Source organism: Anabrus simplex, chromosome 2, assembly GCF_040414725.1.
Source record: "Anabrus simplex isolate iqAnaSimp1 chromosome 2, ASM4041472v1, whole genome shotgun sequence".
NCBI lineage: Eukaryota > Metazoa > Arthropoda > Insecta > Orthoptera > Tettigoniidae > Anabrus > Anabrus simplex.
The window spans coordinates 1059148819-1059437176 of NC_090266.1; the positions used below are offsets into that span (position 1 = coordinate 1059148819).

Genomic DNA, 288358 nt, shown 5'->3' on the forward strand with positions numbered 1-288358 from the left:
TACGACCCTGAAATCAAGCACAGTCAATTCAAAAATCACATAAATCAAACACTGAAATGTAAGTATATGACATAAATATTCTCAACTAACTACCACCACACCAATTAACTATGACCACAAATAGAAAATATACAAGGTATCCGCGTCTAAACATTTCCTTTTGGTTCAAATTGTGAGTCTCATTACGTTTATAAATATTATTACTAGATTATGGGAAATTAACGGACTTCATTGAGCTACATTTACGTAAACGGGTGAAAGCCATCCATACTTTTTCATTTCCGAGGTCAAAATATTAGTAGGTCGTGACCGACAGATTTAAGAGTTATTCTTCAAGAAATATCTCCCAGTTTTGACTTTCTTTAATTTCATGAAGAATAGCTTTATTCTTGGCTTATTGACAAGAAGACACTCGTGATAAATCATCCAAAAATATAAAATTCACAACGAACAAAACCTGATTAAGAAGACATTACCACGCACAGAATCAACACGAGTTTCGAAATCTCGTCCGTGGAGTTCTTGATGTAGTTGCAAGTGATACGGACAAAAACAACTGGAATGCAATATCCTTACAACAGACGACTGATGTTGGCCTGTTTTGCTACTGTCCAGGTACACGTGTGAGGATTCTCCCGGGAAGTATGCAAAACCATTTCAGCAGTTTTACCGGATGGCAAATCGTCCAGCTTTTGTATTTCACATTTTATTTTCGGACGAGGCACGATTTAATAATAATGGCTTTGTGAATCGTTATAATAGGCACTACTGGAGTGTTGAAAATCCCCACTGGGTAAGGCAGACATGTCAGGCACGATGGGGAGTAAATGTCTGTTGTGCTATATTGGGTGATCACCTAATTGGACCATATTTCTTTGAGGATCATTTGACAGAAGCCTGATACCTACAGTTTCTTCAAGACCATTTACCATTGCTACTAGAGGATGTGCCCCTGGGTGAACGTGTAACCATATGGTATCAACACGACAGAGCTCCCCCTCACATGTCAGCAGATGTTCGCAACTACCTGAATGTTACACATCCCCGTCGATGGATAGGAAAGGGGGGCCCTGTCACCTAGCCTGCTAGATCATCCGATTTGACGTCACTGGACTTCTTCCTATGGGGCTATTTGAAGGATGTTGTGTACGCTCAGCAGTCGGAAAATCCTGAAAGCCTTCGAAACCTTATTACGGAAGCCAGTTAATCCGTAACACCTACAATGCTACAAAGAGCCCGAATCGTCCAGTTGGCCGCTGTTAGTGGCGAGAGAAGGTTGTCTGCGCTGCATTCTCCTGCAAGTCGCTCGTGTCACAACGGTGTAATTGTTAAGAAAACTACGAGTTTGTTTCGAGTTCTACTTGTGTGAATTCATTGAATTGTTTTTCAGTGAAACAGTGAAAAGATAAATACTATCATGGCAACAAAATTTGTAAGGAGGAATACTCTGAAATGCATATTTGAACGTGAGGATAAGCCTTCGGCGTGGGATGTACATAATTGGATCCAGTCACTGCTGAAACTCTCATCAGATCAAATCGACATGATCCAGCTGGACAATCTGGAAATCGCAGCATATATTAAGGTAATTTCAACAGTGATTGGCGAACGTTTGATATGCCACTATTCAGGTATTCAGAAAATAATGTTAAGTGATGATCGTATAGGAAGAGTTACTGTGATGCCAGGGACAGGGTACAAAAGAATGTTCGAATACTTAATGTTCCCCCGGAAGTGCCTATAGAGTCCATTTCATTAGCGTTAAGTAAATACGGGAAAGTGGTAAAACACCGGGAAGAGGAGTGGTCTCAGCAATACCCCTTCAAAGTACGCAACGGTATACATGCTATTAGAATGGAGTTAAAAGACCCAATACCTTCCTTCTTTTATATTGAAGGGTTTCGTGCACAGGTTATTTATGACGGCCAAACTAGAACATGCCTTGCTTGTAATTCGCACAGTCACTTTAAACCAGACTGTCCGCTTCGTCAGAATCGTTTGGCAGAGAGAAGGATTATAAACAATGCCCCACTCACACCTGTTAACTCCTCCGTCAGTGAGCTAGATCCCGCTACATTAGTTTCAACCTCGCTATGTGAGCTGCACAAAACCGCCAGTTAAAAAGCTCCATGGGCAGGTATACCAGTAGCGTGCATTGTGGGTATGCAGGCTAAGCCGGGCTTATCCGTTGGACTTGAGAACCAAATTAAGCTCTGATGCAACTCTAAGTGCAACAATTTTTATCTTGTCAGTTGGCAATACTATTTAAAAAAACATTTACTGCAGTGTGTTTTTCTGCAGTATGTATACAAATTCTGCAGTGCGAATTCCTGCAGTAACGAGGGTACGTGACACACCTACCGCTTGGCTCACCCAGCGAGAATTCAAGGTGACGCATGCGTAGTAACCGCGCCAGTAAGCGAGTTTGGTTAGCCGACAACTCAACGCTGCCCGGCTAGATCGCACGGTGTAGCAGTGTGAAGCAGCTTTGTGTGAGATTATGATTCGTTTATTTAGTGTGATTTGGCTTATTGCAGAAACAGCTCTTGCGAGTGACAACTGACAGCAGTGAACAGCTTTTTAAAAGTACGAGTATCCAGTTCCTTTTAGAACTGAAAGTTAGTTTTTCCTTAAATATAACCAGTGTGAGAAAACTTGCCTACTAGTAGGTACCAGCGTTGTAGTGGACCATGTGGCGTGTTTGTGGGAGCGTACGTTCTAATGGTTTTCATATTAATAACATGCAACGTGGGCAGTGCTTATAATTAGCCTGTGTCGTGAGTGCGTAATTGGGTATCTAGGTAGATATATTTAGTGAAATATAATTTCTTCTTGTTTCAACTATCGTAATATTTGCGATGGTTGACTCAATTTGGGCGATTGATCAACTGTTGGACAAACCGTTTCGTTTTAGGAGCTTATGTGAGAAACTAGAAATTTTCCAATCCGGAAAACCTTCAGATATGCCCAACCTTAAAGGGACGCATAAAACAAAATTCAAGAATACGTTCGTCATTTCAGATTTCAGAGTACAGTAAAACAGAATGGATTGCTGGACATCCCAAATTTAATAAACTGTTTTGCTGGCCATGTTTACTCTTTGCAAAAAAACGAACTGTTTGGTCCGACACTGATTTTGATAACCTGAGTAACTTGCACAATGCCATCAAAAGCAGAAATCGCAGTCACACATTTATGCACTGTTAGAGCTGAGAACGTTCGGAAAATCTAGAACTGATATTCAGCTTAATACTCAATTGCGTGCAAGCACTGTACAATATAAAGAGACCGTTCGGAAAAACAGAGAGGTGCTCAAGCGATTGATTGATTGATTGATTGATTGATTGATTGATTGATTGATTGATTGATTGATTGATTGATTGATTGATTGATTGATTGATTGATTGATTGATTGATTGATTGATTTGTGTTCTTTAGCCTCTCACGCATTACCATTCCGTGGACATTTTGAGGGTGAAGATTCCTTGACAGGGGTGCTTATTTGGGTGGATTGAACTTCCTCGCCACTTACGGTGTGACACACACAAAGAAACATCGACCGTGCTTCGCTGAACTTCAAACAGGATACAAAATGACTCATTAAGGGCTGTCAGTGATGTAGTTTGGGAAAAAGTGAAGTCAGAAATAAAACACGCTATTTTTGTTGCCCTTCTTCTTGATGAGACCTCAGACATGATTAATTTGGCTCAGCTATCAAGCACTCTGAGATACGTTTCTTCTGAAAGTTGTGAAGCTCACGAAAGGTTCATTTCTTTCACTGATGTCAGCACAGATCGAACAGCCAGTGGTTTGCTTGAACATTGAAAATCATTGTTACTGAGTTTGACTTAAACTACAGGTTAGGTGCACAAACGTTCGACGGAGTAGCTGTGATGGCTGGCCACACAAATGGACTAAGAACCAAGGTACAAGAACTCTTTCCGAAGGCCATATTTATCCATTGGTTTAGTCACAAGCTTAATCTTATTTTGTCACAGTCACTTTCCTGTATCAAGTAATGTAGAATATTTTTTCAGGCCTTAACGGGATTAGGACAAGTCCTCTAAACGATCTCATGAAATGAAAGAATTCACAGCTAAGAGGATGCCTAGAAATGCTCAAACACGTGGAATCTTCCATCTCGTCTTGTTCACACAGTGAAAGAACATCGTACTTCATTCCTTGAATTCTTTCGGAGTGTTTTAGATGAAAGCTCAAACTGGGACAGTGAACAGTAGTAGCGGCACAAGGTTTTATGAAATTTCTAACTAGTTTTGAAATTTCCTTTTCGTTACTGATTTTAGCAACATTTTTACCTCCACGGATATCCTTTTCAATATCCTTCAATCCAAGCATTTAGACGTCCTATATTGCTCCCAGAAAGTTCAGGAAATCAAAAGAGAGACGCTAAACCTCAGGAATAAGTGCGGCGTAACTTGGGCCGAGACTCTGGTCTGTCATTGTGTCGAAGACTCTCCACCAACTAAACGACAGTGTCAAGAAGAAGATCCAATGATTTCAAGGAAATGTCTTTACCACTCTATTTTTGACAATATTATTGTACAGTTAAACGAACGTTTTGAATAATTAAATCAATTACAACTCACATCCTTGTTGGATCCTTTGTAAAGCTACTTTTCCTCATTCTGCTTTTGAAAATCTTGAACTGTCCTATAAATACTGGTTTGATTCTATCCGATTGAAGAATGAACTTTGTATTCGTTTGACGAATTTTATGGACAACACCCTCATCAGTTAGTGTGTTCTCTGAAAAGCAAACGATTAGATCCAGCCCTGTCTGAAGTGTACAATTTGGGTGTACTTACAACTGTTCCAAGCACAACAGCGTCAGGTGAAAGATCGTTTTCAGCTCTCAGGAGGATTAAGAGGTCATCACAGAGTCAAGAGCGACTTCCAGGCTTGGCAGTTCTGTCCATAGAAAAGGAAGTTCTGCACCAACTGAAAAGCACAATCACGTTTTATGATGTCATCACATCATTCACAAAACAAGAGAGACGACTAGATTTCACCTTCAAGTAGACTCAAAGCAACAAAGAATCTTGCAGAGGGACTTAATGCATAGTTTTGGTAGTAGTGGAACATACAGTGGACAATAGAAGAACGTCTGAAAAAACGTAGCAAATAACTTACTAATAAATTTGAGATAGGTCTATGTGTACAATGTAATAAGCACGACGCTGTTGCATCAGTGTCAGAGGTATTTCAAGTCGGCTTCGAGGCTGAAGGGTGAAAAGTGTAACATGACTGATAACCTTCTGATACATACATAAGAGATCAAGGAATTTTTAACATAAAAGTGACAGGTAATTCATGAAACAGACGTGATTTCTACTAATCTATGAATTTTGAAGCAGGAAACTGAATAAATTTACAATTTTTGGACAAAAAACGCAACAGTGACAGGCTTGTCTTCCTTTTTCTTATGGATTATGCATTGTCATTAGAATAAATAAACTATTTATATACATCTCAAAAAGTTAATTGCTGCTTTAAAAATTATATCGATTTTTTAAATTTACAAGTGTGATGTCACTAATTATTTTGTATTTCCTGAAAAGCTAAGGATTTGACATGATACCGTACGCTCTGGTTAGAAGTCCTTCAATTTTCATGAGATTACACTTAAGTTTATATGGTTAGATCTTGGTTACATCTTTTATATAATGATGTACGTTAAATTGTACATCCTACGTCCGGTAATTAGTACGTCCTACTTTGGACAGCATGCCCACATTTCAAAACCACCGCACGCCACTGAGATATACACAATGAGAACACAGCACACAACCCGGCTATTGATAGGAATGAATTTCCTTCGGTCACGGAGAGTCGGAATAAACGTATGAAGACTGAGTTGGAACATAGCATTTCCAAATCCCTACCTCCTGAAATCCATGAACAAATCAATGCAACTAAAACGTGCCTCCCATATCCTTGGCCACAGTAAGCTCCACGCCTGCCCAGGAGTCTGTGAATTACCTGACAGATACTCCAAGGAACCCTTTAATCCTGGATCTTAGCCAGACCCCGAACAAGGCATCTCTCTCCTCTAGGACGAAAACCGAAATTGTGGGCAGTGCAGATACGCCCGATCGGGACTTAATAGATACCGAAATGGCAAAGGAAAGTGTGGAAACCGAAGAGTGTATTGGAGAAGAGAAACAGAGTAAGATGTCTGCATCTCGAATGAGAAACATAAATAAAACGCACAGTACGCCATCCACGGCGGACAAAAGCTTGAAGGACAGTCAACCATCACAAACTTCCGTAAGCTATAGGGACCCACGTACACATACAAGAAAGACGAGTGCCGAGAGGAAAGGGTCTAATTCTAAAACCGTCTGTACCTAACTGACTCTGCACCAACCACACTACCAGTCGTAGCTATAAGTAATCGTCTATGCAAACATGAATACAGCTTCTTGGCATTTTGCTTTACCTCTCTGTCTTGTTATGGTGAGTCTTCTTACAACTTACGCCACTCTTAATATTAATGGAGCAAGGAGTGTTACAACTCAAGCATTGCTTAGTCGGTTCGTGAAGGAATCCATTTCTTATATAACTATGACTTATATCATGAACGTAAGTTATAACTTCCGAGGAACTGCAATAGTATACAGGAAAGGAATTCAGCTCACTGATGTCATCATGGACCCTACGGGAAGGTTTCTATCGGCCACCTATAATAACACAAGATTGATAAACGTACATATCCCATCCTGGTCACAGTACAAACAGGAAGGAAACCTATTATTTACAAATGAAATAGTGCACCATTTAGTGACAACTGATCAATAATTCTAGTAGGTGATTTCAACTGCACTCTTCACCCACGAGACCAAACAGGTACTTTTAACTTTTGTCCAGGCCTTCAGACACTAATACAGTCTATGCAGCTCAAGGATGTGTGGCAGCAGCCACACGGCGTACATGTCGAATTTACATATTGCCGTGGGGAGTCTAAATACAGGATAGGATGTACATATCCACGGCACAAGTACAGCTCCTCGATAGCTGTAAGGTGATCCCAGTCGCCTTTAGCGATCAACATAGCGTTATAGTCATGATGAAGACAACAAGGAGTGACAGATGCATCATGGGGATAGGAATATGGAAGACGAATGGGTCTGTTTTCAATAATACTGAGGATGTCCAACGTTTCACGGAGTGTTATCACTAATGCAAATTAGCGCAAAATTGCTAGAGAAGCGTGATGAATTGGTGGACATATATACTTAAACCTGCCATTAGATCTCTCGGACGAACAATAGCGTATGAGCACAACCAGGATACAAGTAGAAAAATTGAATTATATGACAGAGTTATGTTTGATCTGCATCACAAGGAACAGCAAGGCCAAAATGTCTCTTCTGCATTAAATTCTTTCAAAAGAATTATATTAGGTATTAAGGAAAGCAGATTAGAACAACTACATCCGCACGTGAAAGGCACATCCCTCATAGAAAGAGAGAAAAATCTCTCTCTACCACATTGCCAGGATTAGACGATCAGCCAATAAGCAATTTATTAATCGATGGGATAATGGTAATGGGACATGTTCACTACAAAGGAACAGCTCCTTGAAGAAAGTGAGAGATATATCCGTGAAATGTTTGCAGAAGACATCATCTCAGAGTTCGATATTGACAGATACCTTCCTCATCTCCAGAGTCATCTAGAAGTAGATGATATCGCACATCTTACTAATAATATTTCTGAAGAAGAAGTGAAGCGCGCGTTAGACCATACTGCACCAAATAAGACGCCAGGCTATGGTGGGATCCCGTATTAATGGTATAAGACATTTTGGAACATTATCGGTAAAGATCTGACACAAGATATTAATTATGCCTTAAGTCACACGATAAGTGATACATTTACAGAGGGAATTATCATCCTAATTCCCAAACTCTCCAGTTGCACGTATATCTGTGACTATAGACCTATTAAAATATTAAATACCGACTATAAACTACTGGCCTAGATTTTATCGAACAGAGTCAGAACTATCCTCCCTCCATTAATTACTAATGGACAGGTTTGCACTATACCTGGAAAAAACATATTACATAATCTACTGGCAATTCGTGATGTCACCATATATCATTCAGTGTGTGACAATGCTTCAGGAGCTCTGGCTAGTAATGACCTCAGCAAAGCATTCGATAGGATAGCACACTCTTATCTTTGGAAAGTTTTAAAAAAGTTTCGATTTCCAAACAGTATCATAGCAACATTACAGCGCATATACCACAAGGCATCCTCACGAGTTATGATTAATGGATTTCTCTCAGCAAAACATTCGATAAACAAATCAATTAGACAAGGATGCCCATTATCAATGGCACTTTTTGTTTTAGCAATCGAACCCCTGATTCAAAGTTTGAAAAATTCTTTGACCAGACTAACTATTAACAACGAATGCTTCACAGTACGCGCATACGCGGATGATATTACCCTACTGTTGACCAGTGACGAAGATGCTAATTATGCGCAAGAGACTCTCGAGGCCTTCTGAAAGGAGTCTGGGGCACAAGTGAATTATAGCAAATCCTCATTATTGCTATTAGGTTTAAATGACAATCGACAAATATTTGCCTGCTCCCGGATTCCAATTGTTGACCACTGCAAGGTATTGGGCATTACCTTCAATAACGATATTTCAGAGACGATAGAGACTAATTGAAGACATGCCCGGAAAAACGGGTTAACCCTCAAAATTAAAATATTCGAGTTATGCGCTGCTATCTGTTGTCGGATACGAGAGTTATCTTTTGAGATATTCGACTATCATCCAGGGATCATATTAGCTTAAATACAAAAGGCGAATATTCTTGCGTTTCTGGATTTGATCTATCTGTAATGTCAAAAACGGGCTAACCCACTGCTGCAAATGACATCTTTGGTATAAACAGTGGGCGAATGTCTCGAGTAATTCAACAGAAAAACATACGTTTCTCCTCATGTAAGCTTGCATGTTTTATTTTTATTATGTACCACTAGGTAAAGCAGTAAATTCCCATTTCTGGAAATTTTGCAGTGTTTTACAATACAACCCAAGTTGTTTTCTACATTCATTATTTACTTATTAAAAGTGGACAAGCCGAGCTTGATAGCTGCAGTCACTTAAGTGCGGTTAGTATCTAGTAATCGGGAGATAGTGGATTCGAGCTCCACTGTCGGCAGCCCTGAAGATGGTTTTCTGTGGTTTCCCATTTTCACACCAGGCATATGCCGAGGCTGTACCTTAATTAAGGCCATGGCCGCTTCCTTCCGATTCCTAGGCCTTTCCTATCCCATCGTTGCCATAAGACCTATCTCTGTCGGTGCGATATAAAGCAAATAGAAAAAAGTGGACAGAAGAGGACGACACAGCAATCGCCCAAGTAAATGCAGCGATGAAGACCTGGCATTTGCTCCAGCTCACACCAACAGTTTTCCTGCTCAGTCCAGTCATTATTTGGTTCCCGGACATACATTTTACAATGTGACTTTTTAGAATTTGTTTTATATCACACCAACACAGATAGGTCTGATGATGGTGGGATAGGAAAGGGCTAGGCGTGGGAAGGAAGCGGCCATGGCCTTAATTAAGGTACATCCCCTGCATTTGCCCGGTGTGAAAACGGGAAACCACAGAAAACCTTCTTCAGGGCTGCCGATAGTGGGGTTTGAATCCACCATCTCCCGGATACAAGCTCACAGCTGCGCGCCCCTGACCGCACGGCCAACTCGCCCGGTTTTACCATGTGACCGGGACTTTAGTCTCATTGAGGAAAAAAGAGGCAAGTATCTTATATTTATGTTCCTGATCAATTGGTGGAGCTAGTAAAGAAAACTAGTTAAAAATCCTTTCAGTGTTGTCAAAATGACAACTGACAAAAATAGCGAGAGAATCTTGTCGAAGCAAGATTACTTGTTTGAAAGTAACTAAAGACCAACCTTTTAATCTCTTTTTGTAAGTATAGCTATGGTGAAATTGAGAGTCATGATTCTGTGGATATTAGGAAAAAATTACCTTGTGCGCATTCACTTAGTTGTGAGACATTTCCCCTCAAATATCGTGGTCCAAGAGCTATAAATGCTGCAAAACTGAAAGATTTACAGGAACTGATGTATATTCCACCAGTTTATCATGAATACTACCAAAACCTTAAATCTTTTCCAGAATCTGAGACTATTCCTGATGAACCATTTTTTTAAATCATAGCACTGATTACTGTTAAATAACACCTTTAACCACAAATTTCCAGGAAAAGATACTGTTATACTATTTGAGAAATGCAATAGGCAAATTATAAAATGTTAAAAGGAGGGTAAGTGAAAGATTTAATGATTACTTTCGAGATATTAAAAAAATCATTACCATCTGTGATAGTTTTGCAAAGGTTTGAAGAAGTTTAATGTAAAGTTTCTCTTTGTTTATTGATAATGTCTTGTTTTGGGTGATAAAATATGAATAATTATACTGTCTGCTTGAAACTTATGTTTACAAAAATGAATGAAGATAATGTCTTATATTTTTTCAGCCTCATTCACAAACCTCAAATTTTCTCAGTTTATAATAAGTGTGGGTTAACCCGTTTTTCCGGGCATGTCTTCAATTGGACTTCTGCTCTAAACACCCTACGGTTTCAGCTAAAGGAGGAACTTTCAAGGCGACTCAACATTTTCCAAAAAGATTGGCATATAAATATTTTTGCGTTGTCGAAAATCTGGTACCTTGCCCAAATTCTTCCAGCTCACATGTTATTTGCCAACGTGTTGAAATGGCAATTGGATTTTATCTATGGAAAGGATACAGATACAGAATAAGAAGAGCTCAACTTCATCTGACTGAACAGGATGGTGGCTTGCGCCTAATTACACTCGAAAAGAAATGCACAACACTCTTTCTGTCACATATCATTAAAGCATTGTACTCAAGAGGAGATGTATTTGATAGTGCAGTGCTAAAATTGTGTGTAACAACAAACCTGAAACAAAAAGATCCATTTAGAAGCTGCTTCCGGAACGCTCTCTCCATATTACAACTTCCAGAAAGAGAAATTACAGCTGGAAAGTTGGATAAAGTTAAGAATATATACAACTTCAGATTTAAGCAATATAAATGTATTCCACCAGTACAACAGAAATACCCACATCGTGACTGGAAGCAGATCTGGAAAAATATTTGGAACAAATGGATCCCGTTTGAATGGAGGGTATCGCTCTACATATACACCAATGAAATCATCCCGACGAGTGAAAAATTAAAAAGGCATGGACAAGTATCTGACGACAAATACCTGGTATGTCATCAGACGGACACTGTCGTACATCGAGTTACCACATGCGGCAATACGGCACTAGTTTGGAGATGGACACTAAACGCTATCTACAGGATATCAGGGACAAAAACAACCAGTGACAGAGTGAGGGAGATACTGAATCTGGAACTAAATCACGCACAGCACGAGAGTGGAAACGCTTGCATATGGATAGCAGCCGGAGCCATTCACTACAATATCAAGGCGTACCCTCAGCATACAGTTGTGACTTTACCTGGATTCCTGGATCATCTCAGGAAAGAACGCTGGAAAATGGTCAGACAGAAGTGTCTTCAAGAAGCTTTTGGAACACATTTTTTTCAATTCTGAGTGCCTTCCTGATATGTCCCTTGTGTAACATGTCAATTTTATAATACATGCAGGGTGTTTTGTGTTAGTATAACTGTGTACTGTTAAAGGATTTGGATAATGAATGACAGGAATAATTACGTTTGCACCTAGTGTGCAAAAGGAAAAAGTGTTTTTTTAAATTCTTATCCTGTGAACAACTTGATGATCTCCTGTGTTAAATTTTAATTTGTTTAGATGCAAACTTATCAGCGTTCTGTTTGCGGACTTATCCTAAACTTGTTCTAATATTTTTGTTTCAAAAAAAACAATAAGAAGTTTGTGTAACTTGTTAAGTATAAATGTACGTAGAGTTTGCTTGTTTTGAAATAGTTGTATGACATTGTCAATAAATTCTTTAAAAAAGGCAGTTCAACGGCGTGCTGAAACGTGCATTAATGCCGAAGGTCATCTGTTCGAACACTTACTACGCTAACAGGCTGTTGCTCAGTCAAGCGGAATCAAACCCCCCAACCATTCTATCCTCGTCCAGCCCTGCTCATGAAGCATCAACATAAGCAGCTCTAATGGCCTAGAACAGTGCCAAAATAAATAAATAAATTAATTAATTAATTCAACTCTTCTTTCTTTTTTCTGTCCTTCTTAATCTGTTTACCCTTCAGGGTTGGCTTTTCCCTTGGACTCAGCGAGGGATCCCACCTCTACTACCTCAAGGGCAGTGTCCTGGAGCGTGAGACATTGGGTCGGGGGATACAACTGGGAAGGATGACCAGTACCTCGCTCAGGCGGCCTCACCTGCTATGCTGAACAGGGGCCTTGGTGGGGTATGGGAGGATTAGAAGGGAAAGACATGGAAGAGGAAAGGAAGCGGCCGTGGCCTTAAGTTAGGTACCAACCCGGCATTTGCCTGGAGGAGAAGTTAGAAACCACAGAAAACCACTTCTAGGATGGCTGAGGTGGGAATCGTACCTACCTCTACTCAGTTGACATCCTGAGCCTGATTGGACCCTGTTCCAGCCCTCGTACCACGTTTCAAATTTCGTGACAGAGCCGGGAATCGAACCGGGCCTCCGGGGGTGGCAGGTAATCACACTAACCACTACATAACAGAGGTGGAATTAATTAATTAATTCATTAAATAACCCACGACGTGAGGGCATTCGGAGAAATTGGCTTTGTGGATGATTCTCGAAGTTCAAAATGCGAATAAAGTTTACAGCTCAAGTGGGATTCGAACCCAACTACCAAGCGAAGCTGTATTGACAGCACCGCACTTAACCTACGACACCACGGTGACTCCAGCGAGTACGTTTTCAGAAAGTTTACTAAATGGACTACTACTTCCGTTTCACAAATGCACACGCGTTTTCTATCAGTATACCATCGCTTTTAGCGTTCATTTCATACCCTACTGAAAGCTCATAATAGGCACGTGCAGTTTGATGCATTGTGTAAATGCCTGTCGCATTAGGTACATGTTATTGCAGCGGTAATGGTGCAGTGAGTGATTAAAGGCGATTATTGCTTGGTGTGCGGCAAAGGAGAATAGACCATTACGACACCAGTGACGTTCGGTGCGATGCCTAACAGCATAAAACGTCAGGCACGGCTGACTCACCCGGTATTCAAGTTGCTTTACGTCACACCGGTATAGATAGGTCTATGGAAAAGGAAAACGCTAGGAGCGGGAAGAAAGCGGCCGTGGCCTTAACTAAAGTACAGGCCCAGAATTTGCACGGCGTGAAAATGGCAAACTACGGAAAATCACTTTCAGGGCTGCCGACAGTGCGGTTTAAACTCATTATCTCCCAAATGCAAGTTGACAGCTATGTGATTGAAACCGCGCAGAAACTAGCTCGGTCTACAATTACATTTAGATACAGACACTACAAAATTTGTTACTATATCTTGATGGATGCATTATGTTTTCATCTGTTTCTTGGCGCAGGCCAGAGCAAAATTTAGCTTCCATTGTAGTTCGTCTCATTTACACCTGAGCCAGTATGGTACCTACTGAGTAATTACATTCGGAGCACGACTAGTACGTACGGGTGTTATGAAATGAGATAATCGTTAGTCCGGCCGTGCAGTAACACCACCTTCTGACCTAGTGCTGAAAGCAATGGCAAACTAGCTCACTACCTCATCATGCCATGTTCGCCTAATTATTGTGCCACGATCGGTTTTTGTGTTTCCATGTAACACCATAAACATTAGTGCTACTATTTGAGGATCAAACCAACCTCTGAGCTGAAAACCTGCCATTACATTTCACCGCGCTGACCACCCCCATGACGTAGGCCATGGAGGCTCAGCTATCGCCACGCGCTCATCCCTTCCTATTCGTAACCACACCCTTTCCTTCCCCGATTCCATCGCTGCAACCGTTTACTTCCGATCCCAAATCCTTCCCCTCGCTACCATATACCATCGGTTACAGATTCCATTACCTCTATACTACCTTACCTATCTCTCTGACACCTTCCCCGATTTCCTGCTCCTCAGCCATCCTCGAAGTGGTTTCCCGTGGTTTCCCATTTCTTATCCTGGCAAATGCCGGGATGGTACCTAACTTAAGGCCACAGCCACTTCTTTCCCTCTTCCTTGCCTATCCCATCCAAATTTTCCAACCACCACAAGACCTCTGTTCAGCAAAGCAGATGACGCAGCATGGGCAAGGTACTAATCCTCCTTCCAAGTTGTATCTCCCAACCCAAAAGTCTCACTCTCAAGTACACTGTCCTTGAGGCGGTAGAGGTAGGTTCCAACGGGGTCTTACAAATTGAGATTTGCATTTTCGTATTTTTTCTGTATAATTTCTGTACATTTTCGGGGACTTCCAAGCTAATAGAACATGGAGTAAGGTGTTTCTGCGGGGTTAGAGGGCGTATGCACACGAGCTCAGTTGGCACTTTCCGTATGCAATACGAATTTAGTTTTGTCTATTACAATGGACAGGGCGTCACTTAGCAGAACCAAAAAAATAATTAAGTACGAGCCGCCAATGATTCATTTATAGGGAGAGAGATTAGGGAATTTAATAATTTATCAAGGGAAATGTTCGATAAATATCCAAGTTCTTTGAATTCGTGCAAGAAAATGCTAGGCAAATAAATAATTGGGTATCTACCACTTGGGCGACGGCCCTAAATGACGATCAGTGAGGACTGATTGAATAATAATAATAATAATAATAATAATAATAATAATAATAATAATAATAATAATAATAATAATAATAATAATAATAATAATAATAATAATAATAATATTATTATTATATTATATTATATTATTATTATTATATTATTATATTATATTATATTATTATTATTATATTATTATTATTATTATTATTATATTATATTATATTATTATTATTATTATTATTATTATTATTATTATTATTATTATTATTATTATTATTATTATTATTATTATTATTATTATTATTATTATTATACCAGTGGTACACCTGCTCCGGCTATTTAAGCTTCGCACCTTCTGTATAGCCATATGTGACAGTGACCAAGAACTTTTAAAACTTTCTAAAATTTTCTTCTCTGATTGTTACATTGCTCTAACAACTACTTGTTAGCGATCTCTAGTGGGCTAATTCCCAATTAATCGCCAGAGAAAATTAATTTGTTATAGTTGGTAAACCTTCTTTCTGAGGACTTTTTTATGTGCCGAAGTTGTCAATACGTCATCTGGTTCCTCCCTTAAGGTTATCTGTCTACCATTACCTGTAACTAATTTCTCTAGCCAAACAAACTCGGGGAAGTGTGTGGATATTTAGCCTATCAGTACTCTGGATTTTAATTTAATTTGGAACTTTCCCCTATGGAGCTATTTAAGGAGAGCACTTTAGGACCGTCTTGTCTGATTTGCTCCAGTTATTGAGAGTGCGATTTGATAGAGATTAGAGTGAGCTAATTGGCGGGGTTGATGAAGATCCAGCGTTAAAAGGTAATGGCAGAATTTACCTAAACTTTCGATTGTGCCGGTGTGTGTGTGTGCTCGAGGGAAAGATCTCAGCAGTTTTCTTAATCTTTTATTTTTTGGGCTGAAATGTAGGACCTTCTGCGCAGTCTTCGTCCTCTATTTATATTCCCTCCTGGGAAAACATTTTAATGTAAGGGAGCACGAGTGATAACCCTCGGTACCCTCCCCTTCTACTTTTGAGCTGGGTGACTAAAGTTTTCAACCTCTAAATTTTGGAAACCAATTTTTAGTATGGGATTAGCCTCTGTGTCATATTGTCTTACGCCCACTTACGTTCCTTTTTTCCGAATGTTCGTTAAGGAGTGCTGATATTTCGCTCCTTGCCTTTTGTCAATGGCCTGTATTGTGTAACCTTTTCTTTTCCTCGTTAAGGCCTTGTAGTATGTGTAATTATGCCCCTGTATAATCTTTATAGTTCTTAGCGTAACCGTGTCTACGTTTTGGTTCCCTTTGGGAACAGTACTTAAACTAATGGTGGAACTTTGTAATAGATAAGCCTACCATGGGGCAACCAGTGTATGAACACTTAGACGTGGGGTCAACGTAAGGTTACCGAGTGTAATTTAGATTGTAAATAACAACCGATTGCTTGATTAAGGCTAGCCTCTATTGTATCTCGGAGCTGAGAGTCCTATAATATTGTACCTCTCCGGATCACCTCTGCTCTTTCATAACATTGGGCCAACCAGGAGCAATTATGCTCTTTCTTGTGTATGTTAACGACTGGGAGTTTACAATGTTTCTTGTTATGTTATTAAATTACCCTCTATGAATTTTAAGAAAGGAAAGAAATAAAATTTCCCATTTTCGTTAATGTTTGCTATTTGTGATCCCCTGTCCAGCCATTCAACCCAGGCGCTTCCTATTCCTCTGTGAGCCACGGAAGCACGGTAACAAGTGGTAGCAGATCGTGGTTCAATGGGCCTGGACAAAGCCGCTTTTGGAATGTTTTCGCTAAATGTGGCATTTGAACACTAGAAATGTTTCAGTTTTCTAATTTTCTAAATTTCGGTCATAGGGATTTTCTTCCTCCTTGGTATTTACTTAAGAAGGAGCTCATTTACGAGGTGGTAATTAGAAAGGTTCAGTCTGGTGGCACGGTTGCAAGAGACGCATCACGATTAAAGGATTCTTTAGAATTACCTATTTCTATCCCTGTTTATGGAGAGAAGGAAGTTGGTGAGTCATTGTCTACTATCACCACTAATATTGCTGATGTTGCTTCTACTGTTAGTTTTTTTGAAGAAGGTGAACGCTCCGGTAACCAACTTGAACGTGTTCAGGCGAGGCTGTTTCATTTCTGTAACAGAATGGGGGATCTGTTGTGTCTTTAGCTGAGTGAAGAACATTCTAGTAGGCTATAACAAACTCATTATGTCAACATATCTCTGAGTTGTCTTGTAAGGTGAATCAATTATTGTCTGGGTTTGTTGGTGGGAAGAGTGATTATGTTGCCCCATTAACTATGTGGACGAGGAACATAATGAATCTTCGGATAGTGGGGAATCTATTGAACCACAGTATGTGTCTGCCCCTTCTGAATAGATAGCTAAAACTTCCCCCGTTTTCAATTTGCAATGCCGCTTTTGAACCACCTAACCCTCCGTAGACCGCACCTGTATTATCCCCATGTTTTGTAGTTTGCTACATCACCTAGCCATGTTGCTTAAAGGGTTTTCCAGATTTTCGGTCGACTCGACAAATGACGTTATTTCATTTTTAAGATTCCTAGTAGAATTCCAAGTTCATGCTTTGGTGTTTGCTCTCTCACACTCTCAAATTTTGCTGATTATATATCTTTACACCGTCAGTGTCTTGTCAGACAAGACTGTTAAAGCTATATTCTACGCACACCTGCTGGCGAACATTATTCCTTCTAGAGTCTTTTCTTCTTTAATTCAGAAATACTATTTCAGAGTTCAGAGGCTGGACGAAAACATAGCTGATTTGATTCAGGACATTAAATTTTACGCCATCGTTTTTCTCTTGCACTATTCCGAAGGTCAGATAGTGCAGACCATAATTGAAGGCATTTCTCCATCGTATCGCTCTTACTTATGCCTTCCTTCCCGTCCTCAAACATTAATGGAACTTGAGGCCATATCTGTTTCTGCGGAGGGATTGAAATATGCCGACACCGTAAGATTTGAGCGCGATCCTCGACTGCCTGTCTGAGTCTTCTTCCCAGTCACTGTCTCCAGATTTAGCCAAGGTTAAATCAGATTATCCGTTTTCTCAGCCACCCGATTCTCCCCTCTTTAATGTTATGCTTGCAGGTCTGCGGACCACTTACGGAATAAGTCCCCCCTTTTAATTCCTAAAGATGCTAAAAATGGATCTTCTGCTTCTTCAGGCTGTTTTAAATGTGGGTCATATATGCATTTGGCAAAGAATTGTAATTCCCCGAACACTACACCCTTTTGCTCAACTTCCAGCAATAACACTAATAAAATTTGTCTAGACTACCCGGCTGAATCTTCTTCCCGGTCACTGTCTCAAGACTTAGCCAAGGTTAAATCAGATTATCCGGTTTCTTGTATTGAGGAAATACAGTCTAAGGTTATCTTTGAATGTCTTAGAGAATGTTTGAAAATTGCTTCTGATGCTCCAGCATTTGTACCATTCTTACATTCCGGGCGTATTGTATCCCTTATATCAGAAGAGTGCTATTCTAAATTAAAGACGATTGTAAATTTGCTGTATATATTTCCTCTAGTGTAAACTGTCTTTCGGCCAACTCTTCTCCTTGAGAATTTTTTGGATTTATCTATGGAAAGATTCGTATTTCCAAGTTAACATGGAAATTTAAGTTGTATATTGCTAAACACTTATCATGCCCTATGATATTGGGGGCATTTTCCATGTCTCATTCGGGTCTTGTGCTTCATCTTCAAAGGAAATCATGCAATTTCAAGGCTTATAAAAAGTTCTGTATTCCTATTTTACCTTGTAATTCTGTGTCATGTTCTCGTGTTTTGCCATCCCAGAGTGAGATGGCGTTAGATCTTAGTCATTTACCTGAGGACCAGGCCACCAATATTCGTAAATTATTTCTGTCATTTTCCGACGTATTTTCGGGAAAGGTAGGTGTGACCGACATTATCGAATAGAAGGTTGAAGGTACGGATTCGATCCCTGTCAGATTTCCTCCTTATAGATTGTCACCTCCTAAGATGAAGGCCCTCAAGGAAATCATTGATAATATGTCGAGTGAAGGTATCATAGGTCCCTCTACTTCGGCATATTCGTCACCAATTTTTCTTGTGCCAAAACCTCAGGGTGGCTTCAGGCCAGTAATTGATTATAGAGCGTTGAACCGTGAGATAATTCTCCAGTCAGTACCACTTCCTGACTTACATTTATGCCTTTCTTGGTTTCGTAAGACTAAATTCTTCACGATCTTGGATCTCAATCAAGCCTGTAATCATATACCTCTTGCGGATGAATCGAAAGATTTAACCACTTTAGCTACGGTCTGGAATCTATACGAATACAACCACGTGCCCTTCGTGATCCCCACGGGAACGGCTGTTCTTACCAGATTGCTAGATAGGGTCTTCTCCGACATTAAGTTCGAAAATCTATACCACTATTTAGATGATGTCGTTGTTTTCTCAGAGACTTTCAAAGAACATCTAGCTCATCTGGAGTAAGTACTCAAACGCCTTCGAAAAGCAGGCTTGACTGTCCAATTGTCGAAGGTATCTTTTGCAAAACCATCGGTGTGGGGCGTATAGTCTCCCCAATGGAGTTTCTGTGGATCAATCTAGAACTCAAGCAATCCGTGATTTTAAGCCTCCTAAAGATCGGTATGGTTTTTTGGAAAGTTCATTTCAAACTTCGCTAACCGGGCGACACCCCAGAATCTTTTTCGTAGGAAAGATGTCAAATTCGAACGGGGTCCTTCCTAAACAGCCGCTTTCGAGGATCTCAAATGAGCCCTCTGCAATAATGCCCCTGTTAGGGCTAATCCGGATTTTTTGGCAAGTTTATAGTGAAGACCGACGCCCTTTCATCTGCTGTCGCAGCGGTTCTTCTACTAGACTCCGAACTCGGAAGGTGTTCTATTACCCATGCGTCTCGAACCTTGTCACCTCAAGAGGCTATATATAGGGTATATGAATTAGAGGGACTCGCTGTGCTTCTTGCATTGGAAAATTTCCGCCTGTGTTTAGAGCATGTCAAATTCGATCTAGAGACCGATAACCAAACTTTAAGTTGGATGCTTGCTAGGCCTCGACGTACCGATCGAATTGCTCGTTGGGCAATTCGAATCTCGGCTTTGCAATTTGATGTGCGACAAATTCAAGGTTCGGAGAATGTGGTCGCGGATGGGTTAAGTAGCATGTTTTCTGGTGATCCCACAACATTTTCTGATTCCGAGGAATGCCCTCCGCCTTCTCTTCCCACACATTCTGGTGTAAATGCTATTCTTACTGATGCTCCTATTTTATCATGATATTGCTATGTATCAACATGTCCGACTCGTTGGCTGAACGGTCAGCGTACTGGCCTTCGGTTCAGAGGGTCCCGGGTTCGATTCCCGGCCGGGTCGGGGATTTTAACCTTAATTGGTTAATTCCAATTGCACGAGGGCTGGATGTATGTGTTGTCTTCATCATCATTTCATCCTCATCACGACGCGCAGGTCGCCTACAGGAGTCAAATAGAAAGACCTGCACCTGGCGATACGAACTCGTCCAGGGATATCCCGGCACTAAACGCCATACGACATTTCATTTTATGTATCAATATGACCGGGCGAGTTGGCCGTACGCGTAGAGGCGCGCGGCTGTGAGCTTGCATCCGGGAGATAGTAGGTTCGAATCCCACTGTCGGCAGCCCTGAAGATGGTTTTCCGTGGTTTCCCATTTTCACACCAGGCAAATGTTGGGGCGGTACATTAATTGAGGCCACGGCCGCTTCCTTCCAACTTCTAGGCATTTCCTACCCCATCGTCGTCATAAGACCTATCTGTGTCGGTGCGACGTAAAGCCCCTAGCAAAAAATGTATCAACGTGAAGATCCTGTGCTTGCTCCCATCATTGAAACCCTTTCTTCTGGGGAACGTATTTATTTGCTGAGGAATGCAGTCCTACGTTGTCCATCACGGCATGACCAAAGGATGAAAATTGTTATTCCACACATATTAGTACCAATGATCTTCAATTACTACCAAGAGAACCCATTAAGAGGGCATCTCGGCATTTTCAAAACCAGAGAAGAAATAAGGGAACTGTACATCTGAAAAACCATGGATGGCGAAATTAAAGAACTGGTGAAGGTTTGTAGAACCTGTCTATTAGCAAGTCGACATTATCTACCAAAGTTGGGTTGTTATCATCTCATCAAGCTTCTCGCCCCATGAAGCGACTGTATATAGATTACGTGGGACCCTTCCCTCAATCAAAAGGAATGGCAATAAATTCACCCTTGTGTGTGTGTGTGTGTGTGTGTGTGAATGGTTTATCCGATTTTCATGATTGTTTCTTACTTGGCTCGCCACTGCACAAACTACTATTTCTTGCCTCAATTCAATACTTGCGTCATTTGGATCATGCCAGTATATCGTTTCCGATAATGCTGAAGCTTTCACTTCCAACCTGTTTCGTAAGTTCTGCTTTGATCTCTCTACGTCACTACTCCTGCCTATTATCCCCAGTCAGCTCTGGCTGAGCGGGTCAGTCGAAATCTCCGGTCAGCACTTATTGCCTTCCACTACGAAGACCTTTCTCATTGGGATATATCCTTGCATTGGACATCTTTTTTCCCTTTATTTCCGCCGTTCATAAGCCTTAAAAGTTCTCACCAATTTCACTTATGTTGAAGTTCGTTCCAAACTAATTTGTGGTCTATCAACGAGCTTTTACCGGAGACAATAGATCCAGAGAATATCCGGGATCTATGGAAAAAACTAGGAATAACCTTAAAGCATCTTATAGGAGAGTAAAAATGAAGTATGGCCATGGACGAAAACCCACCAATTTGAAAGTTGGAGATCAGGTCATGACTAGAAGTTTCGTTCCCTACGGCAAGCTTGCCTCCAGATTTCATGGACCCTGTGTAATTACGGATTTTCTCACTCCTGTCACCCTTCTGGTGAGTAATCCCGAGAATGAAAGGATTTTCGAGTTCAGCTCTCTCAAGTAAAGCCTGTGTGAAGGCTCCCTTCCATTAGCTTAAATGTTACCCATTTATTGAACTGCTGGGGTAATTCTATTTCTTTCCCTAGGTTACTTTGTAAGTGAAAGTTTAAGTATTCTTAGGAAAACTCGTGCCCCCTTATCCTGGAGTTAAGGAGGACTTCTGCTCTTAGATGTACATCAGAAATTATGCATGTAAACTAGTATATATTCGTATGGTTAGGTTGCGTCCTAAAGTTTCATAAGTTTGTTGTAAACATCTACGTATTCTGCCATAGCCGCCCCTGCCTCCAAAATTAATCTGAAACTCAGTGTGCCCCTCCTCCAATGTCGCCAGAAACGTTCATGTACATATGTATCATCATGTGTGACAGTTACTCTGGCCACCAAATATCGCTGTTACAGTGCCCAACATTACACCTGAGGCCACGAGCAGTCAACCTGGGAGAGATGCAGGCGTGGAGTTCGGGCCCACCTTGCTCCGACTAAGACTCCATACTCCACCTTATTTGGGCCTGTCATCGTGGGAAGATGCTGGGATGCAGCACTTAACCTTTTACTCAATCCTTGGGTGGCACCTTGCTCGTGGGTCTTGGGCTCTCATCAACCCGGCTTCAGCTATCATAGTATTGAGAGGATGGTATCTCAGGGGATCCAGTGGGTCCGAGCATCACATCTGGACATCGGCCGCTGCCGTCAACCCTGGGCCTAAAGCCCGAACTTGGACTACTTCGGTGCCAAAACCATCACAACTCTTCTACAGCAAACCAAACAAACAAGAAAGGACTCTTAACCAAGATATACTCAAGATTACCGATGTATTTCTGTATTTCAATGTTTCCCAATTTAATTGTGATTCAAGATTTTAAAACTGTTCACTCTGTTATAAAACCTTAGAGGGTTGAGGTCTGTACTAGGGATAAGCCATCCCCGGCTATTTAAACTGCGCACCTTCTCTATGACCATCTACGACAGTGACTAAGGACTTTCAAACTTTCTAAAACTTTCCTCTCCGATGGTTAGGTGGCTCTAACACCTATTTTTAGCGATCTCTGGTGGGCTCATTCCCAGTTAAACTTCAGAGAAAATTAATTTGTTATAGTTGGCAAACATTTTTTCTGAGGATTATGTTTTTATGTGCCGAAGTAGTCAGTACTTCACCAGGTTCCTCCTCTAAGGTAATCTGTATATCACATGCCTGTTACTAATTTATCTAGCCAATCAAACCCACGGGGTTGTATGGGAATTTAGCCGATCGGCGTTCTGGATTTTAATTTAATCTGGAAGTTTCCCCTGCGGAGCTATTTAAGGAGAGGCCTTTGGGGTCGTCTTGTCTGATTTGCTTCGGTTATTGAGAGTGCGACTTGACGGAGGTTAGAGACAACCAGGAGGCAGGGCGCTAAAAGGTAATGGTAGAATTTACGTAAACATTTCATTGTGCCGGCGTGTGTGCTCGAGGGATAAGATCTCAGCAGTTTCCCTAAAATCTAATATGTAATATTTTCTTTTTTGGGCTGAAATGCGGGACCTTCTGCGCAGTCTTCGTACACTATTTATATTCCCTACTGAGAAAATATTTAATGTAAGGGAACACGAGTGGTGACCCTCAGTACTCTCCCCTTATACTTTTGAGCTGGGTGACTGAAGTTTTCAACCTCTAAATGTTGGAAACCATTGCCTTGGTTTTTAAATTTCCCCCTTTAGTATCCCATTTTAGTATGGAATTACCCTCTGCGTCATTGGGCCTTAAGCCCACTTATTTTCTTGTGTTTTTTTTTTCGAATGTTCATTAAGGAGTGCTGGTGTTTCGCTCCTTGCCTTTTGTTAAAGGCCTGTTTTGTGTAACCTTTTCTTTTCCTTCTTAAGGCACCGGGTGAGTTGGCCGTGCGCATAGAGGCGCGCGGCTGCGAGCTTGCATCCGGGAGATAGTAGGTTCGAATCCCACTATCGGCAGCCCTGAAGATGGTTTTCCGTGGTTTCCCATTTTCACACCAGGCAAATGCTGGGGCTGTACCTTAATTAAGGCCACGGCCGCTTCCTTCCAACTCCTAGGCCTTTCCTAACCCATCGTCGCCATAAGGCCTACCTGTGTCGGTGCGACGTAAAGCCGCTAGCTAGCCTTCTTAAGGCCTTGTAGTATATGTAATTTAGCTCCTGTATTTTCTTTATGGTTCTTCGGGTAACCGTGTCTACGTTTAGGTTCCTTTAAGGAACAATACTTCCCCTGATTGTGAAACATCGTATTGGATGAGCCCATCATGGGGCAATCTGTGTATGAACACTATGAAGTGGGGTCAACCTCGGGGTTACCAGTGTAATTGAGATTTTAAATAGCAACTGATTGCTTGACTGAGGCTAGCCTCTATGTATATTGTAGCTCAGACTCTATAATATTGTACCTGTTTGGAGCAAATATGCTCTTTCATAATATTGTACCTGTCACGAGCAATTATGCTCTTTCATGTGTAGATAAACGACTGGGAGTTTCTCCCAATTAATCTTGTACCTGATTAAGAACTTCTAAGTCCGATCCATTGTTTGAGGTGACAAGCTCGTTGTTAATAGTATCCCCAAGTAATATTTGAACTATTTCTTGTTATGTCATTAAATTACTCTCTCTGTTTTTTAAGAAAGGAAAGAAACAAAATTTCCAATTTTTCTTAAGGTAAATGTTTGGTCTATGTGATCCCCTGCCCAGCCATTCAATCCAGGCGATTCCTATTCCTCCGTGAGCCACGGAAACACGGTAATAATAATAATAATAATAATAATAATAATAATAATAATAATAATAATAATAATAATAATAATAATAATAATAATAATAATAATAATAATAATAATTTTCCCCATGGCGCAACAGGCCCGAAGGGCCATGGCCTACCAAGTGAATGCTGCTCAGCCCAAAGGCCTGCAGATTACTAGGTGGCGTATGATCAGCACAACGGATCTTCTCGGTCATTATTCTTGGCTTTCCAAACCGGGGCCAGTATCTCACCGTCAGATAGTTCCTCAATTGTAATCACGAAGGCTGAGTGGACCTCGAACCGGCTCTCAGATGCAGGTAAAAATCCTTGACCTGGTCGGGTATCAAACCCGGGGCCTCCGGATAAGAGGCAGACCCTACACTGTGGGGCCGGCAGTAATCATAATAATTTTATTGCAATTTTGCTTTTTCGCCGCACCGACAGAGATATGTCTTATGGCGATGATGTAATAGGAAAGGGGCCTAAGAGTGAGAAGGAAGCTACCATGGCCGTAATTAAGGTACAGACCCAGCATTCGCCTGGTGCGAAAATGAGAAACTACGGAAAACCATCTTCTGGGCTGCCGGCAGCGAGGTCCGAACCCACCATCACCCGAATGCAAACTGACAGCTACGTGACCCAAATCGCGCGGCCACTCGCTCGGTTAGTAATAATAATTCCTTCGCTTCTTCGGAGAAATCATCGCAAAGCAATTTACTTTGCCCTACGTGTATTGTGCGATAGACGTGTTTAGAAAATTGGATTTCAGCCAGTTCCGGCGTGACCTTGTCGTCTGAATTGTACTAAATTTAGCGGTATATTTTACAATCTTGTAATGCAACAATCGTAATGGAATAATTATTATGTAAGGTTTAGGGAATCTCCAAATTTATATAATTTCGTTTAAAAGAGATAGAGTATAATATTTGTCATCCTTACGCATCCCAATGCAAATGCAGCTTCAGCTGGGGTAGTTGCCAAATATGCTAGTCGTATAGTACGCGACTTGAGTAAGTACTGTGCAGTCCAGAAGGAGGAAATGCGTTTTTAGATATGAGTGGCTTTAGTTCGTGAACTATTACTTGAATGTGTAGAAATCTTGTGGCCTTTGGACTTAAGTGACATTGAAATTAAGCTTGTATAAAAAACATGCGTGTGAAATTTCATCGATAAAGATCATCCTTGGTAACAGACGGTTTAATCTGATTGTCGAATACACAGTGCCGTAGTAATATCTAGTCTGCAACCAAAATGAATTTTCAAAATATTTGTGTAACCATGGCAATCCGGGTTAGAAACACTGGCGTACAAAGGAATTACGGCAGTGTGAAAGGAGTTATGACTCGTGACGTTCCGCCAGCTGGTAGTTCAAACAGGAGAGGGAATTACTTGCGTTGCCGAGGAGATAATCATCAGTATCATTTTGCACGTGCAGCGGTTACCAGCGCAGTGAACATGACATCAGTAAAAACTGTCGTTTTAGAAAACCTGAATCCAAACATCAAAGTGATGGAATATGCGGTTCGAGGCCCACTTGTTATCCGAGCTTCAGAAATAGAAAAGGAACTGGAAAAGGTAAATTTGCCATATGGAACTTAAATAACACTAAATTGACGATAAGTATTAAGAAGTTTGTATTCATCATCTGCATGTGTTTTCTGTTGTGATGATGATCAATCATAATTGAACGTTACTAATTAAAGAGAGAACTTGAGAAGCAGGAATCGTCCCCTGGAAAGCGGCCAAGCTAAGGTTATTGCGCCGACCTAACCAGGCGGTAATCATGCCTAACATCCCCTATTTAAAATTGTACAGTTCTTGACAAGAATTCCTGGAAATGGTTACATTTTTTGTTTCCTATTGGGTCACTGGCATTTAGACTAGAAGTAAGAATATACCACCTTTCGTAGTTGTCGATCCCGAAAGGGTAAGTAAGCATAGTTTGACTGGCTAGAGGGGGCGTGGCAGTTCGCATAGAGTTGTTCATTAACGCAGTTTTTAAGGAAGGATAGAGTTTTTGACGAGTATTATGCAAGTGCTAAATACTATTCATTACCAAATGTTATTAACTGCTATTGTATTTTATCTGACTGTAGTTATGATAAGACACCTAACCTATATTATCTTCTGCAAGTTGAGCCCCTTGTAATTTAGATTTTTGAAATGCAAGATCACATCCCAGTGGTTTGTATTCTACATGAAAACAAGCTTGTGATAACACTATATAAAATATTGTTTAACTGATTGTCAGCTTTCTGTTTGCAGTGTAGTGAAAGTACTTAGAACCAAGAACCCCAATTTCATCAAGAGAGTTACAGAATGATGCTAGATATTTGACATTAAATTATAGAAAAGTCCTATGTCAAGCTTTGTTGATAGTTCAGAGAGGCTAATTGAGAATTTGACCTAATTGGTGTAATATTGGTTTAAACAGATGTTACCTGAAATATATTGTTAGAAACACATTTTTAAAAGACTTATATCATGTAATGATGTAATCATACTGGAAAATAAGCTCTTGGTATATCATCACAGGCACCGAGTAGGAACACATCATACTACTATCCATAATTTCCATTCAATCACAACCTAATTTTTCAGGGGCAGTAATTTTCATTCAGTTGCAACCAAACTTGTTACAGAAAGTAACTGTGGTATCCAAACCCTAACCAGTTGCTGGTAGCAATGGTTGTGAACTACACTAAAGTAAACTGACTAACCTAATTTAATATTGAGCTTTCATGACTGCATTGTATTATCCGCACACTTTATCTTGGTGCATTTACACCCTAGTGCTGAATCGGTCGACCTCGGCGATCTTCGAGATTCGTACTGGCAACCTTTGAAACACAAACTATGAATCGCTTAAGCATCGTTGTGCGACATCTGGCGTACACTTTACGTACTAGTACTGTTGCTGTTTACACAACAAATCCAAAGTATAGAATTCAAGCTAGGAACAAGATTCGCATCGAGAAATGTTTTATAATGTTATATAATGTGTATGTGACATAGTTGTTGGCTTAAGATGATAACGGTTTAGAAATTTCATATCGATCGATCATATTCTCGATTCAATTCAGATTTCATTTTCATTCAGTTGGCAGCACCAGGCAGCACTATCGATACCGGGACAGCTCCCTCCTTACTCCTCACCCCCGTACACAAATGCACCAAGATAAAGTGTGCGGATAATACTTTCAGCTTATACTGATGGATAAGACAAGTCATAGTCAAATGATTATGATTTGTTTGTTTACAACTTGCTTTACGTCACATCGACACAGATAGATCTTATGGTGACGATGGGCTAGGAAAGGCCTAGGAGTGGGGAGGAATCGGCTGTGGCCTTAATTAAGGTACAGGCCCAGCATTTGCCTGGTGCGACGTAAAGCAACTTGCATTGTACTAAACACGTGAACACTCGACTAAACTGAACCTTTACATTATATCAATAAAAGTAAACTTCCACCTGTTTAATACTATATATTAATTACTTGTAGAACATGTTCCATTCCTTAGGAACACCTTCAGCTCGCAGCACATGTGACTGGGCAAGTGAGAATCCCTCGAATAGATAAAATAATGTTACGAATAAAACTCCATCTGTTTCATTACTCTAATTTATATCAGTATGACCTAATAAATGCGCGTGCGCACACACACACACACACACACACACACACAAACACACACAATTCTAACCAGCTATGAATGGCTACACTTAGTAATTACTGTCTGTTTACAAATCTGTCTTCTGTACACACACCAGGGAGTCCCGACTGGTTGGAATTACCTGGGGACAGCTATAATCCTTACTTTTACTTTCCCAAGTCCACTCAACTCGTACAGCAGCTGTGTGTAGACCGCTGGATTTGAACACAGTGCCACTGGCTACACAAAACACGATGACTGTTCGTTGGTTCGACTCCACAGATAGTCCGGTACTTCATACAGTCACATGCAGTGAACAACTAAACAACTCAACAGTATTCAACAGCAGGATGATACTCACACAGCGAACATTAACACACGTCCATTTATCCTCCCACTCATGATAGCAGGTTTCCTCGCTGGCTCACGGCGATCCTCAGTCCTCAGAATTACACAAACACACAGTACAGTCTTCTGTTCTGTCGTCTCCAATTCATGCACTCACTGGCCTCTCCGACACCACAACAACAGCTTGCTCGCATGGGCCTTGTATTTATACCTCGATGTTGGGCCACTAGAACATTCAGGGTTCAGCTGGAGATCAAACTTTCCTGGCGTATCTTCCAGAAATCACATGGAGAAACTGGATGAAGGGAACAATAGAGGAAGGACCATGACATGTCCCCGGGTGGGCTGGGAAGTTCCCCGAGCTGGCTTAGTCATCCCCTTTCAGGTAATGCCGAAGGGGCTGCGACAAGGCTGATGGTCGCTTGAGCACGTAACATCGCCCCCCTTCAAGAGCTGATCATCCCGATAAGTTACCTTCTTCAGCTCCTCCCCCGTAAGGCACCAATTAGTTCAGATGCACTACCTTTATCTTGCTTTTCGGGCTCCGTTGTATGCGGTAGATGACGTCATTTATCCTCCTGTCAACACGGTAAGGGCCTTCCCAGCACCGACTGGAGTTGGAAGGACAAACCTCTCTTGCTTATGGGGTTATGAAGTCATACCAGGTCTTCTTCCTGATATCCGGTAGCATTCGCTCGTTGGTCGTATCGTGCCTTGATTCGGTCGCTCTCTATTCTCAATCTCTTCTGGACAGCGGCGTGTACATCCTCTAGTTTCCTTGCTAGATCGAGGCAGTACTGGTCGGTGGCGGCAGGTTGACCGAATGCTAAATCCACGGGGAGGTGTAGTTCTCTCCCAAACAGTATCCTAGCAGGTGTGCATCCAGTGGCCTCATGCATTGCAGATCAGTACACTAAAAGGAACAGGGGAAGATGACTATCAGAGTCTCTCTGATATTCGCTGATGACTATTCACAGGTGATTCTCAATGGTCCTATTGAATCGTTCCACCATTCCGTCTGATTGGGGATGTAGAGGTGTGGTCTTCCGGGTACCCAACAAATGGCACAGATTTTGGAAGACCGTCCCTGATCGGAATGCAGCTCCAATGGTACGCCGTATCTGCTGACTCACTCACAAGGATTTTCACCACCGTAGTCGCCTCCCGGTTTGGAAGCTCATACTCCTCCAGCTACTTTGTGAAATAATCAGTGACGATGAGTATATAACCATTTCCTCTATCACTGGTTGGGAATCGTCTGGTCACATCAATTGTCACTTTCTCGAGGGGCGCGCCCACGTTTAAGTCCTCATTTGGAGTTTGTTTCATCGTCGCCATAAGACCTATTTTTGTCGGTGCAACGTAAAACAACTAGTAAAAAAAAAAAGAAAAGAAAGAAAGGAGTTTATGTTTCCGACTTTGTCCCTTGCTGGCAGCACGCTCGTTGCATCTAGGGCAGAAGTCTTCCACTTCCGATCGGCACCCTACCCAGTAGAAGCTCTCTCAGACCTTTTCCAAGGTCTTCTTGACTCTGATGTGCCCTCCCGAAACTCCACCATGATCTTCTTTCAGGACATCCACTACCATACTGCATGCGACAATCACCTGCTCCCGGAGAGTCTTTCCATCGCTGCTTTCCCAGGCACCCCCTGTGGGTGGGGGACGCAGACGAAGAACACACCCACGGTATCCTCTGCCTGTTGTAAGAGGCGACTAAAAGCGGCGACCAAGGGATGATTGGATTAGAACCATGAAACTACTTGTGATTAGTACCACCACGCGGGGAACACCACGGGTCGCTATTACTTGCGCATAGTACCACTATGTTAGGTACCAAATAGGTTTGTGATTAGTAGCACGCAGGAGCACCACGCGGTCAGGCTTTACGGTACCTGTGATTAGTAGCACTAGATGAGCGACACCAGGGTTTGGCTTGCCTATGATTAGTACCCACTATATAAGGAACACCACGGGATAGTACGAGTCCCTGTAGTTAGTACACTTATGTGATGAAAACCATAGGTTTGTGTTGCCTGTAAATGGCGCCGCTATGTGCGGAACACCATACGTCTGTATTAAATGTGCGAATTTCATAACCTGTCAGTAGTACCATAATGTGTGGAATACCGCGAGCCTACGTTACTTTTGATTAGTACCGCATTATGACAAATACCATGGTTCTACTTTCCAAGCGAGAAATACCATTATGAGAGGCCAATAACCTATATTTTGGACCCCTTTAGCTTGCAAGCATCACCAATTCAGTATTGAGCTATAGAAGCAGTCCCTTGGTCAGTATTACTATTGTTTTCCGTCAGTTTCTGAGACTGAGGCATTACGGGTCGGCTCCACTGATTGTTTTAAATTCATATCCATCCGTTCATTTTTCGTCCCCACGCTTTGAATTCTGGTCAGTGGAGGATTTTGGATTTTATTTTTTCATTGCATTTCGTCTCATTTCGTACCGTCAGGGGCTGATGACCTCGATGTTAGGCCCCTTAAAACAACAAGCATCATCATCATCATCGCTTTCCCAGGCGCACTTTGGCAATCCATCCCTGGTCACCAGCGAGTCCCATTGCGAGCAGTACTACTTAGTTTTGTTGCTAAGGTCACTGACGTTTATCCATCCAGGCCTTGGTAAGTGGGCAGTCTTCCACTCGGCCAGCAGTCCGATGTCCTCGTCATCCCTCTGCGCATTAATCCAGGCTTTGTGAGTCCAGCTTCCTTCGAATTCTACGGTGGTCGTCCGGCAGGGAATGTCGTGTTCACCTTCCCTCTTAGAGCAGAACTTACAGTCTTTGGGACAAAGCCTCAGAGATAGAGCATCAGTGCTGGAATGTAGGTGACCCTTGTGGTGTTTGATCACATAATTGTACTGCTGCGGTCTCTCCAGCCATTGTGCAAGCTGTCCTTCCCAGTTCTTGAAATTTAGAAGCCACCTGAGTGATGCATGGTTAGTTTTGATGAGGAATTCTTGGCCATACGGGTACTTATGAAAATGCTCGATGGTCTTCACAATGGCCAGCAACTCTTTCCATGTGACGCAGTAATTTCTTTCCAGTTTGGAGAGGGCCTTACTGAAGTATGCAACTACCCGCTCTTCTTTTGTACATGACCTGAGATAGGATGCCCCCAGTACCAAATTTGATGGCGTCCGTGTCGAGCACAAATTTCAACCCAGCTCTGGGATATACCAATACTGGTGCTGAACATAGTGCGTGCTTCAGGTGGTAAAAGCTTTTTGGCATTCCTCTGTCCAGGTGAACCTTTGGTCATTCTCCGTAAGACGATGCAACGACTTGGCAATGTTAGCAAATCCCCAGACGAATTGATGGTAGTAGGTGCAGAGGCCCAGGGATCTTCGAAGCTGAGACTTGTCCTTAGATACTGGACACTCCCTCACCGTCATAGTTTTCTCAGGATCTGTTCGGACTCCTTCCTCCGAGCTGATATGGCCAAGGTACTGTACTTCCTTCCTGAAGAGCTGGCATTTCTTCGGGCTCAACTTCAGCTGGGCTGCTCTCAATTTTTCTAGAATCTCCCTCAAATTCTTCAGGTGCTCGTCGAAGGTGCTTCCGAGAATGTTGACATCATCCAGGTAAATCAGGCACGTCTTCCAGTGCAGGCCTCTCAGCACAGTCTCCATCAGCGTCTGTTGCCGGGGCATTGTACAATCCGAATGGCATTACCTTGAACTGCCAGAGACCATGTCCAACTGAAAATGCAGTCTTCTCTCGGTCTTCAGGGTGAATCTCTACTTGCCAGTAGCCATTTTTCAGATCCAGCGTAGAGAACCAATTCGACCCTGATATCGTATCCAGAGTGCCATCAATCCGGGGTAGCGGGTAGCTGTCTTTCTTCGTGACTTCATTTACTCTTCTGTAGTTGTCTTCTGTAGTTGTCACAGAATCGAGTAGAGCCGTCCTTCTTCTTCAGCAGTACTACCGGGGAGCTCCAAGGACTTTCCGAGGGTTCTATTACTTTCTGTTCTTTCATTTATTCGATCATCTGGTCTACTTCGTGTTGTTTCACGAGCGGAACACATCGAAACGGAGCCTTCATCGGCACGCTGCCACCCACATCAATCCGATGTTGTACGATTTTTGCCCGGCCGAAATCTTTGCTGTAGAGGGAGAAGACGTCTTGATACTCCAGCAGCAGGTCTTCCAGCTTATCTCATTGCCTGCATTCTAGGTTGTCGGTGGATTTTTCATACACGTTCCGCATGGCTTCTGCCATATTCCGCCCTGCTCTCGCTCCTGTGTCTGGCCGATCCGACTCAATGGCTTTGCAGCGAGCAATCCATACAACTGGCTCACAAACTCCTAGCATTGTGCCTTGGTGGAAGTCGACATCGTAGTCATTCAAGTTAATCAGTCGAACGTGTGCTGATCAAGGTTTTGGCAATCAGTAATCCCTTTGTTTGACTGTTCTGATATTCCGGCTCCACAATGGCTGTCAAACCTCCAGCAGCCCCATCCACGTCCACAGCCACGTCCACCTCTGTCCTTGCTGGGATGGTCAGGTCCTCTCATAGCTTAACCTGGCATAAAGCAGTGCCTTCCCGCACTGGTCGCATGGCAATTTCTTCATCCCCGTACCGAAGCGTGTTGGTGCTCATATCCAGGATGATTTAATGTTCGTTCAGAAAGTTGAATCCCATGATTAACTCGTCCACGATGTCCGTAACGAGAACCCGGTGCTTCACTGTCTGCTGCCCTACAGAGAATTCCATCACTGTCTCGCCGTGGACAGGTCTCGTCTCTCCTCTGGCAGTAGCCAGGCTAAGGTTCACCAGCAGGGGTCGAATTCTCCACCACTGCGCAACTGTTGGCTTCACGATAGTCCTCGTTGCTCCAGTGTCAAACAGCATGCTCCATGCTATCCCGTCTATGACTGCATCTACCATTAGGCAGCTACTATCTGATCGCAGTCTCGTTACGCATGCGTGGGCTGCTGGGGCTTGACGACTTTCCTGAGCCAACCTTCGCTCCCCCCCCCCCCCATGGCTGGTTAATAGTCGTTTCCCTGACTGGTGTATTTCTCGGCCATCGGGACGTCAGATGGAGGCTTGCGTCTTTGGTGGTCTTCGCAGTTCCGGCTCATATGGCCCATGGTACCACAATTCCAACAGATGGCAGGTCCTTGAGGTACCCGATGGCTAGAGCGTTGTTCCGTTGCCTCATTCGATGGGTTCCGTTTGGCTTCATAGAACCTTCCCACGGCTTCGAGGAAATCGGTCAGGGACTTATAGTCCTGCAGCCGCGGAGTTTCGTCCACTTCCAGGGATCACACCCTAGTTTGTAGTCTAGATGCCTGCTTCGCGACCTGGTACTTCAACGCGTGGCTGAGAGCGTCTTCCAGGGTCTTGTGGCAGGCGAGGTGAAGGGCCTGTTGAGTATTTGGGTCGCGTAATCCATCTATGAAGGTCTGCCTACCCAGCTGTCCGAGGAACTCTAAAGGATAGGCCAGGTGAACGAGACAGGCGACATCTGTCTCAAATTCCTGCAGTGTCTCCGTACTCTTCTGAGTTCTGGTTCGAAGCTGGGTCTGGTATGCCTGTTGTAGGTGGCGATCTCCGTAACGGGCATCCATGTGGGCTACTAGCACGGTGCAGTTGCTCTGAGCGTCTTCTGGTGATGCCAGTAGTACATTGAGGGCTTCCCCTCTCAGAGCCATGATAAGGGCTGTAGCTTTGTCCCCTTCACTCCAGTGGTTAGCGAAACAGGCCGCCTCGAACTGCCGAAAGTACATACTCCATGGTACCTTTCCGTCAAACGTTGGTGGCATCACCTTGGTCGAACTCTGTACTGCGCACGATGGCCCATCCACATAGGTCCCGTCTCGTACATTATCGCTTAGCTGGACAACTTCTCACTTCATGTCTGACAAATTAATTTTTGATCGACCGTAGCTGTTTTATCGTCATCTTTTCATCAATTTTCTCAAGTTCCCACTGGACCGTGTTCATCTTGTTTTCAAGTTCGTCTTTCACTTTAGTTATTTCTGTCTGCAGAATATCCTTTATCTTGTGGTGACCCTGCTCGATCTGTCTCTGTACATTTTCTACCTTCTTCTGGCATTCTTCCATCTTATTCTTCGTCATTTTCTGGCCTCTTTCTGTCTTCTTTTGCCAGTCTTTCATCTCCTTTCAATTTTCTTTCATCTTCTCCATCTTCTTCGTCATCATATCGAAGAGCGCATTTAACTGTGCCTCCAGTTTCGTGAGGCCCCTGGTCTCAACTGCCATGCAGTAATTAACAAAAGATAAAAAAGATATTTATATGATTGTGCATTCACTGTACACCAGTGTTCTGGAATGTTCATGATGGCGGTCGAAACCCAAAGTATCTGGTCCGCTGATTCACACTGATTGCAGTGATGTATCACACATGGGGTCTATTCTAACTTCTGACACCATTTTGTTACAAATAAAACTCCATCTATTTCATTACTCTAATTTATTTCAGTATGACCTAATAAGTGCGCACACACACATATAAACACACAATTCTAACCAGCTATGAATGGCCACACTTACTAATTACTGTCTATTTACAAATCTCTCTTCTGTACACACACCAGGGAGTCCCGGCTGGTTGGAATTACCTGGGGACGGCTATAATCCTTACTTTCACATTCCCAAGTCCAGTCGACTTGTACAGCAGCTGTATGTAGACCGCTAGATTTGAACACAGTGCTACTGGCTACACAACACACGACGACTATTCGTTGGTTCGACTCCACAGATAGTACAGTACTTCACGCAGTCACATTCAGCGAACAACTAAACAACTCGACAGTATTCAACAGCAGGATGATACATCAGCGAACATTAACACAGGTCCATTTATCCCCACACTCACGATAGCGGGTTTTCTCGCTGGCTCACAGCGAACCTCAGTCCACAGAACCACACGAACACACAGTACAGTCTTCTGTTCTGTTGTCTCAAGTTCACGCACTCGCTGGTCTCCGACACCACAACAACAGCTCGCTCGCTGAGGCCTTGTATTTATACCTCGATGTGAGGCCACTAGAACATTCAGGGTTTGGCTGGAGATCTAACTTTCCTGACGTATCTTCTAGAAATCACATGGAGAAACTAGATGGAGGGAACAATAGAGAAAGGGCCGTGGCATGTCCTCGGGCGGGCTGGGAAGTTCCCCGAGCTGCCTTAGTCATCCCCTTTCAGGTTATACCAAAGGGGTTGCAACAAGGCTGACGGTCGCTTGAGCACGTAACAATAATTTGCCTGTATGTTAAGCTTACTAGAATGAATTATTGATTTTACACCCCTGTGAAAGTTCATTGAACCAAAAAAAAATACAATTAGTTGCTTGGGATGGGAATGTGTGTAATAGCATGGAATACCTGACATGGGCTGGACAAGTTTCAACATGAAGATTATGTCACTGATCAATAACTCTTGCATCACAGAATCGTGGAAGCCATCCGTATTGCGTAGATACTGTCCTTGACCCACATTTCCAACGATTTTCAGTTGACTTTAAATCTGGGAATTTTGCTGACCACTCAGGATGTGGAATTGCTCCTAAATGTTCATCTTGTCAGTGACAGTTGCAGTTTGGTGATTGTAGACATTGTCATCCTGGAAAATAGGACTGGGAATGTTGTGTTCCGCACTTAGATGAATGACAGACATTGTAGCTTGGTTCTCCAGCAGCTTGATATAGGCAGTCTGGTTCAAATTGCCTGTCACTTCAACCAGTGGACTCGATTCTGCATTGTTAAAACTTACCCATTGCATCACAGATTCTCTTCCAGTTTGCCCAAGGTCCTCTTTGAGCTTTCCGAGGTCTAAGATGAACTAACACCATGCTGAGCATCGTTAACCTACAGGCAGAAATATATTGCCATTTAAATAGGAGTGATTTTAGGATAACTTCATGATTCTGAATCCAAATATGTTTCTGGTTTTGCTCGATTGCCTCTAGTTTTAGAGAAAATAATTTTTTCTAGAAAAAATAAATAAGACCAGAAAAATTACATGAAAATATTTCGCTACTAAAAGTAATGTAAAAGTTTTCTAATATTACTAGAAATTACCCGTAGCTTCGCTCACGTGGATTTCGTAACTTGATCAAAGTAATCGTTTCTCGGCATTGTACTGAGACATTATCTGAAAATTCCTAAAGTATAAGTATAAAAACTCACCCAAAAATTGAGTTTCATTTACCCCAGAAATTCTTTGTAAACCATGTTTGTGGTATTACCTCTTGGGGCTAAGACGACCATGCGACATAGAACTGTACATGTGAGAAACAGTCTTCTCTCAAGTCGAAAAAATAAATACATGTTCCTTTATTCTTAAAAGAGATTCCAAATACCTATTCCCACATCTGTAACATCTTCAGTTTTTGAGATATACATAATTATCCCCATAAAAAGAATTCAACCCCTTAATCAGTCCTTTCCCCACCCTCACCCCCATCTAAGTGTATTTTCCGAAAATAAAAGTACATGTTCCTTTATTTTTAAAGGAGATTCCGAATACCAATTTTCATGTCTGTAACATCTTCACTTTTTAAGATATAAGTATCCTCATAAAAAATAATTCAACTATTTTTCACTTCTTTTCACCTCCCGTTAAGTGCCTTCTCCGAAAACAAAAAGGTACATGTTCCTGTATTTTTAAAGGACTTTCCAAATAGGCCTACCAAGTTTCTTGTCTCTGACATGTTAAGTTTTTGACATATAATGTAGATATACCTGTACTCATCTTAAAAATTCACCTGCTTTCCCAATTCTTTTCAGCCCCTTAACTGGATTTTCCAAAAACAAAAAAATACCTGTTTCATTGTTTTTAAAGGAGATTCCAAATACCAGTTTTCATGCCTGTACATCTGTAACACCTTCAATTTTTGAGATAAATGTATACTCATAAGAATAATTCAACTTCTTCTTCTTCTTCACTTCTTTCCACCCCCTCTTCCGCCTTAAGTGGACTTTTCGAAAACAAAAAATACGCGTTTCTTTGTTTTGAAAAGAAATTCAAAATACCAACTTTCACGTCTGTAACAGCTCCAGTTTTTAAGATAAAGTATCCTCATAAACATATTTCAACTCCTTATGTACTTATTTTCAACTTATGTTGATTTTACGAAAAAATAAATGTGTGTTTCATTATTTTTAAAAAAGATTCCAAATACTAATTTTCACGTCTGTAACATCTTCAGTTTTTGAGATATAACTATCCTCAGAAAAGTAATTCAACTCCCTTTTCAACCCAACCCCCCCCCCCACCTACTTCCTCCCCCAAAAGTGTGTATTACTTTATTTTTAAATGAGATTCCAAATACCAATTTTCACATCCTTAACATCTTTAGTTTTTGAGGTATAAGTATCCTCATACAAAGATTTCAACTAATTTTTCAATTAATTCACCCCCTTAAGTGGATTTTCCAGACAGAAGATTACGTATTTCTTTACTTTGAAAGAAAATTCCAAATATAAATTATCATGTCGGTAACATCTTCAGTTTTTGAGATATGAGTATCCTCATGAAAAGAATTAAATTTCTTTCACTTTTCACTCCACCCCCACCCGTTAAGTTGGTTTCCCCCCACCCAAAAATGCGTGTTTCTTTATTTTTAAGTGAGATATCAAATACCAATTTCCACGTCTGTAAACTTCAGTTTTGAGATACAAGTTTCTCCAGAAAAAGAATTCATTTTTTTACTTCCTTTCACACTCCCCACTCAAGTGAATTTTCAAAAAAAAAACAGGACCCGTTTCTTTAAAAGAGCTTCCAGATACCAATTATCACGATTGTAACATCTTCAGTTTTTGAGATATATGTATCCCCGTAAAAGGAATTAATCGCAGTTTTCATCTCCCCCCCCGTCCCTACCAAGTTGATTCCCCCACCAAATGCGTGTTTCCTTATTTTTAAAGGAGATTCCAAATACCAGTTTTCACGTTTGTAATATCTTTAGATTTTTTGGTATATATATATATATATATATATAATTTCTCTTACAAATAATTCAACTAATTTTTCAATTCTTTCACCCCCTTCTCCCCCTCCCCCCCCCCCCACCACACCGTTAAGTGTTTTTTTCCGAAAACCAAAGAATATGCGTTTCCTTATTTTTGAAGGACATTCCAAATACCAATCTTCACATCTGCAACACATTAAGTTTTTGAGATATACTGTAGATACGCCAATTTTAAAAACTCACCCCCCTTTTTCAGTTCCCCTTAAGTGGATTTTCTGAAAGAAATATTTATGTTTTTTACTTTTACAGGAAATTCCAAATACCAGTTTTCAAATCTGTAATATGTTATGTGTCCGAGATAATTTGCAGATATAGTCTTTTTTAAAATTCAACCCGTTTGTCACTCCTGTTCACCCCCTATTCATCGGATTATCCAAAAACACAAAAATACGTGTTTCTTTATTTTCGAAGGAGATTCCAAATTTCAATTTTCATGTCTGTAACTTTAACATCTTAAGTTTTTGAGATATAAGTCTCCTCATAAAAGGTGTTCAGCCCCTTTTCCCCATAGTGGGATTTTCCAAAAACTGTTTATTTTTAAAGGAGATTCCAAATACCAATACAAATGTTCATACCTCTATCGTCTTCAGTTTTTGAGATATAAGTATCCTCATAAAAATAATTCAACTCCTTTTTCACCGCAGCCCGTTAAGATGATTCCCCCCCTCCAAAAAGAAGTTCCTTACTACAGAGAGAAAACTGTTCCAGGCGCATGCTTCAGTGTCTGTCATTACTGTAGTGAAATTGGAATCATCGATGAGCTTGCGAATTTGAGGACCATCAAAGATTCCTGCTTTAAGTTTTTCATAACCGAGTCCAGGAAGGGATTTGCAGATATACTTCAAAAAATTTCCAGTTCTATCTAAGGCTTACACAAACGGCTTCATGAGGCATAGATTTACGTGCAGTGGTGGGAGAATTATATTTTCCCTGTCAATCAAAGGTTCATTTATGATATTTACTGAACCAACTGTCATGTTTTCCCGTGTAGGCCATTTTTCCCTTCTCCAATTATCCCCTTGTGCTCTGCTATCCCACATTCATATGAAACATGGGTAAGGATGTTAGGAAAAACTTAAAACGGTCCACCTTTTCAATACAAATATAACATTTTTACAGGAAAATATAACATTTTTGTATTGAAAAGGTGGACCGTTTTAAGTTTTTCCTAACATCCTTTCTCAGTTCAATACGGACAAAATGAAATTCGTATGTTTAAATGAAACATGGGTACTTCATATACCCACTTCGCTGCCCGAGCAAGAAATTCACCCTTTTGAGATCAACACATTTACAAGTTATTTACGCCACACCGACACAGATAGAGGTCTTATTGCCACTTGTGCTGATAACGAAGTTTCTGCAGAACCATCTTGACATTTTCATATACCTCATACAGTTTTGTTGAATGAACTATTGGAATAGATGCGTAGAAGTTATTGTGTAATAGCACACATTTCAAGCTTCTGGAGGACCAATATATAAAAAAAATTCCATCCTGTGGCCGATGTTCTGGCAAACTAGTTTTGATAAGTAGTTCAGGGATATTGTTGCAGTACACAAGTTCATTATCTTCACTGAAGTATGGAAGAAGTCCCTTTTCTCTAGTCCGGTAAATTGTAATTTTAGCTTCTGGCTTTAGACAGTTCTTTTCTTTTAGCCGAGATGCCAAGTTCAGATGTTTTCTTAGACAGATTGAGTTCTTATATCAGGTCATTGAGTTCTTCCTGAGAGAACTACTGAGGTGTTGAATTATTTCCTTCAAATTCAGATCCATGGCTACTGACACAGCCCAATGCTTCGACTTCTGAAAATGGAATTTCTGGGAGTGTGTTAAACACTGGAACAGGAACATGTATGCTATGTGGCACAGGTCGCTTTGCTGATTCCAGATCTGGATACAACCACTCATGTCTTTTGTATCTATTGAAGTCTTTTATATTAACAACACAAATGTAACAGTCATCATGATTTTTTGTTTCTTTGGCTCTCTCCACACCATAAGCACTGCAAAATTTAAACTTTTCCTCTTTCCATTTGTCCACTGTCTTAGGCACTCCATACAACTTTACAAACCTATGGGGAGCCCAAGACTTATCTTGGTTCCCAAAGTGAATTCCAAAGTATGCAAAATATGCTCGCTTGACAAAGTCGGTGATGTTCTTCCTGTTAATTTGAAGAGTGTCTTCACCACAAATATAACAGAAGTCATTAGGGCAGTTTAAACAAACTCTTCGTGAAGAACTCATATTTCAGCACAGATTAAGAGTAGTTCAAGCAATCTCTTGTATCCCTGCAAAAATAGAAGCAAAAAAATGTAAAAACATGATTAAAAATGGAAACAGTACAGAAAAAAAGATAAAATGAAACCAACACTAGAAATAAAAAAATAGGTCCAGATTTCATGGTAAATCTGTTTGCAGATATGGGAAATAAACACTTTTTGAAGAACACCCTATATGTGAAGTACTAGAGCCAGCTTGAAAAAAACAAACATAGATTTGGATTCAGGTTCACCTGAACATTCCATATTCATAACAATATAACCAGCAATTTTAAAAATAGGTTTTGTTTTTTTTTTTGTTTTTTTTTCCAGTGTAATTTGTCTGACTATACGACATGCTTCCAGTCCTTTGTAGTCAACTCTTAACATCTCGTTGCAAACTTGGATAATTTTGTGAATGGTCATGAACATAGGGGTCTTGTGTGCCACTTGGCTTTAGATGTCTATGGTGTTGACATCTTGCAGGAATTTCCACTTTGTAGTGAAGTAATTCATAGCCATAAGCCAGTCTCTTGGTACCTTCTTTTGGCAAAATTTCCGATTATAATTTCCTGCAGACTGTGGTTTTCACCACTGCTGGTAGACTTGCATTACCATACATGCTGATACACCTGCCTTTTACACTACCTCCTTCACAGGATGCCTTTAGCATGCCCAAAAGCAATCGCCCCACTTTGCCATTCAGTAATGTCTACTTAATGCCCCATTCAACATTTAATGAATGAGATAGGTACTGCACTGTACCACTACTGTGCAAGCTATGAAGCCCATCGTACATTCCTTTGGTATTAATCCCTAGATTATTAAACATGCTAGGTGACTAAATTTTGTCTATTGAGCTTATAAGTTTTTTGTACAGATGTTGGTAAAACTTGAGCATAAATTGCACTATGTTGAAAGGTGAATCATTTAAATATGACCTTGTTATACCTCTAGGAGAATGTTCTTTGCCAACACTAGGAACTCACCAGTCTTATAAGGGAATATCGTAAATTGGATGGCTTTTATATAAAAGGAACCAAGTACCATGTTTAACATTTCTGAGATATGTGTATGTGAAATCTTAAAAATGCATGCAATGTTTTATTCGAATAGAACCAAGTGCCATCTAGGGTATGCAGCCATCTGTGAGTGCTTAAATCAAGTACTAAACTTACTTATCCTCTTATTTTCTTTACATAGAACCAAATATTCTTGGTGGTTGGTTCTGTGTACAGAAAATTACTACTGTGACCACTTACAGGTTTGAACTTAGTTAAGTACACTGACTGACAGAGCAAATGCAACACCAAGAAGGAGTGGTTCGAAAGGGATGAAAGTTGGGGAAAAAAACAGAGACGGCACGGACGAATAATTGATGTTTATTTCAAACCGATATGCAGGTTACACAATGCGCACGGCATCGACTCAGTAGGATGTAGGACCACCGCGAGTGGCGATGGACGCAGAAACACGTCGAGGTACAGAGTCAATAAGAGTGCGGATGGTGTCCTGAGGGATGGTTCTCCATTCTCTGTCAACCATTTGCCACAGTTGGTCGTCCGTACGAGGCTGGGGCAGAGTTTGCAAACGGCGTCCAATGAGATCCCACACGTGTTCGATTGGTGAGAGATCCGGAGAGTACGCTGGCCACAGAAGCATCTGTACACCTCGTAGAGCCTGTTGGGAGATGCGAGCAGTGTGTGGGCGGGCATTATCCTGCTGAAACAGAGCATTGGGCAGCCCCTGAAGGTACGGGAGTGCCACCGGCCGCAGCACATGCTGCACGTAGCGGTGGGCATTTAACGTGCCTTGAATACGCACTAGAGGTGACGTGGAATCATACGCAATAGCGCCCCAAACCATGATGCCGCGTTGTCTAGCGGTAGGGCGCTCCACAGTTACTGCCGGATTTGACCTTTCTCCACGCCGACGCCACACTCGTCTGCGGTGACTATCACTGACAGAACAGAAGCGTGACTCATCGGAGAACACGACGTTCCGCCATTCCCTCATCCAAGTCGCTCTAGCCCGGCACCATGCCAGGCGTGCACGTCTATGCTGTGGAGTCAATGGTAGTCTTCTGAGCGGACGCCGGGAGTGCAGGCCTCCTTCAACCAATCGACGGGAAATTGTTCTGGTCGATATTGGAACAGCCAGGGTGTCTTGCACATGCTGAAGAATGGCGGTTGACGTGGCGTGCGGGGCTGCCACCGCTTGGCGGCGGATGCGCCGATCCTCGCGTGCTGACGTCACTCGGGCTGCGCCTGGACCCCTCGCACGTGCCACATGTCCCTGCGCCAACCATCTTCGCCACAGGCGCTGCACCGTGGACACATCCCTATGGGTATCGGCTGCGATTTGACGAAGCGACCAACCTGCCCTTCTCAGCCCGATCACCATACCCCTCGTAAATTCGTCTGCCTGCTGGAAATGCCTCCGTTGACGGCGGCCTGGCATTCTTAGCTATACACGTGTCCTGTGGCACACGACAACACGTTCTACAATGACTGTCGGCTGAGAAATCACGGTACGAAGTGGGCCATTCGCCAACGCCGTGTCCCATTTATCGTTCGCTACGTGCGCAGCACAGCGGCGCATTTCACATCATGAGCATACCTCAGTGACGTCAGTCTACCCTGCAATTGGCATAAAGTTCTGACCACTCCTTCTTGGTGTTGCATTTGCTCTGTCAGTCAGTGTATGTCAGCAAGGATGTTGAGGGCTAGGTACATGGTAGAATAGGCTTGTGGATGAGGTTGAAGGTGACTTAGATTGTTTTGGAGTGGTGCCGACTTCACAATAGAAGGTGATGAATGAATGGAATGATGATAATCGTCGCTCCGGAAGAACAATGACATAACTGTCAAAACTGCAATTGTACAGGAGACGCGAAAAACCGATTTATCTTTCGTTAAGATTCAATTACGCCAAAAATTAATTTTGTAGGAAATTGTAACCAGGGAAAATTGTAACATATACAAGCACACTACAGGATACAGAAATGTTTTCAAAACAATTTCTTTATTTTTGCCCAAAATGACCCCTTTTCTGCAAATGCGGCATTGTTCTTCTGAAACTGTGATCAATATGTAACGAAGTTTGTCAGTAGTATCAGGAAGAAAAAGATCCAACGTCTTGGTATCATTCTGCTAACGAAATAGGATGAGTGAAATACAAACTATAAACACTGAAAGTAATAGAAAAACAAAACTGTCAAGTGTAATGAGCTTCTCAACCAATGAAGTTTCGACCAGGAATCATACTTACGTCATTGTTCCAACAGACACGAAGGATCACTCGCGAAGTTAAAGACATAACTGAGATATACGGCGATATTGCTCTGATGTGCGGTCACAAACAGCTAAGATTTCTACAACGACGCAATTGCCCTCTAGTGGCCTAGAGCATAACTACAGTTCGAACGATATTCACACATGCGCGCTACGTATTTCTGAACCCAGACGACCACGAAACTCCATTTGATCAAATTGTGTTCATTAGTTCCTCATATGGAACTGTTTAGTACATTTTCTATGCCTGTTGTATTTCATATTTACCAATTCATATGTTAATCCCCAGTGACAATTTGTAAATGATCATAAGTTCAAACAACATCTCGGTTTTCAATGAATGGCACTTTGTTCTTTTGATATAAAAGCCATCCAGTTGTACAACATTTTCCTTGCCACCTGCAACAACAACTAATGCCATTGGCTGAAATTTATAGCATGTGGCGTTACTCCCAATATTCAACACAGATATGATAACCATCTGTAGTACTCTTGTTGAAATGATCGACGATGTGCATCATGTCCCCAGTTGCTGGGGAGGCTCTTAACTGTGCACCCCATAATGATTTAGACCAGTGGAATACTGCTACAAGCCATGTCCAGCCAGATCAATTGAAATCTCATGAACTAACTAAGATGCTAGCAATGAAAGAGTGTCGAGGTCCGGGAGTCTGCAGCTGTCTTGGCTGGTATGCATATCCTCAAGTTCTACCAAGATATTGCACTTATTTTATTGCTGAAAGTCAAAAAATATTTGTCCAGAGACTCGCTTCTATACGGATTCACAACTTGAGGGAAAGAATAGATTTGATATTCCCTTGAAGGGGTTGCTGAAGAAAATGCAAGAATGAGTCAACTTAACCTTCAGCGACCCCATCTTCTGCCCCTTGAGGTACATCACTGGAGGATTATACCACCCTTGGTTGGGCCTTGGCAATATTCAATGGCTGCTAATGCAATGTTGCCTGCCCCTCGGGATGTGGACTCGCCTGCCAAGTTTTCCCAGATGTGCAGTTACAGTTAATGCACCTTACACCCTCGGCTGACAAGCATATGTACAGTATAACAGAATTCAACAAAATTGGTAGTTATGGTGATTTGGTACTTTTCCTTGTAACTTTAAGGAGGGATGGCTAATGTGTTACTTGGAGGAAAAGGATACAAGGGGTACCTTTGTGCAGAAAATTGCCTTGATTTTCATTTTGAATTGGCATACTTGAGGAAACTATATTAAATAATTGCATTAACTCTTTAACAGTAATTCAGTAATACACTGAGCTGAAAATTATGATTTTCACACAAATAGAAGTTAAAATTTTTGAAAATTAAAATTTGTCTACCTTCTCTTCTGTATTAACCCGTGTTTTCTTCCATTTTGAAATCATTATCTCTCTACGGCACAAAAAACAAGACCCAGGCACTTAACAAAAAGCGTTATTCTCAAAGGTTAGCCACCATTAGATAATACTGCCCTCTCAAAATTAACCTTAAAGAATTCAAGCTCTTTAGGCCTTTTCAGTCATGAAATTATTAGCATTTTGCCTCAGTGTGGCAGTTGGCTCATTACTTAGATTGCCGCATATTTCCAAGGTGCTGGTGGCTAGTACACTGTTAACACACTTCTGCAAGCCTCCTTTGTAGGACAGTGCCGTGACAGTGCACTAGGGAAGATGATGTTACGTGCTCAAGCGACCATCAGCCTTGTCACAGCCCGTTCTGTATTACCTGAAAGGGGATGACTAAGCCAGCTCAGAAAACTTCCCAGCCCACCCGAGGACATGCCACGGCCCTTCCTCTATTGTTTCGTTCATCCAGTTTCTCCATGCGATTTCGGGAATAAATGACGGGAAACTTTGATCTCCAGCTGAACCCTGAATGTTCTAGTGGCCCAACATAAATACAAGGCTCCTGCGAGCAGGTGGTTGTGGTGTCGGAGAGACCCGTGTGTGTGGACTGGAGACGACAGAACGGAAGACTGTATTGTGTGTTTGTGTATTTCTGTGAACTGAGGCCGAGCGAGTGTTAATGATCGCTGTTGTGAGTATCGTCCTGCTGTTGAATAATTTTGAGCTGTTTAGTTCTTCACTGCATGTGACTGTGTGAATTACTGGACTGTCTCTGGAATCGAACCAACGAACAATCATCGTGTCTTGTGTAGCCAGCGGCACTGTGTTCAAATCCAGCGGCCTACGCTTAGCGGCTGTAGGAGGTGACTGGACTTGGGGAAAGTGAAAGTAAGGATTATAGCTGTCCCCAGATATATAATTCCAACTGTCCGGGACTCCCTGGTGTGTGTACAGAAGAGTGATTTGTATATAGACAGTAATTAGTAACTGTGGCCATTCACAGCTGGTTAGAATTGTGTGTGTTTGTGCACGTGTGTGTGTGGGGGGGGGTCTTTCATATCACACGTTGCATTTATTAGGTCATACTGAAATTAATTAGAACAATGAAACAGATAGAGTTCTATTTGTAACAATATGTACCTCCAGTTATTAAATACCTGCCTTTGGCTTTTATATCAGAAATTAAGTTCCCGGAAGGGATCCATAGTTTAGCTTCATCTATTCAGAATGTTAAAGTGTTCAAGCTCTTTAGGCTTATTCAGTCATGAAATTACCAGGGTGTTGCCCCAGTATGGCAGTGGGCTCGGTAGACCTATTCAGATTACCACAACTCTTCAAGACCTTTTGACCTTTTTTGTTATATTCAGCTCACCATATGTTTAAAGATAGTTTGACAGGAATCCTCACAGCACATGGTCACAGTGACCTGTAGCCTTTTGAAATCCCATAGTATCAAGAGGTTTAGAAATTGCTTTAGATTACTTTACATCTTAATTGGAGCTTAGATGGTGTCGTCAGCTCCCACGTGGAAGGCCAGCATACAATGAGCCCTCTAGTGACGAATGACAGTACCACTTACTATACACCACCCGAAAAGCATTCTTAAATTTAAACCTTCATTATTGGTAAAGTCTTCCTTGTGAACAGTTCGAATTTTTCTTCTGAAGATATGGAGCGAAGTTCTCTGCAAATCGTAAAGAATTTAGTCTTTTTTGACGCGGCAAAAGTCCAAAAGCTTATTATCACGTCTACAATTACAGGCCATAAAAGCATCAATCTAAACATTAAAAATTACTTTAGATGATAGAGATATTCAAGAAGTACAGAGTTGAGGTTACTCAAAGTAGCCTCACGCTATAGTACTGTCATGGATCATTCTATTCCCACTATCATATGACTTGGAAAGATATTTGTGTGATTCTCTAACTTTCCATGACAGTTAATGACATTTTCATAAGGAAAAATAAGCAACCTTTTAGTTTTACACAACTGTTGATATAGTGATAATAGTCATGGGACCTCCAGTTTTACATGGAATTCAAACCACAAGGACTTGAATTTTCATTTCAAAAATTCTCACACACACACATTGATTATGATTCAGGTGGTGTTCTCTTGGTGAGGAGTGGCCATGCAACTTGACTCTCGCACCTTTTTTTTTCTTAAGTGCCATGGCTATAATCGTATGGAGCCTTTGTGTTACTTCCCCCTCACTATCATTCTGAATATTTAATTACTTCCCTTATGAATAGTCACGAGTGTTCTCCTTTCAGTGCTCTGGTGAGGTAGTTATAGATTTTCATTTCTGAAATTGTCCGGCTCTATGGCTATGTCATGCTGGCCTTTGGTCCAGGGAGTCCCAGGTTTATTTCCCAGCTGGGCCAAGGATTTTAACCTTCATTGGTTAAATCTGATGGTTTGGGGACTGGGTGTGTGTGCCATATTCATCATTAGAATTCATCGTAGGTAGGGCACCATCCTCATAGATGCGCAGGTCGCCTATATGGCGTCAACTTGAAAGATCTGCACCAGGTCACTTCGGAGGCCACACGCCATTTTTTTATAAAAATTATTTTTCTCGTGCTTTTCAGGGAGTGAAGAAACCTTTCAAAGAAGTGATTAAAGCCAACATTGGAGACTGCCATGCAATGGGCCAATCACCAATTACATTCATTAGGCAGGTAAGTAAAAATAATAATCATCATATTATTTTATAGCTTCTGAATTATTTAGTGGTCATGTTTTGTGGACATGGTGTAATCTGTGTTATGCATCTGTAAAATTTGTTCAAGTTAATTACAATTTTATAAGAAACAAACAATTTTATGTTAAACTTTTACCATATGAATTTTGAATATGTTTGTAAAATGCTAATTCTGGCCACCTTGCACTGTATCATCAACTAGCATAGTAATTCCCAAAATTTTAATTACTTTCATAATTTCAACACATTTACATAACTGCAGATTGCATAACTTGGGGTGTTATTGTGTATTATGTAAGCACACGGAACAAATATGTATTTAACTATCTTGACACGAGTATTAACTAAAGAGGATTACTGGTACTAATTCACTACTAATACATTAGCCACTTCACAATCACTGACGATGGCTGACTTTTTGAAGAGGTCACTGCAAGGATAACGGCAGCCTGGAGGAAATGGCAAACAAAGACCGGTGTCAAAAATCTATTGTACTGCCAACTGACCTGTTGTACTGCATGGTTGCAAATGTTGGCATCCTACGACTGAGATAGAGCATCGGCTGGGCGTCATGTGGACGAAGATGATGAGGTAGACACCTGCTGTCAGTAAACTGGATCTCATCTTCAGTGAAACCATCATGGAAAGATTTGGAGTAGCATTAATTCAAGATAAAATATGCAAGAGCCACTTGTGATGGTTTCGACATGTAGGCCTACTAAAGGCAGGGCTGAAACTATCGTGAAGATGGGTTTACAAATTTAAAGTTGCCGGCAGGAAACCGAAGGGATGATCTAAACAGTGGTGGGTCATTACTCTTCACAAAGATCAGAAGAGCGTCCAGTCACCACCCTGACTTGCCCCAGGACAGAACTAAATAGAAACAACGAATCCATATAGCGGACCCCGCTCCAGGAAGGACAAACACTGAAGAAAAAGGAGATAAAGGTGACTGTGCCTGTCGTAAGAGGTGACTAAAAGGGGCGACAAAGGGATGATCAAATTAGAACCATGAGACTACTTGTAATTAGTACCACCACGCGGGGACCACTATGGGTCACTTTTACTTGTGTTTAGTACCACTCTGTTAGGTAGAAAATAGGTTTGTGATTAGTAGCAGCAGAGTGTGTTGCCGGCTTTTACAGTACCTGTGATTAGTAGCACCATATGTGCGACACCATGGGATGAGCGACACCATGATTCTGGCTTGCCTATGATTAGTACCCACTATACGAGGAACACCACGGGATAGCGTGAGTCCCTGTGGTTAGTACACTTCTGTGATGAACATCATAGGTTTGTGTTGCCTGTAAATGGCGCCGCAATGTGCGAAACACCATCGGTCTGTATTACACATGTGAATTTCGTTACCTGTGAGTAGTACCATAATGTGTGGAATATTGCGAGTCTACACTACCTTTGATTAGTACTGCAACATGACAAATACCATGGTTCTACATTCCTAGCGATAAGTACCATTATGAGGGACCGTTGACTTGGAGTTTGGACCCATTTAGACTACAAGCCTCATCGATTCAGTATTGTGCTATACAAGCAGTCCCTTGGTCAGTAATACTATTGTTTTACGCCAGCTTCTGTGCATATGAGGCACTGTGGGTCGGTTCCACTGATTGTTTTAAGTTCATATCCATCCATCCATCCATCCATTCATTCTTCGTCCTTACGTTTTGTATTCTGGTCAGTGGAGGATTTTGGACTTTTAATTTGTCATTTCATTTCATCTCATTTCGTACCATTAAGGGCTGATGACCTAGATGTTAGGCCCCTTTAAACAACAAACATCATCATCATCATCATCAGAGGTGACTGTAAGCCCTGCTTTATAGTTTATTTGATGAATTTGACTCTCTGTAGGTAGAAGGAGAGGATAGTCTTGTCAGTATCAGTATCATCTTTTGGCAACAATCCTGATGCGTATTTCCTGTAGACTGACTTTCCAATACTGTGCATGTTCCATGCTCTGGCATCAGTCTGTCAAAATCTTCGTGTATGCAGCTGTGCACTATGGTTTCATAATGATGTGAATTTGATGACCTCTGTGACTGTAATAATGTCTCAATCATTCATACTCTGTTTAATCAAAGACGACTGGAAACTGTTAATCGTTAGGTTCTGGAAGAGGAAAATTGTCCCGAGTTTACAGCCTGAACAATGGGTACAGGAGTATTAACAGTACATTGCAATCATGTATGTTGTCTTTGTAATCATTTCCTCTTATCTCTGAGACTCCTTGTTAAAAGCGTACTGACTTGTGAAATAATGAAACAGCAACAACAGACTTACTCACGAACATTACCGTCGGAAAATAATAATCATATGGCCCAGCTACCAAGTGATTTGACACCACTTAGGCTACCTGCGTGTTAATTACGATGATGTGTTTTACTCTACCTGATTGCAGAGAACCAGTTCTCTGTTGGGCAATCTATGGCACAGTTTTAATTAATGTTATTGGGTAAACACAAAATGCGTCACCGATAACGTACGACATAAAGTGCCGTATGGACTTTCTCTGCCTTACAAAATCTGATTATCCCTGCCGAATTTGAGCACACTACATTGAGATCTGAGGGTCAACACTACTGCTATTCTACAGAAGGAACTATTACAGTAGGATCCTCACAATTACCAGTTTACTTGTATTCAATAAAATCTGCAGTAAGATGCAAGTTCTTATATGCCAGAGTTCATGGGAATGGTGTATGCTATCTCATATGATGCTAAAATCTGGTGCTCTGCATACGAAATATTTTTATAGATGATAAAAAATTCTTGGCAACTTAGAATCCAGGTTTCGTATAGAAAGATGGGAAACATGAATAAGAACACATAATAGGATAAATGCAATGAGAGGTCAGCATTGGAAGGAGGAGTAATAGAAATGGAGACAAGGACGAATACAAAACCAAAAGAGGACTAGGACAACCTCCGCATCTTCATAGACTGCCATCTTCAAATAGATAGGTTCTCTTCCCACCAATCCCAATCCTGTATCCATTTCTTCTTACCTCTTGAGGAGCTCATTTCTGCTTCTCAGCTTCTTCAGTTGGGTGGGCTTCAACACTCGTTGAGGGATCATTTTGACAGAATCTTCAATCTTGATGTGCAAATTATGGGATAAGAAGAAAGCCAGTTAAACACAGGGGTGGGGAGAGATGAGAGAAGGATAAAAATTTACAAGTCGTAAAAGGCTAAGACCGCAGGACAAACACGAAAGGAGAAAAGTAACCCAATGGGTAAGTATAAATATTGGAAAAAGAATAAAGTGGCAGATTAAGTCATGTTCCTGTCCTGTATATGACTTCATTTGTCACTTGTTTGTGCCTTTCCAGTACTTAGAAAACAAGTTTGAATTGTCTTGTTGGTAGTGATGGATGTTCCTAAACGATGTCAGTTGACACTGGTAGGCTTTGTGATATAAATATTTATGGTCTTGTGTCATCTGTTATAATGCAAGTATTAAGAAGATGTGTTAACAAGCATATCTCTTTTAAATGGGTTCTTCATTGTATATTTTAATTTTTTTGTTCTCATTAGGTCCTGGCATTAGTGTCGTATCCTGAACTGATGAATGATCCACATTTTGCAGCTGATGCAAAGTCGCGGGCTAAAGTCATTTTGGATGGTTGTCGGGGAGGAAGTGTAGGTATGTAGTCGTTCATTTTCTTTTAATGGTTAATTACCAAAATATGTCTTTTTACATCAAGATTTGTAATCAAATATGTGTCAAACTTTGACTGTAGAACTTTTTTTCTTTTGACGAATAGTAAGACTTTCTTTAATATTTGATGGGATCCTTATCATTAGTTTCCAAATTTCTGCTCGTGGTATTCAGTAGAGGGATTATATTGTTACGAATAAAACCCTGTCTGCTTTATTGATCCAGTTTAATTCTAAGATGATCCAATTGGTACAAACACATAAACACATTCACAATTATATTCAGCCATGAATGACCACACTCCACTTATTTCTGTCTATTTAAAAGTCTCTCACAACAAGACTCCAGCTAGGCAGACTTTACCTGGATGGGTGATCTTCTGTAAATCTTGATTGACAGGCCGCCTTACATTCATTTTACCTCGCAAGTCGTGTCATCCCACACAGCAGCTGCATGCTGACAGGTTTGAATACAGGGCTGCTGACCATCACAACACACGATTACTGTTCCTTCGTTTGATTCCAAAGAAAGTCTGCCACTCACACAGACAACTCACATGGCCGTTCCATTGACTGCCCAACACGGATGGCTAAACGGCAGTCACGCAACAGCAACAACTCAACAGTGGTTTTTTTTTTTTTGCTAGGGGCTTTACGTCGCACCGACACAGATAGGTCTTATGGCGACGATGGGATGGGAAAGGCCTAGGAGTTGGAAGGAAGCGGCCGTGGCCTTAATTAAGGTACAGCCCCAGCATTTGCCTGGTGTGAAAATGGGAAACCACGGAAAACCATCTTCAGGGCTGCCGATAGTGGGATTCGAACCTACTATCTCCCGGATGCAAGCTCACAGCCAACGCGCCTCTACGCGCACGGCCAACTCGCCCGGTACTCAACAGTGTTAACAAGCACTACAATGCCTGTCACAACAAATAACTGCACCACTCTACTCACCCTAGCCGTTCCACATACAGACTCCATGTCAGTCTGCAGTCCACAGTAATACACACACAGTACTCCGCTTAGTACTGCAAGGCTGCACGCACAGTACTCCGCTCAGTACACGATGATACTCTGAATCTGGTGGGACACGGAGGACAGCCAGCACTACTGCCATCCAGCTCCAACTACTCCTACTTCAACTACTGACCGATTGTTCACGGCTTGAATCCTTTTCTTTATCCTGTTGATGGAGTACTAGAATCTTTGTGGCTCTGCTAGAGATGGAACATTCTCGTTGCACATTCCAGAAGGGGCACAGGGAAACCAGACAAAGAGAACAGTAGAGGAGAGATCGCGACATGTCCTTGGGCTGGCTTGGCTGCCCATGGCCTGGCTTAGTCATTCGTTCCAGGAAATACCAAAGGGGGGCTACGGCAGAGTTGGCATGTAATAATTAGGGCTTGGATGTTTAGGAAAAGTCATATTTTTTCTTTGTCTCTGTTTTCACGCCTGATTGGATTTTGGTGCAAATCAGGTGATTATAGTCACAATTAAGTGATTTTTATTTGTTATATAAATGCATATTTTGGCTATTTTTGTCATAAGGTCATATTTTGAGCTCTTTTCGTAGAAACGTCATATTTCAGCAGTTTGGCGACAACTGTAGCTGTGCAAAGTCATAGTCAACTTTCCGAATGAGAACTAGTATTTACAAAACTCCTTTTCCGTATCAAATCTGTAGTTAATACAAATGGAATACTCTGCCTCTTCTATCAAGATTGCACGCGAATTGTTTTCCTACAGTTTGTCAGCAAGTCGGACACATATTAAGTCAAACTTTGGAATTATATATTATAAGGAAGGTGTCAAGAGGATAGGAGGAAAGGAACAGTAAAAATTCATGACAGAGATGTTGAGGTTTCAGCAAACATAAAGTATTTAGGAAGTGAATTGATGGAGAATAAAAGCACTGGACATGGAAATCTGCAGGAGGATACTACTTCAGGGTAATATATTCCGGGATATAAGCACTATTACCACCCTCCCAAAGTTTGTCGTCTACCTCCACCCTAATTCCATGGTGAACCCAAGATATGCCTGAGACCAACACAGGGAAGGATGGGCCAATCTTCATGAAAATCAAAAAACATTGTGGCGATGCTGCATCGTACAAAGTTCCAGACAGATTCACCATTTCATCTCTTGTAGAATATTCTCTCATTGTGTATAAACTCAAGTCACAGTTGCAGTTAGTGCATTTTTATGAAAGTTGAAATTCCTGGATTGTTGAGGAAATGACCACCTATTTTTGTTTTTAATGTTGATCAGATTGATGCCTCTTCTAGGTAATCCAGATTATAAATTGCTATTGGGATGGTTCATTTTATTACATTGCTCACCATGATGGTTAGAGTCCATATTTACTTTCTTTGCAATCCAAGATCTATTATTATTATTATCATCGGTTGTTTACACATCACAACAGATGTTATAGTTAGAATAGATTATCAGTCAGATTTCACGTATGCACTTAGTATGTTGGGCTACTGAATGTCATGCCCCAATCAGTAATTGAAATATAATTCAAAATTGCTAATTCATAAATTGAATCAAAGTATTGTTTAAGAGTTACAGATGGTTCATCTCTTCCTTGGGTGATGTAAGAGATTTCTTTTATAGATTATGGATATGAATTATTGTCCTTTTGTGGGCTACATAGAACAGTTAGTTAAATGCTTAACTCCTGTGCTTGTTGGCTCTGATCCTGGCAGGGTTGCCATAAATAATGCTTAAATGTGAGACCCCCGTCATTGGTCGAATTTTCTTGTTGGCTACATTAAAGAGCCAACTCTGCAGTCTAAGGGTAGTGAACCTGTCTCTTACCCGGAGGCCCAAGTTTGATTCTCGGCTAGGTTAGGAAATTTTACCTGGGTCAGAGGGCTAGTTCGAGGTACCTCAGCCTATGTGAGATCAATTGAGGAGCTATCTGATGGTGACATAGCAGTCCCGGTCTAGAAAGCCAAAAATAATGGCAGAGAGGATTCGTCATGCTTACCACTCATCATCTGATAATCTGCAGACCTTCAGGCTGTAGCGCTACAGGGTTTGTTTCTACATTAAAGATTGTATAGTTCAAGGGATATTAATTGCATATGATGATGCTGCTGATCTAAGTATTTTCTTATACACTTGCTTTACCATTCTTTCTTCTGACTACCAAGTGAGTTGGCCGTGCGGTTAGGGGTGCGCAGCTGTGAGCTTGCATTCAGGAGATAGTGGGTTCGAACCCCACTGTCAGTAGTCTTGAAGATGGTTTTCTGTGGTTTCCCATTTTCACACCAGGCACGGCCACTTCTTCCCACTCCTAGCTCTTTCCTATACCATCGTCACTGTAAAACCTATCTGTGTCGGTGCGACGTAAAGCCAAATGTAAAAATATAAATATATTTCTGTCTCAAAAAATAATAGGAAAGTAACTTATATCTGACTGTGATAATCATATGACAATTAACCTGTACATTATGAGGAAGTTACCAGCTGTTGGCAGAACTACAACTTGAAAAGAAACATATGTCACCAAGAGATCAGGTCTTCATACGTTTGTAGTAACTTGTTCCAATAACAGTCAACAAGAGGGGAAAATAATTATGATTGTATTTATTATTTTAATTAGCTTCTTGTAATAATTATTGTCCCTATCCTAACATTTCCTATTACAGAAATAGTCATTTTCAAGTTCCCAACTTTAGGTTTATCTATGTCAAAAATTATTAAAATTTGTACTAAGTTATTTATGTTGGCTTAAATTGTGTATATTGGAACAAGGAGTATGCTATAAAAATGTTTCACATGAAATTACAACCATCCTGTATGTATATAAATATGTATTGCTTCCACTCCTCACTAATTGAACTATTACAACTTCGGACTACTTTATCAATAGTCCTGTTCTTGATATTCTGTTGTTTTCAATTCTTTCAGGGGCGTACACCGATTCCCCAGGTATAGAAATTATCCGCAGACATGTAGCAGCATACATTGAAGAAAGAGACGGTATTCCTTGTAATTATGAAGACATCATCCTTTCAGCAGGAGCATCGGAGGGCATAAAAGTAAGATCTCTCCTCTTCAGCCTAATGTTCAGTCAGTAAGCAAATGTAAAGCGCAAGAAACTGTAGTGAATTTACTGGTCATGTATTTATTTCTTTGGTACATTTTGGAGAAACATAGATATTTGTCTTCTTCTTCTTCTTCTTCTTCAATGAATCTGTCTTGAGACTAGTATCAACTGGACATCCTCCATGATTCTCTGTCCTGAGCATCTGGTTTCATTTGTTCATAACTTCTCCCTTGTTTGACATATGTTAACATTCCAAACCTTCTTCTTCGTCTTCCTTTTCTTCCATTTATTTTTCCCTCCATCACCCTCTGTTGAAGACATTTTTTTACGTAGTATGTGACCCAACCAGGATATTTTCCTCTTCCTTATTGTTTTCATCAGGTGTCTCTTCTCTCCTACTTTTCTTAGTACTTCATCATTTCTCACTATATCTGTCCACTTCACTTATCCCATTCTTCTCCACAACCATATTTCAAAACTTTCCAAATACTTAGTTTCTTTCTTTCTTAAAGTTCATGTTTCAGTTCCATATTACACCACACTCCACACAAAATATTTCCTGAACCTCTTTCTTAAATCAATAGGGATTGCCTTAGCTGTCAAAAGCCCTCTCACCTTTCTGAAAGCTTCTTTTCCCACAGATATTCTGCTTCTTACTTTTCCTGTACAGCTTCCGTTCCATGTTAACAAACTTCCCAAATATCTGAATGGCTTTACTTGTTCAGATTTCTTTCCCTCTAGTATTATATTAACAGCAGTCTCCTCCTTTCCTATTCTCATCATGTTAGTCTTCCCAATTTTGCTCCTTATTCTGAACTCTTTGCCCACTCTCTCTAAAAATGTTAGAACAATTCAAAAATCATGTCTTTTCAGAACGTCCATTATTTTGATATTTATTTGTATGGACAGCATCTTACAAACTCAGTCATCACCATGTTATTGTCCTGTGGTACATTTTGGTAAGTGTGATACAAGAAAGTATTGTAAAAGAAAATATGCAAATAGTAGAAGCAATCTATTTTAAACAGTGTTGTATCAAGATACAAGTGGGCAAAATAAAGTGATTCCAAATTGGAACTGTGCTGAGACAGGAAACTGCACTGCTACCCTGATTATACGGGCTGTGTAAGCAGCAAATAAAGGTATTGAAATAAATCATCATCTTGCTGGCTGATAATATTGGCGATTTGAGAAAGGGCTGAGAATGAAGTGCAAGAACATCTTGATGCAGTAAATGGGAAGATTGAACAATGGAGAATGAAAATCAATGAAGAGAAAAGCAGGACAGAGGCAGTAACAAGGTGGAAAGTGAGAAGGATAAGTAGCAATGAAACTGGTTACAGAACATAGCTGAAACATTGTTCTTCTACAGTACACTTAAAGTTGCAGTATCAAATTTCAGTACAGTGGCAGTATTTTTAAAATTAGCAAAATAAACATCTGCAATCATTAGTCACCTAGCTTATAAACAGATAATTACATATCTCATCCAAGAATAACAGAAGATTCTTTAGCATCTTTTATTCTGAACCAGTGCAATCCACCACCTGACAAATTATCAGTAATTGTAAAGATTTCCTTGTGTACACCACTTTGTATCAATCTATAGATTGGAGTGTACTTCCTAAATCTGTAGTAAGGCATGGCTCACAGCAGAATGAGCAAGCTGCAATTTGCACAGTGCCTCTGCACACGTGCACCGCCTCTGAAAACGGACGTAGTCTCTAGTGAGAGTGGGCGTACAGCATCCGCATTCCATGTAATATTATGAGTGTGGACCGGACATGGTTAAAGATATGGGACAGCGCGGGAGCGCCATATCAGTACGCTTCTGACACATTAAAGAACCCATCTTCACAAGAAAATTGCATTACTCTGTTTCTCTGTCTGTGAAAGCCAAGGAAATGAATTTGATGTCGTCTGTTGTTCATCCGAGCTGAGTTTCCACTGGTTCTCATTTTTAGTTCTTTTGCCCAATCTCTGATGACTTTATCCAGGACAAGGTTGAAAAGGAGTGGTGACAGTCCATTGCATTGTCGGACGTTGATCTTAATCTCAAAAGAATCTGATATTTCACCCATGAATTTCACTTTTGATTTTGTGTCTGTGAGTGTTTGCTTGATGAGGCTTAATATCTTTGGGTCTAAGTTCCTGTTCTTCTGTGATGTTAAACAGTGACTGTCAGTCGATCAAGTCGTACACCTTCTTGAAGTCTATAAACTGCAAATGATTGGACATTTTGGAGTTTCCTTATATTTCAGTGTCTTTTTCAATTTGAAGACTGGCCTTCTGATCCCAACTTGGCAGGTTCGATCCTGGCTCAATCCGTTGGTATTTGAAGGTGCTCAGATACATCAGCCTCATCAGTAGATTTACTGGCACATAAAATAACTCCTATGGGACTATAAATTCCTGCACCTCAGCATCTATGAAAACCGTAAAAGTAGTTCTTGTGACGTAAAGCCAGTAACATCATCATCATTATTATTATTATTATTATTGTTACCGTGTTTTTGTGGTAGTTATGCATGAAAGAAGGTGCTGGGTGGTGAATAGGTCTCAAGCTACTAAAGTGAAATTAATTTTAAAATTTAACAAGGTTATATTTTCTTTTCAAAATTGGGTAACAACAAATAGAACAGGTACTTAGTAGCCGAAACACGATTGAAAAATACATTTACATAGGTACCCCATTTGGGGCTTCAAAAGTCAGAAACATAATTCTTGAGCAATGAGCCCAACCTTACAATGAACACCATACAGCAAAGGGGCCGAAAACCCCCAAACATGCCAGAAACATTTGCTTCCAATTACACCCAAAAGCCTCCTTGAGGCAGAAACACAATTTTCAAGAAAGGGCAACTTCCCCCTAAAATACAAGCCTATCATAGGCCACTCCGAACTCCACCTTTAAGCTGTCCTCAAAGGACATATCCACAGGGGTAAAATACCCAACCTACTGAGGTCTGTAAAATGACAAGAAGGTTAATACATGACCTCTAAAATACAATTTGAGAGGAGGCGAACTTGCACTCCTAATACACTTTGCTTAAGACCTACTTGGCACTAGGCCGTTAATACAAGGGCTAATCCCATACTACAGAGGTGACTTAATAAGAGAACAATTTGTTTTACATTAACGAAGAATAGGTTGAGAAAAATAAGTTCACCTCAAGACGATGTGAGTGGGAGCTCGAGAGGGTTAAGCACTCTCTATCCCGATATGCAGCTTAAAAGAGAATAGAAGAAAAGATCGTTACATTTTAGGAAAAGGTTACATGGAGGAACGCTTCGCACCCGCCCCGAGAGTTAAACTGCTGAGCTAGCAAAGAAAGAATTTATTAATCGGCCATTACCTTATTGCTGACCGCCGCCGAGGAAAGAGGCGCTTCCCGCCTCCTGCTATGAACTTTATACACTGAAAGATGGAACAGAAGTGGCCCGGAGACCCTAAAATCAGCAGTTTATATCCTCTCGCGGAAGGTTCTAGGCGTTAGGGGAATAAAAACACCCTCCCACAAACTTTTTATTGGCTAGGGTATAGAAACATATTCAAGTTGGGGGAAGATACCTATGATTGGTCAGAAATTAATACCAGAAATTCGGGATTGGTCAAATGCAAAACAAGGGGAAAGAGAGGGGTATACAGCCAACTTAAACAATAACAGAAAGAAATTTAACAAAGAACAAACTTTTGAAATAAAAATTTCTCCAACAAAATAGTTCTTTGACTCCGCACTAGGTTGCACTATTGTTGATCTTCAGTAGTGTCCTCTAGAAGAGAAAGTTCACACTTCTTACTTCAAGTGAAACAAAACCACATAAAAAATGACACAGTTCAAAAACTCAAAATTTTCCACGTGGTGACATCTTCTGAGAAAGTAGAGAATTAATAGCGTAGATAAAGTTCAGACTTCCTCCAGCAGAGGAGTTTCAACTGGCGCACATTTTAAATTAGCGGAGTGGAGGTGTACCGCCCGGTACAGACCTCCCCCCCCAAAAGTTCCTCCCGGGGTGACACATGAAATTGTTTGAAAACAAGGTCCAAGTTTTGATGTAGATATGGAGATTAATTGCCAAAAAAAAAAAAATATTTATAAGGTTTTCTTAATTTGGTTTGATTTAGTTTCAAAATTTTGTTGTTGCAGATGAAGAATAGTTTTTAAGTTTGTAGAAGTAGAATTCTGAGGATAAACTTTTAATACTTAAAAGTGATGAAAAATTTTGCAATGTCCACCAAATATTGCTGTTGAAGTCCCATGAAACGGTATTAAGGTTGAACAGGAATGTCTATGTAGTTGATGTAGGCTAAGTTGGATGGCCAGACCGGCCGTTACAGCTTGCGTCCAAAGAAAGCCGCTCGGACCCCTCAAGTACCCTGAGATACCGCTCGCCCGCACTATGAGGGGAGCAGAGGTGTTGAAGCACGCCGCGCCCGCGGTGAACATATACAGGCTGCGGGCAAGTAGCAGGTCGTGCGCCGCACATCAGCCTTGGCCGGGAGGAGAGCTCCGGCTCGCCGTGCACATGTCGTCCTCGCTGGGGCCGAGGGGGCCCGTCCTCGAACCCAGCCGCGGCACAGTGCCGCGCGGCTGCGGGGGCACTGAAACATAAAGCTAGGCGGCAGAATTGTGTTGGACCATCATGTTTCTTTTGAGGGCACAGGCATGTAGGGAGATTGAGGGGCCAGCGGCGTGCAGATATCCATGGCATTTCATCAAAGCCAGCCACTGTGTGTAGTGGAGCAGGAGACGGGAGCGTGGTAATGGCCGTGACAAGGACAGGATGGCAGTTTAACAATCGGGGGAGGTTTACAAGAAATGCTTACGTATAAAATAAAATAGAAGGAGCAGAATGCCTTAAGAGTGGAACTCAAAAAAAATATAACCATCATATTCCTATCAAATTATATGAAGCAAGTTGAAACAAAATTTACACCGGTTTCACCTGGGACAGGTGAACCCTAAATATCCTCTCGGTGGCTGGATTGCTTACTAACAATGTAACCGGCGTAAGAAAATCGAGAATGATGCATGGCCCATGAAATCTGGGGGCAAGCTTGCCCGCGGGAACAAAATTCTTGACCATAACCTGGTCACCTACCTTCAAAGTGGTGGGTCTCCGTCCACGATCATACTTTTCCCTAACCTTTTCATGAGACACTTTAAGATTGGCTTTAGCCTTCTTCCAAAGATCTTTAATATTATCCGGATCTATTGTCTCGGGTAGAATGTCACTCAGAGACCAAAGGTTAGAGAGCGGCGTGTTGGGAACAAACTTGAACATCAAAGAAGCTGGAGTAAACTTGTGAGATTCATGAACCGCCGAATTCAAAGCAAAAGCTATCCAATGCAGGGACGTGTCCCACCTGGAAGGATCTTCATGATGATAGGCAATAAGTGCGGACCTGAGATTCCGGTTAACCCGTTCAGCCAGAGATGGTTGAGGGTAATAAGCCGAAGTAGTTACATGAGAGATGGACAAGTCAAAACAGAATTTACGAAATAAATTAGATGTAAAAGCCTTAGCATTATCCGATACAATATATTGACATGGGCCAAAAGAAGCAAAAATAGAATTTAAGCAAGTAATGGTAGACTGAGCGGTAGCCAGCTTAGTCGGAAATAACCAGGAAAATCTAGTAAAACCATCTACACACACAAAGATGAACTTGTTGGCATTACCCTTTGACTGGGGGAAGGGTCCTACATAATCAATATACAGGCGTTCCATGGGGCGCGACGCTTGCTGAGAAGACAAGAGGCCTACCTTGGTGGACATGGTCGGTTTACTAAGCAAACAGGATTTACAAGCCTTTACTAGTTCACGGATTTCACCGTCCATACCTTTCCAGATGAACATATCACGAATCTTTTCACGAGTTTTAAAGATACCAAGATGCCCTCCTAATGGGGTCTCATGATAATACTTGAAGATCATAGGTACAAGAACCGCTGGAACAACAACTTTCATCATCTTATCATGCCTCGAAGGGCAACATAGAACCCCATTCCTCAGAACATAAGGGACAACCTGTTCCCCAGAAGAAAGGGTTTCCATTATCGGAGCCAGCGTCGGATCTTCGCGTTGGTATTTCTCGATATCCCTAAAAAGCATGGGAGCATCTGTTAGGATGGCATTAACCTCAGATAGTATGGACTCGGAAGGTGATGAACTGTCGACCGGTTCGTGGGTCTCGATGTCGTTAGAAAACATACGGCTGAGTCCATCAGCAACAACATTTTCGATACCTCTGATATGTCTAACATCAAATTGGAAGGCAGAAATACGGATGGCCCAACGGGCTATACGACCAGTACGACGCGGTCTACCTAAGACCCAGCTTAAGGCTTGATTATCTGTCTCTAGGTCGAATTTGACGTGTTCCAGATAGAGACGGAACTTTTCTAAGGCGAATAAGACTGCCAAACCTTCAAGCTCATATATGGAGTACTTTGCTTCTTGAGCCGAGAGAGTCCTAGATGCATAGGCGATGGGGCGCCTACCTAGTTCAGTCTCTTGGAGAAGGACTGCAGCTACCGCCGACGACGACGCATCGGTTTGGACGATGAATTTCTTCGAGAAATCAGGCATAGCAAGTACAGGGGCATTACAGAGAGCTAATTTAAGGTCTTCAAAAGCGGCTTGTTGAGAAGGTCCCCACTCGAATTTGATGCCTTTCCTACGAAGAAGGTTTAAGGGCGCCGCTCTATTAGCGAAGTTAGGAATAAACTTCCTGAAGAAATTCACCATACCAATGAACCTGGCGATACCTTTAATGTCCTTGGGAGGTTTAAAATCACGGATGGCCTGTGTTCTAGAATGATCGACTGCTACGCCATCAGGTGACACAATATGCCCTAGGAATGACATAGAGGGCTTAGCAAAAGCGACCTTGGACAACTTGACAGTTAACCCCGCCTTACGAAGGCGATTCAGGACTTCTCGCAGATGACCTAGATGTTCTTCAAAGGTCTCCGAAAACACGACGACATCATCCAAGTAGTGATATAAGTATTCAAATTTGATTTCGGAGAAGACCCTATCTAGTAGCCTAGTGAGTACAGCTGCTCCCGTGGGGAGCCCGAAAGGTACGCGGTTGTATTCATATAAATTCCAGTCCGTGGCAAACGCTGTAAGGTGTTTAGACTCTTCGGCAAGGGGAATTTGATTATAGGCCTGATTCAAGTCCAAGATGGTGAAGAACTTGGCCTTACGAAACCATGAAAAACAAGAATGAAGGTCAGGAAGGGGCACAGATTGCAACACCACCTTCCGATTGAGAGCCCTGTAATCAATGACAGGCCTGAAGCCTCCTTGGGGTTTCGGGACTAGAAAAATAGGCGATGAATACGCCGACTTAGAGGGCCTAATAATACCATCCTTCAACATCTGATCGATAATTTCTTTCAGAGCCTTCATTTTAGGTGGAGATAGCCTATAAGGTGGAAAACGGACAGGAATCGAATCCGTGACCTCAATTTTGTATTCAATAAGGTCAGTAACACCAAGAGTATCAGAGAACACCTCGGGAAACGACTGACACAGTTTGCGAATACTATCAGCCTGCTCCTCAGGTAGATGTCTAAGGTCTAACAACATCTCATCCTGGGTAGGCGAAATAGAAGAACATGACACAGAATTACACTTTAATAGTGGGATTTTACAATTAGAAGCAAATTTGAATGTGCACGACCTAGACTGGAGATCGAGCACAAGACCAGTGTGAGAAATAAAGTCAGCTCCCAATATAATGGGGCAAGACAATTGCTTGGCCACAAACAATTTAACTTTCCATGTAAACTTAAAAATACGAATTTTGACCAGTAAGGAACCTAGAATTTCTAATGGAGATGAATTAGCCGATATGTATTGAACAGGAGAAGAGACATAGTCAGGAAGTTTACAAACCGTTTTCAATTTAGAATACCATTCAGCCGAAATAATCGAACAAACACTTCCTGAATCTAAGAGAGCTGTTATAGGCTCGTTATTTAGCTCAATCTTAAGAAAAGGAACAGGTGCGGGGGAATCCGCCGCAATCCTAAGACACTCTTTGGGACCTTCAAAAGATGAATTTGAAAATTGCTCGTTCCCTGAAGTTACAACCTGTTTACCCGGGGCTGAGTCTCGGGAAGGTGGATTATACGACTCAGCCGAAGGCACTAGTCACTTTTTATTATTGGCATAGGTGGAATTTGCACCAGAAGTTGAGCAGGAGGGGGTGCTATTTGAGTTTGGGCAATTCTTGGCGATATGTGAGAAGGCCCCACACTTAAAACAGCCTTGTGATGACCCGGCTCCTTTCCTTGTCCCACTTGACTTGATCAGTGGACACTTGTTGCGCAGATGGTCAGGCGACCCGCAAGCGTAACATTTACGGGGATTGACTGGTCGGCGAGGTGGAGGCCGAGTGTTACTAAAGGAAGGCGGGGGTTCTTTCGCGACACGCAAGGAATCGGCGTATCTAACTCCTTCCGCTGAGACGGCCAATGCTTCAAGTTCAGAGAAACTTTGCGGGCACGCCGCGAAACACAAATATGACCTATAGGGAGGTGAAATTCCCTCTACAATAGCCTGTACAATCTGATCTTCAGGAAAATGAAGGGCAAACACCCTAGTATAAAACTTAATGTCCTGTATGAAATCAGCCAAGTTTTCATCCAAGCGCTGTACACGATAATAGTACTTCTGAATAAGGGAGGACCTGGCCCTAGCCGGGATGAAATTAGCTAGCAAATGGGCATGGAAATCCTCAATAGATGATTGCTCGGCAATGGCTCTTACGATTTTATCTGAGAGAATACCAATAGCATACGGATAGATAATTTGCAAAATTTGACATGGAGAAAGAGAAAACACAAGGGCATGATCCTGAAATTCAACTAGAAATCTTAAAAATGAAATTACATCACTGGTGGTATTAACGGAAAACTTAGAGGTACCTCTGAGCAACATTGCCAATGGATGAGGCAAGCTGCTAAACCCGGGTGACATAATAGGTAAAGTTTTCAATGGCAAGGAAGTTAATTCAGAACGGATGTTACTCAATGATGCACGACGTTCAGATTCGTTATCCAATGGGGCAGGGATAGTTTGAGCAGCAACGGTTATCCTATTAACTTCTCCCTTGGGAGGCGCTTCCTCACTACCTGCATTCACTATGGTGGGTTGATCAGATTTGGGAGGAACTTCCCCAGTTAACAATTGAGTGACCTTACTAGATAATTCGGAAATATTTTCCAGGAGCGTACTAGCTTCCTTCCTCTGAACGTCATTCAGTTTTAGAGACAACAGATCGTTAACCCTATTCGAAAAATGATATAGCCTGCCTTGCACACGCTTAATTTGATTAGGAGACGGATCATTAACATCAAAAAAACTAACTACAGAAGCTAGCCCAGTAATATTCTCGACGATCGTGGAAAGAGAGTCATCAATTTCTTTCTCTCCCAAATTGGGGATGGAAATGGGCAAATCAAGGGACTCTCTAAGCTTGTTAGTGTCTACTGCAACCGTGCCTCCAGATTGCACATTTCTGATAGTTAATTCATAGATCAACTCCTCTTTGCGCAAATAATTAAGATGGAGAACATCGCGAGGGCCGGGCATGATGACAGAACAATTTTGAAAAAGTCAAAAAAATTCCAGCAACTGAGAAAATGGTTAGAGTTCGGATCAAAACAATGTGTAGCCGTCAAAAGGGGCTAAATTGAGACCCATTCAACCACGCTCTGCTACCACTTGTTACCGTGTTTTTGTGGTAGTTATGCGTGAAAGAAGGTGCTGGGTGGTGAATAGGTCTCAAGCTACTAAAGTGAAATTAATTTTAAAATTTAACAAGGTTATATTTTCTTTTCAAAATTGGGTAACAACAAATAGAACAGGTACTTAGTAGCCGAAACACGATTGAAAAATACATTTACATAGGTACCCCATTTGGGGCTTCAAAAGTCAGAAACATAATTCTTGAGCAATGAGCCCAACCTTACAATGAACACCATACAACAAAGGGGCCGAAAACCCCCAAACATGCCAGAAACATTTGCTTCCAATTACACCCAAAAGCCTCCTTGAGGCAGAAACACAATTTTCAAGAAAGGGCAACTTCCCCCTAAAATACAAGCCTATCATAGGCCACTCCGAACTCCACCTTTAAGCTGTCCTCAAAGGACATATCCACAGGGGTAAAATACCCAACCTACTGAGGTCTGTAAAATGACAAGAAGGTTAATACATGACCTCTAAAATACAATTTGAGAGGAGGCGAACTTGCACTCCTAATACACTTTGCTTAAGACCTACTTGGCACTAGGCCGTTAATACAAGGGCTAATCCCATACTACAGAGGTGACTTAATAAGAGAACAATTTGTTTTACATTAACGAAGAATAGGTTGAGAAAAATAAGTTCACCTCAAGACGATGTGAGTGGGAGCTCGAGAGGGTTAAGCACTCTCTATCCCGATATGCAGCTTAAAAGAGAATAGAAGAAAAGATCGTTACATTTTAGGAAAAGGTTACATGGAGGAACGCTTCGCACCCGCCCCGAGAGTTAAACTGCTGAGCTAGCAAAGAAAGAATTTATTAATCGGCCATTACCTTATTGCTGACCGCCGCCGAGGAAAGAGGCGCTTCCCGCCTCCTGCTATGAACTTTATACACTGAAAGATGGAACAGAAGTGGCCCGGAGACCCTAAAATCAGCAGTTTATATCCTCTCGCGGAAGGTTCTAGGCGTTAGGGGAATAAAAACACCCTCCCACAAACTTTTTATTGGCTAGGGTATAGAAACATATTCAAGTTGGGGGAAGATACCTATGATTGGTCAGAAATTAATACCAGAAATTCGGGATTGGTCAAATGCAAAACAAGGGGAAAGAGAGGGGTATACAGCCAACTTAAACAATAACAGAAAGAAATTTAACAAAGAACAAACTTTTGAAATAAAAATTTCTCCAACAAAATAGTTCTTTGACTCCGCACTAGGTTGCACTATTGTTGATCTTCAGTAGTGTCCTCTAGAAGAGAAAGTTCACACTTCTTACTTCAAGTGAAACAAAACCACATAAAAAATGACACAGTTCAAAAACTCAAAATTTTCCACGTGGTGACATCTTCTGAGAAAGTAGAGAATTAATAGCGTAGATAAAGTTCAGACTTCCTCCAGCAGAGGAGTTTCAACTGGCGCACATTTTAAATTAGCGGAGTGGAGGTGTACCGCCCGGTACAATTATTATTATTATTATTATTATTATTATTATTATTATTATTATTATTATTATTATTATTATTATTATTATTATTATTATTATTCCCAAAATCTCTTCCTGAATTTCCTGTGCCGTTTCTTCTGTTTCTTTGACAGTTTTTTACAAGTTCTTTTTTTTCTCTCTATAAATTTGTGCTTTGTTACTAATGTTCTAGAGCCAGTGACCTGGATGTTAGGCCCCTTTAAACTCGAAGTAATTAATGTTCTAAAGGCTCTGTGTTCCTTTATCATGTCTTATGTGATGTTCATTTCTTGTACTGCTTGTGTTTTCTTCTAGTCTATTTATCTTGGAATTCTGTGGGTGTGTTTTGTTAAATAATCCTTTGGTGAGTCTATTGTTGTCCATTATGTAGATCGATCAGTCAGTCACCACTGATCTGCATTTAGGGCAGTCGCCCAGGTGGCAGATTTCCTATCTATTGTTTACCTCAATTTTTCTTAAATAATTGCTAAAAATTTGGAAATTTATTGAACATTTCACTTGGTAAATTATTCCAATCCCTAACTCCCCTTCCTATAAATGAATATTTGCCCCGATTTGTCCTCTTGAATTCCAAGTTTATCTTCATATTGTGATCTTTTCTACTTTTAGAAACACCACTCAAAATTATTTGTTTACTGTCATTCCACGATATCTCTCCACTGACAGCTTGGAACATACCACTTACTCAAGCAGCTTATCTCCTTTCTCCCGAGTCTTCCCAGCCTAAACTTTGCAGCATTTTCGTACACTACTCTTTTGTCGGAAATCACCCAGGACAAATCGAGCTGCTTTACTATGGATTTTTTTCCAGTTCTTGAATCAAGTAACCCTGGAACCGTACTCTAGTTGTGATCTTACCAGAGACTTATATGCCCTTTCCTTTACATCTTTACTACAACCCCTAAATACGCTCATAACTATGTGTAGAGATCTGTACCCTTTATTTACAATCCTGTTTGTGATTACCCCAGTGAAGTCCGACTCCATGGCTAAATGGTTAGCGTGCTGGCCTTTGGTCACAGGGGTCCTGGGTTCGATTCCCGGCAGGGTCGGGAATTTTAACCATCATTGGTTAATTTCCCTTGCACGGGGGCTGGGTGTGTGTGTTGTCATCATTTCATCCTCATCACGATGCGCAGGTCGCCTGCGGGAGTCATATAAAAAAGACCTGCACCTGACGAGCCGAACCCGTCCTGGGATCTCCCGGCACTAAAAGCCATACGCCATTTCATTTCATTTTACCCCAGTGAAGATCTTTTCACATAACACCTAGGTATGTATAGTGATCCCCCATAAGTAGAGATGTTATAAAGTGGGTTTTTAAAAAAATTTGTTTATTTAAAAATTAAAAGGTGATGTTTTGTGTTTTTATTTTTTTTTCTCAGAAAAATGTTAAAATTTGGTATGCGACGAGGTTTGTACAATAAGCGCATATACAATTAATAAAACATAAAGCAAAAAACAAGATAGCAGTAAACCATTAAATGTGCCTATGGATGAATGAGAAAACACTTATAAGGAAGTCACATTTTTATTTTACATTCACCTCCATGCAGCATCTCAAAACACATTTTAAATGAATACACGTTACTTTTTACAGTTTTATCTGAATACTTCAGTGAAATCATTGAGAATAGAATGTCAGTGTCTCATTATTTGCAGCTGTCAATTGTCGCCTCCTGTCAGTAACTATGAGACCATAGTTTGAAAACAATCTTCCAGAATCCACATTTGAACATGAATAATGTACCACACACATTTTAATGTAGCAGTTGTATAGTCTGAGTGCAAGTCTTAATCCCATGAGGATTTATGGAACATTCACATCCACATTATCTTCTTGATTGCAGTCAGGTAAATGCTGCAAGCCTCTGAAAGCTATTTGAGACTCCATTATTTTAAGAAATGGTTTATTCTTTTTAAACTGTATCAGTTCTCTAGGAGATACTTGGTTAGGTGCATGCTGAGGATTAAACAATGACCCGATGGCTTCTACAGTCTTCCTGGCTGGATCCGTAGTCCTTAAAGTCCTGATTTTTACTAGAGCTGACTGGACAACACACATAAGCTTGGACTTAACCATTATTTTCATCTGATCCAAGTTCTGGAGGATCATCTGCTTGAATACTCCACCATCGCCTAATAGCTTGAGCTTTACCTAAAGGTCATCAAGGCTTCCCATTGAGTACATGAATTCTTGGGTATATAGATCCCTCCAGAAAATTAAAGAAGTCCATAAGAGAGGCACGAACAACAGAAACATATATTGCTTGTAATTTTATCATTTCTGTTGTTGAAAGTCGATGTTTTTGGAAAAATTTGACTGCAGAATTTGAATTTTCCATTGTTTTGAAAAATGCTGCCGAATATTCCACATTGCAGCCTTAAACCAGGAATTCCATCTTGTACTCACAGGGATTGGGAAAGCTAGAATTTCATCCTCTTGTTCTGTGTATTCACATTTCTCTCTTGTTTGCATAGTTGAAAAAGCATTCTTTGTCTTTACTATAGGCATGTTCAATTCATTCACCTCATTTTCAAATATGTAGCTGACAAGGTTGACTTTATGAGCCCAGCACATGACATGACCTACTTCTTCAATCAGTCATTAAAGAGTAGTTACACATTTTGTCATGTAACGTGCAGAGTCCGTAACTACTACCACTGCACACTCCAGTTCAGTTTCGTAGGAATTCAAAGTGTCTAACATAGCATTGGTGCAATTTTGTGCTATTGGCAGAATCTAGAACAACAGAGGCAGCCAAATGGGTGTTCATTTCAGTTGATGGTACTGATGAAGTAGGATGTTAAAAACACACCTACCATTCTTGTCAGTTGTTTCATCACATAACAGAAACACGTCTATTTTTTAGCTCAATTTTTTTCCCTCCTTTCATGGATCATGAGGATGTATTTCTGATGGATCTGATTTGCTGAGGAAAATCTCCATTTCCACGAACGTACTTATTACACCAAGTACGGATAGCAGGATTTTCTAGTTTCTCTGCTGGTATGTTCGCTTTCACAAACGCAGTAGTAGTGTCCAAAATAAACTCTTCTTTTGAATCCTTCACGTGACTAGTATTTGATAATGTTTCTTTCATTGTGGCCACTCTAGGAACACTAACTTCAAAACAGAAATATTCTTGGCATTTTGAATGCTTCTCTGATTTACAGTGTTTGTCTAAGGCATCTTTCTGGTGTTAATCTAACAGTCGTTCACAATATTTGAACATAAGAATGCCGCAAGTAATTATAAATCCTTCATTCTTATATTCTTTAAGTCTGTCCGTGGCAGAAATGGCTACCTTTGGCACTTTTAAACCCAATTTTGTGATGCCCAGTAACAAACACTGTTATCACGTGGTAGATTGTAGTCACGTGCCGGTATAAATTTGTAACCGCACGCAAAATTTATTTCTGAATTCCGACTGGAGTGGGACATTGATGATGATGACTAACCTCTAAATATGATTTTTCATGTTATCGCTTATTACAAAAACTAACCCTCTACCCATAAGGAACTTTCACCCCATCAACACAGCAATTAAAACTGAGAGGACTTTTCCTATTAGTGAAACTCGCAACCTGACTCTTAACCCCGTTTATCATCATACTATTGCCTGCTCTCCGTCTCGCAAAATTGTTGAGTTCTTTTTTGCAATTGCTCACAATCTTGTAACTTATTTATAGCTCTATACTGTATAACATCATCCACAAAAAGCCTTATCTCTGATTCCAGTTCTTTACTCATATCATTTATATATATACAGTTTATAAGAAAGCATGAAGGTCCAATAATACTGCCTTGAGGAATTCCCCTGTTAATGGTTACAGGATCAGATAAAAGCTTCACCTACTCTAATTCTCTAAGTTCTGTTTTTTAGAAATACAGCCACCCACTCAGTCATTCTTTTGTCTAGTCCGATTGCAATAATTTTTGACGATAGTCTCCCATGATCTACCCTATCAAATGCCTTAGATAAGTCAGTTGGGATACAGTCCATTTGACTTTCTGAATCTAAGATATATGCTATATCTTGATGAAATCCTACAGTTGAGTTTCAGTGGAATTACCTTCCCTAAACCCGAACTGCCTGCTGTCAAACCAATTTTTAATTTTGCAAACATGTCTAATGTAATCAGAAAGAATGCTTTCCCAAAACTTTCATGCAGTACGTGTCAAACTGACTGGCCTGTAATTTGCGGCTGTATGTTTATAGCCCTTTCCTTTATACACAGGGGCTACTATAGCAACTCTCCGTTCATTTGGTATAGCTCCTTCATGCAAACGGTTAACAAATAAGTACTTCAAATATGGTACTATATCCCAACCCGTTGTCTTTAGTATATCCCCAGAAATCTTATCCATTCCAGATGTCCATAGAATTTCAAGCATCTGTTACACAAAATATTAGTGAAACTGACTGTTAGACTTTAGAGGTCTGCAGTTCTCTTCTTGATCCAGATTCCATTTTCACATGTCAGGTTTTATATTTATGCTGTACTGACAGAGGTTTTCTGTTATGATATCTGGAGGAAGGGATCAATTTTCCAGCTAACTCATTCTTGGTTGCCAGCGTTTTGCCCCTGTGTGCCAATTTGGGATCATCAGTTGGTAACTAGCACACCTACCAAGACGCATGGCTGGTGCATATACAGTAGCAAAGCCCGCTGCGTAGGCTACTTGGGGTGAAATGCTGGCTACCAAGAATGAGTTAGCTGGAAAACTTGTTATTATCAATAATGGACCATATATATACATATATATATATTGGAATTATGAATTTACTCATTCAGGGCAAATATTTCAGGTTCCCTATGGGAATAAAAATCTGTATCATGATATATGGAGGCCTGCCTTTGATGCTATTCTGTGTAATCTCTCTATGGCGTACTTCGTTTCTTCTTTGTTCCTGATGATGTTTGCTGGGTCATCAGCAAGAGTTAAGCATTTCACCTTGATTTTGTAACCTGACCTCCCAACGTTAATACCTTTGATGTACTTTTCTCATTCTCGCATTCCCTGATGACTTTGTCTACAACTTAAATAGAGGAAAGGAGAGACCAATTCCTTTTTGGATGCACGTATGTATTTCGAAAACCTCAGAGATTTCACTTGAGATGTGTTGTTCATCAGGGTCTGACGGATCATTTCTCTGGTCTTTCTGTCCACTCTAGAGTTGTTCTAATGTGTCAAACAAGGTATGTCTATCCAGAGTTTTATGCCTTCTTAAATTCCTCAAAGGTGATGATCATTTTGTTGCATCTGCAGATCGTTAATATAGTTTTCAGGTTCCATATCTGTTCGGCACTTGCAACCTTTCCTGAAACCTGCTTTGTACTCGACGATCATATGATCCATCTGTAGTTCGAGTCGGTTCAGAAGGGCTGTGGAGAGAATTTTGTAAGTGACCAGTTGTAGGCCTCTGTAGTAGTTCGGATCTGCCTTGTCATCTTTCTTATGTAGCGGATGTATCAATGTGCAACTTCATTCCTGTGTGATTGTTTCGGTTTCCCATATTTCTGTTAAGAGGGTGTGGATTCTACTGATGAGTCCATCTCCTGCTAGTTTCCACATCTCTGCAGTAATGCCATCCTCTCCAGGTGCTTTGTTGATTTTAAATGATTGGATGATCTTGTCTGTTTCCTATAGAGCCAGGGTTTGTGAATCAGTGTTCAGTGTAGGTTTTTCACTGTTTAGTCTTTCATTTAGTGGATCACAGTTAAGCAGACCTCAGAAGTCGTTAGCTAGGATCATGCCGTTCTCTTTAGCGTTTGTCTCTAATGTTCCATCTGTTCGACAGAAAAATAAACCTCGTGGTTGGTAGCTGGACAGATTCTCATGGAAGGTCTTGTTCCCATTGTTGTTCTCGAGGAAATCTGCTTCTATTTCTGAATGTCTGTTTTTGTCACACGTACATTTTCCTCTGTGGATTACTATTTTTTTTTTGGTCAGTTTCTGGGTCTTTAGGAAGATCTCCATCTTTCAGTCATTTAGTGTCTGTTCCACTGTGTCCATGTTTTGATTCTGTCTTATGTGGTTTTATCACAGGAAAAGTTCCACCATGTCCTTGGGGGCTATCGTAACTTCAGCGCTGATGTTTGGAGTGTGTTTCACATGCCTGGCCACTCCTTGGGGTCTTTCTCTCGTATGTCTTGTAGAAAGGAGTTGGAGTTCTGTTTGAGGTATTCAGGATCGACTCTTGGTAATCTATTAAATTTAGGGCTGGATCTGTTAGGTTGTAATTTCACTTTGACTTGAGTTGGGTAACTGTCAAAAGTCAATGACTCCCTTATGAATTCTGACATTTTGGATTTTGCTTATGTTCTTTTTGAAGACTGCAAGATAATCGATCTGGAATTCCCATAGTAACGGGGAATCTGGTGAAGTATGTAGAAATGAATCTCAGATCATCATCATCATTTAGGGTGTGCTGCATCACGTTGTGTGCATTCTAGACTTACGAAAAAATAGTCCTTCAACATTAACTTATCAAAAATGTAAATGTGATGTTCTTTTTGTGTAGCAGTAGTTCACTGTTTACGAGAATTCTTCCTTATGCGAATTTCTTCTAAGTTTTTATGAACTATGCCTCTTAAAAGTAACATGATTCTAATTGATTGCATTGCTTGCATAACATTTTTCTACTGTTTTCAACTTTAATAGAAATTGTGTGTTCTTCTTTGCAGAACATATTGAAGTTATTCATTGCAAATAACCCAGTTGGCAACCAGAAGCCCGGAGTGATGGTGCCAATTCCCCAGTATCCACTCTACTCTGCAACTTTGGCAGAATTCAACATGCACCAGGTTTGTCATGCTATATTCCTTTCTTATAAATAGGTATGGAGAATATATTTTTTAAATATTAAATTGGATCTATAACAGATATTTAGATCTGCTGAGACCTTTGAAGTGTTAAGGAACTAGAAAACATGTAATTCATTATTCATCTCTGGAACGTAGAAGTTAGGGAGGATATTGGGGGAGTTAATCATGATTATCATGTTGTACAGTATGTACATTGTAAGTGAAACAAGTATTGATTTGCCTATTCATTTATATAAATTTTAAGAAATAAAAGTTCTGTCAATGTAGAATGCTACAGGAATTATTGTAAAGGGTGGATAATCCCAGGAGGGTCAGCTGCCCTTGTTAATAAATCCCAATTGGTACAATCTACTTACAGTTGAGAAGGTTTGAAACTTTAGTGCATAAACATATACAAATAAAAAATATCCAGCCGAGCTGAGTGGCTCAGATGGTTGAGGAACTGGCCTTCTGACCCCAACTTGGCAGGTTCGATCCTGGCTCAGTCCGGTGGTATTTGAAGGTGCTCAAATACGTCAGCCTCGTGTTGGTAGATTTACTGGCACGTAAAAGAACTCCTGCGGGACTAAATTCCAGCACCTCAGCATCTCCGAAAACCGTAAAAGAGTAATTAGTGGGACGTAAAGCCAATAATGGAAGAAAAAATCCACAAATTCAACACACTGTTTAATCAGATATTGAACCTTTTAATGTTTGAGATATTGCTAACAACAATTTCCCAATTGTCTTTTAAGACCAATGACACTAATGCTCTAATTTTCTACAAGACAAGTTCAGTTAATGGCGTTAGTAAATTCTTAAATTCGGGAGTCTACAAACTAAAATGCCCACAATGCGAAGCGAACTGTGTGGGACAGACTGGAAGAAGCTTTAGCATCGCATATCAGGAGTATTCAATACCAAAAATATAGTACATTTTTGGCCATGAGTTTGCATATGATGGATTTTGATCATTCCTTTTCATCTTTGGACCTTAATATTCTACGTATCAGAAGCAAAGGCATATTACTCAATATTTCAAGAATATTTTTATTCATTTAAACCAGGGCCTCTCAGGGTGCATGTGCCTCGTGCATGCACTGTGTACAGTGCAAAAGACGACTTCGCTTGGTTGACTAGAGTGCAGACCCCCCACTCCTCGATTTGGAGCAATAGTGCTGTCTCTCTCTTTCCCCACACCTGTCTCGCTTGCTCCTCCTGTCTCCCTGTTCCTCACTTGCTCCGTAGAGCTCCAAATTCGAGCTGAGTTGAGCCGAGCTTAGCCGAGTAACCCAGAGACGAAGTGTTGGTCAGAGCCGAGCTGGACCAATGCACTGTGCACAGGAACTCTGCGCCGCTGTTTGCACGCGTGAGATTTTGGGCGTTTGAGAGGCCCTGATTTAGACCAAAGATTCAACCCTACAGGGAATCTTAATGAGATTTCTCAAAAATGGAACGTCTTATTTGATGAGTTATTCAAAGTCATCAAAAAACTAAGAACAAGAAATAAACCGCTCCTGAATTCGTATTGTCTCGCATTAGTACCACCCACTTTAGTCACTCCTTTTCTACCCCCACCACCAGCAGCTTGACAAGGTCACCTCCCAGTTGAAGCGTTCACTTAATGCACAGAGAACCAGTCATATTCTAACAAGGCTGCAGACCAGTCTGAGAACTTCCAATGGGGCCTGCGGAGAGAATGTTGGGTCACCTAACTTCCACCTTCCTGTTTAGGTTCATTCTCCTTAGTCTTTATATTCTAATTTGGATATTTTCTTTTGTTTTTAGACCTCACACATTTCACATGTTACATGCGGTTATTGTTAGCAAGATCTCAAACATTAAAAGGTTCAATTGTTTCCTGTTGAAGTTCACTACAGCATAAAATAGACTGATCTATGCTACAGGAGGATGTTTACTACTAATTTGAATGTTTCTTATGCACTTTGTTACATGCGACACATAATTTGATTTCTTACTACATCAAGACCTTGTGAATCAGTGATGTACTGTGCCATATCTTGAGGTGTATCACATTCTTACTTTATTTCAGTATATAGCATTGAAATTAAGCGATCATTTACTTCAGCCGTTATTTCTAACGAGTTAACAACTGTTATCGGCCACGTTATTTACGCTTTATTACGAAAACGTGTTATCCTCTTTCATTTTGAATTTTCTTTTAGGGAACAGCAATCGTCGGGTTTTACAAATCGAATCCTACATTGCCTTCGAATGTCGACGAGAAAGCTTGCAAGTGTACAGTACATAACGAGAAAACGGTACAGTACCGAAGATGATTGATCGCATTTTGTGGCAAATTTTTTCAGTTTTCTTATTCAAACAGCGTAACCTAAACTAACTTCACCATACAATATGTATCATGGAAACATATTCCAAGCACCAGTACAGAAATGATGACATCCTCACTATAAATTTAAATGGGAATAGTCCCACCAAAATTTAACCAGATGCGAGAAAATATAAACTAACCTCTGAAATCAATTATGTGCTCTGCCATATGTTGAGGTGTATCGCATTCTTACTTAATTTCAGTGTAGATTATTAAAATCAAGTGACAGTTTACTTAGCCTTTATTTCTAACGAGTTAACAACTGCTATCGACCACATTATTTACGTATTTGTTATGAAAACATGTTCTCCTCTTTCATTGATACTTTTCTTTACGGAACAGCAGTTGACGGGTGTTATTAATCCACACCGATTGACTCAGACATCGCCTTCAGAGGTCGGCGAGAGAGCTTGCGAGTTCACATAGCGAGAAAAGGATACCGAAGATCTCATTTAGTGGCAAACATTTCAGTTTTCTTATTCCATGGCTGACTTGATGTGTCGCTCTAGCTAGCTTCAGCTCAGCGAGGGATCCAGTTGGCTGTGTTTATTCAAACAGCGTCACCTAACTTAACATAACCGCGTATGTACCATGAAAAAATATATCAAGCACCAGTAGAAAAGTGATAAACTTCTCACTATAAATTTAGATGGGAATAGCCACACTGAAATTTAACCAGACGCGAGAAAATATAATCTAACCTGAGAAATCAGTGATGCACTCTGCCATATCTTGAGGTGTATCACATTCTTACTTATTTTCAGTGTAGAATATTAAAATTAAGCGATCATTTAATTAGCGTTTTTTTTTTCCTAACGAGTTAACAAGTGCTATCAATCATGCTATTTACCGTATAATCGCAAATACCACCCGCACTTTTTTCCCCAAAATATTGGATCTAAATCTTGGGTGCGGGTTGTATTCAAGCCATTCATTCTCGTAAATATTTACTACATTTACATGGAGTATTGAAATAGATTTGAATACAGTTACCGTACTCAATATACCACATGTAAACGGGCATTCAGGTCTTATTGTGTGCTAGTTGCGTTCTAGAAAACAAGATCGATTTTTTTCTCAATACGGTTACAGTGGCATGTAAACGCGAAATGTAAGGTAATGAAATACGGTAAATCAAAGAATATTGGTAAATAGGCAGTAAATATGAAAGCTGCTGCTGCGAATGCTCGATCATTTGTTTCACAAGTGTTGCTGACATGCTGGGTGCGCGAATTGCTGATCTCGCAGGATATCGTACTTTGTGAGTGTCGAGACTGTTGGTTACGGAAGTCTACCTCGCTCACATTCGAGTTCCGTATCTGTCCCGTGAAAGTGCTGTCTCGATAGTAAGCGATGGATTCAAAGCGGTGTCTGCGGTCATTTACTGTGCATGAGAAACTTAAAGTTGTAAGTGAAGCTGAAATATATGGAAATCGTGCCATTGGCAGAAAGTACAGTATTGATGAATCGTGTATTCGTGATTGGCGGAAGAAGGAAAACTTCTAAAAAGTAACGGCGATCGCAGAGCGTTCCACAGGCGGAGTGCAGTGTTTCCAGAAGTTGAAGAATGACTCCACAAATTTGTGATAGAAAAACATGAGTTAGGATATGGTGTTTCTAGTGAAATGTGTCAATTGAAAGCACTAGAGATCTCAAAAGAACTCAAAACACAGGGTTTTACTGCAAGTCATGGATGGATCTGAAACTTTTATCGGAGAAAGGGATTGTGCATTCGGAGACGTAGTTTATTTCACAGTCTCCCTGGGGCGTATGAAGGAAAATTAACGGCCTTTCAGCGTCACATTATTCATTTGAGGAAGCAAAATTCTTATTTGCTGTCGCAAATTGGGAATACTGACCAGACACCTGTCTATTTTGAAATGCCATTGGAAAATACAGTGGATATGAAGGGTTCTGAAAGTGTAACCATCAGAACAGGTGGTAACGAAAAGCAACAATGCACGATAATGTGCGTATTAGCAGATGGAACCAAACTCCCTCCATGTGTGGTTCTGGAAAGGAAAACACTTCTGAAAGGAAACTGCAATGAAACAGTTGTACACTGAATGGATGTCTGATGGTGATCACGCGTTGACATTAACCGGACAAGTGAAGACGCCTGAAATGGGACTAATATGCAGCTGGATCAAGACCGCATAGGCACGCATTCCCAACGATCTAGTGTCCAAAAACTTTCAGAAATGTGGAATTTCAAATTCAGAGGATGGTAGTGAGGACGACTATTTGTGGAAAGATGCCAGTGACGAAAGTTTCTATGGTGAAACTTCAGGTGACGATGGTGAATTGTGAATGATCTGAGTATTGGACCGATTTTATTTACGATTTTGTGATGATTTTATTAATTGTTAGCTGTTTGAATTTATATTTGTGGTATATTTGAAGAAAATTAAATAGGTATGCAAGTTATTTGATTTTTATTTGCCGTCTCAAATTTAGGGTGCGGGTCTTATTTGGTGGCGGGTGGTGTTCGGGATTATACAGTATGCATTTATTATGAAAACATGTTTTCATTTCTGATTTCTTTTACGGAACAGCAGTTGATGAGTATTACTAATCGATTCCAACATCGCCTTCGAATGTCGATAAGAGAGCTCGCAAGTGCACACAGCGAGAAAATGGTACCGTACGAAGTATCATGAAAACATATTTCAAGCGCCAGTAGAGAAATGATAACCTTCTCACTTAATATTTAAATGAGAAGTGCCTTTCCAAAATTTAACCAGACGCGGGAAAATATAAAACTAACCTCTGAAATCAATTACACACTCTACCATATCTTGAGGTGTATCCCATTCTTACTTAATTGCAGTATTTAGCATTAAAATTAAGCGAACGTTTGCTTAAGCCTTTATTTTTGCCGAGTTAGCAACTGTTATCTGACACGTTATTTACGCATTCGTTACAAAAACATGTTCTCCTCTTTCATTTCCATTTTTGTTTACGGAATAGCAGTCGATGGGTATTACTAATCAATTCTGACATCGCCTTTGAATGTCATCGAGATAGCTCGCTAGTGGACATAGTGAGGAAACTATACTGAAGATGATCAATCGCTTGCAATATAATCACTGGGTGCATAAATATGGGTAACGGGAAAAAATCGTTGATGCTTAATCGCTCGTAATAACGGACGCTCTTGCTGTAACCGAAGGATAATATACAGTTTAATATAGAAATTTTGAAGGGACAGACAGAAACTGTCGTTATAGCGGGGTTCTTGTTATATGCCGTACTCGCTATAACGGACTTCTACTGTAATTTAATTTGGTGTTTCGTTCCACATTTTGATAGGTCATGCATTAGTTTCCCAATGGATTTTAATTCCATTGTTCTCTATTAATGATTCAAATATAATAATGGTTTAGTACTTATGGTATGTAGTTGATGATGTCCAGTAAGTGGATGAAACGTGTACTAATATTTGCTATCAGATGATATCTTTTATCTGATTAAATAGTGTATTGAATTGGTGGTTCTTTTACATTTTAGTGATGACAATACGGAGCCAACATGAGTCTTTTAGTATGTAATATAAAATATAAGTTATGAAACTGTTAGAATCAAGTTATATATAGACAGATAGGAACTTGTCAGCTTGCATTTAGGTGATGGTGGGTTCGATCCCTACTGTCGGTAGCCCAGAAGATGGTTTTCTGTAGTTTCCCTTTTTCACACCGTGCAAATGCTGGGTCTGTAACTTAAGACCACGGCCACTTCTTTCCCACTCCTAGCCTTATCTTTGTCAGTGCAACGTAAAGTAAATTGTAAAAGAAATATATGCATGACCGATTCTAGAGAATAGTCCACCCCAAGAGGAAAAAAGTAAAGTTTAAATTAAAACTCAACAACTTGCTTCTATGATAGATAAAACATGAAATTTGGGGCCGATGACATCGGATGTTAGGCCCCTTTAAACAACACGCATCATCATCATCAAAACATGAAATTTTATTAATTTTATTATATGTATTCATTTATTGATGTATTTCTGTTTTTAATTGTGTGGTTAATTAAACCTTTACATACAGTCTAAATTCATTTGATATTTCTCGGTGGTTTTAAGAATTACTGTTTATTATGGTGGAAAGGTATGGAAATAATTATGGTAAGTGTTAATTCTAATGCTCTTTCTCTTCGTTAAAGTATTCATTTAGGTTATTAACAGTTCATAAAAGGTGTAATAAGGCGACAAATTCATAGCTGCTAGCCATGTAAACATGCAACAAAAAAGGTATAAAAGTTTCCGTAGACGAAAAGTGCGTGGCTCAATTTGAATAAAATTTTGTATGCAAAGCCAATACTGTACACCCTTTCAAGCTGCTATATCATTCGTTTAAAATTTCAAATGGATTCATACGAAGGTGATGGTAAAATACGTCGCTTGTTTATGACGTTCTCTCGAGCAGTCAACCGGAAAGTTCCCCATCGCATGGAACAACGTGTACAGGAATGCATAATGTGATGCAACATGCTGCCTACAGTATTCAGTTTCTGTGCCACACTCACTCGTATAGGATGTATTTTAGAATAGCAATTAGTGTTCAAAATGAGGTGATTTTTAATGCCACTTACTCACAAGGAACATTGTAAACGGTATCATGAGAAGAAAAAGAATGATGAGGAAAAAAGGAAAAGGAAAGGCATGCAAGGAAAAGGCTTAGTTACGCGTACGCCCTCAACAGGTACAAGAATTGGTGAAGAAACACAGAGCTCAGAAGAAACTTCAGGGCTTATCAACAGTTACTTCCTGATCTACAAGTCCATCAACATCGATTGTAAAGCCGAGTACGCCAACATCTGCTTATAAATGCATACAAATATTGGAGAAAGCTGTAAAGTGTTTGGAGCAGGCTTTACCAGTGAGTCTGCGGAAGAAACGGAAAGTTGTTTCTGTGCTGAGTGCAGAATTTGGTGCAAGTTTATCTACCTCCGGCAAGCGCAGGAAGTCTTCACTTCCAAATCAAGAAGTTCTTGAATTTCTCAATCGGAATGATATCAGTTGGCCATCTCCTCGAGTAAGAGATTTATCTCCGCAAAGGACAGTTCTGGACAAAAATTAAAACAACATGAAGATTCATGTGTGTCACAATGCAAGAGACATATGAACTTTTAAACAAAAATACCCACATCACGCAATCCGTCGGTCTTCTTTTTGTGGACTTCGACCAGAGTATATTTCTCTGCAACATCAAACTCCAAGAAATGTGTGCCTGTGCAAGCAGCATGAAAATTTTCGTTTGTTGATTGATGCTTTAAATAAAGAAGGATTTAACATTCCCACCATACAACTGGTGAATGTAATACTTGCTCTAAAAATATTTTAAAATATTCACCAACAGAGGAAAATGCTGGAGATGAAATAAAGTGGTACCAGTGGCAAAGTGATGCTGAAAATCACATATCTCAAATTCAAGAATCTGGCAAAGTTCAAGAGTGCTTTGAAAAACCAGTAAAACCATGTCCCTTGTTTATGAAACACACATTTATTAAGAGAATGCAAAGCAAAGTTTTCGAAGTACAGAAAAAAACAAGCGACTGAAAATTCGATGTTTATATGTTGTATGTTGAGTATTCAGCCCGAAGGCTGGTTTGATGCTCAACAGCACTGCCAACAGCTGTCATATATGGCCTAGGCATCACAGAAGAGGCATACTAGGAAAATGAGGAGTGAGGTAGTTTCCTGTTGCTTTCCTCACTGAGCCAGACGTTGCTATTACATATCAGTCTGCCAAGCCCACTGAAATGCATGCGCCAACTGACCCTATGAGCGACATTTTCACACCATTCAAAACGGGACTGGCTGCATACCTTGGTCACTTTCATATTGTCAAAGCCAAGGATGAGACTGAGACAGGTCAATGAAAGTAACAAATTTATTCTAGCCAATACCAGCAGACATAGTGCACTATAAACAATACATCTTGTCAGCAAAGGTACAATGGTTATATGCATTACTGACAAGATACCCATGCTTTGCTATGGTATTATACCGAAATTTATTATTGAATGCTTAACATTTTATATATAATCTGCTAAAATTTGCGATCTGAGGCAAAGTTTGTCCCATTTTTCAATCTTTCTTCGCAGCAATCGATTTTGTACTTCCCGGGCTAGCTCCAGGTATTCTGCCCGGTCAGTTGGGTAACTAAATCTTTGACATCTTTTCCAATAAGCAATTTTAATATGGATCAAATCCTTGAGGAGATCCGGCATGGTGTCGTCTTGGGTGCCTTGGCGGTCCCTCGGCCAGACTGCATTTGTAGTCATTACCCAGCCAGGACCTGTTTCCAGTGCTGTCTGTACATTTTGACGACGGTTCAGAACATTATTATTATTATTATTATTATTATTATTATTATTATTATTATTATTATTATTATTATTATTATTATTATTGATGGTCTGGATCCCGCAGCATTGCTGACAATGTGACCAGCACCATTATCACGCGTAGGCAAGTGCACGGGATTTCTGGCGATACAAATGTTATACTTCCGTACATTATTGACCTTATTATAGAGGTGAACAATCGCCCGGTCAGTATCATTCCTATAGTTTATTTCAGATGTGAATAAATTTTTACTTATATGCCAGGAGAATCTATTGTAATGTAACTTTAAGTTCTCCAAAAGAAAAGGTGGCTCTTGAAAACAAACCCAGTCAAGATTAAAAATGATCGGTTTATGATCAGAATCAAGTACATTATGAACAGTAAAGTCAATTGGTCTCAACTCCCTTTTTCACCCCACCGCCGTTAAATTGATTCTCCCTCACCCCTCCCCCAAAATGGAAGGCGTGTTTCTTTATGTTTAAAGGAGGTTCCAAATACCAATGTTCATGTCTGTTACCTTCAGTTTTGAGATATAAGTATCCCTATAAAGTATATTCACTTTTCTCACTTCCTTGTTTCTTTATTAGTAAAAGATCTTCTAAATACCAATTATCATGACTGTATCGTCTTCAGTTTTTGAGATATGTGTCCTCATAAAAAGAATTCAACTCCTTTTCACCCCTGCCCCAAGATGATTTTCCTCCAAAAATGTGTTTTTCTTTGTTTTTAAAGGAGATCCAAATACCAATGTTCACGTCTCTAACAACTTTAGTTTTTATTAGATGTAAGTATCCTCATACAATTAATTCAATAATTTTTTCAGTTCTTTCACACACACACACACACACACACACACACACACACACACACACACACACCCTCTTCATTGGATATTCCCAAATCAAAGGAATACGTGTTTCTTTACTTTAAAGCAGATTCCAATTACCAATTTTCACATCTGCAACATCTTTCGTTTTTGAGATAATATATATATATATATATATATATATATATATCTTCATTTTTAAAGGAGATTCCGAATACCAAATTTCATGTCTGTAACATCTTTAGTTTTTGAGATATCAGTATCCTAATAAAAAGAAATCAACCACATTTTCAGTCATTTTTACCCCCACCCAAATGTTTTTTTCTGAAAACAAAAAATACATGTTTCTTTATTTTTAATAGAGATAAGAAATACCATTTTTAATTTCTGTAACATGTTAAGTTTGAGAGATACTGTAGACATGCTCATTTTAAAATTTTGCCCTCTTTTTAATTCCCCTTAAGTGGAGTTTCCGAAAGCAAATCGCCTATGTTTTTTTACATTTACAGGAGATTCCAAATACCAATTTTTACGTCCATAACATTTTACGTTTCTGAGATATACGTAGATATTGTCTTTCTAAAAATTCACCCCATTTGTCACTCCTGTTTAACCCCCATTAATTGGATTTCTCAGTAAGAAAAAATACTTGTTTCTTTATTTTTATCTTTATTTTTAAAGGAGATTCCAAATACCAATTTTCAGGTCTGTAATATCTTCAGTTTGAGATATAAGTATCCTCATTAAAGGCATTCAACCAATTTTTCACCCTTTTCCACCCCTCCTAGTGGGATTTTCTGGGGAAAAAATACTTGTTTCTTTATTTTTAAAGGAGATTCTAAATACCAATTTTTACATCTGTAAACTTTTAAAGTTTTGAGATACAGATACACTTATTTTAAAAATTCACCCCCTTTTCACCCCCTTTTCACCCCCTTAGTGATGGAATATCCAAAAATCCTCCCTTAGCAACCACCTACATTGTATAGAGATAAAAATACCATTTTTCACTTCTGTAAAATGTTAGGTTTTTTGAGATATACTGTAGAAATGCTCATTTTAAAATTTCACCCGCTTTTTAGTTTCCAAAAACAAATCACCTATGTTTCTTTACTTTTACAGGAGATTCCAAATACTAATTTTTACATCTGTAACATTTTACATTTCTGAGATATACTGTAGATATAGTCATTCCAAAAATTCACCCCATTTGTCACTCCATTTGAACCCCCATTAATTGTTTTTTCCAAAAAAAAAAAAAAAAAAATGTGTTTCTTTTTATTTTAAAGGAGATTCCAGATACCAATTTTCAGGTCTGTAATATCTTCAGTTTCTGGGATGTAAGTATCCTCATTAAAGGCCTTCAGCCCCCTTTTTTAAAACCCATTTTCACCCCTCCTAGTGGGATTTTCTAAAAACAAAAAATACATGTTTCTTTATTTTTAAAGGAAATTCTAATTACCAATTTTTATATCTGTAAACTTGTAAAGTTTGGAGATGCAGATACACTAATTTAAAAAAAAAAAAACCTTTACACCCCCTTAGCAACAGAATATCCAACGATCCTCCCTTAGCGAGCACTTACATTGTAATATAAATGTATCCTCATAATTTCATTTCTTTATGTCCAGTAGTTTTGGCTCTTATCCGCATAATTTCATTTCATTATGTCCAGTAGTTTTGGCTCTGTGATGATGAATCAGTCAGTCAGGACATGTTATCTATCTATATATATAAAATAACTTGTCCTGACTGACTGACTGACTGACTGACTGACTGATTCATCATCACCGAGCCAAAACTACTGGACATAATGAAATTAAATTTTGAGGATACATTTGTAGTACAACGTAGGTGCTCGCTGAGGGAGGATTTTTGGATATTCCGTCGCTAAGGGGGTGAAAAGGGGGGTTAATTTTTAAAATGAGGGTATCTATATCTCAAAAACTTAAAGGTTGAGAGTATTAAAAATTGGTATTTGGAATGTGGTTTAAAAATAAAGAAACACGTATTTTTTTGTTTTCGTAAAATTCCATGAAGGGGGATGAAAATGGGGGGGGAATATGTTGAACGCCTTTTATGAGGAGACATATCTCAAAAACTGAAGATGTTACAGTCATGAAAATAAAAATTTGAAACCTCCATTAAAAATAAAGAAACACATTTTTTTTGTTTTTGGAAAATCCAAATAATGGAGGGTGAAAAGGGGGGGGTGAATTTTTAAAATGAGTGTATCTATATCTCAAAACTGTAAAAGTTTACAGGCGTAGAAATTGGTATTTAGAATCTCCTTTAAAAATAAAGAAACGCGCATTCTATGTTTTCGGAAACTCCCAATAGGAGGGGTGAAAAATGGGTTGAATGCCTTTAATGAGGATACTTATATCTCAGAAACTGAAGATATTACAGACCTGAAAATTGGTACTTTTGATCTCTCTTAAAAATCAAGGAACACATATTTTTTTTGTTTTTGGAAAATCCAATTCATGGGGAGGGGGGGGTGAATTGTTAAAATGAGTGTATCTATATCTCAAAACTTTTCAACTTTATAGACGTAAAAATTGGTATTCAGAATCTCCTTTAAAAATAAAGAATGGCGTATAATTTTGTTTTTGGAAAATCCCAATTGGAAGGGTGGAAAAGGGTGAAAAATGGGTTGAATGCCTTTAATGAGGCTACTTATATTTCAGAACCTGAAGATATTACAGACCTGAAAATTGGTATTTGGAATCTACCTTAAAAATAAAGAAACAGGCATTTTTTCGTTTTTGGAAAATCCAAATAATGGGGGGTGAAAAGGGGGTGAATTTTTAAAATGAGTGTATCTACATCTTAAAAGTTTAAAAGTATACAGATGTAAAATTGGTATTTAAAATCAACTTTAAAAATAAGGAAACGTGTATTTTTTGTTTTTGGAAAATCCCAATAGGAGGGGTAAAAAGGGGTGAAAATGGGTTGAATGCCTTTAATGAGGATACTTATATCTCAGAAACTGAAGATAGTACAGAACTGAAAATTTGTATATGGGATCTCCTTTAACAATAAACGCGTTTTTTTTTTTTGTTTTTGGAAAATCCAATTAATGGCGGTTAAACAGGAGTGACAATTTGCAGTGAATTTTTTGGAAGACTATATCTACAGAATATCTGAGCAATGTTAAATGTTACAGATGTAAAAAGTGGCATTTGGAATCTCCTGTAAATGTAAAGAAACATAGGTCATTTGCTTTTGGAAACTCCACTTAAGGGGAACTAAAAAGGGGGTGAAATTTTAAAATGAGAATTTCTACAGTAAGTTATATCACAAAAACTTAACATGTTACAGAAGTGAAAAATGGTATTTTTTATCTCTATCAAAAATAAAGAAACGTGTATTTTTAGTTTTCGGAAATACCACTTGGTTGGAGGGGGGGGGGGTAAAAGTGACTGAAAATGGTGTTGAATTATCTTAATTAGGCTACTGATATCTCAAAAATGAAGATGTTACGGACGTGAAATTCGATATTTGGAATCTGCTTTAAAAGTAAAAAAAAAAAAAAAACACGTATTCTCGGAAAATCCAATGAAAGGTGGGGGGGGGGGTGAATGAATTGAAAAATTGACTTAATTGTATGATAATACATACATCTAATAAAAACTAAAGTTGTTACAGACGTGACCATTGGTATTTGGATCTCCTTTAAAAACAAAGAAAAACGCGTTTTGGGGGGAACCAATCTTGGGGGGGCGGGTTCGAAAAAAAAATTGAATTCCTTTCATGAGGACACATAAATCAAAAACTGAAGTTAGAGTCATGATAATTGGAATTTAGAAGATCCTTTACTATTAAAGAAACAAGTGTTTTTTCCAGAAAATTCACTTAGGAGGGGGGGGGGGGTGAAAGGAAGTTAGAAAAAAGTAAATTATTTTTACGGGGATACATTTATCTCAAAACTGAGGGTAGTAGACGTGAACATTGGTATTTGGAATCTCCTTTAAACATAAAGAAACACGCTTTCTTTTATTTTTGGGAGGGGGGTGTGTGTTAAAGAACTTAACGGCGATGGGGTTTAAAAAGAGGTGAGGTCAATTGATTTTACTGTTCATAATGTACTTATAAAGAGCCTCCGTTGCTCAGATGGCAGCGCGCTGGCCTCTCGCAGCTGGGTTCCGTGGTTCAGATCCCAGTCACTCCATGTGACATTCGTGCTGGACAAAACTGAGGCAGCACAGGTTTTTCTCTGGATACTCCGGTTTTCCCTGTCATCATTCATTCCAGCAACACTGTCCAATATCATTTCATTTCATTTGTCATTCATTAATCATTGCCCCAGAGTAGTGCGACAGGCTTCGGCAGCCGGCACAATTCCTATTGTCGCCGCTAGATGGGGGCTTTATTCATTCCATTCCTAACCCTGTCGAATGACTGGAAACAGGCTGTAGATTTTTGATGTACTTATTGTGATCATAAACAGACCATTTTTAATCTTTCTGGGGTTCGTTTTCAAGAGCCATATTTTCCCTCGGAGAACGTTCTTAGATTACAGTAGATTCTCCTAGCATATAAATAAAAATTTAAACATGTTTGAAATAAACGATAGGAATGAGATTGACTGTCAAATTGTTCACCTCTATAATAAGGTCAATAATGCACGGAATAATCGCCAGAAATCCCGCGCACTTTCCTACGCGCGACAATGGTACTGGTCACATTGTCAACAATGACAATGGCAGAAGATGTAATTTACCGCCAAGTAACGGTCTTGCATCTTGCTATGGGGTCCAGAACATCTATAATAATAATAATAATAATAATAAATAACAACAACTACTACTACTACTACTACTACTACTACTACTACAACAATGTTCTGGAACGTCGTCAAATGTGCGGACCATGCTGGAAATGGGTCCTGGACGGGTAATGACTATGAATGCAGTCCGACCGCGGGTTTAGTACCGCCAAGGCATCCAAGACAACACCACGCCGGATCTCCTCAAGGATTTGATCCGTATTAAAAATGCTTATAGGAAAAGATGGCAGGGATTTAGGGACACAACTGACGGGGTGGAATACCTGAACCTAGCCCGGGAAGTACGAAATCGATTGCTGGAAGGAAAGATTGAAAAATGTGAGGAAACTTGCCGTAATCTATTAGAAAATGAGTCGGATCGCGAATTATGGCGGATTGTCTCAGAAAACAAGTCAGATCGGGAATTTGATGGATTATATATAAAAATAAGCATTCAATTATAAATTTCAGTATAATACCGTAGCGAAGCACGGGTATCTTGCTAGTTTTATATATATTGTACCAGTAAAATAGCCCAACTTTATGAATTAATATTAAAGTTAGCACGAAGTAGGTCTCAGGGTAATTCTGGGTAGTTACTAGCTAGGGCATGGTACAGGAGGCGATCTACAAGAAAATTTTTAAATAGATTGAATAATAGTTTTTTTATTCAGAAAATGCGTTTTAAAGTGCACATCACCTTATTGTTGATAGTTGCTGTCTTCAACATCGCCCTTTGATGAGCCGTTCTCCCAGTTCACCAGGCTGAACGTGGCTGGAACACGTTCTGCAGTTTGCCAATATTACGTTGAGATAAGGCCGGAACACGCAGGTCAGTTTGATATGGTTTGAGTCTCGAACTTTTGACGGTTTGGACGATCTCCGACGTTCTCTGAAGCTCTCCGACGATGTTGCGGGGTAATCACTCGTCACATAATTTACACGAGTGTCCAAATTTACACAGTCCCCCGAGACTTTGGTTTAACAGCACTGTTTCGTTTAATGTGGTTGTGATATACAGTCGAATTCACTCTTAATCTTGTAGATAGAATTTATAAGTTCACTAAAGATGAAGATGCGGGTAGCATCGAGATTGGAAAAAAATAAAGCACAGTTCATGAATGGAAATAATGAAAATGAAAATTGTTTACGCACTTAGCACAGTTCGTGGTGATTTTACACTAAATAAAGGAGCACTTAACATTGAAATAAATGTATGACTGCTCTAGAGTTTATCAAAGACACTGCTGTCAGTCATGCAACAATACTAAACACTTTGACGAAGAAATAAGGTTGAAATGAAGGCACAGTTCGTTGTTAGGCGCTCTTGACATTAAATAAAATAGGTGACTGTTCGAGAGTTTATCAAAGACACTGCTGTCAGTCACACACAAATAATTTACACACTGTTCAGAAGAAATGATACACAATTTTGTTTGAATTGAGTAGAGAAAACAGTTTGAGTTTGGAGTGAAACCTTGGTGTCGTAGCACACGATTATGGTAATCACTTGAATTAACACTCTTGTGGAAGTTCGAACACTTTCATAAACACTCTAAATCCCAATGCAATTATGCTGACTGAGATTTAACAAAATGTCACAGTTAATAGTATAACGTAGTAGTGTCGCATTGAAATGAATTATGTTTGTTCAGATGCTAAGTTGCACACAGGTAACGTGGTAATAAACTCAGTTCTACAAGAACAAAAGTAAGTTTCATCGAGAAGTTTCTACATGCGCACAGAATATAAGTCCAACTTGACTGTTGTCACCTAAGTCCAATACACGACTTGTCATAATCAGAGTTCCAATACATGCACAGATTATAAGTTAAACTTGATTGATAGACTCAATGTCCATTATGAAGACTTTGTTATACATTAGAGTTCACATGCGCACAATTGATAAGTTCAACACGACTGTCAGAGTTCAAGTCCCACATGAAGACTTTGAATATTCGAAGGTAGACTCTGTCAGCACTTCGACGAACACTGCAGCATGGAGAGTCAGGCTTAACACCCAGCTATGACTGTCTGATCTGGGTAAAGTGAGCTCTCCTTATATTCAGTTTGGGGCTCCTACGTCAACAGATAACGCGATCTCTTGAGGCTGATTATCTCACGAAACCCTCGACGGATTTCCTTGAGATTTGCAATTTGAGACGTTTATGTTATCCTCTTCAAAATGACATATCGCTCAGTCGCTGCTATTACTATTAGAGAAGTTTTGAATTATTTTCAATGGAATGTCATGCAGGCTACAAGTGGCGTCAGGCGGGTAGTTTATATTGTCCCTGTAGCTACTTCACACACACAGCTATCGTTGGCTCGCCTGTTCGCTCCTCCGAACGTAAACAAACGAAGTTCGCTCGGAACGTCTTGAGTGACGAAGAAGTACAATTAATAGCCAAAAGATACGGCATGTACAGGTCGTAACCGGTACAATATAGAGATTATTATTATTATTATTATTATTATTATTATTATTATTATTATTATTATTATTATTATTATTATTATTATTATTATTAATGGGAGGAAGGAAGCTTGTAGTTTTGCGTAACCGATAATCTCGCTATCATAAGCTATGGGACCTCATTTTTTGCACAAAATCCGAACCACCGGACGTGACTTTCACCTCGAAAATCACACGTGCATTAATCGGGACTCGAACTCAGTCCGTCTTGATGGTTGCAAGCAGTTTGACCACTGCTCCATCACGCCCCTTCTTTATTATTACTTATTGCGATATTAAATACACATTTTATCATCCAGTGATCGTATTTGATACGCAATTTATTAGCCCCTCATGCCATGTCGCCATAGCACTGATTTGCGTGTGTAATCCCGCGACAATTGCCTTTGTTTATATTACGCAGACATTATGCAACTTACACGTTTGTTTGGGTTTTTTTTCCCCACAAAATGTACCTTTGTCTTTCTTGTAAACAATATCTTAACATTACCAAAAGAAGTTACCACAAATCGCAGAATTTTGAAAAAACGTAAAGGTATGTGAAGCTAAAAGTCCATTCCATGCAAACACCGATCGCTGCGTTTAAAATTTTATAAAATCGCATACATCAGGTTTACAACAGTGAAATTTGTGGGGGTTATAAAGTATCATCTAGACGTCATTATGCATAAATCTCAATTTGTTTGGATAGGAAGTTTCATATATATGTTAAAAAGAAATGTACAATAATGTAAACACGCGACACCTGGAATTGGCCATATATATATATAAAGTAACACAAAATAATATAAAAACAATAACCGATCAGCATGGGAAGAGAGAGAAACAGAATGGGGAACAAGGAGAAACGTGAAAACAAAATGACAAGGACAATCTCCACGTCTTCATACAGGAAAATGATGATGATGATTTATCAGCACAGAGATATTCCTCTTTCACTGAACAGCAGCACACATCAGGAATGCAAGATTGGTTCCTCCATATTCTAAACACGTTATGAACCCTCACTTTCCTCTGATCACATCTAGAGAGTGACAGCAAAATGAACTAATGTAGTTCTTTTCAATATTTGGTGGGGTTTTTTCAAATGATTTAATTGCCCACACAATGCTCAGACATACAGTGAACCTGTCAAAAAGCACTTAGGAATTACTGGACATCTCTGTAATTCATTTATGAATTATGGTAAACATATTTTCAAGGAACTTCTTTCTTTGTTGGGGGGCTGGGGTGTTACATTTGCAGAAATCCTAATCCTGAAACTGTATATTTACCATAATACTCAGTTGTGTATTGAATACTTAGTACTGCATTTCTTCCTCTGCGAACCAGGTGACCTCGCCGCAGTGAGCAGGCCTGCGCGTCCCAATGAAGTAGATAGCCGAGCCGCAGGTGCAACCATATCGGATGGGTATCTGTTGAGAGACCAGACTAACAAATGGTTCATCAAATGGAGGGTAGTAGGCTTTCGGAAGTTGCAAGGGCTGCGGTATAGATGATTGACTGATATGGCCTTGTAATAATATTCAACATGGCTTAGGTGTTGATACTGCTACATGGCTGAAAGCGACGGGAAACTACAGCCGTAACTAACTCACAAGGACATGCAGCTCTCGGTGTATGAATGTTGTACTGATGATAGCTTCCTCCCAGGTAAAATATTCTGGAGGTAAACCAGTCCCCCATTCGAATCTCCGGGTGGGGACTACACGAAAGGGGGCAATCATCAGGAAGATGGATACTGACATTCTGAGAGTCAGAGTGTGGAATGTTAGAAGTTTGATTCGTTGTGGTAGGTTAGAGAATCTGAAAAGGGAGATGGATAGACTAAAATTAGATGTAGGTGGTATAAGTGTAGTACGTTGGCAGGAAGAACAGGATTTTTGGTCAGGCGACTACAGAATTATCAACACAAAATCAAACCAGTGAAATGCAGGATTTGGTTTAATAATGAATAAGGAAACAGGGCAGTGGGTAAACTACTACGACCAGCATAGTGAAAGAATCATTGTCTTCAAGATACACCAAACAAATGCCCTCCACAATAGTGCAGGTCTATATGCCTACTAGTTCAGTGGATGATGAGGAAATTGAAAAAATATATGAAGAGATAGAAGATTTAATACAATATGTAAAAGGTGATGAGAATGTAATTGTGATGGGAGACTGGAATGCAGTAGTAGGCCAAGGAAGAGAAGGTAATACAGTAGGCGAATTCACATTGGGACAAACAAATGAAAGAGGAACTCGGCTGGTTGAATTCTGCACTGAACATAATTTAGCCCTTGCCAGTACTTGGTTCATACACCACAAACAACGGATGTACACTGACTGACAGAGCAAATGCAACACCAAGAAGGAGTGGTTCGAAAGGGATGAAAGTTGGGGAAAAAACAGAGACGGCACGGACGAATAATTGATGTTTATTTCAAACCGATATGCAGGTTACACAATGCGCACGGCATTGACTCAGTAGGATGTAGGACCACCGCGAGCGGCGATGCACGCAGAAACACGTCGAGGTACAGAGTCAATAAGAGTGCGGATGGTGTCCTGAGGGATGGTTCTCCATTCTCTGTCAACCATTTGCCACAGTTGGTCGTCCGTACGAGGCTGGGGCAGAGTTTGCAAACGGCGTCCAATGAGATCCCACACGTGTTCGATTGGTGAGAGATCCCGAGAGTACGCTGGCCACGGAAGCATCTGTACACCTCGTAGAGCCTGTTGGGAGATGCGAGCAGTGTGTGGGCGGGCATTATCCTGCTGAAACAGAGCATTGGGCAGCCCCTGAAGGTACGGGAGTGCCACCAGCCGCAGCACATGCTGCACGTAGCGGTGGGCATTTAACGTGCCTTGAATACGCACTAGAGGTGACGTGGAATCATACGCAATAGCGCCCCAAACCATGATGCCGCGTTGTCTAGCGGTAGGGCGCTCCACAGTTACTGCCGGATTTGACCTTTCTCCACGCCGACGCCACACTCGTCTGCGGTGACTATCACTGACAGAACAGAAGCGTGACTCATCGGAGAACACGACGTTCCGCCATTCCCTCATCCAAGTCGCTCTAGCCCTGCACCATGCCAGGCGTGCACGTCTATGCTGTGGAGTCAATGGTAGTCTTCTGAGCGGACGCCGGGAGTGCAGGCCTCCTTCAACCAATCGACGGGAAATTGTTCTGGTCGATATTGGAACAGCAACAGCCAGGGTGTCTTGCACATGCTGAAGAATGGCGGTTGACGTGGCGTGCGGCGCTGCCACCGCTTGGCGGCGGATGTGCCGATCCTCGCGTGCTGACGTCACTCGGGCTGCGCCTGGACCCCTCGCACGTGCCACATGTCCCTGTGCCAACCATCTTCGCCACAGGCGCTGCACCGTGGACACATCCCTATGGGTATCGGCTGCGATTTGACGAAGCGACCAACCTGCCCTTCTCAGCCCGATCACCATACCCCTCGTAAAGTCGTCTGTCTGCTGGAAATGCCTCCGTTGACGGCGGCCTGGCATTCGTAGCTGTACACGTGTCCTGTGGCACACGACAACACGTTCTACAATGACTGTCGGCTGAGAAATCACGGTACGAAGTGGGCCATTCGCCAACGCCGTGTGCCATTTATCGTTCGCTACGTGCGCAGCACAGCGGCGCATTTCACATCATGAGCATACCTCAGTGACGTCAGTCTACCCTGCAATTGGCATAAAGTTCTGACCACTCCTTCTTGGTGTTGCATTTGCTCTGTCAGTCAGTGTATATGTGGACGAGACCTGGAGACACTGGAAGGTATCAAATAGACTTTGTTATGATTAGGCAGAGATTCAGAAACCAGGTGTTGGATTGCAAAACTTGCCCAGGAGCAGACATGGACTCTGACCACAACTTTTGGTCATGAAATGCCATCTGAAGTTAAAGAAATTGAAGAAAGGAAGGAATGCAAGAAGATGGGATCTAGACAAGTTGAAAGAAAAGAGTGTGAGGGATTGTTTCAAGGTACATGTTGCACAAGGACTAAATGAAAAGGCTGAAGGAATTACAATAGAGGAAGAGTGGATAGTCATGAAAAGTGAAGTCAGTAGGGCTGCTGAAGAATGTTAGCAAGGAAGAAAAGATCAACTAAGAATCAGTGGATAACTCGGGAGATACTAGACCTGATTGATGAACGATGAAAATATAAGAATGCTAGAAATGAAGAGGGCAGAAAGGAATACAGACGATTAAAGAATGAAGTAGATAGAAAGTGCAAGGTAGCTAAGGAATAATGGATGAAGGAGAAGTGCAAGTGCAAGGATGTCGAAGATTGTATGGTCCTAGGAAAGGTAGATGTTGCATACAGGAAAATCAAGGAAACCTTTGGAGAAAAGAAATCTAGGTGTATGAATATTAAGAGCTCAGATGGAAAGCCAGTTCTAGGGAAAGAAGACAAAACAGAAGGGTGGCAGAAACAAATCAGACAGTTGTATGAATGTAAAGATGTCGCTGATTTGGTTCTGGAACAAGAACAGGCTGTTGGTGCTGATGAAATGGGGGACCCAATTTTTAGGTCAGAGTTTGATAGAGCTGTGAGAGACCTAAATAGGAACAAGGCACCTGGAATTGATTATATTCCCTCTGAATTACTGACAGCCTTAGGAGATAGCATGTCAATGTTATTCCATTTAGTGTGTAAGATGTATGAGATGGGAGAAGTGCTATCTGATTTTTGGCAGAATGTTGTTATACCTATTCCCAGGAAAGCCTGTGCTGACAAGTGAGAACTACCGCACCATTAGATTAGTGCTACAGGTTTTGGCAGCTGGCACATTTCCTGCCCTCGCCACTAGATGGGGGCTTCATTCGTCCCATTCTTGATCCGGTGGAATGACTGGAAACAGGCTGTGGATTTTCACTTTTCACCATTAATTTAGTATCTCATGCCTGCAAAATTCTAACACGTATTATTTACAGAAAAATGGAAAGACAAGTTGGAGCTGAGTTGGGAGAAGATCAATTTGGCTTCAGAAGAAATGTAGGAACATGGAAAGCAATCCTGACTGTACGTCTGATCTTAGAGGTTTGAATTAAGAAGGACAAGCCCACGTATATGGCATTCGTAGATCTAGGAATGGCATTTGATAATGTTGATTTGACCAAGCTATTTAAGATTCTGAAGGTGATTGGGATGAGATACCGAGAACGAATAATTATCTACAATCTGTATCAAAATCTGTCTGCAGGGATAAGAATCGAGGGCTGTGAAAAAGCAGCAGCAATCCAGAAGCAAGTGAGGCAAGGCTGCAGTTTGTCCCCATCCTTCTCACTGTTTGCATAGAACAGGCAGTAAAGGAAATCAAAGAAGAATTTGAAAAGGGAATCACAATCCAAGGAGAGGAAATCATAACCTTGAGATTTGCTGATGGTTTTGTTATTTTATCTGAGACTGCAGAAGATCTCGAAGTTGCTGAATGGTACGGATGAAGTCTTGGGTAAGGGGTACAAGATGAACATAAATAAGTCCAAGACAAAAGTAATTGAGTGCAGTTGAAGGAAGGCAGGTGATGCAGGAAATATTAGAAAATGAAGTCGTAAAGGAAGTAGATGAATATTGTTACTTGGGTAGTAAAATAACTAACGATGTCAGAAGTAAGGAGGACATAAAATGCAGACTAACACAAGCACGAAGAGCTTTCTTAAGAAAAGAAATTCGCTCACTTCAAACATTGATATAAGAATTAGAAAGATGTTTCTGAAGACTTCTCATCTGGATCGTGGCATTGTGTGGAAGTGAAACATGGACGATAACTAGCTCAGAAAGAAAGAGAATAGAAGCTTTGGACATGTGGTGTTTCAGAAGAATGCTGAAGGTGAGATGGATAGATCGAATCATGAATGAAGAGATACTGAATCGAACTGGTGAGAGGAGATCGATTTGGCTAAATTTGATGAGAAGAAGAGGTAGAATGATAGGACACATCTTAACACACCCAGGACTTATTCAGTTGGTTTCTGAAGGAAGTATAGGTGGTAGGAATGGTAGGGGTAGACCAAGGTATGAATATGACAAGCAGATTAGAGCAGATGTAGGATGCAGTAGCTACGTAGCCACTTGATAGGGTGGCATGGAGAGCTGCGTCAAACCAGTCTATGATCTGATGACTCAAACAACAGTAGTACTGTATTTTTGAAATAATGACAAAGTACTAATGATTAAGGAACAAAATTTCATTCTGCTTCTCGTTAAATGTTTCTGCTTAGAATAGTTCTTCATTTTATGAAATAGTTTTGTTTGTCTGTACAGATTGGCTATTATCTGGATGAGGAGAATGGTTGGGGTCTTGATATGAAGGAGCTGAAAAGAGCTGTTGACGAAGCTCGTAAAGTCTGCCAGCCCCGGGCAATTGTTGTCATCAATCCTGGAAACCCTACCGGTTTGTATTATCTGAATGTATATATTAGTGCCTTTTTAATTATTAGGTATTGTACTGTGTGTTTTGAAACTTGAAACTCATGCTTGTTTTGATTGTCAGGATTGTTAATTGGTACCATTGCTAGGCCGATGGTACCTTCTCTGGAAAAGACATATAAAATAACGAGCACTTTTTGCTGATTTGGATGGTAAATTGCCGAAGAAATTTGTCACTTTGATTCTATTAAAGCTTTAGAAATGTAATTTATTTCTTGATAAAACTTCTCTATTGGTGAAATTTTGTGTTCTAGCTGTATAAAAATAAGAGACTAGATTACCTGATGCAGGACACAGGGCTGGACATGGAGATCGGGAAAAGGATTCAACAGGGAAATGCACCACTGGTGGTGGTTGTTGTTGCTTCATATTAGATTGGGAAGAGCAGCTTAGAAGCATTTGTTTATCGATTTTTTTTATGTTAATATGTTACTTTTGCTGCAGTAGCTTATATTAACTTCAGGAGTAAAATGTATTACGCGGGAGGATCCATACAGTAACTTGAAGTCCCCTGACGGCGAGACACAGAACCAAATCAACCACGTCTCCATTGACCGAAGGTGTGCATCATATGTCATGGATGTGAGGATGAGGAGAGGCACGTCATACACTCAGATCACTACTTGGTGGTCATGAAGTACAGACAACTTATAGCCAGCATCAGGAAAGCTCACGTCCATAAGGCGAGGAGGTTCGATGTTGGAACCTTGAAGAACGCCACCAACTAGGATGGGTACAGGGAGATGGTCTGGGCCAAACTTACAGGTCAGAGGGAGAGACAAGAGGGCTCCACTGTAGAAGAACTATGGGGAACACTCCAGGGCACCATCACATTTGCGGTGACGTAATCTGTAGGTTTCCAAGAACCATGAGTATGATCAGAGTGGTTCGATGTGGAATGTGAAGAGGCGGACCAATGCAAGGGGCAAGACCTTACAAAAGCCAACAAGGTCAACAAAAGAAGACTACCATGCGGTGAGAGTAAATGCAAAGAGACTGTTGTGAAGGAAGAAAAGACAGCGAGAAAAGGAGCAGCTCAAGGCCATTGAAGAGTTATACAATAAGTGGGAAGTTCACACCATGTTTCAGGCAATAAGGGAAATCAAGAATGGGTTCCAGCCCAGAACAACCTACTGTTTGGTTTGAGAGGTTAGGCTGTTGTGTTGTAGAGGAGGAGGAGATCCTGTAGCAATTGCCTGAGCATTTCGAAGAGCTCCTGCACACAGTGGAGGCGAAGGCATGGGTAACTCTTTTGGTAGCAGCTGGTCACCCATCCACTGCCAACAAGCATTAGCCAGTCCCTGTAGTGACGAGGAATATTATTTATTAATACATCCATAACAGGGTATATCCCCAATTACAATGGATGGTACTAAATACATTCAATATATAAATGGTACCTATATGTACAAAATAAAATATAACAAAAAACCAAGATTGCCATGACTAAATTAAGAATAATTTAAACATATTTTCAATAAAACATACAAACACATAAAATATTAAAGTTAAAAAAGATAAAACAAATTAGCAGAGAAAAAAGAAAAATATTCATAAGAATAGCAAATACACAAACACATATACATTGGAAAAGTAATAGTGGCATTACATACGTCATATTTCAGTGCTGAATTAATTTCCTTCAATAAATTATTCATTAAAATGTAAATATTATTTTAGCATTTTTGAAAATAAAGGAAGTGATAAAGCAAAATCTATTTGTCTGCTGTGTGAAGATATTCTGTTATATACTTCACACATTCTTACAATAGGTGAATTTTTATGATATGAGATGCTTGAGAAGGGGCAGTAAAATGTTTGTCTCAAACGAAGAGTTACCCTCTTGGTATTAAAGTTGATTCTTTTAAGAAACTCTTGGTTATCTATTATTCCATTAACTGTCTTGTAAAGAAATATCTGTTGAGCTAATATTCTACGTGTCCTGAACTGCATTAAACCAAATTCATTTAATAGAGTTCTATAAGAAACTCTTTGATGATATGATGATCGATTATATTTTTTTAAATATAAATATCGCAAAAATTTGTTTTGTATTTTTTCTATTTCGTTAATTGTACACATGTACTGAGGAGCCCACACTACACATGCATATTCAAGTTTACTTCTAACAAGATGACTGAATAAGATTTTTAAAGTATATTCATCCCTAAGTTACCGAGTATTTCTAATAATAAACCCTATTGCTTAAATCCATCATTTGTAATTTTGTGAATATGACTGTTGAATGAAAGTTTTGAATCAGCATAACACCCAGATCGTTTACTAAATTACACCTCTGCAAGATCTCACAATTTATACTGTAGTTATTCACAGTCACATTCTTATTACGAGAAAATGTGATCACAAAACACTTTTTAATATTGAAAAAAAGCCTGTTTGCAACACACCATTTGTAACAGTTGTTAGATCGGCTTGCAGTTCCATAGCATCATCATACCCGGTAATTTGCTTATAAATCTTTAGGTCGTCAGCAAAGAGTAAGCATTTTGAATATTTTATTACTTTTGGTAAGTCATTTATAAATAATAAAAAGAACAATGGACCAAGGTTTGAGCCCTGAGGGACTCCAGAATTAACTTTGAACTGAAATGAAGTATTTTGTGCATAAGATACAAACTGTTTTCTGTCTAACAGATATGAAGAAATTAATTTCAGAAACTCAGAAGATAAACCAAATAATGATAATTTACTCAAAAGTATACCATGATCAATTTTATCAAAAACTTTTGCAAAATCAGTATAAACTGCATCGATAGGAAGCCCTTCCTTCATTGAATCAGAAATATCCTGAATAAAGTTCACAAGATTAGTCGTAGTAGAACGCTTGGGATAAAACCCATGCTGAAATTCTGATACATATGGTTTGATATGATTAAATATTCTAACATAGAGTATTTGTTCAAAGAGCTTCGCTGGAGCACATATTATTGAGATAGCTCTGTAGTTCTCAATTTTCGAACTGTCACCAGATTTAAGGATCGGAGTTATTTTACTTATATTCCAAATCTCAGGAAATATTTGCGTCTTTAAAATTAAATTATATATGGCACATAGTGGAACCATTAGCACCTCTGCACATCCTTTAATAATGTAAGGAGGTATGTGATAAATTCCTGCCGATTTAGATGCCTTAAGTTTTGTTACTGCATCTTTGTACTCATCTTCGCGTATAGGACCCATCTGCAAACTGTGAGCAGTAATCATTGATACTGACTCAGAGGCTATATATAAAGAAGGTTGGGGTGCATAAACAGTTTGAAAATAACATGTAAACGCGTTGGCTATTCCTTGCGCAGTTACCAAATGGTTTCCACCATATGTCATATACTGTTTGAACAAACTATTATTTCGTTTACTTTTTATGAAACCCCAAAACGTTTTCGTATCATTTTTTATATTATTCTGTGACTGTAATATATACAATTTATATGCCCTTGCAATAAGTGTCTTAGACTGTTTTCTTAATTGTTTGTACATGTGAGCACTGTATTCAGAATGTTTCATATGCTTCCTGTGAGTCTCCTTTAATTTCAACATTTTAATTATATCTGACCTAAACCAACAAGGGTACATTCTTTTCTTATTCACTGTTTTTTTAGGAACATATTTTGTGAAAAGGTTATTAAGGACTTCATAAAAATAGCTTACTGCATTATTAGGGTCTTCACTCAATAGTAACTGATTCCAATCATATTTTTGTAATGATACATACAATTCATAAAAATCGGCTTTCTGGAAATTGTAGATGCCGACAGGTAATATTTTGACTCGCTCAATATTAGCAACCAGTTCAAAATATAAAGCAGGATGATTAGAATCCTCAGGCACAAGGGGGTAATCTCTTCTGAATACATTAATATTTCCTACATAGTTGGACAGAAATAAATCAAGGGTTTTACCACTGGCATTTTTTACGTTATTAAATGAATTCAGATTGAATAAACCAATAAAATTAGCCAGAGCAACATATTTTGGTCCACAGTTAAGTAAATTACAGTTAGTATCATTGATCAAAGGTAAGTTAAAATCACCCGTTATAGTAACATTATAATGTTGTATGAATTCAATGTTTTCAAGTACAGCAAAAAAATTATTATAAGTTTCTAAATCAGAGTTCGGTGGAAAGTAAACAGTTACCACAAGATATACCTTTTCACCTAAAATAAATTTAACACAGACACATTCGATGTTCTCTACATCAATTTCTACAAGAACAGATTTAAAAATATTGGCAACAGCTATCAAAACACCACCACCCTTCTTATGAACACGATCCCGCCGAAAAATATATCTTATATCAAATATTTCTCCATTATATACGCTATTCGTCAACCATGACTCTGTCACCATGATCACGTCATAATTACTAGCAAGGACACTTGTGTATATGTCACTTATGTTGGTGTTCAACCCTCTAACATTCTGATAGTAAAATGATAGCAGTTTATCCCTTACAGCCATCTATATTGCACCCATAAGCCGAATAGCCGAATGGAGGAATTAATTAAATTATTAAACTAATATATATGAATACTGCACATAACCAGCCAGAGTCCGTAATTTCACAAAGTTCCACACAGCGACCACACAGGATGGAAATATATCCCCAGAAATTCTTTAAAATCACGTACCGGAAATAGGTTTGGCTAAGAGCATTCTGCAATAAACTTTATGGTGCCGCTTGATGCGAAACTTTCTAGAAAGTTTTCCCACAGGGAAGGAGACACCGGAATGCGACACTCCTTATTGTGTGAGAGAGACAGAGAGAGTACCTGTCACCCCTCCGCGAAAAATGGTTGATTCCGAGTGTGAACACGCCGCCAAATTTCAACCAATCAGAAAATTCCAAAATTAAACCGCCCTGTTCCAGCGGGAATATTTATCTAGTTTTTCATGAATTGGTGACAAGAGAAGTAGAAATATACTGTGTTCCAATCTGGGAATAAAATTTGAGGAATTGTTTGTGTGAATATGTGATTAATTATCTCATAAATAAGTTATCAGCATTAAAACCTGTTGTTTGGAAAAATGGTTTCGTCCAGAGAACTGAACCTCATAGCGGGAAGACACCATGGCGCGATCACAAAATAATCCCAGTGATGCGGAGGAGCGTGTATAAAAATGAACGATCATTTTTTGTATTTGAATGGTACGTAAAACGCACACTAATTTTTAGAATCATCTGAGTGCATTTACTGAATGTTAAATCTACGGACGGTTGGAAAATTAATCCAAGGTGTCATATCACTACGCCACACCCCTCCAGTTGGAGCACTTGGAAAGCGGAGTTTACTGAATTTACAAAACTGTTGGTGACATTTTGTCGAACATCTAGTCTTGGTTGAATTTTGAGAGCTTACGGTCTAGTCTCCAAGACAGACAGCGCAGAGGGTAACTAAACCCACTATTGTTCAGTCATCAGTTAGTGTGTGATCGGTGAGTTGTATCAGCTGATGGACTTTGAAAAACTTTTTTAATATTACGAGACCAGGTTATGTAAAATGTTGTGAACACTTAGTACATTCTGACACATTTTTCCTACCATGATGTTTTAGAAATGGACATTTTAACATGTTAAGCTCACGAAGGACGCAGAGGAATTATGGTATTTTCCAGAATATTTAGGCTCGCAGCATTTTCCTAACTCGCACGTAACCTATGCATCAGTAATTGAGCGGAGAAGTTATTACATTTCTGAAGGACAACGTTTTTTTATAGTTTTCCTCTGTGCATGACCAGTAAAACATCACAATTAGATTTTTGCTTTGCATAAAAATTTACTGTTCATTTGGGACATTTGGAGCCAATACTAGTCGTGCTAATTGAGGGAGAGACTTGTTTACTACGGAATGCAACGGTACAAAAGGACTGGACGTGTACTTTCTTTTCCGAGCTAGGTGAATGACTTTTAAATCCCTAGAACAAATAGCGCAGGGAGCAAGCTTTGCAGGCCAGGTGGATGAACGCAGGTAGCGAAGTAGTTCTGTTTCGGGCAATGGAAACCCAACTCTATGTTTTCTTGTATATTGTATAAATTATATTATTGTATAAGCTTCAAGAGTGCGTGTGTTTCAATTGATTTGCGAGTGCTACATAATTAAAATGATTCCAACTTGTGTGTGTGAAATGTTATTTAACCTCAGCAAGATGTGCAAGATGGAGTAAACACGATGTAGCGGGGGCTAATGAGGATGCAGCCTACCTGTCGACGCGCAAAAGGTAAAGAGCATGTTGTGTTTATGTAGTATGTAATTAATAATGACAATGAATAATTCGTGGTCCATTTTAGGCTAGTGATTTCATGTACTTTTGTATGTAGGAATAATTCACGTACCAGAGGCGAAGTTTATTTGCGTTTTGCTGTTAATTTTTTGAGACACATGTGCGAGGCCAGGGCAGTTACATCTAACAATTCGGGATGTAAATGTCTGGGGCTCGATAAATCAATATAATAATATAATAATAATAATAACAATAATAATAATCATAAACTCTTTTGAAGTTTCTTGTTAATTTTATTTCGAATCATGCTCATGACGTGAGTTTTATGTAGATTTATGGATCATTTTTACGTTACATTAGGTATTTCATTTTCAGATTATTTTTTTACTTCAATAATAATAATAATAATATTTTTGTTTTATTTTGTGGATTTGTTGTCAAGTCATTTTCAAGTCAGCCGATGTGATTTTCTTTCGGAGAGCCGTCATGTATTGTGACTTGTAATTGTAGCGTATCCGATTTATTTTTCTTTTTTTTTTTACTTCGCTTGATCGCAGTTTAGACAACGTTTGGATTTTCTTTTTCTTGTTGTGATGGTGTATGTTTTCAAATGCACGAATCTTTTTTGTGAGTACGTTTGGCAGGCAATCTTGTTTTGTTATATTCAGTGTTAAAGTGTGGAATCGTTGCCGTCCAGCCCTGAAATGCATGGCAACTTGTGAAATAGAAATCAAAGATCGAAGTATGAGAATAAATATGCAATCGTATCCCTGATGGTAATAGTTATGAGACGGAAAGTAGAATCTTGAGGACCATGTCGTACATATGTCGTATTTGTGATTATGAGAACGACAGAATGAATTAATGAAGTTGTGCCCGTGTGGAACATAACGAGGCTATGTTGATATATAATGCTACGTTGAAAAGAAAAATAATGTGATGAAATGGGAATTGAATTTTTATCAGTTCAACAAATATTGAGTTTAAGTATACGACGGTATCCATATGACAATTATAGGCGGAAGGTTTAAGTACGCAAAAATGTTACCAGGGATGACGTAACGCTCGGAGATACTTCTATATGGGCCGAGTTGAGGCATGAAGCAGAGCGGACTGTCAATAAATAATGTTGAAAATTATATTGTGATCATTGTGGTGCGTATTTCCCTTTTCACTTTTCTTTGAATTCAAGAATAGTAATTTCAGGCATTACGTCTTGTGTTATGGGATTGTCGCCAAATGCACCTCAGCGTTTAGGAAGTTTGTTTCTTGACAGCGAAGTTTTGTCATTTTTTAAAATTTGCGTATTTTTTATTTATTTTTCGACGTAGGCGTTGATCACGTTATTTTTGAGATTTTTGTTCCCTTTCATTATTTTGGATTTTTTTATGTTTTGATTTTACCGTGTTTTTTTTTTTTTTAGCGTAAAGGCCGAAGGTACGTGGATATTGGTTGTATTGTTGTAAATTGAGTGTAGGTGTAGTTAGGTTATTTTTTTATTTTCATTTTCCCTTTTGTTTTGAGCACTATGTTTTACAGTGCCGTGTATATTTTTGTAATATAAAATTTTCAAGGGTTAGTTTAATAGGACCATAGTCAGAATCAATTACCACATGTTCTTTACGTAAACATGAAGGCACTGTAAATAAATAAAATTAAATGCCACTACAAGAAAATTTTATGCAAATGAACCGACCTTTATCAAAAGATTATGTGCACAAAGCCGCATATTTAGTCCAGTTAGATGGAATCTGCCTCCATCAACTATTAAAGTAACACATTTTGGTTGTTTTCAATAAAGTGTAGACAGCGGCAAGTGAGATTAAAGTGTGTAAAAAGGCGAGTTCATTTGATTGATGTAAAGACTGAGGCACATAGCCTGACATTTTATTTTTGTTGTGAATGTCCAGAACTGTCACAGTTGAGTAAATGTAAGGTGTCATGGCAGAATATTTAACTGCATATTTAATTTCATTTTATTCTGAAGCACAGTTTTTGTGTTAAGTTTTGTTCAGTCACCAGTTATTTTATGGGGCAAAGTTTACATAATTTAAAAGTGATATTTTTTTTACATAACGAGGTGTTCATGGAGTTTTCTTTCGTTTCTTTCTTATTTGTTTTGACTTAAATAGTGTTGTTAACAGTTGGGTAACTGGCAGATAGATAAGTCTAGATGTGTGAATTTAAGACACCCATTAGTGATCTCAGATTAATTAAGTAATTAACTAATTAATAATTTATATAAATTCCATTAGTTAAAGATTTCAGTTTGATTGTAAAATCTGGGATGCTTTCTTTGAGTGGTGAATTTTGGTACACTACTGGTTTCGACTATAGCAGCGTCAATCGACGTACATATTATTACTTTATGGTAACATTCATTTTAATTTGTGACCTACATCAAAGTTTATGTGAGGCAGTTTTGTGTGGGAAGATTTGGAGTTTGTCAGTTCTTATTATTTTCTTTAAATCCACTTTTATTTTCACTTTGTTTTAAAATTAAGAGGTTACTTTTTATTTGCTCATGATAATTTTTTGTTAATAAAATTTTTGCTCACATAAATTTGATTCAGTCTTCCGGGGTACCGTTATTTGTAGTTAGCTTACCCACCGTTATTTTTACTTCCTCACCCCCATTATGTGTGGCCCGACTACCTCGAGGAAAGCTGACGGACGGTACCACACCCAAGGGGGGAGAGTCTACGTGAGTGGTAGGTATTTTTGATGTTTTTATTTGCAGGAGCAGCCAGGGCAACAGTTGATCAAGAGGACCACCACCACACATGCTTTGAAAAGGGCACAATATCATGCCAAATTCTTAACATCATCAATCGTTCTAAGAGTATATACATAAGTGTCACTTGCTTTCTTCCTAAGTTTAATATTTCCTGCATTATCCACCCACAAATATGCAAAATCTCTCTCCCTTTTTACCTTTCTTGCTTCACTGAAAATAATCCTTCTGTTTAAAGTGAGATTTTGGTTGACATAGATAGACCCCCCCCCCCAGAGGTAAGTCCAATGTCAGCACAGCTCAAGTTACGTTTAATCTTACGCCTCTGGAGAAACATATCCCTGTCAAATCTTCTAACAAATTTCACGATAACTCCTGCGTGAGGTTGACTTACTGGCTTTTTTTAACCTATGACATGTGTCAATCATATTATCAGTCACAGCAACATCTAATGCCCGACCTACATTTTTCACTAAGGAGATCACATCTTCATTTGGCGTTTCAGGAATCCCATGTATTTCCAGTGTATTCAGTCTTCCATATTGGTCTATATCATCTATTTGTTGCTGTAAGTTGCTGATCTTGTTTTTTAATGCACAGTTCTCTGATTTAAGGCTCTCGATAACTTCCTTACATGATTTCAGTTCTTCTCCATGACTCTTGAGTAAAATAAAGTTTTCCTCCAGTTTCTCATGAACCGAATTCAGTGATTTACCGAGCTCTACCTCAAGATTCTTACACGATTCCTTAACTTCTTTACTAATTGAAAGCAGAAGTCGATATATCTCGCTTACAGTCGGTATATTTTCTACAACTTTACTACCCTCCTGATCACTCGCATTACTACAGGGAGTTTTCTCACAATTACTGCATAACCACATCTCTTCATTGGATCGCAAGTTTTTCACGTACTCTTCCGTAAGATTTACACATGCACTATGAAATAGATAACAGCATAACTTGCACTGAATTTTTCCATTTACATCCTGACGGGCCACAGCTTTTGAACAATTTACACACACACCCATTTTACAACAGGAAATACTTGTGCTCTGTACAGATAAACTTTCGTAATGTTGGCAGTACGTGTTGCAATCGATTCAATACAATACACTTTTACTCCTTGGAAACATTGAACATTGAAGTTGGTAGTAGTTTGTAACAATCGATAGTTCACTTGGCGCCACAGAAATGTCAACACTCTATGTTGGTAACAACTTTGTAAACACTGTTATAGATTGCACTGAATCTCCCTACAGTTTAAAAACTGTTTTACAGCACTTAGTTGAGCTACAATTAAAATGTTTTTACATCAGTTTAAACATGAGTACTTACAGTTTGAAATAATTGCATCCTTTTCAGCCAAACTTCACTATATCCACTACAAAATCTTGAAAGCCTAGAGCACAAGTAACTGCCTGCCTCCCTCGCCATTACCTACAGCCATGAATGAGGCCATTGAGCCCGTACTCAATAACAGAGCACCAGGAGAGGACAGCCTGCTTGCAGAGCTGTTCAAGTATGGGGGAGAAGAGCTTTTAGATAGCATGCATGCCCTGATTCGATCCGTATGGGAGAACGAGGAGATACTAAGGCCAAGGGACTAGAGCTCGGTGCTTAATCTGTCCCATTTACAAGAAGGGCGAGAAGACAGTGTCAAGCATCTACCAAGGAATCTCACTCTCCATTTGGCCTACAAGGTCTTTGCAAAGGTGCTGGCTAGGTGACTCGAGCCATTTACAGAGTGGCAGCTGGGAGACTATCAGTGTGGGTTTCTGCACGAGAAATTAACATTAGACCCCATATTATCACTAAGTCTCATTCTTGAAAGTGTTATGAATACAGTGTCAACGTTCACTAGCTTTTTGTTGACTACAAGGAAACTTACAACAGCGTGGACTGGTCAAGTTTGCAGCAGGTTTTGGAAGAAACGCAAGTGCTGACGAAGATCACCAACCTTGCCCTGATTGTGAGGAGTACCAGGGCAAAGTGAAGATCTAGGATCAGCACTCCAGGGAGTTTGAAGTGCAGAGAGAATTAAGGCACGGCGACGCATTGTCAGCCACTCTGTTTAGCTTCTGTCTGGAACACGTTATGCGTCAAATACCACTGAACCCAGGAGGTACCATCTGTAACAGAAGCCTCCAGTACTTGGCCTTTTTGGACGATGTTATCTCGCTCGGGAGAAGTGCGAACTACCTGACAGAAGCTCTGCAACGCATGAGCAATAGATCACAACATCTGGGCTTGCAGATCAACAAGGACAAAACAAAGTGCATGGTTTAATTAATTGTATGGTGATTTTATACAATATATATATATATATACACACATAAGGCAGAATCAAACTTTAAAGTCCATCCTTCTCAGCCATTCAGATGAACCAGGTGTGAGAGCGAACAAATCATCAGGAGTTCCAGGGTACGAATGAAGAGGACATCGTTGGACCAAGTGCTCAATCGTCTGTTCTTCCAGGTTACATTCACACATTGGTGAACTGATCCAACCCCACTTGTACCTGAAATAATTGCAACAACCATGTCCAGTCCTTAACGTGTTGATGCGGCACCAGAGGTTCCTCAGTAGGTCAAAACTGTTTGGCTTCATTGTGGGATCAAGATGGTGGGCACTTGCTCCCAATGTTTTTGTTGACCACTCATGCTTCTAGCTTTCAGTTAGGTCAAACCCATCCGCAATGAGTTGCCCTGCAATGACACTTGCTGTTCTTCTTGATTGAAGTCGCTGCTGTGACGGATGGCAGAATTCCTGGTGCAGTGGCAAAGAGGGTGATGCAAAGATTTTCTTAGCTTCGCTTAGTAGAGCTTGCTTCCGTCTTAAGTGAGGTGGAGGGATGTGACTCAGCACAGGTAACCAGTGACATGGAGTTGATTTGATGGTACCAGTAATGCAACGCTTTGTATCATTCAATTTTGTGTCTACCTTCTTCACATGTACACTTTCCGACTAGACAGAAGCACAGTACTCAGCAGCCGAGTAGACAAGGCTAATGCCAGTTAAACGTAGACAATCAGCAGAGGCTCTCTAGGAGGTACCACAGAGCTTATGCAGTATGTTGTTTCTTGCGGCGACTTTATGAGAAAGCTTAGTGATGTGCTCTTTGTAGCTCAGGGTTTTATCTAAAGTGATTCCAAGATATTTTGGGAAAGGGTTGTACCTTAGCTTTCGTCCGTTGAGCAGAACTCTTGGTTTGTAGTTTGCAGCACGATTCGCTAGATGGAAACAAGAGACTTCAGTTTTTGTTGTTCTGGGGATCAATCTCCAGGTCTTAAAGAAAGTTGACATCTTCTTAAGGCCCTCCGTCAGAATTTGTTCACCGTTTTCAAAGTTATTACTCTGTGCTACCAATGCGATGTCATCAGCATAAATGAACTTGGCTGATTTTGTGTTTGGTAGGTCATGAATGTACAAATTGAATAGGAATGGTGCTCAGACAGATCCCTGTGGTAGACCGTTATTTAGTTTTCGTTTGTGGCTTTTAGTGTTACCTAGAAACACTTCGAATTGTCTTTCACTAAGCATGCTAGATTTTAGATCCTTGATTTCTCGACTTGGTACAACTTACTATAATCTATCAGCTTCATTGTCCGTATTCTTCATACTTGGTACAACTTGCAATAGTTTGTAGATCAGTCCCTGTCGCCAAACAGTGTCATATGCACCTCTCAAGTCGATGAAAATAGCTGTTGATTTTAGTTGTCCTTGAAAACCAGCTTCGATATGTGTAGTTAGGGCAAAAACTTGATCAGTGCAGCTGCGTCCATGTCTGAATCCAGCTTGTTCAGGAGGAGTAACAGCTTCAATGAACGGAGCTATTCTGGTTAGGAGGATTTCGTTCAAGAAGCTTGAATATGAAACTGGGCAGTGCCATTGGTCGATAACTTTCGGGGCTGTCCTCAGGTTTGCCAGGATTGAGAATGGCTATGACTTGACAGTTTGAATTGTCTGGGCAATCTGTTCTCTTGGAGTATGTAAGTGAAGAGAGAAGTGAGCCAGTATATACAATGCGGGCCCATGTTCTTAATAAATTCATTATAGATGTTGTCGGGACCAGCAGTCTTGCCGATTTTCAGTTGTTTAATTGCATTTTCTACTTCCACTGTGGAAAAGGGTCTGGAAAGCGGCTTTTTTCTCGGGGCACTGCGCTTGAGTTAGAAAGGTTACATTTTACTATTCTGGTATGATTCTTGTCCCTCTTTGTCCTTGTGAGGTCTACGATCCTGTTGGCAATAATGTCAGGACTCGGTTTAGGATGCGGCTTTTTGGGGTGTTGCTTGCCAGTTAGCCCATTCAAGATTCTCCAAGCTTTCCTGCTTGACTTTGCGAAGTTCATTTCTTTGAGTGTAGCTTCCCATTTCTCTCTTCTGCTCTTATTTAAAGAGTGGAGTAGCTGTGAGCCCACTGTTTGATTTCCAGAACTTTGGTTTTCTTGGTATAAAGCCTCACTATCTTCATTCCATCCAGGTACATATTCCTTCCTGTAACCCCTAGGAATGTTGGACTTGGCAGCTTTGATAACTAGTTTAACAAATTCATCGTAATTATTTGCTGTCTGCTGAAGATTCTCCGCAGTGCATGGTGAACACTTGAGACAAGGCAAGATTCCATGGCATGAGAGGCCTGGAATTTGCAAGTGACACTTGCAAGAGAATGGCGCATTTTAAGTACCTGGGAGCCCTGATGACCGAGGTCAAGGTCACAGACGATATGGAGAAGGTGGCAGCTGGGAACAGGTGCTGCTTTGCCTTTCAGAAGTTAGTGAAGACTGCAACACTCTTCAGAAGATTGAAACTCACCCTGTACCAGGTTATAATCTGTCCAGTGGTGCTGTATACACGAGACATGGCCCTTGAATGAGCATGACAAGAACTTTTCACAGATGTCGGAGAGAAAGATCTTGAGGATGATCTTCAGCATGTCAGGAGCAACAAATAAGTTTACACCATGTATGGTGACCTCAAGATTGTTGGAAAGGCCAAAAGGAGGAGACTATAGTTCTTTGGGCACATCACAAGGATGGACCAAGACCGATCAACAAAGTTCCTTGACCAACATCCTGGTGACCAATGAAGATGGGGAGAGACCAAGGACAAGATGGCTAGACAACATCTCGAGAGATCTGGAGGTGCCAGGGATTCGGAGCTGGAGAAGGACAGCTGAGGACCGAATGAAGTGGGCGATTGCTATTTGAGAGGCCAGGCCCCTTCATGGCCTGTAGCACCAAGAGAGCGAGTGACTGAATAATTGGGAAAACTCTTTGCATTATTGATACATTCAAAGAAAAACTTGGTGTAAAAGAGAAAGAAACAAACAAAAGTTCCTGGAAATTGTGAGAGTAAACAGATCTCAGTTAATTAGTAGTGACTAATGTTGATACAAACTCATATGGTTGTTGGTTTATGAAAATTCATTATGTGAGTATAAGAGAGGTTGAAATGAATGTGAAATTTATGAAAGAAAAATTGTGCTGCACAGCCAAATGTGAACGAGGATGTAATGGTATGACCATTACCACCGAACATTTAGTGACATTATTATAATTTTATGAAGAAAGGGACAGGGTGAGTTGGCCGTGCAGTTAGGGTCGCGCAGCTGTGAGCTTGCATCTGGGGAATAGTGGGTTCGAACCCCACTGTCGGCAGCCCTGAAGGTGGTTTCCCATTTTCACACCAGACAAATGCTGGCGCTGTACCTTAATTAAGGCCATGGCCACTTCCTTCCCACTCGTAGGCCTTTCCTATCCCGCCATCGCCATAAGACCTCTCTGTGTCAATGCGACCTAAAGCAAAAAAGAAGAAGAAAAAGGGATGCTAATTTTATGTACAGTTTTTTATACAACTTTAAATTTTATTAGATGACAAGTCTTGAATTTTAATTAAAACTTATATATAGTAATGTAATTTTAAGCATTTTATGTAGATGACATTTCATGTATTTTAATTATAATTTATTTGAAGTATATTGTGAGAAGGTTAGGTATGAAGTATGTAAATTATTTGGTAGAATGTTTGGTCACTGATGAAGAGAAAAAGTGAGATTTTCAAAGTATTTTATTAATATAGATTAAATAAATTGTTATAATATTGACAAGGCAGACATAGATCTTTACCGGTGTTTTTTAGTGGTGTATTAAATATGTCAATACGGACAAATATCAAACCACAATAGTTGAAGTAATAAACATACCACTTAGGGCCTGTACTAAGACTGTCAGAAAAACAGCCAGATACGTAGGCTGCAGTTATGCAGACTAGAAGTTAAATATTTTGTTGCTTACTCCCAACGGATTTTAATTATGGCACCGTTATGCAGAAGTTGTAGTAACATTTTTATTGAGTTGCCAATAAGGTTACTGAAAATGTAGTGAAATTTAGCGCAGTGGTATACCTGTTCCCTGGTGCTTTCGATTGATTAGCGCTATTCCTTTTGAAATTGTATTACTAGAGTCCAATTAGACTCTCATTAGGCTATAATGCGGAATTTCAGGTCAAGAAAAGAATACGGACTGAAATCTATACATACGAAAAAATGTTGTAATTAATTAAATATGTGACGAAACTCAGGAATTGTTGTAGAAAATAAAAAGATGAAAATGTTACCTGGACTCAACAGCAATGTTCAGGTAATATATCTTATCCAATAATTCCTACCACATGATATAATATTGTTCTTTGTGTAATACTAATTGTGAGGATGTGCATTACGGCAAAAATAAAGCTTATATTCGTAATCAGTGCCACCGTACGTGGCGGAGGATCATTGATAGTATTATTAATTATTCAGTTTATTGTTGTTCTATGGCTAAATGGTTAGCGTTCTGGCCTTTGGTCACAGGGGTCCAGGGTTCAATTCCCGGCAGGGTCGGGAATTTTAACCATCATTGGTTTATTCCACTGGCACGGGGGCTGAGTGTATGTGTTGTCCTCATCATCATTTCACCCTCATCACAACGCGCAGGTAGCCTACAGGCGTCAAGTTAAAATACCTGCACCTGGCGAGCCGAACATGTCCTCGGACACTCCCGGGACTAAAAGCCATATGCCATTTCATTTCAGTTTATTGTTGTTAATTTAATAGGTAGGTAGGTTATTTTCAACCACCATTATCCGGTCCCAAGTCCAGGATTGGGAAAGGAGGAGGGTTAGCTGGCTTGGCAACCAGCTGTAAAAACAGCTAACGCAGAGTGTCGAGCGGCGGTAAATAAATCGACCCCCCATAGGGGGCCAACGGCTTCAGGCGGATGAACCTCTTTGGGTGGGGTGATGGTCCCCTCATTGTAGGAAATAACACTGAAACCCATCGTCTGTGTCTTGGCCCAACGGAAAAACTGACGGAGGAACCTCCTTTTTGTGGTTCTCATCGGTCGTGGAGGCGGATGAGGTCATGCCAAGCGGACTGGCTGTGAAGGCGCAACTCAGTGGTATTTTGAGTCTGCAGCAGTCCATTGCAGTCGTGGTACTAGAACCTGCATGTCGCATTTCATTTGTGCCGCAGGGTATAGTTCCGAGATCATAGTGTGTGGGTCACTTCCTTGCAAGCTGTGATCCACCTTAAACAAAATCCTGCTTGTGGCACTTTTTCCTGCTGTCACTCCCTTCAACTCAAGTCCAACGGCGATGGGATAAGGATGGTGGAGGCAGGTTTTCGGGTGAAACTGGAAGCCTCTAGTTCGGACCTGCACGTTGGCAGCAGATGTGTGATGGTCATGTTTGTGAGACCCTGTAATTACTCAGGAATTTGGTCCTGCATCTGTGTTTGGGCTGGCCTATTTAGGATCACTGCTGCCCACCCTGAATGGGGAAGGCCCTAGAAAATGTGGGCTAAACATTGGTAGTCACACTCTCAGCTGGCTGGGAGGCCACACTCAGCGAGTCACCCCTTATGCGGTCGAAAAACAAAGATTACCAAAATTTTGATGATAGGAACCTAGAATGTTCGAACCATACGCCATTCATTTTTCGATCAGAAATAACTCTCCAGTTCATCAGGCATCCCATCATCAACCTTTAGAACTAAAATAAAGTATCGTGATTTAATTACTTCAACTGCATGGTTTGGAGGATACAATATGGGAAACTCGTTTTGGAGAAGATGGCTTCCTCAGTCCAGGAACTCAACAATACTTTGTATATCTGTTATGCTGTACATACAATGTGTTATCTTCTGGTTAATGGACAGTTAACATATGGTCCCCTCAAGAACGTTTTACCCAGGGTTTTACTGTATGTATGATCACAGCTTGGACACCATGTTTATTGCTAACATATTCACTGTAACCAATTTATGCCATTGTGATACAGTTTGTAAACCACATTTATGTTACTTAGCTCATAACTTCTGTGGATGTTTCTAAGATAAACACTAATCTGTTACATTTTACAGGTCTGTCCTGATTACTCTTTTCTAGTTTAAACTCGATTTTCATCCATGTTCTCTTGGTATAGATGTTGATTCCCATAGGGAGCCTGAAATATTTGTCCCAAATGAGTAAATTTATAATACCAACATAGTTGGTCTTTTATTGGACATTTAAAATTTTCCAGTTAAGTAAGGTTGCCTGGTTGCCAGCGTTTTGCCCCAGTGTGCTAATTGGGCTCATCAGTTGGTAAATAGCACCCCTACCAAGACGCATGGCTAGTGCATACCGTGGAGCCACCGGTAGTGCCAATGTGCTACGAGAGACTTTGTCTCATATTCCTGGTAGGTGTGCTATTTACCATTATCAATGTCCTACAAGACTTAAAAAAATTGTTAGGACTACCAGATGACTAGTTCATTGGAGAAATTAAATCTGATAGATTTCAGTGTAGTTTGATTTTAACAAATGCTTAATATGGTGCAGTTCGGAGGAAACTAAAGGGTCGTGTACAAAATGAGTCATTGTAAGACTTTTGAACACATTTCCGTGGTTGTGATACTGGCAGATGTCTTGTCTCATTTTCTCTAATAAATATTAGTTGCCGCTCATAACTTGCTCTCCAACAAATTGCTATCAAGATAGAATGGTGGTCTCTTATATGAGGGTCAAGTCATAAGTCATGGCAACTATTTTTTTTCTCGCAAACACGAGACAACATGGAAAATCTAAGATATGCGTTTGGAAATATAGGGCATGTACTTATGCATAGTGCCTGAAGACAAATTCTGACTTCAGTAGATTCTCGTAGGAAAGTGACAGAACACAGGCCATTTGTAAACATTGTTTTATTATGGTGTAGACAGCAAATACACAAAACTATGTACAATGAACAGGTCTCCACTGTTTACAGACCTTCGAAATAATTACCCCAGGTTTCCACTGTGCCTTGCCAACGGTGGGGCAAATCGGCAGTTGATACTCTACCCTGTTTGACGTCTCCATCCACCGCGCCACTGTTCTATAGGGCGTGGCATGCACACCTAATGCTTCCCACAGCTCTGCATGGCATTGGCGTTCATTTCTGCCACGGAGAACTGCTATTTTAATATACGATCGTTACTCCTGCTTGTTGATTTCCATTTTGTGATGCTCTCACTCACACACTGAACTTGGGGGCATTTATATGAGGGTTGTCTATATACACCATCTAGTGGCATCATACGCAAGTACATACCGTACATTTCCAAATGCATATCTTAGATTTTTCGTGTTGTCTCCTGTTCGCGAGAAAAAAACTAGTTGCCATGACTTATGACTCGACCTATGTAGCTTTTTTTAAATTATTATAGCAGCTTAGAAGCATTTTTATCAAAGCCTGCTATTCACTTCCAGCATACGGCCAAACATTTGTCCATTTGAAGTATTTCTCTATTGATACTTCATCTTCATACAGTAAACCATTCGCAGTATTGACGACTTATGACTACAGGAAATGTGTTTAGTATATGACCATCTTACTGGTTGGGTGTTTGGTTTGGATGGACAAACAGACTGATTTCTAGACACATCACAACCTACTTGGAGACCAAATTTCTTTTGAAATCAAGTCATAGTTGCTTTACCCACCATTCTAGTACACTTTGTATGTATAATAATGTATTGACTCCGAACTGTGTTCACCTCAACAACGTTATTGACAATTGGATATGAGACTAGTTTTTATGAAAAGGAAATTGGATTTTCAACTTTGTTCTTCTACAACCTTTACATGTTTTTCATAACCTTCTACCCAATGGCTTACATACCCATGAAACAGACACACTCCAAAACATACAATTTCTCCTTTAATTTGGAGTGGGCTGGCATAGGTGTTACTTTGAAAATCATATTTACAGTACAGATTATGTAATACTTTTTCTTCCAGTGTGCTTTACGTCACAGTCACACTGACACAAATATGTCTTAAGGTGATGATGGAATAGGAAAGGGCTAGGAGTGGGAAGGAAGCGACCATGGCATTTATTAAGATGTTTATTAAGTATTTATTTAGTGTGCCTGCTGTGAAAGTGAGAAACCATAGAAAACCATCTTCAGGGCTGCCAACAGTGGGGTTCGAACCTACTATCTCCTAAATGCAAGCTGATAGCTACATGATCTAAACCGTGCAGCTACTTGCTTGGTTTATGTAAAACATTTGTAACTATTAATGATAATTCTATTTAGTTGAGTTTGTGAGCTGTCATTGTATTGGATTTTTGTGTACTATTCTCAGAAGTTATCTTCCATAAGAACTTGTTTACAAGTTAAGAGTTGTGCTATTTTGTTTTCTTATGTGAGTTTTTTCAGGGTTTATTTTTTATGTATGCTGTAATAATTTTAAATTCAAGGTGATTTGTTGTAATGTAATATAACCTTTCTTTTTCTCTGTAGGTCAGGTCTTATCCAGAAAGAACATTGAAGAAATTATTCAATTTGCATTTCATGAAAAACTCTTCATACTAGCTGATGAGGTAAGTTATTGTTTGGAAAGTTTAAAAAGTGACAAGTAGATATTAATAAAAAATAAAATTTTAAAAACTAGAGCAGTGTGTAGTAGAATAGGGAGAACAGTTAAAATAATTACTATGTTATAACAAGTTGAAAAGAGGTTTGCACATGTAAATGTAATAGACACTCTGTACAGTAGTAAAGCAGATTTTTCTCGTGTGTCAATTTTAAAAGTAGATGTCTACCTTCATAATAGAGTGCACAGATCCTCACTCCACATTAGGATCAGAAAGCTATGCCATTCATAGATAGAGTCTGAATGCTGACATGGAAAGCAATTATTCTAATGGTGGGGGTTCTTTTTCGGTATCTGCATACTCACTTTAGGAAAAATACTGCTATAGGATAACTTATTTTGGGTTCTGCTTGCCTGTCTCAAACATAAACCCAGATAATGAAATTTACACTAGCTGATTTCTCGGCAACTGTAACACCTCACGTGAAACATTTCTTTGCTTCCAAATACTTACTGCTTATCACTGAAGATGCCTTGCGTTCCTTATATGAATCACGAAGACACCAACAACCACCACCAAGTATCCGAAGAGGGATTAATAATAATAATGTTATTTGCTTTACGTCCCACTAACTACTTTTACAGTTTTTGGAGACTCCAAGGTGTCGGAATTTAGTCCCGGAGGAGTTTTTTTTACATGCCAGTAAATTTACCAAGATGAGGCTGACGTATTTGAGCACCTTCAAATACCACCGGACTGAGCCAGGATCGAACCTGCCAAGTTGGTGTCAGAAGGCCAGCGCCTCAACCGTCTGAGCCACTCAGCCCGGCTAAGGGGGGGGGGGTGATTATAAGGAGTAAATGCCCCTTCTTGGTGATGACTGTGATAATGATGATAATACTTTATTTCATCATTTAAGCGTTACCTGGCAGTCTGAGTGGCTCAGACGGTTGAGGTGCTGGCCCTCTAAAACTAAGTTGGCTGGTTTGATCGTGGCTCAATCCCAGTAGTATTTGATGGCGCTCATACATCAGCCTCATGCAAGTAGATTTACTGGCAAGTAAAATAACTACTGCGGGACTAAATTCTAACACCTTGGCATCTACAATAACCATCAAAGGTAGTTAGTGGGATATAAAACCAATATAACCATAATCATTTTATAATCCATCTTTGGCTACTTTGGTGACATCAATGAGGAATTATTACTGTCTCTAATCCGTGTACAAAATATCCACCATCATTATAAAGGTATTTACATAACTGATGGTTTTAACTTGGAAGTTGACTGGCAGCAGAAACTTTCGTTACAGCATTCTGCAACCTCTACCTTGACCAATTAATTACTGAACCAACTTGTGTAACTAAACTCTCTAGTTCCACACTAGATTTATTCCTTATTAACCTACCATCCTCAGTGCAGAAGACAGAAGTCATCCCCGGTTTCTCTGACCACCTAGCCGCTACAGCTACTCTAACGTAAAAGAAATCGCCAGTAAAAAATTGCAATAGAGAAGTCTATAACTACAAAAAAAGCTGACTGGAACTACTATCATACCTTCTCAAAAACCATCTACCCACCCCTTTTTCTTTCATTGCAGTTATTAATTCAGTGTGGTCAGGATGGCAAGGAAGTGCAGACAAAGCGGTGCCTAAAATGAAAATCGGTACCAATAAAAAATCTCCATGGATCACAAATGAAATAGTCAGAATGATTTGCAAACGGAATACACTTAAAAGGAAATGGAAACTGGATACAAGTGATCTTGTGTGGAACAAATATAAATGCGTGAGGAATACAACTATGAAACTCATCTGTGAAGCATACAAAAGCTATATAACAAGATAAGTAAGAACAACAAAAACAACAAAGAAATGTGGAAATTCCTGAACAGAAAACATGGCAACTCAGCACCAAGTTCATTTAACTCTAATGGAACAACGGCCACCTCCCCCGAGGCCATAACCTCAGCGTTGGTGAGAAATTTAGAAGGAACTATAATGAGCCAGGAAAAAGTACAGATATGTACCCAAACATAACTCAGCCTTTACCCCTCTCCACCTCCAACCTTACTTAGCGGAGATAGAGCTAATTCACAGCCTTCGAAATACTCAAACACGTGCTGCTTCTGGCCCGGATAACATACCTGCAATTATTTTAGTGCAGTGCACAGAAGTATCAGCACACTACTTGTGCACGCTGTTCAACTTATCAATTAACAGGGGCTGTGTACTCAGTGAATGGAAGTGTGCAAACGTAGTACTAATGTTCAAAAGTAGAGGAAGGGATTACGTTGATACAAAGGCGGATCAAATATAAACATTTATTTAAAAAATCTGCAAAACTCCTATGCCTTGTTCCTGTTCATGGCTGATCAGCTTCTTCCAACAATTTCAGAGCCAGGGGATGTCTTGTGTATGTCCAGGAAGCCATGCAGTTCAAGGATTTTTTGCTGTTCTTTCCCAATTTGACCTAATGTGGAAATTTTCTCCTTTTAATTGTTGGGCTGTTGTGATGGGACATCTTTAAGATTTTTGTATTCCAATCCCTGTAGCTTCAGAAATATCGCAGTGGATAGGAAGGACTTGTGTACTTTCCTGCCTTCGCAGAGTAAGGCTTGCTGGTGGCGCAAGCTTGAGGGCACAATGTTATTTGGTATTGTGATTTTAGTGGTGATTGATAATAATTTGGTGGGATCAGATTTCTTGGACTACGATATGTCGATTGTTTTAAAGCATACTGATTGAAGCCAATTCTCCTCACATATGACTTTCTTAGATTGTGGTTTTATTCTGCAGGTTTATCAGCATAATGTGTATGCAGAAGGATGTGCTTTCCATTCTTTCAAGAAAGTGATGCATATGCTGGAGCCTCCATTTAATAGCTTGGAGCTGGCATCTTTTATGTCTGTATCTAAAGGTAAGTGCCTTGTTGTTCAAACTGTACAAACAATAATAGCTATTTTCTTATTGTTTTAAAGAGAATATCAGGTATTAAAAACTTTTGTAAAACAGGATGGGAAATTTCATGTTATTTATTGTTACATTAGTCCCTAGTAATCATAAAATGACACAGCCATATTTAAAACAGTGCTGATATTTTCAATACAGTAAATAAATACAAACACAGTCTGTATCAGCACGAATTAAAATATTTTGTTATAATCAGTTTTTGGAAACTAAATTCCATCATCAGTGAAATATTTGATATTTACATTTAAAATGTTAAATTAATTATCCACATAAAATATGTCGAACAAAACAACATTGGTGACCAGTTCGGTTTAGCCTGAGAGCACAATGTTATGTGGTATTGCGTTCTTAGTGGTTATTGATAGATTGGATATGTCAGCGAGAGTCAACTGTTGATGTTTTATTCAACAACACATTTTATTTAGTATTGACAAATTTAACCACATTGGTTCACAATTGGTCCATATTGACAAGCTCATAGGATAACACAAGGGGTGGTTGTTAGGTCCAGCCTATTAATATTTAATATCCTTCATTAATTCAATATTTAATTTTCATACATATTTCAAGAACTGCCATTCTCTTCTTCAGCGAATAAAGATCACAAGTAAAATTTCTCATATTCTAAGGAGCATTTAAACTTAGTTACATGAATATTGATATTAAAAGATGAAATCATTACACATATGACATTAAAAAGTTCTCTTGTAAAGTAAAAGTTTGCACTTAATTGTTGTGTTATTTTATGTAACTATACACTGAAATTTCATATTAAAATACCTTCATTATCATAAAAGGTCCTCCACCAACATGACATTTGCTGTATTTTACTGACGATGGAATTTTGGTCTCTGAAAACTGGTTATAACAAATTATTTTAATTTGTGCTGATACAGACTGTAGTTTTATCTGTTTATTGTATTGTTACGTAGTTGTAAGGAAGAGAACTGTGCGTTACACAGTAATAATACATTTTTCAATGCATATTTTGCTCTTGATCGTGTTATACATTGCAGTCGCATACCTACCAACTTTCCCGATTTAGGCGGGAGACTCCTGATTTTCGACAGTTTTTACTGCCTCCTGATTGTTCTATTATTCCTCCCGATTTAGCTTATTTTTTGGTGAACTTCAAATATTTGTTTTCGAATCCCACCATTTCAGCTTTGTACGCCAGTCGTCGGAAGTCCTTCGCTCATTGGCCGCTTTAAATGAAATATCAACGTGTATTAATACGAGAAATGCGCGCGAATGTACGATGTTTATTGTAACCTGTAAATCGCAATGTGTATATCTATTGTCAGTCTCTTGTTGTCGCGTGCTGTGTTTGTGGTCTTTCACATCAGTCTATTCGATTCTAGACTAGTTGCTAAATTTGGAGTCTTTTTTTTGGTAATTTAATGTCAGATTTCGAGAGAGTTTAGAAGCCATTTGGAGACAAATCTGGTGAATTTTAATTTATTGCTTGATAATCGCGTGGCCGCGCTTCGCATAATCGCAATGCCGCGTGATGCAATATATTAATAATTAATGTTATTCGCTTTACGCCCCACTAACTACTCTTTTACGGTTTTCGGAGACGCCGAGGTGCCGGAATTTCGTCCCGTAGGAGTTCTTTTACGTGCCCGTAAATCTACCGACACGAGGCTGACGTATTTGAGCACCTTTAAATACCACCGGACTGAGCCAGGATCGAACCTGCCAAGTTGGTGTCAGAAGGACAGAGCCTCAACCGTTTGAGCCACTCAGCCCGGCAATGCAATATATTAATCTATGCATTTGCTAAGTAATGGCATCTAACTGCAGCCTGATTCACAGGTCTGTAGCATGAGTTCATATTATTTTCGGAAGGCTTGTCAGAGACCGATCATTTCACGTACGTACTTCCCGTGAGGGAATAGAAATAGGTAATTTTTAGCCTTGTAGCCTCGTATAGCAACAGTCTGGTTTTGAGACAAGTGTTATAATATATACAATAGTACTCCTGTATTGCACAAGACATGTAGAATAAGCAGTTTTGACCAATTGTATCTCGTGATTTCTCCTGATTTTTCCAGATTTTCATATCAAAATCTCCTGAATTTTTGTTTTGTAAAGTTGGCAGGTATGCAGTCAATGTGCATTTACATTTATAGAAGTGGGATATGTAAGCATGATGTTTTAAGCATTAGTGACATTATTTTTCGGATTATGCCTTAGAGTGCATTTTCCTTAGAGTATGATGGCAAAGACTTATTTGAACTTCTTGGAATTGGATGTAGTGGTTATATTAGTATCTTTCATCAGTGGTAGAGTTCTGGTCAGAGGCTTCGAAAGAAATTTTAACCTATTAAAACCCCAGTATACAGTTTTGAGGACAGTATTTAGATTTATTTTTAAAAATAATTTTCAAGGTCTCAGTGAATATGTTACTGAATAAAATAGACCGAAATGTTTTGATGTGAATTGTGGCAATAAATGTGTTCATTTATCAATTTATAAAAAAGGAAATCATCTTCATAGTAACGGTATTCGTAATTTAATAATATCCTGCTACATCTTCTATAATTCTAGCAGTTCAAATTCACTTGTATTGGGTTTAGTTTACAGTTTTCTTAAACTTTTTAACCCATTGAGCCCGGCATATTTGTTGGATTGAAACTGCATTGGCGCTGGGATTATTTTGGAGGAAATATAGTGGCACTTCATATCATGAGAAATTTCTTAGTTACAAGACCATTAAAGATTTAAATATACATAAACACAAAAGGCTTCCATACCACAAACTGCAGAACAAGGAATACAGTAAAACACTTTATTTTATTAGCATCACGGGACCGTAGGCCTACTCAGTCCGCCTGCTGAGCTGTAACCCAGTTTTCTCTTTGCACTTTCTCTTCGATTTCCACATCTATTTGTTATTCAGGAGCATTGCTCACACTAGTACTAATATTACTACTAATTTCACTGAAAAAATTACATTCCTAATCATCATTACTTCCTAAAAGGGATTATATATCTATAAATATCAGTTCTATACTGGCAGCCATCTTGTTTACAAGCGAGTCTCAAAGGTAGAGATAGCCCACTTCAAACTAATATTACCAAGCACACTATCGATATATATTACCAAAGAGCATATAACATTGCAAAGAAAGAGTCCCTACACAAATCACAAATGCAACTCACTCTGCCATCTCTTGAGGAAAAGTAGAGTTACGTAGTAAAGTGAGATAACGGAACAGTTCCGTGGTCCGGCGTTTGGTCCACCGAGACGAAGCACGGAACGGTTCCGTGGCTCGGGCCCAATGAGTTAAGCTTCTAAACAAAATTATTTTTGCCTTCAAAAGTGATTAATAGTGTCCTTAAAATAAATTTTCTATTATTAATGAAAATTGATGAGAGATTTCTGTATTTATTCATGGACATATTTCTAAACACATCATTTTACAAAACTGTGTATATATTCAAATTTGTAGCCTTCCAGATATGTTTGTACAAAAAGTTAAAAATATGATTTTAAATGTTTGGATTTTAATAGGTTAAAGTAACTTTTGTGCATTCTTTCCAGCCAATATACAGGGTTATTACAAATGATTTGAGCGATTTTTTTTTTTTTTTTTTTTTTTTTTTTTACAAATGTTCGATATGTGCCCCTTTAGTGATTCTGCAGACATCAAGCCTGTAATCAAGTTTGTCCTACACTCGGCGCAGCATGTCCCTATAAATGGATTCGAAAGCTTGATGCGAGCTCGCAGTTCTGGCAGGTTTGTTGGGAGGGGAGGTGTAAACACCGAGTCTTTCACATAAACCCATACAAAAAAATTTCATGGGGTTAGGTCAGGAGAGCATGGAGGCCATGACATGAATTGCTGATCAGCAGCTCTACCACGACCAATCCATCAGTTTGGCAATTTCCTGTTTAAGAATTGCCGAACATCGCCATGGAAGTGGGGTGGAGCACCATCCTGTTGGAAGATGAACTCCGCGCTGTCCTCCAGTTGCAACATGAGCCAATTTTCCAGCATGTCCAGATACACGTGTCCTGTAATGGATTTTTCACAGAAGAAAAAGGGCTGTACACTTTAAATCGTAAGACTGCATGAAACACATTAACTTTTGGTGAATTTCGAATGTGCTGCACGATAGCGTGAGGATTCTCTACACTCCCCCAGATTCACACATTGTGTCTGTGCACTGCACCATTAACAAAAAATGTTAATTCATCACTGAAGACAAGTTGCATACACTGTTGCAACCGCGCCGAAAATTCAAGGCGTTTGACTTTGTCATCGGGAGTCAGGACTTGTAGCAATTGTAAGCGGTAAGGCTTCTGCTTTAGTCGTTTCCGTAAGATTTTCCAAACGGTTAGCTGTGGTATGTTCAGCTCACTGCTTGCTCCCTCCGTCGACTTCTGTGGGCTAAGCGTGAAACTTGCCCGCACACAATCAACTGTTTCTTCAGTCACTGCAGGCCGACCCATTGATTTCCCCTTACAGAGGCATCCTGAAGCTTTAAACTGCACATACCATTACCGAATGGAGTTAGCAGTTGGTGGATCTTTGTGGTACTTTGTCCTGAAATGTCGTTGCACTGTTATGACAGACTGATGTGAGTGCATTCCAAGCACAACAAACACTTTCTCGGCTCCTGTCGCCATCTTGTCTCACTGCGCACTGCTCACTGCTGCTGCGCTCTTGTGGCAGAAATCTGAATTGCAACTTCAGAAGACCAAAACTTTTTGAGTTTTTCTACATAACTGTTGAGTTTCGTGACCATATGTCAATTCATAGAGTAACAGTGAATTAATGAAATCGCTTCAGTCATTTGTACTGTAATAACGCTGTACTTTTCTATATACTTGCCTTAAGGTATTACAAACCACAGTATTGTGGTGATTTTCCAGGTTACATGGGAGAATGTGGTCTCCGCGGAGGCTATGCTGAAGTAGTGAATGTTGATCCTGATGTGAAAAAAATGCTGCTAAAATGCATATCAGCAATGCTTTGTCCAACTGTTCTTGGGCAGGTAGGTTGCAATAATGTGTTAATTTATCTGTGTAATTATTGTCCGAACACATATCTGACTGATTGACTGATTTATCATCGCTGAGCCCAAACTGCTGGACAGAATGAAATGAAATTTTGGGGATACATTTGTATTAGAGTGTAGGTGCTCACTAAGGGAGGATTTTTTAATATTCTGTCATAAAGGGGATGAAAAGGGGGGGGGGGGGAAATGTTTAAATGAGCATATCTATATCTCAAAAACTTAAAAGTAAAAATTGGTATTTAGAATCTCCTCTAAAAATAAAGACACATATTTTTTTGTTTTTGGAAAATCCCCATAAGGGGAGTAAAAAAAGGGGGAAAAGGGGTTGAATACCTTTTATCAGAAAACTTATACTAAAAGACTGAAGATGTTACAGACATGAAAATTGGTATTTGGAATCTCCTTTAAAAATAAACACATACTTTTTGGTTTTAGGAAAATCCAATCAATCGGAGGTGAACAGGAGTGACAAGGGGGGTGAATTTTTAAAAAGATTATATCTACAGTATATCTCAGAAATGTAAATTATCATCATCATGTATTGTGGTTTACGAACTCCCTCTAAATGTTGTAACTGAACTAACTCTCATGAATTTCTACCTTAGTAAGGGTCACAGTTGATAGATTGACAGTTGTTGTATGTGTCCCAAACAGACATAGCCAGCAGCTGAAAACTGCATATTTGATGGTGACGATATTGTGTGTGTCCCAAACTCGCAGAATATCAACGTGCTTGTAAAACAATCTACTGTGGTACCGTGAAGAAAATGAAGAAAAACCCACCAAAATTCAAACTGAAGTTGAAACAAGGAGAGGTTGAAGCTTTCTCAACAGACAGCTTGTTAGCTATGAAGTGGTAGAACAAACAAGAGATCTTCACAATTATAGCAATCCATCAAATTGTCTGGTGAAATCATCCCAAAAACAAGAGAGGAAGTTCCCAAACCAGCATGTGTATTGGAATACAATGAGAAAATGGGTACAGTTGATAGAGCAGACATGATGCTAAGTTCATTTGAAAGCATAAGCGACCACCAAGTGGTATAAGAAATTCTTTATCTATTTTTTTTATTTTGCCATGTTGAACGATTTTGCCCTTTATGTTATGAACACTGGGAAGAAGGAATCATTAGCAGCATTCCATTTAAAAAAGAGATCTTCTATATGTATAATGTAGATCCTGTACAGTCCGCCACATGTCTCCCTAGGGCTGTTGTATTTGAACATAAGGAAGGATCTACATTATACCTGGCAGGCTTAATCATTTAACTACCATCATTCACTAATAGAAATTGGACGTGCTTTGTCAGTCATCATTGTAAACAAGAGACAAGTGAAGTGGAAGTTATAAAGCAGAAGGCGAATGCCATTTTTAACATATCACATATACACACAAATACTGACCAACAGTGCACGATTCACTTGTGATTTTTAGATTTGCAGTTTTAATTGGAAGATTTTACACACACTATGGATGTTAAATTTAGAATTCTATTGTTATAGTTCTTAGATAATTTTAAGTAGATAGGAATGACGTTATTCTGATAGGTTCTGAAATATTATGTGATTTTAAATTATGAGCTGAAGAAGAGAATATATGTTCTTGAAATAAGTACTCCAGGCGAGTTGGTCGTGTGGTTAGGAGCGCACAGGTGTGAGCTCTCATCCGGGAGATAGTGGGATCGAACCCCACTGTCGGCAGCCCTGAAGATGGTTTTCCGTGGTTTCCTATTTTCACACCAGGCAAATGCTGGGGCTGTACCTTAAGACCACGGCCGCTTCCTTCCCATTCCTGGGCCTTTCCTGTCCCATCGTCACCGTAAGATCTATCTGTGTTAATGCGATGTAAAGCAACTGGCAAAAAATAGAAACAAGTACTCATGTGTCAATATAGACAATAAATAAACATTTAGTTGCTAAGTATTGACAAGGCGGATCCAAAGAAGAAAGCACTCCTGTTTGATAAGTCAGTACGGACCAACAGTTGACCAGTATGGTCAAAATTATTGATTCTATGTCCTGTGCATGCATACTTTGCATTTATAACTGGGGACTGTGCTCTGGCTGATCCATTCAGTTGACAGTGACCTTGAAAATAATCACAATCATCTACTAGAAGGAAGTGCTCCCCAACATAAGCCTGAAGGGCCTAAAAATGACACTTAAAATGCATCAGAGTGCAGTGAATGGAAATGATAGGAGTCTCCAGATGGAATGCTTTTGACTGTATTTCTGGTGTTGCCCGAAGGTCCTTCATACTCTGATATGTACCAATCCTGGTCTGACTGAACATTGCACTCTTCCATTTCTGAATGATCTAGTGTTGATAAATAAAGATCCAATTCCTTCATCAGACTTGGTTCTCTTGACACAATTCAAAGCATCTATGCCTTCTGGAACAGAGACAAACCAATGTCTTTGAGGTGCAGTTTGATCTGAGATATGAAACTTACTAGCTCAGAAAAAATCCATTTTAAGAGACATGGCAATAGATATTTTTTGCCTGTGAGTCACAGTTTCTAGATATGATCCTGGTGTTGCCTGGTAACTGGGCAGCATTCCCTATGAGGACTATCATACACATTACCCGTCTCTCTGTACTTGTTCCACGCCTCAAGTGAATTTAGCAACTTGGGTGCGTATTTTTAGTTTCTGGCTTGCCGAAAAATAAGTATGCCTGGATTCCATTGAACTCGTGTATTCATCTATGGGGCATGTCTGTGCATCTCAGAACTTACATTGACTGATGCATCTGCAAGTTACTGATGTGAGAAGCGTACACCCATAAACCCATATCGGCAGAAAACGACCTATGTGTCACGACAGGAAAGGTAAGTGAAAAGGACTAGAATGCAGACACAAAGCACATCAGTTGTAAACTACTTTTATTGTTATATACATCTCTAATGAACAGCTGACATATTTATGGTGTACTTGGCCCTCTCACCAGAGAACCAATTTCGTGTCGATTTAATGTTATTTGGTTATGATTGATACTGACTGAACTCAGTTTTGTGGGATAATAATAATTTCGTGTGGCTATTTCTAGCCGAGTGCAGCCCTTGTAAGGCAGACCCTTCAATGTGGGTGGGCGGCATCTTCCATGGATAGGGAACTGCGTGTTATTGTGGTGGAAGATCATGTTATGTGTGGTGTGTGAGTTGCAGGGATGTTGGGGACAGCAAAAACACCCAGCCCGCGCACCATTAGAATTAACCAGTGAAGGTTAAAATCCCTGAACCGGCCGGGAATCGAACCCGGGACCCTCTGAACCGAAGGCCAGTACTCTGACCATAATACTCTGGTTGATATAAATAATATTTTAGGGGACACAGTTAGGTGGATTAATAAGCTGGTACTTTAGTATATTGATGCTCACTCCTGAATTGAATTCAGATCGTGTGAACAGCTCATGATCCTGTGCCCAAGTGTAGTTTGACACATTTCTTATATTTTAAATTCCTTTATATGATTAAACTGGGATTTGGATTGCCATGGAATTTTTCATCATCTATTCTCTTTGATGCTGTTTATTGGTGTTGCCTTCTGTTGATCAGTTAAAGAATTTACTAGATGAAATAAGAAACATGTCTTCTAGTAGCATTAGGTTGAAGTAAAATTGCCTTTGTTGGAAATGTGTTTTTGTTATGAGATTGTTCCCATATTTTTTCTTAAAACATGCCACAATTTCTTCTTACTGAAATTGAATTGAAGATACAATTGTGGGTGGGTGTATCACACAGACTTTTCCGTAACATAATTTGATATTTTAAAAAATAAATGTAATACTTATAAATGAAGATATTGTTACTTAAATTGTAACTTGGAGAAAATACTATGTCAGTCATCCTTTCCGAGAATAGTAATGGTTGTTATGGTATATATGTTCATACACATAATCTGAAATAGGCCATTAATTATTTTTTTTGCCTAATATGTTAAGGTATGGCCTAGGCTTAAAGTGATTAAAAAAAAATTTGATGTAATAAATTTGCATTTTCCTGGGAAAGACTGTATTTGGGTTGCTTGGATCATAAATGTATAGACTTGTTTGTTATTGTCCTCCATGCCATCCTATTATATGCTAATTCTTTTGCCATCTACATGCCTTAGCCTGTATCTCTACAATTGTTACCCAGCACATTTTCCTCTACATTAGGTGAGAAAGTCTTGGATGTTTCAGGAAGTGTGCAACAGTGTAGTAGAGTTTCCTGCCTTATTAACAGGGCCTGGATTTTGATGACATATCATCTTTTAACTTGTGCATCATACACATTGCTAACTTATATACAAATCCTGATTCTGGGCCCCTGGTTACAGAAATAGGTATTTATTATGTAATTTTTTCATCAATTTTTGCAAGGTTTTACTTTTAGGTCTTTTTTTCTATTTTGCCTCATTATTTAGTAATTTTCAGTTATTTATTCATTAAATTCTTATATTAAGTCATTTTTCTTTGTTCTGCATTATTATTCTTATGCATTTTCATTGGATAACCAGCATATTATCCAAGCCTTCAATAAACAAGAATACCCAAAACATCTAAAGGTTCAGTATTCAGTCCAAAAAACTGTGAAATAGTCAGTTTCCACAACCCTTACCTGAACTCTTTGGAAAACCACATACCTAGAAAACAATGAGACATTGCTTCTAATCTGGATGTGCTTGAGATGAGAATGAGAGGTATTATCACTGTAGTGGGTACAAATTTACACAAAAGTCAGGTTGTTGAAGTGTCTGAGTACTATATGCTGTTTTTTTGCTTTACGTCGCACCGACACAGATATGTCTAACTGCGACGATGGGATAGGAAAGGCCTGGGAGTTGGAAGGAAGCAGCCGTGGCCTTAATTAAGGTACAGTCCCGGCATTTGCCTGGTGTGAAAATGGGTAAACCACGGAAAACCATCTTCAGGGCTGCCGACAGTGGGGTTCGAACCCACTATCTCCCGATTACTGGATACTGGCTGCACGTACGCAACTGCAGCTATCGAGCTCGGTGTATATGCTTGTTAGTTTCATTTTATACCGTGCGAGTTTTACTTATTTGTATGTGATTACCTTCAAGTGTTAGAATGCCAAAGATAAAGCTTTAGTTGTCCATTGGAGGAAAATATTTCATAATTTGACAAGTTCTACAGATAGTCAGATACCTTTCTGTAAAATATGTGGAGTGAAAGAGGTAGCAGATAAACATGTGAGTCGCAAGAAACATGGTATCCATATCAGTGAATGACATGTAGATGGTAATTAATTTACTGATAAGAACCCCTTTTTAAAAATGGACTAAAATAATTCTCTCAGATGTTTCCATACCCACTATTATTATTATTATTATTATTATTATTATTATTATTATTATTATTATTATTATTATTAGATGTAATTTACTAATTTGTAATTTAGTAATTTTATTCACTTCATTACGAGTTAAAGGTAATGTGGATAATGCACATACTTAGTATTTTTGGTAAATGTATACTTTCCTTCCTTATTTCTTTTGTCATTTTCTCACCATTTTTAGGTCATTGTTTGAAGACTTTTGAGGTCATTTATTAGGCCGTCAAAATCCAGGTCCTGCTTATTAAACTATGTCAGAGTGGTATTGAGAATTCCATGAATTCCATAATTACTGTTCTTGCCCTGTATTCGCATTGCTATGAGTTTTACTGATAAAATTTCACTTTCAGACTGTTATGGATGTGGTCGTGAATCCACCTAAGCCTGGAGAACCATCATATGAGTTATTTGAGAAAGAGAAGAGAGAAATATTGAGCTCTTTAGCTCAGAGAGCTAAAATGGTTGAAAAAGCATTCAATAGTATTGAAGGCATGTCGTGTAATGTTGTTCAAGGAGCGATGTATGCTTTTCCTCAGGTATGGAAAAAAACTTGTCCTTTTATGTGCTATAATTTCTTGAGTGTTATAACAATGATCTCGGAAATATTACTTTGTGTTACAGTATAAAATGCATAATTTTGTAATAATACTAATAACTGTAGTTAATCTGTGCATTTAAAATGTTAATATGAATCATCAAAATATATTTCTAAAATGTTACCAAGTGTCATACACCCAGTGAGTACACCTCTTTTTTCCACAGGAAGTAAAGTGTCTTGTTAGATTGAAACAGATTTTTAACATCATCTTTGCCTTCCATGTGAAATTGATATTGGGCAGTGATGTGCTCCCAAGGACATACATACATACATGCTAGCCCATTAGCTGTATGCCTCAGAAAAGTGTTTTTGATGCTGAGAATAGTTTATTGATGAACGTAGTCTTTCAAATCAGTGTTAGAGTACTTTTTTAGAATGTGATGACTAGGGCTTGGATTTCTAACACCAAAATATTCTGGAAATATGCATACACTTATGCCCTAAAATTACCAAAATTTGACATAACTACCTAGAAATGGAACCAGAATACTTAAAACGTAATCCTAAGCAAAATTTTATGCCAGCTTTTAAAATTCAAGGCCAAGTTTACCACAGAATAGGAAGTTCGTTGCATTCATCTCAAGAAAAACTCGTTTTCACAATATATTTTGTTGGTGATGATGAAAAAGAGTCTGAAATTCAGTCCAATATCTTCCCTGTTGTGAATCATTTGTTAATTTTCAACAACTTCTGCATAATTGCAATCCTTATAGACAAGATTTTAAAACAGTGATGGAGAATGCCCCAGAAGGTCAAGAGTTGTGATTTATGTGGACTGAAAACCACGTGCCTACGAATTCGAATGAATTCACTTCATAAACTTTGCAAAATAAAATTTCCTCATCAGTACTAAAGTGATTGTGGGGCAGGAGTTTGAAAAGCAGGGCATCATTCTTCACAGCAGAGACACAAAGTTTGTTGTGGATCAGTGAAAATCGCCATGCTCTTCAGTACCCTCTTGCGGTCTGCTGTGGAGAAGATGAATACTCCCTCCATTAGCATCCCTCAGCTTGATCCAAATTCCAAAGCCTCTCTTTAGAAATAAATTTCTACCTACTGTATCCTGTTCATTGATTGAGGGAGACCTATCTTAATTTCTATCCTAACAAGCGTAATTATCTCCCTCAAACTTCGTTATCGCTTCCATCATCTTCCTTAATTCACACTCATAGTCCTTACACCTGCCCACATTCCTCTTTGTTTTGACAACTGACTGCTCGCGACAATTCCTCAAACAGCAAACACTGTATTTTCTTCAATGAATTGTCTCTTTAGATACGTTTTATATTTAGGAGTACAGCAATATTGTATTGTAAAACATCCACTTCATACCGAGCTCGATAGCTGCGATCGCTTAAGTACGAACCCCACTGTCGGCAGCCCTGAAGATGGTTTTCAGTGGTTCCCTATTTTCACACCAGGCAAATGCTGGGGCTGTACCTTAATTAAGGCCACGGACGCTTCCTTCCCACTCCTAGACCTTTCCTGTCCCATCGTCGCCATAAGACCTATCTGTGTCGGTGCGACGTAAAGAAAATAGCAACCAAAAAAATAGCATTCACTTCATAAACTTTGCAAAATAAAATTTCTTCATCAGTACTAAATTATTGTGATAGTGTCCACCATTTTATTGTAAGATCTTGGAAGGAGGAAGAAGTTAGCCTGACCTCAGTTGCAAGTGACATCACTGTGTTAGTGGCCCTACCTGCACACTGTGCAACCAACCAGTCAGGGCGGAGTGAGGAGTGCAAGGCCATTTAATCACACAATATTTCCCAGAAAAGGAAATTCAAAATAACACAAACAAAATCACTTGGCATTATCAGCAGAAAACATGAATAATACTAGGAGAATGACTAAAACAATTGTAATATGACCAAAAATATGCTTTAATACCATTTTTTGGTCAGTGTGAAATAATGATGAAATGTAGTAAAATATGCATTTATGTGACCAATAAAAACAGTGTTGGCATGTTCTCAAAAGCTAGAAATGTGTTTAATTGAACCTAAGTTTGTAACAAGAGACCAGGATAAAAAGATGTCGTCTTAGAAATCCAAGCCCTAATGATGACATTAGCAGTAAGTAAAAAGTCATTTCAATGTGGATAATTGATAAGTTACACAAGATACAAAATATGCCCATTCAGTGCATACATTTTACTTCAGTAAACTATGAAACAATGCTTTTTCAGATTACACAATAAAAGTGGGTGTAATATTATCATTTGTGATTACTGTTATTTAGCAACTATATAAAGGTAACCTTGAGAGTATATACAGGGGAAAGGAAAAATGTCTGGTAATCACAGTAAGGAGATCAGGACAATGAAAATGAAGATAGAAACTAACATTCTAACTTGAAATTTTCATCCAGGGTCAACTGCGGCAAGCGATGCAGTGTCTTTCAGTCGAGATCTATGGCCCAGATGGTGTCAAATCACAGTTCTATTCCAATAGTCATCTTTTCAGTGTCTGAGGGCTGTGGATTATCTTGATTTGTCAAAAACCATATTTCTTATTGAAAAACCAGAGATAAAATGTTTGCACAAATAATGCAGTATTTTGCTTACTACTATTGTCGCCGAGCTGAGTGGCTCAGACATTTGAGGCGCTGGCCTTCTGACTCCAACATGACAGGTTTGATCCTGGCTCAGTCCAGTGGTATTTGAAGGTGCTCAAAATATGTCGGCCTTGTGTCGGTAGATTTACTGGCACTCAAAAGGACTCCTGCAGGACAAATTTCTGGCTTCTTGGCATCTTCGTAAAGTGTCGAAAGTAGATAGTGGGACGTAAAAACAATAACATATTATCATTAACTACTATCGTTGTTCAAAAGTAAAAAAAAATTGGAACAGACCAAGCATAATGGCCACAGAGGTTCTGACTCGATAAATTATGATTGAGAAACTACATTGTTTTGCTTTTAATAGGCTAATTATTCCAATATATTCCACTTACACATGAACATTCTAGTTTTGTTCTTTCCCATGAAATAATGGTTTAACTACTTTTCTTCTTCACCTTATTAAAATCTGGAAACTATTTTCACATGTGTTAGTTAAGAACTGATGTATATTTGCAGATCAAGCTGCCCAAGAAAGCAATTGAAAAAGCAAAGCAGAAGCAGCTACTTCCAGATGTCTTCTATGCATTTGAGTTGCTGGAGAATACTGGAATTTGTATTGTGCCTGGCTCTGGATTTAATCAGAAAGAAGGCACATACCACTTTCGGTAAGTTACTTCCTCTTGTTCTTGATAAGACATTTATTTAGAAGCAAGTGTATCTTCATTTCTTTTTAAATTATGGTGGACCGGACAAGTTGGCCGTGCGCGTAGAGGCGCGCGGCTGTGAGCTTGCATCCGGGAGATAGTAGGTTCGAATCCCACTATCGGCAGCCCTGAAGATGGTTTTCTGTGGTTTCCCATTTTCACACCAGGCAAATGCTGGGGCTGTACCTTAATTAAGGCCACGGCCGCTTCCTTCCAACTCCTAGGCCTTTCCTATCCCATCGTCGCCATAAGACCTATCTGTGTCGGTGCGACGTAAAGCCCCTAGCAAAAAAAAAAAAAAATTATGGTGGGCACAATCTTCCAGCCATAATTTTGGTACTGTTAATGCAAACTACTAATCGAAATGAGTGGTTGACCAAATATCAAACATTGTGGAGTGGACATATGTTTTTGCTTCTTTTGGTGATGTCATGTTTACCAAGTGCTAATATAGTGTAGCCATTCATGGATCAAGCTTCAGACAGCATTCATTTGTCAGACTCAGTAATATTGATGCCTTAAAATGGCTAGTATAAGATACTGTGTTGCTTGTTCACCTAACTTTCTGGTGATTTCAGAGGTTATTCAAGCCAAAGGACAGATTGTCTTATGTGGGCATGTGATTAGCTTCTTGCTACTGGTCGTTTAAATTTTTGGAATTCTCTTATTGAAAGACACAACTCAAAATCAATGGACAAATTCTTTGGAACATTGGATTACAACATTTTATAGCACACTCAACAAAAAGAAGTTTAAATGGGCAAAGACACAGTAACTGAAATCTTAGCTTAGAGAAAGCATTTGAAGAATCAAGTAAGAGTTGGTGGTGACATTGCATTTTTGTTTTTTAATTCAGATCGGTTATATCAATTCATTGATTACAATTTATATTATGAGAATCTAGAACATTCTACAGAACTTGAGTAGAGGCAGTACAGTGAAACCTCGATTCTCCGTTTTTCGAGGGACCATGAAAATAAAACGTACAACACGGGAAAACGGAAAATCCGGGAATGAATGAAAACCATCAACAATTTGGCTAAACATCACAAAAATTAAATATGTATAATTATAATCTTACAAAAACTCCTAAACCAAACCAAACTACAGCCCCAGTGCGACTTTGCCTGCCAAGTGACCACTGCTCAGCCCGAAGGCCTGCAGATTACGAGGTGACGCATGGTCAGTGCGACGAATCCTTTCGGCCGATATTCCTGGCTATCTAGATTGGGGTCGCCATCTCACCATTAGACAGCTCCACAATTAAAGGTAATCACGTAGGCTGAGTGGACCTGGAACCAGACTTATATCCAGGTAAAATTGCTTGACCTGGTCGCAATTGAACGCGGGCCCTCTGGGTGAGAAGCAGGCATGTTAGACCGCGAAACCGCATTAATTACCGGTACGCGAGTCAAAATCTCGATACTTTACATTGAGTTTTACCGGGGAAAACTTAATGAGTTTCCCGTGAAAACTTCTTTCAGTTCAGCAACTTTGATTAGGCTAGCCAAACGCTTGAAAAATCTAATAACGCCAAGCCAAACGATAATCGACCACAAGTAGTTTTTAATCCTCTCATCTAATAAAATAAAGCACATTAGATACAAAAGCACCCAACATGATGGCGAAATCCCTTCATTTCTTAATCTTTCATTGTAATTTGGTCCCCGGTATACTGATCGTGGTCAGTTTCTAGAAATCTCGTACCGCGCAAATCAGGCCTTCGTCGACTTTTAAAGGTTATGTTGAACTCGAAAACATGGTTTCGAATGTAAGTATCGATCCTTAAAAGTTCTTGAATGCATTATATTCAATTCTGCCCGTCACAAATCCAATCAAATTGGAAAGATAAAAGAAATATCATCTCAACTTCAGAAATTACGATTATTCGTGACCTTGAGGTCATCTGGAAACCGCGCTCGCTGCACATGTCAGTACGAGTTGGAAATGATGCAAACGATTTAAATGTAACGTGCGCAAATAAAACGACTGCGGTTTTTGGTATTTTAACACGGAAACGTAAAATTCCCAGTCTTACATTAGGACTTAAACAGTAATAGGCAATCCCAAGACCTCCCATGGCTTTCTTTTTTAATGTAAGGTGCAACATCTGTTCTGGTCTCGCTAACATAATCATGTACGATAATATAAAAAAGTACTGAATTTGTGTTAAGAAGGAGCAGTTTCGATTCCTGCCTGAAAGCCCAGTTACTGTACAGTGCCCTGAGCAAAGTGCTGAAAACCTGTTCGGCAGTACGATCGAAAAAGTGTAAAAATATAAACATCTAACCCTGGACATAATATGGGCGTTTTATAAGTGTAAACATTGGACGAAACTCGTTCCGTCTTCAAGCAGGAGCTGTCGAAATGCGCCGTGTCTCCTTACAATTGTTGTGGCCACTGTCTGCTTTATGATTTTATGAAATTCTCTAAACAATACCCCCCGAATGCGATGCTAAGATGGTCCCTTATGCAAGTTGACCGCCGATCGCTGTTCCAGTACCGGTACAGTACTTGCTCTACTAAACATCGCAATGACGGGGCATTAACGCCAAGATCCACAAGTATGCCATAACCGTCTTTTCGTGAGATACAGTTTATTAAAAAAACGATTGACCGAGGATTTAGCGTTGATGGGACTGGAATTTCTGGACGGTTGATCCGGGAAATCGTTTCTTCGAGGAACGGATAATGCGGGACTTTTACAACGTGATTTAATTACGCTGCTCGTGGGACCACGTAATTTGAACGCATATTCCGGGAAAACGTATTTTCCGGGAACGGATAATCGAGGTTCCACTGTATTTCACATTTTGCTGGTGTCAAGTCTATTACAATTACTGGGAATTGATGCAATCAATCAATCGGTCACCACTGATCTGTATTTAGGGCAGTCGCCCAGATGGCTGATTTCCCTATCTGTTGTTTACCTAGTCTTTTCTTAAATAATTGCAAAGAATTTGGAAATTTATTGAACATACAATGTGTGAGCACATCCATATGTCCTTGTTCTTGTCTTACAAGTACTACAAGAAATAATAATAATAATAACACCACAATATAGGGCTCTGTTTTATGTCTTCCCAGTCTCCTCTCAGAGGATCTCTCACCTCCTCCTGGGAGTTGATGTGAACATTGAACTCTTCAAAGTGGTCAAATTCTACAAATATTGGCGGGCTTTAAGTTGGGGCTGTGGCCTGGAAATTTCTAAATTTGTATCCCAAGGCTTTGTATCTTCTGACTGCAAATTACACCAGATAGTGCACCAGAATCTCCATGGTGTATCAGTGTGCTCGGTACATGTCTAAAGACTCATACCACCCCAAGCAGAAAAGTATCTTTGAGGATAAAGTTACGCACGAATATCTCTCTCCTGACCCCGCGGTCTAGAGGTAGCTGTAGCGAGCCTGCCTTGGGTTTGCTTCGCAGCCAAGTCAGGAATGTTTACCTGGATCTGAGGGCTAGTTTGAGGTCCACTCAGCCTACATGAGAACATTTGAAGAGCTAGCTGACGGTACAATAGTAGCTGTGATCTAGAAAGCCAAGAATAACAGCGGAGATGATTTTTCACCCTGACCACATGCTGCATCATAATTTGCAGTCTTCACTGTGGCTTCAAGGGGGTACCTCGACCAAAAACTGTCTCAGCTAGGGTCCTAAGACAGCTCTCATTTGTGTAGAAAACAAACCACAATTGTTCTGCAGTCTAAGGTTCATGCTAACTAGCTAATTAGGGTTTTTCTGTTCTTTGGTGAAGCTCAAGTTGTGGGCCTCTCCTGCATGCAAGAGTGACCAAGTGGCTAGCGTCCAGCTTCTTGTTCTCAAAATTTTGGGTTAGTACCCATCCAAGATCAGTGGATTTTTGAAGACTGCAAAATCCATAGCACACCCCATGTCATTCATGTCAGCTTATAAAAGGACACTAGTGAAAACATTGAATGTGCATTTTAATCCATCTAAATAGAGTTCCCATTTGGCTTTAAGGAGGACTGACTGTAGTTAATTACAATAACGTTGCCCGTTATTGAGAATGGAGAATTGAAATTGTTATACAAGTCACCCAGGTGGCATCGACTCAGAAAACTTGCATTTCAGTAGTTACAACAACCAGAACAACCACCACCGCCACCATCACAATCATTTCTGCCTGATAATAGATTGCCCTTCATAAACCTTTACTTTACTGAGTGGAGTGGTATTAATGTGCTACAGCTATGGAGTCAACTTTGCATTCCGGAGACGTGTGGTTTCAACCCCACCGTCGGTTGCTTTCTGTGGTTGCCCATTTTCATTTCAGGCAAATGCCGAGACAGTTCCTATTCATAGGCCACAGCCGATTCCTACCACCTCATTACCCAATTTTCATTCAGCATCATTAATTTCATTTTCATTAGCTCCTCAACCGCGGTTGACATCAGGAAGGGTATCTATTATCATCAGACACCTCTCCCGAGGTATGCTAAGTCAGGAACACGTTCATTTAAGTATATTTTGAAATAGTAAATCTAATTTCAAGTATGCATCGCATCAGGTTCATATATCTGTTTACATTCACTTCCTTCCATGTGCACATGTCTTGACTTTGCCAAAGATTTACAGTAATAATAATAATAATAATAATAATAATAATAATAATAATAATAATAATAATAATAATAATAATAATAATAATAATCCATGAACCTACTATGCTGGCGTAGCAGGGGGAGAGGTGATACTTCCACGTGGCGCATCCCAGGTGGCGGATAGGGGGTCCTAATCGGCTTGCCGGCGGACTTGAGGGGAATAAAATACCTCTCGCGGACCAAACACGAAACCCACCTGTGGGTGGGGGACGCAGATGAAGAATACACCCTCGGTATCCCCTGCCTGTCATAAGAGGCGACTAAAAGGGGCGACCAAGGGATGATCCAGTTAGAACCATGAGACTACTTTTAATTATACCATCACGCAGGGAACACCTTGGGTCGCATTTACTTGCGCGTAGTACCACTATGTTAGGTACGCAATAGGTTTGTGATTAGTAGCGACAGCGTGTGAATCAGGAGGTGGGTCCTACAGTACCTGTGATTCGTACCCCTATATGAGCAACACCATGGTTCTGCCTTACCTATGCTCAGTTCCCACTATGTGAGGAATTCTACGGGATAGTACGAGTCCCTGTGGTTAGTCCACTTATGTTAACACCATAGGTTTGCGTTGCCTTCATAGGTTTGTGTTGCCTGTAAATAGCGCCGCAATGTGCGAAACACCCTAGGTCTGTGTTACATGTGCGCATTACACTACCTGTGAATAGTACCATAATGTGTGGAATACCGCGAGTCTACGCTACTTTTGATTAATACCGCAACATTACACATAGCATGGTTCTACTTTCCTAGCGAAAAATACCATTATGAGGGGCCGATGACCTGCATTTTGGACCTGTTTCGACTATAAGCATAATTGATTCATAGAAGCAGTCCCTTGGTCAGTAATACTATTGTTCTGGTTAGTGGAAGTCTTGTGAAACTTGTGAATTTGTTGTGCAAAATGAAAGTGAAAAACTACATAAGTTAGTGCAAGCAGCATTTGCGCTTGAATTCTTTTTTTTTTTCGTCACACCGACACAGATAGGTCTTATGGCAACGATGGGATAGGAAAGGCCTAGGAATGAGAAGGAAGCAGCCGTGGCCATAATTAAGGTACAGCCCCAGCATTTGCCTGGTGTGAAAATGGGAAACCACGGAAAACCCTCTTCAGGGCTGCCGACAGTGGAATTTGAACCCACTATCTCCCAGGTGCAAGCTCACAGCTGCGCGCCCCTAACCGCACAGCCAACTCGCCCGGTGAGGTTGAAGTAACGACTTTTAAATTCACATGTGCTTTTAGTGGAAATGATGTCGATACTGTTACGCACTCTCAACAACTTCAAAGACTCTCCATATATTCTTACCGTCTGCCTACTTCACCGCTCGACTGGTGCTACTCGTACGTCATCTTCATTCTCGCCCAGCCCAACACCAACTATGCTACTCTCCACTCCCATCAGCCCGCCACTACGTCACTATGACGTACACTCTGTTCTCGTAACTTCTGGACTTGCCTCGCCACACTCTGTTCTCGTAAATTCTGGACTTGCCTTGCCATGAGTATATAAGCCTGCTCCTGTCTCTGATCGCCGGTCAGACAGTCGTCACTATATTATAGAGTGGAGAGAGAGAGTGCTACGCTACGCAAGTGGCTGGCCCGTTGCGTTGTTTTAAAATTTATTTTGCCATGCTACTTTGACAACTCTACAGACTGTTGGGTGAGCAAAAATCATATTACCTATTTATACTCGTGTTTCCATTCAACATTTAAAAGACTTGACGGTTTACGAGTGCATGCCCTTCAGTCATGGTGATGTAACTTTATCATGGACAAACATCAGAAGTGCTCACATTAAGAACTAATTAGTTTTGGTGGTGAAATGTACAAACATCAGAAGTGCTCACATTAAGAACTAATTAGTTTTGGTGGTGAAATGTATGCCTGCAATATTGACTTTACTACGTTTAAAGCAGCCTGAAAGAATCCTTCCCCTCCCTTCCCTCTTTTGTCTATCACTAACCCATATCTATTCTTTTTCTCACTCTTCCAATACTTATTCAGCTATTCCTAGGGTATTTGTATTTATTCTTTCTTTGCCCCTGGTGGGTTTGGTATAATGTTTTATTGGTGGCCTTTGTTCACTTGCATAATTATTCTGTACTACTTAGCCTTTTTTTTTTTTTTTTTTTTTTCCATTAACTTTTCGTTGGTGTGTATCATGGAGTTTGTGAAGCTCTTTAGGATCACTTAATGCTAATCTAGTCACCCCCTTTAATCTCATTGGATTCTGTCTAGTTTTTGCCAATTTCAAATTGTGGACATCGTGTATTGTTTATTGTTAGTGGAAAGTTCATAAAATACAATCTTGTTAAAATTGAATTTTCTCTTTGGAAAACTTAGCCCCATGTTTCCTTTCTCTTCTTCTTTTTTGCTTCTTTGTATTCTATACCTACCACGGACAACCCTCTGGTTTGGTCTGGCAAACTTCGCCGACTCTGCTCGTTAATATTGCGTGTTTTGAGAATCAGTAACTGCATTGCAAAACTCCATGTCTTTCTGTGGTCTTGCATATTTCCACCAGTTTTTCGGTACCTTTTGTTCTGACAGTGAGACTGTCTGAAGCAATGTTTTAATATTGATTTTTGGTGGATAACAGTATGCATATTTCTTTATATTTGCAACTATTCCTTTGCCTTGGTGCTGCTTCTTGTTCCTTATTAATATATGATATTCAGTTGTACAAACCATACCAACTGCAACTCACGCCACAGTACACAGTGCACAGCAATTCCAAGTATTTTGGAGAAGGTGGATAAAAGTTGTAGTTCCAACTCCCCCCCCTCCGTACATATGTAGAAGATTTCATGGATACCAGGTCATAAAGAGTAAGGCACAGTTGAAGGACTTAACAAGTGTTTAATTTATTTTTTCTTCCTTACGGGGTTATGCAGCCATCCTAGGTCATTCTCATGATTTCCAATGGTATCAACTCGTTCGTCATACCACGCCATCACTTGTTCGCTCTCTGTGCTCGAACTCTTGTGGATAGCAGTGCCTACATCCTCTGGTCTCCTTGTCAGATCCAGGCAGTACCTATCAGTCGGGGCAAGATGGTCCTCAGGTCGGCCGAACCCTAAATCCACCAGAAGGCGCAGATCTCTTTCAGATGGCATCCTCGTTGGAGTAGATCCCGTGGTCTCGTGCACTACGGACTGGTCCCTATGCGTTTCCATCCAGGCATCACAGCTCCAGTTGCCTTTGAACCCCACGATGATCACTTGGCAGGAAACTTCATGCTCAGCCTCCGTCCTGGAAGAGAACTCGCAGTCTTCTGAACAAGGTCCTCAGGACAGAGCATCAACCTGCAGAACATGCTTTACCTCGTGGAGATCCTCGTTGACCTTTCTCTGTCCATCACCCATCTTCGTCTGGCTGTCTTCTGTCCTCTTCTGGTGGTCTTCCAACGTCCCCTGGTTGTCCTCCATCTTATTCTGGTCGTCTTCAGTCTTCTTTTGGCCGTCTTCCAGCATCTTCTGGTGGCCATTCCGGCTCCTTCTGTCTGTCTTCCATCTTCTTCCATCCATCTTCTGTCTTCTCTTGGTGGTCTTCCAACTTCTCCTGGCTGTCCTCCCTCTTTTTCTGTTTGTCTTCAGTCTTCTTTCGGTCATCTTTCAGCATCTTCTGGCCGTCTTCCACCTCCTAACCATCTCTTATCTCCTTTATCGACCTCTTCTGGCTTTCTTCCATCTTACAGCCTTCTTCCAACTTCTCCATAGTCATTTTCTGGCCTCCTGTCTTCTTTTGGCTGTCTTTCATCTCCTTTTGATTGTCTTCCATCTTCTCCTCTATCTTTGCCATTATTTCCTCCATCTTCTTAATCATCATATCGAAGAGCGTATTTAATTGAGCCTCCATGTTCGTGTTGCCTCTGGTCTCAACTGCCATGCAGTAATTAACACAAGATGAAAAAAGGAAGAGAGTGTGTGTGTGTGTGTTTTTTCACGCTGATTACAATGATGTGCCACACATGGGGTCTATTCTATCTTCTGACACCAATTTGTTACGAATAAAACTCTGCCTGTTTTATTACTCTTAATATATTTCATAATGACCCAATAAATGCCCACACACATATATACACACAGAAAATCAGCTATGAATGGCCGCACATACTAATTGGTGTTTATTTTAAAGTCCCTTTTCCTTACGGCACAGCAGGTGGTGCGGCCCGTTGCTATACCTGCGGATGACTAATCCCTACTTTCGCTTCCCCACGTCCAGTCACCTCATACAGCAGCTGTGCATAGACCGCTGGATTTGAACACAGGACTACGGGCTACATAACACATGATGACTATTGCTTGGTTCGACTCCAGAAACAGGCCTGTAATTCACATAGTCAAATGCAGTAAACAACTAAACAGCTCAATAGTATTCAACAGTGAATATTAACACAGGTCCATTTACTCTCACACACACAATAGCGGGTTCCCTTGCTGACTCACAGCGATCCTCAGTCCACAGAAATACACAAACACACAGTACTCTCAGGTAATACATGTCTTCTGTTCCGTCATCTCCAGCCCACCTACTCACTGGATTCTCTGACACCACAACCACAACTCCTGGTTCAGACCTCGGTGGGACACTAGCAACATCCAACACCTCTCAAGTAGCGAATATTTAAGATTAACTTAAATATTATATTTAAGCAGTCCACCTGTTCAATACATATATAATTTATTACATCTAGTACATGTTTTGTCCCCTAAGGGATGTCATCAGCTAGAATAAACTACAATAATATATCAGAATACAAAAATTACATTATTAGGTTGGAAAGACAAATTAAAAACACTTTTATATACTGTACAAGGACATTTCAAATAAATTATTAGCAAACTTTGTTAAGTTGCAAGTCATATTGTCAATAAAACTGGTTAAATTGTTCATTAAACTCTTGATGACCAAGCTCGATAGCTGCAGTCGCTATAGTGTGGCCAGTATCAAGTATTCGGGAGATAGTAGGTTCGAATCCCACTGTCGGCAGCCCTGAAGATGGTTTTCCGTGGTTTCCCATTTTCACACCAGATAAATGCTGGGGCTGTATCTTAAGCCATTGCCATGCAAATATTTTCCTTGAGAAATGTGCCTTGGAATGCGATTATTTTTTCTACATTTTATGTTATGGATGCTAAAATGGTTACAAAGGCATACTGCATCAAACTAACAACATTTTGGGTTAGAGTTTAACTTACTACAAGGGGAGCCTCTGTGGCTCAGACGGCAGCGCGTCGGCCTCTCACCGCTGGATACCGTGGTTCAAATCCCGGTCACTCCATGTGAGATTTGTGCTGGACAACGCGGAGGCGGGACAGGTTTTTCTCCGGGTACTCCGGTTTTCCCTGTCATCTTTCATTCCAGCAACACTCTCCATTCTCATTTCATAGCATCTATCAGTCATTAATATATCACTTTGGGAGTGGCGACCCCATCGTACTAAGAGCGTATATATGCTTCATTCATTACATCCCTGACCTGGTCAATGACTGGAAAACAGGTTGTAGGTTTTCATTCATTTCATTTCATTTAACTTACTACAATTAACGTATGGTACACCTTGAAACATCCATCCACGTGGAGGGCAACTTTGCATTTCTTGCATTCGAAGCAAGATTCCTCCCGGATTCCACTCTCAAAACAGACTTTACATCTCCTTGATGTGACTGATTTACTTGCTATAGAAGCAGTCGTTTCAGGAAAATGACCCCAGTGCCTTCCCTGTAGTCTCATTGGTGTGCTGCCTTGAGATGTACCTCCTATAGTGGCGTAATCAGGAAGGGTGACATCTTCCAGAATTTTATTTGCATATGCATTGGTTTCCTTCCAAATTCCCCTTCAAAAAATGTCAGTAAGGAACTGACTCATGTCATATTCAGTAGATTTATCACCCAGACGCCTCCTGACTACATTATTTAGCTCCCGAACAACTGCACACACATTGCCTTTCGGAAAATTACTGGCCAAACTCCACATTTTCAATTGTTCCATGCATTGAGGTTATGTACGAAGTTATCTTCATCCTCACTATCACTTTCACAAGTGGAGTCACAGTTCTCAGACGCACTATCACTGCTAAAACTACTATCAGACAATTCTGAGATATCTTCATCACCACTAGCAAGCGGAAATTGCAGAATTCTTTCCTCTTCATCCTTGCAATGTTTACACGACATCTTGCTCCACGGGAGCATTCCTTTCATGAACAAGATGACTAATTTTAGGAACAAAATAAACATTGACAAAAGAGCCTTCGGATAATAACATTGGCATGTAAATACGCTAGAAATATCTAGGAACATAATTCTAAAGTACAACATCACTATCGAAAGAAATCGGTAGTCAGATGTATTTCCGGCTTGAGTACACGGGGACGGTTGTATCCGTCATTGCATGTTAATGAATGTGGAACTCTTGATGGATGTACCCGTCATTGTAGCAGAATGGGTTAATTAAGGCCCATCATGCAGGGGACACCATGGGTCGCCTTTACTTATGAGTAGTACCAGTCTGTTAGGTACTCAATACTTTTGTGATTAGTACCACTAAATGGGGAACACCACGGTCTTACGTTGCCCGTGATTAGTACCATTAAGTGAGAAACACCACGGGTCTGGGCATTGCCTGTGGTTAGTAACACAATATGAGTGACACCGTGGGTTTTCATTGCCTATGATTAGCACCCACTATATGCGGAACACAACGGGAATACCGGCACCCATGATTAGTACACCTAGGAGAGGAACACTATGGGTTTGCGTTGCCTATGAGATTCGCTGTTGTGAGAAACACCAGAGGTCTGCGTTACCTGTACGACGTACAATACTTGTGAGTAGTACTATAATGTTTGGAACACCGTGAGTTTACGCTACCTTTGATTAGTACCGCAACCTAAGAAATACCATGGTTCTCCTTTATGAGCGATAAGTGCCATTATGAGGGACCGTTGACGTGGATATTGAACTCCTTTAGACAACAAGTATCATCGATTCAGGATTGTGTTTTGGAAACAGTCCCTTCGTCCATAATCTTGTTTCTGGTCAGGTAAGGCATTGCGGGTCGCATCCACTGATTCTTTTAAATTCATATTCATTCCTTCATTCTTCATCATCACGTTTTGAATTCTGGTCAGTGGATGAATTTTGTACTTTTAAATTGTCATTGCATTTTGTCTCATTTTGTACCATTAGGGGCCGATGACCTAGATGTTAGGCCCCTCTAAACAACAAGCATCATCATCATCATCATCATCAAAATTTTCATTAACATGTCTTTTCATTACATCTCGTACCATTAGGGGCCAATGACCTAGCTGTTAGGCCCCTTTAAACAACAAACATCCCATTATCATTAATCAAGGCCACGGCCGCTTCCTTCCCAGTCCTAGCCCTTTCCTGTCCCATCGTCGCCAAAAGACCTATCTGTGTCAGTGCGACGTAAAGCCAATAAGCAAAAAAAAACTCTTCATGGTAAAGTTCGTAGAAACTAACAGGTGTATTCATAAAATCGTAAAATGATCATTGTTGTGAATGAAAACCTTTAATTTAAAATATTTCTTTAAGATCTTTGATAGACATTCCTTAATTTGTATTTAAGATTGAACGCTTTTGGATTTCAAGTCAACACGGGACTGAAGCAATAAAGTTATTTGTAGAACTGAATAATGTTCTGTTTCCTTGTTCTTGGTCCTGATGCATGGAAAAGAACACTTTTCTGCTGAGGTAAGTGTCTATCTCTAGAAGCTCCATGGCTAAATGGTTAGCGTGCTGGCCTTTGGTCACAGGGGTCCCGGATTCGATTCCCAGCAGGGTCGGGAATTGGTTAATTTCCCTGGCATGGGGGCTGGGTGTATGTATGTGTCGTCTTCATCATCATTTCATCCTCATCACAATGCGCAGGTCGCCTGCGGGCATAAAATCAAAAGAGCTGCACCTGGCGAGCCGAACATGTCCTTGGACACTCCCGGCACTAAAAGCCATACGCCATTTTATTTCATTTTTTTCCCAGTTGCTTCTTAGTTAGCCTCAGCTGAGACTACGAGTGCAGGGCCACTCCCAAGGTAGTAAGAACGTGAGGCAGCGCTCCTATATTCAGGGACGTGTCGCTAACCAACTAACCATTCATTGCACAAATGAATTCTTGGAATAATATTAAATTCCACCACAAATATCATTAGCTTCAACATACAAGATGCAACTAGGAATTTCCAGTTCAGACACTGTGCTATAAGAACACAGTTTACATTTCTACATTCCATGTTATGGGAACACGCACAAAAAAGACATTTTTGAGTCATTAATTATAACATTTTTTTAGAAATGTCTATTAGCCATAAGTTTTAACCAAGATAGACATAGCTAAGTTCTTAACCTCCCCCTTCCTCCCCCTCATCCCTTCCCATTTTTCAAAGGTTCAACCTTTAATTTTTTAATATGTGAGGATTGTTTTAAGATTCACTTGGAATAATATGTCTCTGTACTTTTATGAATTCCTACCTAAACCAAAAGAGTGAAACTGATGATGTTTAGTCAATCTAAACAAAACATCTACTACTTGTAAATTGAATTTGCCAAAGGCAAAATAAAAAAGTATCAATTAGGTGGAACAATTTCTGTGCTTGATTTAAAGATTTATAGACCTATCTGTGTCGGTGCGACATAAAGCAACTTCCAGCTGAACTCTGTTTGTTCAGAGTCGTCTATCAATACGTACTTCTGTTCTAATGCCAGTATTCAGTTCCTTCAATAATGGGCTTCTATTTCGTATTTTTACTGTTCTATATATATAAAATAATTCTATATATATAAAATAACTTGTCCTGACTGACTGACTGACTGATTCATCATCGCCGAGCCAAAACTACTGGACATAAAGAAATGAAATTTTGGGGATATATTGATATTAAGATGTAGGTGCTCGCTAAGAGAGGATTTTTGGATATTCCTTCGCTAAGGGAGTGAAAAGGGGGGATGAAATTTTAAAATGAGTGTTTCTATATCTCAAAACTTTAAAAGTTTACAGATGTAAAAATTGGTATTTAGAATCTTCTTTAAAAATAAAGAAACACGTATTTTTTTTTTGTTTTCAGAAAATCCCAATAGGAGGGGTGAAAAAGGGTGAAAATGGGGGAAAATGGGTTGAATGCCTTTAATCAGGATACCGGTACTTATATCTCAGAAACTGAAGATATTACAGACCTGAAAATTGGTACTTTTGATCTCTTTTAAAAATAAAGAAACACGTATTTTTTTTGTTTTTGGAAAATCCAATTAATGGGAGGGTGAAAAGGGGGTGAATTTTTAAAATGAGTGAATCTATATCTCCAAACTTTTACAGTTTGCAGATGTAAAAATTGGTATTTACAATCTTCATTAAAAATAAAGAAACACATATTTTTTTGTTTTCGGAAAATCGCAATAGGAGGAGTGAAAAGGGGTGAAAAAGTGGTTGAATGCCTTTAATGATGCTACTTGTAACTCAGAAACTGAAGATATTACCTGAAAATTGGTGTTTGGGATCTCCTTTAAAAATAAAGAAACACATATTTTTTTGTTTCTGGAAAATCCAATTAAGGGGGGTGAAAAGGGGTAATATTTTAAAGTGAGTGTATCTATATCTCCAAACTTTTAAAGGTTATAGATGTGAAAATTGGTATTTAGAATCTCCTTTAAAATTAAAGAAACACGAATATTTTGTTTTCGGAAAATCCTAATAGGAAGGGTGGAAAAGGTTGAAAAAGGGGTCCAATGCCTTTCATGAGTCTACTTATATTTCAGAACCTGAAGATATTACAGACCTGAAAATTGGTGTTTGGGATCTCCTTTAAAAATAAAGAAACACGTATTTTTTAGTTTTTGGAAAATCCAATTAATGGCGGTTAAATAGGAGTGACAAATTGGGGTGAATTTTTTGAAAGACGATATCTACAGGATATCTTGGAAACGTAAAATGTTACAGGCGTAAAACGTGGGTGTTTGGAATCTCCTGTAAATGTAAAGAAACATAGGAGATTTGTTTTTGGAAACTCCACTTAAGGGGAACTAAAAAAGGGTGAAATTTTAAAATGAGAATTTTTACAGTATATCTAAAAAAACTTAACATGTTACAGAAGTGAAAAATGGTATCTTTTTATCTCTATTAAACATAAAGAAACGTGTATTTTTAGTTTTCGGAAATAGCACTTGGGAGGAGGGGGGTAAAAGTGACTGAAAATGGTGTTGAACTCTTTTAATTAGGCTACTGATATCTCAAAAATGAAGATGTTACAGACTTACAGACGTGAAATTTGATATTTGCAATCTGCTTTAAAAGTAAAGAAACACGTATACTCGGAAAATCCAATGAAGCGGGGGGGGGGGGGTGAAAGAATTGAAAAATTAATTGACTTAATTGTATGAGAATACATACATCTAATAAAAACTAAAGTTGTTACAGACGTGAAAATTCGTATTTGGATCTCCTTTAAAACAAAGGAAAACGCGTTTTGTGGGGGAAACCATCTTGGAGAGCGAGAATGTAAAGGAGTTGAATTCCTTTCATGAGGACACATAAATCAAAAACTGAAGAAGTTAGAGTCGTGATAATTGGTATTTAGAAGATCATTTACTATTAAAGAAACAAGTATTTTTTGCGGGAAAATTCACTTAAGGGGAGGGGGTAGTGTGAAATGAAGTGAAAAAAGTAAATTATTTTTATGGGGATACTTATATCTCAAAACTGAAGGTAATAGACGTGAACATTGGTGTTTGGAATCTCCTTTAAACATAAAGAAACAAGCCTTCTTTTAATTTGGGGGGGGGGGGGTGGCGGTAAATAAACTTAACGGCGATGGGGTGTAAAAGGAGGTGAGACCAATTGATTTTACTGTTCTTAATGTACTTATAGGGATCCTTCATTGCTCAGGCGGCAGCGCGCCGGCCTCTCACAGCTGGGTTCCGTGGTTCAAATCCCGGTCACTCCATGTGACATTCGTGCTGGACAAAACGGGGGCGGGACAGGTTTTTCTCCGGATACTCCGGTTTTCCCTGTCATCAGCCATTCCAGCAACATATAATAGTAATAATAATAATAATAATAATGTTCCGGACCGTCGTCAAATGTGCGGACCGCGCTGGAAACGGGTCCTGGACGGGTAATGACTAAGAATGCAGTCCGGCCGCGGGTTCAGTGCCGCCAAGGCACCCAATAAGACACCACGCCGGATCTCCTGAAGGATTTTGTCCATATTAAAAATGATTATAGGAAAAGATTGCAAAGATTTACGGACCCAACTGGGACCGGGAGGATAACCTGAGCCTAGTCCGGGAAGTACGAAATCGATTGCTGGAAAGGAAGATTGAAAAAATGGGAGGAAACGTGCCGTAATCTAATAGAAAACGAGTCAGATCGGGAATTTTGGTGGATTCTCGCAGAAAACGAGTTAGATCGCGAATTTCAGCGGATTATATATCTAAAACAATAAGCATTCAATTATAAATTTCAGTGTAATACCGTAGCGAAGCACGGGTATCTTGCTAGTATCTTATAAATAGAATGTATTATAATTGTAATAATGATTTTAAGTTTGTGTTCAAAATTATCAGTCAGTATCTGTCATTGTTAAATAGTCTGTTATTCACTTTATTGAAAATTGTATATAAATGAGAAAATCCCACCATAATAATCTATATACTGATACATAATCTTAAGAATTTTCTTTATATAAACTTGTCTTACCTTAAGGTTAATATAGCGAATTTTGAATTGTTTCAGAACTACTATACTCCCACAGCCAGAGAAATTGAAAGTGATGCTAGAAATGTTCCGTGATTTTCATGAGAAATTCCTGAAAGAGTATGAGTAAAAACTCACTACTACACTTCCGATTATACTAATGACATGTACAATTGTAGAAACATTTGGAAAATGTAATATTTCATCAAGTATAAGCAATATTTCAGGTGTGCCAAATGCATTGTAAAAATTATTTTAGTTGTATGTACCGTATAAGAATGCCACAGATATTACATAGTACTGAGTTATTGGTCACAGTATAGTAGTTTTTCTTTTTAATGCTATATTTTATATGTTTTTAATTATTTTATTTCATAAAATATATTTTTCAAGTTTTCAAAGTGACATTTGTTATGTATCATAAGGTACATAGTTTGCTGTTAGATCTTATTCTAACACAATTGAGAATCTGCCCGAGAAAGCAGTAGTTGTAACCACAGAAATGTGTAAATACACGATTTCATTCACAACAATGTTCTGGAGAAGGTGAAGTAACTTTCTCAACATGTAAATGGATTTGAAATAATCTGCTTTTATTGGCACATAGCCTTATCCATGAACTGTATCTTACTTTTAACTTATGTGCTGTTGTCGGTAAAACCGTCACAAAACTTACGTTAAATTCATATGTAGATAGATACAAATGTGAAAACATTTTAAATATGGATTATTTTATTGCTGTATGAAAACAAAAAGAAACCAAAAAGAATTGTTGTGTCAAATGTACTGATCACCTACTCCATGGATCCATCACTGCTTATGCTCATTTTCAAATTGGAACATGCTTTAAAGAAAATTTATGTGATACACATTTTTTTATGTTTTAAAACAATTAGTTAGTAAATGATAAGACTAGAAGACCAAACATTGTTTGTTCCAAGAATTACGTTTATTTTGGAAGGAAAAGTAAGTTAAGATCTGTTGGCTGTAAAGTCAGCAAATATTTCTGAAACCCCAAATTTGGTGCACTGTTGATATCATTGTTGTGCATAGTATACTGCTTATTTCAGTACAAGAAGAGGTCTGAGCCTCGAAAAGTTGATGTGGACTTTACCACCATGAGAAATAATATGTTAACAGAACATAATCCGTTTTCAGTGATCTGTTTTTCTCAAAATTTGTTCTTTTATGCTCATAATATTTTGACCAATGAAAATTAGTAAATGCTTGCAATGTGTGTTCTTACTGACATAATTCTTTCATTGTCAAGAAATCTTCCCACATTTCAGAATCAGTGTTAAGAGTTGAGTTTTCTTGCAGATTTTAAAAATCTAATCTTGTGTCTAAATCCACTTCCCCATGGTATTCACCATACTTCTTTTAATACTACACATGAAAAATGAGAGAATAGTACAGTTTTAAATGCAAATTATAAACATTTTAAAATGTTCTTCTAAATAACAACGTAACATCACTCATGCTAGAGACTGGGTTGAATCAAGCATTCTGGAATCTTCCTCCAGTTGCATATGCATGCAGAGTCTGTTCAAGGAACACAGTCTTTCCTTCCTTCCCTTGCCGTGATGTGATAACTGGTAGAACAGCGTATGGGACATACTATCTCTGATGAACTTGGTCCAGAACTGTTAGCTAGTGTTGATTTTCCATACTTACTAAATAAATTGTCACATCATGAAATTAAATGGGTGGGAAAGATATTATTAAATGAAAACTAAAAATTACAATTCTTGTTATTAAGCTGAAATTTAACACCTTAATTTTTAAACATTGCCATTTTCTGAAATATGTTACATCACTTAGGTATGTGAGGAATATAAAATCCAACATATTTTCTAGTCTGTGTTGCGATTTATCTAGAATTGAGAATATTTGGTATAAAATTTCCAATACAAGAAATGAATGTGCATGGTTAAAATCCTGGAATTAAGCATTGGCTATACTAAATGTGACTCGTAATTATTATGAAGTATGTCTATTGTAAGAAAAATTATACTGGAGTTTGACTTTTCATTCGGATTAGAAATATTGAGGAGAAATATGCTCCAAGAAATATTTTTTTGGGAAAGCTAAGTATTCTGCAAATAGATTTCTATCTAAGCTGAACTGATATGTATAATTTTACTCTAATCAGCCAATAAACATGTACAGTTGAGCCAGTAATACACTATGGTATTTAGATAGTATTGCTGAGCACCATCTTGAATGAAAAGATGGCAAACTCTGCTAGTCTCATGTGTTTTTGTGCTGTGCATATTTTTAATAACAAACTGTGTTAAAAATATTTCTGATGAATGTTGAAAGAATATCAGAACTAATACATACTGTATTTTTTGGTAATTACTCTAAATGGAAAGGTTATTTAGCTTTATATTTATATGGTATATATTTTTGTCATTTTTAATAAGATTTCAGATTTCTAAACATAAATATTTTACATTTCATTATAAAATGTTGTTGCATGTATGCCAGTTTTAAGTAGTAGAAATCCTCAAATGTTACAATGAGCATTAAAGTGTATTAGACTATTAGTAAAGATTTAATTATGCATCAGATAATTATTCACATTTGTGCAGTTCTGGCCAATTTTTCTTCTCTGTGAAAGTACATTCTTCTTTGACTTTAGGTATGAAACTTGTAATTTATGGTTTAACATGTGTCTGACCGTACCACAAATTCATAAGATGACCTGGGTTAAATTACAGTCTTATTTATGTGAATCAATTCTTGCAGATCAGTAAGCTAAAGATAAATTATATCTATATATTTTTGCTGTTAGCATTTATTTTATTATGCATTTTAATGCAGTGCACTATGTACATTACATTCTTGTAGTGCTTATTTTGGGGTGTAATTCAGTATTAATTACATATCAATGCTGTGTGCAGCTTCAGATCATCGCAGCTTTAAAAATGTACCCTGATGAGAGATAAAATTGGTACACCCTGAATGTATGTTTCAGTTTACTCTTGACGATACTTGGAAAATATAGTTGGGTTAATTTAAATTATCATACATTTCAATGTGCGGGCTAATTTCAGTACTTAATCTTATATCAGTATAAAGTGTGTACTCCTTGGGCGTCATCCTGCACTGTATTGTTCATTTCTCTATATTTTGCTAATATATGGTGAGCAAATGTGTGAATGGTCTAGCATTACAGCTCAAGTGTTTTCTTATCATATCCTGCACACATTGAATCATGGAATTATCAGAAGATTGTGCATCTCAGGAAAGTAAAATCTTGAAGAGTACCTGGATATTACCTTGCTTGAAGAGTAGACTGTCTTTTAGCAGAGATGACAGCAGAATGGATTGAACAGTGTTCTAGAAGTAGTGAATGTCATTCCCTCCTCAAACTTGAAGATGACCAAGGAGTTTGACTGACAATTTACATGCCATCATTGGTCAAGCCTGAATGTCATGCTTAAGTTGTGGCAAACAGTAAGTAATGACTATCTTTAAACACTACAGAATACTATTTGACCATCACAAATCTTCTGGTGGTGATACTTGGAAGTTTGGCCAAAGGCCCTTAGTTTTTCAGGGTGTAAACAGTTTAATCTCCTGACAGTGTACTGTTATATGTTATGTTGTTGTGTATTATTCATGCTTGAGTTATTATTTAGAGAATGTAGAGTCTGTATAACATTACGCAGTAAATCATTTGCATTTAGTTTACTTCATAACTAGGACTGAGTATGTTATTCATTGTACTTCAGATTTTTTGTTTTATCTTGAAATCTCTCAGGAATTTTAAAGTCTTGAGATTTTATCAAGTAAAGTTTGAGGGATAAATTCACCTCACAAAAATGTACTTCTCTTCAAGAAATGTTTGTATGTATTTATTTTAATTTGCAATACCTTTGTTATTATTTTGAATAAACAGATATGATACACACTCTTTCATGTCATGATTTTCATTATCTGTCTACCTTTGTAAATTCAGAACTCAGAAGTCGGTGATATTGTTTGTTGAATCAACACAAAACTTGGCAAAAGAAAGATTTCATTTCATACAACAGATGCATTGAAAAATTTGAAACACAATTTTTCATTCATTATACAGGCATACACAAAAGAATATTAGAGTTTTAAAGGTGTATAATTTCTCTTGCTTATGGTAAACAATAATAAGCCATACATGGGCTGAAAGAGTAACTATACCAGTTTTCACAACACACATTATAAGAGCTCAGTGTGAGAATCCTTAGTCACACGACATACGTCCAACCAACAGAAGAGATCTTCCCACACTGATCAGGATGTCTGGTGTAATGGACTTGACAGCTGCAGTGACTCTTATGTCTCAATTCAGATGGGCTGGCAGGTAGGGGCTCCTTAACACTCGAACTGCAGCTGGATCATTTGTGACCCAGCTGCTAGTTCTTTCTTTCCTATCTTCTGCAAAGAAATATTTGTAGTATATGTGCAGCCAAGGAATATTATGTATTCTCAACGTGTGTGTCATGTGAAGTGCCATTCCTACAAATAAACTATATGCAGCATAATGTACATCATGTGTACTGATGTCAGATGATTGATCTCTAAAAACTGAGGTGATGGAAGCCTTTCTTGCTGTACTGTATGGGTACATTCGCGTTGCCATAGGAGCAGGGGCTTAGAACTGGACTCATTGTGGTCAGGGAAGTGAGACAATCCTATTGTCCACATGTTCCTTACTTGTATGGTTAATATTCTACATCAAAATACACTATGTGTATTAAATTTCAAATAAAGTATCCAGTGCAGGTATTGGTATATTCATTGACTGTACACTTGCTACACAGTTATTTTGCAGAAGATAGAGAAGAAAGAACTAACAGCTGGGTCACAAATGATCCAGCTGTGGTTCTAGTGTTAAAGACCATCAAAGGAAAGTCTTATCATCCGGACCATGACGACTAAGGTTGGCAGATTGTACTGAAAAAAAAAGAAGGGGAAAATAAATGGAAGAAGACTAGCACAAAAATAAGGAAGATGTACACAAACTTCAAAGGAATGTAGTAATCAGATTATAGTACCTTAGGGTAACATTACAAAACCTGTATGTTACACTATGATTTATTATATGTCATGAAACAATTTATACCTGGAAGAACATAAAACATTGCTAAAATCATACATACATACATACATACATACATACATACATACATACATAGCAGATGATTTAACAGCCTGAAACAAATTGATATTAATTTTTATTTTCCATGAAAATTTTTCTACATGATTGGCTGAAGTTGAGAAACACTCATTCACCAAGCGAGTTGGCCATGCAGTTAGGGTTGCGCAGCTGTGAGCTTGCATTCAGGAGATAGTGAGTTTGAACCCCACTCTTGGCAGCCCTGAAGATGGTTTTCCGTGATTTCCCATTTTCACACCAGGCAAATGCTGGGGCTGTACCTTAATTAAGGCCACGGACACCTCCTCCTAGCCCTTTCCTATCCCATTGTCGCCAAACACCTATCTGTGTCGGTGCGACGTAAAGCAAATAGAAAAAAATACTTGTTCAGTATTTTATCAGATCCACAGAATACTTCTAACATCTGACCAGTTTAACTTCCAACAATGAGAACTTTCTTTCAAATAAGGCATTAGAGCCTGGTGTGCTGAACAAAAATTGAATTACCATTAACTTATCAGAACTTTTGATACATTTACTTGAGAAAAAAATCTATCCACTTCTCAGCAACACACATTTCCTTTTTTAAATACTTTTGTATTTGTATTACAAAATTCTTCTTACAGTTCATCAGAGTCAATAAAATTATGTACTCTAAAGACAAATACTACAACTTCAAAGTAAAAATAATTGTTTGGGGTTTTTTTTCTCCAAACAAAATCCACTGAGCTGCCTGTACCAAGCTGAATCATCATCATCATCATCATCCTAAACCATCTCCAGTTTCCCGGGTGTGGTATATGAGCCTCCTCCATCTCATCCTGTCCTTGTACCATTCCTCCTCCACCAGTTGTCCCAATCATGACCTCTCAGCAGTACATCGTTCTTAACTAAATCTATCCATTTTCTTCATGGCCTTCCCATGGGTCATCTTCCTTCTACTTTTTTGTCAAATTCCTTCCTTGCAGTTCTGTTAACTGGCATCCTCTTCATGTGACCAAACCACTTCAGTCTTGATATCTGAATCTTATTGAGGAGAGAATAATCTATTCCTACTTCTTCTCTAATTTTCTCATTCATAATCTTGTCTTTCCTGGTTTTCTGGATCATAGTGCATAGGAATTTCATTTCAGCTGCCTGGAGTTGGGAGTTATCTCTATTGGTCAGTGTTGTGGTTTCAAGACTGTATGTAAGAATTGGTGTATAATAGGACTTGTACAATGTCATTTTTGTTTTCATAGGTATTTGCTCATCCCACAGCAGGTGTCGTACCTGGTGGTAAAATGATGTTGCCTTATTGATTCGATTGTTCACCTCATGTTTTGCTAGGTTGTCATTTGATAGAACGCTACTCAAGTATTTGAAAACTGGAACGCTGTCCAGTTGGGCTTTATTTAACATGACTATTGGTTCTGCTCCTTCCCCATACACTTTCATCACCTCCATCTTGGTCTTACTGACGTTTAAACCATATTTCTTAAACTCCTCATTCCAGCTTTGCATTCACTCTCCCAATTCCCCTTCTGAGTCACTCCAGATCGCAACATCATCTGCAAATGTGAAGGCGTTGATATCTCCATGTTCTTTCCTTTCAATAGATTTCATCACAATAATGAATAGAAGTGGTGACAATGAGCTGCCCTGCTGCACTCCTCTCTTTGTTTCAAACCATTCCGACAAACCACGTCCTACTTGAATACAACTTCTATTTCCACTATACAACATTTTCACTTTGTCTATGAGGCTGTCTCGAACTTGAAGTTCTTTCATGCATTGCCAAATTCTTTCCCTTGTTACACTATCGTAGGCTTTCTCAATGTCTGAAAATATTAGAAATAAACGCTTGTTCTTCTTCCAGTATTTTTCCATTAGCATCCTAATTGCAAATATGAGGTCTGTAGTTGACCTTCCTGGTCTGAAACCATACTGCTTTTCTTCCAAAATTGGTTCAACAATATCTCTGATTCTGGTCTATATTATTTTTAACAATATTTTCAGGACATGAGACAGTAGTGTAATACCACGAAAATTAGTACATTTTCGTCGGTTTCCTTTCTTGAACAGAGGTAAATGATGCCCATCTTCCAGTCCTTAGGAATTGTATTTTCCTCCCGTATCTTGTTGAGCAGTCTGTTAACCCTCTTGGAGCCAAGAGCCGATCTGGTCGGCCGCTCCCCATTAGCTGGAAGAGGCCAGAGCTCCGGCTCCACTCTACTACTGTAAAGTGCCAGGCCGTTTTCAGTGGAAATACATGTATTTTAAAATTCGCGTATATCTACCGGTGTATAGCAAATACCGGCATGACATTTTCTACATATCGACTACGTAGAATAAGAAACTGGTTTGGAGTGATATAAAGAGTCAAAGACGTTTTATTGTTGATTTATAGTTGTCGAAAACGTTTATTTTTAGGAAGAGAAAATTATTTTCGCACTTTCTCCCTCAATATCTACATTGAAAAAATAATTTCAATATATATCAATCACTATTGACCTGCATTTAGGGCAGTCACCCAGGTGGCAGATTCCCTATCTGTTGTTTTCCTAGACTTTTCTTAAATTATTGCAAAGAAATTGGAAATTTATTGAACATCTCCCTTGATAGGTTATTCCAATTCCTAACTCCCCTTCCTACAAACGAATATTTACCTCAATTTGTCCTCTTGAATTCCAACTTTATCTTCATATTGTGATCTTTCCTAAAGACACCATTCAAACTTATTCGTCTACTGATGTCATTCCACGCCATCTCTCCACTGACAGCTCGGAACATACCACTTAGTCGAGCAGCTCGTCTCCTTCCTACCAAGTCTTCCCAGCCCAAACTTTGCAATATTTTTGTAAAGCTACTCTTTTGTCGGAAATCACCCAAAATTGAGTTACTTTCCTTTGGATTTTTTTCAGTTCTTGAATCAAGTAATCGCGGGATGCATTGCTGGATATCACCCTCTGTGCATAACTGATTATGTTATTCACTTATTTCAGTTTCCCTTCAGACCCCGAAATGCTGAAGAAATGGGTCATGAATATGAAGGGGGAGGGTTTTCAGCCACCAAAATTTAGTAAACTTTGTTCAAAGCATTATGAACCTAGCTGTTCCGACAAATAAAAGTTTGGTCATCCATTTCTTCTGAAAGGATCAGTTTCGACTATTTTTGAATTTCTGGAACACCTTGGTGAGTTGTAGCCTACATGGCTTCCTGTCTTTCATCACATGGTACATTTTAAGGATAGTTTTGTGAATGTTACATCTTATCAGGCTTAGCTAAGTTATAGTTTGATATAGCCTGAGAATTTACAACAGTTGAACAACTTTTGGTGTCGCGCCACGTACATCCAGTACGTGTTGAAGAGATGTTAAGTACAGAACAAACATGGCCAACCGGACACCAGTGGGATCCGAACCCACAACCTCCCGATTTCGCGTCGGTTGCTCTACCAACTGAGCTATGGTGGCCTTAACATCTCTTCAACAAGCACCAAATGTACGCAACACGACCCAACAGGTTGAAAGTCGGTTTCGAGAACTTTTGGTGTGTGTTCACTTATTCATACCTGATAGTGGTACATCTATAAACTAAATGTGAAGGCCTATGAATAAGTGTGATGATGGTGACCGCTGTTTTTTTTAACGACAGGACCTTGAGGTTATCAGCTGCATTAACTATTGGTAATTGCAAAGTTTCTTTGATGACAATTATTATAGGTGTAATGGGGACGATTGCGTTTATTGTCGGTCACGTTTCTTGATTTATAAGGCTTAACCCGCATAAAATCGGCATTATTAGAAATGCAAGTTATTGGTTTGTTTTGTTGAGTGTATTATTTTCAGCACTGTGAATTTTGTAAAAAAATAACTATTTCAGACGAATACGGAGAAAAATTATTATACTTGTGAAATTAGAAGACAAGTACCTAAAATAGGTTAACCACGTGAGGACTATTCACGTCACCGTATCACTTAACTGATACATGAACACATCAGAATATCACACATATATAATGGTACTTTTCATTAAAAAAAAGGAATGGAAATATTCCTAGGGAATTGCATTTATCACCATCTTCAATAGTTTAAATCAATTAATCATAAGGAACATGCTTAAACCGGGATCTAATAACACTCCGCAATGCTTTTGTTATGGAAGACCGCCTTGTTTTGCCCTACATCAACTGATCGCTCAGAGCTAGATGTTGGTGTCACGCTTGGCCGGTAGAAACATTGGGGGCGCCCTCTCTATCTATTTGTATGCTCAAAGATCGCCAATGATAGCAGAAACAAAACCGCACAAGACACTAAACCAGACCAGGTTCAGATCAGTGATCACCATAGAGTTAGTAAATAATACACTAGAGTTAGCAATGGCGCTGCAGTCGCGTGTGAAGTTGAGTGAGCGCACTGTTTGGTAAAAGCTGGATTGTTTGGCACTGTCACTACTGGAGCTTCCCGCTAAATTCAAGTACAAATTTACGACACAAAAGAATATACGTAATTATGTATAATGTATTTCTAAATACAATTCTATAGAATAACTAATTTGAACGAGAAAAAATAAAAACGTAAAAAATAAAAATTCAAACATATGTCACTAATAAAAACAAGACAATTTTACTCACCGATAAAATTCGCTTGTATGTATCGATGTTTGGCAAATACTGACAACAAATTTTCTACGTGCGGACAACACAGTATTAAAATAATTCTGAATTATTAAATAAGTAAAAATAGTTGATATTATAGTTTTTGTTTTCAGAAAAAATAGTTTCTCGTTTCCGGTTGTAGTATATATTAGAAAAATAATTTTACAATACAACAGAATTTACGAAATTAAGAAATGTATGGCACCAAAGCCGTGATTTGCTTTGACCTACTAAGTGACCGCTGCTCAGTTCGGTACCTGCATTTTTCGAGATGAATCATGGTCAGTGAGACGGATCCTCTCAGTAATTGTTCTTGGTTTTCCAGGCCGGGGTCACCCTCTCACCCTCAGATATCTCCTCAGTTGCAATCACTTAGGGTCACTTAGATTGAGTGAACCTCGAACCAACCCTCAGGACCAGGCGAAAATTCTTGACCTGGGCGGGAATCGAACCCATGACCTCCGGGTGAGAAGTAGGCACACTACACTCTGCCCGCGGAGACCGGCATTTAGGCAATGATAGAGGACTATATGTGACTATAAGCTTTGCTTTAGCAGAGAGTAAGTGAAAAGTAAATTGAAGTGTGATATGGGCGGAGAATCAGACGGTAGGGCATGTTTAGGTCCAAAAACTTCATTGAAGGAGACAGGAGGTTGAGGAATGTTGTCGGGTTCATTGGGACAAATTTCCACAAAATGTTCTCCAGAGACATTATCATATTCGTTATCACTAGTTTCATCTACCACCATATTCAGAGTAGCTTTAGTGCTGTTAGACACAATTAGACGTCTCTTCTTTAGCTGCGGTGATTCCGCGGACATGTCCGGTATAATTTCGTCGCTACTCTCTGAACTAAATTCCCTATCGCTATCCGATAAATCATCAGCGTTAACTTCGCACTGTTCTAAATACTGCATTAATTTATTGTCATCAATACCTGCTGAAAAATTTTCACGTGAACAACATGGTATTTTCCTGTCACAAATCTACTCACTGCAAGGAGCAATCTCTTACTAACCAGTTAGCGGTATTTGTAAACACAGGAAACGACTCTTGTGAAAGGTATAACACCCTCTTAGAACTGCCAAAGCAAGGCCAGCCACACAATAACGTGCAGCCCCTTTACTACAGGTTGTAACAAAAGTATGCACGTTACTATAGGTTGCCTCAAAATTACGTGTATCACAGAATTTTAAGCCGGCCGATGTAATCGGCTCTGGCAACTTCCGACTGGATTGTTAATGGCCGACCAGATCGGCTCTGGCAATTTAAAGGGCGGATGCTCGCACTAACGCCTGGCACCAAGAGAGTTAAGCCATTGGATTCCTGGAATTCCTGCCGCTTTCAGCATATCTGCACTTAGTTCGTCTATGCCCACTGCCTTTCCTTTCTTCATGCTCTTGAACACATTTTCAACCTCAGGCCATGTAATTGGTGGTTCAGTTGTGGTTCTTCGACTTGGCTCTCCTCTATCCGTTCTCCATTCAGCAACTTTTCGAATAGATCTTGAGTTCCTGTTTAATTTCTCCCTCTTCTTGTGCTAGAGTTCCATCATCATATTCTATTGCTTTTATGGTCTCTTGATCCCTTGCTTGTTTTTCACTACTCTGTATAGCAATTTCATATATCCTCTACTGTCCTCTTCCAGTTTGTCTGAAAACTCATTTCATTTCTTCACTTTTTTTTCCCTTACAATGTTCTTTACTGCAAGTTTCTTGTTCCTGTATACTCCTTGGAGTCTTTGTATTTCTTGTTCATTGCGTTCTTATCCCTGTTTTTGTTTTTCCTTGTCCATTGCCTTCTTTATTTGGTTTCTTTCTTTCACTGCTGTTTTCACTCTTATCATTCCACCATGGTATCTCCTTTTTTCTTTTGATGGAACTTGTAACTCCACATAGGTTTTTGACTTCTCCCACAAAGGTGTCTTTGAAAGCTTTCCACTCTTCATTAACGTTGGTTACTTCACCCTCCGGCAGACTCTGTTGAATCCTTAGTTTCTTCCTTTATTTGGACTTCTTTGCAACTTCCAAGTTTTAACCCTTGTTTCTTTCATAATAATTTTCTGCGTTTCATTATTCTTATGTTTGAAGTCTACTACCAGCAATCTGTGGTCACTGGCCATGCTTTCACTAGGGATGACCTTTACATCTGTGATGTATCTACCACCATCTTTATTCGTGATTACATAGTCAGTGTTCTGTACTGGCCATCCCAACTGTACCTTGTTATTCTGAGACTGTCTCTTTTTTTGAAGAATGTATTTTTGATTATAAGATCATTTCTTCTTCACAGATCTAATAGTTGTTCTCCTTCTGGGTTACTTTGTCTAAATCCGTGTGGACCAATGATGTTCTCGTACCCCAGTCTGTCTACCCCAACTTGCGCATTTAGATCTCCAATAATAATAATAATAATAATAATAATAATAATAATAATAATAATAATAATAATAATAATAATAATAATAACGTTTTCCTCATTAACTCTATCTTCCAGGTCTTGCCAAAATGTCTCTTTGTCTTCCTCACTGCAGCCTGTTTGTGGGGCATACACTTGTATGATGGTGTACTTAGTGTTCTCCAGTTTCATGAACATTTTAATGATTCTATCACTTTTGCAGATAACTTCAGCTGTAGCATCAGTCCCTTCGTTAATTAAGAATCCAACACCATTTTTCGCTACCTTCTCCTATCCACTCCTGTATAATTTGTATCCTCCACGAAGTGTCTTACTTCCAATCCCTTTCCATTTGGTCTCACTTAATCCCAATATTGATATTTTTCTTCTATCCATCATGTCTAGGAGTTCTTCTACCTTTCCAGTTAATGATAGAATGTTCATAGTTCCAATTCGGTATTTGAATCTCTAATTTATTTTGGGTTTCCTTTCAGAACATTGTATATCATCAGCCTTACAGTCATCATACCTTAAAATTGTCTGAGATGTTGTGTCAGTCTGGTCTATAATCTTTCCGAGGCTCTTTTTCTTATTGAAAATGACTGTACTCAATACTCTCCTGCTGACTTGCTAGGCCTAATGCATAAGAGGATTTTCTTTCAGGATTTACTCCCTTAGCCTTTGAGGATGCCTTCCTTATCCTACAGGGCAGTAGGTTCCATCTGTAGACCCCCAGAAGGATGGGTTGCCTCTTCCGCCATCTCCACCGTATAGAAGTCCATCTTCTCCACCGTAGATGCCATTGAGATCTTCACCCTTAACCCAGGGCAAGGGCCCTCCATATTTATGACCCCCAGAGAGAGAGAGTGTCCCCAGTATTCTAAATCCCCCCAGGAATTAGGCTACCTGTTGGTCCACGGGTTGTATTGGTTATTTCAAACCAGCCCTACATACTGTAGGGGCCCCATATCCGCCACCTGGGGACGTGCTCTGTAGTGGTCAGGTCCCCCTGGTTACTTATTGGAAGTTAACCCCACCCACAAGGAGCGAGGTTATTTGCAGAGAAGCTGAATCACTGAAATAAAAATTCTTATTCAAATACTTGAAAATATTTTCATAGCACTATAGAAAATACTCTTCTATTTTCTGCTGTGTATTTGGCTCTAACTTTGTCAACATTCCCTTATCCCCATTCCACAAATCTGTCAGACATTTCTCTGGTGTAGTTTTTCATTAAGAATTGCTGTTATTTGGAAACATTCAAGGATGCTAAGGCTACTTTTCTTTTGTATTTTTGGCACACTGTCCATAATGTTGCATATGTTTTCTAAAAATTCTATATAGTACTGAACCACAATCAATTTATCTGGATTTTTACCATTTAACTAAAATGTTTCTGCAGATTTTTAGGGCAGTCTGCAAAGCTTTGGAAGTAACTAATTAAAGCATTCTAGTTGTTATTCAGTCTTTGTGTAGCAGGATCTAGAGATGACCATCTACCTGAAACGTGTGTCATTATCTGTGACCATCTTCATTCTACAAATTTGAAAAAAAAATTCAATTCCTCCCTCCTGTTTGCTAAAACTGAGAAATGGCTATAACACTTTTAAAACCCATTTATTCTCGCTGTTCCAAAAATGGAACATTTCTTAAAAGCTGTTATGTAGGTATATTGCATAATTTTGTGAGAATATTTTACTTCACATCTTTTGAGTCAGCAAGACTATGCTGCGTTTAACGATAATCAAGTGTTTCTCAGCTGTTTTTTTACAGATGTGTGCTTTTAAACATGGCTTTCACATCAGCAGCTTGCAAAGGGTAAATTTTTGCTTGCTTCGTAAACATGAAACACGTTTTCATCAATGTAGTTGTGGAAATAGAAAGACTAGAGTTGTAGTTAACCGAGCATAACATAAAACTATATTACTCAAGTTGTTAATAACTTTCCTGAGCTGTAATAATGTCTTGTTCCACTGTTGGCACTGAGGACATGAGATTGATGTTTAGAGTTGCTATAAAATTCTTTCTAATTTTGTCATCCAGAAATATTGGGATTCACACTATTCTTTTTATGTTTCGCTCTAGACTCTCAGTTCATGAGATACAAGAATGTCTGAATGAAATGGAGACTGGAGCTGTCATTTTGGACACAGATGTGTTTATTGGGCTGCCAGAAAATTACTTAGGATCAGATAAAGATAGTGGAGATGAAGGTGCTCAAGATATTGATAACTTATCGGGCAACCTGCTCCGTTGTCACGCGGAGGCAACTGCACAGAGTATCATAGACCTAGAAATTGTAGATATAGATTTTGGTTTGGATGAGTGTAACAGAGAACAGGCTAAATCAGATGAAAAGTGGCAAATGCTGGGGCTGTACCTTAATTAAGGCCACGGCCGCTTCCTTCCCACTCCTGGCCCCTCCCTGTCCCATCGTCGCCATAAGACCTATCTGTGTCGGTGCGACGTAAAGCAACTAGCAAAAAAAAGATGAAAAGTGTGTCCATTCAGTTGACTTACGCAGTTCAAATCCATGTCCAGGAGCCAGTACAGGAAACACAAGGCCTGATATTGGAGTTGGTATAAGTGGATCAGTAGTTCTGGACATGGTATCATTACTACCAAAGGACGTCAGCTATAATATTTATTTTGACAACTATTTCACCTCAATCAAACTTTTGGAGGAACTCCAGAAAAATGGACAAGCCAGGGTGAGTGGCTCAGACGGTTGAGGTGCTGGCCTTCGGACCCCAACTTGCCAGGTTCGATCCTGGCTCAGTCTGGTGGTATTTGAAGGTGCTAAAATACGTCAGCCTCGTGTCGGTAGATTTAGTGGCACGTGAAAGAACTCCTGCGGGACTAAATTCTGGCACCTCGGTGTCTTTGAAAATCATAAAAGTAGTTAGTGGGATGTAAAGCCAATAATATTATTATTAGAAAAATGGACATATTTGTACGGTAACAGTTTGTCAAAACAGGTTAGGGGGAGTTCAACTGATGAATGCTAAAGAGGTAGCCAAGAGGGGAAGAAGATCACATCATTAGTTAACCGATGCTGAAGGTGGGATTATCCTTATCTGGTACATTGACAACAATATTGTTACCGTAGCCTCAACTCAGGCAGGAAAGTTAGTCCTCTTGAAACAGCAGAGAGGTGGAACAGATCACTCAAGAGAAAAAGTCATGTTCCTCAGCCGGCAAAAATAGTGAACTACAACACGTACATGGGTGGTGTTGATCGCATCAACAAAAATGTTGGGGTCATTAGTCTCCATAAGGATGAAGAAATGGTACTGACCATTGTTTGCATTTCCTCTAAATGTGTCTGCGAATAATGGTTGGTTGATTTATCGTTCTTCCAGAAAGTATAAAGACCAACCATTTGATTGCTGGCATTTACTGGGAGGGTAGCTGTACCATATCTACCAAAATATAGTTCAAGAATTTCCTTAGGCCGATCACCAAAGCAGACGTAAACAAAAGAGTTACAGATGAAGTGCGTTTTGACAAAAAAAAAAAATGATCATGCAGTTGCTTCCAGATCCACACAGTATAAGGAAAAAACTACAAAAATGTGCACAAAATGTGGCGTCGCACTTCATGTCAACTATTTTGCAGAATTTCATAGCATGTGAGACAAAGACTAAAAGCATAATGAAGAGAAAAGACTTCATCACTGTAGTACACTGCTTATCATGTGAACCTTCCTTACTGAAGACAGCAGAGCTTGTTTGTTTGTTTCTTTGTTTCCATGCTGATTACAATATTTCCTGTATTTAAGTTGTAAATAAAGTGCGTTTTTATTTTAGTCTTCAATTGACGGCCAATAAATGCAAATGCATGAAAAGTCATGTAAATGCAAAATTCGTTGTTGAAGAAACACCCTACCCATTCATGCCCACTGTTCCATTAATGGAACATGCAGGGAAAAAAGTACTTAGAAATTTCGTAAGATAATTTTAACACAATTACTGCAGTTTTGGGATCCTCTATGAGCAAAAGCATAATAAATTATCTAAAAGATAAAAACTAAGATAATTTAGGAACAAATGGTTTAAAACAGTATTTCTTACATCAATATCGATAGTGTACTATATAGCATTGTGTACTTTATGATTTGAACAATTTGGTTTTAATATATTCCTATTATACCGAGCAAGTTGGCTGTGCAGATAGGGGCGCGCAGCTGTGAGCTTGCATTCAGGAGATAGTGGGTTAAAAACCCCACTGTTGGCAACCTTGAAGGTGGTTTTCCTGGTTTCCTCATTTTCATAATATTATTGGCTTTACGTCCCATGAACTACTTTTACAGTTTTTGGAGATGCCAAGGTGCCAGAATTTAGTCCCTCAGGAGTACCAGTAACTTTACCAACACGAGGCTGACATTATTGAGCACCTTCAAATACCACCAGACTGAGCCAGGATCGAACCTGCCAAGTTGGGGTCAGAAGGCTAGCGCCTCAACCATCTAAGCCACTCAGCCTGGCTTTCCCATTTGCATAAAAGGCTAATGCTGGAGCTGAACCTTAATTACGGCCATGGCCGCTTCCTCCCCAGTTCTAGTTCTTTCCTATCCCATCGTCGCCATAAATAAGGCCTATCTGTGTCAGTGCGATGTAAAGAAACTTATTTTAAAAAATCCCTTATCTGCTTTAAGAAGTTCTTACACTATATTGTTCCAAAATTTACATTTTCATGGTCAGCACAGCAAGCAGATACAAATTTTATATATAAAGAGAATAAGATTTTAAATTTTCACTGAGAAGTTTGAAAATACAATATATTCAGCTAATTTCCCAGCGAGCTTCATCCAAAGAAATTTAATAATTTGTGTGCAGTACCTTCTACAGGGATCAAAATACTGGATGCACATTGGAGCCTTTCCCTGTTGATCCTGTCTAAAGCATCAGTCATTATAAGAAAATAAAAGGCTGGTTTTTATTGGGTTGTTCAGAACTTCTAAGAAGTCACCTACACTTTTTGTTGCCAAAACATTTTCAACTAAGTATTTTGCTTTGTACGCACTCAAGGTATTCTTTTTGCAATCTCAGAATCACAAAGTTTATCGCCACATAATCTTTTGCTGCAATCCAAGCTAGCATAGCTCAGATGATACTTCAGATTATGATACACTAGACCCAACTCGGGTGTTGAAATTTGTCAAACCGGGTGAGTTGGCCATGCGGTTAGGGGCGCGCAGCTGTGAGCTTGCATCCCGGAGATAGTGGGTTCGAACCCCACTGTCGGCAGCCCTGAAGATGGTTTCCCATGGTTTCCCATTTTTACACCAAGCAAATGCTGGGGCTGTACCTTAATTAAGGCCACGGCCGCTTCCTTCCCATTCCTAGACCTTTCCTATCCCATCATCGCCATAAGACCTATCTGTGTCGGTGCAACGTAAAGCAACTAGCAAAAAAAATAAACTTGTCAACAACTGGAGCTTTCTTGCACTGAGGATCTCGGAAAGAAGCATGAGATTACAAAATGGGATTGGACTTTTTTGTTTTGCATAGTCACTTTCCAGACCCAGTAGGCAGTGTACGGTTTGTTCTGCACAAATTGACTACTATGCGAACACTGTAGAAAGAGAAAATGAACTTGTACCAAGAATACAGGCAGCATGACAATCCTAATGAATATCAGTCTTATGATTGGGAACAACTTAATTCAATCATTCCTGCCCGTCACGAGAAAAATGAGGGGTTCACAGTCTTGCTGCCAAATGAAGGCTGGTAGTCCACCTTGTGTCTGAGCAAGAGCCAATTCTGAAGCATGTCAGGTTTACAGTTACTGTAACATTTGTTTGCTGAAAAAAAGAACAGCACATAAACCCATCATTCGGATGATGTGCAGAAAATATGAACTTTTGGGGGGAGGGATGACGATTTTGTATTAACTTTACTACTGAGGTGAAATGTTGATTCATCACTGAAGATTACACGGTTAAGGAAACCTTCATCACCTTCCATTAACTATTGCATTTCTGTGCAGAACTTGGTATATGCCTTAAGTTCTGCTTTTGTAACACTTTCTACAATGCCATCAGTTGCAGTGCTAGTTCATGACTAGCCTATCACACAGATTTGTTAGAACCATGCATGAAGGTCACCCAGACATGTTTGACTACCTCATCTGGTTCTCAAGGTCTTCCCTGATTTTTTTATTATTTTTTTATGATACATCCTGTATTACTGTTTACAGTTTATACCACTGCTGAATGTTGTCTGATGGAAGATCATATCCATATTGTCGCCAAAACTCACACCGAACTTCAACTACTGAATTACACTTCACATACTGCAGTACACAGAAAGCTTCACACTCTGGAGACACTCGAGATGTGATGCTGTCAAGCAACAGGGCAAGGAAGTACTTTGGTGCATACAACACAAACTTTCAGACTTGTGCTTTCATTCAATCGAGAAAACAGACAGCTACAGTTGGTTACATAGCCATAATAAATACATAAAACTCAAAAATTATTTTATGTATACCCAGTATTGATTTTAATAAATATTAGCTACCCCCCAAGAAATCCTAAAGGTTCAATACTTCAAGCAGGGAATCTATCTACAAGTCCCAGGCAGCTCATATATAAGCCTGAAGCAATTATAACTACTGTTCTTACACTGCTTTCAAATTTCCTAAATCCTGTTGGTTATAGCTAATTTTTATTTCACATAATACTCATCATCATCATCATCATCGTTATCACCATTGGATGTTCCCAAATCTATGGATCATCTTTCACATAACAGTGCACAAGGAATTCAGCATGCTAAAAGAGCATGGAAATTCTAATCACATGAGCTTAATGTTTCATTATCTAAGTAAAAGAATTGAATTTAATCAAATATAACACTTCGTTCTTGGCCCTTCCATCGTTTGATATTGTACTCCCCAGATATTTAAAGGTATTCACACATTCAATCTTCTTTCCCTTGAGGGTGAGATTACAAGGTGTATTTGTCCTGTTAGCTTTCATTACCACTGTTTTGCTCTTGCTCACAGTTAACTTACATTCTTTAAACTTGGTGTTCCAAAGATCCAGTCTCCTCTAAACATCTCGCTCATTTTCTTCCCAAATGGCAACATCATCAGCAAAAACAAATGCATTGAGATCTTCCTTATCTATTTCTTTGAGTTCCTATATAATAGTATCCATGAGTGAAATGAAGAGCAATGGACACCTCTTCTTGTTTTAAACCACTGAGATCTTCCATCTCCTACTTGCACACTACTTTCAAAACCACCATACAACATCAGAACTTTTTCAATTAGTGCTTCTGGGATGTTATGTTTTTAATAAACATTCCCATATTTTCCCTCTCTCCACCCTGTCATATGCTTTTTCCAAATTCAAAAACACTACTTATGGCTATCCCATTTTTTGAAGAATGAATTTTTTAAATAAAAGGTTGTTTCTTACACACCAATTTAGAATATGTTTGACTTCTACATTTCTTGTTCCATATTCAAAAAGGCCTAACACCAACTCGTACCCAGATCTTTTGGCCCAAACTTGGGCATTCAGATCCCCAATTATCATGACACTGTCTTCTTATATTTGATCTTCCGAATCATCCAGGAACTCTGTTTTCTCATCATCACTGCATCCTTGTTGAGGGGCATACACTTGGACTATTATAAAACTTTTCTTGTCTAAGTTTACATTATTCTATAATTTACAAGGGGAGTTAGGGATTGGAATAACTTACCAAGGGAGATGTTTAATAAATTTCCAATTTCTTTAAAATCATTTAAGAAAAAGCTAGGAAAACAACAGATAGGGAATCTGCCACCTGGGCGACTGCCCTAAATGCAGATCAGGATTGATTGATTGATTGATTGATTGATTGATTGATTGATTGATTGATTGATTGATTGATTGATTGATTGATTGATTGATTGATTGATTGATTGATTGATTGATTGATTGATTGATTGATTCACCAACCACTAATGCATATAGCATACCGGTACCTGCCAACTTTCCCGATTTAGGCGGAAGACTCCCGATTTTCGACAGTTTTTCCCGCCTCCCGATTATTCTATTATTTTTCCCGATTTCAGCTTATTTTAGGTGAACATCAAACATTTGTTTTCAAATCCCACCATTTCACCTTTTTTTACGCCAGTGGCCGAAAGTCCTTCGCTCATCGGCCGCTTTCAAACGACATATCGACGTTTATTAATGCGAGGACTGTGCGCGAATGTGCGATGTTTATTGAAATCGTGACCGATGAGTGCCACATAAGCCTTGTTCCTGACATCGTCGGCAACGTGTCAGGAGGCAATCTGGTCAGGATTCACGCTTCAGGCACACTGTCCGTCACATGCAGAAATGTGGATGTATCCTGGTGTTTCGCAGTGGACTGTTCAGCGTGTCTACAAGCAGTGGTGTACTACACGTGGCCACGAAACACGACGTCAGAATTGCGGTCGGATAACGATCCTGACTGAGAGGGACCGGAGACGCGTTTCACGGCTTGTGAATCAAAATTGCTTCCAAACCAGGCAGAAATTTCTGCAGTCAGCGAATGAAGGTCCATCCCAACCTGTTAGCGAGAGAACATTGCGACGGGAACTGCGTGCAATGGACATTTTGAGTCGGCCACCTCGCAAGAGGCCATTGCTCACAGAGGCACGTAAATCTGCGCGTCTTCAATGGGCTATAAATCATCGAACGTGGACAGTAGCTGACTGGCGGAACGTAACGTGGTCTGACGAATCACGCTTTTGCCCGTACTCCAATAACGCACGTCATCGAATGCACCGAAGGCCAAATGAAGCATTTCATCCTGGGTGTGTGCAAAGTCATATTCAAACCGCAGGTGGGTCTGTGATGTTTTGGGGGTGTTTTTCGTATCATGGATTGGGTCTGCTAACTGAGGTGACTACTAACATAAACTAGCGTGTTTATTTAAAAATTCTGGATGATCAGGTGTTGCATTTCAGTCAATATCTACATGATGAGTATGTTATGGATACTCACATTTTTCAAGATGACAACAGCAAAGTTCATCTGGCTGGACGCATATTTGACTGGTTTTGTAGACATTCCCCCCACCCTATTACATCTCGATTGGGCTGCAAAATCACCTGACATGAATCCCATTGAAAATCTGTTGGACATGTTGGAACAGCGGGTAAAACGCCGACATCAGCACCCCCGCAACTTGGTGGAACTGCGCGATCAAATCCTCTGCGAGTGGCTTAACATGGATGCGACGAGCCTGCACAACCTAGTGGACTTACTTCCTAACCGAATCCAGACGGTTGTCAAGTCCAAAGGCGGTGGTACACGGTATTAAATGATGCTTGTAATGAATTCTCCAGGGGTGACTAATATTTTGTCCAGTGAGCTTATTTCTCACATCAAATGGCTAAAATGAAGATAAATTATCCTTTGATTTTCTAGTAGGTACTTGGGAAATCAGTAAAGATCGATGACACAGCCCATTCCCCGCCGCACGACGAGGAGCAGATTTACAATAAATAAAATATAGGGTTATTGTATTTGTTTACAGCAACTAGTCTCCAATGTTTTAGTACAACCAATGTGGCGGCCACACTTGTCTGCTGGATTCCACTCTGGGAGCGTATTGGCGACTCTGTATCATTCTGTGCTCGTTGATTTTGACCCAGTACCGTAGTAAATAAATTGAACAAGAGTATGCATGACCAAGGCACCAGGGTAGAGTCAACACAGAAGAACTCGCTTGGTACACATCTCACATAAATTGTTAATTAATTCACTTGCTTACATTAATAATAAGTTTCACTTTGGTTCCAATAAAGGTATGGGAATGTGTTAGACTGCGTCGAAACTCTCCAACTAGAGTACATCAGGACCAACACACGAACACTTTCTTTTCTTTGCAAGTTTCCACTATACAAAATTGTTGCGCTTGACAATTGAAAACATTCCACAAGATTGAAAGTTACTCTCACACACACTGGAATGAAATATACAATGTATTGCATGAAGCAATTTAGAGGAAGTTCATGCTGTTCGAAATCGTGGACCGTATTTAATCCGATCAGTTTATTACGCAGTCATAAGTATGGTTAGAAATGGCCTGTAAAATGTTATAATTTTGTATACAGGTGATAAGGGCCGCGATGTCGGTAACGTGTAGTAGGCTTCTTGGTCTTGATGACCCGTTTGAACAGGGCGATGCACTCGTCGATCGTTTGGGCGAGGGTAATCCTGGACTTCGTCATTCTATCTAGTTTCAAACTCTTCCAGTTGTCAGTAGGAATATTTCAATTCCGGTGGATCTTGACTTTGGACATGTACCATGGCGAGTTGGTCATGCGCTGCAGTGCCTTGTTCTAGAGCCCGGAAGTAGGCGCAGTGGTGTTTTGAAAATATAGCACCAGGCCTCACAGCCATATAAAACAATGTCTTGGACACACGTAAGGAATAAAGACCTTTTGATATCACCACTTAGGTGCTTGTCGTGGAGCAGAGGACGCAATGCTAACATTCTACCGAAGGCAACTTGTAATTCTCGGGCTATATTCCACCTCCATGTCAGGGCTTTGTCCACTATCATACGAAGATACTTAACCTTACTTAGCCACGACAATTCTCTCTTCTTGATTTTAAGATGACGAGACCTGGGTTTTATCCGGATTGATTTTGACAGTGTTTTTGAAACACCAGAATGAGAGTGGATTAATCCAGGCATGTAGTTTCGCTATGGCAACACAGGACGTAGCTAAGTGGTACAAACTGTGATGTCATCAGCGAACTGTTTGGAGCACTACTACTGCGACGTAAAAGCAAATATTGAAAAGAAAGTATTTTCTTGCAACAGCTTTTTTTGTAATCCAGGCTAACGGTTCTGGAAATTGTGCACCTCTCTCAAAATTGAAATATTTTGTTTAGGAGCCTCATGTAGAGTTCCCTAAAGATGTAAAAAATGTTTGATTAGTTGCAGTTACAGTATCTGTATTGAAGGCAACCACATATTTGGCACTTTTGAGTGAAAGGGATTTGAAGTTAAAATTTCAATAGGTACTTTCAACAGTAATAGAAGAAAACAAAACAAATGTACTAATCAAACAACCATGATTTTCAAACTGATCTTTAGGGACCGATGACCTAGATGTTAGGCCCCTTTAAACAACAAGCATTATCATCATCATCAAACTGATCTTTGGAAGAATGAATTAGAAATTGGGTTTTTTGATGTGTTTGACAACACGTATAGTACGTCTTGCATTAATTTAGTAAGACTTTCATGGTTCATCAATTGAATGCAACAAGTCGTCTCTGTCAAACACGCCATGAAGTCAGCTAGAAACATGGCTACACTGTGACGACACGCAGCAGTTAGTGGTCAGTGGCCATGCGATGAATGCAGTCATGGAGCGCTGTACGGTACATGGGCAGAATAAATATACGAGCACTTGGTATATGGTGTATGCAATATTAATTCGAGAGCTGTCGGGCGTTTTCTCGCGGAGTGATAACCTAGACAGCATTTGTTCAAATCCATCCTCCGGATGCGCGAAAGCGATTCGGTAAATGCGAATCAGTCAAAATGGGTGTTCATGGTCTCCTAACTATACGGATTTACATTTTGACTTGCAAAGGTCCGATGCTGGCCTTCAATGCCTTAGGCGCACAGCTGAGTTCAAGGTGGGCGTTTTGGAATAGACAGAGAATGTTCCATCAATATGCCATCGCATGTTGTGGTCGTTCCAATGGGGTGCACTTTGACCTACCTGTGTCCTACGAAACTTGGAACACGTATGAATGAGCTAACTGGTTGCCTGTGTCCTAGCCACAGACCATCACCACCCCATCCTCGTCCATCCTAGCTCCATAGCCTGTTCCACGATACCAACGGCCTTTTACGGGCCCAAATAAATAAATAAATAAATAAATAAATAAATAAATAAATAAATAAATAAATAAATAAATAAATAAATCAGCATGTGGAAACTGTTAAGATTGCAACCTTGCCACATCTCAGGCAACTGGCGGTCAAAAATATCATTACATGCATGGGAATCGAAACTTTCGTACCCTCGAGCACTATCCATATAATATGCCCGACCACACCCCTGCCAATTGAGCTATTGAGAGGCTTGACATGCAGTGGGAAGTTCGCAACGTACGATATCTATTCCTGGTCTGTGCTGGTCTGTGTATACACCCGTTGTAACGTACGTGTTCTTCGTATCTGTGCTCGTTTTATGGGTTCATTCGAGGTACCCACAACGAATTAATAGTGGCACTCACGAATCCTGCTCTCTTCTAGCCCGTAACCACACATTTGTTTATATTACCCCGGTCTAGGGAGAGGGGCCGATGTACTGTACTTCAGAAGTGTAGTAAGTACGTTGGGTTGCATAAAATAGATCGCAAGGGGCGCGTGGTGGTCCCAAGCGGTCACCCATCCAAGTACTGACCATGCCCAATGTTGCTTAACTCGGTGATCGGACGAGAACCGGTGTATTCAACATGGTATGGCCGTTGGTGGTGTAGGGGCAGCGTGCCTGCCTCTCGCCCGGAGGCCCCGGGTTCGATTCCCGGCCAGGTCAGAGATTTTTCTCCCGACCTGAGGGCTGGTCCGAGGTCCACTCAGCCTACGTGATCAGAATTGAGGAGCTATCTGACGGTGAGATGGCGGCCCCGGTCTCGAAAGCCCAGAATAACGGCCGAGAGGATGCGTCGTGCTGACCACACGACCCCTCGTAATCCGCAGGCCTCCGGGCTGAGCAGCGGTCGCTTGGCAGGCCAAGACCCTTTCAAGGTTGTTAAGTGCCATGGGGTTTGGTTTTTTTATGGGGCGCTTGGACCACCCTGAATTTAGTCATCCTTGCCTGTTGCTGGGGAACAGTCATATAGCCTGCCATCTCTACACATTACATAAGATTCTTTGAATGGATAGCTTAACCTAGGTCAGTATACATTTATATCATAAGATTGCATAATATTTTGTACCGTACTTTGGTACACGGGTGTATTTTAAGATAAGATTAAGCTCATTTAAGCTTCTCGAGCATTGTTTCTGAAGTAGGGAACAACCTTCGCCTACACTACAAGCTTTAACGATATAATAATTGCATCTACATATTATTTTCTTCTTCTTCTTCTTCTTCTTCTTCTTATTCAAGATAAGTAGGTAATCGCTGTGGGTGAGGTAAGTGCTACCACTGGAATTCGATTCCCGAGTTTTCAATATACCCTAAGCCATTTAAAAATTATTCACGAAAATCTTGTGGATATATGGTGTATTTTTTCGCAGACACAGTATTAAGTTAGTCCGCCTTTGTGGTGTAGTGGTTAGTGTGATTAGCTGCTACTCCCGGAGGCCCAGGTTCGATTCCCGGCTCTGCCACGAAATTTGAAAAGTGGTACGGGGTCTGGAACGGAGTCTACTCAGCCTCGGGAGGTCAACCGAGTAGAGGGAGTTCGATTTCCACCTCAGCCATCCTCGGATGGTACCTAACTTAAGGCCATGACTGCTTCCTTCCTCTTCTTTGCCTGTCCCTTCCGATTCTCCTATCCCCCTACTAGGCCCCTGTTCAGCGTAGCAGGTGAGGCCGCCTGGGCGAGGTACTGGTCATCCTTCCCAGTTGTATCACCAGACCCAAAGTCTCACGCTCCAGGACACTGACCTTGAGGTGGTAGAGTCGCTGAGTCCGAGGGAAAAATCAACTCTGGAAGGGTAAACGGATTAAGACAGAAGAAAGAAAGAAAGAAAGACAGCATTAAGTTATGATGTCTGACTCCTTGGCTGAATGGTTAGCGTTGAGGCTTTCGGTTCAGAGAGTTCGGGGTTCGATTCCCGGCTGGGTTGGGGATTTTAATTGCGTGTGATTAATTCTTCTGTTTTGGGGACTGGTTGTTTGTGCCTGACCCAAAACTCTCCTCTTCATATTCAGACAACATACTACATTACCAACCACCACAGAAACACGCAATAGCGATTACATCCCACCCTATATGGTTGGCGTCAGGAAGGGTATCCGGTCGTAAAACAGGGTCAAATTCACATGTGCGCCACAGTTCTCTCCCGCGACCCCACAAGGTGTGGAAAAAGCGGGAGAAGAATATTAAGCTATGATTAACTAGGTCTATCATGGTTTCACTTACCGATCCACATTAATACCGAAGAGTAAGTAGTCTCTTTAATCTGCTGAATTTATGAACATGTCAGTAAACGTAAAAATACTCATACCAGTGCCTGCAGTGTCTAAATAGAGAGATTATTATCTTTACAGTTTGCAGCGACACTGAAATGAAATGGCGTATTGCTTTCAGTGCCGGGAGATCCCAGGACGGGTTCGGCTCGCCAGGTAGTCTTCTGATTTGACTCCCGTAGGCGACCTGCGTCGTGATGAGGATGAAATGATGATGAAGACAACACATACACCCAGCCCCGTGCCAGGGAAACCAACCAATGATGGTTAAAATTCCCGACCCTGCCGGGAATCGAACCCGGGACCCCCGTGACCAAAGGCCAGCACGCTAACCATTTAGCCATGGAGCCGGACACTGAGAAACCAGAATTTTATTCCGCAGGAGTTCCTTTATGTTGTTTTAAACATATCGACTCGAAGCTGGCGTATTTAAGCACCTTTGGCCCGGCAACTTCAGCACAAACTAACGCTCTACCGGCTGAGCCACTCAGCCCGCCAACGTGCATTCTACTGCATAATTACCACGATTTGATGAACCACTCGATATTCCCTCCAGCTCAGTGGTACTTTGCTGTGAAGGATGGAGATCAGATATTTCATTATTATAATTATTTTATGTCCGCCTCTGTGGTGTAGTGGTTAGCGTGATTAGCTGCCACCCCCGGAGGTCCGGGTTGGATTCCCGGCTCTGCCACGAAATTTGATAAGTGGTACGAGGGCTGGAACTTGGTCCACTCAGCCTCGGGAGGTCAACTGAGTAGAGATGGGTTCGATTCCCACCTCAGCCATCCCGGAAGTGGTTTTCCGTGGTTTCCACTTCTCCTCCAGGCAAATGCCGGGATGGTACCTAACTTGAGGCCACGGCCGCTTCCTTCCATCTTCCTTGCCCGTCCCATCCAAACTTCCCATCCCTCCACAAGGCCCCTGTTCAGCATAGCAGGTGAGGCCACCTGGGCGAGGTACTGGTCATCCTCCCCAGTTGTATCCCCGACCCAGAGTCTGAAGCTTCAGGACACTGCCCTTGAGGCGGTAGAGGTGGGATCCCTCGCTGAGTCCGATGGAAAAACCGACCCTGGAGGTAAAACAGATTAAGAAGAAGAAAATTATTTTATTATTATTACTATTATTATTAAATACATCATAATTGGGAAATATCCCGGCGGCAATGATCACTTACAGTAGTGTGATAATAAAGTAAATTTAAAATATAATTACCCGATAACTACTACTACTACAAGCAACTCCATGGAAAAATTATTACAAAAATACTACTAGTTTAGCATTCTAAATCCAGCATCATCATATACAAATTCCCACACAACTTAAGTATTTCCAGTGCTTAACACTACGACTTCTATGAATCCGAGGAAAACGTGTACGGACATTTTTTTTAATGTCATATGCAAATACAAAACAGAATTCCCCTACACCGACGTTGCTCCTTTTCTTACTACAAAGATCCGAAAACAGTGGTTAACTGAGTGGACACGGGAACAACCCACAAGACTCCATGATATCAGGCGTGGATCTACAGATAAATTTGATGTTTCATTCCTTCAGCGCCGAGAACAAGTGCTCATTACTAGAATACGTATAGGCCATAGCAAACTGACTCATGCTCATATCTTCTCTAAGAAACCTCCACTAATATGTGACACCTGTCAAAAAAAAGAAAGGCTGTTGACCACATTTTACTAGAATGTCATCTATACGATCAACAAAGACAGTTGTGTAATTTAAACCAGAATAATAGAGTATGTGACATCTTCAACAAAGATACTCAGTGTAAAAACATAATTAAGTTTTTTAGACAAACAAATCTATTCAGTGACATATAATTACTATCTGATCAATATGTACTGTTGTTATTTTTACAATTGTAACTCTGTGTAATCAATATAATAATCCTGTATGTATAATTATGAATGTCGCGATATGACTTTCTAAGTTAAAGCGACAATAAATAAACTTAATTTAAAAAAAAAACAGAATTGACTAATCTAACAGATTATTTGGTAGACAGCCAAAATATAAATTTTGACAAGTTTTATTTAGATTAGTCACTTCTGTTCAAAGAAAGGAAAACAATCCTGCTGGCTAAGAAAGTGTGTGATTTAATTTCCTGTGACACTGCGGTTTTAATAATGAAAGTATCTGGTCACTCTTCGGTGTCTTCAAGTGTGTAGAAACCCTAAATGAAATGTTATTCATTTAGAAATGGAAATTACTATGTATGCGCTTACAAGCTTGCTGTAACTGCTATAATCCACAGAGAAAATTCAAAAAGTGTTGGCCAGTATGAATATAGAATATCCACAGCCTCTTTCCAGTCAGTCGACCGGGTCAGGAATGAATTGAATGAAACCCCTGTCTAGCGGCGATGATGGAAATGATACCGGCTGCCGAAGCCTGTTGCACTCCTCTTGGACAATGATTAATGACTGGCAGGTGAAATGGTATTGGAGAATGTTTCTGGAATGAAAGATGACGGAGAAAACCGGAGTACCCAGAGAAAAGCCCGTCCCTCATCCGCTTTGACCAGCACTAATCTCACATGGAGTGACCGGAATTTGAACCACAGAACCCAGTGGTGAGAGGTCGGCGCGCTGCCGTGGAGGCTCTTGTTGGCCAGTAATGAAAGCATATTTCCAAAGTTTGGGAAAATAAAAATGTCCATCTTTAATATGGAAACGTATGAATCATTAAAGGCACGGCTGGGGAAAAATATACGAGTACAGTGAAACATGAAAGTGTAATATTTTGTGAATGAACGATTTGAACATTTCTGAAGAGGCAATACAAGAACGTGATGATCTGACTGCTCCTGAGTTGTGTGAAGTCATGTAGATAAATGTAAATGCTTCGACAGCGGAAAAGAAATATTCTTTCTCGGAAGTGTGACTGGTTCATATCTTCACAAAAGGCCACCTTAAGGATATGTCCAAGTGAAACGCGACTTCCTAAATTTCTTTACTAAAACTATTTTGAATAGAGAATGTAACTTTGTGTTCACTAATTAATATTACCTGTGTGATTTACAACTCTTTCCTGTGAAAGTGAGATCTTGAACTTTTGATGAAAATTGTACCGGGAGGTACACCTCCACTCCGCTAATTTAAAATGTGCGCCAGTTGAAACTCCTCTGCTGGAGGAAGTCTGAACTTTATCTACGCTATTAATTCTTTACCTTCTCAGAAGATATCACCACGTGGAAAATTTTGAGTTTTTGAACTGTGTCATTTTTGATGTGTTTTTGTTTCGCTTGAAGTAAGAAGTGTGAACTTTCTCTTCTAGAGGACACTACTGAAGATCAACAATAGTGCACCCTAGTGCGGAGTCAAAGAACTATTTTGTTGGAGAAATTTTTATTTCAAATGTTTGTTTCTTGCTAAATTTCTTTCTGTTATTGTTTAAGTTGGCTGTATACCCCTCTTTTCCCCCTTGTTTTAGATTTATCCAATCCCGAATTTCTTTTAGTAATTTCCGACCAATCCGATGTATCTTCCCCCATCTTGGATATGTTTCTGTACCCTAGCCAATAAAGTAATTGTGGGCGGGTGTTTTCATTCCCCTAACGCCTAGAAACTTCCGCGAGAGGATTTAAACTGCTGATTTTAGGGTCTCCGGGCCACTTCTGTTCCATCTTTCAGTGTATAAAGTACATAGCAGGAGGCGGGAAGCGCCTCTTTCCTCGGCAGCGGTCATCAATAAGGTAATGGCCGATTAATAAATTCTTTCTTTGCTAGCTCAGCAGTTTAACTCTCGGGGCGGGTGCGAAGCGTTCCTCCATGTAACCTTTTCCTAAAATGTAACGATCTTTTCTTCTATTCTCTTTTAAGCTGCATATTGGGATAGAGAGTGCTAACCCTCTCGAGCTCCCACTCACATTGTCTTGAGGTGAACTTATTTTCTCAACCTATTCTTCGTTAATGTAAAACAAATTGCTCTTTTCTAAAGTCACCTCGATAGTATGGGATTAGCCCTTGCATTAGTGGCCTAGAGCCAGATTAGGTTTTTTTAAAAAACAAGTGTATTAGAAGTGCAGATTGCCTCCTCTCAAATTGTTATTTTAGAGGTCATGTAATTGCCCCTTTTCATTTAATAGACCTCAGTAGGTTGGGTATTGTACCCCTGTGTCTATGTCCAGTGAGGACAACTTGAAGGTGGAGTTTGGTGTGGCCTGGGAGAGGCTTAAATTTTGAGAGCGAGTGGCTATTTTGAAAATTAAGTGTTGTATGCCTCGTGGAGGCTTTTCTGTGTAATTTGGAGCAAGGGCTCCTAGGTATGAATGGGGTTTTCTGCCCCTCTGTTAAAACTCTTGTTTGGGGTAAAACTGAGCTGATTGCCCAAGCTGTGTAAAATCAGGGCGCGAAGCCCAATTCCTGTAAATATTGTAACTACCCTTTTTGACTTGCTACTTTGTACCTGCCATGCTTGTTATTTTTTGTTTTTGAAAAGAAAATATAACCTTGTTAAATTTTAAATTAATTTTGCTTTCGTAGCTGGAGACCTATTCACACCCGCACCTTCTTTCACCTCTACCTACCACGGAAAAACTCCGTAACAAGTGGTAGCAGAGCGTGGTTGAATGGGTCTCAATTTAGCCCCTTTTGACGGCTAAACATTGTTTGTTCCGAACTCTAACTATTTTCCCAGTTGCTGGAATTTTTTGAGTTTTTCAAAATTGTTCTGTCACCATGCCCGGCCCTCGCGATGTTCTCCATCTTAACTATTTGCGCAAGGAGGAGTTGATCTATGAATTGACTATTAGAAATGTACAATCTGGAGGCACGGTTGCAGTAGACACAAACAAGCTTAGAGAGTCCCTAGATTTGCCCATTTCCATCCCCAATTTGGGAGAGAAAGAAATTGACGACTCTCTTTCCACGATCACGGAGAATATTACTGGGCTAGCTTCTGTAGTTAGTTTTTTTTATGAAAATGATCCTTCTCCTAATCAAATTAAGCGTGTGCAAGCTAGGCTATATCATTTTTCGAATAGGGTTAACGATCTGTTGTCTCTAAAGTTGAATGACGTTCAGAAGAAGGAAGCTAGTACGCTGCTTGAAAATATGTCTGAATTATCTAGCAAGGTCACTCAATTGTTAACAGGGGAGGTTCCTCCCAAAAGCGATCTACCCACCACAGTGAATGCAGGTAGTGTGGAAGCGCCTCCCAAGGGAGAAGTTAATAGGATAACCGTTGCTGCTCAAACTATCCCTGCCCCATTGGACAACGAATCTGAACGTCGTGCATCATTGAATAACATCCGTTCTGAATTAACTTCCTTGCCATTGAAACCTTTACCTACTATGTCACCCGGGTTTAGCAGCTTGCCTCATCCATTGGCAATGTTGCTCAGAGGCATCTCTAGGTTTTCCGTTAATACCACCAGTGATGTAATTTCATTTTCAAGATTTCTAGTTGAATTTCAGGATCATGCCCTTGTGTTTTCTCTTTCTCCATGTCAAATTTTGCAAATTATCTATCCGTATGCTATTGGTATTCTCTCAGATAAAATCGTAAGAGCCATTGCCGAGCAATCATCTATTGAGGATTTCCATGCCCATTTGCTAGCTAACTTCATCCCGGCTAGGGCCAGGTCCTCCCTTATTCAGAAGTACTATTACCGTGTACAACGCCTGGATGAAAACTTGGCTGATTTCATACAGGACATTAAGTTTTATACTAGGGTGTTTGCTCTTCATTTCCCTGAGGATCAGATTGTACAAGCTATTGTGGAAGGGATTTCACCACCCTACAGGTCATATTTGTGTTTCGCGGCGTGTCCGCAAACTTTCTCTGAACTTGAAGCATTGGCCGTCTCAGCGGAAGGAGTTAGATACGCCGATTCTTTGCGTGTCGCGAAAGAACCCCCGCCTTCCTTTAGTAATACTCGGCCTCCACCTCGCCGACCAGTCAATCCCCGTAAATATTATGCTTGCGGGTCGCCTGACCATCTGCGCAACAAGTGTCCACTGATCAAGTCAAGTGGGACAAGGAATGGAGCCGGGTCATCACAAGGCTGTTTTAAATGTGGGGCTTTCTCACATATCGCCAAGAATTGTCCCAATTCGAATAGCACCCCCTCCTGCTCAACTTCTGGTGCAAATTCCACCTATGCCAATAATAAAAAGTGACTAGTGGCTTCGGCTGAGTCGACTAATCCATCTTCCCGAGACTCAGCCCCTGGTAAACAGGTTGTAAATTCAGGGAACGAGCAATTTTCAAATTCATCTTTTGAAGGTCCCAAAGAGTGTCTTAGGATTGCGGCGGATACCCCCGCATCGGTCCCCTTTCTCAAAATTGAGTTAAATAACGAGCCTATAACAGCTCTCTTAGATTCAGGTAGTGTTTGTTCTATTATTTCGGCTGATTGGTATTCAAAATTGAAATCTGTTTGTAAACTTCCTAACTATTGTTTGTCGGCGATCCAATACGTTTCGGCTAATTCCTCTCCATTAGAAATTCTCGGTTCCTTATATGTCAAAATTCGTATTTTTAAATTCACATGGAAAGTTAAATTGTTTGTGGCCAAGCTCTTGTCTTGCCCCATTATATTGGGAGCGGACTTTATTTCTCACACTGGTCTTGTGCTCGATCTTCAGAGTAGGTCTTGCACTTTCAAATTTGCCTCTAATTGTAATATCCCTCTATTAAAGTGTAATTCTGCATCATGTTCTTCTATTTCGCCTACCCAGGATGAGATGTTGTTAGACCTTAGACATCTACCTGAGGAGCAGGCTGATAGTATTCGCAAATTGTGTCAGTCGTTTCCCGAGGTGTTCTCTGATACTCTTGGTGTTACTGACCTTATTGAATATAAAATTGAGGTCACGGATTCGATTCCTGTCCGTTTTCCACCTTATAGGCTATCTCCACCTAAAATGAAGGCTCTAAAAGAAATCATCGATCAGATGTTGAAGGACGGTATTATTAGGCCCTCTAAGTCAGCGTATTCTTCGCCTATTTTTTTAGTCCCGAAACCCCAAGGAGGCTTCAGGCCTGTCATTGATTACAGGGCTCTCAATCGGAAGGTGGTGTTACAATCTGTGCCCCTTCCCGACCTTCATTCTTGTTTTTCATGGTTTCGTAAGGCCAAGTTCTTTACTATCTTGGACTTGAATCAGGCCTATAATCAAATTCCCCTTGCCGAAGAGTCTAAACATCTTACAGCGTTTGCCACGGACTGGAATTTATACGAATACAACCGCGTGCCTTTCGGGCTCCCCACGGGAGCAGCTGTACTTACTAGGCTACTAGATAGGGTCTTCTCCGACATCAAATTTGAGTACTTATATCACTACTTGGACGATGTCGTCGTATTTTCAGAGACTTTTGAAGAACATCTAGATCATCTGCGAGAAGTTCTCGATCGCCTTCGTAAGGCTGGGTTAACTGTTAAGTTGTCCAAGGTTGCCTTTGCTAAGCCCTCTATGTCTTTCCTAGGGCATATTGTGTCACCGGATGGTGTAGCAGTCGATCATTCTAGAACACAGGCCATCCGTGATTTTAAACCTCCCAAAGACATTAAAGGTATCGCCAGGTTCATTGGTATGGTGAATTTCTTCAGGAAGTTTATTCCTAACTTCGCTAATAGAGCGGCGCCCTTAAACCTTCTTCGTAGGAAAGGCATCAAATTCGAGTGGGGACCTTCTCAACAAGCCGCTTTTGAAGACCTTAAATTAGCTCTTTGTAATGCCCCTGTACTTGCTATGCCTGATTTCTCGAAGAAATTCATTGTCCAAACCGACGCATCGTCGTCAGCGGTAGTTGCAGTCCTTCTTCAAGAGACTGAACTAGGGAGGCGCCCCATCGCCTATGCGTCTAGGACATTGTCGGCTCAAGAAGCCAAGTATTCCATCTATGAGCTCGAAGGTTTGGCAGTCTTATTCGCCTTAGAGAAGTTCCGTCTCTATCTGGAACATGTCAAATTCGACCTGGAGACAGATAATCAAGCCTTAAGCTGGGTCTTAGGTAGGCCGCGTCGTACTGGTCGTATAGCCCGCTGGGCCATCCGTATTTCTGCCTTCCAGTTTGATGTTAGACATATTAGAGGTACCGAAAATGTTGTTGCTGATGGACTCAGCCGTATGTTTTCTAACGACGTCGAGACCCACGAACCGGTCGACAATTCATCACCTTCCGAGTCCATACTATCTAAGGTTAATGCCATCCTAACAGATGCTCCCATGCTCTTTAGGGATATCGAGAAATACCAACGTGAAGATCCGACGCTGGCTCCGATAATGGAAACCCTTTCTTCTGGGGAACATGTTGTCCCTTATGTTCTGAGGAATGGTGTTCTATGTTGCCCTTCGAGTCATGATAAGATGATGAAAGTTGTCGTTCCAGCTGTTCTTGTACCTATGATCTTCAAGTATTATCATGAGACCCCATTAGGAGGGCATCTTGGAATTTTTAAAACTCGTGAAAAGATTCGTGAAATGTTCATCTGGAAAGGTATGGACGGTGAAATCCGTGAACTAGTAAAGGCTTGTAAATCCTGTTTGCTTAGTAAACCGACCATGTCCACCAAGGTAGGCCTCTTGTCTTCTCAGCAAGCGTCGCGCCCCATGGAACGCCTGTATATTGATTATGTAGGACCATTCCCCCAGTCAAAGGGTAATGCCAACAAGTTCATCCTTGTGTGTGTAGATGGTTTTACCAGATTTTCTTGGTTATTTCCGACTAAGCTGGCTACCGCTCAGTCTACCATTACTTGCTTAAATTCTATTTTTGCTTCTTTTGGTCCGTGCCAATATATTGTATCTGATAATGCGAAGGCTTTTACATCTAACTTATTTCGTAAATTCTGTTTTGACTTATCCATCTCTCATGTAACTACTTCTGCTTATTACCCTCAACCATCTCTGGCTGAACGGGTTAATCGTAATCTCAGGTCCGCACTTATTGCCTATCATCATGAAGATCATTCCAGGTGGGACACGTCCCTGCATTGGTTAGCTTTTGCTTTGAATTCGGCGGTTCATGAATCTCATAAGTTCACTCCAGCTTCCTTGATGTTCAAGTTTGTTCCCAACACGCCGCTCTCTAACCTTTGGTCTCTGAGTGACATTCTACCCGAGACAATAGATCCGGATAATATTAAAGATCTTTGGAAGAAGGCTAAAGCCAATCTTAAGGTATCTCATGAAAAGGTTAGAGAAAAGTATGATCGTGGACGGAGACCCACCACTTTGAAGGTAGGCGACCAGGTGATGGTCAAGAATTTTGTTCCCGCGGGCAAGCTTGCCCCCAGATTTCATGGGCCATGCATCATTCTCGATTTTCTTACGCCGGTTACATTGTTAGTAAGCAATCCAGCCACCGAGAGGATATTTAGGGTTCACCTGTCCCAGGTGAAACCGGTGTAAATTTTGTGTCAACTTGCTTCATATAATTTGATAGGAATATGAAGGTTATATTTTTTTTTGAGTTCCACTCTTAAGGCATTCTGCTCCTTCTATTTTATTTTATATGTAAGCATTTCTGTAAAACCTCCCCCGATTTGTTAAACTGCCATCCTGTCCTTGCCACGGCCATTACCACGCTCCCGTCTCCTGCTCCACTACACACAGTGGCTGGCTTAGATGAAATGCCATGGATATCTGCACGCCGCTGGCCCCTCAATCTCTCTACATGCCTGTGCCCTCAAAAGAAACATGATGGTCCAACACAATTCTGCCGCCTAGCTTAAATGTTTCAGTGCCCCCGCAGCCGCGCGGCGCTGTGCCGCGGCTGGGTTCGAGGACGGGCCCCCTCGGCCCCAGCGAGGACGACATGTGCACGGCGAGCCGGAGCTCTCCTCCCGGCCTAGGCTGATGTGCGGCGCACGTCCTGCTACTTGCCCGCAGCCTGTGTTCCTTCACCGCGGGCGCGGCGTGTTTCAACACCACTGCTCCCCTCATAGTGCGGGCGAGCGGTATCTCAGGGTACTTGAGGGGTCCGAGCGGCCTCCTTTGGACGCAAGCTGCAACGGCCGGTCTGGCCATCCAACTTCATCAACCTCAACTACATGGACAGTTACGATAAGCAATGACTACACTCGGGAATTCAACAGCAATATTTGGTGGACATTGCAAAATTTTTCATCACTTTTAAGTATTAAAAGTCTATCTTCGGAATTCTACTTCTATAAACTTAAAAACTTTACTTCATCTGCAAGAACAAAATTTTGAAACTAAATCAAACCAAATTAAGAAAATCTTATAATTTTTTTTTTTTTGGCAATTAATCTCCATATCTACATCAAAACTTGGACCTTGTTTTCAAACAATTTCATGTGTCACCCAGGGAGGAACTTTTGGGGGGGGAGGTCTGTACCGGGAGGTACACCTCCACTCCGCTAATTTAAAATGTGCGCCAGTTGAAACTCCTCTGCTGGAGGAAGTCTGAACTTTATCTACGCTATTAATTCTTTACCTTCTCAGAAGATGTCACCACGTGGAAAATTTTGAGTTTTTGAACTGTGTCATTTTTGATGTGTTTTTGTTTCGCTTGAAGTAAGAAGTGTGAACTTTCTCTTCTAGAGGACACTACTGAAGATCAACAATAGTGCACCCTAGTGCGGAGTCAAAGAACTATTTTGTTGGAGAAATTTTTATTTCAAATGTTTGTTTCTTGCTAAATTTCTTTCTGTTATTGTTTAAGTTGGCTGTATACCCCTCTTTTCCCCCTTGTTTTAGATTTATCCAATCCCGAATTTCTTTTAGTAATTTCCGACCAATCCGATGTATCTTCCCCCATCTTGGATATGTTTCTGTACCCTAGCCAATAAAGTAATTGTGGGCGGGTGTTTTCATTCCCCTAACGCCTAGAAACTTCCGCGAGAGGATTTAAACTGCTGATTTTAGGGTCTCCGGGCCACTTCTGTTCCATCTTTCAGTGTATAAAGTACATAGCAGGAGGCGGGAAGCGCCTCTTTCCTCGGCAGCGGTCATCAATAAGGTAATGGCCGATTAATAAATTCTTTCTTTGCTAGCTCAGCAGTTTAACTCTCGGGGCGGGTGCGAAGCGTTCCTCCATGTAACCTTTTCCTAAAATGTAACGATCTTTTCTTCTATTCTCTTTTAAGCTGCATATTGGGATAGAGAGTGCTAACCCTCTCGAGCTCCCACTCACATTGTCTTGAGGTGAACTTATTTTCTCAACCTATTCTTCGTTAATGTAAAACAAATTGCTCTTTTCTAAAGTCACCTCGATAGTATGGGATTAGCCCTTGCATTAGTGGCCTAGAGCCAGATTAGGTTTTTTTAAAAACAAGTGTATTAGGAGTGCAGATTGCCTCCTCTCAAATTGTTATTTTAGAGGTCATGTAATTGCCCCTTTTCATTTAATAGACCTCAGTAGGTTGGGTATTGTACCCCTGTGTCTATGTCCAGTGAGGACAACTTGAAGGTGGAGTTTGGTGTGGCCTGGGAGAGGCTTAAATTTTGAGAGCGAGTGGCTATTTTGAAAATTAAGTGTTGTATGCCTCGTGGAGGCTTTTCTGTGTAATTTGGAGCAAGGGCTCCTAGGTATGAATGGGGTTTTCTGCCCCTCTGTTAAAACTCGTGTTTGGGGTAAAACTGAGCTGATTGCCCAAGCTGTGTAAAATCAGGGCGCGAAGCCCAATTCCTGTAAATATTGTAACTACCCTTTTTGACTTGCTACTTTGTACCTGCCATGCTTGTTATTTTTTGTTTTTGAAAAGAAAATATAACCTTGTTAAATTTTAAATTAATTTTGCTTTCGTAGCTGGAGACCTATTCACACCCGCACCTTCTTTCACCTCTACCTACCACGGAAAAACTCCGTAACAAAAATATTTTTTTTTTGCTAGGGGCTTTACGTCGCACCGACACAGAAAGGTCTTATGGCGACGATGGGATAGGAAAGGCCTAGGAGCTGGAAGGAAGCGGCCGTGGCCTTAATTAAGGTACAGCCCCAGCATTTGCCTGGTGTGAAAACGGGAAACCACGGAAAACCATCTTCAGGGCTGCCGATAGTGGGATTCGAACCTACTATCTCCCGGATGCAATCTTAGTAATTTAGTGACAGAATTTTAATGATAACGACTAGTGACTTTTCTAGAGATTTTAAGAGCCAGTTGTAGACAATTCTGACTAATTTTAATTTATCTCAATATAAATAAAATAAATGTTTGTACATTGCTCAGAATTTAAAAAGAATATTTCCGTACCGGTCGCGACCACAGTAACAAGGGGAAATGCACGTTTTAATTTTCTGTACTTTCTGTCTGTCTATCTGCATGTATGTATGTACGCTCATCATGAGAAAACGGCTGAAGATAATTTAATGAAAATCGGTATATAACGTCGGGGAGAAAGTCGCTACAATCTAGGCCATAAATAATTTGTATTCACGCTGAGTGAAATGGTAGTTTAGGGGAAAGCCTGAAATTTAATTCTCAAATATTTATATTATTATTGGCCCTATCGATAAATACTACATAACTAAAGTTATATATTATTAAATTTCCAATCATTGATGTCTTATACATTTTTACCGTACGGGCTATGAAACAGAGATATTCATGAATTTGAATTTTTGTTGCTAGGTTCATATCTGCGCCGAGGTACGAGAAAATGAGTGAGCAGAATTTTATGTAAAGTCGGGGAATAAGGAACTACGGACTACGCTATACATAATTTTATTCACCCTGTTCGAAATGGTACTTTAGGGGAAGGAGGCTAAAATTTAATTTTTGATTACCTATCTTACTGATCATATCGAAAAGTACTACATAACAAAAGTTATAGACAATACAATTTCCGATTATTTATGTCTTATTCAGTTTTACCGTACCGGCTATAATAGTATTGGTGGTGATGGTGATTAAATTGTGAAGATGATTATAAGAATGAGAAACAGGTCATGAAGGAATGATCGCTTGAATAATAACACAAAAGGGAGTCATGAAAGAAAGGACGACTCACTTTACATTAGATGCTCTAAAAGCACAGAGTCGGAAGAAAACTAAATGTGAAGGCCTGCAATATAGAAAGCTTATAAAATCGATCAACACTAACATTACATTGACCATTGTGTTTTGTGATGTGCCTTGTGTATTCTGCTGCCATTTATCTCCGATACATGAGGTTACTGCTGCGTATCGAGTATAACAGTCTGCCTGAATATTGGCGGGAAGTAGCGGGGGAGTTAGATCTCTCTCTTCTTTAGCGTGCCATTCCTCTGGTTCATAAATTTTCTGATACTACTGGTACGTAACACACTGGATCATCATAGTATTCCAGCTATTCGATCCCCAGTCTGAGGCAGTGATTGGAATGAGCAGTGTGTACACTTAAACGGAATAATTACACAGGAGTGTTCGCGGCTGTCTGCGACCTGGTCATTCTAGCTCTGGAACTTTGAACTCAGAGATCGACACCATCGTACTTTTCGTTAAAAGTGAGAAAATGTGCTTTATTTCATTTTATCGAATATTCCATATGACAGCATTGCTTTTAATCGCGACATTCGCACTGACGTCATTGTAATGACCTATGTCGACTTCAGTTGGAAAAGCTATAAGGACAGTCTTCCTGAGAATTCGTAGCGAAGCACGGGTACATCAGCTAGTTATCTGATACAAATAGCATTGCGCTTCTCATAATCGCGCGGGCGCTTGACGCAATATATTAATCTATGCATTTGCTAAGTAATGGCATCTTAAGTGCATGACTGATTCACACTTGTGGAGCATGAGTTCATACTATTTTCGGTAGGCTTATCAGAGACCAATCATCTCACTCACATACTTCCTATAAGGGAATCTTCTTCTTCTTAAGACGTCGTCTCCGAACGGAGGTAGACGTTCCACGCGGCCAGCTCTGATCTTGACGTTGCAGCCATGCCATGTGAATGTATTGGAATATCTCTTAAGGATCTTCAATGCAGTGGTTTCCCGTTGCCTTCTGCATCCTAATGCCCTTGACCAAACTGGTTCCTCCGCCTTTGGGAACAATTCCTTGTCCCCAGGACAATAGAGTGCCCTTACCCATACTCGCTCATCCACTCTCAAATAGACTGTTGGCACTTGGTATAGGGGATCTCCTTATACCGGGAGATAATCGGTCCATTCATTCGTTAGCCGCCTGCAAATAAAATATTATTTTTATATGCAGTCGTTGCCCCCTCCCTACCGCGGGGAGGTGAATGTCAGGATTTCACCGTCATTGAAACAAGGACCAAATGGCATTTCCTTGTTTCTCTGGTTCTTTAGAGAGGTATGAGGGAATAGAGATGTGTAATTTTTAGCCTTGTAGACTCGTATGGCAACAGTCGGGCTTTGAGACAATACATGTTATAAATATCTCACAGTACTGTATTGTGCAAGACATGTAGAATAAGCAATTTTGACCAATTGTATCTCCTGATTTTTCCTGATTTTTCATATCAAAATCTCCTGATTTTTGTTTTTTTAAAGTTGGCAGGTATGGATATAGGTTATCCTTCAAGATCAGTAATACCAAAATGCAAGTACAGCCTCAGTTCCACTACCTTGTATTACACATACATACATACATTATCATTATAGACTGTTATGCCTTTCAGCGTTCAGTCTGCAAGCCTGTGTGAATTTACTAAATGTTGTCACAACCCTCTATTTGCAACTAGTGCTGTGGCCTCATTTAGATCTATACCTCTTACCTTTAAATCGTTAGAAACTGAGTCTAACCATCGTCGTCTTGCTCTCCCTCTACTTCTCTTACCCTCCATAACAGAGTTCATTATTCTCCTAGGTAACCTATCCTCCTCCATTCGCCTCACATGACCCCACCATCGAAGCCGGTTTATGCGTACAGCTTCATCCATCGAGTTCATTCCTAAATTAGCCTTTATCTCCTCATTCTGACTACCCTCCAGCCAATGTTCCCACCTGTTTGTACCAGCAATCATTCTCGCTACTTTCATGTCTGTTACTTCTAACTTATGAATAAGATATCCTGAGTCCACCCAGCTTCTGCTCCCGTAAAGCAAAGTTGGTCTGAAAAAAGACCAATGTAAAGATAGTTTCGTCTGGGAGCTGACTTCCTTTTTACACAATACTGTTGATTGCAACTGCGAGCTCACTGCATTAGCTTTACTACACCTCGATTCAATCTCACTTGCGATATTACCATCCTGGGAGAACACACACCCTAAATACTTGAAATTATCGACCTGTTCTAGCTTTGTATCACCAATCTGACATTCAATTCTGTTGAATTTCTTATCTACTGACATCAATTTAGTCTTCAAAAGGCTAATTTTCATACCATACTCATTGCACCTATTTTCAAGTTCCAAGATATTAAGACTGCAGGCTTTCGGCACAATCTGCCATTAAGACCAAGTCGTCAGCATAGGCCAGACTGCTTACTACATTTCCACCTAACTGAATCCTTCCCGACCATTTTATACCTTTCAGCAGATGATCCATGTAAACTATGAACAGCAAAGGTGAAATATTACAGCCTTGTCTAACCCCTGTAAGTACCCTGAACCAAGAACTCATTCTACCATCAATCCTCACTGAAGCCCAATTGTCAACATAAATGCCTTTGATTGATTTTAATAATCTACCTTTAATTCCATAGTCCCCCAGTATGGCGAACATCTTTTCCCTCGGTACCCTGTCATATGCCTTCTCTAGATCTACGAAACATTAACACAACTGCCTATTCCTCTCGTAGCAGTTTTCAATTACCTGGCGCATACTGAAAATCTGATCCTGACAGCCTCTCTGTGGTCTGAAACCACACTGGTTTTCATCCAACTTCCTCTCAACGACTGATCGCACCCTCCCTTCCAAGATGCCAGTGAATACTTTGCCTGGTATACTAATCAATGAGATATCTCGATAGTTTTTGCAATCCTTCCTGTTCCCTTGCTTATAGATAGGTGCAATTACTGCTTTTGTCCAATCTGAAGGTACCTTACCAACATTCCACGCTAATTTTACTACTCTATGAAGCCATTTCATCCCTGCCTTCCCACTATACTTCACCATTTCAGGTCTAATTTCATCTATTCCTGCTGCTTTATGGCAATGGAGTTTATTTACCATCCTTTCCACTTCCTCAAGCGTAATTTCACCAACATCATTTTCCTCCTCCCCATGAGCTTGACTGTTCACAACACCACCAGGAAGATTTCCTTTTACGTTGAGAAGATAATGTTATCAATACCATATACTGTATTAATTGAGGCTTATAACAGTATTTCTAGTGAAAGTATAATCTGCCACCCTGGTGACAGCACTAAAGATAATCTCTTATCCTAAAGGGTCAGTGGTACACTCCTGTTTCTATTGTAAAAGAGGTCAAATCACATGAAATTTTCGAGCATGATGTACTATGGTATGATTTTTTTTATCACACTCCATGAACTGTGTGACTGATATATGATAATTACCTTCCTGAAAGCTGCAGGTAACAGCCAAATCTGTCCTCAAGATTGTTGGTTGCAGCTTCCCTGTTGGTACATGGTAGTACTGCTGAAAGTGTCGGTCATTAGTATGCCATGGCTCAGATGAAGAGTTTTTAATATTATATTTGACGTTTATATTGTATATTTCAGTTCAATATTGCATCGAGTATTGTAACCTCAAATTATATATTGGAATTAATGTCCTATTTTACCTTAGATTCTGATATACAGTTTGATTAATCAATAAGAATTGCACTAATAATCAATGATCTGCATTTGGTGCTGTTGCCCAGGTGGCAGATTATACTTTCACTATAAGTCTCAACTAATACAGTATAGACCTACGGGATTGATAAAATTAGCCAAAAGATAATTAATTATAGTACAAGGTAGTGAAACTAAGGCTGTACTTGTATTCCAGTATTGCTGATCTTGAAGGGTATATCCATTAGTGGTTGGTGAATTTGCTTGAATCTGTATCCGAAAGTCAGAAGAAAGTGACTACGAGAAGGTTGAATATAATCCCATCAAAGTCAGTACCTCTAGGTTATCATAGAAGAGGTTATGTAATTCCATAGACAGAACTGACAGTGAGCTGATATTGAAGGGTATTCTTTTTTTCTGCCAAGCATGAGATAATGAGATTCAAGCAAATTCGCCAACCACTAGTGGATATAGGCTATCTTTCCAGATCAGCAATACCAAAATACAAGTACAGCCTCAGTTCCACTACCTTGTATTATAATTAATTAATCTTTTGGCTAATGTTATCAGTACCATATACTGTATTAATTGAGACTTATAACATTATTTCTAGTGAAAGTATAATCTGCCACCTGGGCGACAGCACTAAAGATAATCTCTCATCCTAAAGGGTCAGTGGTACACTCCTGTTTCTATTGTAAAAAGGTCAAATCACATGAAATTTTCGAGCATGATGTACTATGGTATGATTTTTTATCGCACTTCATGAGCTGTGTGACTGATATATGATAATTACCTTCCTGAAAGCTGCAGGTAACAGCTAAATCTGTTCTCAAGATTGTTGGTTTGCAGCTTCCCTGTTGGTACATGGTAGTACTGCTGAAAGTGTTAGTCATTAGTGTGCCATGGCTCAAATTAAGTATTCTGCAACTGTTAAGTCATGATCAGAAGTTTGAAAGAAAAGTGAGGTGTCACTTGCATAACTGAAATTTGCTTCCAGAGGATTCCTGTGCAAAGTAAATTTTACAAATGTCTTACATCCATACATCATCATATTCAAGCTCCAGTTTCCCAGGTGTGGAGAACAAGTGCTTGCTACTTCATCCTATTAAAGTTTAGTTTCTGTTCCTCTATATCTTCCCAATTGGCATTCCTCTTGCTGACCTCCGATTTCACTGTCTCTATCCATCAATTCCTTGGCCTCCCCCTTTCACTTCTCTGTCAAAATAATTCCTTGCTGATCTCGTTCTGTCCATCGTCATAACATGTCCAAACCATTGTAGCCTGCCTAAAAGCTCAGTAACAGGCATTTTGATGCCGGTCTCCTTTCTATTTGCTTCATTTCTAATCTTGTCCTTCCTGGTCTTTTGGTTCATTGTTCTGATGAATTTCATTTCTGTTGGCTGGATTTTACTATTTGCCTTGTTATGCAGGGTACATGTTTCAAGTCCATATGCGTGAAATGGAATGAAGTAGGTATGAAATATGGTCAGTTTTGCTTTCTGGTATTTTATCATCCCAGAGTAGGTTTCTCACTTGAAAATAAAATTGAGAAGATTTCTGAATCCTATTAAGTATTTCTTGATTTAATGTGTTATCTTTTGAAATGATTCTTCCAAGGTAGCCTGTTTGAAGTTAGAACCAGACTGCAATAGACTTCCCTCCAGGAAATTCTTTGAATCTCTGCCTTTACTGTTGATAGTCATTTAAAGAGCTTTTGTTTTATTGATTTTTAGTCCATATTCTTTAAATTGCCATTCCAGAGATTTAGGTTCTCCTGTACGTCTGCTTCATTTTCTCCCCAGAACAGAACATCATCTGCAAATAGTAGAGTGTTAGGCTCTTTGCAATGTTCTTTGTTGGATTTTATGATCCAATCCATGTCAATGATGAACAGGAGTGGTTACAAGGCACTTCCCTGCTGACTTCTCTTTTGGTTGCAAACCAAACTGACCTTCCATCCCCTATTTGGACACAGGTTAAGCACTTTTGATAGAGCATCTTTAATTTATCAATCAGGATGTTTGGCAGACCTATACCTTCTAGGTATTCCCAAATTATCTCTCTAGGCACACTGTCGTAGGCCTTCTTGATGTCCATAAAAACCATCACTAAGTTCTTAACATACCCTATTCCCAGTGCTTCTCTGTTATCATTCTGATGGCAAATATCAGGTTTGTAGTGCTTCAGTTGTTCCTGAACCCACGTTGCTCCTCCTCCAATAACGGTTCAACTATATTCCTAATTCATTTTTTAATGATCTTCTCCAAATTTTGAGTGAGACAGTTGAGTGATGCCCCTATAATTTCTGCATTTCTTCCCGTCTTCCTTTTTATACAGGGCAGTAGCGGCGATTGTGGGGGAGGGGCAGTTGCCCCCTCAATTTGTGGATAAAAGGTTACATTTTTATTCCATTTTAGCCAGCTGAAACTAGGAATTATAGAAATTATTTTTAAACAAAGCAATTTTTACAAGCCCTTTTGTCTTATCGGCTAATTTTTCCTTCATCTTATTTAATTATTAACAAAATTATTAGAGGAAATACGCACAGAATGTTGTTCATCCCAGATAACCGATTTGTATACCGCCGCAGCAAGTAGTGGACACTGCATGTGCTATGAGGAAGGGTAGCAAGGGTATATTTTTTGCCAAGGTCATGGACACTGAAGTATGGTTCACCCGCTTGCCGCGTGCATTCTTCAGTCTGGCAGTCTTTTTAGTGTCTGTTAGTTTCTTAGTGGGTAGTCAAATACTAAATGATTTTTAATTGTATAATTGTATAACCCTCCTCTGCGAACCATGTGACCTTACCGCGGTGGGGAGGCTTGCGTGTCCCAATGATACAGATAGCCAAGCAGCAGGTGCAACCATATCGGATGGGTACCTGTTGAGAGACCAGACTAACGAATGGTTCATCGAAGGGCAAGGGCGGCAGTCTAGATGATTGACTGATATGGCCTTGTAATAATACTCAACATGGTTTAGCTGTGATGATACTGCTACACGGCTGAAAGCAACGGGAAACTACAGCCGTAACTACCTCCCGAGGACATGCAGCTCTCTCTGTATGAATGATTACTGATGATGGCTTCCTCCCAGGTAAAATATTCTGGAGGTAAACTAGTCCCCCATTCGGATCTCCGGGTGGGGACTACACGAGAGGGGGCGATCATCAGGAAGATGGATAGTGACATTCTGCGAGTCGGAGCGTGGAATGTTAGAAGTTTGAATCGTTGTGGTAGGTTAGAGAATCTGAAAAGGGAGATGGATAGGCTAAAGTTAGATGTAGTTGGTATAAGTGAAGTACGTTGGCAGGAAGAACAAGATTTTTGGTCAGGCGACTACCGAATTATCAACACAAAATCAAACAGGGGAAATGCAGGAGTTGGTTTAATAATGAATAAGAAAATAGGGCAGCGGGTAAGCTACTACGACCAACATAGTGAAAGAATTATTGTTGTCAAGATAGACACCAAACCAATGCCCACCACTATATGCCTACTAGTTCAGCGGATGATGAAGAAATCGAAAGAATATATGAGGAGATAGAAGATTCAATACAATATGTAAAAGGTGACAAGAATCTAATTGTGACGGGAGACTGGAATGCAGTGGTAGACCAAGGAAGAGAAGGTAGTACAGTAGGAGAATTCGGATTGGGACAAAGGAACGAAAGAGGAAGTCGGCTGGTTGAATTCTGCACTGATCATAATTTAATCCTTGCCAATACTTGGTTCAAACACCACAAACGACGGCTGTATACGTGAACGAGACCTGGAGACACTGGAAGGTATCAAATAGACTTCATTATGATTAGGCAGAGATTCAGAAACCAGGTTTTGGATTGCAAAACTTTCCCAGGAGCAGACGTGGACTCTGACCACAACTTGTTGGTCATGAAATGCCTTCTGAAGTTGAAGAAATTGAAGAAAGGGAATAATGCAAAAAGATGGGATCTAGACAAGTTGAAAGAAAAGAGTGTGAGGGATTGTTTCAAGGAACATTTTGCACAAGGACTAAATGAAAAGGCTGAAAGAAACACTATAGAGGAAGAGTGGAGAGTGATGAAAAATGAAGTCAGTAGGGTTGCTGAAGAAATGTTAGGAAGGAAGAAAAGATCAACTAAGAATCAGTGGATAACTCAGGAGATACTAGACGTGATTGATGAACGACGAAAATACAGGAATGCTAGAAATGAAGAGGGCAGAAAAGAATACAGGCGGTTAAAGAATCAAGTGGATAGAAAGTGCAAGGTAGCTAAGGAAGAATGGCTGAAGGAGAAGTGCAAGGATGTCAAAGGCTGTATGGTCCTGGGAAAGGTAGATGCTGCATACAGGAAAATCAAGGAAACCTTTGGAGAAAGGAAATCTAGGTGTATGAATATTAAGAGCTCAGATGGAAAGCCACTTCTAGGGAATGAAGACAAAGCAGAAAGATGGCAGGAGCATATCCAACAGTTGTATCAGGGTAAAGATGTAGATAATTTGGTTCTGGAACATGAAGAGGCTGTTGATGCTGATGAAATGGAGACCCAATTTCGAGGTCAGAGTTTGACAGAGCTGTGAGTGACCTAAATAAGAACAAGGCACCTGGCATTGATGACATTCCCTCTGAATTACAGACTGCCTTAGGAGAAACCAGCATGGCAAGGTTATTTCATTTAGTGTGCAAGATGTATGAGACAGGAGAAGTCCCATCCGATTTTTGGCAGAATGTTGTTATACCTATTCCCAAGAAAGCTGGTGCTGACAGGTGTGAAAACTACTGCACCATTAGTTTAGTATCTCATGCCTGCAAAATTTTAACACGTATTATTTACAGAAGAATGGAAAAACAAGTTGAAGCTGAGTTGGGAGAAGATCAATTTGGCTTCAGAAGAAATGTAGGAACACGTGAAGCAATCCTGACTTTACGTCTGATCTTAGAGGATCGAATCAAGAAGGACAAGCCAACGTACATGGCATTTGTAGATCTAGAAAAGGCATTCGATAATGTTGATTGGACCAAGCTATTTATGATTCTGAAAATGATAGGGATCAGATACCGAGAACGAAGAATTATCTACAATCTGAATAAAAAACAGTCTGCAATGATAAGAATCGAGGGCTTTAAAAAAGAAGCAGCAATCCAGAAAGGAGTGAGGCAAGGCTGCAGTTTGTCCCCTCTCCTTTTCAATGTTTACATAGAACAGGCAGTAAAGGAAATCAAAGAGAAATTTGGAAAGGGAATCACAGTCCAAGGAGAGGAAATCAAAACCTTGAGATTTGCCGATGATATTGTTTTTATCTGAGACTGCAGAAGATCTCGAGAAGTTGCTGAATGGTATGGATGAAGTCTTGGGTAAGGAGTACAAGATGAAAATAAATAAGTCCAAAACAAAAGTAATGGAACTGCAGTCGAACGAAGGCAGGTGATGCAGGAAATATTAGATTAGGAAATGAAGTCTTAAACGAAATAGATTAATATTGTTACTTGGGTAGTAAAATAACTAATGATGGCAGAAGTAAGGAGGACATAAAGTGCAGACTAGCACAAGGAAGGAAGAGCTTTCTTAAGAAAAGAAATTTGCTCACTTCAAACATTGATATCGGAATTAGAAAGATGTTTTTGAAGACTTTCGTGTGTAGCGTGGCATTGTATGGAAGTGAAACATGGATGATAACTAGCTCAGAAAGAAAGAGAATAGAAGCTTTGGAAATGCGGTGTTACAGAAGAATGCTGAAGGTGAGATGGATAGATCGAATCACGAATGAAGAGATACTGAATCGAATTGGTGAGAGGAGATTGATTTGGCTAAATTTGACGAGAAGAAGAGATAGAATGATAGGACACATTTTAAGACACCCAGGACTTGTTCAGCTGGTTTTTGAAGGAAGTGTAGGTGGTAAGAACGGTAGGGGTAGACCAAGATATGAATATGAAAAGCAGATTAGAGCAGATGTAGGATGCAATAGTTACGTAGAAATGAAAAGGTTAGCACAGGATAGGGTGGCATGGAGAGCTGCATCAAACCAGTCTATGGACTGATGACTCAAACAACAACAATCACACCGTACTTCTATTTAATTGTAGTAAATGCGTTATGTTGTTCCTTTGGTGAAAGTTTTATTGTACGGTATAGTATTGAATCAACCACCTCTGTGGTGTAGTGGTTAGTGTGATTAGCTGCCACAGTTCATGTAGACAGTTCTCATCTTAATTTCTCCAACGGCTAAATCTACCCAAGTCATCTCCTCATTTACGAGTCTAACCAAAATTATGTTGTGTGCAATAGAACTCCTGATTAACAGTACTTCCCATTTTAACACCTGTTAAGAACACTTTCTAATCTATCTCTTCCTCATTATCTCCACTTACCTGAATATCCTTAACTCCCAGCACATCCGGATGCACACTCTTTGCTGACTCTGCCAGTTCTACTTTCTTTCTTGCATAAGCCCATTGATATCGATGGATCCGCATTGAATTCCATTTTATTTGCCAAGTAGTTTCCAAGGTAAATGCCCAGAAAACAAACGCAATGAATATCAAGGTGAAGAGCAAACAGAAATTCTATGTCAGTGATGAAGAAGACATTCAAGAAGTCGAAGAATTTACATATCTTGGCAGTGTGGTTACGCAGGATGGAGTAGCAGCTGTTGATGTAAAAATGCGAATCCACAAAGCAAATGCGGCATTCATACAACTCTATCTGATATGGAGGGCCAGAGAAATCTCAATGAAAATCAAACTTCGCATTTTTCGGACAAATGTAAAAACAGTACTGTTATGTAGTAGTGAAACCGGGAAAGTTACCTCAGAGATCACTCATTAACTACAGGTATTTATAAATAGATGCTAAAGGAAAATTAAATGCATTTTGGGCCAAAAGTAATTTCAAAGGAAGATCTGGGGAAACAAACACAAGAAGAGCCCATTGGCATAAAAATAAAGCGGAGGAAATTGAAATGGATCGGCCACACACTGCAGAAGCAGCAGGATGCAATGGAGAGAAAGGCTCTGTTTTGGAACCCCCAAGGATAACGCAAGAGAGGTAGACCCAGGAAGTCATGGAGACGCAGTGTGATGGAGGAGGCAAAACAAGAAGGGAAGACCTTTGGAGAACTGAAGACCCTAGCTCAAAATAGGATACTTTAGCGCTCCTTTGTCAAAGCCCTATGCTCTGCAAAAGAGTAAAATTACATAACTAAGTACATAAGTTTAAAAGGAGTCCCTCGCCTGTCAAATAGAAGGGGGACTGAGTTACTCCCATAGGTTCAAGGCTTGTTTAAAATATTCTGAGCTTGGTACATTCTGTGAAGCAGGATGCTGCTTCACTTACACATAGTCACAGTGAGAATCTCTCCTATAGGAGGTAGGGACCACCAGTTGATTGTATAGTTCTAGCTGCCAGAACAACAGGAGGGTACTGGCTCGGAACATGTCAAAAATGTCCACCCCAATTCCATAGCAATGGGTATCCCAACTGTGAGGACCATTAACTTTGCCACTTAGCCGTTGCCCATGGTTCACACACTAGGATATGTCTACAGTAACTCTCACCATAAACCACATATAAAGACTTAACAGTCGAGGGTTATTCAAACATTTGTGTAATGTAATACTGTTATGTAACAAAATGTGTGACATTATGTTAGCTGGTGACATTACCTTGAGAGCTGCACAAACCATAGATCTTAATGTCATAGTCCATTCTCCATCAATACTTCAGATCACAGCCTGCACAGTTGCTAGGCAACATAGCAACACACATTTTATTGGAAGGCATTTATGCCCAATTGATTTTCTCAGAGGGAAATGCAACAACTTTTTTAAATATTCATTATTTTCCATTACCGAGACATAGTTTGCAGAAAATGTGCAGTTCTTTACTCCGTTCTACACTCTTGTTTGATCACAGGAAATGTAGTTTCATAGAAGTTATTAATTGTTCAAGAGTACCTATGTGGAAAAACTATTCTAAAGTTTAGTTTGGGAGCCATTCTCAGCTAACAACCACTTTCTTTGGGTACACGCTTCTGATATCTGAGAACTTGGCAGCTGTTAATTTGTCATGGTAATAAAATGATGGAAACATTAAAGCTTTTTGCAGGGTCTGTTTGGTTAAGTTCAGCTGATTATGAAAATTTTTAAAATATACACACTGTCAAAAATGAAAGTTTTGAAATTGTTTGAGATATGACACTCATAACTTGCAGATATTAACAAGTCATTAAACATTACATGGTTCACTCTGTTATTGTCTGCTATTATCACACAAATTTTAAGCCCTCATGTTACAGGCTTCACTTGCGTAGGATGTTAGGTCCTTACCTGTGATATTTACAAGAGTAAGAGATACAGTTTGCTTAAGTGAAACAAATAAAGAGGCACTAAATATGCCACAACAGTTTTTGCTGCTGCTGATAATTTAAGCAAACCCATTGAGCACACATCCAGTGTAGACTGTACTCTCCTGTACATACACAAACTTCCCATGAATTAAGTCACATATTTTTCACTTGAATGTGGTACCATTAATGGTGGACTTTAAATAAGGTAAGCTTTCGCTGGGATTGTCAACAGCCACATTCAATGGGAAGTATAAGTGCTGACATTTTCTGAAAATCATTTTGCTTTTGAACTTTGATAACTACTGACTCCAAAATTATAAAAAATGCATACGGCATCACGAGAACTGAATAATTTCTACCATGTTCTAACAGACAGAACTAAGTCTCGCTCTTCAGAAATATTTTGTGAGTTTTACCACAAACATACCAGTACAGTTTGTAGATCCTTAACATCAACTGGAAAACTACAAATTAATCGATACTTTCTTTTTTTAATGTAACATACAAGGGTGAATTGGGTTTTATGCCTAGTACAGCTTTGTTTAGTTTTTTGTTACAAGTTGCTTTACGCTGCTCCGACACAGATAGGTCTTACAGCGACAATGGGACGGGAAAGGGTTAGGAATGTGAAGGAAGCGGCTGTGGCCTTAATTAAGGTACAGCCCCAGTATTTGCCTGGTATGAAAATGGGCAACCACGGAAAACCATCTTCAGGGCTGCCGACAGTGGGGTTCGAACCCAATATCTCCTGAATACTGGCTGCACTTAAGCGACTGCAGATATCAAGCTTAGTGTTTAGATTACTCTCTGAGACTTTCCAACAAAGAGAGAATGTTTATTCAAGTTTCTGTATGATGATCTGAAGAATCTTGGCTACTATATCATTTGTAGGTTTGCAAGACTGATGTATTATGGAGGCTGAATACAGCATGGATTAAGGAGGAGATATTTCAGTTATGCAACCTTCTTTAATGCTAAGTAGTAGTTACTACTTTGTGAAAGACTTGCCAGAAAAAGAAGCCCTTTTTTCTTCTGAAAAGTGTACAGGAACACTATATCACCAGTTGCAAACATCTTGTTGGGGGGGATAATCTACTTCTGCATATTTTTTAAAACCTGTTTTTTATAACCTAAGGAGAAAAATTCACATCACTGCTGTGTAGATATGGTGAAGGTTGCAAAGGTTCTTCCCATTTATATTTCGACTTATATTCTTCACAATAATGATAAGAAGAAAGATTATTATCCTTCAAGATGAATGGAAGATATTTAAGTTCAAGAAAGTTAGGCAAATTAAAAATCTGTAAGTTAAAAGAACCAGAAACCTCATATCAATGTAAAACTTCCATGTGGGAAAAGGAAATATCCTGAAGTAGCAGATACAATTAAGATATGTTTCACTCTATCCTATGGGAGTGCAGATGTAGAGAGCTTTGTCTCAGATGAGCCAAGATTTGACCAATGACAAAGCATCACCCATGTCACCAGGAATATTAAATACAAGAATAATTATTCAGGATGCTTTTAAAAATTAGGCCTACTGCAGTAAAACAAACCACAATTGATCTGGTCACAACGAAGCAACTGACAATGACAAGATCTACTCACTCTCGCTACACTGCTTATCCAGAAAAGTGCAGCAAAATTGAAAAAGTAAATAAGAAATGCAACTTAAATACTGAAGAACTTTTAATATTTCAAGAAACTTAAAAAATAAAAGATAAAAGTGAAGAAATGGCAACTAGTGACAAGCTTTTTGAAGAATTAAAATTGAAGTTAAAGAAAGCTGTGTAATAAATGGTCTTGGCAATATAAAGGTTGCTCAGGGAATGAATTTCATGGAATGATAACTTTAAGACAAGAGAAAGCTTGTATATAACGAAGTAGAATGTATGCAGAAGAACTTAGATGGATGTCTTGTCTTATAAGGAACATTTTCCAGAAAATATAGCAATTTAATGGTTCATAGTAAACCATTTCATTTATGTATCTATTATTCATATTATAGTACTTCTTTGTTATTGTATTATGGCAGTATTCTGATATAAATTAAGGACAAATGCCAGATTGCTGTAAGAGGGAATGTAAAGATTCTTTTGTGAAGAAGATATGCAATGTGTTTCTTTTTGTTTTATTTTAGAAAAGTTAGTATTGGGACCTTTCTCACCGTCCCCCATGATTCATGGGACCATGTGACACCAAAACCAACCCTTTCGGGTCACGAACACATGGGACCATGCTCCACGGGAGTCGACAGTCGAGGGACCTATTCGGCCTGTGCCGATTTCACCTCATTGGGATTGTATCATTAATCAACTCACATGAGGAGTTATCGGCCATACAGCACGGCCAGGTCAAAGCCACTCTCCCGTTCCTGAGGTCTGAACACGGACTCCTCAGGGTCGACGACCGTTCGCGGCATGTAGAGGCTATCATACTTAAACTAACTTAAAGGCCTACAATGAACGGAAGAGGTTTTTGGATGCTTGTTTTTCGGCAAAGAAAAAGCACAAATAAGATTTCCAAATTTACTAAGGCGCTCGTTGAAAACTATACACACTATGACATTCTTGGTAAACTAATATAAATTGACAAGTTGAATACAAATACTTAGCAACGGTAAAATCCGTGCTACCCTCCATCAGCTAAACCTCACCACATTCCATAAGAATATTTATGTGGATGACCACAGTTCCTAAGAATATTTCAAATGAATGAAGACTTCCATCTGAACCAACAATCTGATGGATACCTGATTTGACATACACAGAAAAATATACATCCCCGAGGGATTACCTTTCTCGTAGCCATACTACGTTCATACCATCGGCTTTGTCTATCTTCCGTTGGATATCAAACTGTTGAGTGTTACACAAAACAAAATAAAACACAGATTACCTATTTACAGTTACAATTACGAACCATTTTCCTCCAAATATCAGTATTCCCTGGGACCGAATCCCATATCATGAAGTTAAAATTTACTTACACTAATTCAACTACCCCGGAGTGGTCACTTATCCTACATCTACCGCCACCAAGTATCTATACGTGAATAAAAGTATACTGGAGAAATAACATATGTTTTACGTAAACCATGGAAAAGGAAATACGCGTTTTCACCAATTGGAAGACCAATGAAATAAAAATCACACGAACACAGGCTCGACAACGAACCCGTCACTTCCACCAACTACCAGTGAAAATTCACGAAGTCTAAATTCGCGCAGAACAGTACATAACACAAAACAAGATCACACTCTGAAAAAGAAACACATATTATACACCAACACAAAGTACAAATGGCTGTATTTCATCTCGCAGCACCCGCTACTTGAGCGAGCTATCGGTCCCTTCTGTGCTCTATTGAGGTTCGAACCTGAGACTCTGGTCGTCTCCATCAAGGGTCCTGTAATCAAGCCCTAATTAGTCTAATCATGTAGAGGACAGTCATAAATCCCTACATTGCCTTTAGATCATGGCTGGTGGATCGCGTGTGGTAATTACGTAAATATTCTGTCTTTATTCTCACAGAAGACTGCACCGTCTTAAAAAGAAACACTTCTCGGCCAAGCGACTACCCTCATCTGCCCTCTCACAAGGACCTTCCCATTCTGGGGCCATAAACCACTCATTGTGAACGTTCCCTTCGCACAGCGGCGAGAGAGCATTTAACGCACTCAATATCGGCAGTAACCGAGTCAACAAAATCATACAATTGAGCTAATGCAGGGTACACCTGCTCGAACCAGCTCATACTATCATTATGTCCTTGAATCATTTCTCAAATTAAGCCGCTATCTTATACCAAAAATCCCGTCAACTCTCCAGGAGTCTGGGGTTCAACCATACATTTCTTCCGTCGTACGTTTTTTTTACCACAGTTACGTCAGCCTTTAACCCAAAGAACAATGTCCCCTAATCTCTCCCCGTTGAGGCGAGATTGTGTACCTGTCATATACTACCCTATTGCTCGAGATATATCGGTATATAAAATCACCGATCAAATTACTTTAAGAAAATAATAATAATAATAATAATAATAATAATAATAATAATAATAATAATAATAATAATAATAATAATAATAATAATAATAATAATAATAATAATAATAATCCTCTAACCTGTTGCTTGAGGTGTATCGTATAAAAACACCGATCAAATTACATTAAGAAAATAATAATAATAATAGTAATAATAATAATAATAATAATAATAATAATAATAATAATAATAATAATAATAATAATAATAATAATAATAATAATAATAATAATAATTGTACCGGGCGGTACACCTCCACGCCGCTAATTTAAAATTTGCGCCAGTTGAAACTCCTCTGCTGGAGGAAGTCTGAACTTTATATACGCTATTAATTCGCTACCTTCTCAAAAGATGTCACCACGTGGAAAATTTTGAGTTTTTGAACTGTGTCATTTTTGATGTGTTTTTGTTTTGCTTGAAGTAAGAATTGTGAACTTTCTCTTCTAGAGGACACTACTGAAGATCAACCATAGTGCACCCTAGTGCGAAGTCAAAGAACTATTTTGTTGGAGAAATTTTTATTTCAAATGTTTGTCTTTGCTAAAAATTTTTCAGTTATTGTTTAAGTTGGCTGTATACCCCTCTCTTTCCCCTTGTTTTGCATTTAACCAATCCCGAATTTCTGTTATTAATTTCTGACCAATCGTAGGTATCTTCCCCCAACTTGAATATGTTGCTGTATCCTACCCAATAAAAAGTTTGTGGGAGGGTGTTTTCATTCCCATGACACCTAGAACCTTCCGCGAGAGGATATAAACTGCTGATTTTAGGGTCTCCGGGCCACTTCTGTTCCATCTTTCAGTGTATTAAGTACATAGCAGGAGGCGGGAAGCGCCTCTTTCCTCGGCAGCGGTCAACAACAAGGTAATGGCCGATTAATAACTTCTTTCTTTGCTTGCTCAGCAGTTTAACTCTCGGGGCGGGTTCTAAGCCTTCCACCATGTAACCTTTTCCTAAATGTAACTACTCTTTTCATATATTCTCTTTTAAAGCTACATACTGGGATAGAGAGTGCTAACCCTCTCGAGCTCCCACTCATATTGTTTTGAGGTGAACTTATTTTTCTCAACCTATTCTCGTTAACGTTAAACAAATTGTTCTCTTCTTAAGTCACCTCTTTAGTATGGGATTAGCCCTGGTATTATCGGCCTAGTGCCAAGTAGGTCTTAATCAAAGTGTATTAGGAGTGCAAGTTCGCCTCCTCTCAAATTGTTACCTTAGAGGTCATTTAATTAACCTTCTTTTCATTTTATAGACCTCAGTAGATTGGGTATTTTACCCCTGTGTTTATGTCCGTTGAGGACAACTTGAAGGTGGAGTTTGGTGTGGCCTGGGAGAGGCTTAAATTTGAGAGCGAGTGGCTCTTTTGAAAATTGAGTGTTGTATGCCTCGTGGAGGCTTTTCAGTGTAATTTGGAGCTAGGGCTCCTAGGCATGAATGGGGTTTTCTGCCCCTCTGTTGAAACTTGTGTTTGGAGGTAAAACTGAGCTGATTGCCCAGGCATTGTGTTTTCAGGGCTCGAAGCCCAAATCCTGTAAATATTGTAACTACCCTTTGACTTGCTACTTTGTACCTGCCATGCTTGTTATTTCTTTGTTTTTGAAAAGAAAATATAACCTGGTTAAATGTTAAATTAATTTTACTTTAGTAGCTTGAGACCCGTTCACCACCCCGCACCTTCTTTCACGCATAACTACCACAAAAACACGGTAACAATAATAATAATAATAATAATAATAATAATAATAATAATAATAATAATAATAATAATAATAATAATAATAATAATAATAATAATAATATTCAGACATGATCAAACTCAACTAGAAAATCTCTACTTTATTAGCCTAGCTAATGTGTAGGGGGGCCAGGTTTGAACCTCCGCACATATCTTCTCGAACATCTTCAGTTACAGCCAAACTTATACACTAGCATGCGAAACAAACTACTGCCTCTACTTTTATGAATTTAGTGCTGTCACTATCCCACATTAACTTCTGTACAGGCACATGTTAATGATCCTGACACCTACTAAACCCTGCTCGTATTATGCAGTCACGCAGATGAAATTTACGGCATTAACCTGTTCAAAATTCTATTTATTTTCCCCTCTCAAATCTTTCTCAGCACTCATTACAAAAATATATAATATAGCATGCGCATGCAGCTTCTAAAAGGAGTCCCAAACTTTATACATCCTTCCTGGTTCACTTCCTTCCCATATCTACTTACACAAAATCAAATTAAACAAGGGTCCACTCTAGGTAATTAACCTATCAATTACATCATCATTAACCCTATCTTTACAGTAACTCTATTTACAAGGGGAAATTCTAACATTGGAAGAAAATAGCTCAATACTCAACAGTTTATGATGTTTTTCTGGCCCCCGCCCGAAGTTTCAGGGGCCTGCCATTGGTGCTCACTCCATGTCGCTGGCTCGTGCAGTTCTGGGTTCTAGGAGTTTGATGACTTTGCTGGAGTAATCCATCTTCCTGGTAAACAAATCACTGCAATTATATTTACACAATCTTGCACACTTGTTGATCACTCGACACCATCCAACTTCCCCTCTTTCGTTCTAGACCGATGCAAGTTACGTGATGCTAATTATTATGGATATCTCAGCTAGTCTATTTCGTTTAAATTAGGCGAGTTGAAAATTCATGATCTCTTCCAAGTCTATCGCCTCCTACTTCCGTGACTTATCAGCCGTCCTTCCCCTAATTTCTTGTCTAGCTCATTCAGATCCTGTACTTATCATTCCCTGTTACTTAGTGTGATAATCTGTTCCGGAAATCCTGCTCTCAATGTTACATGGATTTAAACTGATAGTATTTCTTCACACGATCTGATTTTCTTTTGAAACAAAGTTTACCAAATCCCAAAGTTAGACTCCTCGAAAGCTGAGCTCCCTTACTGCTACAGACATCAACATTTTACAGTCACTACCTAAGACATAATGACAAATATTCAGAGTTTACTTCGCGATCGGATGTCGCACAAATACCTTTGTCATATAGTTACATTTCCTACTATTACTGCACACTGGAAAACACTTTTAAAACTTCACTCCCGTGTCTTTGTGTCAGTTATTCAGACAAAGAAGTTTCACCTTCTGAAGCTCGTTCTCGACTACTCACTCCCCCGAGAAACTGCAACAACTTATAGCAAAGCTGGGAATAGGGGTGGCAAGCGTGCCCCTCCCCCACTCTTATTCTGGCCTTTCCTGGATAAACCAGCCTGTCGAAATCAGCAATACGCTAGATTGTGTGACTATGTTACGCACAAGTGCGCTATGCCATGCGGACTTGATTATGTTCGGCGGATCTGCCGTAATTAATTTATAACATCGGAGGGGAAGTGGTGAATCCCCAAAGACATCTGGTTTCAGCCATCGCATCCGTACGCTAACGCAGTTATATAAGTTGTTTACCAACGCCCTTCGCTTGGAGAGCATTTTCTATCAGAACTCCTGACTTCATAATTCAACCAAAATTCTGCACACTGCTCTGACGGATGCAGTTTTGTTAATCAAGCCTTATTTACGCCGAAAACACATTAAATTTTGCCCGATCGCTCTGGCATCGCTGTACGCTGGCATTTGTTTTTCAATATGAAGTCGCTAAATAGTGTTCTTCTGCTGCTTCTTCTATGACGTGTGCCTAGTTCGGGGATTCTTTAAGCCACCCAGTGGGCGTGTGAGGCGCATCTCTGGCGGGCGTCCTATTGCACAACCTGATGCTATTCCCAACATCCACGCAAAGAAAGCTTGCTGCCTGCTTCCTTACCAAACATATCACTTGAAATAAATATTACTTGTGCCGATACGGTCACAGTATATCAATACTGAGTGGCAGCCTTGAGTTTTGTATAGATTATTCACCCACTTCCAAAGACCGGGCCAACAGTGAGCTGCTGATAAGCTTTTCCTTCCTCTGTCAAGTATGACTGCTGTTGTTTATTAAGTGACTTAAAGTGTTCTGTCTCCTGAATTTCCTCCCTCATGACTTTGATACTGTTCCTTGTATGATTCTTTCAACAAATGTAAACATCACTTATATTTTTCTCAACTAGCAGTACCTATTCTAAAATACTTAGGTATTCATAATAGGTTATATTGCAGTTGATTTCGATGAGAAAGACTTTGGTAGAGGAAGGTGGTACAGTACTGTACTACTGCACCCTGAAGATAATCTCTTGCTCTAAACAGACAGTGGTACAGCCCATGAGTCTATTGTAAAAGGTTCAATCACAACTCGCAACCTTCTACCCTATGAAAGGTCAACTATAAAGCAAGTAAGTTAAAAATAATTATACCCACCAAGTTATGCACCACGTCCATCATAATGTCTAGTGATCCTTCAGAACAGTACTTCTGAGGATTTCAATTCAGGAAGAAATAAATAGTAGTTTGTATATGCCTAAATGAATAACATTCATGATTAAATAAAGGACCTCAAATCTGTATCACATGTTCCTTTTTTCTTTCTTTTCTCTTTGTGTGAGTGTAGTCCATATAGGATTAATTGTCAATGTTACAAACAAGAGTTTTACAGTGATGCTCATAACCTCCTACTTTTTGCATTAAAATCCTGAAAACAGTGATTGCTTAATTCTGTGTTGTTATTTACCTACATATTGACTATATATTTCAAAACATTCTAAACCCTTTTCTTTACAACAGGCCACAAACACATATCTCATCTAACACTGATATCACAACATTTGGAGCTGATGACCTAGATGTTAGGGCCCTTTAAACAAGCATCATCATCATCATCATATCACAGCATTCCAAACTACTCATTACTAACTGAAATAGCAACTGCTTTTGATCTGAAACACTCAAAGCACAATGTTCATAGTCACTTTAAATCAAATGTTGCATGATACTATACACTCACTGACCTAGCTACTAGGTGTGCAAGACCACCCCTATATAATTCACAAAAATCTAAATATTCTATGTTCTTAATCTTTGTGAATGAACTCCAGAATATTGCTGACTAAAATTATGAAATACATTGCAAAGAACATTATCACCAACATCAAATTCAATAGCTTTTATGTGCAGCATAAAGCATCGACAAACTTTTGCCGCCAGATTCTGTTCTGTGTCGTGGCCTTGATCTGTAGCCAAGTTTTCTGTGCCTCCTTAGTCACTTCTTTCATACAGCTTTTCACCCATATCATCTTCGGTCTGCCTCTGCATCTGGTGCCCTGGAAATTCAATTCTAGCCCTTGTTTGTCAAAGAGATTTGTGTTACTCCTTAGTGTGTGCTTAATCCACTTTCATTTTCTGCATCGGACTTCAGCGTTGATAGCAGTTTCCTTTGTCTTTCTCCACAGATCTACGTTTGAAATAACATGCAGCCACCATATCGTCAGGATGTTACTCGGACATCTGTTTACAAAAGTCGTGAGGTTGCCCCTGATTAGTCTCCATGTTTCACAACCATACAGTTGGACAGACTTGAGTTTGAATGTTCACAACTTTGCAATAAAAAGGAGGTTCCTTGATTTCCATACAGGTTGCATTATTGCAAAGTGCCTTTTGCCTTACTGATTTATTCTTAGCATTATCTGTAGTTTAAATCTTCTAACTGATCTGTTGGTCCTCACTGTGTAACTCTGTTTTCCTTCAGTGTCATTTCATTACAAGATCAAGCTTCATTAGGTGCAGAATCTGTGACAATAAACATACTTATTTTACACCAGGTGACTGAGATGGGTTCAGATAGCAATCCTTGATTCTGGACCTGACAAGTGCAGTTTCTTAAAATGTTGCTAATTGCCTGCAGAATTCGGAACATTTCCTGCGGGATTCTGAACGTTTCCACACTTTTCAAAATCTTTGTTTTCACAGTGCTGTCAAAGCCCTTCTTAAAGTCAATGAATACTATGTGATGAGTGGAGTTCTATGGATTGTTTCATGAGGATTTGCAAGGGTATTTATCTGGTCCATACATAAGTGGCCTTCTCTGAAACCTCCTTGATCCCTTGTCAGCTTTTGGAACACATGCTGCTTGATGTGTTTTAGGACCACTCGTGAAGGACCTTAATTGGGATGGGAAAGCGATTGTTGTCTTGCCACTTGTTTCAGTCGGTGGGATTTCCTTTCTTTGGCAGCTTGATCAGCAGAACTTTCTTCCAGTCCATACGTAGCTTTTTGTGGTTCCAATGAATATTGGAAGTAGGATATCTGCAAAAGTTCCACATTTATCTTCACTGGACCAGCAGTAATGTTATCTAACCGTAGAGCTTTACCATTTTAAATTTGTTCCATGTATCAATACGGATCTATATGATGAAATTCGTGAATTGTACTGGCCTTGCTAATGTCGAGAAACCCTGCTGGACTACCTCATTATTGAGTTTGGAGAGTTGTAGTTTGTCCTTCCTTGCTGGCAAGGGGGCCAGGTTCCAGCAGTCTTTAGTTGGATAGTAGCTGTCACCAGGTGATGGTCGCTCCTCACATCTGCTCCTCTCTTGTTTCTTCCATCTAATATAGGTACTTGTGGTTTTACTGGCGGTGGCATGATTTGATTCCCCATATTGTGATCTGGGGAACCCAAGTCACCTGGTAATTCTTGTGAGGAGAAATGGTGCAACAGTTCGTTGCTGTATAATTTTACGAGTCGTTCGGCACTGTTGTTTCTTCTACAGATATCTGCCTTCCCAGCATTCGGATCTCCCTTCATGACAAAGATGTCCCTTTTCTTCTTTTTGCACAGGGTTCAGTGCAGGTTGCTGTACAACTGATGATTTCCTCTCTTCTCTCCTTTTTGTCAGTGCCTAGCACTTCACCATGATGACCGGTCTTATTCTGGATGAAAAACAAGCCACTATGGCTTTTGCTGAGACTGGATAAAACTCAAGCAGGCTCTTCCTTGTTTTGATTGTAACCCAAAATCCAACTCCCTCGTTGCACTGCTCTCTCCCTGAGAATAGCAGCGTTTCCCCATCCTCAGTCCTCACTTCACCGAATCCGTTGTATATAGTCTCACTTATGCTCAGAATTACTAGCTCAAACCTCCTATGTCTCTCGTTACCTCCGTAAGTCTTCCTACATGCCACACTGTCGCATATTCGACATTCCAACTTGAGGAGTTTCCGTTTTTATGTTGAAAGTTATCTCCTTATTATCCAACTGGTTTCTGTTTGTTCACGTTTTAGTAATAATGTTCTTTTTAGTTGTGCAGGTTATTAAGCCATAGTACCCAAAGCCATATGGAGGGGTTGCTTCCTGCAGCATCAAAACCTCCTTAATTTCTTTTATGTCCCTCCCGAAGTCTGTGGAAACCCCTCTTCTACTCCACCTTCAATGCAGTTGAGGTCTTTTCTCGTAACCCTGGGTTGGAATGCATACTACACTCATAAACAGCATACTCTGGGACTTGTGGGAAGCACTGCTGCCCCCTCGACATGGAGTTGCATCTAAGGACGGTTCCTACTATCAATCACCTCAAGAGTCCATCAGTTATATTGTACTAGTAAATAATGAACAATAACCTATCACCTCAACAGTTCATCATAATCTACTATCACCTCAACACGATCATGCTAAGGAAAAATGCAGGAACTACCTGATTTTGAAAATTGAGAAAATTAAGATCAAAGTTTAATCAGTTTTGCATCCCTTTCTACTTAAGGATAATGTTGAAAATAACACATTTACTACCAAAAATCAGGAAGACTTATTTTTGACACAGCTGTAGGCCTATACTAGAATGATTACCAACAGTAAAATGAACAAAGTAGCAATGTGCAGACACTGTTTTTTTACATTGAAACCAGTACTTGCTGCATTATGCAAATGTTCAGCACAGAATTAAATTACAACCTTAAAATGCAGTAGCCCTACTTCTACAGGTACTGCTTTCTTACAGTGCAGTCTCTACTATTTAATGTACGTTCTGTCGTTGTAGATGTCAAAAAAATTGCAAAGGCAGAAACTAATTTTTCCTTATAGCCTATTTTGAATGAAAAAATCATATCACTGCTTTTTAAGGTGGTATTATGATGCAGAACATTGACACAATTGTAACTTTACCCAAAACTCCATGTTTTTTCTAAAAATACTGCCTTTTTCCTTGGCACAGCAGAACAGTCCATCACTCTTAACACTTTTGAATAAAAGCAATAACAAAGTATGAAAACAACAGCTCATCAGCTATGTTGTACTGGTAAATAATGGACAATAACCTCCCATCACAGCAACTTCCATCAGTCATAGCACTTTCAAGTAATGAACAATAGCCTACTATCACAAAAGTCCATCAGATAGCCTACATTGTACTAGAAAGTAATGAACATTAACCTACTATCACCTCAACAGTCCATCAAGTACCATGTACCACTAAATAATGAACCATAGCCTAATATCACAATAATACTCAATCAGTTACAGCACTTTCAAATAACTAAGGAACAATAACCTACTATGACAATATACATCAGTTAAAGCACTTTCAAGTAATGAACAGTAACCTACTATCACAAAAATCCATGAGTTACAGCACTTTCAAATAAGGAGCAATAACTTACCACCACAACATCCATCAGTTAAAGCACTTTCAAGTAATGAACAGTAACCTACTATTACAAAAGTCCATGAGTTACAGCACTTTCAAATAAGGAACAATAACCTACCATCACAACATCTATCAGTTAAAGCACTTTCAAGTAATGAACAGTAACCTACTATTACAAAAGTCCATGGATTACAGCACTTTCAAATAAGGAGCAATAACCTACCATCACAACATCCATCAGTTAAAGCACTTTCAAGTAATGAACAGTAACCTACTATTACAAAATTCCATATGTTACAGCACTTTCAAATAAGGAACAATAACCTACCGTCACAACGTGCATCAGTTAAAGCACTTTCAAGGAATGAACAGTAACCTACTATTACAAAATTCCATAAGTTACAGCACTTTCAAATAAGGAACAATAACCTACGATCACAACATCCATGAGTTAAAGCACTTTAAAATAATGAACAGTAACTTATTATCACAAAAGTTCATGAGTTACAGCACTTGTAACTAAGGAACAATAACCTACCATCACAATATACATCAGCTAAAGCACTTTCAAGTAATGAACAATAACCTACTATAACCTCAAAAGTCCATCAGATAGACTACATTGTACAAGAAAGTAATGAACATTACCAGTGGCGTATGCTGGTATCAAGACGTGGGCTACCACTAGACTTAGGCTACCCCTTTTCGATAGTTGGTTTAGGGAACATCAAGCCTTAAGCATTTTGAGCTGCAGCCAATAGCCGACGGAGTTGCCCGCTGTGTTGTCAAGGCTGCTTCACAAGCTACTGCTGTGGCCTCTGCCACCGTCAATACTCAACACCTGTTCAATCGAGTTGGTAGCCTAAGGTTTAGCAAATTGAAGTCCAGCTTTGAGGCTAAATGAATAGAATGCTTTGTCTTTGGTCCGACGGCCCCGGTTCAATTTTCAGAATGAACCCCCTCATAGTGTTAATTCCCCTGACTTGGGAACTGGATGTTTATGACGTCTTCGCCATTCATTTTATCCTTATTAGGTCACCACCAAGCCTATGTAGATGCCATGCACCATTATTATTATTATTATTATTATTATTATTATTATTATTATTATTATTATTATTAACATCATCATCATAATCGTTAAATAACAATGTTGAATTTTACAGCGGTCGTACCCATCGTTCAATGGTTAATCATCTTCCTCGCAAGATCAGTTGTGGTGTCCGACCCATGATCACGGGTTCGATTCCAACCAACAAAAGAGAACACTAAACCTGAAAGATTGCGTTTCATTTTAGAAGATCTACCAATAAAAAGAAAACTATATTACTCCTATACCAGTGTCTTCCTACAAGGATGTAGAAGTAAACGGGAGTGAAATACCAGCACTCCGTCATCTATCTTATTTAAGCAGAAGGATGAGGTGAGGAAGTATATACGATGAGTAACGCATGGTGATAGTTAGCAGTGGCGATCTGACGGACCGAAGCCTAGCACAGCTATCCTCCGCCGGTCCCCGCATCTGTAGGCAGACAGCAGCAAGCCGCGTGAGGCGAGTCGATGGGAAGGGACGAGAGTCTGGGCTGCAATATCAGTCTCCGAAGCCTTGTTCTCAGAAATGCGTGCGACGTGTTTTCTCCTTACTTTCAAGTTTTGCAAATGGAACAATGTGTCAGATGCTTACAATATAACGTGCTTTAGATTTCCATCGCTCGCATTTGAGGTTTGGGCTTCACTGATAGCCTTGGTAGCCCTCAGTATACGCCACTGAACATTACCCTACTATCACCTCTACAGTCCATCAATTGCATTGTACCATTAAATAATGAACCATAACCTAATATCACAATAATACCATATGTACTCAATCATTTACAGCACTTTTAAGTAAGGAATAATAACCTGCTATCACAACATCCATCAGTTAGAGCACTTTCAAGTAATGAACAGTAACCTACTAAGGTATCACAAAAGTCTACCAGTTATAGCGCTTTCAAATAAGTAACAATAACCTTCTACCACAGCAGTATCAATTACAGCACATAAAAATAAGAAACAATAAGTTACTATCACAACAGTATCAGTTACAGCATATAGAAATAAGAAACAATAACCTACTAAAGTATCACAGTAGTATCAGTTAGAGCACATCCAAATAAGAAACAAGAACCTACTGTAACAACAGTCCCTAAAATAAGGAACAATGAACTACTATTGCAAACAGTCCACAATTTCAAATGTTTGGGTCATCAGTCCATAACTGGTTTGATGCAGCCCTATTTGCCACCCTATCTTCTGCTAACTTTTTCATTTCTACACAATTACTATTACTCGCGAAACTTTTACTGATACTCCTTTGTACGGGGGTGAGGAATAAGGAGCGTGCTAGCCCGGTTCCGGTAATACTGCCAACTGAAAGGAAATGAAATCTGAATTGAATCGATAGTATGATCGATTGACAGGAATTTTTCTAAACCTTTATTATCGTAAGCCAACAACTGTGTCACACACACACATTATATAACATTTCTCGATGTGAATCTTGTTCCTAGCATGAATTCTATATTTTGGCTTTGGTGAGTAAACAACAACAGTACTAGTACGTTAAGTATATGTCAGATGCCTCACGGCGATTCATAGTTTGTGTTCAAAGGTTCCCAACACGAATCTCGAAGCTTGCTGAGGTCTACCGATTCAGCACTAGGGAGTCCAGGCATCACTGAAAGTTTTGCGAGTAATACATCTACCCTAATGTACGTGTCATATTCTTCTGTAACACCACATTTCAAAAGCTTGTATTTTCTCCCTTTTGGAGCTAGTTATGGACTATGTTTCACTTTAGAAGAAAGTTTTCAAAAACATCTTTGTAATTCCGATCTAAATATGCAAAGAAAGAAAATTATTTTATTGAAAGAGGGCTTTCTTGCTTGTGCTAGTCTGCACTTTATGTCCTCCTTACTTCTACCATCATTAGTCATTCTACCATCCAAATAACAATAATCATCTACCTCTAAAACGTCAGTGCCTAATGTAATATTTCCTACATAAGTCAACTTTGTTTCACTGCACTCCATTAATTTTGGTTTGTTTTATTTATTTTCATCTTGGATTGTTTCTCCAAGATTATGTCCATAGCATTTAGCAATTTCTCCACATCTGCTGCGGACTCACAAACAACAATATCATTTACATATATCAGACTTCTGATTTCCTCTCCTTGGAATATGATTCCCATTCCAAATTCCTTTTTGATTTTCTTCACTGCCTGTTCTGTATAAGCATTAAAAAGAAGAGGGGACAAAATGCAGCCTAGCCTCACTCCTATATGAACTACTGCTTCTTTTCATAGCCCTCAATTCGTATCACCAATTTCAAAGAAGGGTAGATGCACCTATGCCTCACCCTGTACCTATAGCTGACAGCCTAACTTAATTAAGATATTAAAAATGACAATATCTCCATTCATTCTTTCGTTTTGCATCAGTTTGTAGTTGAAATGTTTCTCTTTAGAAGAAAAAATGAGTTGGTAGTAATTAAAGTTATGATCTAGATCCGCAAGTTTGGAGGGAACCTTAGCATTTTTCATAATGAGGTTAGCACAAGTAAATAAGGGATTATATGGGTTCTGAAAGTTAAATCAATGTTTGATAGTACATACTGTATGTTCAGTGAATGTGTATGAATTCCATACGGTGGCTAAAGTGAAAGTTACAAAATGTCACGGGTCAGACATTGATACACCATACTGGGCCCTGATGCCTGATACTGGTGTCAGCTTAGGGTCAAATAATTACTTTGGTCTGTTTCCAATTAGAAACAATCATTTTGTAATAGCTAGATATAGATACGATGGCCATTATCGTTAAGGCATGAAGTCTATATGATCTGACACCGTGGTTGGCCGGTTCGAGTCCCGTTGGTTGAAAAAATTTCACCATCAGAATGTTGACAGCAGGGTATGAGAGGTGATGGTATACAATTTCTAATCACCAGATTGCATGCCAAACGCCTGGATTAAATTCTCAAAGTCTCCACAGTGCTCATATGGAGTGAGGGCACATGACGCTGTTGATGGTGATTCGTTCGGCTGATGGCAACATGACACCCTGAGCAGAACCCTTGGTGCTATTCCACAGGAGTAGTGTATGTGCCCGCGCCGGGTTTTACCATCTCCCTTCCTACTATCATATATCACGTCATTAATTTCATCCCAATAACTCCTCCAATGAGGTTGACATCAGGAAGGGCATCCAATCGTAAAAACTTGCTACAAAGATTCATCTATCTTCATGCCACCCCTGCAGAGAAACAGGACTAAAGGTTGGACATACATTCATACTAACTAGATATATTTCTTTTTATGTGATTCTCCAATAAGGGAACCTGAAGCTGGACCCATGTGTCAGATGTAAACAGCTGATATAAACCATAACCCAAAGCTGATACACGGTGATTATATTTCGAAAATGTTGTCACACCTATCTCTCAGGTAGTGATATAAAATACACCCTCAACAAAGTAAATTTTTAAAGTACCCACAGTCATCTATGGCTGCTGCATTGGATGAGGTGAAACGAGGAATGCCAGTAAATATGGCAGTTTCAAATTAGGGGGTACCAAAAACTGTTGTTCTGTATAAGGCTAGGGAGAAATATCCGGCTTAGAACGTACAGGATATGTGTAATGTTTAGACTGTAACTTATAACAATTATTAGTTGATAAAAGGGTAATTTATTTTGCTATATCATACAATATGCCGACCCCGTGGTGTAAGGATAGCGTGCCTGTCTCTTACCCGGAGGCCCTGGATTCAATTCTCGGCCAGGTCAGGGATTTTTACCTGGATCTTAGGGCTGGTTTGAAGTCTACTCAGCCTACGTGATTAGAATTGAGGAGCTATCTGACGGTGAGATAGCGGCCCTGTCTAGAAAGCCAAGAATAACGGCCAAGAGGATTTGTTGTGCTGACCACATGACACCTAGTAATCTGCAGGTCTTCCGGCTGAACAGCGGTCGATTGGTAGGCCAAGGTCCTTCAGGAATCTAGTGCCATGGGGTTAGTTTTATATCATACAATATTTGTTGTGTCAGCAATAGATGCAAAAAAAAAAGTATCAGCCATATGAGATGATGAAAAATGAAGTGTCAGCCATAGGTACGAAAACACACATTTAAAAAAAATAATTTTAAGGGATAATTATTGATAAAAAGAATATTTTCTTTTTGTGCATCTATTTGGGCACAAAGAGGTCTATCTGATGGTATATAAAGATAATGTGTGAGTTGTTTAGAAAAATCTTCTCCCTTGATTATTGAATTTTTTTTATTGAAGTGTCAGTTACTGGTGCATCTACCAAGGAACAATAACTTAGTATCACAACAGCTAAGCATTTTCAAGTAATGAACAATAACTAACTATCACAACAGTCCTTCAGTTAGAGCACTTTCAAATAATGAACTACTGGTATAACCTAGCATAACCTCAATGGGCAAAATAATCTCACCAGTTACGTTGTACTACAGGGTCATTCACTCAAAGTGCGGCCGTTCGGCTCAGTGCAGCGGGTGGATGGGCGAGCTGAAGTTCAGACGAGCACATTGCAACTCGCTGTGCTTGGGGCTGGGAGAGCGCCTGTATCAATCGCATGTACATAACAGCACACATTACAACGCAGAATCAAAGTAAAATAATGTTTCACCTTGTAACAGAAGATGTTAAAAATGCCCTCCACCTGCATCTACAAGTAGTATAATGGGGGGATTCGGCGGCCACCTCCACCTCCGGCTCCCAGGGGCCCGCTCCACCTCCTCCTCCCGAGGGGCCTTCCCAGAGGCCTCCTCATCCGCAGCCAGAGGCCTCTTCCAGTGCTGCCAACTTAACCTTAATAGCGCGAAATTCGAATTGATAAACAAAGCCACGTGCTTTTTGACAGACAACAACGCATCGCTAACCTCAGTACTTGACGGGCCTAAACCTCAATGCTGCCAACTTAACCTCACTAGCGCGAGATTTGTATCGTTAAACAAATCCACGTGCTTTTTGACAGACAACAACGTATCGCTAACCTCACTGCTACTATCTTGACGGTCCTAAACCTCAGTGCAGCCAACATAACCTCACTAGCGCGAGATTTGAATCAGTAAACAAAACCACGTGCTTTTTTGACAGCTGTCATCCGCCATATTTAATCAACAGAGCACCGTGCTAGCCTCTTTAGCTACATATCTTTGAAATGTGGTGACGGATAATTTGAAAAATGCTTTTTCATAGCAGCCATCTTTAATCGACAGAGCACCGTGCTGCACTCTTTAGTTGAAATGTGGTGGCAGGCAATTCCACGTGTCAGCAGCCATCTTTAATCAAGAGAGCACCGTGCTGCACGCTTTAGTTGAAATGTGGTGGCGGCAATTTGAAAACTTCTACGTGCTCTTGTTTGGAAACAAAGCCACGTGCTTTTTGACAGCTACCATCCGCCATCTTTAATCAAGAGAGCACCGTGCTGGACTCTTTAGCTGAAATGTGGTGGCGGCAAATTCGAATTGCTTTACAAACTCACATGCTTTTTTGACAGCTGTCATCCGCCATCTTTAATCAAGAGAGCACAGTGCTGCACTCTTTAGCTACATACCTTTGAAATGTGGTGGCGGCAAATTCGAAGTGCTTTACAAACTCACGTGCTTTTTTGACAGCTGTCATCCGCCATATTTAATCAACAGAGCACAGTGCTGCACTCTTTAGTTGAAATGTGGTGGCGGAAAATTCCACGTGCTTTACAAAGCCACATGCGTTTTCGACAGCTACCATCCGCCATCTTTAATCAAGAGAGCACCGTGCTGCACTCTTTAGCTACTTACTTTTGAAATGTGGTGGCGGCAAATTCTACTCGCTCTTGTTTGGAAACAAAGCCACGTGCTTTTTTGACAGCTGTCATCCGCCATCTTTAATCAACAGAGCACCGTGCTGCCCTCCTTAGTTGAAATGTGGTGGCGGACAATTTGACAAGCAGCCATCTTTAATTGACAGAGCACCGTGCTGCTATCTTTATCGTAGTAGTGGGCAATTTCTACGTCACAGCTGTCATCCGCCATCTTGCATCGCTATGATCAGTTTGAAGAAGCCTTGGGCAGCGTTTCGATTCTTCAACAATATGTTTAACTGCTTCTTTAACTTGACCTGCTGTTTTAGAACGCACGGATTGTGCAAAAGCAAACTTGGAGTACACATCGGTAACAGTAAGTAGATGCTTATACCTCTTATTACTAGAAGCATATGGAATTATTTCTACTAAGTCTGCTTGCCAGAGATCATCTTTTCCTCGTGTAATAACGCGTCTGCGACAATAGGTGCGACATGTTGGTTTATGTAACTCATGTGCGATGTTTAATTTTACAGGTGAGATCTTCTCTTGACGAGCCATTAAAAAATAATACCGGCATAACGTAATTCTCTTTCTATTTCTAGAATTTCTGATTCGTGACCTGTGTGACCAGCCTCTTGCGATGCTCTTAAAAGTTGTAATCGTTCAACGAGTAAGTTTGGGTCATTCCAGTATCTTACATGACATACGGCAACAACGGCTTGTAGATTACATCAAGACTAGGTGCAGTCGGAAACATCTTAGAAATAAACTCACGATACTTGTAACTCTTTTTTGCATTTATAGCTTCTGTTCTCTTGTAATTACGTCGTGTTGCGTCAGTAGCAAAATGTATTACTTTATATTTTTTAAGATCATCTTGTAACATTATATCCTTGTCAGGTATTCGTGAGAAAAGAAGTTCTAAGAGTCCTTTCGTGGGATTATAGGTAACACCTTTTACAATGAGTTTGTTGTTATTAATCTTAACATTTGAATTTCCTATCCAGAAACAGGCATCTTCGTAGCGAATACCGTAGGTAGTGTCAGTTTGTCCTGTAAAACGTTTTTCTGTATAAGGTGCCAAGAGAGATCCATAGGTACCTTGAATAAAAGTTCTAAACTGATTGCGATGCTCTGGTGTTATCATAACCTCAGATAAAGATGGTATATTTTGCGTTGATGTAGTAGGTTGTTTCAGCAATAACACCTGTAGTTAAAAACTCAACACGCTTAGATGATGATGTATCATTAAGTTCTTCTTCTTCCTTATCTTCCTCTTCCTATTCCTCTTCTTGATCTACATCCTGCTTCTTCTCTTCCTTATCTTGTTCATGCTTTTCTTCTTCTTCATGCTTCTCTTTATGATATGATGTTTGCATAGAAGCAAAACTTGAAGTAGACTGCGGTAATGAAGTAGAATTAAAAATTTCTTTGAGTGGTGTACTTAGTTGTGTTTTTAAAAATAAATCCGTCTCTGCTTGAATACGTTTAAGCTCTTTAAATTTCCGTCGAATATTGTTTCGAGCTTGGATGATATGTTTTGTGATCTCCTTGCTAGATGTTAACATGATGATGATTTTTAATCAAGTAGTTACTGTAATTCTGTGTTAATGCATATAAAATGATCGAAACCCATGCGATATCGTCCATGCTGAACATCACTTTCTTTATCATTAACTAAAAAGCTGTAACGGTGTAATGACCAACATTTAGCACACATACGTTTAAAGTCATCGAATGTCTTATCAGTGTTAACATGATCGTTATACACATGTCGCATGTTGCGCTCTTCTTGCCGAAAAAGCACAATAACATTTGCGTTGTCGCGTATCAACTGCTTAGGCACACGGGAATAGGTTTGACACAAATTGATGCAATCAACATATTTATGCCGACCCATACTAAAGAATGCACGAATGACGTTTTGCTGTTCTGTGCGACGTCATCAAAGATCATAAGAGAATTAGGAAGCGCATCGTCTGGTGATGGTACTTGCTCATGCGAATTAAATTAAAAATATATTATTCCATCTTTAACTAGATCGTGCATTACAGTTTGTAGAATAGTATATAGCGGTTGATAGAGTGACTTTGCAAAAACGTAAATATTCTCGAAGCGTATACCATTTACAGAAGTAATAAGTGTAAGTAAAAAATTTGTTTTCCCGCATCCCGATGGACCTGATATAATACATCGAACAGTAAAAGGAAACGTCACATGACGTTTTCTTGTAGTTGTACTAGAACTAGGTAAGAGATGTGGTACAATGTCGGTAACAGGTAGCGTGTCTTGCTGCTTTATAATCTTCATGATAACTGAATCATAAAGTACGTAATAGTGATATATATTGCACCCGCTCATGCAGCGGTCAGTGTCACGTTATCCCGGTAGCTCTTGATTTCTTCTCAGGGTATTCAATTTTCCGCTCATAAAATCTGTGATTTTATATATATAATTATTTTACGTGGTTTCGAATGAGAATTTGTCCGCTGGAATACGCACCACAGGAGTATCTACACGCAAAAGTTCGAACCAGTAACCAATGACTTCAAAAGAAACTCTTTCCGATTGTAGAACTAGTCAATTGCTTATTTCTATGAAACTTATTAACTAACTTACAACTAGACGTTACCTGAACAGAAATTAAAACACAGTCACTTACTAAGAAAAAAATATAAGATTATTTATTGACTAAAATAATGTTTGATGTTAGATGAAGTGAAATCTGGGTAGTATTAATTGATTAATATTTAATCATTGAAAGACTAGAGTCAGCGCTGGCTCAAATAAAATAAATAATTAAAGCTTAAAAAATGCTTACATTCTCTCATAACTAATGTTCAAATTCATATTAATACATGTCTCAATATTCGTAGCCATGTTCCGAAAAGTATTTCATTTTCACAAATTATGTTTGAGATCACTGAGCAATCAAGGAATCAAATAAAATATACATTGTGAATACTGTCCCGTTAATTATTAAAATTATCCTCACAACATATAAATCGTCATACTGAGATAAAATAAGTGATTCGTTAACTTGAAAAATGTAATAAAATTACATGGGAAAGACTAAGATTGTAAACGCGAATCTGTTCATATTTTCACGTAATTATTTCCCAAATATACTCTTGTGTGAGTATTAAATCGTAAAAGTGTTCATCAACTTTCATTCATAAATTATTCATTCATAGATCTGCACTCTGATTATTTGGTCACATATTTCGAGTACGCACAAGTAACAACTCACGGGCTAAGACAATACCCCCCTAAAGCCTACGACATATGGCTCCTAACTAACCATTATTATATTCTTCATATTTAAAATACTCGAATAGAAATCATATTGCATGAAAAGAAATAAACATCTAACTAAATTTTTCAAGTAGTTTCAAATCCACACACTCCTCTATTAATGGCTCAATGTGCTCTAGCGTTCTGCTCTATCTCAATACTTCATATATATACGAGCTATTCAACTTGTATGGATAGTATAGAATGAAATTATTGTAACGTCACCGCACCACGAAATATTAGATGTTTACTAAGTCATGAGTCTAGTAAACTGTACATTAAAGTACACTCTTATTCATAGTACCTGTCATTTACCAATGTCAGACATAAATATAACTGTCACGATACACTATTCTACCATAATGCTTGTCTATCTTACCTTAAAATGGTCATCTGCGCGATGTTCTCTCCTTGTCATATACTTTCAAATATGGCACAGAAACTCACCTTAAAATTCTAATATAACGTTATCTCGTCGAATGGCAATTCGTACACTTCCCGTAGAACATAAACAAACCTCTACACTTTAACTATCCATCAATATACTCCAATAAATAATCACATTTCAACACTATTCCAAAGATACATTAACATAACACCGGCTTTCATATAGCCGTATGCATATAGCCATTACTCCCAAAACTATATGCTAAATATACTAGAATTGCCTTGTAAAAATACGTAGTCAATAACCTTTATCTTAACACCAGTAGTACGAGTTCAATGCCCTATTTCTATGAAGAAAGGAATACTTAATTTGGCAATAATCATTGTATCGCGCAGGTACTTCGTGACGTAATCTATATTCAGGTAAGCGAGATTAATCGAAATTTCACTAGCAAATTAGACTCATTGCTTCTAGGTATTCACAAGTAACACTTCCATCTTTTATCCAAACTAGTTTCCACTGTAAGTATTCAAGTGCGGTAACCTGTATATGTCATATTAGCATTCTAATTCTAGACTTCCATCTTATCTTAAAATCTTAGATATCTCACACTTCACTTTATATTACACACGCGTTCTTAATTACTCCAAAAATATCACCAAATATTCAGCACATGCCAAGTTAGATTGAGGGTGCAGATTACAAGAAACTACTCTACTAAAGAAATGTATGGACTTAGCTCGTCAGTTGCTACGTCTGATCTGGTTGTTGCTCCATCCTTCGGTTGCGGCTAGACCCTCAGATCGGATCTGGATCTCTGGTTGGATTGCACGCTCATGGTCATCAGCTGGTCACATGGCTCGCCGGTCCACTCCTTCTCGTCCGGTCCTTTGGCTGGCCGGTGCTCATCCACGTCATCATGTCCACTGATTGGCCGGTCCAATCATCCACAGCTGGTCCTCTGGCTCGACGGTGCATATCCCCAGTTCAGTCCATCTTGTTAATTTAGCAGACAGTCATCATCTTGAATCTGTAGACCACGAAAAGAATTCCATTTGCGCAATAATTAGTCATGATATATTCCATATTTCAATTATTTATAGATATCGTCGAAGTTTTTCTTTGCTCTGAAAATTTCTCCGTAAAATAGTTATTAGATTTACTGCTACGGTAGTTACTATCCTCTCGTACGAAGTTATCAATATTGAAAAATGGTGAATTCCTATCCCTTCGATCGTAGAGTGGCTCCTCACTAATCCAAGTCAATCATATATCACCAAAAATTATTTATATATATATATATATTTTTGGCTCTTTTCTTAGCATACACCGGTGAATAATTTAATCGTATGCTATCGCCGATTATAAATAATCAATATTCTCCACAGTAGCCAAGAATATTCTTTAAATACGTAGGTCCGCTCGTTTCTGCGTCTTGTTTCTGCGAATGTTATTTCTTGAGTATTTTCTTAAACAATCCTTCCGCTGCTGTATTTTTTTTAAACAATTCAAAATGAGCCTCTACTGTTCTGCAGTGTCTTCGAAAATTATCCGTTCCGTGACGTGCATTGCCTCCTATACGCTGCGTTAATATTGAAGTTCATTGCCTTAGTAGATCGCATGGGCCATACGTTCCTACGCCGCCATTTTGTAGTTGGTCTTCGAGATGCGAACGGGCACATTTAATCCCCCGACACGAAGAAAATATATTGGTCACGATATATTTTCTCATTGTTAACTTGAAACTCAAATGTGACTTTGCATCTCGTATATTCTTTGCCATTCCGATATTATCTATTCGATTATCGAATATCAGCAGATTGATATCGATTCTGTCTTAGTTGCACTAGTTTGTTTACATGACCCGTAACCATGTATTTAACAGCTGATTTTCTTCATTTCATCAGTCCTAATAAAGATATTTAATGCTTCCTCCTAGCGTATTTCACGATGGTAGGTCGTTTATTGGCTTTAGACTTTCTTGTTTCTTAAGTTCTTATTACATATGCTGATTCTCTTGAAAGTACAACTTGATGTTGCATGCATTATGTATGTTACGATATTTGCCATTTAAACTTGCTATTTCATAAGCATTATTCCCAAGTACGCGCTCGATTCTGTAGGGACCATTGTATAACGGCAAAAATTTAGCACATATTTTTGCTGGTGCATTTGATATTGGTGCAGTTTTAACTAGAACTAGATCTCCTTGCTTGAAAGGTGCATGGTACTTCTTATTCCGTACCCTTCTTAATCGTTTTTGGGACTGATCCTTGAGTCTCTGTTGGATCTTTAGATTTATTTCTTGGGGATCTGGCTTTTTATCTAGCTGCATAGTGAAAATGCTGTCCCATGTTCTCTGTGGGTGAACATTTTTATGGGCTACGCTAGGAATCTGGGCAATTGATTGATTGACGGTGTTGTTTAAACTTTCAGCTATGATGTCGAGCATATCTATCCATTTCCAATGTTGTTGACTACAATATATTCTCCCGAATTTAGCGATCTCCTTCATATACCTCTCTACGGGATTAGCTGCTGGATGACGAACTGAGCATAACGTATGCTTGATGCCCTCATTTCTCATTCGATCGCGGAACATAACTGATGTAAATTGTGTTCCCCTATCAGTAAGGATCCTTTCAGGTTTTCCCATTTCAGGAAACGTCTTATTAATGAGGCCATGTAAAACTTGTTTACTATTGGCTCTCTGAATGGCTTGCAATGAAATATATTTAGAGAATATATCGATAACCACTAGTATATATTTCTTTCCCTTTCTAGCAGTGGGCAACTTTCCAAAAATATCTATTGCATAAATTTCCTGAGCTCTAGATGGTATTATTGGGATCGGTTTATGACCGCATACGTAATTGTTATGCTTTACTCTCTGACACACATCGCATGTTTTTGCTATGTTTCTTACTGATCTTCGTAATCCATTCCACGTGAATTTTTCCATTATCGTTCCAATGACCTTGTCTATGCCAGCATGTCCGGTCATCTTGTGAGTATGCCAGATTAATTCTCTTTGTAGCTCTTCTGGTATTACAATTCTTTTGCTGTTACTGATCTTGTCCACTACTTTCAGTAGTATCCCATCTACGATTTCATAGTTCCTTATGAATTCTGGCGCTGATTCCCTGTTCTCCAAGTTATCGATGATGATCTTCAATTTCTGGTCAGATTCCTGAAATTCTCTCAAATTTTCCAATTTTCTTAGCAGTTGTTCGTCTTGAGTATCCAATTCGATTGCTAGCACCTCTTCTTCACTTTCATGTGGATTTCTACTTAACGCATCAGCCAAGATGTTTTGCTTTCCACTACAATGTTCTATCTTTAGGTCAAACTGTTGAGTGAATAACATCCATCGCGTTATCCTTTCGCTGATCATAACGGCTTTCAAACCAAAAGTCAACGCCTTGTGGTCTGTCCTTATCGTTACTGGTTACCCATAAATTATACGTCTCCATTGTTGTAATGCGTGCACTATCGCTAGTAGTTCAAGCTCAGTAGTGGTGTAGTGTTGCTCATGTTTTCTAAGTTTCCTACTGGTAAATGCCAAATAAGTTCGTTTTTTGGTCACGATATCTTCTTGATATAGGCAGGCTCCTACACCAACGTGCGATGCATCAGCTTGAATTATGAATCTTTGTTGATAATCAGGATATCCCAGTTTGATACTTTTCTTCATCAGCTCTTTCATATTGATGAAAGCTTGTTCTGCCTCATCATTCCACTTCCATTTATTGTTGACCTTTAGCAGGTTCTGTAATGGTGCAGCCGTCTCTGTGTAACCTTCACAATGGTCTGAGAAGAATCCAGTCATCCCAAGAAATTGCCTTATATGCTTTACCTTTGTCGGCCTCGGGAAATCGCATATAGCCTTTATCTTTATGGGATTTGGTCTTATCCCTTCTCCATCGATCACGTGGCCTACAAAAAGTACTTGGCTTTGGCAAAATTTAGATTTTGATAGATTTATTTTGAAGCCAGTTCTCTGTAAATTACTTAATAGCTTTTCCAATTTGACACAGTGTTCTTCGAAAGTAGAGCTCGCAAAGACCAGATCATCAACATAACAATTTACGAAGTCCTTTACTTCACTCGTTAGGCTTCTGTCTAGTGCCCTTATCAATACTGCCGAACTGACCTTTAACCCGAAAGGTAGTCGACAATAGGCATATGTTTGGTTATTAAACATAAAACCCGTTAACAACCGTGACTTCTCTTCAAGGACAATATGGTGAAATGAAGCTGTGCAGTCCATACTCATAAAGTATTTCTGACCTCTAAATCCCTTCACAATGTCCTTAATTTTGGGAGCCTGGCTATACTCTGGAATCAGTCTGGAGTTTAGGACACGAGCATCTAGGCACAAACGCAGTTTTCCGTTGTTTTTCTTTACAATTACTATAGGATTCAGGAATGGAGTGGTAGCCTTCACGATCAATCCATCAACTAACATTTCCTCGATGATTTGTTTAACTTCAGTGAAATACTTCTCTGGCACATCATATATTTTTCCCTTGTATGGCGTCCAGTCAGTAACTATCAGTTTGTACTTGTAGTGAGGAATCTGCCCAGGTTTATCACTAAAAACTTCAATATATTTATTTATGATGTTGTACAATATTCGTTTTTCTTCTGCTGTGATTGCAGCTTGAGTAATAGCCTCCCAAATTTCAGATTTTTCGCAGCTTTCCTCTTCAATTGCAACGATTTCTTCAATTCTCATAATTAATTCCGGCTCTATTTCTGTGCTAAGATCTTTTTCTTCTAGTTCATAGCTCTCTACGTCCAATAGATCCACTTCTTTTCCTTCGATCTTCAACCATTCGTTTTCTTCAAGTGAGCTACTAATTTGGACTCTTTCTACGGTTCTATTTCCATCATTTTCTACTACCGGGAACCGAATTTCACCCTTTTCCATATCAATTGTCATCCTAGAACTTATTATGAAGTCTATTCCAAAGATGGCGTTGTATTTTATTTTCTTCATAACCATGAATGGGTGCTCGAATTCATATTTTCCGATCTTTATACTTAAATAAGCTTGTATCTTGCACTCAACTGACTTGTCAGGAATTATACCTCGGATTTTTACACCAGATACAGGTATAATCGGTATCTCTATTTTCTGGCTTAGCTCTTGGAATAAGGTATGTGACATTACACTTATGCTAGCTCCAGAGTCCACTAAACAGTACAACCGGGTGTTGAACACTTTCACAACTATTACTGGTAACTTGAATTTAGGTTGGGTTTCGTGACAGGTATCCTCTCTAATTAAATCCTCGGGTTGAATGTCCCAGTGATCTATTTGTGCTACTACCCAACTGCGAATTTTGACAATATTCTCAAACGGTTTAATATTTACAATTTCGTGTCTAGTTAGTTCGTCACCGGCGTTTTTTTTCCGCTCAGATGACTGGGAATTGTCTGTGTTCCCATGGCTCTCATGCTCTTTCCAGCCTTCTTCCTGTCTCCTTCGTTTATAATTCTGAAGTTCGAGACTTTCTGCGCCTTCGAGGTCGCCGTTTATATCCTTATTTTTGATGGCTTCCTCCCATCGGCTCCTATTTTGTCTCTGTTCCCTCAGCTCTTGGAGATATCGCCTGTTCTCTTCATTTTGACTATATTGGGCAGGTCTTCTCCTCTCATCGTATCGCCTCCTGTTCCTCTGATATGGTCGACTTCTATTGTTCCCATATCGAGTATTATTCCTATACTGGAAACTGTTTCTATTTCCAATTTGCCCACATCTTCCGTGCTGTTGTCCACTGTACTGGCAATAACATTTCCTCGGTTCTTCGTTTTGGGCTCTGATACAATCTTCTGCCCTAATCTCATCACCCTTATCTAGTCCGTGATTGGTGATTTCAGGACTAATTGTATTAACTGCTTCTATTTGTCTAAGATTTCTGGGGTTCCTCTCTATTAAGCACGATGACGTTAGATCGATCTGTCTTAACCGTCTCTCCATGTCAATAGCAGTTTGTATGTCAGAGGCTGCTAGTAATCTTTGTATTTCAAGTGGTAATTGCCTCTGAATAGTTTTAATCGCCTCCAGTTCGCTAGGTGGAGAATCTAAGTCCTGAAAACGATGAAACTGGAAAGAGAAGAAATCGCTGTAGCGAGTTTGGCCTGCAGTCGAAAATTTCCTCGAGTATAGCTCTAATCTTAGCTGTTGCTGGATCTCAGGATCCCAGAACTTCCTCAGGAAAGCTACCTTAAACTCTTCATAGTTGTGGAATGTGTATTTGAACACCTGGAACCAAATATTTGGGTTCCCGTCCAGATGTTTTTCAATAATTCGCAATTTCTTTTCCTCCTGAATCTTTCCTTCCTTGAAATATTCCTCTATGTCCCTAAGGAATTGCTTCGGTGATGTCTTAGCCGAACCGTCGAAATGTTTCGGGCGGTCGTCGTAATTTTTAATAATATTAATTATCGTACTTCCCTCACTCTGGTTACTACCGTTTAATATTTCTAGATCTCTTCTAGTTGGGTCGCTTATCCCTGAAGGTGTGTTCTCTCTCTCATTAACCTGTACTTCTATTGCTCTTTGCCTATCACTAGAGCTTGAGGCCATAGATTTCGCCGTGTGTGATTCCACCTTCATCTCCTGTATTTCCCTTCTAATCTGTTTCATCTCTTCTTCTGTCTTTTCGATTTTTCGTTCCGATTCCACCTTGTTATCTTCTATCTTCTGTTTCAATTCATCAATTTTCTGTGCTACTTTGCTCGCAGCTTGGTCATATTTCTCATCTAAGTCTTGTTGCCTTAGATTTAATCCTTGCATGCCAGTCGTTATATCATTTATTTTCTCTTCTTCCAATTTTCGGATCGTTTCCTGGCTCTCTGTTACCATTTCATTTATTTTATTTATTTCCTCGTGCATCTCTCTGTTTCTATTTTCCATGGTTTCTGTTAACCTCGTCTGCATGTTTTGGATTTCGTTCTTAACTTCATATACTTCCGACCGTGTTTTCGCTGTTTCTTCAGTCGCTTCTTCTTGTTTCTTGCGTAGCTCATCGATCATCCCTTTGTGTTCATCTTCTATTTTTCTAACAAATTCTTCTAAAGATTCTTTCTGTTTTAGCTGATCCTCTCTTCTTTCCTCTCTCATCTCAATGATACATCTCTGGAATCTTGATTCCCTTTCCTGTTCTTTCTCTTCTTGTTTCTGTTGCCATTCTTCTAGTTTCTTCTCTTGTTCCTTTTGAAATTCCCTGAACCATTCTTGCTGTTTTCGCTCCTTTTCTGTCCGTCTTCTTTCCTTCTCTTCTTCCAGCTTCCTCTCTTCTTCTTCACGTTCCTGTCTCTCCTTCTGTCTTTTTCTTCCAGCTTCCTCTCTTTTTCTTCTTGCTTTTTCTCTTTTTCTTCACGTTCCTTCTTCTCTTTCTTTCTTTCTTCTTCCAGCTTCCTCTCTTTTTCTTCTTGCTTTTTCTCTTTTTCTTCTTGCTTTTTCTCTTTCTCTTCTTGTTGTTTCAAATATTCGAGGAACCATAATGGAGCTCCTTCTTGTTTCTCTTGTGCTCTTCTCATTTCCTCTTCCTGTTCCCTTCTTGTCTGTACTCTACCCTGTGTTGCCATTTTTATGTCAAGTTCAATATATTCGTTACAATCTCTCAAGACTTCTAATAAACTCTCTATTTTGTTAAAAATTTCACTAATTTGCCTATCAATCCTTTAAGTTCACAGAATATCATATATAATATCACACACACCACAACAACTTAGTCTACAAGGTTTAAAATAGTTCAAAGTTTGCACTTTATGCACTAGTGTCAAGTTTTCTATTCACTGAATAATAATATAGATGGACCTTCCTGGAGATCGGCACCATCCCACCAGATAGACCATCAACAACCAGACCATGAGTTCAGATCTATGATTTCGATCTCATTTCGGAACATGTTACGAAATAAAGAAATTAAAATTCCGCTATACGGCATCCAATATTTATATGTATGGCCATCAGCCTTTACCATCGTTAAAATCAATTAAGTTTCATTTCATATTAACTTAAAATCACCTTATCCTACATTACTGTTGTTAAAGAAAAGCAATCATCTACTAAACAACAATAATTCCTTATCAATATTCTTCACAGGTGCTACAATGTGATAATAATTAAATAAATTACTCAATACATGGGTAGCTCTTTTCCTATGCCCGATACCTACATTTCGAGCTTCAACACTGGACTGCCGATTAAGTAGTGTGAGTTATCGGACAATTTCTCACTCTCCCGCGATGTCTTTCTCTTCATTGCTTCACGATTGAGCAGCTATTTCAACTCTCCCGCGGTTTCTTTCTCTTAAATCGTCCCACATTCGTGCGACATTTTCAACTTCTATTGGCGAATAATTCCAGTACTTTTCTCATTAATTGTTCCACGATTGGGCATCCATTTAAAACTTTCCCGCGGTGTCTCTCTCTTAAATCGGGTCCCACGATTGGTGCAACATTTATCTTCCGCGGTGTCTTTCTCATTAATTGCCGCACGATTGGTGCGACATTTTATAACTTGCACCCGCTCATGCAGCGGTCAGTGTCAAGTTATCCCGGTAGCTCTTGATTTCTTCTCAGGGTATTCAATTTTCCGCTCATAAAATCTGTGATTTTATATATATAATTATTTTACGTGGTTTCGAATGAGAATTTGTCCGCTGGAATACGCACCACAGGAGTATCTACACGCAAAAGTTCGAACCAGTAACCAATAACTTCAAAAGAAACTCTTTCCGATTGTAGAACTAGTCAATTGCTTATTTCTATGAAACTTATTAACTAACTTACAACTAGACGTTACCTGAACAGAAATTAAAACACAGTCACTTACTAAGAAAAAAAATATAAGATTATTTATTGACTAAAATAATGTTTGATGTTAGATGAAGTGAAATCTGGGTAGTATTAATTGATTAATATTTAATCATTGAAAGACTAGAGTCAGCGCTGGCTCAAATAAAATAAATAATTAAAGCTTAAAAAATGCTTACATTCTCTCATAACTAATGTTCAAATTCATATTAATACATGTCTCAATATTCGTAGCCATGTTCCGAAAAGTATTTCATTTTCACAAATTATGTTTGAGATCACTGAGCAATCAAGGAATCAAATAAAATATACATTGTGAATACTGTCCCGTTAATTATTAAAATTATCCTCACAACATATAAATCGTCATACTGAGATAAAATAAGTGATTCGTTAACTTGAAAAATGTAATAAAATTACATGGGAAAGGCTAAGATTGTAAACGCGAATCTGTTCATATTTTCACGTAATTATTTCCCAAATATACTCTTGTGTGAGTATTAAATCGTAAAAGTGTTCATCAACTTTCATTCATAAATTATTCATTCATAGATCTGCACTCTGATTATTTGGTCACATATTTCGAGTACGCACAAGTAACAACTCACGGGCTAAGACAATACCCCCCTAAAGCCTACGACATATGGCTCCTAACTAACCATTATTGTATTCTTCATATTTAAAATACTCGAATAGAAATCATATTGCATGAAAAGAAATAAACATCTAACTAAATTTTTCAAGTAGTTTCAAATCCACACACTCCTCTATTAATGGCTCAATGTGCTCTAGCGTTCTGCTCTATCTCAATACTTCATATATATACGAGCTATTCAACTTGTATGGATAGTATAGAATGAAATTATTGTAACGTCACCGCACCACGAAATATTAGATGTTTACTAAGTCATGAGTCTAGTAAACTGTACATTAAAGTACACTCTTATTCATAGTACCTGTCATTTACCAATGTCAGACATAAATATAACTGTCACGATACACTATTCTACCATAATGCTTGTCTATCTTACCTTAAAATGGTCATCTGCGCGATGTTCTCTCCTTGTCATATACTTTCAAATATGGCACAGAAACTCACCTTAAAATTCTAATATAACGTTATCTCGTCGAATGGCAATTCGTACACTTCCCGTAGAACATAAACAAACCTCTACACTTTAACTATTCATCAATATACTCCAATAAATAATCACATTTCAACACTATTCCAAAGATACATTAACATAACACCGGCTTTCATATAGCCGTATGCATATAGCCATTACTCCCAAAACTATATGCTAAACATACTAGAATTGCCTTGTAAAAATACGTAGTCAATAACCTTTATCTTAACACCAGTAGTACGAGTTCAATGCCCTCTTTCTATGAAGAAAGGAATACTTAATTTGGCAATAATCATTGTATCGCGCAGGTACTTCGTGACGTAATCTATATTCAGGTAAGCGAGATTAATCGAAATTTCACTAGCAAATTAGACTCATTGCTTCTAGGTATTCACAAGTAACACTTCCATCTTTTATCCAAACTAGTTTCCACTGTAAGTATTCAAGTGCGGTAACCTGTATATGTCATATTAGCATTCTAATTCTAGACTTCCATCTTATCTTAAAATCTTAGATATCTCACACTTCACTTTATATTACACACGCGTTCTTAATTACTCCAAAAATATCACCAAATATTCAGCACATGCCAAGTTAGATTGAGGGTGCAGATTACAAGAAACTACTCTACTAAAGAAATGTATGGACTTAGCTCGTCAGTTGCTACGTCTGATCTGGTTGTTGCTCCATCCTTCGGTTGCGGCTAGACCCTCAGATCGGATCTGGATCTCTGGTTGGATTGCACGCTCATGGTCATCAGCTGGTCACATGGCTCGCCGGTCCACTCCTTCTCGTCCGGTCCTTTGGCTGGCCGGTGCTCATCCACGTCATCATGTCCACTGATTGGCCGGTCCAATCATCCACAGCTGGTCCTCTGGCTCGACGGTGCATATCCCCAGTTCAGTCCATCTTGTTAATTTAGCAGACAGTCATCATATTGAATCTGTAGACCACGAAAAGAATTCCATTTGCGCAATAATTAGTCATGATATATTCCATATTTCAATTATTTATAGATATCGTCGAAGTTTTTCTTTGCTCTGAAAATTTCTCCGTAAAATAGTTATTAGATTTACTGCTACGGTAGTTACTATCCTCTCGTACGAAGTTATCAATATTGAAAAATGGTGAATTCCTATCCCTTCGATCGTAGAGTGGCTCCTCACTAATCCAAGTCAATCATATATCACCAAAAATTATTTATATATATATATATATTTTTGGCTCTTTTCTTAGCATACACCGGTGAATAATTTAATCGTATGCTATCGCCGATTATAAATAATCAATATTCTCCACAGTAGCCAAGAATATTCTTTAAATACGTAGGTCCGCTCGTTTCTGCGTCTTGTTTCTGCGAATGTTATTTCTTGAGTATTTTCTTAAACAATCCTTCCGCTGCTATATTTTTTTAAAACAATTCAAAATGAGCCACTACTGTTCTGCAGTGTCTTCGAAAATTATCCGTTCCGTGACGTGCATTGCCTCCTATACGCTGCGTTAATATTGAAGTTCATTGCCTTAGTAGATCGCATGGGCCATACGTTCCTACGCCGCCATTTTGTAGTTGGTCTTCGAGATGCGAACGGGCACAATATATTAAACGAAACAAGAGGTGACGGTTAGTTTATGATTTGCTCTTGACTAGTAAAGTCGCGTACAGCATGGTGAAGCAACGATATCCGAACGACATGAAGAAGAAGAAAGCAAAAACTGTTGGATGGAAAGATGTTATAAAAGCTGCCCAAAAAGCTATTCGAGGGGAGTACAATCGTCGTGTAGCTATTACTGAGGCATTACGCGCAGCAAGGGCGAGAATTTCTCCAAAGTGCAGAGCAATATTTAGTAAAGTGCACGAATTATTCCTGTACCAAAACGAGGAGGATGTCTTTCTGCGCTGTTTGCTGGTATAGCAGCTTTAGGGTCATTGCTAGGTGGTGCTAGTGCTGTAGCGAGAACTGTCAAAGCTGTAGAAGAAGCGAAACAATAGTTGAAAGAGAGTGAACGTCATAACAAGACGATGGAGGCAATTGCATTACGAGGCAATGGTGTGTACATGAAACTAGCACCATACAAGAAAGGGCTTGGTGTCTACATTTCTCCAAAAAAACGTCTACTGAATGTACTGCCACATCGAGCTCTAACTCATGATGAAGTTTTTACGTTTGCTAAACAACTAGCAATTCATTATTTTCGAGGTGTGTATATGCGCGATCAACTACCAGCCTGCCCACGTGAACGTGAAAGTGCCGTAATTAACTTGTACAACAGTCGTGGGCCTGGAACTCATTACGTTGCTTATGTAAAACGTAAATCTAAAGTATGATATTTTGATAGCTATGGAGACTTACCTCCTCCTTTTGAGCTCATACGTTATTTCGGAAGCAGTGCAGACACTGTTTACAATAAAAACCGTATGCAAAACTTTAATACACGCATATGCGGACGATTAGGTCTTATGTTCTTATATCAAACCCAGACAGTAGAGAAAGAGCATTAGTGTCTACGTGATGACGAACAGTGAAAGAACGTTTGCTGTACGTGGGGAAGGACCTGAAACAACCGTCTATTTTAATCCGCCAATCGAACTTGGCTATCAGCCGCATAGTATTGGACTAGTATCGTTTGAAAGCTACAATAAAATCTATAATGTGCGTGATGGTGTAAACAAGTTCTATTACGATGAGTATGTGTTTATACTGCCCTCAGGTAGTTATTCAGTAGACGATATTCATGACTATATTGAAAGTACGTTAATTGATCAGTTTGGAGAAGATAGTTTTAGTAATCATAATTACAAGTTCTCAATCACTATAAGCAAGATTACACAGAAATGTGTTATTGAGTCACCATTTACGATTGACTTCAAATCACAACCTGATTCGATTGGACCATTGCTTGGATTTTCATCGAGGGGGCTCCTACCGAACGTACGTTACGAGTCTGATCAACCTATAACACTCTTCGATGATTATCATGTGAACATTACTTGTAATATTATTACAGACTTGAATAGTAATCTACAACCTTCGCACGTCCTGCACGACTTTATTGTTACAGAGGAACGTGGATATACTATTTCTGAGATACCAGCAGTAGTTCTTTATCATCCTGTGTCTGTAAAACACATTAGCAACATTACTCTTAGACTTGTAAATAAACATAATCAGCTTATTCATTTAGATCGGCACGCGTACGTAGCTTACAAACTTCATCTCAAACCAGTATGTAAATCATCTATAAAACACGGTGTACATTCCGAAGACATACTACATGTGTGCAGAGACTCATCGAGTTAACAGATACCCATAAGCGGATACTCCAAGATTTAGGATATAGGTACACTACTACAACAGAATGGAAGAAATGCTAGACATTACGAATACAGTAGAAACTCGTGAAGGTGTAGTACGAAGTGAGATTCATTCCTATCAACCTTTTACGTTTGGATTAAATAACAATGATGAAATTCATTTTATTATTAATCAGCAAGATGTATACACGTTACCACACGAAAGCTACCTCTATATTGAAGGACGACTAGAAACGTCGGATGGAAGTGGACCAAGCACTTCACAACTAAACAACCATGCTCTAGCTTTTCTCTTTTTTGAAGCGCGATATGAAGTAAATAATGTTGAAATACATCGAACGAAGAATATTGGTATTACAAGTGCAATGAAACTCTACCCTTCTTTCTGTGATGAAGAAAGTAATCTTTTGCGGATGGCAGGATGGTGTCCAGAAGCTACTAACAACTGGATGATTAATGAGGATGGAACTTTTACGGGTGTGTTATCACTAAAACATATTTTTGGCTTCGCAGAAGAATTTACACGTATTATAATCAACGCAAAACAAGAGCTTATTCTAATCCGTGATCGAAGTGATTACAATTCTCTTAAAGCAGCAGAAACACGTGTAGAATCGCAAATTACACTTCATCGTATACTGTGGAGGAATCAACATGTAACCTTATCTGATCGTGAAAAACGTCGATTGCTCAAGATTGTAGAAAATGATACACCATTACCTATACGTTTTCGAAGTTGGGAACTGCATGAATATCCTGTGTTACCACATAAAAGCAAACATAGCTGGCTGTTAAAACATCACGTTTTACTGTGAAGCCCTTGCATATTATTTTTGGATTTCAAACTAATCGTAAATTCAATCACGATAAAGATAGCTCACTGTTTGATCACTGTGAATTAAAGCACGTTAGACTATATCTCAACGGAATTACGTATCCCTACGAAAACATAGACATTAACTTTGAGAAAAATAAGTTTGTGATGCTCTATGACATGTTTTGTAAATTTAAATCATCGTATTATCAGAAAGAAGATCGTCCGCTATTTACACATCAAGAATTTAAAAATAAAGCACCGATTGTAGTTATAGACTGCTCTTATCATGAAGAATCTATAAAAGAATCTCCAGTTGATATTCTTTAAAATTTGAAACATCTGAGAACATTCCTGCTAACACAGCAGCCTATTTTCTTATTATTCATATAAGTGATGTTACTTACCATCCGCTAACGAATATTGTTACGAGACTATAAATAAGGATAGCTCTTTATCATTAACATTAGTGTGTGCTTCGACATCGTACGCTATGGAACAAAACTGTAAATGTGCGTGCTGTTTGCATGCTCATACGCAACATCTTATTTATCTTACACGAGTGAGTGAGGCTATTAAGATGTTCTATAAACATAGAACGTTGATGCCGAAACATCTTATTCAATACTTACCACCAGGAATTTTATCTACGTACGCTGCCTTTTACGTACATAATTATTGGGACATCCTTCCTCTAAACAGTAAGATGTCGATCGAAGTAGCTTTATGCAGAACTTGTCAACGACATTACAAGCATCGAGGAGAAAATGGTGATGATGATTGGGATGGACCAAATCCGAGGATTGAACACTGTACACAGTGTATGAATGAACTTTCTCTAGTACCTCATGATGATGATGATTCAGAAAAGGAATAACAACAAGGTAAGAAGTGTATAATCTTCTCTGTAAAGCATAACATACTTAGTATAATGTATTCCCAATTTTTTTGTTTAATTTGAATGTTGCAGGAGGCATTTCAGAAGCATACTGCAAAACGTTGTTAAGAAGCATACCATCCTTGTCAGCAGCAAAACGAACACTGTTGTAGTGCATTGTAAATAAATATTTGATCGCATTCAAAATGTTGTACTTACTGCATTCCTTACACTTACTTACTCTTAAGAAACCGATCAAGCCTAAACATGCACAACGAAGTCATCACTGTAGCACGTGCTTACTCTAGCTATCCCGATGCCTGTTTAAACTTGTTCAAAAAGCTATGCCTTAACAGAGGAAGAGACTATAACAGCCAGCGATGTAGTAGCCGTAAAGATAGCAGCACGGCACTCTGTTGAATAAGGGTGGCTGCTGTCAAATAGAATTGTCCGCCACCACATTTCAAATTTAAGTAGCCAAAAAGTGCAGCACCGAGGTAAGCGATGTAAGATAGCGGTAGCTGTGTTGATTAAGATGGCAGCTTGTCAAATAGAATTTTTCAAATTATCCGCCACTACATTTCAACTAAAGAGGGCCGCATTGAGGTTTGCGATGCAAGATGGAGGATGACAGCTGTTAAAAAAATCACGTGGATTTTAAATTACTAGCAGTGTCGTAAAGAGGGCAGCACTAAGGTCAGCGATGCAAGATGGCGGATGACAGCTGTCACGTAGAATTGCCTGCCACCACATTTCAGAGCTATGTAGCTAAAGAGTGCAGCACGATGCTCTATTGATTAAAGATGGCTGCTGTCAAATAGAATTCTTCAAATTGTCCGCCACCACATTTCAACTAAAGAGTGCAGCACTGAGGTTTGCGATGCAAGATGGCGGATAACATCTTGTCAAATAGAATTTTTCAAAAAGTCCGCCTCAAAGTAGCTAAAGAGGGCAGCACTAAGGTTAGCGATGCAAGATGGCGGATGACAGCTGTGACGTAGAAATTGCCCACTACTACGATAAAGATAGAAGCACGGTGCTCTGTTGATAAAAGATGGCTGCTTGTCAAATTGTCCGCCACCACATTTCAACTAAAGAGGGCAGCACGGTGCTCTATCGATTAAAGATGGCGGATGACAGCTGTCAAAAAAGCACGTGGCTTTGTTTCCAAACAAGAGCGAATAGAATTTGCCGCCACCACATTTCAAAGGTAAGTAGCTAAAGAGTGCAGCACGGCGCTCTTTTAATTAAAGATGGCGGATGGTAGCCGTCAAAAAAGCATGTGGCTTTGTAAAGCACGTGGAATTTTCCGCCACCACATTTCAACTAAAGAGTGCAGCACTGTGCTCTGTTGATTAAATATGGCGGATGACAGCTATCAAAAAAGCACGTGAGTTTGTAAAGCACTTCGAATTTGCCGCCACCACATTTCAAAGGTATGTAGCTAAAGAGTGCAGCACTGTGCTCTCTTGATTAAAGATGGCGGATGACAGCTGTCAAAAAAGCATGTGAGTTTGTAAAGCAATTCGAATTTGCCGCCACCACATTTCAGCTAAAGAGTCCAGCACGGTGCTCTCTTGATTAAAGATGGTGGATGGTAGCTGTCAAAAAGGCACGTGGCTTTGTTTCCAAACAAGAGCACGTAGAAGTTTTCAAATAGCCGCCACCACATTTCAACTAAAGAGTGCAGCACGGTGCTCTCTTGATTAAAGATGGCTGCTGTCACGTGGAATTGCCTGCCACCACATTTCAACTAAAGAGTGCAGCACGGTGCTCTGTCGATTAAAGATGGCTGCTATCAAAAACATTTTTCAAATTATCCGCCACCACATTTCAAAGATATGTAGCTAAAGAGGGCAGCACGGTGCTGTGTTGAATAAAGATGGCTGATGACAGCTGTCAGAAAGCACGTGGTTTTGTTTACTGATTCAAATCTCGCTCTAGTAAGGTTAAGTTGGCTGCACTGAGGTTTAGGCCCGTCAAAATGGTAGCAGTGAGGTTAGCGATACGTTGTTGTCTGTAAAAAAAGCACGTGGCTGTCAAAAAAGCATGTGGATTTGTTTACCGATTAAAATCTCGCGCTAGTGAGGTTAAGTTAGCAGCATTGAAGTTTAGGCCCGTCAAGATGGCAGTACTGAGGTTAGCGATGCGTTGTTGTCTGTCAAAAAGCACGTGGCGTTGGTTACCTATTCAAATTTCGCGCTATTAAGGTTAAGTTGGTAGCACTGGAAGAGGCGTCTGGCTGCGGAGGAGGAGGCCCCTGGGAAGGCCCCTCGGGAGGAGGAGGTGGAGCGGGCCCCTGGGATAGCCCCTCGGGAGGAGGAGGTAGAGCGGGCTGCTGGGAGCCGGAGGTGGAGGTGGCCGCCGAATCCCCCCATTATACTACTTCTACACATTTCTGACTTCATCTCGTCTGACCTTCAGCTCGCCCATCTACCCGGTGCGCTGCGCCTACCAACCGGCCGGAACTACTTTGAGTGAAAGAACCTGTACTAAATAATGGACAATAACCTCAAAAGTACTATTGTACATTTTGTCTAGTAAGTAATAAACAATAACATACTATTACCTCAACAGTCCTTGAATTACATAACACTAGTAAATGGACCTACTATCGCAACAGCTTATCAGTTACAGCAATTCCAAGTGCCGGTAATGCAAAATAACACAATATGACAGCAGTCCTTCGGTTACACCACTTTTAAATAATGAATTACCAGTTCAACCTAGTTACCACCTCACAGTCCTTAACTTACATTGCACTAGTAAATAATGAACTGGCTTCTATCACAACACTCATTAGTTCTGTCCCCGATTTTGACAGCCCCTTTTCCTTCTTTACTTCCACTACTCGTCACTACTGCCTTGCTAATCTCTACGTTGATATGTACTTCTTAAAACAAAAAACACCATCACTGTGTACGTTGATCCTCAAAACCGACTTGTACAATTCTTCTATTTTGTACACTAAACTGTTTCTTTACCTCCTCCTCACCTTCTCTCCAGATCACAACTTCATCCGCAAACATTATTTCCCTTCCATAATCTTCACTTGCTGCCTTTATGATGCCATCTCTCACCATTATTAATGGGAAATGTGACAACACGGTCTCTTCTTTTTGCCCATTGTCAATTCCAAACCATTCTGTTCTACCCACTGCTGTCTATCATATATTGCTTTTATCCTAGTTTTCTGCCAAAACCACAGCACTTACGCTTGTTATCAGCAAATACATAGTTTCTTCATGTGGTTGGTATTTATATTTAGTTAATCTGATTTTGTGGACAGTGGTTATTTTCACTCATTTTATGCCTACTGTACTAGTGAATTTTGGGCTAATGACATAGCTGTTAGGTCCCTTTAAACAACAAACATCAATATCATCATCATCATCATCATCAAACTAGTGAATTTTGTGTATTTCATTTCGTGAGCCCAAATATAGTGTGTATTTAGTTACGTGCCGCATGTTTATTTAGTTTTTCTTCACTGTAAGTACGCCTACTTACATAGCGTTATAATGAGCAAAGTCAAGCAATACTTGTGTTCTGAATGTGGTAAAAGCGATGAGTATAATAAAAATCTAAGGCAACATGTTTCTAAAGTCCATCCAGAGAAACTAGATGAAATTGCACCTTGTTTAAACGACAAGACATCTCTTCCGCACCAGTGTAAATTTTGTGATAATCAATTCACGCACAGTTATAATTTAAAACGGCACGAGCGTCAGTGCCACACAAACTTAATTGGAGGACTTGAGGCAGAGAATAAAGAATTTCCTTCTTTCTCAAGCTTCCGAGAGTGGAAACAGCACATTGAAAGCATATAAAATAAAATACAAAGTTTAATCCACCTACTCAATACTATACATTAATTGCAATGTTTATAAATACCGGTACATTACAATATATTAACAAGGTACTAGTTTCGACCCTGTATGGGTCATCATCAGCCTAGCTAAGATACTTATGGGTATGCTGCAGTCCTAAGGCAGAATTACATGGTGGAAATGAAAATTTAAAAAAATTAACTAAGTATGTGATGCGATGATGTACATATAAAATGGTAGATTTATTTACTGTTATAGATGAAATAATGTGCTTATCAGTGACGAATAAAATTTTAGGTCACATACAATTAGACTGTAAGAATATTTATCATATAATTATTACAATAATGAATACAATATGCCCTTGTTGGCGAATACTCTGAAATTGCACTTTAAAAACATAATATGCCGGTTGAATGCAAGGTCCAAATGCTTCTATTGAGTTCTAGAATCCCGAGTGCGTCTTCAGGTGGAGAAATAAAATAAAAAGTTACACATTGGCGCAGAGGGTATCTTTCTTGCTTCATGTCCAATATGTCTAATACAGAAGTTAAATGTCGATAAAACTATACGACATTCTAGTAATATAATAAATTCTTGGTGAGCTGTGAGGAATATTCCCAATCCAAGTTGGAACCAATAGAACCTGATGATGAAAAAGTTAGAATTAAGGCGAGATATTTTAAAGGACGGGAATGGCGAAGAAAGGAAAGAGAAAACAACAATTAGTCACCTTGCGCGCAATGTGAACAACCTTACCGGTGGAGTGCAACTAAGAAAATGGGCTAGGTATGTTGATGATGTTCTAGTAATTATAAATGAAAAATTAGCAGACGCCCCTACCAACCTTCAAGGACTAAATAACATCGACTCTGATACCAAATTTACCCTGGAATCAGAAACAGATTGTAACTCTTCCACCTCTTCAAAACACTTGAGGAGATGAAAGTTATTATCTTGGAACACATGAATATTAAATAAACTATTTGTGGCTTGCCCGCAAATTGCCACGCAAATAGAAACAATTAACATTCCATGGTTCCCCATTTCTCTATGTAATGTTTGGGCGCCATGGTTACAGTTTTAAATAAAACTGTAAACCAAAATTTATATTTACTAGCATAGAGACTTATATTTAAATCACAGGGGTAGGATTTTAAATAATTAACCATTAAGTATCGCTTAAGAAAGGAAATTAACGCAATATAAAATATAAATGAATTTATTATACAAAAAATGAGATGAATCGGAAAAGTTTCCTTAAAGCGTGGAGGACTTTATAATTTACTGAATTTACCATTGCTTGCTTTATCTAATTGAAGCTCACCAATTACAGCTTTCGTTGACGTCATCTGGTTTCCGTGGTTACTCGTTCTCTCCTTCTCGATGTAGACTTTGTTCCATGGACATCCTTCCTTCCTTCTCTGATATGGTACGGGCTATCTGGACTAACACTCCCTACATGCCTAATCTTTAAATTAGACATTGGCCCTATACTTGTAAAAACTGATCAGCTTTGATCGTAAGAGGAGAAAATTCAGAGATATGAATTTTTCCATATTAGTAGAAATCTCAATCCAACTGAGCTATACTATTTATACGGTACAGACTTGTACCAAAATTCCGTAGACTTGAACTAAACATAGTTTTCGTCCACAATATTTACTGAATATCACACAAGCCATAAGCTTGTTTCGTTTCTCGTAGATCCGATAACATAACCGCAGCGACAACACATTGTATAAAAGTAACTATGTCGCGGAGCGACCACACACTGTATCAAAAATCAAATCACGTCGTTCAAAGTAGATGTTCACAGTAGAATTACTAGTGATGGAGTATCTCGTTAGGATGTTAGCTTCACAGCAGAAGTTGTACTTAGTTAGGTACCGTTCTCGTGTTGAGAATCAGTATATATCCGGGCTCACCCCCACTCTTGGTAACAGTTCAATCTCAAAACTCATATACAACGAAGTATCTGATTCGATAGATCGAAGCATCTACTCCCCTTCTCTTCCTCCTCGACAAGTCCAGAAGGCGTGGCGAAGATATAGCTGACCCTCTTGCAAGCCTCGCACACGGGTCGCTGTTTACTAGCCTTGGTCATAAAATAAACCCATGACTAACGCAAAATCCCAAGCTTCAAGAATAACCCTCCGTATACACAAACATGAGATGAAATGAAAACAACTATGTCTCAACATATTGACCGTATTTACAACATAATGAATTCTTATCCTACATAATATAATAATTTAAATAATAAAACGATGTTATTATATATACAATATGATTCCAAAAAGCCTTGATTACAAATGATTGACGTTGAATAAGTATGTTATTACAAATAATTGCCGATGGCGGATAAACTTGATATCAAATGATATCGCGTAAAATGATATTATATTAAATTAGTAGGGCTGGAGAAGCCTGGACGGTTACAAGATCAAAAGATCAACTTTCTAGATCTTACCATTATTAGACATCCAGATTCTTTAACCTATAAAATTTATAGAAAACCCACCCAATCCGCAGTTACTATTCGTCAAGATTCATCTCACCCCCAAACTCACAAAAGAACAACACATAATAGTCTGGTTCACCGAGCATTCAACATACCCATAAACAAGAAAGATCTTTCCATTGAATTGAATACTATTCGTGGTATAGCAAAACTCAACGGCTTAAGTGGCCACTTTATAGAAAGTATTATCAATAAACATAAATTTCGGCCCAAAACAACACTTAAAAAAGAACTACCTAAATACGAATCCTTCTCTAATTTCACTTTTAATAACGAAATTCGTAAGATCACTAATATTGCCAAGAGAAAAGGCGTAAAAATAGCATTCAAAACCAATAATAACAGTACACACATTCTACATAACACATCACACATCAACAACGTCAACAAGTACGCAAAATCAGGTGTTTACAGGCTTAAATGCAACTCCTGCACTAATATTTCTTATATTGGACAAACTGGTAGAAGCTTTAATATAAGATATTTGGAACACATCAACGAAGTCAAATATAATAAATTTTCAGCTATCGGCCAACATATGGTCGATTATAATCATAAATTCACGAACATTGAACTAGATATGGACATTCTTGAAATAGCTAACAAGGGCCCACTGCTTAATATAATCGAGAATTTTTATATACATCTGGACCAGTACTTTAACGCTAACTACAACCTTAATGAAATAACAGAAAAGTCTAATATTTTATATGATTTATTCATTACCTATTTCAGAAAAAACAAGTTAGCAGACCCAGAATCTTTCTTTAAGTCAATTAAGTGTCTTCCACCAATACAAACACCGCCATTTTTCCACCCGCCGGCCCCGCCTTAAGCCACCTCCCACTTCCCCGCGCCTCGCTTCGCACGTCATTCACTGGCTTGCTCCTCCCTTCTTCCTTTCCTACTCCACGCCATTCTCATTCTCTTAGTTGCACTCCACCGGTAAGTTTGTTCACATTGCGCGCAAGGTGAGTACGCGTTGTTTTTTCTTTTCTTTGTTCGCCATTCGCGTCCTTTAAAATATCTCGCGTTAATTCTAACTTTTTCATCATCAGGTTCTATTGGTTCCAACTTGGATTGGGAATATTCCTCACAGTTCAGCAAGAGTTTATTATATTACAGGAAGGTCGTATAGTTTTATCGACATTTAACTTCTGTATTAGACATATTGGACACCAAGCAAGAAAGATACCCCCTGCGCCAATGTTCAACTTTTTATTTTTATTTCTCCACCTGAAGACGCACTCGGGATTCTAGAACTCAATAGAAGCATTTGGACCTTGTATTCAACCGGCATATTATGTTTTTAAAGTGCAATTTTAGAGTATTCGCAAACAAGGGCATATTTTATTCATTATTGTAATTATTGTATGAAAAATTCTAACAGTCTAATTGTATGTGACCTAAAATTTTATTTGTCACTGATAAGCACAACATTATTTTATCTATAACAATTCATAAGTCCACCATTTTATATGCACATCATCGCATCATATACTTAGTTCATTCTATTAAATTTTCATTGCCACCAGGTAATTCTGTCTTGGGACTTCGGCATACCCATAAGTATCTTAGCTAGGCTGATGATGACCCATACATGGTCGAAACTAATACCTTGTTAATATATTGTAATGTACCGGTATTTATAAACATTGCAATTGCTGTATAGTATTGAGTAGGTGGATTAAACCTTCTGTTTTATTTTATATGTAATCCTAATTCAATACGGAACCAATAAGGATGTTTATAACCTTGAATTGCACATTGAAAGCGAAACATGTTCACAGTATGTAAAGAAAAGGGGTTCTTACACTGCAACAGATAACACGAAGAGACATTACTATATGTGTCATCAATCAGGCTTTTTTGTGTATGAAAATAAAGGCATCAGGCACTTGAAGCTTCAGGGAAGCAACAAAGTTGATGAGATCTGTCCAGCAAGTATTCGACTAATTTAACACGAAAATGGAATGTGCGGAGTAAAATATGTTCCCACTCACAGAGGTCATCAAAATGATCTAAGCCATCTTGCCCTCACAGATGTAGAGAGAAAAACATTAGCAACAGATATTGCCAACCAGATTCCCTTTCAAGTTATTCTGGACAAAATTCGCGAATCTGTGACAGACGCAAAGTTTGAAAGTATTCATTTAATCACAAAACAGGATTTGTATAATATTGAGCGTAGTTTTAACTTGAGCTCTAAATCTGTCAGACATCAGGAGGATGGTACAAGTGTTGAGGCCTGGGTCAATGAAGTTAATTCAGGTGATAGTCCCTGTGTATTATTCTATAAACCTCACGGGACCATCAGTGAAAAGCATCCAAACCTCAGAAGTGATGACTTTTTAAATTATTATGAACAGTGCTCAGAGTGAAATATTAAAGATGGTAGTGATTGTATATGCACTGATGGAACACATGGGCGGGTTTGAGTTAATAACGCTTTTAGTTCTGGATGACTTGAGACAGGGCTTTCCTTGTGCATTTCTGATTTCCAATAGAAGTGACCAGGAAATATTGTCTCTATTTTCAACTACATTATGAATGAGTTTGGTTGTGTATCCCCAAAGGTCTTCATGTCTTCTGTCTTCTGAGAATCAGTCTCTTGGGGAAGGGTGCATGCCTCTCCTGAGTGCATACTGCATTAATTGTTGCTTCCAAAGATACTGTGTGCCGCTTCAAGACCTCCATTTCATGAGAGGTTGAAATTCCATCCACTAAAGCCATGAGCCTCTGCTTTGATTTATCTTTTTCATTTTGCAGATATTCTTCAGGTGGTCTTTTCCTGATTACTTGGGCCAGTATTTCTGCTTTTTCATCACCAACAAGTTCTTTTTAAACATTTACAACTAGATGTGTAGTGCTGTCATCTTCTCTTGTTTGTTGATTTGCCTGGGTCTTTTTCAGTTGGCAAATGAAATAAATGTGTTTACACATATTCCATTTCACACTAGAGTCTATACACGTACATGCATACTGGTGAATGCATGTGTTGCAGTCATCGCATACTAAACTGCAGTTGCAGGAAATATCATATTCTTGAACAACATACACCTGCATAATATCTGAAGATGACGGTACTATCCAATGAGTATCTTCTTTCATTATCAAGTCTTTCTTGACCTCAGGGCTACATTTATGTCTCCGTCTTATGTCCTTCATCTTACTTGTCAGTTTTCCCTTATTCAGCACAATTAACCTATCAAAGAGCTTGTCTCTCACAAAGCACATTAATGCATATATCGCCTTATCTAATCTCTTCACGCTTTTCCCATGCAAGTATATGTACTTAATTGCACCATGCATCCTCTCAATGTTCATATTACTATTAAGGCGGTAAAAATACGCCCAGGATCTTACATTTCTTGTGTAGTTATTTTAGAAGTATACTGCAAACTCATGGGTGTCAGGATCATCCGTTAAATTACTTATTACGGCAGCAAGCATTCTTTCAAAAGCAACTGCATCTTCTCTTGCATTATTGTTTGCAGTATTTTATAAACATTTCCTTGTTTTTCCTTCCCATTTACTTTGTTCTGAATATTCTTCCTCCATGCTCTGTCAACATGCCATGAGCAGAATAATCTCATGGTTGCAGGTCCCATGACTGCATTCCAAGCATTGTAGAAGGTTTCTGCCAAATCGGACATGAAGACCTTTGGGGATACACAACCAAACTCATTCATAATGTAGTTGAAAATAGAGACAATATTTCCTGGTCACTTCTATTGGAAATCAGAAATGCACAAGGAAAGCCCTGTCTCAAGTCATCCAGAACTAAAAGCGTTATTAACTCAAACCCGCCCATGTGTTCCATCAGTGCATATACAATCACTACCATCTTTAATATTTCACTCTGAGCACTGTTCATAATAATTTAAAAAGTCATCACTTCTGAGGTTTGGATGCTTTTCACTGATGGTCCCGTGAGGTTTATAGAATAATACACAGGGACTATCACCTGAATTAACTTCATTGACCCAGGCCTCAACACTTGTACCATCCTCCTGATGTCTGACAGATTTAGAGCTCAAGTTAAAACTACGCTCAATATTATACAAATCCTGTTTTGTGATTAAATGAATACTTTCAAACTTTGCGTCTGTCACAGATTCGCGAATTTTGTCCAGAATAACTTGAAAGGGAATCTGGTTGGCAATATCTGTTGCTAATGTTTTTCTCTCTACATCTGTGAGGGCAAGATGGTTTAGATCATTTTGATGACCTCTGTGAGTGGGAACATATTTTACTCCGCACATTCCATTTTCGTGTTAAATTAGTCGAATACTTGCTGGACAGATCTCATCAACTTTGTTGCTTCCCTGAAGCTTCAAGTGCCTGATGCCTTTACTTTCATACACAAAAAAGCCTGATTGATGACACACAAAGTAATGTCTCTTCGTGTTATCTGTTGCAGTGTAAGAACCCATTTTCTTTACGTACTGTGAACATGTTTCGCTTTCAATGTGCTGTTTCCACTCTAGGAAGCTTGAGAAATAACGAAATTGTTTATCCTCTGTCTCAGGTCCTCCAATTAAGTTTGTATGGCACTGACGCTCGTGCCGTTTTAAATTATGACTGTGCGTGAATTATTTATCACAAAATTTACAGCGGTGCAGAAGAGATGTCTCGCCCTTTAAACGAGGCGCAATTTCATCTAGTTTCTCTGGATGGGCTTTAGAAACATGTTTCCTAAGATTGTTATTATACTCATAGCTTTTACCACATTCAGAACAAGAGTATTGCTTAACGTTGCTCATTATAACGCTATGTAATTAGGCCTACCTAAACTGAAGAAAAACTAAATAAACACGCGGCACGTAACTAAATACACACTATACTTGGGCACACCAAACGAAATACACTAATCCCACAGGTACAGTAACGAACACTATGCACAAGTAGATATTCGAAAATATACACACGTAATTTTCTTCTCAAACCACTCGTACAATAAATACACTTTCCCGCTATCAACACGAAATCGTCACTGCCCGGTTCTCTTCGTATGTATTCGTAGTGTACCTCATAAACACTACTATAGTTCAGTTCGTTCGTTCGTTCGTTCGTTCGTTCGTTCGTTCGTTCTGCAGATTCTACAGTTCGTTGTTTTGCATTCTCAACTCAAAGCCAGTGCGCCGTTCGGAAATCTTCGGCGTGCTCCGTAAGGCTTCGGCCGTGGAATCCAGGTGGAGCCCGAGTACGTCCCGTCAGGGGCTAACGTCGAGTGTTTGAAGTAAGCATCAGGTACGCGATGTGTTGAGCCAGTGAAATGATAAAGCCACAGTCGATATGGCTAGGCATTGGTCTATGGAAGTAGTGGCCCCGATCGAGGATACAACGGCGTCTTAGAGGACGAATTAATAAAAACGATGACCGCGTGGGCTAGCAACCCTATTATTCGGCGAGATTCTGTGCTGGTAACATCGTGAGAAGAAGTTTTTATTTATGCGAGTGATCGTGTGGGGACTTGTAAATTTTGTTGGAAGACGCTCAGTCTGCATTTAATCTATTCAAGTTTTCTAATTCTGGGAGAATGGCATTTAACTTTCGATTTCCAGAGGGAGAGAACCGTTTCATTTAATCATTTCGAATGCATAGTAGCCTGCATGTGTAAATAGTTTCCCGAGGGCGTAAACTTTACAATTTCCATTTCAGCTTTTAAATGGGAAATATTTGATCTAGTTACGGGATTAGATAAGAGAAGTTGTTCCGCGACTGAATGGGAGCTGGTTTCATGGTCAGTAAAAATTACCCCGGCTGTAGTATTCTAGTAACTGGCTGGTTTAACGACATCCAGAAGCAGAAGCAGCGACGGAAAATACGACCTCACTTTTCGACGCCAGGATGGAGACCAAAGGACTGATCGAAGTCTTTTCTCCAGGCATCATCATCGATATGGCTGGCTAAAACACGATGGGGGCGATAAGTCAACGAAATAGAAGAGTACAGAATTTTCAATGTAATTGTGTGAGTGTGAACGTGTGTTAATGTTGCAAAAGGGGATAGGTTAGTTTTAATAATTACAGTAAGTATTGCTTTGTTTGGAAGGAGAGCGTCCTATTTAAAGTCAATGTTATGAAGCTTGTTAATCTAAATATAATTGTAACGAAAATGTGGAACATTTGCATAATTTCGCAGCTTGCTTTCTTCCATTTTATTTTGATTTATTTAGCTGAGTGGTTAGCGTCATTCCTTTTATAAGTCAGTTTCTTACTTTAGCCTCATATATATTTTAGATTTGCCTTGCTTTGATGTTTGAGACGCAGTGTAAGTCTCGGGGGTTAAACGTAAATAAGGATTCAAATTAAAGTCGGGAAGGACTAGATTAAAGTATTATTAATGGGAGCTCAAAGTGTACGGAAACATGCCGTCACATTTTTTGGGATTTATTGCATGATGTGTGAATGAGAGTGTGTGAGACGGTGGAGTTAGGATCCACAAATTTTGATAGCGTCATCCTCACGACTATTTTGAATATTAAGATTGTAAATTAGTAATTGATTCACGAGTTCCTCGAACGCAGTTTCGTATTTCGAGTTCCGAATATTACAATAAATGTTCTGTAAAATTTATTATTATTATTATTATTATTATTATTATTATTATTATTATTATTATTATTATTATTATTATTATTATTATTATTATTATTATTATTATTGTTACGGAGATTTCCGTGGTAGGTAGAGGTGAAAGAAGGTGCGGGTGTGAATAGGTCTCCAACTACGGAATTAAAGTTAAATGTAAAATTTAACAAGGTTATATTTTCTTTCCAAAATTCAGAAATAACAAGAATGGCAGGTACGGAGTAGCAAGACAACAAAGTACAATTACAGTATTTACAGGATTTGGGCTTCGAGCCCTGAAAACATAATTCTTGAGCAACTAGCCCAACTTTACGATATACAAATTTCAACAATGGGGCAGAAGACCCCAATCAAACCCTGGAGCACTTGCTCCAAATTACACCGTAAAGCCTCCTCGAGGCATACAAGACTCAGTTTCCGGAAAAGAGCCACTCGCTCTCAAATTTAAGCCTCTCCCAGGCCACACCAAACTCCACCTTCAAGCTGTCCTCAACGGACATAAACACAGGGGTAAAATACCCAATCTACTGAGGCCTATTAAGTGAGAAAAGGTTAATTATATGGCCTCTAAAATACCAACTTGAAAGGAGGCTCTCCGCACTCCTAATACACTTTATTTAAAACCTACTTGGCACTAGGCCGTTAATGCAAGGGCTAATCCCATACTACAGAGGTGACTTCAGAAAAGAACAATTTACATTATATTAACGAAGAATAGGTTGAGAAAAATAAGTTCACCTCAAAACAATATGATTGGGAGCTCGAGAGGGTTAAGCACTCTCTATCCCGATATGCAGTTTAAAAGATGAAATAGATACAAGTTTCTTTACATTTTAAGGAAGGTTACATAATGGAAAAAGCTTCGGACTCGCCCCGAGAGTTAAACTGCTGAGCTAGCAAAGAAAGAAGTTATTAATTGGCCATTACCTTGTTGTTGACCGCTGCCGAAGAAAGAGGCGCTTCCCGCCCCCTGCTATGTACTTTACACACTGAAAGATGGAACAGAAGTGGCGCAGAGACCCTAAAATCAGCAGTTTATATACTCTCGCGGAAGGTTCTAGGCGTTAGGGGAATGAGAACACCCGCCCACAATCACTTTATTGGAGAATAAAGAGAAACCCCTACACAAGATGAAGAAGAAACACATTATTGGTGGAAAATTAATTTCAGAAATTCGGGATTGGCTAGATTTAAAACAAGGGGAAAGAAAGGAGTAATATTGCCAACTTAACCAATGATTGAAAGAAATTTAACAAAGAACAAACTTTTGAAATAAAATTTTCTCTAAAGAACAGTTCTTTTCCTTCGCACTAGGGTGCACTATTGCAGTTCTTCAGTAGTGTCCTCTAGAAGAGAAAGTTCACACTTCTTACTTCAAGCAAAACAAAAACACATCAAAAATGACACAGTTCTAAAACTCCAAAATTTACAGGTAGTGACATCTTCTGAGAAAGTAGAAAATTAATACCGTCAATAAAGTTCAGACTTCCTCCAGCAGAGGAGTTTCAACTGGCGCACCTTTTGAATTAGCGGCGTGGAGGTGTACCGCCCGGTACAGACCTCCCCCCCCCCAAATGTTCCTCCAGGGGCGACACATGAAATTTGTTTGAAAACTAGGTCCAAGTTTTGATGTAGATGTGGAGATTAATTGCAGAAGTATTTTTAAGATTTTCTTAATATGGTTTGATTCAGTTTCAAAATTTTTGTTGTTGCAGGTGAAGTAAAGTCTTTATGCTTGTAGAAGTTGAATTCAGAAGATAAACTTTAGTTTTTAAAGTTGAGACAAAAAAATTTCTAAGTCCACCAGGTATTGCAGAAAAATCCAAGAGAAGGTAGTAATGTCGAACTGGAATGTCCATGTAGTTGATGTAGACTAAGTTGAATGGCCAGATCGGCCGTTGCCGCTTGCGTCCAGGAGAGGCCGCTCGGACCCCTCAAGTACCCTGAGATACCGCTCGCCCGCACCATGAGGGGAGCAGTGGTGTTGAAACACGCCGCGCGCGCGGTGAAGATATACAGGCTGCGGGCAAGTAGCAGGTCGTGCGCCGCACATCAGCCTTGGCCGGGAGGAGAGCTCCGGCTCGCCGTGCACATGTCGTCCTCGCTGATGTCGAGGGGGCCCATCCTCAAACCCAGTCGCGGCACAGCGCCGCGCGGCTGCGGGGGCACTGAAACATTAAAGCTAGGCGGCAGAATATTGTTGGACCATCATCTTTTTGAGGGCACAGACTTTGTGGAGAGGTTGAGGGGCCAGCGGCGTGCGGATATCCATGGCATTTAATATAAGCAAGCCACAGTGTGTATAGCAGGAGACGGGAGCGTGGTAATGGCCGTGGTAAGGACAGAATGGCAGTTTAACGAATCGGGGGAGGTTTACAAAAATGCTTAAATATAGAAAATATTATCGAAGGGGCAGAATGCCTTAAAAGTGAAAACTCAAAAAAATATAACCTTCATATTCCTTTCAAGATAATATGAAGCACGTTAACACAGAAATTACACCGGTTTCACCTGGGACAGGTGAACCCTAATTATCCTCTCGGTGGCTGGATTACTTAATAATAATGTGACCGGCGTAAGGAAATCGAGAATGATACAAGGCCCATGGAATCTGGGGGCAAGCTTGCCCGCGGGAACAAAATTCTTGACCATAACTTGGTCACCTACCTTCAAAGGGGTGGGTCTCCGTCCACGATCATACCTTTCCCTAACCTTTTCATGAGAGACTTTAAGATTGGCTTTAGCCTTCTTCCAAAGATCTTTGATGTTGTCCGGATCTATTGTCTCGGGTAGAATGTCACTCAGAGACCAGAGGTTAGAGAGCGGCGTGTTGGGAACAAACTTGAACATCAAAGAGGCTGGAGTAAACTTATGTGATTCATGAACCGCCGAATTCAAAGCAAAAGCTAACCAATGCAAGGACGTGTCCCACCTGGAATGATCTTCATGATGATAGGCAATAAGCGCGGACCTGAGATTACGGTTAACCCGTTCAGCCAGCGATGGTTGAGGGTAATAAGCAGAAGTAGTTACATGAGAGATAGACAAGTCAAAACAGAATTTACGAAAAAGGTTTGATGTGAACGCCTTAGCATTATCAGACACAACATATTGGCACGGACCAAAAGAAGCAAAAATAGAATTTAGGCAAGTAATGGTGGACTGAGCGGTAGCCAGCTTAGTCCGAAATAACCAGGAAAATCTTGTAAAACCATCTACACATACAAAGATGAATTTGTTGGCATTTCCCTTCGACTGGGGGAAGGGTCCTACATAATCGATATACAGGCGTTCCATGGGGCGCGACGCTTGATGCGAAGACAGAAGGCCTACCTTGGTGGACATGGTGGGTTTACTAAGCAAACAAGATTTACAAGCTTTTACAAGTTCACGGATTTCACCGTCCATACCCTTCCAGATGAACCTTTCACGAATCTTCTCACGAGTTTTAAAGATTCCAAGATGCCCCCCTAATGGGGTCTCATGATAGTACTTGAAGATCATAGGTACAAGAACAGCTGGAACGACAACTTTCATCATCTTATCCTGCCTCGAAGGGCAACATAGAACACCATTCCTCAGAACATAAGGGACCACACGTTCCCCAGAAGAAAGGGTTTCCATTATCGGAGCCAGCGTCGGATCTTCACGTTGGTATTTCTCGATATCCCTAAAAAGCATGGGGGCATCTGTTAAGATGGCATTAACATCAGATAACCTGGACTCGGGAGGAGATGAACTATCGACCGGTTCATGGTTCTCAATGTCGTTGGAAAACATACGGCTGAGTCCATCAGCGACAACATTTTCGGTACCTCGGATATGCCTGACATCGAATTGGAAGGCAGAAATACGGATGGCCCAACGGGCTATACGACCAGTACGACGCGGCCTACCTAAGACCCAGCTTAAGGCTTGATTATCTGTCTCCAGGTCGAATTTGACATGTTCCAGATAGAGACGGAACTTCTCTAAGGCGAATAAGACTGCCAAACCTTCGAGCTCATATATGGAGTATTTTGCTTCTTGAGCCGATAGAGTCCTAGATGCATAGGCGATGGGTCGCCTCCCTAGTTCAGTCTCTTGAAGAAGGACTGCAGCTACTGCTGACGACGACGCGTCCGTTTGGACGATGAATTTCTTTGAGAAATCAGGCATAGCAAGGACAGGGGCATTACAGAGAGCTAATTTCAGATCTTCAAAAGCGGCTTGTTGAGAAGGTCCCCACACGAATTTGATGCCTTTCCTACGAAGAAGGTTTAAGGGCGCCGCTCTATTAGCGAAGTTAGGAATAAACTTCCTGAAGAAATTCACCATACCAATGAACCTGGCGATACCTTTAATGTCCTTGGGAGGTTTAAAATCACGGATGGCCTGTGTTCTAGAATGATCGACGGCAACACCATCAGGTGACACAATATGCCCTAGGAATGACATAGAGGGCTTAGCAAAGGCAACCTTGGACAACTTGACAGTTAACCCAGCCTTACGAAGGCGATCGAGAACTTCTCGCAGATGATCTAGATGTTCTTCAAAAGTTTCTGAAAATACGACGACATCATCCAAGTAGTGATATAAGTACTCAAATTTGATGTCGGAGAAGACCCTATCTAGTAGCCTAGTGAGTACAGCTGCTCCCGTGGGGAGCCCGAAAGGCACGCGGTGTATTCATACAAGTTCCAGTCCGTGGCAAACGCTGTAAGATGTTTAGACTCTTCGGCAAGGGGAATTTGATTATAGGCCTGATTCAAGTCCAAGATAGTAAAGAACTTGGCCTTACGAAACCATGAAAAACAAGAATGAAGGTCAGGAAGGGGCACAGATTGCAACACCACCTTCCGATTGAGAGCCCTATAATCAATGACAGGCCTTAAGTCTCCTTGGGGTTTCGGGACTAGAAAGATAGGTGACGAATACGCCGACTTAGAGGGCCTAATAATACCGTCCTTCAACATCTGATCGATGATTTCTTTCAGAGCCTTCATTTTAGGTGGAGATAGCCTATAAGGTGGAAAGCGGACAGGAATAGAATCCGTGACCTCGATTTTGTATTCAATAAGGTCAGTAACACCAAGAGTATCAGAGAAAACCTCTGGAAATGACTGACATAATTTACGAATACTATCAGCCTGCTTCTCAGGTAGATGTCTAAGGTCTAACAACATCTCATCCTGGGTAGGCGAAATAGATGAGCATGATACAGAATTACACTTTAACAAGGGAATTTTACAATTGAACGCAAATTTGAATGTGCACGACTTACTCTGAAGATCGAGCACAAGACCAGTGTGAGAAATAAAGTCCGCTCCCAGTATGATGGGGCAAGACAAATGCTTAGGTACAAACAGTTTGGTTTTCCATGTAAATTTAAAAATACGAATTTTGACCTGTACGGAACCTAGAATTTCTAATGGAGATGAATTAGCCGAAACATATTGAACAGGAGATGAGACATAGTCAGGTAGTTTACAAACAGATTTCAATTTAGAATACCATTCAGCCGAAATAATCGAACAAACACTGCCTGAATCTAAGAGAGCTGTTACAGGTTCATTATTTAACTCAATCTTAAGAAAAGGAACCGGTGCGGGGGGATTCCGCCGCAATCCTAAGACACTCCTTGGGGCATTCAAGGGATGGATTTGAAGATTGAAATTTCCCTGATTTTTCGATCTGTTTACCCGGGGCTGAGTCTCGGGAAGATGGATTAATCGACTCAGCCGAAGGCACTAGTCACTTTATATTGTTGTTGGAAGTTGCACCAGAAGTTGAGCAGTAGGGGGTGCTATTCGAATTGGGACAATTCTTGGCAATATGTGAGAAAGCCCCACATTTAAAACAGCCTTGTGATGAACCAGCTCCATTCCTTGTCCCACTAGACTTAAGCAATGGGCACTTGTTCCGAAGATGGTCGGGCGACCCGCAAGCGTAGCATTTACGAGGTGTGACTGATCGGTGAGGTGGAGGCCGAGTATTACTAAACGAAGGCGGGGGTTCTTTCGCGACACGCAATGAATCGGCGTATCTAACTCCTTCCGCTGAGACGGCCAATGCCTCAAGTTCAGAGAAGGTTTGCGGGCACGCCGCGAAACACAAATATGATCTATAAGATGGTGAAATACCTTCCACAATGGCTTGTACAATCTGATCCTCAGGGAAGTGAAGAGCAAACACCCTAGTATAAAACTTAATGTCCAGTATGAAATCAGCCAAGTTTTCATCCAAGCGTTGTACACGGTAATAGTACTTCTGAATCAGAGATGACCTCGCGCGAGCAGGAATAAAATTTGCAAGCAAGTGTGCATGAAAATCTTCAATAGATGACTGTTCGGCTATGGCTCTTACTATTTTGTCTGAGAGAATACCAGTTGCATAAGGATAAATTATTTGCAAAATTTGACACGGAGAAAGAGAAAAAACAAGGGCATGATCCTGAAATTCAACTAAAAATCTTAAAAATGAAATTACTTCACTGGTGGTATTAACTGAAAACTTAGAGATACCCCTGAGCAACATTGCCAATGGATGGGGCAAACTACTGAACCCAGGTGACATAGTCGGTAAAGGTTTAAGTGGCAAAGAAGTTAATTCAGAACGTACATTAGTCAATGAGTTACGACGTTCAGACTCGTTGTCTAATGGGGCAGAGATAGTTTGAGCAGCAACGGTTATCCTATTGACTTCTCCCTTAGGAGGCTCTTCCTCGCTCCCAGCATTCATCGTGGCGGGTTGATCAGTTTTGGGAGGAATTTCCCCAGTTAACAATTGAGTGACCTTGCTAGATAATTCAGAAATATTTTCAAGCAGCGCACTAGCTTCCTTCTTCTGAACGTCATTCAACTTTAGAGACAACAGATCGTTAACTCTATTTGAAAAATGAAACAGCCTAGCTTGCACACGCTTAATTTGATTAGGAGAAGGATCATTTTCATCAAAAAACTAACTACAGAAGCTAGCCCAGTAGTATTCTCCGTGATCGTGGAAAGAGAGTCGTCAATTTCTTTCTCTCCCAAATTGGGGATGGAAATGGGCAAATCTAGGGACTCTCTAAGCTTGTTTGTGTCTACTGCAACCGTGCCTCCAGATTGTACATTTCTGATAGTTAACTCATAGATCAACTCCTCCTTGCGCAAATAGTTAAGATGGAGAACATCGCGAGGGCCGGGCATGGTGACAGAACAATTTTGAAAACCTCAAAAATTCCAGCAACTGAGAAAATAGTTAGAGTTCGGAACAGAACAATATTTAGCCGTCAAAAGGGGCTAAAATGAGACCCATTCAACCACGCTCTGCTACCACTTGTTACGGAGATTTCCGTGGTAGGTAGAGGTGAAAGAAGGTGCGGGTGTGAATAGGTCTCCAACTACGGAATTAAAGTTAAATGTAAAATTTAACAAGGTTATATTTTCTTTCCAAAATTCAGAAATAACAAGAATGGCAGGTACGGAGTAGCAAGACAACAAAGTACAATTACAGTATTTACAGGATTTGGGCTTCGAGCCCTGAAAACATAATTCTTGAGCAACTAGCCCAACTTTACGATATACAAATTTCAACAATGGGGCAGAAGACCCCAATCAAACCCTGGAGCACTTGCTCCAAATTACACCGTAAAGCCTCCTCGAGGCATACAAGACTCAGTTTCCGGAAAAGAGCCACTCGCTCTCAAATTAAGCCTCTCCCAGGCCACACCAAACTCCACCTTCAAGCTGTCCTCAACGGAAATAAACACAGGGGTAAAATACCCAATCTACTGAGGCCTATTAAGTGAGAAAAGGTTAATTATATGGCCTCTAAAATACCAACTTGAAAGGAGGCTCTCCGCACTCCTAATACACTTTATTTAAAACCTACTTGGCACTAGGCCGTTAATGCAAGGGCTAATCCCATACTACAGAGGTGACTTCAGAAAAGAACAATTTACATTATATTAACGAAGAATAGGTTGAGAAAAATAAGTTCACCTCAAAACAATATGATTGGGAGCTCGAGAGGGTTAAGCACTCTCTATCCCGATATGCAGTTTAAAAGATGAAATAGATACAAGTTTCTTTACATTTTAAGGAAGGTTACATAATGGAAAAAGCTTCGGACCCGCCCCGAGAGTTAAACTGCTGAGCTAGCAAAGAAAGAAGTTATTAATTGGCCATTACCTTGTTGTTGACCGCTGCCGAAGAAAGAGGCGCTTCCCGCCCCCTGCTATGTACTTTACACACTGAAAGATGGAACAGAAGTGGCGCAGAGACCCTAAAATCAGCAGTTTATATACTCTCGCGGAAGGTTCTAGGCGTTAGGGGAATGAGAACACCCGCCCACAATCACTTTATTGGAGAATAAAGAGAAACCCCTACACAAGATGAAGAAGAAACACATTATTGGTGGAAAATTAATTTCAGAAATTCGGGATTGGCTAGATTTAAAACAAGGGGAAAGAAAGGAGTAATATTGCCAACTTAACCAATGATTGAAAGAAATTTAACAAAGAACAAACTTTTGAAATAAAATTTTCTCCAAAGAACAGTTCTTTTCCTTCGCACTAGGGTGCACTATTGTAGTTCTTCAGTAGTGTCCTCTAGAAGAGAAAGTTCACACTTCTTACTTCAAGCAAAACAAAAACACATCAAAAATGACACAGTTCTAAAACTCCAAAATTTACAGGTAGTGACATCTTCTGAGAAAGTAGAAAATTAATACCGTCAATAAAGTTCAGACTTCCTCCAGCAGAGGAGTTTCAACTGGCGCACCTTTTGAATTAGCGGGGTGGAGGTGTACCGCCCGGTACAATTATTATCATCAATGCGAGTTTCTCGAGTTGTAAGACTGAGATATTTCAGTAACTTTCCGATATTTAGACATGATCGATTGTCAATGTGGCAATTTCTTAGTTTCAGTTTATCATATTTATTACAGAGTTGGACACTTTATTATTCATGTTTAACTGAGCGCGAGTGCTTTGATTTGTGATCAGCGCAGTCTTGTTTCTTTTCATGCGAGCGTATGTTAGACGACGTCATTTTATATACTTTTGCAGATTCGGCAACTTTAGGACATGAGATATTATTTAGTGTGATTTTGAGTAAGAGGACGCGTTCCTCATCTGAAAGGCCTGCACTTTTCTTGATTGTGTGACTTGCCTCGGGTAGACTGTTGAGCAGCGTGTGTAAAGGGTTGGAGCCTGTGGTTTTGATGTTTGCGGCATTATTTTGGAAGACGAGAATCTCCGCTTTGAGTCATTCCGCCGTGTGTTGGTGATGGTGATATGTTTGTCTACTGAGGAGAGTTTTATTTGAGCGGCCTACACATCGTGATGATTTTATTGGGTTTGTCCATGTCACTACATGTTGCTATACACGGTTTTTTATCGCAACGTTTAGTTCGGATTTTCTTTCAGGATATAACCACGCTGAGGAGTATTTTGTCATGTAATCTTTTTCAGGATACAACGTTGAATTATGTGTTGAGAGTTAAAGCCTACTCTGCTATTTTTTAAAATTTGTGTCATATAATTTATTTCAGGAATCTGCGTTGAATAGGAAGTGTTGCTTAAAGTGTAATGTGTTTCCTTATATTTTCCATCGAGGCTTTGAGTGAATGAGAGTTGCGTGAATGCCGCATGCTTTTCTTGGTGAGCCCTAGAAAAGATGACATCATGTTTTTGTTTCTTTGAATGTGTATATTTGCCATTTATGTGATTTTGATTTTGTGTGGTTCCGGTCCACATTGATTGTTGTGCTCATGAGACTGTTCATGATTCAGGGTGTATATATTTGTGCGTAGGATGTTTTACCACTCAGCGTGTTATATTTTGTACAGTTAGATTAGTTTTTGTCTCCCCTTTATGCGCATTAAATCACATCTTTTCTTAAGGTTAGGGACCCCCACTGCAATGTGAAGTTCGCAGAAAAGGGGAATGTACTCATCTACAGTTCAAAGTGTTAACAAAAAGTAAAGCCAGGAGCGTGGTGTGAGCACACAAGCACAATGTGTAAAATTAATGAAACTTCAAGATTTGATTTGATATGTTAAATATGTGTGTCGGCATACATTGTACATTTGAAATATATTTCTGATTCTCAAGATGGACTTTATCAAGCTGAAAATAAAAATTGAGTCATGTAAAAATTTGGATCATTTGATACTTTTTCTTTTTTCTTTCATACTTTCTTGTTTATTTTAATAAACAGACTTCCTCCAAAAACTGACATCACGCTTCGCCTTGCTTTATTTGTAGTTCTTTTTAGTTGACCTCACCGTGTCCATATTTAGTTATATGTTCCCCATCAAATCCAGGGTGTATGTAATTTTAGGGAATTTTTTTCATCATAGTTCGAACTGAGCACCGCTGGGAGCGGCTGACTAGTCTGGGGCAAATTGCCTTGATACCCTTTTTGACTTTACTGTACTGCAACACAGATTTCAGCTACAAAATTGGGTCTCCTTTCATGTTCCTTTAACCGTGTCTTCCAAGATATTGCCATGATCGCCATTTCTTAGCTTTAAACCAAGATAAAAGCTTTTACTCACATTGGTGAATATGGGTGAACTGTTTCGACACGTTCCCAGGGGCAATGCATTTTGATAACTTGATTTTATGTTGTATCGGCCCACTGGTGTCCCGTGACTTGTATCATGTCTTCTCTTCTTCCACTAAGAATAGGCACTTATTCCTTTCTATGCAAACATTATTTAGAAGACTTTCAAAAAATAAATTACGTCTACGGAATAAGGATACCACCTGTGGATATTTTTTGAAGGAGGCAGTATCTTTACATCTGTCTCTTGGCAGAGGCCAGAGCAAAATGCAGCCTCCACCGAAGTCTTGGTCTGATTTATGGCTGTGACAGCATGTGGATATCATCAAAATTCTCTGCGTGTCCAACCAGTTCATTATTTTGACCGCCTTTTCATTCTATGCTCCACAAAATTCCCTCTCCCCCTCCCCCCTTAAACAAAATCTGTCATGTGAAGGCACCAACATTGTAGGCTTCATTCGCCATAATCACACTAAGTAATTCCTGCGAGAAAGATAGGTTAGATAGCAATCTGAACACAGGGTGACATGGAAGATGAAAAAAGAGATTCGGGTCACTGGTGGGCCAATCGATACCTCGATCCTTTACTTCAATATGTATAAAATGCTGCCATAAGTTATCAGACACTTGTAACTAGGGCATAGTGTAGGGACCCTCTTCGGAGGCAGCCCTACCCAGGGAGTGGTGCGCCTGCCTATGTGAGTCCCAGAGCACACTGACCCGGTGTGTAACATCTGGTATGAGTCCCAGCTCAGGGTTACGAGTAAAGACCTCAACGGCATCTACGGCGGAGAAGGTGGACTTCAGTACGGTGGAGATGGCAGAAGGGGCGAACCCGTAGCGTCTGTACTCCAGAGGAGCGGCTACGAAAGGCGTCTGGTTCCATATTAGGGGCGGCCTAATTTTGAACCTGGCAGTAGGTATAAAATGCCTTTGGGTGTGGCGAGCCCATCGTAACAATAGCCTATATGGACAAAGCAGATATGGTGCCTCGGAAAAGGTTAGGGCGTCCCCTGCTAAAAGCGACGCGCAGCTCTTCAGGTGCTGGGGGAACTGTGAGAAATGGGCAACCAGCACCAAACTTCATCAAGATTGCAACAGCAAATGTCCTGACACTGACAGGAAAGACCGAGGAACTGATTGACTTTATGAAAGAAAAAGATATAGCCATACTTGGACTGTGTGAGACCAAGAAGAGGGGCACAGGCGAGATTCCTCTGAAAGAAGGATACAGGCTGTATTACAGCGGAGGACCTGCATCAAAAAATGGAGTGGCCATCATACTTAGAAAAGAAATCCAAGAATATGTGGAATATACAAAATCCGTCAGCGATAGGATGATGGTGATGAGACTCCACTTTGAAAATGGTGTGAAAGATCTATTTCAAATGTATGCCCCACAAACGGGTTGCATAGATGAACATCTGGAGGACTTTTTTGAGGAAGTGGAGAGACAGATAGAAGATAAGGAAGTGATATTGATGGGAGATCTAAATGCACAAGTGGGAATGGAAAGACAAGGAAAGGAAGATGTTGTATGGCCCTTTGGATATGGAAAGGTAAACCCAGAAGGCGAAGTGTTGGTGGATTTTTGCATGAGGAACCAAATGATTGTTGGAAACACCTGGTTTAGGAAGAAAAACAGTCAGAAGATTACAAGGTATGGTTGGGGAGACAGAAGAACAAATACCATGATTGATTATATAATCGTAGAGAAAGAACACCGGAAGAACCTTTTAGATGTTACAACTATGCCTGAAAAAGCCTTTGGTGGAGATAATAGAGTTGCGGTAGGAAAATTGAAAGGGAAATATTGAGAAACCCCCATTAAGAAGAAAGAAAATAATTAAAGTATGGAAGTTGAAGGAGAAAAGCATACAAGAAGAATTTGAAAGGGAAATAATACCCTTGGTACCAAGGACGGAGGTGGGGAGTGTTGAAGATGAATGGAAAAGATTTAAGGAAGCCTGGTGGGATGTGCAGAAAAGGTATGTGGTAGAACATCAGGAAATGTGAAGGAGAAAGGGACACACTGGTGGAATGATAGGGTAAAGATTAAAGTGAAGGAAAACAAAATGGCATGGGAAGCGTGGAAAACATCTAAGACTGAAGAAAGTAGAAGAAAATATGTGGAGGCAAAGAATTTGACCAAGAAAGTAGTGGAGGAAGAAAAGAGGAATAGCTGGGCCTTATTCACACAGAAATTGAGAGATGATATGCAGGGCAGCAAGATATTACTGTACGGTATCTTAAGAAACAAAAAGAGAGATCAAGTAAACACCAGATTTGTGAAGGATTAGGACGGCATAATATTAACAAAGCCAGAAGAAATAAGGAATAGATGGCGAGAGTATTTGCAGAAGTTTCTGAACGTAAGAACTGATGACAGTCATTCAATGGACGACCAGGAAAGGCAATTAGTTGATGAAGAAATGGATAAAGAAATTACAATGAATGAAATTGAAATGGCAGTAAGAAAGATGAAGAATGGAAAAACTGCTCGAATAGATGTAATTTCAGTGGAGATGATAAAGGCAGGTGGAGTTGTAGGCCTGCAGTGGACATATCGAGTTCTCAGGATTGTCTGGGAGAATAACGAGGTCCCTGATGATTGGCAAAAAGGAATAATCATCCCAATTTTCAAGAAAGGTGATAAGAAAGTTTTGAAGAACTACAGGGGAATTACTATAACATCCCATGTTGCTAAGATAATGGAGAGGATACTGGAAAGTAGGATAAGGTTGAGGATTGAGAATCAGATACTAGAAAATAAGTTTGGTTTCAGAAGTGGAAGGTCAACAATTGAGCACATTTTCATTATGAGACAGCTAATGGAAAAGCAATGGGAGTACGGGAATGATATGGTGATGACATTCATCTACATTGAAAAGGCATATGACAGTGTCCCCAGGACTAAAGTTTGGGACAGTCTGGTGCAAGAAGGAATTGGACAGGGATTAATAAATATGATCATGGCAATGTATAAGGAATGTTGTAGTTGCGTGCAAACACAAGTTGGCAGGACAAGTTGGTTCAAAATAACTAGTGGGCTGAGGTAGGGAAGTGTCCTATCACCAATCCTGTTTACCATAGTAATGGGTGACATCATGAGAATAGCAAAAGCAGAATATGGAGGAAGAGAAATGATCATGTTGTTATTTGCAGATGATATTGTGATTTGGGGAGAAGACGACAGGAAGGTTCAAGAACAGTTGGATGTGGTGAATGGGAGAATACAAGAATGTGGGTTGAAAATAAGTGTAGAGAAGAGTAAAACCCTTGTTATGACTAGAGGGGAGAAAGAAGGGAAAGGTCAAATTAGACCTGCAGACAAGCCCCTGGAAGTAGTGGAAAAATGTAAATACCTGGGGAGTAAATTAATGGAGAATGATCGACTGTATGCTGAAATGAGTAAGAGGATTCAAGCTGGAAGTTGTTTCTATCATAGTGTAAGAAACATGTTACGGGACAAAGATGTGCCAATGGAAACAAAGGAAACTATGTACAAGATGTATTACGTACCCATAACTACTTACGGGGCAGAAACTTGGACAATGACAAAGAAGGATGAGAGTCGAATACAGGGAGCCGAAATGAAGTTCTTGAGGAGTATGATACAGAAGAGAGAAAGAGACAAAATAAGGAATGAGAAAATCCAGGAAGAAATTGGAGTGGAAAAAATGAATGATAGAATTGAGAAGATGATTTGGGCATGTAAAGCGAATGAGTGATGAAAGAATGCCAAAAAGGTGATGGAAATGCAAATACAAGGAAGGAGAGGCCGTGGACGACCACGATTGAGATGGCAGGACACAATCCAACACAGTATTATAGGAAGAAACCTGGACTGGGACACAGTGTTGGAGGAGGAGTTATGGAAAGACCAGAGAAAATGGAGAGGGACCATATTTGCCCCTACCCGGCTACAGCTGGATAAAGGAAAATGATGATGATGAAGATGATTATTTGGTAAGTTTACACCAACAGACAAGACATCTGATGTCCCGAACCGCAAGGCACTTGTTAAAATGTTCATCTTGGCATGTTGTGTTTTCAAAGCACATTTCCTGTTCTCAGTACCTCTTAGGATTTTACACACTGTGTTTTAACGACACCAAAATCCCTAATAACAAACAATATTTTGGAAGTATTTATTTAATATATTCATGAAATATTTTCAAAATAGCAGTACATAATTTTAGTTTACAGGTCCACCTTTCAATACTTACATAACACACTAACACTCACAATTTAAGACATAAACTTAGTCATTCAAATTTCTTTGGTATGTTTCGACATTTATTTGGCCATCCTCAGTCAGTTACAATTACAAAACACTGAAATGTAATTTCAAAAGCTATGAATGAAATAATAAAATAATGAACATGTGTACTTTATAAAGTGTCTGTCATAAAAATCTTCTTGCTTCAGTCTTGGTTAAAATTTACAATTTTTCAGTTAGAACTCGTCTTATGTTTATTTAAATAGTTTGATAAGCTAGCTTTGGGGAAAGTTCTCTTGTTCCTTGAAGTGGATAGACTTTGAAAGTGTACTGAAATTCTTCTAAACAGTGAATGTCAATGCTGAAATGCTAATGTTTATTGTCAATCAAAAGTGATGTTGTAGGTCATTCTGTGTTGAATAGAGAAGTCTAGAAAAAAATAAGTATACTTGTAGAGTAAGAAAAAGAAAGAAGAAAGATAAACAAACTGGGTAAGGGAAACTATGAAAGTATGCTACTTACTCTCCTTTTCCCACGAAAAATAAACAAACTGGGTAAGGGAAACTATGAAAGAATGCTACTTACTCTCTTTTTGCCTTTTCCTTTTCATTCGATGACATCACCCATACTTTCCATCCACCTATCAAAAACCTTACTGAATTATCTCTAAATGGAAGACGACAAGCTATTCTAAACAAGTGTCCCAAGTACGATTTAAATTTTTCAAATTCGAATAATTTAATATGCACTGTAGGCAAAACAGAACATGCCATCAGGAAATTGCCAATAGACAAACAGGATGAATTAAGATATGAAACTAGGAATAAACTTAGTAACATATTTAAAAAAACAAAAATCTGAAGAATCCAATATCTACAATAAACTTGGTAACATAATTTTTAAAAAATCTGAAGAATCCAATATCTATATATCCCATATAAAATAACTTGTCCTGACTGACTGACTGACTGACTGACTGACTGACTGACTGACTGACTGACTGACTGACTGACTGACTGACTGACTGACTGACTGACTGACGGATTCATAATCGCCGAGCCAAAACTACTAGACATAAAGAAATGAAATTTTGGGGATACATTCATATTAAGATTTAGGTGCTCGCTAAGAGAGGATTTTTGGATATTCCGTCACTAAGGGGGTGTAAAGGTGGTGAAATTTTAAAATGAGGGTATCTATATCTCAAAACTTTAAAAGTTTACAGATGTAAAAATTGGTATTAGAATTTTCCATAAAAATAAGGAAACACGCTATTTTGTTTTCGGAAAATCCCAATAGGAGTGGTGAAAAGGGGTGAAAAAAGGGTTGAATGCCTTTAATCAGGATACCGGTACTTATATCTCAGACACTGAAGATATTTCGGACCTAAAAATTGGTACTTTTGATCTCTTTTAAAAATAAAGAAACATGTAGTTTTAGTTTTTGGAAAATCCAATTAATGGGAGGGTGAAATGGGGGCTGAATTTTTAAAATGAGTGTATCTATATCTCAAAACTTTGAAAGTTTACAGATGAAAAAATTGGTACTTAGAATCTCCTAGAATAAAGAAACACGTATTTTTTGTTTTCGGAAAATCCCAATAGGAGGGCTGAAAAAGGGGTTGAATGCCTTTAATGAGGATACTTATATCTCAGAAACTGAAGATATTACAGACCTGAAATTTGGCGTTTGGGATCTCCTTTAAAAATAAAGGAACACGTATTTTTTGTTTTTGGAAAATCCACTTAATGGGGGGGGGGTGTTAAAAGGGGGTGAATTTTTTAAATGAGTGGATCTATATCTCAAAACTTTTAAAGTTTATGGATGTAAACATTGGTATTTAGTATCTTTTGTTTTCGGAAAATCCCAATAGGAAGGGTGGAAAAGGGTGAAAAATGGGTTGAATGCCTTTAATGAGGATAATTATATCTCAGAAACTGAAGATATTACGGACCTGGCAATTGGTATTTGGGATCTCCTTTAAAAATAAAGAAGCATATATTTTTGTTTTGGGAAAATCCAATTAATGGGGGGTTGAAAAGGGGGTGAATTTTTAAAATGAGTATATATATCAAAACTTTTGAAGTGTACAGATGTAAAAAATGGTATTTAGAATCCCCTTTAAAAATAAAGAAACACATTTTTTCTGTTTTCGGAAAATCCCAATAGGAGGGGTGAACAAGGGTGAAAAATGGGTTGAATGCCTTAAATGAGGATACGTATATCTCAGAAACAGAATATATTACAGACCTGAAAATTGGTATTAGGGATCTCCTTTGAAAATAAAGAAACACGTATTATTTTGTTTTTGGAATATCTAATTAATGGGGGTTAAACAAGAGTGACAATTTGGGGTGAATTTTTGGAAAGACTATCTACAGTATATGTCAGGAACGTAAAATGTTACAGACGTAAAAATTGGTATTTGGAATCTCCTGTAAATGTAAAGAAACATAGGTGATTTGTTTTTGGAAACTCCACTTAAGGGGAACTAAAAAGAGGGTGAAATTTTAAAATGAGAATTTCTATAGTATATCTCAAAAATGTACCATTTTACCGAAGTGAAAAGTAGTATTTTTTATCTCTATTGAAAATAAAGAAACCTGTGTTTTTTGCTTTCTGAAAAACCACTTGGGTGGAGGGGTAAAAGTGACTGAAAATGGGGTTAAATTCTTTTAATTAGGATTCTGATATCTCAAGAGCTGAATATGTTACAGACGTGAAATTTGGTATTTGGAATTTCCTTTTAAAATAAAGGAATACGTATTTTTTTCGGAAATCCACCTAAAGGGAGGCGGGAAATTGAAAAATTAGTTGAATTATTTGTATGAGGATAATATTATCTCAAAAACGAAAGATTTTGCAGACGTGAAAATTGGTACTTGGAATCTGCTTTAAAATTAAACAAACACGTATTCTCGGAAAATCCAATGAAGGAAGGGGGAGGTGAAAAATTAATTGAATTAATTGTATGAGGATTCTTACATCTAATAAAAACTAAAGTTGTTACAGACGTAAAAATGGTATTTGGATCTCCTTTAAAAACAAAGAATAAAGCGTTTTTGGGCGAAATCACTTTGTGGGGCGGGGGTGAAAAAGAGTTGTATTCTTTTATGCGGACACATATCTCAAAAACTGAAGATGTTAGAGTCGTGATAATTGGTATTTAGAATATCCTTTACTATTAAAGAGACAAGTATTTTTAACGGGAAATTCACTTAAGGGGGTGGGGGATTGTGAAAGGAAGTGAAAAAAGTGAATTTTCTTTATGGGGACACTTATATCTCAGAATTGAAGGTAACAGACGTGAACATTGGTATTTGGAATCCCCTTTAAACATATGGAAACACTCCTTTTTGGGGGGGGGGGGCTAAATCAATCTGACGGCAGTGGGGTGAAAAAGGAGTTGAGACAAATTGATTTTTCTGTTCATAATGTACTTATTCTCATCATAAACTGATCATTTTTAATCTTTCCTGGGTTCGTTTTCAAGAACCAACTTTTCCCTTGGAGCACATAAAGTTACATTACAGTAAATTCTACTGGCATATTAAAAAATGTAAACACATTTGAAATAAACGATATGAATGATATTGACCGTGCAATTGTTCACCGCTATAATAAGGTCAATAATTCACGGAAGTATATCACTCGAGGGGCTGCCTGGCCGAGGCGGTAAAGGCGCGCTCGGTTCGCCCGGAAGGACGTGGGTTTGTATCCCCGTCCGGAAGTCGTAAAATTTAAGAAATGAGATTTCCACTTCCGGAGGTGCACATGGCCCTGAGGTTCACTCAGCCTACACAAAAACTGAGTACCAGGTTAATTCCTGGGGCAAAGGCGGTCGGGCGTAGAGCTAACCACTCTACCCCATCAAGTGCCGAGGTTACGGATAGTGGAAGCCTTTACCTACCATCCTTCCACGGAGATAACTTTGCTTTGCTCTGCTATATCATTCGTGTCGCAAGAAATCTCGCGCACTTGCCTACGCGCGACGATGGTGCAATGACAATGGCAGAGGATGTAATTTTCCCGGCAAGTAGCGGTCTTGCATCTTGCTGTGGGTTCCAGACCATCAATAATAATAATAAGAAGAAGAAGAAGAAGAATGTTCTGGACCGCCGTCAAAATGTGCGGACCGCGCTGGAAACAGGTCCTGGCCGGGAAATGACTACGGTTGCAGTCCGGCCTCGGGTTCAGTACCGCCAAGGCACCCAAGACGACACCACGCCGGATCTCCTCAAGGATTTGATCCATATTAAAATGCTTATAGGAAAATATAGCAAAGATTTAGACACCCAATTGGCCGGGTGGAATACCTGGATCTAGCCCGGGAAGTACGAAATCGATTGCTGGAAAGAAAGATTGAAAAATGTGAGGAACTTTGCCGTAATCTCTCAAAAAACGAGTCAGATCATGAATTTTGGCGGATTCTCTCAGAAAACGAGTTAGATCGCGAATTTCGGCGGATTATATATAAAACGTTAAGCATTCAATTATAAATTTCATTATAACACCGTAGCGAAGCAAGGGTATCTTGATAGTCTCCAACAAATAGTTAACAGATCATACATGGAAGATAAAAAAGAACATCATCATAGTTACCAAAGTTGACAAAAGGTATACCATGGTTCTGATGAAAAAAGATGATTATGTCAACACAATAGAACAAATTTTTTCAAACGACAATTTTAAAAAATAAACAAGAAACCCACCAAGAAAATCTGGAACAGTTACTTAAGAACGTATCCTTCCTTTACAATGAACATAAAATTTATATTAATAAACACGAACCCTAGGGATCCTACAGCAAAAGATTTGCCTAAAATCCACAAAGATGATACTCCTATCAGACCGATTATCAGTTTTAGAAATAGCCCAACATATAGAACTTCTCAATTCATTCAAAGAATTTTAATGAAACATCATTTGTTTAAGAAAACTTCAGTTAAAAACTCAAAAGAATTCTGTAACATCTTCAGAAAACTTAAATTACAGCCCTATCACACTTTACATTCCTTTGACATTTCCAATATCTATTTTAGTATTCCTATAAACTTGCTCCTTGTTTAACGTTGCATTATCACATCAAAGGCTTTTGGCGATGGAGCGATGGTAAAGGGGTAGGATTATAAAGGTATCGGCCGTGGTCTTCATTAAGGTACAGTCCCAGCCTGGTGTGAAAATGGGAAACCACAGAAAACCATCTTCAGGGCTGCCAATGGTGGGATTTGAACCCACTATCTCACGAATACAAGCTCACAGCTACACGACCCTAACCGCATGGCCAAGTCGCTCAGTATTGCAGTATGAAACCGTCAAATAAGTTATTAACATTTTAAATAAACACAGCAATCGCAGTAGATTTAGAAATAGAGGAATTTTGATGGGATAGGAAAGGCCTAGGAATGGCAAGGAAGCAGCTGTGGCCTTCAGTAAGGTACAGCCCCAGCATTTGCCTGGTGCGAAAATGGGAAACCACGGAAAACCACCTTCAGGGCTGCCGACAGTGGGGTTCGAACCCACTATCTCCCGGATGCAAGCTCACAGCCACGCGCCCCTAACCGCACGACCAACTTGCCCGGTATATTCTAAATTTCATGTTGGATAACGATTATTTCACTTTTAACAATGGCATATGGCTTTTTAGTGCCGGGAGTGTCCGAGGACAATTCGGCTCGCCAGATGCAGTTCTTTTGGTTCGACGCCTGTAGGCGACCTGCATATCGTGATGAGGATGAAATGATGAAGACGACACATACACCCAACCCATGTGCCAGCGAAATTAACCAATGATGGTTAAAATTTCCGACCCTGCCGGGAATTGAACCCGGGACCCCTGTGACCAAAGGCCAGCACACTAATCATTTAGCTATGGAGCCGGACACTTTTAACAATGTTATTTACCAACAGAAGGGACTCCCAATGGGTTCATCAGCCTCAGGCATTTTAGCAGATATCTGCATAGACCATTCGGAAAAATAGAAGATAATAACAGGATATTTTTTTTTCGGCAAGATACGTTGAGGATATATTCGCTTTTATCGATTAAAGGATCACTAACCGTCATACCTTACTGGAGCAACTTAATTCCCTAAATCCAGTGGCGTGCAATGAACATTACCATTTTATAAGGCTACGTTTTTCGTGGAAAGGTCTACATGAGAAAGATCTTTCAAGAAAATTTTCAAACACAATACTTCCAAATTGATATCCACAGCAGCGACGACACCATTATAACTTAATCTATAGCAGATTTTAAACAATGTACTCACAGTTTCTTTTTTGTTTTTGCTATTTGCTTTACGTCGCACCGACACAGATAGGTCTTATGGCGACGATGGGAGAGGAAAGGCCTAGGAATGGGAAGGAATCGGCTGTGGCCTTAATTAAGGTACAGACCCAGCATTTGCCTGGTGTGAAAATGGGAAACCACGGAAAACCATGTTCAGAGCTGCCGACAGTGGGGTTCGAACCAACTATCTCCCGATTACTGGATACTGCCCGCACTTAAGCGACTGCAGATATCGAGCTCGGTACTCACAGTTTCATCCGGTGACACTTCGTGATAGTACAGTCATGGTTTTCACAAAAATACACTGGGACTAACTATTTGTTTTTTACTTAAAAAGCCTAATCTAAACTAATCAGCAAAATTTAATTGGTATTTTACCGTCGCTGAAGTTTTATAGTTTCACTCGCATACTGAGTTTACGTGCATCAACGACAAACGAGGGAAAATATTTGTCACGACGTATAACACACGTTATACTCATAAAGAATGCCACAGAACTTGCAAAACCTTCACCTGTAATCCAAGAGGAACATTTACAACAATTCACTATATACCACCATCACAGACAACCAAAAACAAAATTCTTTTACTTCACGCCTAACTCTGTGTTCATGCTGAGCAACCTAGATATTTTTCTGCGGCTATCGGAACACATACTCTACACATGCCATCAATGGATTGCTTGAAGAAACTGTATACATGCCGAAACCCAAAACTAAAATATATTCTTCTATATTACAATTGATTTCATATACTGGCTCTATTTTTATTAGCAAGACGATGTGCAAGTGGCTATACTGTTAGGATGTTGATATTTTTTTGCAGTCTCTAGTGTATGGCGCTGAAGACTTCGAGTGTCAAGTATTAAAACTAACATTACCTTACCTAAGCTAACTGGCCTGTCACCGTAAATTGCTGTCGGGGGAGGGCCTACAGCTCTGCCCAGCTCCCAGGATAAGGAAGCTTCAAGTGCATGCGACACCCAAACGACCTTAAATTTCGCTGGGGTAGCTCTCTTTTGTGCCGGCAAGGAAACCCAGCTCGCTTGAGAAGCTGAACTGCAGTAGTGCGAGCGAATTGTCGAGACAGCTGTACTTGGTTTGGCTTAGATGTTCGCATTTTTTAACATCATAAAAAGCGTTCTAGGGAATAATTAGAAAATGTTAATACAAAGTTCTTTACCCCAGCAGCACTGGGGTATATAGGGTTCAGTGCACGCCACTGCCTACATCCCCTCGTAAAATTCATCACAGAATTAGATATTAACAAATCCTTAAATTTTCTTGACTTTAACATCACAAGAAACAATCTTTGACATTTGCAAAAAAAAACCATCTCAAACATTTAACGTTATCAAAAGTGATTCCTCTCCATCCTGGTGCTCAAAAATGGCTGCCTTTAACAGCATGATCTTTACAGCTATTACCATCTCATTATCCAATAAAAATTACAGAAAAAGAAATTAACAACATGTACACTGTAGCACTTAATAATGGCTATAATAAAAACTTTGTCGACAAAATCATCAAGAAAATAAAAAACCCAGCCAAACACTTTGCTGAAAAAGAGTAAAAAAAGGATTTTGTCACTTTCACATTTATTAACAATAATTCTTACCAGAACATTAACGTATTAACAAAAATAATTTCAATAATGCACTCGGGACAGGTAACAAGAAGTCCAAGCTTTTCTACAATAAACACATGTTAAGCTAAAACAAGAAACACTTAAACTCTGGCGTTTACAAACTTAAATTCTCCCAATGTGAAGTTAGTTACATAGGTCAAACAGGGAGAAATGAATTGGAAAATTATTTGAATTCTTTGAATGAGGATATTTATATCTCAAAAATTAAAAATATTAAAGACGTGAAAACTGGTGTTTGGAATCTCCTTGAAAAGCAAAGAAACAAGCATTTGGGGGGGGAGGGGAATCAACTTGGGGGAGGGGGCAGTGTAAAAAGAGTTAAATTCTTTTTGCGAGGATACATATCTCAAAAAACGGAAGATGTTACAGTCATGATAATCGGTATTTGGAAGATCCTTTATAAATAAATACGTATTTTTTTGTTTTCAGAAAATTCACTTAAGTGGGGAGTGTGAAAGAAAGTGAAAAAATTGATATTTTAACTGAAGTTCACGGACGTGAAAATTGGTATATGGAATCTCCTTTGAGAATAAAGAAACACACACTTTTCTTGGTGGGGGGGGGGGGGGGAATCAACTTAACGGGTGGTTGGGGGTGAGAAAGGAGTTGAATTCTTTTTATGATGATACTTATACCTCAAAGCTGTTCGCGGAGCTGCAGAGGATAAACCAGCCTTTGGGCTGAATACCCAACATATATACGTACCTCAAAAACTGAAGATGTTCCAGACGTGAAAATTGGTATTTGGAATCTCCTTTAAAAATAAAGAAACACGATATTTTGTTTTCGGAAAATTGACTTATGGAGTGGGATTGAAAGTAAGTAAAGAAGGGGTTGAATTTTTGTTTATGAGGATACTTATATCTTAAAAAACTGTAATTGTTACAGACGTGAAAGTTGGTATTTTGAATTTCCTTTAAAAATAAAGAAACACATACTTTTTGTTTTTGGAAGGTCCACTCAAGGGGAGAGGGGAAGAAAGAAGTGAAGAAGAGGTTGAATTATTTTTATGAGGATACATATATCTCAAAAACTGAAGGTGTTACAGACATACAGATGTGAAACTGGAATTTTGAATCTGCTTTGAAAATAAGGAAACATTTTTTTTTTTCGTTATATCCACTTAAGGAGCTGAAAAGAATTGACAAAGTGGGTGAATTTTTAAAATGAGTACAAGTATATCTACAGTATATGTCAAAATCTTAACATGTTACAGACAAGAAACTTGATATTTGGGAAGTCCCTTAAAATTACAGAAACATTTACCCTTTTGTTTGCAGAAAAGGCACTTAATGGGGGTGAAAAGAAGTGAAAAAAAGAGTTGAATTAATTTTTATGAGGATACTTATACCTCAAAAACTGAAGATGTTACAGACATGAAAATTGGTATTTGGAATCTCCTTTAAAAATAAAGAAACATGTATTTTTTATTTTTGGAAAATTCACTTAGATGGGGTAGGGGTGGGGGAAGGACTGGTAAAGGGGGTGAATTCTTTTTGTGGGGATACTTATATCTTAAAAACTGAAGATGTTACAGATGTGAAAATAGGTATTTGGAATCTCCTTTAAAAGTAAAGAAACGTGTATTTATTTTTTTCAACTTGAGAGAAGACTGTTTCTCACACGTACAGTTCTATGTCACATGATTGTCTTAGCCCCAAAAGGTAATGCTGTGTGAATCACACAATCACAATCACTACTAATCTGCATTTAGGGCAGTCACCCAGGTGGCAGATTCCCTATCTCTTGTTTCCCTAGCCTTTTCTTAAATGATTGCAAAGAAATTGGAAATTTATTGAACAATTCCCTTGGTAAGTTATTCCAATCCCTAACTCCCCTTCCTATAAATGAATATTTGCCCCAGTTTGTCCTCTTGAATTCCAACTTTATGTTCATATTGTGATCTTTCCTACTTTTAAAGACACCATCAAAACTTATTCGTCTACTGATGTCCTCCCACGCCATCTCTCCACTGACAGCTTGGAATATACCACTTATAATATCAATATAAATGGTCCGTTATTGGACATTTACTCATTCAGGACAAGTATTTCAGATTCCCTATGGGAATCAACATCTATATCATATACCACTTAGTCGAGCAGCTCGTCTCCTTTCTCCCAGGTCTTCCCAGCCCAAACTTTGCAACTTTTTTGTAACGCTACTCTTTTGTCGGAAATCGCCCAGAACAAATCAAGCTGCTTTTCTTTGGATTTTTTCCAGTTCCTGAACCAAGTAATCCTGGTAATGGTCCCATACACTGGAACCATACTCTAGTTGGGGTCTCACCAGAGACAAATATATTCTCTCCTTTACATCCTTACTACAACCCCTAAATACTCTCATAACTATGTGCAGAGATCTGTACCCTTTATTTACAATTCCATTTATGTGATTACCCCAATGAAGATCTTTCCTTATATTAATACCTAGGTATTTACAACGATCCCCAAAGGGAACTTTCACCCCATCAACACAGTAATTAAAACTGAGAGGACTTTTCCTATCTGTGAAACTCACAACCTGACTTTTATTCCCGTTTATCATCATACCATTGCCTACTGTCCATCTCACAACATTATTGAGGTCATTTTGCAGTTGCTCACAATCTTGTAACTTATTTATTACTCTGTACAGTATACCACAATTGTGATTTACAAAGAGTTTCTAGGGTAAATGAAACTCAATTTTTGAGTAAGTTTTTTTACTTGAGGGATTTTCAGATAATGTCTCAGTACAATGCTGAGGAATGATTATTTTTATAAAATTACAAAATCCACGCAAGCGAAGCCGCGGGTAACTGCTAGTTAGAACATGTCTCAAAACTGAAGAATTTCTCGACGTCTTGCCTAGGAGGCGCGTGATATGGGCCTCTTGAAAGGGCTAAGCACACCTCATATGTCACACGGTACATGCATTTAGGTCTTCCATTCACAGTAAATATTGCAGACAGATGAGCAAGCGGGAAGAAAGATTTACCCCAGTAAACCCACAAGGTAGATAGCAGAATCTGTCATTGATTTGTATAAACTTATATTTCACAAGTACTTCTCATCTGAACATGCCATGTTTGAGAGTTTCTTGTTCAACAAATCTTTTTTTTTTTTTTTTTTTTTTTTTTTTTTTTTTTTTTTTTTTTTTTTTTGAGAAGTTCTTCATAATTCTAGTCATAGTTGAAGTATACAAACCATTCATTTCTTGTTAAATTTACCCAATTTCTGTTTCTTTCATTCCTCCATTTTTTTGCCATAACCGAAAAACGTTCCTGTATATGCATTACGTGGAAATAAACTTTTAAAAAACTTAAGATTTTCTGGACTAGTTTAACTTACTTAGTTACTTACTCCATGGCTCTATGGTCCTTTAAGGACCTTGGCCTCCTTGACCACAGCTCTCCAGTCATCCCGGTCCTCAGCACGCCTACGCCACCTCCTGACTCCAACGGTCCTCAGATCAGTCTCCACATATTCCGGCCATCTCATCTGGGGCCGACCTCTCCTTCTCCTGCCTCCAGGGTGCTCTCCTTGGAAGTCTTCCCTCCTCCAGCCATTGCACATGCCCCAGCCATCCAATTCGTCTCATTTTGACTGAGGTCTGGCTCCTTATACAATGATCTTATTTCTTCATTTGTTCTGATTCTGTATAAATTTCCTTCCTTCACCGATCCAAATATCTTCCTCAGTACTTTCCTTTCCCCAGTACCCATGCCTCACTCCCATACATAAGTACTGGTTTAATTATTGTTTTTTAGCGAGTCAGTTTTAATTTCCTGCTTAAGTCTTTCCTTCTCAGAAGGGGATACAGTGCGCTGTAGGATCTGTTGGCAGCCTTAATGCAATTTACAATATGAACCAAACCAAAACCAAACCCCATGGCACTACAGCCCTTGAAGGGCCTTGGCCTACCAAGCAACCGCTGCTCAGCCCGAAGGCCTGCAGATTACGAGGTGTCGTGTGGTCAGTGGTGGTGGTGGTGATTATTGTTTTAAGAGGAAGTACAACTGGGCAATCATCCTCTATATAACACTAATCAGAGGGAAAATATGGAAGGGTTCCGACACTTCGAAAAATGAAGATATCGGTCAAAAGAAGACAAGGGCCACGAAGGGCGTGAAAATGAAAGACTCCCTAGCCCTTGCAAACCTAATAGCGTCGGGGTCGGAAGAGAACAAGAGTTGACCAAGAGAGGTCGGATAGGATAGATGAAAGTGAGGAGCCTGGCACAAGTAAGTGGAAGCAATGCCAGGACTCATGTCGTGTGGTCAGCACGACGAATCCTCTCGGCCATTATTCTTGGCTTTCGAGACCGGGGCCGCTATCTCACCGTCAGATAGCTCCTCAATTCTAATCACGTAGGCTGAGTGGGCCTCGAACCAGCCCTCAGGTCCAGGTAAAAATCCCTGACCTGGCCGGGAATCGAACCTGGGGCCTCCGGGTAAGAGGCAGGCATGCTACCCCTACACCACGGATTTACAATATGTCTCAACTTTATTTTCTGATGTTATTACTGAGCCAAAATATGTGAAGCTGTCTACTGCTTTAAAGGTTGGAGTTTTTCTGTGTTCCTTCCAATTCTCTCTGTTACCATATATTTAGATTTAGCCTCACTTATTTCCAAACCCAAAGACCCAGCCGCATCTTTCAGCTCCCTCAAGGCCTTGTTACTTCTAGCAATTATCACCACATCATCTGCACAAGCCAAAGTTTGGATCAGTCTATTGTAAATATTATCACCCGGATTAGTAGTTATTGATCTTATTGCTGTCTCCTGCACTAGATTACCAGTAAATAACACTGGTGACAAGGGATCTCCTTGCCTTAGGCCTTCTTCAGTTCTGAGAGATCTTGACAGACTTCCCTACACTTTTGCCTGACTTCTGCTGTTCATCTTAGTCAATCTTATTAACTCCTGTGGGAATTTAAAATCCTTCATTCCCATAACATTGATCTCTTTACTTTGTCATAGCAAAGCAAACCAAAGTCACCTCCGTACAGGCCATGAAGGCCCTTGGAGGAGTGGAAGGTAAAGGCTTCCACCATTGTTAACCTCGGCACATGATGGGGTAGAGTGGTTAGTTCAACGCCCAGCCGCCTTTGCCCCCAGGAATTAACCTGGTACTCATTTTTGGTGTAGGCTGAGTGAACCTCAGGGCCATATGCACCTCCGGAAGTGGAAATCTTGTTTCTTAAATTTTACGACTTCCTGACGGGGATTCGAAACCACGTCCTTCCGGGCGTACCGAGCACGCCTTTACCGCCTTGGCCAGGCAGCCCCTACTTTGTCATAGGCTTGTTCAAAATCTATAAAAAGATGTCCAAGTCGAATGTTGTATTCGTATGACTTTCCCAGTCATTCTCATGGTGAAAATATGGTCCGTCGTCGATCTTCCAGGTCTGAAACCAGCTTGGTACTTCCCTATAATTCTTTCTCCTCTACTACTAACTCTCTTTGTTATGGCTGTAGAGAGGATTTTGTACACTATACTTAGTAAGGATATACCTCGATAATTCTTGCATTTTAAGCGTTACCCTTTCTTATGTATAGGGCATTTATTTGCTAGCGTCCAGTCCTCTGGCATTTTACTTGCTTCCCATACCTTTTTAATTATCTCATGTATTCTCCTCACCAATACTTCTCCTCCATGTTTTACCATTTCTGCCATTATGAGGTCATCCCCTGGGGCTTTATTGTTCTTCAATTTTTATATCATTTCTCTTATTTCTTTAATTGATGGTGATCCCACATCGTCTCCATTCTCATCATTCCTCTCTTCCCCCTCCTCACCTCTCTCTAAAGTTTCCATACTACCTGGTCCTTCTCTTTCTTCATTTATTGGTCTGACAGAAAGTAATGTTTTGAAATGTTTTGCCCATTTTTCCAGAATTCATTCTTTCCCAACAATCAGTCCATCACTCTCATCCTTAAGCATATTCACTGTGGGTTGATATCCCTTCTTTACTTGTCCAACCCCATGGAAGAATTATCTACCTTGTTTTTTTCAAAATTCTTCTGCATTTGTTCCACTCTCTCCCTTTCTTCTATTCTTTTTTTGTTCCTTACCCATGCCTTTGCTATTCTCCGTTTCTTTTTAAAAACCGTCATATTATTTTGAGTGGGTCTCTGTATCAAGGGTTATGAATTTCTCTGTAGCATTCTCTGTCGGGCCAGATTTCTCTCTTCTAGAACCTTACCCACTTCTCCATCATACCATTTATTTCTATTCTGTTTCCTTCTCTCTCCAAGTATTTCCTGTGCTGTTGTATTTATTGCTAGCTTGGTTTCTTCCCACATTGTATTATTGTCCACATCCCCGTTTCCGTCCATCTGTAGTTTTCTTTGCAGCCGGTCTCTATACTCTTCCTCCTTTTTCTCATCCTTTAACAGTTCTACATTATAGACCATGCTCTGCTCAGCTCTGTCCCTGGGTTTAATTGCCAGTCTTTCTTGGAACTTGATCTCACCAATATGTGATCTGAATCACTGCCTGCACCACGCAGGCTTCTTACATAAATTGTATTGGAGGCATGTCGCGCATCTATCAACACAGGGTCTATCTGGTTCTTTGTCAGACCATCTGGTAATATCCATGTCTCCTTATAGGGAAAACATATGCTCTTAATCACCAGCTCCGTGCTAAATGCAAAATCAATCAATTTCCATCTGTTCTCATTGGATTCTTGGTGTTTACTGTGATATCCTGCCACTGGGTGGTTTTCTTTCTCTTTGCCTACTTTAGCACTGTAATCCCCTAGGACAACTTTAACATCATACTTGGGACACCTGTCATATACTTGCTTCATATTTTCATAGAACTGTTCGGTCTCTTCCTCTTCAGCATCCTCTGTTGGGGCATGGACACTAATTAGTGATATGTTGGCAAATCTCCCTTTCAATCTTAACCGACACAGTCTGGAGCTTATTGTTTCATATTCAATTATGTTACGACTGACCGATTTCTTGACCATAAACTCTGTTCCTATTCTATTTTCTTCTTCCCCACTAATGATCAGAATGTAGTGTTGTAGATCTGCCACCTCAATTGTCTTCCATCTTATCTCCTGTAACGCTGCCACATCTATCTGAGATTTAAGTAATTCCCCCTCCAATTTTCTACTAGCCCCAGCGTGAAAGATACTGCTCAAATTCCATATTCCAATATATCCGTATCATTGCATTTAGCACGCTTTAGTCGTCGTAAGTTTGGGACCGTCCGGTTATCTTGATTTGGTTTCTGAACAATATGTAGTTTTGTGGTGGTGGATGTTAGCCCCAAGCACCAACCCCCAACCTGGAGGACCAGGGACCCTTCTGTCAGGGTTACCATACCTTAGCTGAGCTGTTCCAGTTTTAAGACACCAGTTATTCGCCCTCATCCCTCCCGCTAAGCTATTAATGGGGGTAGGATTAGCTGGTTGCATACAAGGACAAGCTCCCCACTAGAGCATTTCCCGGTATTTACTAATGACACTTACTCGACACTGGTGGCCCCACCGAGACCCACAATACGGTTTAAAGGGCGCACCACACATGGAACAAGATGAGCATGTTATCACTTTCTCTTTGCCTGCATTATGATCCATTTCTTTGAGTACCTCATAAATGATGGCTTCTTTTTATGAGTTGATGTTACAAGCCACCATCAAACCTACTTATGTTACTTTATTACACTAGCCAACATGATTTTGCGGTAAAATAAAAATAAATAATTCTTATGGAAATCGCTGCCCTGATTCCGAAAATGATGCTATTTTTTTCCTATCACATCTAGTTTTGACGCAATTCGGTGTTTTAGTATCTGCATGAATTCGTAAGATGTAATGTTGAGAGATGTTCTCGCGCCATTTTTTTTAGAATACAATTATGTGATTTGATTTGTTATTGTTTGCATTTTATTTTAGGTTTATTGCTGTCTAAATTTTCATTTTGTAGTTGGGGATTTCCTGGTAAATTCATAACAAACTCCCCCAGATACACAATAGACCGCGAGGTATGTAGGATTGAAGATAAGACAGTTGAGAGTTTGTCTTTCATCTTAGACCACTTGAACAATCAGACATGTTAAAAGCCCCAGCCCTTATGCAATGTTTATGATGGACTGATAAAGCAGTTTCCTTTCAAAGATAACAGTCCGAAAGTATTATACTCAAGAAGATGAACTTGTATTTTGTACGGATGTTTCAAATTTTTTACGTCGATTGGGAGAGAAAGAGTATGATCCTAGTAACTGGCGTGTTTTTATTGACTCTTCCAAAATAAGTTTAAAGGCTGTTTTGCTTCATAATACAAATGTTCTGGCATCCATCCACTTGCACACTCCACAAAAATGTCTGAAACATACGAGACCTTAAAGTTGGTGCTTGAAAAAATTAAATATCACGAGCATGGATGGCAAATTTGCGGTGATTTGAAGATCATTGGATTGTTGCTGGGACAACAAAAAGGCTATACAAAATTTCCCTGTTTCCTATGCGAATGGGATAGCAGGGCACGGGATAAACAATGGGATACAGTGAATTGGACAGAAAGGAAACAACTACAACCAGAATCCAAAAATGTCTTGAATGTAAGTCTTATTGAACGTGAAAAAATTCTACTTCCACCCTTGCACATCAAATTTGGATTGATGAAACTGTATGTCGAGGCATTAGATTAACGTAGCCTATGCTTCCAATATTTATCCGCTAAATTTCACTGATTATTAGATGCAAAAATCAAAGAAGGCGTATTTGATGGACCACAGATTTATAAACAGATGAAGGATAAAATTTTCACAGACACGATGACCAAAATTGAGAAAGAGGCATGGAACGCATTCAAAGATGTAGTGACTAAATTCCTTGGCAACATTAAGGACCCTCAGTACAAAGAAATTGTAAGGAAAATGTTGGTAAAGTTTAAGGAACTCAGTTGTAATATGAGCCTTAAGCTTCATTTCTTAGCTTCGCATCTGAATTATTTCCCTCTAAATTTAGGAGCTGTTAGTGAAGAACAAGGTGGAAGGTTTCACCAGGATCTCAAAGATGCAGAACGACGCTATCAGGGACGTTGGGATGTGAATATGATGGCCAATTGCTGTTGGTCGACTGCATGAGACGACCCTTCTAGAGATCATTCAAGAACTTCCAAGAACCCGGAAATTCCACGGAAAACGGGAAAAGATGGAGGTGTGAATCTAACCTGCACATAATGTAAGTAACAAAACTATGTATGTTTGACCATGTAATTTTTATTCAAGGTACGGTTATATTAATTTAAAAAACTAAATAGGCGCTTTTATGCTTCAGTTTCACGAATTTCAATATACATTAAAAATATAATACATACTATCTACTTGCTTACAAAGCAGCATTTATGTGTATTCAATGCATGAAAAATATGATTGCGTTTTGCAAGCTGAAATTTACATTAATACATCAAATTTAATCAATACTAAGTATCAACAATTTTACGTAAGAACAAAATAATATTTTGTAAAATTGCCACCAAACCAGACGTGATTCACCAAATTAAATTTTTTTCTCGAATTCTGCGTTAAGAAATTCATAAAACCCACCTAGTTTCATTTTTACTGCACTGCAGGCTAGTGTTATCAATACTCTGTGGAAGGACTGCATCCTATGTCAGTTTTTAGATGTCCGTATTTTATTTTCACCTAGTGTTTGGCAGTGCTACGTTTGAGACTTTTTAACCATTCTAAAGTGATCAAGTCTTTAAACATTTGTTAATATCTTCCCTTCATCTTATACTTTGACCAACAAGCACATAACTTGTTTATATTCTTTTAAGCCTTATATTTTTACTTCATCCCATTAATGTCACTAATTACTAAGGGTCTATTATATGTACTACATACTTGTATATCTTTGTTCATGCAACCTGTTTCAGCTGATGATGGTGTCCATAGACACCGAAACCGGTACTGAATAAAAAATGTTGTGATTATATTAACAACATATTATGTATTGAAAAAAGGTGGATCAATCAAATTTCCCTTTATTGTATGTAATATGAATGTGGCATTGTTATTCATTGTGAAACTTGGATGTTATAAATCCAGTTAGTCTGGCTGAGTGGCTCAGACAGTAGAGTGACCCCAAATTACTGTGCTCCATCTTGGCTCAGTTCTGCAATATTTGATATCATCGATTCAACAAGGGAGTGTTATGTGATAGTACATGTATAACATTCCTGCACTGTTCTTATTACAATGCATTATATTTATTATTATGTTTATGTGCCTTTGCTGGCGGGACCTAGTGTTTACAGTGCACTATGTCTTCTGGTATGGGCTAGAGCAATTTTGTTACTTTCATTGATCTGTCTCAGCTTCATCCTTGGCTTTGACATAATGAAAGTGACTGAGGTATGAGTGTAGTAGTAATGCCATTCCTTCTGCAGCCAGTCCCTGCTATGAATAGTGTGAAAATATTGCTCATAGGGTCAGTTGGTGCATGCATTTCAGTGGGCTTGGCAGACTGATGTGTAATAGCAACTTCTGGCTCGGTGAGGAAAGCAACGGGAAACTACCTCACTCCTCATTTCCCCAGTACGCCTCTTCAGTGATGCCTAGGCCATCTATGACAGCTGATGACAGAACTGTTGAGGATCCAACCAGCCTTCGGACTGAGAACTAAACATACATATAGTCCTAACGCTCAACGCATACCCACGTGGTGTCTTCTGATCTCAAAACTTGGCCCACCCTGGTAATAATGAGGGTTGTCAGTCTGCCCGCCCTAGTGATAATGAGGGTTGTCAGTCGGTTTCCTTCCTCTGGACACAAGGGGCACGTGACATTTAAAAGGCAAGTGAGCGCTCTCAAACGCAAGGTTGTCATATTTTGCGTCGATTATTTAAACAAGTTAACATTTAATTTATTCTAGTCAAAATATAAATATAAAAACTTGATAATGAACCACAGCACAAACCAATATCGCAGAATAATTTGTTTCGTGCTTAACCCGTGCGGTAGTCGCAGATGTTGAGAGAAAGAAAGAAAGAAAGAAAGAAAGAAAGAAAGAAAGAAAGAAAAACAGGAAGAAGGAATTGACAAATAAACTCGACAAAGACTAAACTTTTATACCAAAGTAGGCCCATTAAAATATTAATTTTATGCTGCTAATATCAGTGTCTCGCTTTCAGTAAAGAAAGGAAAAGTACAACAATTTTTTACAATTTGTTTTTTGACGCACCGACACAGATAGGTGTTATGGCGATGATGGGCTAGGAAAGGCCTAGGAGTGGGAAGGAAGTGCCCATGGCCTTAATTAAGGTACTTTCCCAGCATTTGCCTGGTGTGAAAATGGGAAACCACGGAGAACCATCTTCAGAGCTGCCAACAGTGGGGCTTGAACCCATTATCTCCCCGATGCAAGCTCACAGCTGCGTGCCCCTAACCACACAGCCAACTCGCCCAGCAAAGGAAAAGTAAAATCACAAACTAGGGACTGGGATAATAATAATAATAAAAATAATAATTGTCCGCCTCTGTCGTGTAGTGGTTAGTGTGATTAGCTGCCACCCCCGGAGGCCCGGGTACGGTTCCTGGCTCTGTCACGAAATTTGAAAAGTGGTACGAGGGCTGGAACGGGGTCCACTTAGCCTCGGGAGGTCAACTGAGTAGAGGTGGGTTCGATTCCCACCTCATCCATCCTGGAAGTGGTTTTCCGTGGTTTCCCTCTTCTCCTCCAGGAAAATGCCGGGATGGTACCTAACTTAAGGCCATGGCCGCTTCCTTCCCTCTTCCTTGCCTATCCTTCCACTCTTCCCATCCCCCACCAAGGTCCCTGTTCAGCATAGCAGGTGAGGCCACCTGGGCGAGGTACTGGTCATTCTCCTCAGTTCTATCCCCCCAACCCAATGTCTCACGCTCCAGGACACTGCCCTTGAGGCGTTAGAGGTAGGATCCCTCGCTGAGTCCGAGGGTAAAACCAACCATGCAGGGCAAGCAGATTAAGAAAGGAAAAAATAATAATAATAATAATAATAATAATAATAATAAATATCGGAGAATGTAGTTCGGACAAAAAATAGCCAGCAAACTTAGCTACTTTTAAAACAAATGAAGTATTTACCTTACTTCTATTCATCGTCCTCGTCATTGTCTGCTAGGTGAATTACAAATCTATCTTGGTTGCTATCCGTGTCGTGTTTCATGTACTTCTCTTCTGTCTTAATGGTGCTTCAAACACAAGCAGACCACCTCTCAGGACCAATCGTTCCAGCTCCTTCACCTAGAAGTTGACACACACTAGCACTCAAAGTTGGCGTAACATTATTTTTCTTAACATATGCCTTCAGCTGAGACCAGATCATTTCTAAGGGGTTTAAAATACAGTGGTATGGAGTCGCAAAACTTCGGGTCCACATGAGGCTGCGATCTCCTCTACAGCGTACCTTTTACTGATATTGGCTGATTTGATTTCCTGCAACATAACTGCCTTGATGGGTACAGGTTTTGGCACGGGAATGTTATTGTACTCCATAAACTTAATAATGTCTTTGATATTAGTGTTCATGGAAGGAAACCTAATCAGCTGCCGCGAATGATAACTTAAGTTGTCCATCATGGTTACACATTTTCAGTCACGTGGTAGGTTCTCTAGAAGACGAGACCTAAACCAGCTTTAATTTTGTCATGGCTATCAGCTTTGCAGTCTCCAATATTTTTAGCCGATATATAAAGGCAATTCTCAACCCAGCCCTCACTGCCTCTAGC

At 39.5% G+C, this 288358-nt stretch overlaps 1 protein-coding gene and 1 pseudogene across 1 annotated transcript; one reads left to right on the forward strand and one right to left on the reverse strand.

The window, feature by feature from the left end:
* The first annotated feature begins 25383 nt into the window (after nucleotides 1-25383).
* Nucleotides 25384-154529, forward strand: LOC136864690 (alanine aminotransferase 1). The gene is made up of 12 exons (XM_067142003.2): nucleotides 25384-26109; nucleotides 48055-48144; nucleotides 51726-51834; nucleotides 55773-55903; nucleotides 73858-73977; nucleotides 97028-97157; nucleotides 116977-117056; nucleotides 119850-119970; nucleotides 124909-125030; nucleotides 130744-130929; nucleotides 134076-134224; nucleotides 150647-154529. The coding sequence occupies exons 1-12, from the start codon at nucleotides 25786-25788 to the stop codon at nucleotides 150735-150737; spliced, it is 1653 nt and encodes a 550-aa protein (XP_066998104.1). The 5' UTR covers nucleotides 25384-25785; the 3' UTR covers nucleotides 150738-154529.
* A 20638-nt stretch (nucleotides 154530-175167) lies between these two features.
* LOC136865083 (5S ribosomal RNA) lies at nucleotides 175168-175285 on the reverse strand (annotated as a pseudogene).
* Between the last annotated feature and the right edge of the window lie 113073 nt (nucleotides 175286-288358).

What these genes read in the sequence shown, in the direction of transcription:
- LOC136864690 (XM_067142003.2), top strand. Translation starts at nt 25,786, where the DNA reads ATGAATTTTCAAAATATTTGTGTAACCATGGCAATCCGGGTTAGAAAC. An exon ending in CAATTACATTCATTAGGCAG is followed by an intron (nt 48,145 to 51,725) that starts GTAAGTAAAAAT and finishes TGTTCTCATTAG; the next exon opens with GTCCTGGCATTAGTGTCGTA. An exon ending in TTGTCGGGGAGGAAGTGTAG is followed by an intron (nt 51,835 to 55,772) that starts GTATGTAGTCGT and finishes CAATTCTTTCAG; the next exon opens with GGGCGTACACCGATTCCCCA.